The 242,058-nt window shown below is 44.6% G+C and overlaps 10 protein-coding genes across 38 annotated transcripts; 2 read left to right on the forward strand and 8 right to left on the reverse strand.

Moving 5' to 3' along the window:
* The first annotated feature begins 239 nt into the window (after positions 1–239).
* Positions 240–18,399, forward strand: CRK (CRK proto-oncogene, adaptor protein). Of its 14 annotated transcripts, none has more exons than XR_012651069.1 (5): positions 400–720; positions 8,575–9,110; positions 10,187–10,265; positions 12,007–12,887; positions 15,045–18,399. XR_012651069.1 is itself a non-coding variant. In XM_075032626.1 (4 exons), exons 1-3 carry the CDS (start codon positions 477–479, stop codon positions 12,166–12,168), a joined length of 939 nt encoding a protein of 312 aa, XP_074888727.1. In that variant the 5' UTR covers positions 400–476; the 3' UTR covers positions 12,169–12,172; positions 15,045–18,399. The 14 variants fall into 14 exon arrangements, 4 of the variants coding, with proteins under 4 accessions (XP_074888727.1, XP_074888729.1, XP_074888730.1 ...); XR_012651066.1 differs by lacking the exon at positions 10,187–10,265 and having other exon boundaries at positions 12,010–12,234; positions 12,670–12,887; XR_012651067.1 differs by lacking the exon at positions 10,187–10,265 and having other exon boundaries at positions 12,010–12,172; positions 12,670–12,887.
* A 3,561-nt stretch (positions 18,400–21,960) lies between these two features.
* Positions 21,961–47,226, forward strand: YWHAE (tyrosine 3-monooxygenase/tryptophan 5-monooxygenase activation protein epsilon). 2 transcript variants are annotated; one of them, XM_075032642.1, is made up of 7 exons: positions 21,961–22,196; positions 34,225–34,424; positions 40,107–40,213; positions 41,027–41,233; positions 42,056–42,192; positions 44,706–44,752; positions 46,308–47,226. In XM_075032642.1, the coding sequence occupies exons 1-6, from the start codon at positions 22,133–22,135 to the stop codon at positions 44,711–44,713; spliced, it is 723 nt and encodes a 240-aa protein (XP_074888743.1). In that variant the 5' UTR covers positions 21,961–22,132; the 3' UTR covers positions 44,714–44,752; positions 46,308–47,226. The 2 variants fall into 2 exon arrangements, with proteins under 2 accessions (XP_074888743.1, XP_074888742.1); XM_075032641.1 differs by lacking the exon at positions 44,706–44,752.
* Positions 47,227–47,788: 562 nt separating this feature from the next.
* MYO1C (myosin IC) lies at positions 47,789–108,491 on the reverse strand. 7 transcript variants are annotated; one of them, XM_075032630.1, is made up of 34 exons: positions 106,056–106,070; positions 80,564–80,897; positions 72,544–72,603; positions 71,222–71,377; positions 70,486–70,601; positions 66,914–67,112; positions 65,907–65,987; positions 64,946–65,125; positions 64,642–64,740; positions 64,291–64,404; positions 63,679–63,750; positions 63,260–63,379; positions 62,946–63,028; positions 62,146–62,251; positions 61,699–61,779; positions 61,226–61,317; positions 59,993–60,087; positions 59,729–59,775; positions 59,367–59,447; positions 59,073–59,178; positions 58,430–58,547; positions 58,093–58,206; positions 57,835–57,911; positions 57,582–57,650; positions 57,079–57,163; positions 56,702–56,861; positions 55,826–55,909; positions 53,973–54,066; positions 53,810–53,865; positions 53,205–53,340; positions 51,545–51,615; positions 51,019–51,116; positions 50,641–50,740; positions 47,789–49,501 (listed from the first exon to the last, which is right to left on the reverse strand). In XM_075032630.1, the coding sequence occupies exons 2-34, from the start codon at positions 80,579–80,581 to the stop codon at positions 49,475–49,477; spliced, it is 3,195 nt and encodes a 1,064-aa protein (XP_074888731.1). In that variant the 5' UTR covers positions 80,582–80,897; positions 106,056–106,070; the 3' UTR covers positions 47,789–49,474. The 7 variants fall into 7 exon arrangements, 6 of the variants coding, with proteins under 6 accessions (XP_074888731.1, XP_074888735.1, XP_074888732.1 ...); XM_075032634.1 differs by lacking the exons at positions 72,544–72,603; positions 80,564–80,897 and adding an exon at positions 86,941–87,016 and having other exon boundaries at positions 106,056–106,120; XM_075032631.1 differs by lacking the exons at positions 72,544–72,603; positions 80,564–80,897; positions 106,056–106,070 and adding an exon at positions 108,313–108,491.
* Positions 108,492–111,837: 3,346 nt separating this feature from the next.
* On the reverse strand, positions 111,838–130,094 carry INPP5K (inositol polyphosphate-5-phosphatase K). 4 transcript variants are annotated; one of them, XM_075032637.1, is made up of 13 exons: positions 129,919–130,094; positions 127,251–127,358; positions 126,453–126,561; positions 123,415–123,531; positions 122,904–123,076; positions 121,290–121,401; positions 120,610–120,719; positions 119,991–120,017; positions 118,068–118,260; positions 117,682–117,819; positions 117,056–117,139; positions 115,678–115,782; positions 111,838–114,562 (listed from the first exon to the last, which is right to left on the reverse strand). In XM_075032637.1, exons 1-13 carry the CDS (start codon positions 129,963–129,965, stop codon positions 114,464–114,466), a joined length of 1,422 nt encoding a protein of 473 aa, XP_074888738.1. In that variant the 5' UTR covers positions 129,966–130,094; the 3' UTR covers positions 111,838–114,463. The 4 variants fall into 4 exon arrangements, with proteins under 4 accessions (XP_074888738.1, XP_074888739.1, XP_074888740.1 ...); XM_075032638.1 differs by lacking the exon at positions 119,991–120,017; XM_075032639.1 differs by lacking the exon at positions 115,678–115,782.
* Positions 130,095–130,297: 203 nt separating this feature from the next.
* PITPNA (phosphatidylinositol transfer protein alpha) lies at positions 130,298–157,167 on the reverse strand. Its single transcript, XM_075032643.1, has 11 exons — positions 157,012–157,167; positions 151,672–151,702; positions 145,306–145,451; positions 144,617–144,716; positions 139,962–140,036; positions 139,512–139,595; positions 138,023–138,100; positions 136,981–137,091; positions 135,220–135,342; positions 134,412–134,481; positions 130,298–133,090 (listed from the first exon to the last, which is right to left on the reverse strand). Exons 1-10 carry the CDS (start codon positions 157,029–157,031, stop codon positions 134,434–134,436), a joined length of 816 nt encoding a protein of 271 aa, XP_074888744.1. The 5' UTR covers positions 157,032–157,167; the 3' UTR covers positions 130,298–133,090; positions 134,412–134,433.
* A 1,079-nt stretch (positions 157,168–158,246) lies between these two features.
* On the reverse strand, positions 158,247–192,889 carry SLC43A2 (solute carrier family 43 member 2). Of its 3 annotated transcripts, XM_075032644.1 has the most exons (14): positions 192,819–192,889; positions 190,754–190,950; positions 183,070–183,259; positions 182,000–182,055; positions 181,163–181,239; positions 174,631–174,723; positions 173,669–173,802; positions 173,029–173,231; positions 172,254–172,397; positions 168,549–168,687; positions 167,981–168,113; positions 166,940–167,013; positions 165,029–165,152; positions 158,247–164,166 (listed from the first exon to the last, which is right to left on the reverse strand). In XM_075032644.1, exons 2-14 carry the CDS (start codon positions 190,911–190,913, stop codon positions 164,005–164,007), a joined length of 1,689 nt encoding a protein of 562 aa, XP_074888745.1. In that variant the 5' UTR covers positions 190,914–190,950; positions 192,819–192,889; the 3' UTR covers positions 158,247–164,004. The 3 variants fall into 3 exon arrangements, with proteins under 3 accessions (XP_074888745.1, XP_074888746.1, XP_074888747.1); XM_075032645.1 differs by lacking the exon at positions 192,819–192,889 and having other exon boundaries at positions 190,754–192,147; XM_075032646.1 differs by lacking the exon at positions 158,247–164,166 and having other exon boundaries at positions 165,078–166,333.
* A 2,235-nt stretch (positions 192,890–195,124) lies between these two features.
* On the reverse strand, positions 195,125–202,804 carry SCARF1 (scavenger receptor class F member 1). 2 transcript variants are annotated; one of them, XM_075032652.1, is made up of 12 exons: positions 202,359–202,804; positions 201,955–202,178; positions 201,173–201,234; positions 200,730–200,831; positions 200,086–200,611; positions 199,444–199,662; positions 199,227–199,355; positions 199,048–199,151; positions 198,722–198,833; positions 198,519–198,643; positions 198,190–198,330; positions 195,125–197,837 (listed from the first exon to the last, which is right to left on the reverse strand). In XM_075032652.1, exons 2-12 carry the CDS (start codon positions 202,047–202,049, stop codon positions 196,831–196,833), a joined length of 2,622 nt encoding a protein of 873 aa, XP_074888753.1. In that variant the 5' UTR covers positions 202,050–202,178; positions 202,359–202,804; the 3' UTR covers positions 195,125–196,830. The 2 variants fall into 2 exon arrangements, with proteins under 2 accessions (XP_074888753.1, XP_074888752.1); XM_075032651.1 differs by having other exon boundaries at positions 201,955–202,804.
* A 114-nt stretch (positions 202,805–202,918) lies between these two features.
* Positions 202,919–208,003, reverse strand: RILP (Rab interacting lysosomal protein). 2 transcript variants are annotated; one of them, XM_075032654.1, is made up of 8 exons: positions 207,749–208,003; positions 207,380–207,503; positions 206,895–207,016; positions 206,522–206,710; positions 205,901–206,064; positions 205,630–205,752; positions 204,295–204,378; positions 202,919–203,897 (listed from the first exon to the last, which is right to left on the reverse strand). In XM_075032654.1, exons 1-8 carry the CDS (start codon positions 208,001–208,003, stop codon positions 203,741–203,743), a joined length of 1,218 nt encoding a protein of 405 aa, XP_074888755.1. In that variant the 3' UTR covers positions 202,919–203,740. The 2 variants fall into 2 exon arrangements, with proteins under 2 accessions (XP_074888755.1, XP_074888754.1); XM_075032653.1 differs by having other exon boundaries at positions 206,805–207,016.
* Positions 208,004–208,217: 214 nt separating this feature from the next.
* Positions 208,218–228,476, reverse strand: PRPF8 (pre-mRNA processing factor 8). Of its 2 annotated transcripts, none has more exons than XM_075032650.1 (43): positions 228,458–228,476; positions 228,167–228,276; positions 227,920–228,088; positions 227,040–227,204; positions 226,723–226,941; positions 225,910–226,122; positions 225,506–225,631; positions 225,323–225,428; positions 224,597–224,787; positions 224,288–224,407; positions 224,021–224,210; positions 223,723–223,842; positions 223,250–223,384; positions 223,010–223,139; positions 222,432–222,628; positions 222,119–222,325; positions 221,866–222,029; positions 220,848–220,974; positions 220,532–220,724; positions 219,998–220,185; positions 219,548–219,786; positions 218,871–219,017; positions 218,410–218,620; positions 217,943–218,059; positions 217,609–217,856; positions 217,245–217,424; positions 216,627–216,762; positions 215,849–216,018; positions 215,388–215,517; positions 215,059–215,205; positions 214,675–214,835; positions 213,810–214,001; positions 212,960–213,197; positions 212,577–212,705; positions 211,872–211,985; positions 211,555–211,728; positions 211,107–211,300; positions 210,509–210,748; positions 210,273–210,414; positions 209,768–209,908; positions 209,381–209,520; positions 208,992–209,194; positions 208,218–208,459 (listed from the first exon to the last, which is right to left on the reverse strand). In XM_075032650.1, the coding sequence occupies exons 2-43, from the start codon at positions 228,264–228,266 to the stop codon at positions 208,305–208,307; spliced, it is 7,008 nt and encodes a 2,335-aa protein (XP_074888751.1). In that variant the 5' UTR covers positions 228,267–228,276; positions 228,458–228,476; the 3' UTR covers positions 208,218–208,304. The 2 variants fall into 2 exon arrangements, with proteins under 2 accessions (XP_074888751.1, XP_074888748.1); XM_075032647.1 differs by having other exon boundaries at positions 228,395–228,460.
* A 1,701-nt stretch (positions 228,477–230,177) lies between these two features.
* Positions 230,178–235,571, reverse strand: TLCD2 (TLC domain containing 2). Its single transcript, XM_075033352.1, has 4 exons — positions 235,229–235,571; positions 234,779–234,861; positions 233,818–233,900; positions 230,178–232,198 (listed from the first exon to the last, which is right to left on the reverse strand). The coding sequence occupies exons 1-4, from the start codon at positions 235,414–235,416 to the stop codon at positions 231,821–231,823; spliced, it is 732 nt and encodes a 243-aa protein (XP_074889453.1). The 5' UTR covers positions 235,417–235,571; the 3' UTR covers positions 230,178–231,820.
* Positions 235,572–242,058: the final 6,487 nt, after the last annotated feature.

Below are 242,058 nucleotides of genomic sequence, written 5' to 3' on the forward strand. Positions count from 1 at the left end.
CACCACAGGACCCTACTCCCGCCAGCCCGTGACAGAGAAGCCGATACGAGAGCACCGGCTAAGGCGTGAAGAGGGACCGGCCCTGGAGGCGGTCGCTGCGGCTCCCAGATACCCAGAGGAGACCATCCCGGCCGCCGGTACCGACACAGCGAGATAAAACGCCTCAGAACTCCGCCGCTCCCCTCAGCGCCGCGTTCCCGCCTCCCCCTCGAGCCCGCGCACCCGCCCGCCCCCTCACAGCGCATGCGCAGCGCGCCAACCAACACCCACCCACCCCCCGCCGGATCGGGCCGCGCGGGGAGATGACGCCGCAGCCTTCCCCGCGTCTCCCGCGTGCGGTCACATCCGGTAGGTGAGGTCAGGGAAGGGGCCGCCATTTTGGGTGGTAGGGCTGGGCGCGGAGCGGGGCACCGCGGGCGGCGGCGGCCCGCGGTGGGGGGGGGGAAGCGAGTGCGGCCTGCGGGCGGGCGGCCCCCATGGCCGGGCAGTTCGACTCCGAGGACCGGGCGAGCTGGTACTGGGGGCGGCTGAGCCGGGCCGAGGCGGTGTCGCTGCTGCAGGGGCAGCGCCACGGGACCTTCCTGGTGCGCGACTCGGGCACCATCCCCGGCGACTTCGTGCTCTCGGTGTCCGAGAGCTCCCGCGTCTCGCACTACATCGTCAACAGCCTGGGGCCGGCGGGAGGCCGGCGGGCCGGCGGCGAGGGCCCTGGGGCCCCGGGTGAGTGACCCCCAGGGCCGGTGGTGGTCCCCCAGCCCCTGCCGCCGCGGGGAGGGCGGCTGGGGCAGCCGAGCCTCGGTGTGCGCCCCCCCACGGGCGGCTCCGCTCTCCCCCCACTCCCCCCACCCCACCCCGGGCGCTGTTGCAAGTCGTGAAGCTCTTTGTAGTGGAATTAAGTCGTGTTTTGTAGCTGGGGCTACTGAGTGAGCCGAGCCGTCTGCCTGCACCTGCCTTCCAACGACTTAATATCGTAGTTGAGCATCTACTGGAGTTGAGCGCTTATTGCAGTCCTACGGAAAGATCCTACGGCTGTAGCGCTCGCACGTTCTCCTGTTTTCATAAACTAGTTAACTGTAGCTCATAGATTTTGCATGCCATCTCAGCCGGGGGACAGTTCTGCGGAAGTGTCGTCTAAAAGTCTTGAGTTCTGACAAGATAGTTTTGCATTAGAAGGCAGACTGCGAGGCTAAATTTCAAGTCACGAATCAAAGTATTATGTGCGTAGTTTAAGTAGGAATGTAAAGGAATTGTTACTTTAAATGAGACGTGAATTCAGTAATTTTTTTTCCTCTGTGTGTTGAAAGGGAAGGTTTGATATTATTCCTCATCAGCGTCGTATCTAACATGAAAACAATGTGTTTAAGTGTAATGCTTATAGAGCAGAAAATACTGATTGTATCAGAGGGAAAACTGTACCATGAGAAGCAGTGTTTCTGCAAGTACAAGTGTAACTAAATGAACAAGAGCCCCCAGCAATGCAGTGTCCTCAGATGTGTAACAACTTAGATGTGTAATACAAAGGCAGCAGTATCCCTGCTGGGGCCATTACTAAAGTTGGTAGCGGAACTGCTCAACTTTGGATATTAATGCTTGCAAAATGATGTGGGTGTTTTGCTAGCATCTCAGAAAGGAACCACTACCTAATTTTGAAGTGTAGTAAACCTGTGTAATAAGAGATTTGGTGAATTTATTTGGCAGAAAGTAATGGTATATGAATTGCCACAGAGAGTCACTTTCTCCTGTAGATCTATGGTTGGAATTAAGAGACCTATATTGGGAAGATGCAACAGTACATGTTACGGAAAGGATTTTTCAGTCTCTGCACAGGCTGTAGTTGACTAAGAAGGAGATAATCTTAGAAAAAACAAAACTGTTGCTGGTAGGTTTGCACTGTTATACAGTAATTTCCCCTGCTCAGGGGAACATTTAAAATTGGCAAATTTGGGAAAGTCTGAAGTCATCGTGTTTATCCCAGGAACCTACTACAGTTGCAGGGTGTACTCAAGTCGCAAAAAGCTGCTAAAGGTGGCTGAATTCAGCTGGAAGTGGAAGTCATTACTGCTGTGGGTAGTAAAATGGTTTGCCAAAAGATGTGGTGGATTCCCCATTGTTTCGTGTCGGTGAAGACAGAGGTTTATGGAGGCTTGGTGTGAGAACTGTTGAAATGCATGACTGGTGTTAGGTAGAGCAGAGTAAGTTACCAGGATGGTTTGTTGTGGAATCCTGCCTAATAGGATTTTAAAGACAGCAGTGATAGAAAACACTGGAGCATGTGTGCCTGTCGCTTCTCGGCAGTTGTCTTCTAGAGAGCAACTCGCCTCTGGAAAAACAGTGTTTTTCATGTTATTGTGGTATCACTTTAGTACATAGCCATCCTAACTTTTTTTATTGTGTTACATTTTTAAGCTCAGTAATGTTTTGTGGCATTCTATGGGGTGGCTTATGTTGTGGATGTTAAAACATTCTGGAGTTTTAGTGTTCTTTTTAAAAAAATCACTAAATGCCCCTTAGGTAATTTTCTTCTGTTTTAAATGTTTATCTGTTTTAGAAGAGTAGCTGCTATTGTAGCTGTGTAGGCTGTTGGCACAGTAGGCTTAATATATGTTCAGAAGTATAATTATGTTTTGGTTGGTCTTTCCCCACCCCGCCCCCCCCCCCCCCCCGCCCTGGATGTAATGAAGATAGGTGATGCATCACTCCTGCACTCCTATGCTGATATTGTAGTAGTTTTAAATAAGTCATACCTCCATGCTGATACTGTTCTCTTTTCACACTCAAACCAAAGAAGGTGTGGGGGGGTGGGTGTATGTATATTAAATTACACTTATAGTGTAATTAAGTTTTTCTTTCAGAAAAAAGTAAGCGGGGGGATGTTCTGCAATGGGAGGGAGATGGAAACATTGGTAGAAGATTGAAGATGGTTTCACATTTGGATAGGGAAAATAATGCAGTAAAATGAGGTAAATGTTTGCAAATTGTCATGCTTATTTATTGTGGTCAAGCTAAAACATTAGGAAGACCAATTTTACTATGTTAATTGTATGGTACAGTTTTTTTAGCAATTGATTGTTTGGCAAATGCACACTTCTCATGGGGAAATCTGAATATGCCAGATCAGGTTCTTAGGTTGATTTTTGTTAGTTTCAGTAAGTGTGTTTGCAGTTCATGACTGCTTTAATACTACTGTGTGCAGGGGATACTAGGAACCTTGCTTCAATACAGAATGAATGAGATGAGGAGCTTTGGCTTCCCTAATATAAAAAGTCACAGTGTCACAAAAACATGATACTTTCTTCCATTTCTAAAGTATAAAATAAACTTGCTAATTTTTTGTTAAATTCAACTTTTGCCTGATATGCTGTAGTATCTAACTTCTTGCAGGTGATTTTTCAGCATAAGGAAAAAAGAATTTAACAGAACTTCTCAAAATAGCTATGTCTTCCTGAAATGTTTTGAGGCTGTTAAGAGAAAATAGGATAAATCACTGAATTATGGGAGAGAAAAAAGCTGTTTCCAGTGGAGATGGAGATTAACTGAATCGGAATTAAGGTATCATTTGTGATGAAATATCACAGTCATGGGCTAAAGAAATCCCAAACAAGACAAGGTACTCCATGCAGGCATTAGCATGGTAATGGACAATAGGGGAAATATTTAAATACATCATTTGTTTGCAATTTGACAGAGGAGTCGGGGATAAAAATATATGTTATGCACCAAAACAAAATGCCTAAAATATCTAAAGAAAGATATGCTTTCTATTGAAAGTACAATGTAATAAAGCCAGAAACCTTACAGTGTTTTAAAATTTGTCTCTGTAAAGCAGGAAAGTATGACAGATATAGTGTAGAAGGCGGTGTTTTCACTAAGTATTTATTTTAAGAACATGCTGCTTAACTTACGCTTCTAAGTCACTTCCGTTGTGATTTTTAAAAATTCAGACTTCTTGGAATCATATAATCTTTACATAATGATATCCATACTCAGCTTTATAGGAAATGGCTTTAGATATGTGTGAGCAGTATGGTTTAACTCTAACACTTGGGCTTTTTTTGAGTTGTTTGTTTGTTTTTGTTTTGGTTTTTTTTATATATATTAAGGTCTTAAAATGCAAGCTATTGGAAGCTTGGAAAGTGTATGCATTTGACATCTACTTTTCTTTCATCCTCTGATTATCTGCAGAAATGACAATATGTAATTTATGTAAGAATATTCTCCCGGTGTGCTTAGAGCTCTTCTCAGGAGCCAGTGCATGGGGTTTTGCTGTTTTTATAGAATGTTCATGGGTATTTATTTGTTTTGCTCTGGCATGAGTAGGGAGGTACTTAAGGACAAGGAAAAAAGGTGTCCCTGTGAGGGAAACACACAGGCTGGAATGTGATGCCTTCATAGCAGAGTTCCCATATGCTCTAGGAGGAAACTGGCTTACATCACTGTGATGTCTGTCTTTGAAATGAGAGCCTTGCATCTCAGTACCCTGCACGATAACAACAGCCTTTCTTGCCCAAAACATGCTTTTAAGTTGGGGGGGAGGCACGGCATGGCACCCTTACATACTAGATCTAGAAACAAAAATGAAGAAAACCTGTATTTCTGTGAGGTCTTCCCTGCACCGGAAAGGAAAGCTTATCAGAGCTTAGGAATAAAGAGAAAACTGCCTAGTGGCACTAACACAATTGGAGTGAAGAGAGAAATGTAAAACCCTCAAGACATCTGAGAAAGTGAGAAGTTGCTTTGTGGTTATGCCACCTGCCCGCGCTCTCAAGTAGAATATTAGGTATTTTATACCCTACTTTCCCAGTATCTGTACAATATTTAAAACATACATAAGCAATCTTTTCCAGACTGACATGAAGCCAGCACAGTGTGAAAGTGTTTTGTCAGGAGGGAATGTGCGTCATAAACAGAGAACTGACAGGGTCCAGATTTGAAACTTTCTTTAATTCTGGGATGGTTTGGATTTTAACTCTTTCCTCACCTTCCTGAGAGCAAAGGTTTTGCTAGCTGTTCTGACAAGCTGAAGTGGATGGAATCAGGTTAAGTCCTAGTGCAGATGGAGCTAGGATGGAATAAGTAAGAAAGAGGATACTCAGCCCTTTGTGCTTCTCATTCAAATGAGTCATCTTACAGAGCTGGGTAGTGCTGCTGGTAGAGGTGCAAGTTGAACAGCTATTCTTCCTTCGGCTGGGGAGAAGGGAAAATAATTTCTAGTACTCTGGCTGTCCAACTTTAATAGGAAGTGACTAAAGTTCCTCCAGTAGCTAGATTTACCTTTACACGCCTTCTCCTCTTCCTGAGGGCCCTCAGAAGATGTGGACAATGTGCTGCTCAAATGTGTGCCGTCAAGAAAACTGTCCCAGAATCATGAAGCAAAACAGCTCTACTTATCCAAAAACCACTTGCCTTGTGACTGTAATTTTTTCTTGTGGTAGATCTTGCCTTAATTTTTTCATTGGCCTACAGGTATGAGAAGTGTTGCAGTTCAAACAAGAAGCTGAAGAGCCTTCTTCTGAGCCTGAAATCTGTTAATCTTTGAATTTTATTATACCAGGGAATGACAGAACTTCGAAGCCCATAGTGCATAGAATTATTTCCCCGCTACGTAAGTGAGCATCATTCAGCTCATTACCGTGTAGCTGAACAAGAGTGTACACAAAAGACTTAAACTGATGGGAAGTTTACCACTTGCTTGGTAAGGTGTAGTTGTATTTTATTTCCAACTGTGACTTTAAACTATTTTGTCCTTTTTATGCCTATTTTAGCTGAATTTAGAAGTCTTCTATTGAAATTCTCCAGACAGTAACCAGGTTGCTGCCTTTATATTTTTTGGTAATTAATTTGGATTAAGCTTGTATATTTCTTGTTGCAAAGAGGTTTTCCAGACCTCAGATTTTTGTAGCTGCCTCATGGTTTTTTTGAAAAAAAACCTCCAACAAACCAAAACAAACCACCAGAAGTGCATGTGGTATTCTGGGAGTGTTCTCTTTGTGAAGGTAATGTCTCTTCCTTCTGCTGCTTATCTGTTTGTCCCTTCAAGGATTGCATTGATCTTTCTGATCCTAGAATGTATTTGGAGGGTCTATGTTCTCTCACTCTTTTTCAGTTGTGCAAAATCTCTTTTAGAATGTGATTTTCCAGGATACGGTACACTGATTTCAGTCACTCCTTCCCCATACAAAAGGTTCCAGTGGACTTTCCTCTTAGAGTCCAACTTTGGTTTTATTCAGGTACATTTGGCAGCTATTTCAGGCTGTTATGCATTAATTCAAGAGGGTGAACCTGTTCAAAAAAAAAAAAGACACCCAGAAAAGCCTTGTTCATCCTAGTGATGATTTTGGTGCTGACAAGGCTGATGAACTGCTCATTTCCTACAAGTTTTAAGATTTTTCTGTGTACACTTACTTTGCTGGACATGGAGATCTCAGGCTCCTCACTGAGTCAGTTTGTAGCAGGTTTTACAGAAGTAAATTAGTGTTTCAGGCTTTAGATTTCTGTCATGTGAAATAAGTTCCGTGTCAGTGAACTTACCTGAGATTCAGTCTTCTCCATATCACTTCAAAGATCTTTGCTGCCCTGGTCCTTTTAAAGTTTCTATGACTTTTTCTTTTGACATAAGTGTCTACATAAGCCTTGATCCTTAAAGGTTCACATCTAAAATAGTAGCAGATATGTGCTTATGTTTCTGTCACCAGGTTTGTCTGAAACTTGATGTCTATACCACTTGTTACAAAGCATGGTTTCCCACTTCCAATGCTAGCAGAAGCGCAGCATTTGCAGATCATATTATATGCTTACATAGTGAACTTAAGTTGTTTTGAAGTGGTGTAGGGATGCTGCCTGTCCAGCCAGAAGTCATCTCCTGTGAGACCACAGAGCTAAGAACTGCCACTGAGATGAAATTCTAGAGTTCTTGCTAAGTCTAGAGATGTAGGTTAGATCACATCAACAAAAGTTCAGGGGGTGTTCCATCTTTTCAACATTATGCTTTGGGAGAACAAGGTGGAATCTTACTTCTCTTTCCATGCTGGATTCGTATTTCTTACTGATGTTTACATTAGCTTCCTTATCTCTTGGTGATGACAGTTTGTGTGTTGTTTTTTTGTAATTTTTTGAGGGTATTGTTTTTTGTTTTTTGACTTACTGCATTTGTGCTCATTTCTTTTGAAAGTCTTTCAGGGGTGTTAATGCATGCAAATGTGCATTTTCCAATGACTTAGTTCTGCTGCTTTGAATTTCCTGTAACCAGTTTCACTAATGTTTATGTTCCTTCAGGATACTTCAAAACTTATTTATTGGGTGTTTATCTATGTTGATCTTATTGAATCTGCCCTTTTCTCTATTTGAACCCCTTTTTTTGCTCTCTTGAAAGAACTTCTTGTAATGTTAGCTTTCCATGCTGACAGTGCTACTTTGAAGGGGGTTTTGGATCAGTGACAGCTTGAAGAATTCTGCTAGCTTTGTACTCGAGAGCTAAGTCTCGGAACTGTTAGATATTCCCTGCAGAGAAACAGACTTGCAAAGTAAGCATCTCTTTCTTGCTAAGAGTTACTCATTAAAGCATAAATCTTTTCCTCTCCGCTACCCTCCCCCAGCCTTCCACAATTCTTCCCATAACTGATTACACAGTATATGGTGCATGGTGGAAATAGAACATCATGTGTATGTTTTTCCCCAGCTGAGCCTGAAGAGCACAAAACGGAAAAAAAGTGCAGTGCACAGATTGAAAACTGAAATGGATATCTGCGCTTTGATACCTCTAATGACTTGAATATGAACATCATCTGTATTTTAATGTATTTGAGGTTCAGATTTATAGCTTAGGCTCCATCTGACGAATATGGCAAAGAAACTACAAGACTTGAGATTAAAAGACTGAATTATACCCATTATGAAAACATATGTTGTTGCTTTGCATTGCATAAAATATACATAATTTTCTCTAACGGTACCTTTTATCAAAATGAAAAATAACTTCATTTGCTCATTCACATAAATTGTTTGCTGCTGTGCTAAGCATTTTTCTGTAGTATCCATGCCTTTAACCCATGATACATTACAACAAGTAAATAACCATTGTTGCAGTGTTGTCCTTTTGAAATAACTTCGAACTGCAAAAGAGTTTAAAAAAAACCCCAAACCACTTCCTTGAAATTGTACCAAAATTTCATTTGCTCCCTAGATTTAGAGTATAAAACAGGAAAAAGGGAATTGTCTGTTACTGAAAATTGTATAGGCTCCTGAGAAACTTGGATGTACTGAATGTTTTTATCTGTTGGGTCTATATAACAATCAAGGAAACAAGATATTTTTATCCTAATTCGGGAAGTTTGGCAGTGCCAAACAATTTCTTCTTTCTTTCTTTGACAAAATCTTTAAAAATAAAACTCTGTCCTCATGATCATGATAGTGCTGTCTTTGATTAGACATACACAGAAGAGTGTTGATGATGAATGTTGATCTAAAGATGACCAAGTATCAAATTACTTATCTGTAAATGTATTCATCTTCTCAAATGTTTAATTTACAGTTTTAACGGTTGTATGCTCTCTTTGACATATTGCCTTCTTCTTTCAGGGTTGAATCCCACCAGATTTCGAATAGGTGACCAAGAGTTTGAATCTTTGCCATCTTTACTGGAATTCTACAAAATACACTATTTGGACACTACAACCTTGATAGAACCAGTTTCCCGATCCAGGCAGAATAGTGGTGTTATCCTCAGGCAGGAGGAAGCTGAGTATGTGCGAGCTCTCTTTGACTTTAATGGAAATGATGAAGAAGATCTTCCATTTAAGAAAGGAGACATACTGAGAATCCGGGATAAACCTGAAGAGCAATGGTGGAATGCAGAAGACAGCGAAGGAAAGAGGGGAATGATACCTGTTCCTTACGTCGAGAAGTATAGACCTTCCTCTGCTTCAGTATCTACTCTGATTGGAGGTAACCAGGATAGTTCCCACCCACAACCACTGGGTGGGCCGGAGCCAGGGCCCTATGCCCAGCCCAGCATCAACACTCCGCTCCCTAACCTTCAGAATGGCCCTATTTATGCCCGGGTTATCCAGAAGCGAGTCCCTAATGCCTACGACAAGACAGCCTTGGCTTTGGAGGTACATAATGGGCAAAACTTAGAAAGAAGAGATCTGTTCAAGGGATTTCCCTTTCAATCACATTATAGTTTTGTAGGAATATGAAAGGGAAAAGCATTGTAATACTGGTTTTACATCATGATTAATAAGTTATGGATAAAGGCTTCTATTTTTTTTTAATAAGTGACTAGAGTCACTTGTAGACTAGAGTTTGATTATTATAGCATGTTTAGGTTACTGAACCAATATCATGTCTTTTGTCAAACATCACTAACATAAGTGTTTCCCCATCCATGTTTTCACTTCTGAAGCCTTTATTTTAGGGGGGAGGGAGAGGGAGCAGTTCATAAGTTGTGTGTCTGAACCTGTGTTCACTGTTGCTTGCCTAACCTCAATCTTTAAAAGGTGTGCTGGGTTGTTTGGTTTCCCTGCCCCACCCCCCCTCCCCAGTCTGTCTGCAGTTTAAAAGCAATCAGTGGAAACATTGATAGTCACTTTCAAATTAGAGACTGAGATGATGATGATCACACATAGGGTTTTATTGTAACATCTTGACCTCAGGCAGATTACTTTGGGTTTTAGTTTGTGAAGCAGGAACATACCATTACAATTCATTAAGGAGGTCTTGTGTAAAGCAGTGATTGATGGAGTATGATTTGTAATAAAGCAGTGAGTTTACCTAAGGTTGATTCACTTCCTGATATGATCAAGTACTTGTACATGCCCTTTTTGATCTTTTTTCCTCTTAAAAAGGAGAGTAGAGTACTCTATCTCCACACATCAGATAGTTATCCCCCAAGTTACATGCGAGGAAATTGAGACTAAGGTATTCTCAGTGGCAGACCTTTGCCTTAGGATGATATGTAAATTGGATCCTTTAATCTAGGCTTTCTTTGAGCTAAAGGCTCTGGAATTTCCTGATACCTAATTGACTTCCTGTTTATATAACATTTTAAGTACTTGGGAAAAAACAGTTTCTGTGCTGAGTCAGAGCATCTCCTCTTCACTCTCAAATACTTCGTTTAATTGTGCATAGCATAAAGGGCACTTCAGTACTTCAGTGATGTGGTAACTATAGGTATGTGTCTTTATTACAGAATTGGCAAATGCAGCACATTCTACAGATCTGATAATTGATGTGCAATCTGGGAGGTGTGAAATTTCTTCCTATTGTAGGTAAAAATTTGTCTAGAGAAGCAATGTAAATATACTCTTGAGTTACTATATGTTATATTTCTGAATCAAAAGAGATCCAGGATACAGAACATAAATTTTGGGGTTGAGAAGCATGTATAGAAGTTTATGCCAACTCACCAGATTTTGGGGAAACAGGCGAAGATTTTAACCTTCAGACTTTCATACAGCCTAAAATGCTGTCTCTCTCCCTCTTTTCCTCACTCTCTCCACCCAGCCACCTCCTGGAGCTTGGAAATAACTCCTGAATGTTGTTCTGGACTGTTGCAGTTACCAGACGTTACATTTTCTTTGAGCCACTGGATATTATGTGGTGCATATTTATCAAAACCTTTTGATTCTCCTTCTGGATTTTGTTTTTAAGCTTTTATTTATTAGTGTGCTACTAGTGTTCTTTTAAGCTTAACTTTACATTTTATTTCACTTAAAGCAGAACCCCACAACACTGCCCAACTCACAGCTTGGTAGCATGAAGTGATATAGAGAGAGTGAGAAAATACTGATAATCCAGGCTATCATAAGCAACTTTGAGTGAAAGCAAAATCCTTTACATGCTGAAGAACAGTTTGTGAGTGCCATGACTGATCTTATGTTAGTTCAATCCTCTTCGCTAAAACTCACATGATCTGGCAAGTATGCTGTGCTTTAGAAAATGTAGTTTCATGGAGAATCTCTCTCTCTTCTGAGTTAGCTTGCACCGCTAGCGTCTTTTACTAACTTATGATAAAAGACGAGATGGATGAAGTGTTTGGGAGGGAGGAACTGAGAAGTGTGTAGGCTCAGCTCGTCTGTGTGAGGATGTAAGATTTATAGTGTCTTTCTACCTTTATAATAGAACAATGGCCTTTGCAGACCTTGGAAACTTATTTAAATTTACTGGTTGACATGTCAAACCTCTTGGTTAGGATGATGTATTCCGGTCTTGCTATAGCTCTACATTTAAGAAATGCAATAATAGTGGTGGTTCTTTATTCTGTGTATAATATTGGGAAATTTTAATTTAAAATTTGAGCCATTTATCACTGCTTCTAGTAGGCCTTCCTAGCTTCTTTTCAGCACTTATAATTTTGAATCACAATGTTACTGAGTTGCTTTCAGTGTCTGGACAGGAAAAAATAGCAATATGCACTTGACTTTCTCCAAATTTTTCTTCATCCTGTCTATCAAAGTACTGTTTGTTGTTGTCTCCTTTTTTCACATTCCCTTTCACTTCATGGTGTTCCTTCTCTGTTTATTTAAAGATCTCTTTCTTAGATAACTTAGTAGAAAGTGTTATGTAAATCTTATCAGTCCATTTTTGCCCAGACCTCTTAATAACTATAAATATAGCAAGTGGGATTCTTTCCAAATGAAAACTCTTATCCTTAAATCTGGCAATATTCATGGGTGGGGGTGGATCCCACTGTTTCTCTTAGGAAAATAGATTCTTAACATCAAACATTTTTGGCCCAAACTGCAAACAGAATATCTGTACTGTTCTATTATTTTATAACTGACATGGTTTTGAAGAGCTCAAGGAAGGAGGATCAGAGCAAATGATGTTCTAATAAAGGCTTTGCTGTATTATAGAAAAAAGATTCAGCAGAAGATAACTTATTTTGCTTGTAACTGGACCTATTCAAGGAGTTGTCTGTATTAATTGAGAGAAGAGAGGAGAAAAAGGGAAGATCTATGTGGTGAATAACTCTGAGATCGATCGATTTATTTTTTTTCTTTGTAACAGTAGCAGAACTCTGCCATCTTGACCTTACCAAAGAGGAGTACTTGGAATAAAACCACAGCATACAGAAGTCTTCACATGAACCTTCATTTTTGCTTTGAAGCGTATGGGATATATTTAGTTTTAAAACTTCTGATGAAGACTGAGACAAATCTGGCTTTATAGCAGGGTACAGTGTTGTTCTTGAGGTGCTGTGCTTGGTGGGATGATGCACAATAGACTAACGATACCGTAAGTCAATGTTAAAAGTGAGGAGAATTCAGAGAGAACATCCACTTCTAGTCTAAATGTTTTAAAATTCCAGCACTTGTAATAATGAGTAATTTTTTTGAAAGGTTCTCTGCATTGTCTTCAGGAGAGTATTTGAACTGTAGATTAATATGCAGAGTTTCAAAGCAGATCTAGAAAGATCTCTAAGTTATTAAGGAAATAATGGAGCCATTTTATTAAGCTAGTATTTGTGAAATGACCCATGCTTACTTAAAGTCAGTCCTGCTTTGATAGGTGTAAAGGTAGATATATATAAATGAAATTAGAAGTTATATATAAATAAAATTAGAAGTTACATATAAATGAAATGTGAATGAAAGATTGTATCAGAAAGAGAGAGTGGTTGCTAAATGAAATTACCGTAATGGTAAAAAAGGAATATTTTTTAATCCTCAGAGGTCTTTCTTCTTTCAACAATTATTGAAATGCAGATTTCGAGTGTAGCTTCTTAGAGTAAGGATAATTCATATATGGGTGTCCCTTTGCTGCAATGACCCTGAAACACCCCTGAAAACCAAACAAACAGCTACAGGATGCTTCTGGGAGCGAGGGAATGTCACAAGCATCCCATATTCTTACTCACTATCATTGCACTGTTGAACCCACCTTTTCAGGTGAGTTTGTCATAAGGTATCCAAGATAAACTAACTATATGAACATAAAGTAGTGTGTAATACTCAATAAGAGCAGAGGCCAGCAGTCTAAGAAAAATATCTTACAGATAGCCAGCTTAAGTGCAACTTGTGCTTTTTCTTTACTAGTGGGTTGGAGGTTATATACTTTTCTCTTGAAGGCTGATACGTAGATTATATCCAGGTCTGAAGCAATTTAAAGTTATCTAGGATAGTGTTCTTGTAATGGTTGTGATTAGGAAATAAAATTTTCTGCTTCTAGTATTGTCACATTTAATCTTATCCTTGTTAAATTATAGCTGATGTATTGTTTTGGTCAACAGAGTATTTTTATTTGTACAACCCCCCCCCCCCCCCCAGTGATTATTAGCAGTAGCAAAATTAGACATACTGCATGATTAAATTCCTAAAGAGCTGAAACTAGCATTCAGTATTTGAGGAAGGCTTCCTTTTTGCCTGTAGCAAATACATAAGAGGATTTTCTTCAAAATATGATTCATTAAAATGTCTATACTAATGACTACAAAAGGAAAAAAATAAAGCTACAGCAAGAGTCCCAAGTGTGCCTCTCATTACCAGATAAGTAATCATCAGAGGTATGGGAAGCTTAATTAAATGTCCTTGTAGTGCTTTGAATTTATGAACTGTTAAAAGCTGTTCTGGCAAAAGATTGCAAGTGATTAAAACCTGTGAAGTTAATGGAGATTGGTAACATCTTAAATTGTTTTCCTTGTTCTTCATTCACTGCCTGGAAAGTGAGAATAATGAGATTCTGGTTTGGATTAATTTGGAACACAGTGATAAGCATTTGTGTAAACTAGTAACTGTATATTCAGTGAATTTCTGGATGAAATGCAGTAAGGCTTGTGGCCATGCCTTGGGAGTTTATTTACAGTATTAGCAAAAGAAAATAGAGTATATCAGTCCCAAAAGCTTTCTTTGTGACCCAGGAAGAATTCGGAAAACTGTTGTATGTTACTTGTAAATGAGATTATTGATAAAATTCTACACAGAGGGGTAGAAATGGGTAGACAGCTTTTCAATATCGCATTTATTAACTCTCCAGTGACTGTCTTTACAATGTAAATTGTGCTTTCTTAGGTTGTGTAAGCGCTACTTAACTGAACTACCCTTCAAGATTCAACAGAGTTGGGGACTGGTTAGACCAAGACTTGTGGCCCCAACTTGAACTACCTGACTGCACAGCCTTGGGAAAGTGACTGCTGTGCATTTTTCCACCTTTGACAAAGGCAGACAATACCTTTAGATTTGGTTATGTGAACATTAGGTTGGAGATTAGAATATGAGATATATTACTGTGCTTTTATTTAGTGTAGTACATTACAACTGGATACTTTTAAACTAGAGCATATTGTTTTATCGGTCCATAGTAACTATTCTTTTATTTTTCTAGCCAAACAATTTGGGTATAAGAGGGAGAGGGCACCAATTGTCTTTACTATATCCATGGAATTTATTTATGTGAGAAATCCATGGTGGGCAAGACTGAAATATCATCTGGCCTTGCCTCTGGTAGTGGCTAGTTGTGGATGCTCAGAGTAAGAACAGAGCAGCCTTACAGCACTACTTCTTATTCCCCCACCTATTCTTTCAGTGTTTTATAATCTGGGAGGCAGGGGGAGAGGGGGAGAGAGAGATCCCCCATGTACCCAGAACTTTCTCAATACTACCTGAAAAGCACTTAGTGGAATTTCAAAATTAAGGAGCTGTTTAGCTTGCAGATCAGTGTTCACTTTGTACACCTGCAAAACTTACCTCCCTTAATGAGGTTGTTGATAGAGTACAAGCATAGTGTAAGAGTCTATCAATTCAGCGAGATGCATTTATTGTGATAGTAGCTGATGTCAAGTCCCAAGGGTGCTCTGAAAGATTGGATTGCAGGCTCTTCAATTTAGGTAGTTCTCACCTAATCTAGGTATGCTTCTTTCTCTTTATACTTTCTTCAGGACTGAATAACATTGGGTGGTAGACTGGTGTATCAAAAATGGTCAAGACTAAAACTACTTTTATAGAAGTGTATCTGGTACACTTGGGTGATATGACACCAAAGGGGAGAGGTAGCAGCTCATCCTATGTGTTTTTATGAATTGTAACACTTCCTTATTTCTTATCCTGCAGGTCGGTGAGCTGGTAAAGGTCACAAAGATTAATGTGAGTGGTCAGTGGGAAGGAGAATGTAATGGCAGACGTGGTCACTTTCCATTCACACATGTCCACCTGCTGGATCAACAGAATCCTGATGAGGACTTCAGCTGAGTGTGGCTCAACAGTTGCGCTTACAGATGGGAACAATCTCAACTTGTTTTTATTGCAGATGCCATCAAGACTATGTTCCGACAGATGTTGAAAGCGGTATTGCTTGTATAAGCATTCTGATAACCTGCAAACCCCTGGGACTGAACACCACCATTCCTTAATTAAGGGTCATGTAATTCAGGGTACGACAGTAGATAACTTGTGTGTCAAGTGGCAGAACTAGTACATGATTATAGGTTGTAATGCCTGCTTATGTCCATGTGCACAGCAGACTGGACCTTGCCAGCGGTAGCAGTTGGAGAAAGCAGTCATGTAGATGTTACAATAACATTTGTAGCTCTCTCCGGTCCTATTGCTTATGTTGCTTCTTCCTCAGGCAATGAACATCAACCTTAGACAATTCAATACATAGATAGAAATTTCACAAATTTATCCTGGAGCTTTCTCCATATTTTTTTTTCCATTCTGAATTTTCTGTCCTAGAAAGGCTATATAGTACTTTGCATGGTCAGTTAACTATGCACAGTACAGATTTATGTAGAGCCCATTGGGGACAGCCTTATGATTTACAGATGCTTACCATTTTAATGGTAAATGACAGATCAAATCAACCTCGGAATTCTAGAAGCTTGTGGACACTAGATTGATTTCTTCAGTACTGTTGATGCTTCAAATATAGCAGCTGATTTTAAATTAAGATTTCTATTAACACACCAGTATCTCTTTTTATCCACAAATATAAGGCTTATGGAAGTGTAAACATCCATATCAGTGCTGAAAAATACGTGCGTAGCACTTTAATGCATAGCTTTAAAGCAGTGTTTGATTCACTAAATATACTAAAATATTGACACTGCTTTCCAATAAAATTAAATTATATAGGGCCAGTTTAATTTTTCTAGAATTCTTCAATGCTTCTATTGTACAATACTCTTACAGTACAAATCAGCGTCAAACATGGTGAACTGACAAACCAAATATTACTTTTATTTTAAAGTTACTCTGGGGACTCTTCTGGTTTAATTCCCATCTGTAAAATATTTGATAGTGAATTCATGAGGATTTTAATTTTAATAAACTAATGGAAAATACTTGTGTGCTTCTGGATTGATTCTCAAAAGGCATAATAGAGTAAATAAGGCTTCCTAGCTCTTAATGAAAATCAGTGCATTGAATAGGTGGTATTATGCACTGCTTGGTTTTGGTTTCTTTTTTTTTTTAGTCTGTTCTTCTAATTATCTGGTTTTCTCTAACATAAATCAGAATGGATTCAGTAAGTTTTGTAAACTGAAATTAAACACTGAAGTAACTATCCCTTGCCTGTATCCTGGATTGTTTTCAAAGCACAGCACTCTAGTGACCAAACTTAAGCAAACAAATTTTGTAACTTTGACTACAGTGTAATCCATACAGAACAGTTTTTCTAAATAGTATCAAACTGAAAATGTTATTTTGGTTGATACAAACCATATGACCAGAATGGCTCATTGGTTGTAAATGCTGCGAGGCCTAGTTCCCACTGCAAAGGCTATCGCTGCAAGGCACCGACCCGTACAACAGAATACTGGTAACACTTTACCTCAGAACTGTGTAACATGCTGGAAATTACAATATTTCTGTTATATTTAAGTACTAGTTGTTTTACTTCAAAACTAATCCATCAGCAAGTCTGACTAATTTTCAGGTAATGGGCACTCATTAATTGTGTAAACTAACGCCAATGTACGTTAATCATGCTTTTCCATCACCAATTGCATAAGCACTACTGAAGATTTTTAGAAAACTGACAGTTGTGACAGTGGTGTAAGAATGGTAACAAAGGAATTGCAGTACTATTCTAGCTTGGATTGCTATTCTGGTTAGGGTGATATGCCAGTGATTGTGGGATCTCTTCTAGCTTAGTACAAAACTTACTTTGAGGAAAAAAATTGAGAAACTAGGTTCTGTAACACATTGGTTTCTTTAAGGCTAATTTGTATTTTTCCTCTGACCTTGATATTTACTATGACTGATATTTTTTTTCAATAGCTGCAATCTAAATAACAGACTTAACACTGAGTTTATCAGTTGCCCATATATGCTTGTATTTTTCTTCAGGTATTGCAAAAGAAACATAATGAACTGTGTCTTCTTAGAGTAACACAGTTTGTTCTGAAGTATTTTTTCCAATTGCAGTTAATGAAAGCCCATATGTTTGTACCTTTCCAATCAGCAATTATTTTAAGATACCAAAAGAACATTTTATTATGCAAATCTTGCCTTTTTAGTATGAAAGACATACATTGAATTAACTAGCAAATACCCTGCAAACTTTGTAGATGTGTTTTTGTTAAGACTGTGTAAATTGCAAATATTTGTACACTTTGAAAGAGAAAAAAAAAAAGAAACTAGAGGAGTCTTAATAGCTGCTGTTGCACTAGAATCCTAAGTTCTTGTCAAGCAGTTTTTCTTAGTCAACTGATACATTAATGCAACTGTTTTCCACTATTCAGTTCTAAGCCGAAATGTGATTTTTGTTTCATAGGTGATAGAAATGAGTATGTTTGCATTTGGACGAAATAGACATTTCAACTTATCAAGCTCTTAAAGGAAAATAGGTAGAACATATGTTCATGAACATGTAGATTAAATCCTTTTGTGGCCTTTGTTTATCCTCTTCTATTTGTTCCCTCCCTTCTCCCTGATGCGTGCAAAAAAATCATTGCTAAGAATGTTGGTCACAATCTTTTGTCTCTACTTGGCTGTGGTTTTGGTCTCTTGTGCATAGGCAGGTGTTAGAACTAGAATAATCATTTCTAGAAATACACCGTGAAAGCAGAATGCTCAATTACACTGTGTTCTTCTGGTGCATTTACACATTATATCACACTAAAAAGTACAACTGGCTGCTATGGTTTTTTAATATATATTTCATTTTGGTAAACCCCAGCCTTTTTACTAATATTTGACCTGGTTAAATCTCGTTAATCTGTTTGAATTGTATTTGTTAATAATGCAAATATTTCTAATCATCTTAAGAGTAAAACACTTCATTTTTGTTAATGGTTTTGGGGAAGGATTCTAACCAAACCAGTTTGAAGAAAAATATGAACATGTGCCATTGTATTATAACACTATCCACTTTCTTGACAGTTAAAGTCTTTTTTTATTTTTTTGTAGCATGTAATGTATATGTTCATAGTACGTGAAGTAAATAAAAGTATAGCCAAAACTTTGACTTGGTGTCATTCTCAATCAGCTGTCATTGTGATATTTGCATTTAATAATCTAAAAATAGAGCTATGGGTATGGCCATTTTTAATTTGCCATACTCATATGAAAACAATTAAACATAACACCTCCAGAAATAAGTCAAACCAAGGTAGCTAAAATAAGCAGTAAAATACGGCTTTTTTGAAACAAGGTGACTCTGTAATCACATGAGTTGCCTGAGTCAGGGGGGTGGGAGAATAAGTATATTCTCATTGCAAAAGAGGATTCATGAGGAATGTTAAGATGAGACTTTGTAGCTATTAGTGTTGCTTCTCCCTACACAGGTGTATCAGGAAATAGTTGGGGGATTCTTTGGATGGTGTGTGTCTGTTGGGAAAGATGAAAAGCTGTTTATTCATTCTTAGAACTGTCAGTAAAAACATACATTAAGTATACAAATTAATACCAGTAAGACTCTCATACAGGAGTCTACTGATGGTTCAGAAGGACTTTGTAAGTGTGGTAGTGGGGGAGCACTACTTCAGTGAAGGGCTAACGTGTGGTGTACTGTCAAGGGATGAAGCACAGAAAATGAGGACCACAATACATATATCCAGTGTGGGAGGATATTTGTAATGTGAATCTGCACTAGACCTACTTTTGCCACTGTAATCCTTAAAAACTGCAAGGGGACAGTGGCCTCTAGGCCCCCAAGGATAAGAATCTTGATGGCAGTACTGTATCTAAAGTGAGACAGTTTAATTTGGGGTGTATGCCAAAGAACAGTTCTAGCTCCACACCAGTGAGTTTCTTAGCTCAGCAGGGTGTGCCATAGTTAATCATGGACCAAAACCTTGAGGCATTCCAAATCCCTCAAAGCATTTGGCCTTCTGGAGGCGCTCCCTAGTTCCACAGGCTCTTGCGGCATGGAAAAGGCCATGTTGTATGTTCCCAGTTAAAACACTACTTACTTCACTGTCCATTGTTTCTAAAAGTATACGAGGACCGGTTTTGATAATGTAAATACTGCCATAATCATTTTCCTTGTTGGTAAGGGCAAGGACAACATTTGTTTTCTTAGTCACTCCGTTACGGTGATGGCTCCTCATGTTTTAGTTGACACGTATTCAGTTGGCTGGCTGCTACAGATAATTTTCTTGGTCAGTGCTGTTTCGTGGAGTCTTCAAGTAGGATGTTACTTGTTAAATGAGTGACTTTGCATTGAAGTGTACTGAGATGCCCCCCAAGTTTTCCTGTTATGTCCCCACACAATAAAGATTATTCTATCAGCTTCAGACAGACAAAATTAAATTTTCATAGGTAGAAGTACTGCCCCCAGCTTTGCTCCAGTGTTCATACAACTTGGCTGCAGCAGAGCTGCAATCCAAGAGTGCCTTTTAATGAGATTACCTGAGATAATTTAAGAGCTCACTGCAGCCAAAAGGAAGAGGTTCTGTATGCCTTTCCACACTGCCCTGACAGCCGTGCCCTCCTGCTACTTAGCTTCAGACTGGTATTTGCAGAATTTCTCTGCGACCTGATGTAACACAGGAATCGTGCAGAAACCTATTGCCCCTCCTTTCCTTTCCCCCTCCTTCCAACAATGGTTTTCAGCCGCAGTAGTGGTTGAATCAACTCATGCAAAAGTTGAGGGTGCAAGGGACAAGCAAGGATTGCGTCAGCAAATTATGCTTTGAGTATTTCACTGCATTAGACTGTTTACTCCTCATGCTTTGCCAAATCCCTGACCAATTTCCAAATATTTGCATGCCATCTGTAACAAGTGCATTGAAAAATATTTTAAGTATTTAGACAATACGCTATAATTCAGCAAGGATATCAAGCATGCACCTCAATTCTGGCAAATAAGTATGCTTAAAGTGGCCTGGTTTATTTATATTGTTGAGCTCTCTACAACTTGAGTACCCACTGAACATGAGGATCATGGAAAAGTTCCTAAATTGATGCAAATCTTACTTATTGTGCACAGCTGTCATATGAAACTAAGCCTCAGTTGCTGAAAAATAGACTTTTTTGGTCAAGATTTATGAAGTGCAGAGGTGATTTGCAAGTCTCGCAATGAGTTTTAGTATATTTATGCAAATATATGGTGACTCTGTATACAGCTGGGATCTTTTGGGTGCCTACCAGAACTGCCTTGGTAATGGTACTATGTATTTACACCAATTCAGAGGTAAAGGTATATAATGATTCCCAATTTCAACAAAACCAGCATTTTCTGATCATATTTTCACTAAATTGAATATAGCAATTTTTTTCTGGACTTGACACCTGATTTTCATCTTAGTCTGGACATGCTAATGTCTTTGTTTTTTCTTTTATGGAATTCTGATTAGATAATCCTGAGATTTGAAAAAGAGTTGGGGCCCAAAATCTCTCGTGGAAACAGACCATTGATTTTCTGGGTAGGCAAACAGTGATACAAAAATCATTCTGTTATATTTTTAGATATATCTGTAAGAAAACCATAAGGTTATGTTAATTTTACATACCCTAAAGCTCTTGTTCACCAACTGAAATAATGTGTTAAAATGAATCAGGAAACAATGAACTATTCAAAAAACTGTGCTTTAAATGGTGCTTTTGGTGTGTGCCCTCAGTCACACATCAGGAGCCCATTTCAGTGGGGAAATACAATAGAGTAAATAGAAGGATACCTGACACTGTGTCCAAGAGGTGCCAGGGCCTGCTCAATCCCTGCTGTGTGTCAAGAACTGCGAAGGTCTTTGTGCACTTCTACACCTCAGGAAGGCTGAGTCTTCAGCCTGCTTATCCTAGGAGACGCTGGAAAAAGAGAGATACAAGACTTCATTCACAGCTACCATGAGCACATCTTTAAAGATTAAATTTATGCCAGCCAAGCATAATCCCTTTTAGTTTTCTCAAACCATTCTGTTTTCGGAAATTGAGGCGTTATCTCAATTATTTAAGTGTACGCTTCATTTTTTCTGAAGTACTCTGTGAGGAACTTGTGAAACATTCAATTTTAGGTTTAGTTCTTCTAGGCTCTTAAAGCTGTGAATTTATCATGTCCTGCGTCAGACATAGCATTGGAGGTGATACTTCGCTCGAGTAAACACCCTGGAGAGATTGCAGAAACCTGCCAAATCGGACCTTCTGCCTTTCACTCATTTCTAGATTCACCATTATGTACCTTACGGAGCGTGCCCGGTGATTTGTACAAAAACCACACAGAGACGTACTCAAATAGTATCGTCAGCGTTTGAGGGCAGCAGAAACGCGTTCCCTGAGAGAAAGAGACGCGTCGAGGGAAACGCCGTTCCCCCCGAGCCGGCGGCCCGCCCTCAGGCGAGGCACGGCCCCCCGCCACCAGCCCCGGCGGCCGCCCGGCCCGGCCCCACCCCGCCAGCGGCGGCTCCGCGCTTCGCCCCCTCCAGCCTCCCTAAGACACAACGGCGCCCTCTCGGTTGCCGACCCGCCACAACCGGGCGGGGGAGCGGCCGGCCCCGCCACCCCCGGGCTGCCGCCCGCCTCACGCCGCCGCCGCCGCCGCGGTGTCCGGCCCCCGCCTACCCGCCCGTTGCCAAGGAGCCGCCGTTGCCATGGGAGGCCGCAGGGCGCATGCGCGCACTTGCGGAAGTGCCCGGATGCAGCGGGAGGAGGTGCTGCCGCCATATTTGCCCGGAGAGCAGCGAGCTGGTAGCTGCTGAGCCCCCCAGACCCCATCGGCTTCCATCCGCCCCGTGCAGTCCCCGACGCCGCCCCGCCTGCAGGACATGGACGATCGGGAGGACCTCGTCTATCAGGCCAAGTTGGCTGAGCAGGCTGAGCGCTACGATGGTGAGCGCTGGCTGGGAAGGCCGTGCAAGGCCAAGGGGAGAGGGAGGGAGGGAGCGGCCACAAAATGGCGGCTGGGCGGGGAGGGGGGGCAGGGGTGGAGGAGGGGGGCACAGACAAAATGGCGACTGGGAGCGCCCCGAGGGGCTGGTGGAGCTGGGGATGGGGGGCCTGAACGAGTGGGTGGCTTGGGCCTGGGCGGGGCCCGGTGCGGGGGGCGGTGGCGGCAGAAGCCGGGAATAAAATGGCGGCCGCGAAGGGCGAGTCCCGGGGGGGGCAGGGGAGCCGCCCCCGCCTCGGGGGGCCCGACAAAGAGACCCCACTACCCCTCATCCTACCGCTGACCGGCGCGGCTTGAGGTGGTTCTGTTCGGCCCGGGCCTTGCCTACCTTCGGGCCGGACCTCGCCGAGCTCGGCGGTGTGGGGCTGAGGTCGGCTCGCCGCAGACAACGCCCAGTGCCGTGCTCTCCGGAAGGTGGGTGCCCGGCTCTCTCGGCCCCTCGGGAGGCGATGCTGGGGAGAGGCTTGCTCGCCGTATTGGGTCCCGGCGGAGGGGGCTAGCGCTTTTCTTTCTTTTCCTTTGCCTTCGCCTTCGGTTGGAGATATTGCTGCCCCTGGCAAACCCAGAGCGAGCGAGCTCTCACCCTGGGAGGATCGAGTACATGATAATTCATTGCCTAAAGAACATGCATATGCTTTCATTATGTGGTAGAAATTATTACGGATCATTTTACTTTTCCAGCATTGTCTTTTCATTCTTTTTCTCCTGTAAGTTTGTGCGCTATGCCTGATTGTTTCATATCTGGGGAAAAAGTGGTAGAGGGGAGGAACTGGCAACCCTGGATGGCGTCTCTTGCCCCCAAAATGTCTGTCCTGCCACTGTTTCTTTAAACATATTTCCCTTGCATATAATAGAAAGGGCCTTTAATTTTCTCAATGATGTTACTCTTCTGGGACTGTTACTTTTGTCCTAAGACCTTATATTTATTCATTTAAAGTGAAATAAATACCCTTGTGTGTAAAAAGTGTGAATGAGTTACACTTCATTTAGAGGTAGAAGGACACTCCAGATACTTTCTGTTCATAATTTTCCTAGACAACATGACCAGGTTCTTGCCAAATGATGTATTTTTACTGAGTTGTGCTTAGAAGGCTTCTGATAGCACTGTTGCAAAGCAGCTGAAAAATGCATGTTCTGGGAAGGAAAATAGAAACTATAACAAAAAAAAAGAAGGCCTAAGTAAGACTCCCTTCTGTGACAGTTCCAGTAGGGAAATAAGGTAGAACTAAGAATTCCACTAAATGAGAGCAGTCAGCCTCCACAATAACTTTAAGGACTTATAGAAAAAATGGCCCCAGAAAACCAGATGTTGGGGTACAAGTTAATTGACTTGGGCACAGGGAAGCATCCAATTCCATATTCCGCAGTAAGTGTGCAAATTCTGTTGGGGGTTTGGGGTTTTTTTTTCCAGTGTCTGATTGCCTACCCTAAAGTGTGTGAGATGGGAAGATGCATTTCCTTCCCCCTGACCCCCAGACCAAATTCCAGCAGCATTCCTGGTGTTGGTTTGGTGAGTAGGGAGGAAAGAGTTCTCCACCTGAAATGGATGAGTCAGTGCAACTGAAAGTGTTGGCTTTGGTTTGAGTGGAAATGCAAGTTGGACGTTTGGCCAACATCCTGGAGGATTCATCATCTTTGGGAACTTTTGAGGCATGACTGTCTTTCTGGTGTTATTCTTAAGTCATCGGTAAATCAGTTCATTATAAAGTAATCAGATTCTACCCCATTGTAGAGATCTGCAATGCAAAACAATCAGACTTCCTGTCAACTAATAAAAATTTATTAGTAGGGATTGCCTTGGCACAGTGTTTCCCTTGATGGACCTTTTTTTTTTCTACCAGCATCATGAATGTTTGCAAAACAAGCTGGCTGCATCAGAATTTAAAGGACTTCTTATGCTGTCTCGCTTCTGAATGGTAATGAGACTGTTACCATTTAGGAGGGAGCACTGAACTTAAAGTTGTCATGTTTAAATCAGACTTCCAAAGTTTGTTGGAATCAAGTTGGGTAAACAAATTTAAGGTGCACCCGCTAGTTCTGCTAGCTGTTCTAAATGCATCTTCATGGATCTTGTGTCCATGGCCTGGAAGAATATGTACTGTAGATACTGTTTTAGCATCTAATTCTGTATTCTAGTTTAGCTGAAACAATTAAAAATTTTTGGCATAATTTGTTCTTGGTTATGTGAAAAACTGCAATTCTGCCAAGATCATAGCTGAGACTGCTAAATAATTCTGTGAACAAAATTCTTTGGGGAGCAGTATGGTGAAAGTGTAAGTTATTCTTAATTTTCTCTTCAGTTTGATCTTTGAGATACATGAGCATAAGGTCACAGTTATTAATTGGCACACAAAATGGTGCAATGGTAAGTACTGCCTACAAATACGTTGGAATACAAATCTTTTGAGTAACTTGAAAATGCGTGTGGAATGACAATTTTTTATGTTTAGTGCTAGGATAGCATTAAGATGTGTCCCATCTTCTTTCTCCTTGAGACTTTAAGAGAGTGGTGTGTGGTAGGTTGTTTTTTTTTTTATGTATGTTTCATGGCATTTATAGCAGCACTTATGGTGGGCATCTAACTGTAGCTTCTTTGGTGTTACTTACCTGACCCACTTACAGAATTTATGAAGTCTTGGAAGCTGTACTTGTGAATTGTTGGAAATCGAGGCCTGTATCTGTATTGTCCTCAGTATATTGGCCCAGATTAAGGGGACAACTTTCTAGGTACTTCTGCAGTGTAAGTAGCACTTAAGCCCTGATCTGTAGAGGTATTAAGAGATTTGGATGTCTGACTATCTTCTCAGATCTGCTTAGGCATGTCATGACAAATCACAAAATGCCAGGAAGCTTACTTATAATACAGGAAGCTTCTTGAGAGATCTCACTTACTGCTGTTTCTTCAAAGACTATTATTAACAGAATAATATATAAATATAAATTGTCTTTTTTTAAAACAATTGGAGTAGGTAACATTGTGGTGGTTTGTGGAATTACCTTACTAATATGTGAGTTCTGTGTATTAAGAGAATGTGTGCATCTGCATTCCTGTAGACTGCTGCTGAATGTCGAAACCAGTTCTTCATTGTGGAAGCTAGGTAACATCCTTCTTTTAATCAGGTGAGAAGCATACTATGACACAAGGTAGACTACAAGCAGATACTTAAACTCTTAAACAGCAGTTTTGTACTACAGGTCTTGAAGTATATGGCTTCAAATTTATGTATAGTGTAGTTGAGGTGAGGTGAAACAGGTGGGTGGGGGGGTGTTCCCCCCAAAACCAGATAATAGGTCAAGGTACAGGTTAAGAAGGAAAAAACCCCCTATTTTACAGCTCTCCTGATTCCTAATACAGCAAGCTAACAGCTGACTCCTACGTTTTTATAGATTGTCTATCAGGGAAATGTGCCTTTATTATGAAGGCAGTAAGGTGTGCAGCAATGGACTCAGTTCAAGATTTGAACCTGTTTTAGAAAAATTTCTCTCATAGTAACAGGTCTTGAACTTATAGCTTAATGAAGAATCAATCAATAAACTGTCACAAATTAGAATTTAAGTTGCATGTTAATTTTAGTTTGCAGAGGACCTGTCTCTTTCAAGCAAATGTCAAGCACACTTAAGTTTGTTTGTTTTTTCCTTCCCCCCCACATTAATGGTTAGTACTTATACCTGTCTGTCAAAGGTCTTACTGTTCTAGTGACGTGGTATGACTGCTCTCTTTGTCTCTGAATTGGGTAGATGTGAAAGTGCTAAAAGGCAGAAAAAAATGTATCCCTAAGAAATGTAGGAATCTGAGGTAGGTAGAGTATGGCCAAGACAATGTTGGAGGAATTAGATTGTTAATTTTTTTAAGTGGTAATTGTTCACATACTGGGCCATAAAAAATGACTTCTGATCATGAGGACTTGTGTGAGAGAGGGCCTTTTTCTATAATGGCCTCCTTGAATCTCCTGAGGTACCAAGAGCAACCAAAGGTGATGAACCTCTACAGTTAGATGGTTTGGTTCTCTGCAAGGAGTCCGGAAGCTGAGTTGGTGTGTGTTACACTTGAGTACTTGTATTACAAGATTACTTAGTAGCAGATCGCAGTCAAGTGGAGAAAAGGATGATGAGGCTCAGTCTTTAGATTTGCCTAGGTTTGCTTTCAAACTAAAATTTTTGTTAAAAATACTGGAGAAACCCTCTTATTCAGAGAAGCATATGTTCACAGTTTGAAGAGATGATAGTGATGACTTAAAAATCAGGTTCTTGTTACAAGAAAGACTTGTGATAGTCCATAGGATTGATTATGCAGAAAATACAACTGTTGCTTGGATAATCTGGTTTTAACCCATGTATTTCTCTGACTATAAATATGTACTTGTACATAAAAGTACAAGTATGCTTTGTAGGACTGTATATTGCAGAGTCATGCAATCAGGTGTTGGAAGTGTCTTGGCTGCACCAGCCATTAAAACCTTACACAAGGAATAGCAGTATAACCTGCTGCTTTCTCCACAAAATCATAGTCTAAGCTACTGTGTGGGATGGATATTCTTTGGTATTTTTTTTGCCCTCTGCCTGTTGGTTGTCTTGACTTCTGGGAATATAGTTGTTAGGTTCTTTTATGCTTGTTTGTATGAAACTTGTACATTGTGGTAAGCATGGTGTGCTCTAGATAGGGAGCTTAAGATAGGATTGTCAATTTTTAGTACCTCAGTAGTTGCACCCTGCTTTTAATTGCCTGTAATAATCTACTCGGGGTGCTTCAAGCATATGAAGACCTTGAAGAAAAATAATGGAAACTTTTGTAGTGTGTAAGGGTAAATGTTGTGTTCATTTTATGCTTTTAGAAACTAAAGGTGCTGTGCTGCGAAGTGGGGTGAGCTAATCTGACAGCTCCCTGTTGAAAGAGGGATGTCCTCTTTTCCCAGGCTATTTCTCAGGTTTACTCGGGTTCTAGTCTTGCCCTTAGAGCCAGTTCAGTTCTCTAAATTATAAGCAAGATTATTTTTTTTCTGAGCAGTTGTTTTCTGAGCTGGTGACCTGAATCAGCCAGTTGAGGGGTCAAAGAAGTGTTGAGCTGACATGATGGAGTTGATAGGTATAGAGGGGAAAGCCACCTGCCTACCTCCCCGCAAGCTGCTGGACTGGTTTAGCCATCTCTTAAGTCTTACTTGTCAAATGCAGGATTTCTAAAGAGAACAGAAAAACTTGATGTGGGCAATGTAATAGTCTGTTCAGAAGAAGAGTTCCTAATGGATGAAAAGATGAGCCCTATCTTCTCTTGGCTTGAATTTGGAGCCAATCATTGTAGTGAATAGGATGGTGCCCACTGATGGCAGGTGGAAGCCTGCAGTTCTAGGGAAAATGCAATCTATGGGCATTAATCTTCAGTTACACTCTTCACAATGAAGAAAATACACTTGCCCCTGTTTCTTGAGCTCACTCTTGTCTTTGTTCTTAGCAGTTTGCTGCTACTAAGTTAGTACTTAACTATTTGCTTCCATTTTTCTGGATAGCTTACAAATGTTAGCATGCTTCCCAGCACAGATCACTGTGTGATTCTACTGGTGATCCTCCATTCTGAACACTTGAGTCTTATATTCATACCCTGTTTCCTGTCTTTCAGCCAAGTGTTTATCCATGTGAGGACTTTCCTTCCTATCCCATGGCAGTTGAGTTCCTTAAAGAACCTTGGGTGAGGGACCTTGTCAAATGCCTTTGGGAAATCCAGGTAGACTATATCAATCATGTCTTCCTTGTCCATATGCTTGACTCATTCAAAGCATCACAGTAGATTTGTGAGGTATTACTTGCGTTTACAGAAGGCCACGCTCTACAATATAGTGTTTATGCATATACCCACTCATTCAGGTTTTTTTGTGTAATCCCTGTTAACTTGACCCCTTGTAAGTGTTATGTTAATGGGTCTGTAGTTCCTCTTGAGTGTCTGCTGGAACCCTTCTTGAAAATTGACATAGTGTTGGCTGCTTCGTGTTTGCTGCTGCTACTACTAAAGTCTTAACTGAGAGCTTATACGCAACAGTTTAGGATCAGATACTTTGAGTTCTTGTGAGTTGCTACTGATCATCTTTTGTTCATTCCAAGAATGAAAAAGTACAAGACTAGTATTGTACTGAGTCTTCTCTGAATACTGGTTATGGTGCACAATCTTCTATGGTGAACACGTGTGGGAAGACTTGTTTTTTCTGCTGTATTCATCACATCCTCCCATCACACTGGATGCTCATTGGCAGCTTTTAGCTCCTGAAATGTTGAAATAGTGAGCAGCAGCTTAGAAGCTTGGAAATCTTGGTCTAGTTTATTCCTCTTGGACAAGGGGAACAGAAAGGATTAAACTTAAAACACAACTTCAATTTTCTAAGTGCTGTGCTTCTGCTACTATTAACTTCCTAGTATTTAAGAATGCCACCTGGATTTTCCCTAAGGTTCATTTTGATTTGAGCCTTCAGTATGATGACCATCAAGTCATCCCCATCCCACCTTTATTCAACAAGCTCTTTTCTGTTCTTATTTTAACAAGCTTTCTTGCTTAAGTAGTTCCTATTTTGGAAGTTAAGCACACCAATAGTAGATTTTCTAGCTCTTGTTTTTCCTGCGGTAATGTTGAACCAGTGTGTGTGGTGGCAAGGGATAGTTATTTCAGCATTAAGGTTGAAGTAGATTCTGTGTATTGTTGAAAAGCAGATTAGGAGTGCCCCATTGTATGCTATGTAACTAGATGCTTCATAAAACAAACAAAAAATCAGACATCATGGTTAGTGAGAGACTTAAGCACTGTGATACCTGAACTAGAGGTTGCAAATACTGTAGTTTTGGCCCAACAGGCTCTCCTCTTTAGTGCATCAGCCCTTGTTTAGGCCAAGTGGTTTCTGTTAGAAGCACAAACTTTGATAGGACTGTCAGATACTGATGTTTGATATGTGGTGCTAGTTCTTTGGTATGGTCTACTGTTTAAGTTTTGTATCCTATATTGTGAAAGTTTGTAGTCTTTCCAATAAATTCGGTGTACGTCACCTGTTTCCATATTTCCTTACATAGGGATGTTCCAGTTCCCCCAAGTTGCTTGGATTTCTAGAGTTTGAGAAGCAACAAATACTTAAAAGTTTCTCATCTTTATCTGGTAGAGAGTCATTCATTGTTTTGTGGCCTAATAAGTTTCCTTATCGACTGTGGCCTTTGTACAAATCCTGTGGGTTGGCCTCTAGTATATGGTTATTAAACATATGCTTCTTAACACTTATAAACTTCCCGATTACTTTTTAGCTTAGAGTAAGGCATAATCTTTTGTCTTTCACATGAAAACAAAACCCAATCCTAAGCCACGTACCAGGCTGTTTTAAAACTTTTGTAGGTAGCACTCAGTGTAGTGGCAGCTACTATGCAAACCCTTTTTGCATTGCAAGCTATGCATGTGTGTCCCTACTGTTACTTCGCAGTGGCTGGAGGTGAGTCAGCAATGTTTGCGATGAGGAGCCAAGCATCTTAATCATAGTAGTAGAACGTAGGAACTTAAAGAAATGGCATTATTGCAGTTTTGTAGTATCTTAGGCAGTTGTTTTGAGTCTCAGTTAAATACCTTTTTTCTGTAAGAATATACAAACCTGATCAGACCAAATGTCTATTTATTGTGATATTTCTTATAGTGATGAACAGCAAATGCTTGGGGAAGGATATAAATCTAGGGCAAGCATGTCATTCTCCAGAATATTCCCTATTCTTCCACATCTTACACTTTTGGGATTTCCTGCTCTGGTGGTGGCATGATCTGACAGTAGCATAATAAGGTAACAGCCACAATCAACTGAGAGGCTGGAACTTAACCACTTAAACTACAATCTGTCTTTTTGAATCTGCATAATGCTACTTTTTCCATAATGCAGTGTAAGCATCTCCGGATTGTGTATGCAATGAGTTGTCATTATTGCAGTAATCCTTCTTACCGAAATGTAATCTTGGACTAGTATTGTCCTGAATGGTCTCTGAGCTTTTCACCTCCTTGTGGAATCTTCCAGATAGGTAAAGCTGCACTTAGAGTATAAAATATTTGTTCTATTGGCAGGCATAGATGGCTTTATTTTTTTATAGAATTAGTTTTCTATTGGAGAAGATACAGGTAAGCTGTCGTCTTGCTTTTGTGTTGCCTGAGTTCTTAAGATTATTCATCAGGTTTAAACTTTCAGGGCTGGCTTATGGCTTTACCGTGGAAGACATAATAATCATTTTGTCTTGTTGAAATACCAGCCCAGATTTTTGTGTTTTAAGTAAAATTGGGCTCTTCACTAAATTAGAAACCTTTTTCTCCAACAATTTTGTAGATAGGCTGATAAATCTTTTCGGGTAAGATACTTGTTTATGGGTGGGATCCTAATCTGTTGTTGTGTATTTAACTAGTAACAGGATTAAGATTCTGAAGAGAAGACCTTTCAGTTCCTTTATCAGTGTATTGAGAGGCTATGTACCTAGTATGAAGAGTTGGTGAAGCTTGAGGGTTTTGTGCTTCAGTACAAATGGAAGAAAGCCTCAGGTGCTCCTCCCCACCCCACAGTGTCTTACTCTTGATGGTTGTCACCTGGCAAAAAGTCTGTTTGGCTTACTAAAAACACGTGGTTGTAAAAATCTTGCGGTGACAAGGCCTGTTTTCTGGTACTGGTTCTGAGAAGTTGACTGTTTTCTTTTGGCACCATTTTTTCCATGGTTATGGTGGTTCTACAAGATGATAGTTAATGACCTTTGCAGAAGACTGAAGAGATGCAACAGGGCGAATATGTAGTGGCAGAGGCTGTGCTTCTTGGTAGGACTGGGTCTTGGGTATGCCTCCGTAAAAGCTATTGCTCAGCTTAAATGTGGTTTGTCCTCCAGTGCAGAGAGATTTTGGACCTCTGTTTCAAGGGCTTGTAGATGTTTAGGCTAGCAATGGATATAATCCTGCAGAAGCTAAGCAATTGATCAAATTTGTAATTATATGTTTGAGTGTGTTCTGAGAATCAGATACTCATTTACAGGGAACAGCAAGTCTTGTGTATAGTTTTTTTCCTTTAAATTTCCATGTTAGACAAATCTGCGTCTAGGGAAGAGATTGTGAAGGAAACCTGTAATGTAGTTGGTAAGCTTCCCCATTTTTTCCCCCCAGTTGTTACAATTTCCTGATACAGGCCAGAAGATCTTGGAAACTGTTACTGTATGTGTTTCTCAACCTCCACACTTCTGGAGTAATTATTACATGTGTATCATTGTTTATTATACAAGAGATAGGAGTGAATAGGGTTTTTTACTTCATCAAGAAGCAGGTTTTCTATAGAAGTGTTGTAGTACATACCATAGTATGGCTGAAGTGCTCTGTAGTTAATCCCAATTGGTAAAGCACAGAAGAACATAAACTGTTTTAAAGAAAAGCTAGATTTTCTGTAATGTGTGTTGCGTTATGATGGTTAGAGACTACCTGTGGGGTGCACAAGGTTGCAAGTGTAATTGAAAAAGACATGGTGTACTTCAGAAACCTACCAGTTCCAGAGAAGGTATTAGTGTTGTTCAGTTTTCTCTGGCTTTCATAACTTCAGAGAAGATCTAACAGGACAAAATTAATGTGATCTTGGTTAGTTAAGCTTGCCACACATCTGAAACCGTGCATGTTTGATTAAAGCATAATGGTCATACTGAGTCAGACCAAAGATCTTCAGAGTGATGGAGGATGCCTGGGAATGAGTATCATAGATGAATAGTATGACATGACTAACCCCTCCTTTTTCTACACTTAAATTATTTGTATTTACATAGAGGATATATCGTCAGCTCATGAACTTCAACAGCTAATGGTTGAAGGGAGGGCTATGCATTCACAAATACAGGTTAGTTTCTTAAACTGCAGATGTGGTGCAGTTTCAATTACTCCTCTTATTTGAAGGCAGTTAGACATTAAGCTTAAAGACAAGCCCTGTGTTTCTTGCTGGAGCTTGGCAAAGGTACCCAAATTGCAGAGACTGTAAGTCTTAATTCCCATTTGTCATCTTTGTTCACAAAAATTAACACAGTTAGGCCCATTATCTTTGGTGTAGCTCAGTTGTTTTAAGAAACTTCAAAATACGAGATGACTTAACTTGCATAATTTAAAAAATTTACAGCTTTGAAATAAATTCTTTGTATAGATGGTAGGGTCGTCCTTCAGGAAATAAGTCATAGTGCTTGCATTATTTAAATTGCATATTGTAACTATATCACATTGCCTCTAACTTAGCTAGGTTAAATTACAAAACTGCATGCTTGTGTTAATATTGAATGTATGTATGTGGAGTGTTTTAGGACAACTCTTGAAGTCTTCAGCAGAAACAATTCACCATTTTGCAATAGGATGGTGTTTTGTAAAAGTTTTATCAAATCCTTGGTGGATTTTTTGTTACTTTCTGTGATTCAGAGAAGCAAAATCTACTGGTAGAGGTGGGGATTTTTTTTCCACTTCTGGTAAGAATAAGTCCCTATACAATTTTGTCGTACACATGTGGAGACCTGTTGGAGACTGATGACATTGTTCCTGCCAGGGAAAAAGATTGAGCTTATAGTTTCCATTGCTCAAATAGCTTATGCCTGTTAAGATTGTGATTTTTTTTGCACCAGAGGAAAAGATTGACAGTTAAGCTTTGTTAGTTTCCCATTGCTTGTGCTGCCGTGACACAGCAGAACATAAGGAGGTAAAATAACGGGGGAGGGATGATGTGTGGGCGAGGTAAATAGGCTACGGAACAGTAAGGCATCGTATTAGGGGAAGCATAGCCTAATAACATCATCGTGCTTTTGGCAGAAGCTAAGGATGTCATTCTAGTGTCCCTCTACCTGCAGGTAATAGCTATGAAGCAGTTGTCCTTTTGAGTAGATGGGGTAGTTGGGGCTTAGTCTCATTAATTATTAGTCTTGTTTTCTGTCTGTGGGATTCCCAACGGTTCTAGAAGGTGGAAGGTAAATGGTAAATGAACTGAAGCACTGTGTGGCAGGACAAAACCCAATTCCTGGATGTCTCATACTAGGCTCTCAATTAGTATATATTTAACATTTTTGGCTTTTATTTTTCTAATATGTCACAAGCAATCATAATGTGGTTAGGTAATGAAAGGATTATAACCTTCCTTAAGTAGTTCAAGCTTTTGCTTCCACTTGAGTGTAGGAAAGCTATATTTAGTAATAATTATTTTAACCTCAGGTTTCAAGTCCTTTTTGAAAGGTTTAAACTATAAATAATCAGTTTGTATTTTGTGTGTTATTTTTCAGTGTAAATAGCTGCTTGGCATGGGTAGATACGGTTGCTCTGGGTATCCTCAGGATTACTTTCCTGTTACTTCTCCAAGCACCTAATTTTTCTTCTGGTGGTTTCCTCTTGGAACTTTGACTTGCTTCCCTAATAACAGTACTTATACTTCTCTATATCTATTCAAATCTGGATTTTTTGGGGGGGAGGGGGGGGGTTAATTGCCATGTTACACTGTATTCCAGTTGACAAATCAGTGGAGCATTCTGTAATTCTTCAGTTTATCCTTCCTGTGCCGAAAGCCAGATTACATTTGCTCATGCTTTTCTCACTATTCACTGCCTTTTCTGAAGCACTTTGAAGAACACGCATTCCTGTGGGATTGTACTGATAACTATTATCCACTGTGAAAAATGTGCTTGCTGCTAATGCTGTATCCTTTTTGTCTGTATCCTAAAACAAAACCAAAAAAAAACCCACAACAAAAAACCAGTTATCTTTTAAAGAATTTTTTTGGACCCTTGTCAGATGCATTTAAAAGAATATCAGATACTACTTTCTGTAGATGCTCGTATATTTGTTTGGAACACTCGATATAAAAGTCAGGAATAACTGTGTATGAAAGGAGGCGGGAGCCTATTTTCATAAGCTATCATTATCATACAACTTCTATTGAATGATTTGAAAGATGCTTTAGCTATGAGAATAACTGTCTGAACTTTTCCTCCTAGAAATGGTTGAATCAATGAAGAAAGTGGCTGGAATGGATGTGGAGTTGACAGTGGAAGAAAGAAACCTGCTTTCTGTTGCATATAAAAACGTGATTGGAGCCAGAAGAGCTTCCTGGAGAATAATCAGCAGCATTGAACAGAAAGAAGAAAACAAAGGTGGAGAAGATAAATTAAAAATGATTCGGGAATATCGGCAAATGGTAAGATGTAGTTGGTGTTATGCCATAATGTCATTTAGTTAAGGTCCAGTTATGTTACCCTTGCTGTAAGCTGCCCTGGTATTCTAGATTGCCTGCAGTGTGGTGACCTGTAATAAAGTGACAGTCTTGAAAGGATGAAGTTTGTTCCTTGTCTGAAGAATAAATATACTTAGTGAAGGGGAGAGGTTGGGTGTTCTTGTGTAAACACTCAAAAGGCAGTAGACTCAAAGGAGAAAGGGAGGACTTTTCCTTCAGTGCATCTACATATCAGCTAAGCATTTGAACTGTGCTGGCACTTTGCTTCTTCCCTACTTAATCAAGTGTGAGGCTGTGTATGCTCAGGAGGCCTTGTTCTTTCCACTCCAACCTGACTTAGCCCAAGCAACTTTTTATTGGAAAAGTAGCATGTCAAAGGAGGTGTATGGCTGTTAAGTTTCTACTTCTGATAAAAGTTGCTTTGGATCATACAGACTTTGACACTTGGTGCTGTTGCAGTACTCTGTCCTGCAGAGTTCAAAATATTAACACTGTTAATTGAAATGCTAATGGGGAAGGATGTTCAGAGTTGGTTTTGGCATAAAAGCAGGCAGTGTAAAGCCAAATGGCCGTTTTATTTAACTCCTTTACCTTGTCTTTTATCACTGTGGTGGTTGCATTTCATGTATGTTGGCCTTGTTTTGTTACTTTTTCTCCCAGATGAAAACTTGGCAGGAGTTCCTGTAAACTAAGTGCTTAGCAGTTGGGTAACAGTGAATAGTTGCCTAGTTAGTCTTGTACAATTGGACTGACAGACCTATTATTAGCTCAGACAGCTATGCCTGTGTTGAAATTAGTGCTGACAGAGTATGGCTTCTTTGACAGCATCTAGTTCTTAAAATGTAGATTTTTATTTTTCTTTCTTTGTCCCTAAGCTGGTCAGTTACACTGATAGCAGTTAAAGCAGTCAATATGGGATGAAGCACTCCATGTTCCTGGGAATGGGGGATGCTAAGATGTCATGGTCATCTCAACTGTGAAACTTGTATTTGTAGTGACCTCTAGGGCTTTGTTATTTTCTCTCTCTTGAGAGGGGAAAAATTGATCCACATAACTTCATGCTGAGTCTAGTCAGTCTGTGCAGCTTTACCTAAAATGGAGAACTTGGAGCAAGCTTTGACTTTTCATCAGTAAGAGCTAATGAAACCTTAAGCTATTAGAAGAGTGAGCTGTTGTTCCCCCCCTTCTCCCTTCCTTAAATGATGGTTTAGCACAGAGCAGGCATGCTCCCATACTGTTTAAGTCTCTGCAGAAATGTGTGGGATTTAATCTCCATTATTTGAGGACAAGCGCCTCCACATGGTTCAGCTCTTCACTTCCAGAGAAACAGTGGGGTCTATTACATCACCTGGCACCGATTCATATACCACCAATGGAAATGAAGTTGGCTTGGAAATCTTTTCTCAGGAATGGCTCTGGACTACTTTCTGTTGACTCACAGGGTTTCTGTTGCTCCATGGAATTGTTAAAGTTGTGAGTTTCTAATTTTATGCTGGCATGCTGAGGGGATGAGGCTCTGCCAGTTACATACAGTCCCAAATACTATTTCTTGATGGGTGTCTAAAATCTTTCTAACAGAACATATAAAATAAGACAATAGCTATATGATGATTGTTTATATTTGTCTTACACTGTCTGCTTCCAGGTTCTTTTGCCAGCGTTTTGTGGGTGGTTACTATCTTCTGCCAAAGGTCCTTTAATAGTGAAAAGACTATTTTCTCGTTTTTGAAAGGACTGTAAAAAAGGTGTTGTTCTGCATCTCTCTTTGTAAAGAGAGCAAGTATCATGCAGAACAGACTGCTGTGCAAGAAATCTATGTATGTACTCCTTGAAGTATCTATTGAGAGAGAGTGCCAGATGAAGTGCAGTGCCATGCCAGCAGTATCTTCAGCTGTTGAATCCTTAAAGGGAATAGCCATCACAGTTGCTTTAGGTGGAAGAGTGCTGTGGATAACTGTAACGTAGTTCCATACTGGAGAAAGACTAGCTGTGTTTACTCAATTCTAGCCTGAATTTTCCAAGAGGTTTCTATGTATCATCTGTAGCTGAAGACCAGGTCCTGTTTGTAGATGCTGGGAGACTTACTGTGAATTAGCATCTGCTATAAGGAGATTGTTAATGGGTTTGGCAAGATGGCATGGGGGCAGTAAGGGCCTGAAGAACACATTGCAAAGGTTTGGATGATGCTTCTAGCTGTTGCTGCTGGAACAGTAGCACAACTGCCCTGTTGTCGTGCTCAGTGCTTCTCTGAAGAGATAAGGTCCAGTGCAGGCTCAGCAGATTTTTGGTTATTATGCTTTGTCAACAAATAGGCACTCTTGTAGCATTTTTTCAGAGTAAGTTCAGTGTTGTTGGGAGACCCTTCCCAGGCTTGAAAGGCTCTGAAGAAGGAGGGGAAAAAAAAAGGCAACCAAAACACTTGTCTGGGGAGTGACAGGCCAAGTTTAAAGCACTGGGGAGTTGGAAAGAACCAGCATCTCTAGAAAAATACATCCCTCTCCTACCACCAGAACCAGGTGTGACTTTGCTCAGCTATAGAGTGCTGCTTGAGTTGAAATGGAAGGTGTAGTTTGTGTGCAAGTAATTATTTGACGGTTTTGGTCTACATCAGTATTTACTGTCATTTAGTACATGGCTCTTAAAAAATACTGGGAGTTTGTTTGAGCTACTAGCCAGTGTGACATGGGGCAGAACTCAAGGGATGATGGTGTTGTCAGAGTAGGGCTGGGCTGGTTTTGTCCGAGCTAGTCAAACTGAGAGATGATGGAAGGTGCCAGGCTGTGCCTTTACCCAAACCACTTAAGATAAATGTAACAAAACACATACATAGCCATGGGGAAAAATGCCACTTACTTGTTTCCTTTGTAGACAGGCTGCTTTTCTGGGTCCTGTGGCCATTTGGATACACAAAAGTAGAGCCTCTGGCTTTCTCATCTGACTGCATCTCTGTAGATAAGAACACACTGAGGCTTGCATTCTTCATCCTTGAGAGGATGAAGTGGTTTATGTCTGCACATAATGCAGTTCACTTCCTTGCAGTAAAACTAAATCCCTTCCCTAATAGCATATGGCAAGTATTCGCCTTCCTCTTACTGGTCTGTATTTGTGGCATGTGAGAATGTGTTTCTGGTGCTCTGACTTAAAACCTGGGTTGTATTCTGGGGCAGCTGCAAGGGTCTCTTCTTCCCTTCTTCTTAGAAAGGTTAGGCTATGAATTGGCATAAATGTGGGTGGTCTGTCTGTTTGTTTTGGCAGGGGTGGGAGGGAGGTAGGTTACAGGCTTTAGCAACTGTTTCCTACTGTTCTAGTTTCATGTTGCATGTCAGTTGTGAGGTGCAGCTATTTTGGGGGCTATGTATTAAAACAGGTCAAAGAACTAGTACAGGCTACCCTTCCCCTGGTTGCTTCTGATAAGTTTCCTTATTTAGATCACCAGGTGGTTTACAAGCTTTTGTATCTGCTAAGAACAGAGTCTGGAATCTGATTAAGCCAGCACTACCACTAAAATAAAGAGGGGCAGGATGGATTGCAGGGGCTTCTACACACTCATCGGGGTGAGCAGTCTTTCCTTGCTGGTCAGACCCTGTAGTGCCATATGTCATACTTGGAGGTGGAATGGTGATAGACCCTAAACCTACCTTTTCCGAATGCTCTGAACAGGCTTAGTGTGGGCTCTTGTGCTCATCTGCTGCTTTGCAGAGTTCATTGAGCCACTGTCTAGAACAGATCCTTTTTGTAAAAGAGCTTTTAGGGTTTTGTTGTGGTTTTTTTTTTGTTGTTTTGTTCTTAATCAACTTGATTTGTATTAAATCTTTTTAAACTAAGCTTGGTCAGGACATTTACATTGCCCTGGACAGCAGCTGATCTCTGATAACTTGTGTGACTGATCCTTTAAGCAAAGCTGAAAAAGGTCTGTATGAGATGAAATAGAAGTTTGTACATGTATGGTTATTTAACAGAAGAGGATTAGAAACTGATTTAATTCTTTGCAGTTTTGCTGAAGATCTCTCTGCAAAAGAAGTCATTGAAAAAGAGGATCAAGAGGAAAGAAGTTTGCAGGAACTGACTGCTGGCCAAAGGTTTTATAGCTTTTGTAGCCCAAGAATATATGAAGTAGACTCTTCTCAAGTGACCATATTTCAGCAACTTCCTTAAGCATTTGTCACATAACTTTAAGTATAGCATCTAACTTCCTCAATGTTAGGGCATTCTGCCATGGTTTATACATGAAATTTGCTGTAGATTAATTTCTCTAAAGGAACTTTTGCAAATCTGTTAAGTCATTTTGTACAAATCGGTATGTGTATATATGTGCCAGTTGAACATTTGTGGATCTATAATTTTAACAGCTTTTGAGGGTAGACGTTGTGGTTACAAACCCTAATAGTTTGGGAGCTATATGGTGATAAAAATATTGCATGGCAAGAAAAACGCTTAAAGAAAGAAGGAAAGAAAGCTGCGTGGGTGGGAGGATAGGAAGGGATAGTGGACTAAGTGGGGCTGCTCTTGTGATCCAAGACATGCAGTTTCTGGTAGTTTCTTGTAACTGATGTTGATGCCTTTGCTTGAAAACCTCTACTTTATAGTACATAAAAGTAGCTTGAGCCAGAGTTGTCTTCAGCTATAGCTATGAAAGTTACTTGTGAAATCATGAAAGAGCAGCAACAGGTTGCTATCTGCACTTAACTAACTACTCCTGCTGTGAATGACATGGGATGCGCAGAGCAAATCTGGTTTTGGCAATGTTGATGTCAAAAGACAGTTTTTAGCTTTTTGGGGTATGCTTAGTTCCTTTGCTTTCAGATGTGAAACTTTGTGGTAAAACCTAACCTCATAGACCTTGCTTTGTATTCTAAGTTAGAAAAATTGAAGGTGATGTGACCATGTTTTCAACTTCAGCTATTAAAATCCAATATCTGTTTTTAAATAAGGCTTTATATTATTGGTTTTCTTTGGCCACAGATCTTGCTGTTAGTGTTGATGATTTCTGCTTTTTCTCTCAGTTGCTGTGCTTTGCCTTTTTTGCCTGCTTTCTGAAGTCTGTATCTTCTGGAGTGTGTTTTCCTCTTGTATCTGACCTTTTTGTGTGTGTGGCACACCTTTATTCTGTTACGTTACTCCATGATTTGTGTCTGAAGGCTCTTCTGTTAAAGCTTTGTCTCCCAGGTAGTCAATAGAAACTTGTTCTGAAGGTGCCATTTAACTCTGGGGTGTAATGGAGTTTAGCAGATTTGTATTATCTTCAAATTGTCCCCTTCACCATTGCCACTTTTAGGGCAGCCTTCCAGGATCAAAGTAAGGAATTAGGAGTTGTGCAAGCCTTGCCATAAGGAATTATATCCTGAGACAAACTTAATGCAACTGTCTAGCAAGATGTCTTCCAGGGAATTTATAACTCCATTATTCAGTTACGCATTTCATCATACATCAGTCCTTGCCTGTTTTGTGTGCCAGCTAATTACGCAGAACTGTTTTGCTTAATGCACCTGTGGAACAGCTAAATTTTTTTTTTCTTCTGCCCTCCCCTTTGGATTTTTATGATGTTGCCTGTTTGATATTTGTATATTTTTGAAATAGCTCTTAGTCTTATGTGCTAACCTTGCCTCCTCTTTTCATTTTTTTTTTTGTTGGTTTTTTTTTTAATAGGTTGAGACTGAACTGAAGTTAATCTGTTGTGACATTCTGGATGTACTGGACAAACACCTCATTCCAGCAGCTAACACTGGCGAGTCCAAGGTTTTCTATTACAAAATGTAAGTATCTTCTTGTGAGGCAAGGACCTCTTACTGTCTCTGAACTAGAGACAGAAGTAAAGTAGCTATACATGTGTTTTCTGCCTACTCAACCACAGTAACTTCTAGAAAGAGGGCAGTTCAGTCATGCCTAACCAATAGCCCTTTTTGGCAGCCTTTGAGGTGTTAGTGTTCTGATTGTGTGGTTTTGGATAGAAACTGTTGTTTGGAATACCGTCATGAGAACTTAACATAAGCTGTTGTGCAGCTCTTGGATGTAAGAAAAAAAACCGTTTTTGTTGATTGAGCTAATAATGTAGAAATCACATCCCTGCTTTGGTGTTTTCTTGCATGAGCTGTACACTCCTCATAAAGAGCAGAAAACTAGGTAGATTGGTAACTGTCATGTAGTGTCAACTTCAAAATTGCATTATCAAATGAAATTTGGAGTATGTTGCTGTTGTCACTAGTTTGATGCATATTTTGTACTTTCTGAAGCATAGTTTAAATCTTGAAATGATCAGAGAGGGTTTTCTCCTGTAGTTGAATTATCTCTATCCTTTAGATCAAAAACTTGCCTAAGTTTAGATGAGATGCAGTTGCACAGAGACAGTTTGGTAATGGAGAAGGTAATACTATGATTTTGTGTACTACTGCAAGAAAATAGGGGAACCCAAACTGTTTTTCCTGCCTGATGGTTTAAAATTCACTCAGGTACTAATGCACTATTGTCTAGACAGTAATTCAACAGCAGTGTCCTTTGTGTGTGCTGTTAATTTAGTGGCTGGTGGGGGGAAATAAGGCCTACTGACTTCTTACTGTTTCTGTTTTCAGGAAGGGGGACTACCATAGGTATCTGGCCGAGTTTGCCACAGGAAATGACAGGAAGGAGGCTGCAGAGAATAGCTTGGTGGCTTATAAAGCTGCTAGTGATATTGCAATGACAGAACTCCCGCCAACACATCCTATCCGCTTAGGACTTGCGCTCAACTTCTCTGTATTCTACTATGAAATTCTTAATTCTCCTGATCGTGCCTGCAGGTAGGTAGTGCGTGGGAAGATGGGGAAATTTCATGTGAATACCAAACAAGCCAGAAGTGATTGCTACTTGGGTAATGGCTTTTCCTCAAGAGGAACACTGGGCTGGCTTTCTTCCTGCTAGTAAATGACTTGCTCTGAGGTCAATTCACTGGATAGGTTTTCAACTTTGCCATTTTCTTTTGAGTCCAGACCCATTTGTTTATCTGGGAATAGATCATGCATGAGAGGCAGAATAGTGATAACCTTGGATTGATCAACTAATGGCAGTTTAACAGCTTGCCTTGTTAACTCTGTGCATGCCCTTATCCTGCAAAAAGTATGAGGTGATTTAACTTGCTCCTCTTGCTGTTGGCTATTATACAAGGTTAGAGGGATCATGTTACTAATTTCTGTGAACTGTGAGTATGTATAGAATGACAATAGCTCATCTATCTGTAGGGGTCCAGCTTGTATGAGCATAAAAGTGATGATTGAAGCAAATACTGTCTGTCTTCTATTCCTGTCATTGCAGGCTATGTAATACACTTCCTTTTAAGCTTTTAGTAGACCCTGATCACTTGTACCGCAAGATGTAGAAATGTTGAATAAAACCAATATTCTTGAGTAAAAAGGTTCTTAAGCACACAAAGGTACTGGTTTTGGATGGGAGCTATTTAGATGAACGTCTACACATTGTTAAATAACGTAAAAATTTGTTGTAGAAGCTATGGATGTCATGTAGCCAAACTAGAAGATAGGTGTTCTGAGGCACAGGTTTATCATGTGTGCTTCTGGATTCTGTTTAGCAATATATGTTAAACCTGATTTGTTCTGTGCTTATAGGTTGGCAAAAGCAGCTTTCGATGATGCTATTGCAGAACTGGATACACTGAGTGAAGAAAGCTATAAGGACTCTACACTTATCATGCAGTTGTTACGTGATAATCTGACACTATGGACTTCAGACATGCAGGGTGATGGTAAGTAAATTGTGCTCTAGAACGCTGCTCTGCACTGAGCTCTGCCCAGAAACCAGAGCATGGAAATGTACATTAGTTTGGTGTTTTAATTCTGTCTTTCCTAATAATTGACCCTCCTGAACTTCTGTTTTTTCTTAACACTGGATAAGTTGATAGGGGTGGCACTAGCTTCTTTTGAGAAGCTTTTCAGCTCTCACCTGAAGGAAGGAAGTGTGGAATCAGTAACTTTGGTTTTTTTTTTTCTCCCTTCCTGGCTGTTTAGGCATCTGTGATTGTTTTAAAAGCAGTGACTTCATTTAATTCAGCTTTTTTTTCTTATGGCTTTTCATGTTCATATATGGTTGTCATTCCAACCAGATGTGACTTTCCAGTGCAGGAAGAAGTATCACAAATGGTCTATAGTTCCTAGTTCCCCTTTTCTGGGGGGTTGATCAACATTTCTGTTGGCATTTTAGTGGAAGATTTACTGCCATCATACTAATCATTTCACCTTAGAGCACCTTCTGTATCTTTTACTCTACTTAGGAAGAATTGAACATGAAGAGAAGAGGAAAAAGGAAAAGGGATTTTGTAAAATACTTTTACCAGGAAAAAAAAAAAGCTTGAGGAAATTTAATTTGCTATTTGAGATGTTTGCAGTACTTTAATACTCCCAAAAATGCTAGGTTGTGACTCGTGAAGTGGGCTATTGCCAGAGCAAATATTGAATGTATCCCCTGGCAGTACCAGAGGGTGGGACATTGATTGCTTCTGTTTACTAACATCTGATAGTTATTTAAATTTTTAGAAGTGTTTTTTGGCATACTGAATGGACTTTTTCCTCTTACACTTTTGCATACAATGCTAAATATAAATTTCCTCTGTTTAGTTTTTTTGAGTTACACCTTCTGTTTCACTGGTTATTGGTAGTGAATGAAATGTTCTCTATCTAGAAAGACTAAACTTGTGTTTTCTTCTGCAAAAATTATGTTGTGGAGAGACAAGTGGAAAGACCTGACTTTCTTTACTTCTAACTTGGAGTGGGGGGGAAGTCAGTCCTGTTTGAAGTATGTTAGGTACTTAGAAATGCACAGGGGTTTGAAACAACATTGCTACTTAACTTCAGATAAATAAATGAGTGTCTTAAATTTTTTGTAAGATGCTACTTGAAGTATGGTGATAGCAGTAGAGTCTTACTTTGGAGTATTTTATTGGTGTAGTGTCCATTTGAAAGCAATTGCAGAATCTTTAACTTTTTACTGACTACCTGTTTTTGTGTGAGATTGATGGGTTTGTTTTAAAGAAATACTGTTACTTGATAGCTTCTAGCTCTTTGCATAGATCATGAGTATGGAATGTTGCAGGCCACGCTTTACCCCCATTTCTTTGGGCTTTTGACAGAACTGGGAGAACTGTAAATGTGTGGGGTCTTGGATCCTAGGTTACCCTATGTCCTAGTGCTTAAGTCTCTTGCAAGGGACCACACCTTGCTTTAAAAGATGTAAGATTATCTAATAGCACAGAAGCATATGTGTATATCCTGGATGGATCTTGTACAGCCTTCTGCTCTGAATACTGTACGTGTTATTAGATGCCTTCCTTGCTGCCTTCCTTGCCATGGTTAGATATTGGAAAAAGAAATTTGTTCCTAATTCCTACAATTAAGATATGACCTTTTATTATTATTTTTTTAATGGAGCCAATTATCCTGGTGCTCTGTGGGAACACTGAGGAAGCCATTTCGGTGAAGTAACAAGGCTGGATTGGTGTTGCAAGATAGCATTAGAACATCTTCCAAAAGCTGTCTTTATTTGCATGTGAGCTGACTACTATGTCTCACGTATCTCGTATATTGTAGAAGTTCAGGATTATTCATGGAGGTTCTTTATATTTCTTTTTGCATAATCTAGATTTGAAATTGGTTTCATAATTAGCCCCATAGCATAGAAAATAGATATTTTTGTTCTTCCTGAAGTATTTCAGTTTATCCTAGTTACTGTTTATGATGCATGCGAGAGATTATGATAACAAAATTTAAAATACTGCAGAACTACTAAAATTTGTGGTGCAGTTTTTCAAGTCCACAAAAAATACGGTGTTTATGCGTAATGTTTAGACATAGGTGGAAAGTTAAGTTTTCTCATTTCTTCATGCGATGTTAATAGGCTGACTGAGTGCATTTAAAACTGTTGCTTCCAGAACTCTCTATTTCCAAAACGGGTAGAGCCTTTGAAGATTGGTAAAAGTTAATAGTGGCACTGGAAAAGATCATCACAATTACGAGTTTCCTAAGGGGTGGGGGAGACTTGAAAAGGGCTTGTTCTTTTGCATTAAGCTTTTGCCTGTTTTGATTTCAGGTGTGTAGGTTGTAGGGAATGACTTTCTAAAATCAGGTGTTACTCAGCTGCTAGACTTTTCCATCTCATTTACTGTATCTTTTAACCATGTCATAGACAAGCTGTTTTAGTTTATTTTCATGCTTGTAATGTCGTCTTCATATGATTCCTGTTTTCCCCTTCTTTCCTGCTGTATAGATTCCTAAAGGAAAGTCCAACTGTTCATTTCCTAAAAACTCTACTTTGTAAGTCTTCGTCATGGCTTAATGAACTTTTCAGAGTCAGTTTTCTTCCAATCACTAATGTGGCTTGCCTCTGTCACCTCTCGCTGCTGATAAATTGCTTGTATCTTTGACTCCATTCCAGGGCTAAGCAATGTTCTACCAATTTGTGACCTGTTACCTCTACCCAGGTCCAATATGCTTGACTAAGATCCAAAGTAACTTACATGTTTGGGAATTGAGCTGCATACCTGGATGGATATTAAGAATATTTGGGCATGAAAAGTACTTTCACAATCGCCTGTTACAGGAGTATTTGCTTAAGTGCGTTGGCTAGAGCATGCTCAGATCTTCTTTTAATCATCTTTCTGGGTTAGGGCATCTGCTTTTCTGTCTTAAATGATCTGTTATGTAATTTTAAATGTAAATATTATTGTTGTTCAATGTCAGATGTCTTGTGTTCCTAGGCCACCTCTTCCAAAATCTACCTTGTATTGTACCTGGTGATAACTCGGAATCTGGACATGCTCTGAGCAGGCATTCTGATTATATGCTGAAAGTCATTAGTCTCATTTGATTGGTTTTTATTGCAAATTAATTGTTTGAATGGGTAGTTTTTGTTTATTACCCTTAAGAGAGTACCATCTCACATGGTTAAGGATAATTGTAAAGAAAACATTTTTTGGTTTCTCTTATCAATTAACTTAATCATGCATGTGTTATGGCACTAGCTGAAATACATTAAATTTTCTCCTGTTGCAGTAAAAATTGGGCAAAGATGTGCAGAAGGCATTGCATGCATCTCACCCAGCAGCAACTGAAGTATAATCAAACACTTACTACCAGAGTCTTTATGGGTAGACTTCATTTCACTGCATGTGGCAGCCTGGTTGAATAGGTCTAAACTGGCTGTTTTTCAAGAGAAATTAATTTCCACAAAATGTTTTCCTTTAACCTCAAGCCTAGGGTTTCTTGTCGTGCTGGACTTGAAGTAGGGATGGTTTTTTTGTGCTCCTTCTGTTACCTTTAGTAATACATACCATCAGTGTTGTTTTATAAAACTGACTGTGGTACTTTGCTGTTGTTGAGACTTGAGTAGACTTGGGCAGAAATGAAAACTGTTTTGGTCTCATTTCTGTAGCTAGTGAATAGATGTCCTTAAGGCTCTCTGGAGTAGTGATGAGGTTTTTGCAAAGGTATTTTCTGACTTAAGGATGTTGATCTACAGCCACTCTGACTTCTCTTGGCTGTTCATCGCTTGATCAACAGGACTGATCACATGCGCAGTCTCAGTTTTCAGAAACGGTGGTTTGTTGTTTGTCCTTATGACAGAGTATGTCTTCTAATAGCCTGTGCTACAGTTCTGTATTGAGTGTGATGAGGTGATTATAAGGCTTAATTTCCATGGAAACGCTTCACTCAAGAACTGGCTATGTTAGGAGTGTGTGTCATTTATGCAAGTGTGTGAGCGAGTGTGTGTACTTGCATGAAACTATTAATCTCTAGATGCTTGTTAAGCCACTCTGCAGGTCTCACTTTTAAAAGTTAACGTCTTCCTTACTTTTAAATACTTTCATAGGTGAAGAACAGAATAAAGAAGCGCTGCAGGATGTGGAAGATGAAAACCAGTGAGACACAAAGGCCAACAAGAGAACCCATCTCTGACCACCCTTCCCCTTCCCCACAAAAACCCTCAGTGTCACTCTGAGAACCACCAAATCTGACTTTTACATTGGGTCTCAGAATTTAGGTTCCTGCCCTGTTGGGTTTCTTTATTTTTATTTTTTTTACACAGTTTAAAAGTTCTTAAAGGCAAGAGTGAATTTCTGTGGATTTTACTGGTGCCAGCTTTTAGGTTCTTTAAGACACTAACAGGACTGCGTAAAGGCTCTTTCAGCATTACTGTATTGTCTCCTGCCAGATGTGGTGAGATTGCCATTAGAAGTGGATGTTACACCTGAAGGCTGTTCAGACTTGTAGGGGAGAGATTTGTTATGGCAAGGTAGTGCGCATGTGGTGGCATTTTTCTTTTTTTATAACTGTTTAAACTGAATTTTATACCAATGTTTAAACTTAATTGGGTGTTTAGCTTGAAGTTACAGGTTGCATTGGGACATATTGTAGTGGTTTTACTGTATAAAAACAAAAGTTTCCAAACTGCTGAAATGTTGCTGAAAATCATGGTGCTGGTAACAGTTCAACAATCCGTGGCTGCTCATTCTTGCCTATTCTTTACTTTTCCTCAAAGCAGGTTAGCATTGAAGGTGGCATTGATAAGCCTGCATGCGTGTTCAATATTTTTTCTTTCTCCCTCCCCTTTCCCCATCTCCCTTCGCTCGCTCAACCTCTTTTGTTCAGTATGTGTAACTTGAAGCTAATTTGTACTACTGGATATCTGACTGGAGCCACAGATACAGAATCTGTATTGTTCTTACTGAAACACAGCATGGAATTAACATTAAACTTAAATAAAACAAACCTAAATTAAAAATGCCAAATACTACTATGACTTTCCTTTATATTTTAGTTATTTCAACAAGAATAACTTTCTCTTGTTGCTTGTAATAGGAACATTTGGAGGGGGGGAGAGAGAGAGAGAGAAGTAACCACATCATTCTTCAGACATGAGATAAAGATCCCAGTCTTGTGCGTAAGTAGCATAGCTGTGAGACCAGCCTCCTAGAAGACAGCCTGCTTTGCATCAGGAATTGTCAGAAGCTCTTCCACACCATTTATTCAGTATTTCCCTACCTGAATGCACAAAAACTTGTGATCTGGTTGGTGCATTTCTCTCACTTGCCCTTACAGCACTCTGCGTCCAGTCCAGTTCTGTGGATGGAGAGAATATCTTAATGTCCATCCTGCTTAGCTGATGTCCTAGGAACGATCTGCTCCTCATACTCGACGGTAGTGGGGCTACCCTCTGTAGACAGATTGGGCCCCAGAACCAAAGAGATTCAGCAGGGCTGTGTGACAAGTGAGGAAAAAAAAAAAATCATACCCTCCCTCTCAAAAAATTAAGAAATGTGATGAAACAGTTTCTACAACAAAGACAAGGTGTAGGTTTTTTTTGTAAAAATTTATTGAGCGTAGTCTTGAAGAGGTTATATAATAGCGTATACAGCATTGTATAGTATATACACTCTAGCATATACAGTGGTATGGTGTATATGTACTACAGTGTATACAGCATTCCAGGCCTGGGGCAGTGTTTGATAACTGCATAATGTCAGAAACCAAAAAGTAGGAAACTGAGCTGATTGTATGTGAGTGGCAACATGTTTGGTTATATTTTATTCAGGGCTTACTTTAACTGTTGTTGCTGCTGCGTCAGGGTAGAGGTGGAATGTGAAGGATTTCTAAGGCAAGTGGAGCGCAAAATGCACTGTTTGATATCTAGAACTTGGAAACGGAAGCTGGAGCTGTGGTTTGCAGTCAGCAGGTATTTGACACATAGCTGTCCACCCTGTAGCCATTTGGGTTCTTTGTTAAATGAAGGTGCTTAGTATTAACCTCTGTGACGCAGTCTGAGACCAGTTAGCATTCCAAACGTGTCCCTTCTAGCTTTGGGTTAGAATTGAAGTGATGCAGCTTGCTTAGGAAGATGCTTCCATGCAAAGGAGCTGTCAGTCAGTAATGCCAGCAGTGCTGAACTAGCCATCTCTTCCTCTTTAAGGCAGTACTGAGAGGCATTTATATAAACATTGTGGAGCTTTATTGTGGGAACTGAAACTTCCAGTTATCGCTAAAAACAAGAGGAAAAGTAATTTTTTTCTGAAGGTGCTGCTCTGAGCCTGATGAGCTGTGGGGGGAAGGGGCAGGGGTGACTCCCAGACAGGTATGAGGTGGGAGGGGAAAGCTCATGTGCACATCCTGTGGCCAAGGACTACAGGTTGCATTTCCAGCCTAGAGCAGCATAGAGAAGTGGTAACCTCAGCAGCTTGTATGACTTAGGTTTTGTTTGGCTGTGTGGATATGAAAAAGTTCCTACGGTATAAAAATATCCCTGTAGAGCAAGAAATGGGACAAGTGACTTCAAAAAAAGGTAAGAGTCTTGATCCAGATCAGTGAAGAAGTTACATGATGGATTTCTCAGATTAATACCTTATAATCATAAACTAAAAACAACAAAAATTCCAAATCTAAAACACAAAAAGTTTCCACATCAACTCCATTTCTTGTAGTGCATCTCTCATACTCAGCTATAAAGTATTTACAGGGTTTTACTCATTTACACAATATGGCTTTAATATATTGTAACACAAAGCATCAAAACGTCTCAGAGTAAAATTCTTCATAAAACATTCTTTCTGAATATAAAGTTTGGCATCTCATTTATTTGGCTGGCGAAGCAGCAGAGTTGTTTTCTGATTGTGCTTTTTGATGATGACAAGCACAAATTTTGGTCATTTCCATCAGGGCTTAAACTCTTAATAGAGTCAGAGCTACCTCTCCCTCAAAGCCCAGCTGAATGTGTCATGAGCCACAGTTTCACAGACATTGCGTTGGACCCATGCATTTGCCACTAAGGTAAGGAAGAGAAGGCCTTTCTTTTGGAACGTTCATATTAAGACAAAGCAAGATGTATTTTGTGGTTTTTCTGAAAGTGCAGGTCTTTGGTAACAATAAACAAAATGAGCAAAGCGAGGAAGGAGCGGGGATTTTGCTGGGAACGATGTCCAGCCAATTCTATAGGGTACAATCAGACTGATGGAGGAGAAGGTCCTGTTGTGGTGGCACGTTTTATCATCGAGAATTCAAACGAGGAGCAACCTGCAGGAGAAGAAGGACAAGCTAGAAAGTGTGGGGAAAACAAAGATGCTGCAACAGTTTTAGCTCCTAAACATCTTTAAAGACATCTTTAAAGCACACCAAAGACTGGCTTGTAGAATGCAGCTGTTATGCCACAGTATGTACAGCTGGCTCTGCTGTGAAGTCCTGAAGCTGCAGTCTCAGCAGGAAATAAAAGTGGATATTGGCAGTTCGGTAAGTTGGAGGAGTCCACAGTGCTCTTACGCCCCGGTGCCTGTGGTTATATAGAAGACTGCTCCCTAGGCTAGCAGTGCAAGACTTTTTGCTTTGCTTTGCCAAGGAGGGAGGGGCAAAGCTGGAAAAATGTTCTAGGGGTGGTTTGAAAAGGCTAGGGAACAAAATTATAGGATGTGTTTCTTCATAGTCTAAGAAGTTATTTGGTTTGCTGTTACTGATAGCAAATAAAGCAGCCTAGCCCTCATTTCAGCATGCTTAGGCAAATTTAATCTCTCTTCCTGTGTACAGTCTATAGGCTTTCCATAGAGCAAGGAAGTCTTTTGGCAGTGCTACATGTGTGGCTTTTTATAAGATGGACTGTTTTGGTGAAGAGCGAGTGGAAATGTTGATGGCTGTTCTGAGGCTAGTCAGCCTGCAGTAGGACAGTGGAGGAGCTTGCTCTTTCAGCTCTGATGCTGGAAGGGGAGTGAGTGCAGTCCGAGTATGTTCTGGATTTATTTCTTAACAAACTTTAATCTGACAATGCATAAATCAGTTGCATGACTATATCTGACTAGCAGGAAGACTACAAACAATCTGAGAATGGAGGAGGATTTTTTTTTTCTTCCTGTGTTTCTAAATCTTTCTAAAATTTGATTTGCAACAGAGTATAGCATTAAAGCCTGAATCCTGGGGAGGAAAAAAAAAAAATGATTGATAGGACAATCTCTTGATAAGTTTGTGAAAGCCTGGCAGCCTCTCAGGACTGCAGGGCGAGAAGCACAATGCACAGCTCCAACTGGGGAAAAGGCTGGTAGACCAGGGCAGTGCATTCAGCAAGAAAGCCACGTGTCCGTCGGCTGCAAATATGGTTTAATGCCAAAACCTGGGTTTGGATCCACTGTGTGAACTACTGTTTCTTACCAACCTCAGCCTGTACTCACCACTGTTAGGTGGCCATTCTTGGCTTTGGCTATTAGCAGTTCTGATCCCGATATAAAGTCAATTATGCCTTCTTTGCCTTGCCCAACTGTAAATTTTATGCTGCAAAGAGATAAGAACAGATTTGATGAGTATTTGTGACCTCTCCCTCTGCTAGCTCAGATTTACCCTTTTCCTGTGTAAGAGGCTGCTTTGTATTAATGCTTAGCTGCAATAGATCTGCTTATTTAAGGAAATGGAGCCTTAGTTAAGATGTATTGGGTACATTCTGGTGGTGTACAGGTATGTTTCTGTAGCCCTTTAATGCTGAAGCAGAGCTTTCTTCAGAACCAACCCAAGAAACCCAAGGCAGCTCCTGAGAGGGGCTTGGCTTCACTCACCTGCCCTGGTTGATGTTGACGTTATTGACTTTGTCTGCCTGCATGGCTGTTTTTGTTAGTGTTTCAATCACATGGTCACTTTGAAGTACAACATCTCCCTGGGGGGAAAGATGGACAGTGATTTATGATCATGGCTTTACAGTGTCAATATACCAAAATGATTATGCTGTAATTAACAGGAGCAGAACTATCTCCATAGGTTAGCATGAAAAAACACTTCTCCAAGCAGCCCAGGCTCCCTGGAGATCTCTGGGGCCTCTCAACCCTCTCTGTGTTGTGGGTCACACTGTGGCAGTTACTTTATTTACAATGTATCAGAGCACCAGTCCTGTTGGTGAACAAGTCAGGGGTGAACCCCATGTGTGAGCACAAGTAAATACAAGTAAAATGCTACTTAGAGCTGGCACAAAGTTAGTTACATACATGGCACCATGTATGCTCTCCCCCCTAGCTGGATCTTCTGCTCTTTGTGCCTTTAAAACTTTTTCTAGAGGTGTTTGGAGAAATGATGGATGAGTCCCACTACCTTCTGTTTGTTATCCTCACAGTGTACGTGCAGCACAAACAAGTTATCGCTCAGGCTGCTGACGGAGATGCCTGCAAAAGAGAATGGCCATTTGACACCCAACGCAACACTGCTAGGATTCTTGCATGTGTTTCAGAACGTCTCCCAGGAACGCAGCAACTTCTGTTCCCACTCCAAGAAACCTGACAGCTGAGAAGCTGCACAGCAGCACTGTGCTAACATGTCAGCAGAGAGGCTGAAGAGCCTGCAAGGTGACAGACAATCAGCTTGAACTGTGCTCTTTAAGATGGAAAAGAAACTTTCAGATGCCTCTGTCCATCAGAAGTAGGAAGAATGCCTGTTTACAAACTGTCATGGACTTGACAAAGAGCTGCTTTGGCCAGTGAGGGGACCTATGACCAAAATTTTACTTTTCAGCACCCCCTGGACAGATGCTTCATTCTAGCTCAGTAGGTGGATGAGTGGTGTAATTACTGGGGTGCTACAAAGGAGAAGGACAATTGGAACAACATGGTCACTGTTGTCTTCCCCCCCACTGCCAACACTGGGTAAGAAAGGGCAAGAGCTGCTCTAGGAGCTTGGCTCCAGAAAGCTGTCATCGCTGCAAATTCCTGGCTTGCTCTGTGGCTAGGCTCGGGGACAGGCTCAACCCACACCCGCTCGCTGGCATATTGGTCCTTGCAGATCCAGTCCTGAGCTGCTGCAGGTTCTCGTTATGCTGCACTGTGACCAACTTGGGCTCAGAGTTTGGCATTTCTACTCATCCAGCCAGCAGTGCCTTCTGACCACACAGTAAGCAAGAGGCTTAGCCTCTGCCATGAGTTGCTCCTGTTTGCCAAATGAAAAAAAATCCTCTCCCTGGGGTAGATGGGTAGGGATTAGTTAAGGAGCACTGTGCTCCTTAGAGTCTGTTTCTTCATAGTTTATTTTTGGACTTTAATATCTTGACACTAGATACAAACTGTATTACCCATTTAAATAGAGCTAGCCCAACCCTAGCAGAGATGAGCATACATCTCTGCCATAATAGTGTCTTATGGGAATCACAGAACCCCAGATTAGTGTTGCCCTTGGAAACCACTTCAAATGGTGACAGTTACAAATGCAGTAGATAGATAGATAGTTGCATCAGGCTAACATTGAAATGATTAGCACCAAAATTGGCTGTAAAGAGGAATCGTAGCTGAGCTGGGTGCTGGAGCTGAGGCTGTGAAGTGAGAGGTTTTGGACAAAGCCAAGTAATGACTACAATGCACCAGACAGACTCAGCAGTTTTCTCCTTTCGACCATGTTCCCCCCTCTAGAAGTATCAAGTCCGTGTCAAATATTTAGAGGGCTGAAAGCTGTAGCAGTGTTCCAAGCAGCTGCTGTGTAATAATGGTGCAACTCCCCTGTGGCAGGGATGTGCAATTGGGAAATGACTTAGGAGGGGGCTTGGGGGAGATGAATTGAGTAATTTTTGTGACATTTTATGGAGTTTAATTTTAGAAAAACTCAGTTTCAAGATACTACTTTAAAATGCTTGTCAGTATTGGATAATTCCATTCTCATCCAGGACAAAGACAAGTTGGTTATTTTATTATTACTTATTTAACTGTAGCCAAGGTGAAGTCTGACTTCAGTGAAGTGAGCCAAACCCCATTTATGTTACCATTCCTACCTGTGAGATTGGCATAGTCGATGCGTTGTTTGATTTTGGATTCTTCGACTATGACGACTGCACTTTGGGTAAGAAGCAGCTGCCGTGCTCTTGCTTTGTATCCTTTCCGGTCATACTTGATCACAGGAACTGCATACTGAAATAAGTGTTAACAGTGCTAAAAATGCAATTTGTTTAGTTGTCAGCTACCGCCCCTCTAGCCTAGAGAGCTTGCAGGAGGTACTGATAATTCTTTTGAGTCCTATTCTCAGTTCTGCCACAGACTTCCTTGTTGACCTGGAGGAGTTCTGAACAATAACTTCATGACTACAGCTTGTCTGACTGTGGGCTTGAAAAAGCCAGGTTTATTTTCAGTCTATGTACGTTTCTCCTTTCCTCTCCAGCCATGCCAGCTGCAACCCTTTCAATTCTTAACTGACATTGTTAAACTTGCCCAAATCTCTAAATCCTGTTTCTGAGCCATCACATCTTTCCACAGACTGTCTTCTAAGGTATTACAAGCTTAATGTAAAATTCTTGCTGTATTTTCTTCAGAAATCTAATCTCCTGATACTCTGCTGAGTAACTCCAGAAGCTTGACAATAGCGTTAGGACACATATCTCACCTTAATTGCTTCATTTTCTAAAGCCTGAAGGACTTTAGCATTTATCTCTTCATTACCTACATTAAAACCAAAGAGCTGGTGTCAGAAAGACATTTTTAGCAAGAAAAGAGTAGATTAATGCCCCCCTTTCTTCTTCCTGTTAAACTTCACAACACCTACTCACCAAGTCGAGTGTTGATGAAGAGTCTAGGAACGCTCTGAGGGTAATTGTCTTTTTTACCCTTAAAAATTTCACTGGCAATTACTTTTTGTTCCAACTGCAAGGACAAAAGATGTATTCTTGTTTAGTATAAATTTTCTCCTTAATGAAAAGATTAATTTTATCTTAAAAGACATCTTCCCTTTTTGTTTTTTTTAGCAGTCATCATTCAGTTCTGACCTCCTGAATCATACTAGTCACAAAATTATACAAGATATTCCATACATGCCTTCCTTACCTTTTCAACAGCTTTCCTATCCTTAGGGCAGAAAAAAACCTTTCCTTTTCTCTTTCCTCACAAAAGTATATATTGTATTTCCTGTTTGAATTTATCTGGACGTGGCATCTTGTCTCTGGATTTTGATAATACCCACGTTTAAAAAGTCTCAGCCTTCTCCCACTGTAGTTTCTCTTAACCTCTTCCTCCTCAAGCTAAACAGTTTGTTCTCCTGCTCTACCCCATGTGGCTTTTTTCATGTTTCCGTTTATTTCCTCCCCACCTTATTTCCTCCCCACCACTGAAGCCTTTCAGCTACTCAACATCTTTATTTGAAGTACTGACAAAAAAGTTATGTCCTTATTAGCAAATGTGTAACACACTCACTACAGCTCTCTGCTCTACTCAGTATTCTCTATCTTATCCTCTGACAAACAGTACAATTCAATTAGCTACTGTATGGCCCTGGCAGTTCCTGTTTGGATGATTAGTCACTGCAAACCTTTGGTCCCTTTCACAGTGGCAGTATTCCAGGATAGAGCCAACCCACACAGTAAATATGACCTGTGCTCTTGGCTCCTAACTTGCACTCCTTTGGAGTAAGAACAGAACCAGTGAATGAGTCAGAACAGGAAAGAAAGCCCCTTTGCTTTATTTAGGGCAAATGCATGTTACAGGTGGTATTACCTGAGATGATTTACAGGTAAAAATGGGGATAGAATATACTCGCTATTAGTGAGTCTGGTTTGCTGGGGAAAAGAAAGTGTTCTGCTGAGTTTCCACCTCCAGCTCAGTAATGGCTGGTATTAATCCTGTGTCCTTAATCACAGGCTCAGCCACTAACTAATCTACAGCATTTTATTACATGTGCTTAACAGTTTGCAGGCCTTCATAAGCAGTATGATATACTATGCAATGAAAGAAAACTTAATTTAATGGCAACTATTACTATAATCTCCTAACTCTTCTAAATTGTTTAATGTATACATTTCTTATTATGTCTCCTTACTGGCCCTTTTTTTTAAATATTAAAAAAAAATTCCCTCCCCCCACCTTTCCATGACAAAGATGAATCAAATCTCAGTATCATTTTTATTCTTTCTAGCCAGAACAGCAGCTGTAACTGTTCATGTAACTTTTCTGTTTGGAAAATGATTGGTTTTGTGGCTGCAGAATTCTTGCACTCTACTTTATATGGTACAACCAGAATAATGCAGCTTCTTACATTTTTATCTTCCAGGGGAAGAATAACAGGGCCTTTCAGTATAGTAATTATATAGGGGCATGGATACACAATACTGTTTAAATAATATGTATTGAAATATGTATATAATGGTTCTTCTTCTATGCACATTCTGATCTTTTAGGTTTTTGTCTCTAAGGTAAAAAAATAATCACAACGTTCTTGTGAAACTGTTAACCAACCAGTGAAGAATGCAGTGATTCAAGAGTTCCTGTCCACCTCACCACCACTTCTGTGACTCCCTCTGTAGTAGTGTCCTCCCCTCCTTCACTTCTGACAGTAAATAATGCTGAGAACCCCCTCCTGTTCTTGGGAACATCGACATAGTTTGTGGAATGACATAAAGCTGTCTCGTACCTGCTGCTTCCACTCTGGGCTGATTCTCTTGCAGTAGGTCCAGACCATGTTCTGCATACAGAGCTGTCGCAGGAGCTGGGATGCCTGAGAAGAAATCGCACAGTAAATGAAAGTAGCTCAAAATTACTGCCAAACCAATTCAAACAGGGAAGACAGATGAGAAGCAACTGCAGAAATTTTAAAATACTGTTTCATTACTCAGAGTCACTTTTAAAATTAAATAATAGGAAGTTTATTTTCCACCTTTCTAAGAGAGTTTGCCCTGCACCATTCTCCAGCTGCTTTAGAACGGAGAATGAATACCAGGAGCACTCCACTTTACACAGCTCTGCCCTTCCTCGCTTCCAGCTGTACCTGCAATCCAAACAAACAAGGACCCTTGGATAAGATAACTGGGACTTTCTGCAATATTTTGTTTTGATCAGATAAAAACCCAATTCTGGCAGACGCAGAATAATAATGGCAATAGAGGAAGTTTAATATGTTCTTCACAGGCAACCACACTGTCATCGCAGCCAATTTAACTGTCCAGAGGGAACTTAATTTGTTCAGAGAAAAAGGGAAGAGATCTGTTGCTGAAGTTGAGAACAACCATTAGAAAATGGTGTTGCAACAGCACCACACTCTCAAGACCTTTCTATACTTATAGCTCTAGTAATTTTACAGATATGCTAATTACACGCACTTGATGATGTTTGGATTAATTCTACTAGTAGAGATGTTAATGCGACATGAACTTGAGCAAGAACCTGGTTTGTTCTTCTCTGATAGCAGGAGGGTCCCCTCAGGCCTTTGGTGGCCCGTGGTCTTCAATACTGCCATTAGTCTCCTCCATCCTGCATGTCATTCACCTGACCCTGGTGTAGTTGTGCCTACCTCACAGAGTGATGGAGGAGGAGTTGGCCATGATTTGTCCAAAACATTTTTTGGTAAATTACGCTTGAGGTTCATCAGGAAGGAGAAGCGGATGTAATCGAGGAAATACTCATTCTCTGGGCACCGAGGATGGTTCCGGTAAATAAAACCTTTAATGAACCTGAGGAAGAAGAAAGTTTTATTAGAAAATTAGAAAAGTGATGAAAATTAGTGATATTTAGAGGTCTCTTCCAATCCAACCATTTTCTGGGCTTAATTTAACAGTTGTAATTTATTAAAAAAAACTCTAATACTGTAATGACAAGAAAGTTTATTCTTATCATCCTATTGTTAAGAAGTAAGTATCCATTTGATGGCTTGGGTTATTCTTTACGCACCTTCTGATAGTCTCTACTGCCCACTTCTTCTTGGCAGCTTTTCGGCGTCCCAAGGTTCCCCGCCACCAGGACTGGATAGCTATCGCTAAAAATAATACGAAGATTTTGGACTAAGTGAGCTCCTTCATACCAATACCGACTCCATATAAAACTGGCAACAGAGTGCTCTGGAAATAAAGAGCCTTCAATGGGGTATATGGGAAAGAATATAATTTAGTTCTTAACAATATGATACAATGGATAAATGTCAATAAAAAGCACCAGCAGATGGAAACTGCTGTATGGGGGCTGCTGTGTGAACATGAGTTAAGTCTGCTTCTCTGGCTCAGAGTCTCACAGACTAAAGGTGGAAGGACTGGGTACCACACTAACATCTGCCTTTCTACTTCCAGCAAGGCTTTGGGAATGTTCCTTCCTGCACATCAAACTCAAGTCATCTCTGACAACAATGGTCACTTCAAACCACACAGTTACCCAGCACTGCAGTTTCCTCTCTGTCTTACCTGAGTGTTTCATGTGCAGGAATTTCTTTCGACGGTAGAAACCTCTCCACGTGGCCTGCATTTTTGTTGCTGAAATTGCAAGAAAAACACCAATTTGGAATTGTGACCAAGCAGATTTTGGTAGAAAAAGGGACAACTCTTTAAACAAAAATCCCACCCACCCTAAACAAACAGGCAAAAAAAAAAAAACCAACCCCAAAGAGAAAGCAGACAGCTAAATGTCCATGAAACTACTGCAGTGTGTGTGACTCACCCAGACTCTGCTTCCTCACTTCCAGAGCATCTTCCGTTGCAAACAAGGTCTTGGGAAAGCGGATAAAAATCTTTGTTCTAGAAATAGAAATGCAGAATTACGTTTAACATGCCAGAGAAGTTTGCTTCCTGCCTTTACCATCCCCTTTGGGATCTCTAATCTTTTCCTCACCCATTAGATAGAGAAGCCTTATTTAAAAGCAATGACACGGATGTCTAATGATTCACAATCTCAAATTAAGAAAACAGAAGAACTAACCGTCCCATTTTGTATTCTTCCTGTTTGTAGCCAAGATGCTTCACCAGCACAGCCACCCCATCGTGGGGCCGTCCGTCCCATGTAGGCCATGTTTCTGGACAAAGTGATTTGTACCTGTAAATTGACAGCAGAAGAAATCTTGGGGAGAGAAGTCCAATCCATACAGGGCAATGGTAAGGGAGAGAAGCCATGCTTTGTGCTCCCTCAAGAAAATAAGTGTGTCAGGTATAAGGGCTGCCTCTTTGCTGTTCAGAACAGCTCCTCAGCCTCAAACATCTGTGGGACCAAAACCAGGGGGAGGGAGCGGCAGGGAGAGAGAAGTCCAAGGTAATCCTACCTCTGCAGGAAAACTTCATATTTTCTTCGATATGCAAACCCAGCTCTGCGCACTCTGAGGTTCTCCATCAACCCTAGGTATTTCACTTGATGTCGGATTAGAACTTCATCGAATCGATCTTGAGAGAACATGAAAATAGAGAAATATCATTAATGTGTAGCTGTCCCTTCATCTGGAGAAGGAGAATGCTCAGTTCTTGGTTATATCCTACACAGTCATCTTTAACCTCTAACCCGTCCTCACGGTGCAAGTCCCACACAACTTACTTCATGTCTCCTGTCTTCCCCCCCCTGCCACCACCTTTTAATATACATTTATATTTAGTTCCAAAAAGAAGTTCTCCTTTAGGATCTTCTATACATACAGGAGGAAGAAATGAGTATAAAGGTCATTAAAAGGAAGTTACATAGGTTAGTAATTCTTCACTTTAAACATGACCCTACTCCACCCAAGACCAGTGCTCCCATTTTGACTGCTGGTACTGCCGCCACCTCCCTACAAGAAGCTCTGGCACAGACCCAAAATGAAAAAAATCTTGCAGGACTTCTTCATTTGATCTCCTTTCTGTGCCTCACTGACTGAAATGTAGTGGTCTATATATAGCTGTCATATAAAAAAAGAGGAAGAGTCACCAGGGTCATACCCGCCTGTTTAGCATCGTTAGGTTTAATGCAACGAATGTAGGAGGGTTCTTTGGACATCAGAATTTCCATCAGTTTGGAGAGGCTGTTTTTAAACTGAGTTGCTGCCTAGGAGAAAAGAAAGAAAACTATGTATGAAGCGACGACTTACATAGCTGGTACTTGTGACTGCAGAACAAACCTCAGTCTCCCAGCTTTAAATGTAAGAGGCTTGCATTCAGATTACCATGTTAGACACGACATGTCTTTTAAAAAGAGGAAGTAGTCACACTTCCGTCCAGCTCTTGTGTTCTTACCGTTTCAGGTCTCTTTTTGTCTGTCAGCTCCGTCCTGTCAAAACACTGATTTATGATAGGATTCTCAGAGTTACACATGGTCTGCAGAGAGAGACATTTTCAGAGATAAAGTAGAGTATTCTTCAGAGAACTATTAAAGAAACATGGGACAAAACTGTTTGTTTGAGGTTTTTTGGTTTTGTTTTGCTTTTTAATAATAAAATGAACTTTGGGCACCTCAATTTGTCTTTTCATAGTGCAGCCCCATGGACACACATTCTCCAAGTGGAATCTAGAAGAATCTTTTCCCTCAGATGCCACCCCATTCTAAACCCAACTCCTTGTTCTGCTGAGTATTGGAAACGTCCTCTATCCACACTCACCTCCTTCAGGTTCCGAAAGAGAAGGTCATTGTTTTTATCTAGAAAACCTGGAAGAAAAAGAAACCGCTCAGGCTGCCACCGCTGTTCCACAGGAACTTCACAACAAGGCAGGAGTTTGAGATGGGAAATTAATCTGGTTAATCAAACAATGTGTGGATGTATTCTATGCCCAGACTTTTCTTTATAGTGAAGCTGTTTTAATTCAAAGGGCAGAGGACAGGAGGAGGAGAAAAGAGAGACAGTAGAGAAGACGCACACACTTACCTGCAACACTGTAGGTGACCTCTCCAGCGTAGTGCAAAAGCCGAAACTCCTCCCGCCCCAGTGACTTGCGAGTCTTCTGGTCAGCGAGCTTGTGCCTGGTGAGAAAGTGAAGAAGCTTCATGAGAAACAAACATTTGTTTCGGGGGGGGATTCACTTCAAAAAGCCCTATGGCATTTGATCCCAGAGTGGGACTATGTGAACAGAGAAGGGGAGGGCAGGGAATAAATCTGACTTGCTGATTTTCAAGACCAAAAGTAAATAGAGAGGTATAACCAGCAAATCATAAAAGTGCCATAAAATGTATTTATGTTTATTTCAAATGGATGAACTTTCAGCTTCCTGGCAAGGTTGCAGAGTGGTTCTGCGTGCACATGAAATTAGAGTAGAGGCAGCAGGCAAGAGGGCAGTGAAGATGCTGGCAGCATGCTGGCATACCCATGAGATGCCATACAGATCCTGATCTGAGCATAAGCAGAACACCCAGTAAGAATAAAAAGACATTTGGAGCTCCAAAACTGAACTAAACAATCTGAAAGGTGAACCATGGGATTCACACCCATTGAACTGGAGTGGCAGCAATATGGATAGGTTACCAAAGTCAGAGAAGGATATCAGTATCGTCTGGGAAGGAGATGGGCACAAAGGTGAGTTACTGCAATATAAATCTCTCAATTTCAAAAGCACTAACACTTCTTCAATCATTCTAATGCATATACACCTCTGAACACTATCTCTACCGGTAAAATTCTGCTTCATGTTCTAGTTATGCCTAGGCCTGACTTGGGTCATCAATGGTGGGGAATGATCTGGCCTAATATTCCAAACCAGAGAGTTTGTCAGACCCGAAGTATTGGGCCAGATCTTGGAAAAGCCAAGAAGCTGCAAGCCTGCAAATTCCTTGGACATTATTAGCAGTAGGATGCCAGAAAGAGATCAGTGAAGGGGCAAGTCAGTAACAAAAGTTTTGTTGCTCCTATTGTATTCTGAAGCATAGTCTTGAGAAAAGCAAGGCAGTTAATGTTGACGACTTATTCTATATTACCTTAACTCACAATCTAATATTTTTGCAAAAGAAAACACGATCATCTTTTATGTGGGACTCAGTATACTTAGGATGCTACTGCTATACACACAATGAGTTATAATGTTATCTAGGAATAATTGAAGCTCTAGGCTCAATCACACACTTGGATCCTACCAGCGTAACTGCCCTCAGCTATGCAAACACTCACGTGAGAAAATGAGGGTGGTTCTTCACAGTTTCCTCCAGTTTCTCCAAGAATGTTGTATCTGTGGCATCCCCAGGTCTCAGACACTCTTCATCCTACAAATACATGCATTCTAGTATTAATTTCTTACCGCACTTGTCAGCACACAGGCTAGCTCTAATTCTGTCTCACTGAAACACTGCCCCAATTTGACCCTTTGGCCTTTTAACAGGTAAGCCAGCTCTTAGTTCAACAAATGAAGAATTGTTGAGCTGAAAAGGAAAACACTTTCCTCCTTCCAGAGTGCCTGGATTGGAAGCTTCTTTCCCAAGAGCAGAGGGAGTTGATACAATATGACTTTTCGTGGTGTGACTGTTCAGTGTATCGTAGCTCTTCCCACTTGCCCAACTAATCTTAATATAAGCTTAGACCTTTTTCTTCCCCTTGTTTTCCACTACACTGCTCCAAATTTTTAATTTAAAAAGGTGTCAACTCACCAGAATAGAAATGATGCCTTTGAATTTCTCTTCCACCAAATCACAAATTATTTTGTTATTGAAATACTGAACCGGTTCCCACTACAAAGACAAGAAATCACACTTGGGTCAAAACAATTCTAGACTGGAAAAACCCATGAAAATTTCAGAACATTTCAGACAGCACTGTACTTAAATAATCTTTCTGTCAAATTTGAAACAAAGCTTTTTCACTCATCAAATTTGTTTTCCTAAAAAGCATTTTTTTTTCTGTCAAAGACTGGAATGGCATTACTCACTTCTAGCTGTATCAGAGTTACCAAAGTGTTTGGAAAAGAAAGGAAAAAGGAAAGTTCTTTGATTCATTTACTTTGCAGACAGTTATGAGCAGCTCCTTTTCTAATCTGTCCCCTGGCCTGCAGGAGGTGCTACAAAGGAGATAGTGGAAGTGATGATATTGGCTCTTACCGCTATGCCTTCTGACTCGTATTCCTCTTGCTCTGACTTTAATGTGAGCTCTATGAAGAGCTGCTGCAATTTTTCATTACAATAATTAATACAAAATTGCTCAAAGCTGCAAACAAAAATCAGAAAAATAATCACTAACACTGTACCATGAGTAAAAGAAGCTATAAGTAGTGGGCAGCAGCATGAATACCTCTGTGTAAATCAAGAGAAATAGATTTTGTGAAATATTTATTTACTGAATGTATAGATTTATTAAGTTTATTATTTAGTGGATCTCATGAAAGAGTTCCAGAAGGAGGGAAAAACGGACGTGAAGGGTGCAACACAGGGAAACACAAAAACCTTTAAGAAGGGCCCAATAATACTGCAAATTTGAGAGTCTCAGTTCATTGCTATCTGCCAGAGTCAGGTTCCAGATTCTGACACAGTCGGAGATTTATAGCTGTGTTTTCCCATTCGCACCACCACGGAAAGATGCCACAACAGCCACCACTGTGCCAGAGAGCTGGACAAAGGCATAGTTCAAGCTATCGCACGAATATGCCCCCAAAAGACAACAGTCTCTTTAAAAATACCAGGAACATTAACAGCTGTAAATGCTAAAGATTAGCTGGATGTCCCAAGTGTTAGAAGCCCTGGGCTTATCAGTTATTCAACTGATTTCCGGAAGTTGAAATGTCATCTCTCTCTCTTACTAAGAGATCAGAGATGGAATAATATCTTATTTCACAATGGCGAAAAACCACTATAACGAATGAGGTCATGCAGAGTTTACTCAAAAGACACTGACTGAAACAAACCTGTTGTGCTGGAAAACCTCAAAGCCATAGATATCAAGCAACCCTAGAACTGTTGTACTTCTCCAGCCTGGAAACTCTCCTTCCTGCAATAGGGCAAAAAATAAATGTTGATATGTACACAAAGCTACAATCCATCACTGGATCTCACCCATTTAGTTACAGCATTTACTCCTTACCCTCTTCTTAATGGAAAACAAATTAATTTAGAAATCATTGTACAGCATGGAGCTTACCATTTCTCTGCTTTGCAGCTAAAAGATTCAGAACTTCCTTTCACGCTTGGTTGGACATCAACAAACAAAAGGTTCATTTACCTTGTAAGCAAGAGACTTGTTAACCTTGTTCACCAGCCAGGAGAAAGTGCGTCCGTATATTGCCTTAGCAAGTGCATCCCTTGCGTAGGCTGCCTGCTCCAGGTTCAGAGGACTGATTAGCTGCATGCAGAAGGAGACAACAGCCGTTCAACAGCCATTCCACTGAGGGATTAAGTTTCCCTAGTTCATTGTTAATAAACACCCACTCAACGGCATCCTGTCTGGGTTCAGCTCACATCACTGTCTCCCAGCGGTACAGGCTGCAAGTCACCATTAGGCTGTGGGACTCCTGCACTGACAACCTCCTTTGACAAGTGAGAATTGAACTCTTTAGTCCTGGTAAAAGAGCTGACGGTGTATCGCTAGCTTGATTTAATTCCGTGTGCCTCCCCAGTGGGGATCCCGCTTCATGTTCTTACCTCTTCCCCTTTTGCTATGATCTTCTTGTGGATCAATGCATCTCGAAGAACAGAGCCTTCAACTGCTAGAAGCTGCAAAGCAGTAGAATATTAAATTATGAAGCAGTATGTTCAATTTATCGGTAATAGTTTTGAGATCAGAAAGGCTAGTCCTCAAAAGCACAGTCCAGTGAAACAACCCTTTATTTTCCCATTTGTACTGCAAGACTTCTTGCGACGTCAATCCTTCCCTTTCCTCCCACACACCACCTCCTTTCTGGCAGTGATATGACTTAACAAATAAATTGGCTTGATTGTTCTGGCACAAAGAACTGACTCAGCAAAGCCATCAGGGTTCGTTCTTTAAAACTCTCCTCCGGAGTAGGTCTACTCCTACCCCACTGCCTGAAGGTGAAAACGTCAAGTCTGTGGTGGATCAAGTGATAAATAGAGAAGTTGTCAATTAAAGGGTTTTGATATTAATATTTGCATTTTATTTAAGTCAAATAAAAGTAAGTTTATTAAAACTTCTAAAACATATTCTAAAATGATACGATGGTACCAAGTTCAAAATAAGGAAAAACCTCTCTAATTCATAGTTAACGTAATACATCTCCAACTGGTGATACTCACCCTAGCCAGGTATTTAATCTGATTCTCTGTAGTGACCTGAGCATTTCCTTGCTCATCAGCAGCAAACTGCACGTTCCCCAGATGCAGAACGCTAGCCACAATGCTCAGCAAATCCTAGGATGGAAGCAACAGGCAGAAACCAGGATGATGAAATGAACACACAGTGAGAAAAGGCAGTGAGATTTTTGTGTTAATTAACATTTTATGAGAACACTTTGGGTTGGGTTTTTTTCAGGATTTTTGCAGAGAATACATTCACTCTGAAGGCTGCCTTTGGTCAGAAATAACAAATCAAAGCAGAAAAATTCCTTAAGAGTAGGAAAATCAGCTGTGCTGTTAAACATGTCTTACCTCCACCTCATTGTCATTGAAGCCTATAACGGACAGGGCTCTTCGCACAATCTTCCAATCATTTTTATCATTTATGGAACTGACCCTTGCACAGTGACCCTAAAAAGACACGGTTTGATATAAATAAGTAAATAATTGTCAAAGATATATTCCTCATGCTCAATACACTTCTGCCATATGTTTCTTTTTATAGCAGTCATCTCACTGTTATTTTTGAAGTGAGGGAAGGAAACTACAAAGTCAACTGAGAATGTATCGGTCCTATAATAGAACGATATTGTAAGAATTACTAGTTAACGCACACCTTTACTAAATAGTGATACTGTTGTGGGCTCTTTTCAAGGCCCAGCCTTCGCAGTAAGTCCTCTTCCCCTCCTTCTAGCAGCTGGTAGAAAATGTGGAAGTTCCTCTCTCCATGATTCTGGTGCACAACTCGGGATTTCTCCAGGAGGTAGTTCAAGATGTGGCCCCCAACAGGAGCCCCCTAAATCAAACCAGATACATCGAAATAGTTCATCAACACAGAGGAAAATATTTCTGCTTCTTGGTGGTCTATTCAAAGACAAATAGCATACAAAATAATAGCCTACAAGAACACAGAAAATGATCTGTCATTTTGTATCACATCTCTATTTCAGCTAAAACATAGTGGCAATTTGAGTTTTGACATGTAAGCAAAATGAGCAATCAAGCGACAATAACATACCATTATACAGATAGTGGCTATAGCACATACTGAATGGGATCTTGACTTGTGTAAAATTCCTTCTAAGGAGGAATTCAACACACTGGAAAAGCAACAAAACTGTGAGTGTGGAGGGATTACATACCGAGACATTTAAATGACTGCAGTATGCCAAGCTACTTGGTTCTTGCACTATGTTAGTCTTCATAGTATGGGACAATTTGGATCAGAATTGAAACAAATGCTATGCAAAGTTACACAGGATAGAGATTTTCTTCAGATCGCAGCTGGCTTATGTGGATTTAGTTTGGGAGCATCCATTTGCATGGTGCACATATACCCTAGAAATAAGAGGATTTAATGTATCTCCTTATATAGAGAAATGAGGGAAGGAAGAAAGGAAAGTGTGTACTATAAAATCCTCTGGAACCAAAGTTTGCTACCACAGACTCTGCTTATGCCATTGGCAAGGGAATGCAAAACAATCACTCCATGCACGCATCCGTACAAGAAAGCACAGGCAACAGAGACTTGCTATGACCAGGAGCAGTTCTGAAGTATAAAACAGATTTTAAGTTACCCTGTAATCAAACTGCACATCCATGTATTTCCCAAATCGGCTGGAGTTGTCATTCCGAAGGGTTTTTGCATTTCCAAAGGCCTGAAATGAAAATGATTAGAGGAAAATAAATAAGTATCAAATAAGATTATTTATAAACACTCTGGTGAAGCTGCCAATTGCTTCTTTACAGCCATTAAAGCCTAAGTTTTTCCTTTTTGCAAGGGAAACCAGGAAGGAAGCAGATTGCTACCCAAATTCTAATGCTGATCTTTACACCCAGTGCAAGCACTGCAGATGGAACATGCCTCTGAAAACATTTCCACCCCCCCCACCAAGCTTATTTTAATGCCAGTTCACTGCTGACAACATATGTCATGTCTGACAGTCTTTTCAAAGCTTCCTCTTTCATCACAGCTATTTGCTTACAGTCACCCGCAGCTCCCCTGACGGCAGGCACTATCCTAACAGGCCTAGACCTGCCAGGCTTTCCTCTCTCATGGGGAGCACACCTTTCCCGTGCACGCAGCACGCATTTGAGCACAGAGCAGAAATATCAAAGGGAACTACAAAGACAGCGCAGCACTGGACACTAGAGGACACCACAGCACTAGAAAACACACCCACAAATGCATTTAACAGAGGGCAACGCTGCCCACAGCAGACGCGTCCGCTTCTGGCTTTGCAAACTTATGCAGCGCACCACAACCCTTCCCACGCCAAATGCCTCTCTCCCTGCAGCCCGGCCACTCCAGAATTGCTCCTGGTGGACTGGAAAGGGCCAAGTGAGTTCAGCAGCAGACAGCCATTTCCTTGGCTTGGAAGCAGACTGGGATTCCCCTGTGTGCAGTGCAAACGATCTGCCCGTGTGCCGTGAACCAGTGTTCCCGGAATACACTATCCGCTCTGCACAGACAGCTCAGTCATGCCCAGTGGGGTCCAGCTGCCCCCACCCCCTCAGCTGGAAAATGTGAGTGCTGCCGGTATGACTCAATGTCAAGTTTCCACGCTGCGGGCTCTAGAATTACCTCCAGGACGGGATTGGATTGTAACAGGCGGTCCTTCACGGTTTCAACCTGCTGACTGGCTGGACAGGTCACGGCGTAGTACTGCAGGATCTTCTTGGTGGCCTCCGTTTTGCCAGCCCCGCTCTCCCCAGAGATCAGAATACACTGATCCTTCCTCTCCGTGCGCAGGGAGCGGTACGAATTGTCTGCAATAGCGTAGCTAAGGGACGATGATAATCAGGCATTAGTTTGTTTCCACAAGTGAAGGGCATAGACTCCTCAGCTAAGACTATCCCACAGTGTGAACCCCTAGCAGAGACACTGCAAAAAGAAGTATGTGCCCATGGGCTGGAGCATATTGCTTCCGCACACTGGTGATGACACAGGAGACTGCTGACATTTCTATATACATCTTAACCACTGAGCCAAGTTTCTGCAGGGCAGTAGCCCAAATCTATCAAATTCCTTTAAAAATTGTTCTTTTGACTCTCTGTGATGAGAAGAGTTTCTGTAGAAGACGACTAAATGGTGCAGATAAACTTACTTTTCTAAATACGCATGATCTCTCAACATTGGTACCGCAAGACAAAAAACCTTTACGTTCAAGAAACATCTTGTTTTCCATCAATCTTTATTCTAGCTTATCTTTTAAGTGATGACACACTCAGAAGGTCATAATTGCACTTTGCTATCTGGGTGGCTCCTATAATGTGGCTCCAGAGTAGCCCAACCTCTCGCAGCTTCTCTTGGATTCTAGAAAGAATGGGATAAACCAGCACAGCATCCTGCAGGTTACTTAAGCTACCATCCAACTTAGGCCAAACGCTACCCAAAATACCAGATGGTTCCTCCTGCCTGCGTACAGCCAGAGTTTATTGCTGCTGGCTCTGGAGCCCTGCTTCTGCCTTTGCTGCTTTTTCTTTCTCTTTTCCTCCCTGTGATAGACCAGACAGGATCTTATACCAAGAATCACACACACGCTTTTACACCACCAGGGAGCAGGAGGACGAGCCTGACAATGGTGGCAACTAGCCCAGATAGGTGCAATGGAAGAGGATAAAAGAGGAGCGTTAGCCCTTCACGATGCTCTCATATAAGACAATATTTTCAGCTGTCTTACATGTGGTAATCAAGCAGATATCCTGTCTTCATACACCTGACAACCTTTCAGTAGCTTTGCTTTTTTTTTTTCCCCCAACTTTCATGCTGTGAAATTAATTAGAAATAATCACACCAAAATAACAGCCGTGGCCTTCTCAAGTCTATTAATACTTGGTGCTAAGGCAACACCAATGAGCTACCTAGCAACACAACTGCACACTTACCCCACTAAAGTCATCAAGTCCTTCTCTTCCCATCCAAATTCTGTCTCTGGAGTATTTTGAAAACAGCTGAATAAATGTAAATTTCATTTAAATTTTAAGAACTACCTCTAGACTGCGTGCCTTTATTGGGTGCTTTTATAGTACTGTAAGTTCAAGCAGAAAGCTAGCAGTCATGCATACCACATACAGAATCACTTTACTTAAAGATGTTTATGGTCCCATTTGTAGTCACCATCTCTGAGCCCCCAGCAGGCTATAAATAGGACAGGATGTGACAGATCACACTGGGAAGTATGCTGTGTTTCAAGCCCATAGGGATAACTTTTCTCCTTTGAATGACTACATGTGACGCGCTTCCCAGAGAACCCACCGCTCAGGCCTAGCCTTAAACTATTTTGACACTGGAATAGCCATCTTGAAATACTTTGGCTTTCTAGAATCAGTTTAGAATAAGAGAAAGAGGAAAAAAGACACCTGAAACACTGTAAAAGGAGAAGCACAGAGTACTACACTACAGAGCGTTTCAGTGCTCCTCAGAGTATTTTTAAATGCATAAATAATCAAATAATGTAATGTAAATAATAAAATGTTGTAATTTTTTTAATGGAACGATAAAAACAGTTAACAAAAAATACTGTTTTCCCAGTTGGAGCAACACTGGTATTCGGTACCGCAGTTCTCAAGGGTTTCCTTACGAGCTGCACATTTTGCATTTCCTATGGGACTCGTTAAAACAAGAAAAGAGAACAGCCTAAGAAATAATCAGCTGCTTTGTGATTTAAGTCACTTTGTGTAGCATGTACAGGAATTAAAGCATATCTGCTTAGCGCTTCATGTTATGTGTGAGCATTGCCATCATGCTCAGTCCTGTACCTACTGCACACAAATAAAAAGGTAGCCACAAAGTCCCAACGATTTTCCAGAGAGTCACAAAATTCTCACCGAAGGACAAAGAAGCCCTTAAGAGTGCCCTGATCGCAGGCAAAAGTGGCTGCATCGAGGCCCGGTCTCCGCCTGGAAGGCAGGACTGAAGGTAACCCATGCGGCAACAACAACGTGCAAGTAGGGGTTGACAGCGGAGTTAAGGCTGGGGGTGAGGCTGGACAGCCTGCGGCCGGAGTGCGACCCCTGCACCCTCTCAGCTGCCTCGCCACGAACTGCCCGATGCTGATTTAAGCCACTGCCGGTTACTTCCTTGGGGCAGATCTCTTAGTTGGGGCACACAGACACCACGTATTGACACATCTAGATCGAGGGGCGAACTCAGCAGGTTTGAATGCAAGTTTTTTCAGGTTTAGTTGTTCCCCATATAGGTCCACATAAAAAGCCTGAAACACTATAAAAATCACATTTTTATCGTAACAAGTACAACTTCAAGTGTTCAGACTTTCCCAAGTAATGGTGTTTCTCTCCCTCTCTGTGCTTGCAGCGCATTCTGGTTTGCTTACTCTCCTGGGCTATGTGCCAGTAATAAGAAACAATCCAAGCAGTTCGCTCAATAATATCATTTACTCTTCCAAGGCCCCTTTAAAAAACAAAGCCCAAAACACACACACCACAAAAAAAACCTCCAAGAGGTGCTCAGAATTTGGCCCTTGGTCCTGAAAGAAAACATTTTGGAGCCAAATGTCTTGTGCTCTCAGTCATCTTTCTCTTTCTGTCTGATAAAAAAATTCAAATGCTTTCAAAAATAACTTTAAACCTCAAACTTTTTTTTAAAATGGGAAATTGGGAATGCTCACCAGGCCAGACCATGTAAATAAATACATTCCTTGTTCCAACAGGCTGATGGTATCTTAGCAACAAGGGAAATACCAGATAAATATTGGTCAGGCAGTAACAGCAGAGGTAGGAAAGAAACCACCACACATATAGACGCACTCTTTCCCCTAGCTAGCCTTATGCTGAATGAGCGATGTAGCAGCAGGGGAAACTCACAGCCCGGACACGCAGACCCCAAGTAACCCTGGAACAATGAACTCCTGTCCTGCCAGGGCTGGGTAAGCAGCTCTGTTCCTCCAGCCAGGAAGGAACCAACTCCCTTTCCAAATACTGCTCTTGCAAAGGCAACTCATCCTCTTTGGAGAGAGGAACAGGAATAGAAAGAGCCATACACCACACCCTCCGAAGGATCCTTTATATCCCTATGATTTTTAGCGCTGCATCTGGGACGAGGAAAAGTCCTATTTGCGTGTTTTCACATGTTATTATTGCACACGCCTGTGTGGGAACGGCACAAACTGCACTGTTTACCCACAGGCCACTCACAGGTGAGGAGAAACTTCATAGAAGCTGACACCACGGTATCGCTCCATGTTCTGTTTACTGTAGATTTCCAGTTCCTTGTACGGATTAACAGACACCAGAACCGAGCCAATGTATGTCTGAAAAAGAGAACACAAAGCAGAGAGGTTACAGAAGGTCTGGCAGCAGATTCTCTGAGAGCCCAGACTGCTCTGAAGGCCGTATGTTGTTGACAAGGGCTGCCTGCGGTGCTGCACTGGGGATGCTGCTGAGGGCGTCCAAAGAGGCCAAGGGTGCTGAAGAAGCAACCTCTTAGTGCAGTGAGAATGACACCGGGGGAGTTACACTAGACATGTTATCCTTGCTGGATAAACAGCACCTGCAAACAGTTTTCATGCTTCTAACAAGCAAGAATACCGGATTATTTCTGACATAGGTATTTCTGTATATATACCAATTAGGATCAAATTCAAGCCTGGGGTTGCTGAAAGCCCACCCCAGAGTGAAATCATGAGATAGAAGAATGTAGTGTGAGTTGGATTTTCAGTGCTGACAAGACCTGTAAATGCCAGCAGACCTCAACTGGAGCACTCCAATGAGTCCCTACATCTGTTAACATGACAGTATCCCAAACTAGTTCTGACACAAGCAACCATGGCCTATTAAAGTTGATACCACCATCTCCAAATCCAACTGCAGAGCAAAGCTATGGTATGCCTTCTGCAGCAAACACCCAAATTCAGGTCACTGATGAACTCACATAGATCAGATTCTCCTTGAAGCGCTTACGCAGATTTTCAATAAATGCTGCTTCGCTGGTGAAGTTCTCAAGCAGGACAAAATCCTGCACCCCCACACGGTCGCGGGCTGTCAGAGCGCTCTCCATGGTCAGCCGAATACCGTTAGTCCCCGCTCCCTGCAAGGAAAAGCAGAGGAAGGTTGGGATATCTGTCTGTGGTTTTGTATGCAGCTCACTGAGTCCGCAAGAACCGTTAACCACAATTCCCCATGGACAACCTACAAACAGGAGAGGATGTTAGAATAACCCCACTATTGTTGAAAACGCTCGTCAATGTATACTAACCCTTTATCAACTGGCTTATACTAATTGCTTTGATGGAAGACAAGCCAGCATTAGGGAAAAGTTAGTGCTAAATTTCCAATAACTTTAAATCAATCAATCAAACAAGCATTTCATAAAGAGAATAAAACTTGGATTTCCTTTCCCAGGCATCCTTTAGCAGGAGTGAGGCTGAAATGTGCTCTCTCTACTTTCCTCTCTCATCACGGGAAGACATTGAGGTAAGGAATCTTTGATGACTAATGATGATTCATCTCACGAGCAAAGAGCTTCACATTGCTGACCAATTTAAAAGCCTTAGCAAGATACTCAACGGGGAAATTCTGGGAAGATTCAGAACTAATGAGAAATGGGCATTTCTGCATCCCATGCCACTGAATTTAGACTGTGACACTAACATCCCATGCATCAAGCAACTTCTATTCCCTGACCCTCTTTTAAACGTTACATTTTCAATGTGATGTGGTTCAGACACGACCATCTTTGGAAAACACAGGTCTGCTGACTTCTTCATTCAACCTCACGTACTAAAACAGGGAGAGGAAATGTGCACCAAGTGACTCAGTCGCTACTTGCAGGGAAAATTTCTACACAACAGACAGACGATGTACAAGGCATAGAAGACAAGAGACACTACAGAAATCAGAGACTGGAGATACAATGTATTAAACCATCTGCCTCACATCTGTCTGCATGTCCTTATCATATTCTTAAATCCTTCTTACTTTGCAAAATCCTAACAGCAAGCACCCTTCTCCTAAATCTTCTCCCTAAAGCACTAATGCACTTCAGAGAATCTGTTTTTATATTCTGGGACGTTGCCATCACTGGTACAAACACCACTGGTGCTTGTTCATAAACAGGCTCACGCAGTAATAGCAATAACCAGCCACCCTCTCCTGTAGCACTGTTACAAACCGGGAATGCCGGATCCCTGCTGCAATACTACTGTCCAGCCCCAAAACCCTGCACAATGATGTAGATGATTTTTGCTGACTCACGTTGTCAGGTAGTTCCTTTCTGCTCCTTCTCAAGATATAATAGTGGTCAGAGCACAGGGACTGATGGAGTGCAGGGAAAAAAAATAAAAACAACCTTGGTCAGAAGAAAATTTACCTTAAGTTTTGTTAAGTAGTAATAAAGGCAAGACCCACTTAAGTATAAATTTGGGCCCAAACGGGTGCAAATCCCCTCAATCTGCAGTTGTTTAGAGTTACCAATCATTTACAAATGCAGTTTTGCCTATTTCTGCAAGTTATAATTGACTTCCTTCCCAAAAGCCCAGTGCCTGGACATAAGTGATTGCATTAAACTAGCAGCTTTCAGAAAGAAAAATTAGTTTCTCCTGGAAATCTCAAATCCAGACCCACTCTAATGACTCAAACACCACAAAGAAACATCATTTTAATTTCCCTTTTTATTTTTTCCAATCAGTCTCATGGTCTGGAAGGCCTGATTTCTCAGCTTTGAAAGATCCCGTTTTGGAGGAATTCTGCGGGTACTGTCATTAAGTAATCTTTTTAAAATGCCCCAAACTTTCTAAGCCAATTCCTCCACACCTTCAGCAAAGTGCTTTGTTGTCATCTTCTACTCTCCTTGCCAAGGTGAAGAGGAAAGGCATAAGCCCTAGAGAAGGAAGGTGGTGAGATAAAGGACAACACTGGCAAAAGAAATAGAGATAAATCACATACAAATAAACTCTGCCTAGAAATTAGAATCCTTCTACCAGAGCAGTGCAATCCTGGAGCAGGTTTTGGACAAGATAATGGGAACAAAGACAAAACCAAAAGAAAATAACTAGTTTTCAAGCGGGTAAGTTTATGAATACAGTTTTAAAACACAGCTGCCTCAAAAACAACTGAAGAGAACTTACACCCTTGCACAGTTAATCCAAGTTTATATAATCCTAAAGACTTTCACAGAAAACGTCACTTAGCAGTTTCAGCAGCTCTTTCATCAGCCACTCCCTCCAGCTCAGGACAAACTGATCCCAGCTGTACACATCCAGCCTAAGGAAGAAGCAATCTATCCTACTCATAACACAGAAAATTGCACTTCGGCCGCCTCCTCTGGGACAGGCATTTAAGGCTAAGTAGCTTTCAGTTTCCTCCACGCTTTTTTCTCCTCATTCAATTCCAGCCTCTCTCCGTGAGAACAAAATAAGTACCTGAAATTTTCAGTCAGTTTACAAAAAAAACCCTAAATGCATCTTTTCAGCAATAATTAAATGTGACCAGGTTACCTAGTTGACGTGATGCAGTCAGATTCTCCAGAATATAAACTTTAATCACAGTGTTGTACCCTCCCAAGCCTCAGTTCAATGCAAATGTAAACATCAGTCATAAACCACAGCTGAGCAATATGTGCTTCTCTGTGCCATTTGCTCATTTGCTTTATTGCTTATGTCCAAATCTACCACCAACTTAAAATGTCAACATTAACTATTTGACTGCCAATAACATCAACAGATACAATGTAAAAGGAGGTGAATGTAAATTCTTTTTGCAAAATGCAAACAGAGCGGTAATGCAGAAGAAAGTGGGGAAAGAAGACACTATTTAGAAAAAAAATAATCACAGTGATGATGATATGTTCCTACTGAATGATGAGTGTTACAGTAAGGCACTGAATAAATTAAAATAACTAAAATGTTGGTTATTTTGTGTTAGCAGGCAGACATCAAATCTGGTGGCTGTAAATTAATGCTAGAAAACCCACTTGGGGGGGGGTAAATATGTTACAGTGAAGCTAATTAACCATTAAAGCAGTTTGCCTATGGACAGGACTGGCTCCCTTAGCATCTTTGCAGAGGATAGATTTATCCCTGCTAAAATGCCTCCGGCTGACATACAATTCATTTACAACATCCTCTGCTCTGTGCTATGCAAGAGATCAGCTTGGACAACTCTGAAAGCCCTGTGGCAGGGAGTATGTATTCCAGATAATTAGAAGTATACAGGCTGTGAGGGTCTGTTTAGACCCTTCCTTGTGAAAATCAGTTTTTCTTGAAGCTGCTAAGAGAGCACAGTGGTAGACGAGCTGTTCCGACAGTGAGAACATGGACAAAAGCACCGTCCCACCTGCCCTCTGTGCAGCTGCACCCTTTGGCTTGCACTGGCTCTAGTACTTGTGCAATGAACTAGACTGGAAATCTGACACGGATTAAAACTAACTGCGATTATTTTTTTTATTATTTTAATCCAGGTCTTTCTCCCACACATCATCACTCACAATGGGTAACAGATACAGCGGCACAAGATTGGGAACCGCAACGGAGACGGGGAGGAGCAAGCATTTCAGCAGCAGGGCCAGTTCCTGCCATTTTTAAGTGCTTGTGAAACTATCACCTAAAAGGCACGTCTAAGGTTCAACATCACCAAACGGGAACACATCTCCTCCTTTGGACTTTGTCTCCCTGGCACGTGCTCACACAAGCAATTACCTTTCTCTAGGCTGAACCAACGCAACTCACTAAGCCAGCAAAACAATGACCAGGAAAAAAGAAGTTGGTAGTTTCTGTCAACATAGTGAGTTGAATCACCTTACCATGGGATCAAGGGGAGTGTCAGACCCAGGGCAAGGAGGAAAGGGAGCACAGTGCCCTTCTGACAGCAACAGGTAGTTAGGTTAGCTCCACCATGTGCAACTTCACCCTGCCGATAGGAATCAAAAAGAGGACTAGGCTAAGGATCGCAAGCTTTGTAGGATATACTGTACCAATGCCACCACACCCAGCACAGGCTGCGAACAGGGAATTACAAAAATCTGTGCAAACTCCATCTGACCTTGGTGGTGTGGGTTTAGGAGTGTCTGTGCCCTCTCTCAAACTTGCTTTTCATCCCATACTAAAATCACTGTCCTAACAGTCACTCCTGCTTAACAGAGTACAAGCTGACTTTTGCCACTCCGTTTCTCAAATCCACCCGGCGGTAAAGTTCCAAGGGACTCATTCCCACACTATTTTAACCCACTCTTTGCTTTTAATCTCTTCTCCAGAGCCGACAGCACAACAGTGGCTCACTGCCAGGAAAGGAAAAGCTGTCACTCCTGAATGGTGGGGACCGAGCCAGTGCAATTACCAAAGCGGTACTACTTCCACATGCCTTTTTCTTCCGTGTGATTAAATTTTGGGAAAGACTTTCAGCTGGTGTAAATTGGTGCTGCTGAACGCAGCCTGCAGAGCCAGGTTTATGTTGGCTGAGGTTCCAGCCTTTCTTTGTGTTCATACAAGAGAGTCAACAAGACCAGAAAATACCCTTCACAAACAGCTCCTGGGAGTACAAAAGCATTCAAGACTATACCAAAGAGTTTCCTAAACTGAACTAGTAAGCCTCTGACCTATTATTGTGAAGGTGTAAACAAATATTTTTCTTTTAAATGACGCTAAATGCCAAAGTATGATAAAGACTTTCCTCTGCTTCAGACTTGGAGATCTAATACACCTCAAAAATGAAAACCAAGACATTTTGCTCTGCACGACAAAAAACAAAGTACTTGAGTCAGTCAGTCTGAGCACATCGGGGAAATTTTCTTTTGTAATGCAAGACGGAGGGCAACTCTGCCACAAGCACAGGAGTTCAGGGGTGATATCAACTGAGCAAGAGAAACTCCCACCGCTGCTTTGCCCATCAGCTGGTCTGTGGCTATGCAATACCCAGTAGCCCAACATGCATGTAAGGAAGGAGTCCTTTACACCAAAATTTCCCAGCCTTGATTTTCCCAGAGGGATACCTGAGTGGTCAGTGTCAGCACAGCAATTCCAGACGCACAAGCGCTGCTGCCTGCTGAGAGAACAGGCAGCACCTGGCAGCACAGGCAACTCTGACTCCTTCCTGGAGCATCCGTGAGTGATACATGTGAAAACACCTGGAGCTCTCAAAGTGAATGAATGGTATCATATGGAGCAGGGAACCTTTATAATCATCTGATGTAGAAGAAAAGTCACACAACGTAAACAAGGTTTCTGCTTCTACATCTAAAATGTGTGTTTTAATATTTTCCTCTGACAGTGCATTTTTACAAATTAGCTAGTATCCATTCAGTAGACCAGGAGACTTACGCTAAAACGACTGCAGGAAGCGGGTGCTGTATAGAAAGAGGCAGGCATCTTTATCTCAATATCAAGCAATAGATGATTGATCTGTGGGTTCCAGAAATAGTTACAAAGCCGGGAACGGAAGAACAGGCAAGAACCAAATGTAAGTGGGAAGGGAAATTCAGATTAGATTCTGGAAGACAATAATAAGTCTAAACCAAGAACGAACTTCTTGTGGGGAGGTGGCAGTTAAAACACATTTGTCTCCTGGATAGTATGACATTCTTCACTGCCATGCCAAAGCTGCAGGAAGGGAAAAAAAAATTCCTCTGATTTCTACTCCACTCTACAGCCTGGGAAAGGGTTTGGACACAGCATGGGCTAGACAGAAGAGCAGACAAAAATCAACTCTTTTATCCAGGGCCTCAGTTCCTGAGGTGCAGAATGGGATAGCTCCTCTTTCCTTTTACACAGAGAAAGCAATAATGAAAACAACTGTGGTGGACCTGGACCAAGGGATCTTAGTCAAGCATTTGCCACCTGCCAGCGAATCCCTGACACGTTGAAGTGCAACCACTTAGGATCCTCCTCCCTTTCGCCACACTGAAAAGTTAGCTGCACATTTTAGACACAGAAAACTCCTGTCAGTCAACAGCTGGGCTGGAAAGAGGGTTCCCCAAGAGGCAGTTCCATATCTCACGTAAAAATCCTCTGCAGCCAACCACATGGATTTATCTGCACTTTCTGAAGCCATCTGAGCTCAGACAATCATTTATATGACCCAAACCTCAGGTATTGGACTTTTTTAATGAAAAAATGTAACAACTAAATGAAACATTGTATTTTGCTTTTAATTACATTAGCCCAATGAAGAGTGCAGGATTTCCCACAAGGTGATAAGCTGTTCTGAGGAGACAACTTGAGAAAAATCAGAACTGTCAAGTTGAATGGGATCAAAACCAGGTAACAACTCTGATGACACAGACTAGTAGAGTTAAAGGCAACAACTTCAACTTGCAAAAAAAATTACCGTGTCAGCAGCTGCCACTCAAGGACCATTTATAGCAGAATTGTTTTTTATTCTTGCTTCTTTTAGAGCAATACATTGCCAACAAAAGAATGTCTAGAGTTGGGGAGCAGTTGCCCATGCTCAGAATCCGGTTCTCCCTCTCTGATACCTCCCTCCTGATCCTAAAACACATGTTAAATGGATTTATCTATAGAACACACTATTAAAAAAAAGGAGAAAGAATTGCCACTTCCTTGACTAATTTCTGTAAACAATTTAAGTCTTCCATGATTTAAGTAGAGACAAACTGGAATACATTAAAACATAAAATAATCAGAAAATACAGGGTAAGCAAGCTTATTCTGCTCTCACAAAGATTTCCTATGTCCCCACTAGCAAATTGCCTACAAGTTGAAGTTCTGCCTCCCTCACTTTCCAAGCTACAAAACCATTTAACCTCCCACCCTAAAATACAAAGCAGAATGGGAAACGTGAGCAATGTATCACACCGTGTGCATTATTTTAAGTATCCATTAATGCACGTAGGTTGTGGGGAGTTAGAACTGTGAAAGCAGAATTTTAATCTTTTGAAAAACAATAATGCAGGGTGTGGATGTTGCTGCAACTAATGATGACTCTTTAATATATTATCAATGACATTTGACACTTGCAACATTTAGAACAGTAAGAATCCATTCTAAGGAGCTCAAATCTAAATTAAAAATACAAATTATGATGGCCCAGAAACCAAAGAAAGCCATGGATTTGCACGGCAAGCAGGTAATATAATTTGTTCAATGTTTATAACATAATTATATTTTCTAGACTTTACTTTTTTTGGGGGTGGGAGGGTGGTAAGTTAGGAAAAAAAGAGAAGCAATTAGTAGTGAAAAGAAAAAAGTAATTATAAGAACTGATTTAAGGAGAAGAAAAATGTTTAGCCCTAAGAGGGGATGCTGATATTTCCATCAACAAGCTAAATATAAAACAGCAGTAAGAAAAATGAACTAGGCAAACCAGAAAGATCACCAAGGCTGGAAAAGTAAATACACTGAATTTCTATATTTAGGGAGCTGACATTTTTGCTCCTGAGCAGATGACACAAGCTGTTGCTAGTTAAAAGATGTTGCTGATCACAGTATACATAGCAGTACTACTACCTGTGACCTCAGGTCACAGGCTTGTGCATCCCACAGTAGCTTCAGAAGCCAAACAGATGGCATAAAAAGCAAAAACTCAGATCACTGCCCTTCCAAATAAGTTCTGCCATTGACTTCCAGATCAGATGGAGCAGGTGAGAGGGGAGCAGAAACTCAAACGCTGGCCTACAGATGAGAATCATGGCATGCACTTGCTCCTCCTGCCTCCCTGCTTGCAGCAACAGGGTGCTGACCCTGCGCCCTTATCCACTGCTCTTTGATAACTGCTGTTGTATTCCCCCCTAAATGCACACACTCTTCTGCCTCTCTCACTACCAATACTGCAGGTCTCACACTCTTACTCTTGCAGGACTCTGCCCTTCCCCACATCAGATGTTTCCACCTTCTCCACTGGATTCCACACACCCCACACAACCATTTCAGACCATTATGTCTTTCAAAGACAGTAAAACTTTCCAAACAGAACAAGTACTGCAGTGCATTCCCAGGGCACGTGAAGGGCACTTCACACCCACATGTTCTCTTGGGGAATATCAAGCACCACCCTAGACAACATCACTGCTTATCACACTCTCGTGTATCACATCTAAAAACCTTTCTCTATATCCACTGCTGTACAGAGGTTTGCTGGCCCCACCGTCCTCCACGTCAACAGAAATCCAAGCACAAGCCTTTCGAGCACTATCATCTCCACCTTCAAATCTGCTGCTGCAGGGAGGGACTAGGCAGGTCCTCCAGAAGCTCTGCGCTTCCCTTCATCACTAAGACCCTTTCTCAGACAGTGGTCAACACTAGACTATTTGGGAAAACATGCAAGGATCTCTAGATTGAGCAGGTATGGGATACCCCAAGCCCCATGCTAACTCTTCTTCAACACTCAGAGAATTGCTTCAATCTACATACATAATGTTTTCAATCCTTCTCTTCCGAAATTTGGTAAGTTTACCAGTTAAAGCCTTGAACATTCTTATCCAGTCAAAAGCCCACATACACTTTTTTATAACGTTCCCTCATTCCTGACGTCCAGATCTTCCAGTGTCAATGTATTCCATGGCCCAATTACACACCGTATTAAAATAATCTTTGCATCTCTTTGGCAACTTTTAAGTTAACTGAATGTCCCTCTTCCTATGTTACAACACAGAAAAAGGGAGCTCACGATCTGCCTTCTCTATGGCACTATTGTATATATTATTTTTAATCCTCCTCTCTTACTCATCTCTTTTTCCAGGTAACAACCTTAGTCCTCTCAATCTTTTGCCACATACTCATTTTATTAAGCTCCTGGTGGTTGTCCTGCAAGGCCGTACAGAGACCCAGGCTTTCTGGTTGTCGCTAAAACATGGACAAAGTTTTGCTAAAGTAAATACAGCCCGGAGGAACCGAGTGGCAATGAGTCCTTAAGCAGGTATTTCCTGGCATTCCTTAGTGTGGTAGTCACAGAAAAAGAAGCCCATGTCCCTGGGAAGGAGACAAGTAGATCCCAGTACCAGTAGGGTACATTCACATCCTCATGCCCCTTCCACCCAAGCAAAAGCTCCACCCTTTCTTCTCCCCTAACGCAGAGCATGGTTTTCCCCCTCTCTTCCCACTTTCTCAACTCTCACCTTGGCTTCCTCCTCAAAACATATTATCTCCTGGGTTTTTTATCCTATTTAAACCCTTTTCACATAACTTTCCAATGAAGGGGTCTTTCCCAAAGCAGGCTGAAGCATTTCACTTTCCTGCTGAAACCTTGAAAATTTATCTCCCTTCTTCTCAGACTAGATACACATCTGAAAGCTGCAAAAACACCAAAACAGTTGAATAAATCTTACCGCGCCTCTGAACTTCATTTCTGCCTCCTGCCAGCTCCCGCAGCACTTGCAGAGACTTAGTTTACGCTGCTGCAAAAAGCAGGAATCTGAGGACAAGTTCTCTCTTCTGTCAGTTGCCTTTTTTTTTTTTCCACGACATTTTCGGTGCAGTCAGAACTCTCTCCCTCCCACCAGCTCCTACTGGAGCATCCTGGAGAGGGCGTTTTCCAAGAAGAAGGAGAGGAACTCTCCTCCCCTCCCAAAGAGGAGAGACCGACGTGCACAGATCATGAGAGGCAGTCCAAGAGAAAACAAGTCAGCCGTCCTCTGCCTGCAGCCTGGTGCGGAGTCCCTGCTGCCCAATGACAGGGAAAAACGGAAAGAAAAGTAATCACAGGCACTGGAAAACCTGGTGCAGAGCCCAACACGCAAAACCACAGCAAACAGGACAGGAAGCGATATGCTCCATTACAGCAAGTTTTTGCACTGAAACAGCAGCAGCATCAAGAGGGCTCCCCAAACCCACTCCCAACTCACCCCACCACAGCAAAATCTCCTGGGCTTACAATTACACTTGTAATCACTCTCTCAGCAAATCAAAGGACCACAAAGAGTCCAAGGGTAAGATGTAGTTTGCCTTGACAGTCCCTGCAAGGACTTAGTGTACTGGCTCAGCAGTATTTTATTCCAGAAACAGTTTGAGACAGCCACCCTCAAAACACCCACTCTACATGGAGGTCCCCGAGGTCCTTATCATAAAATAACCTGCACTACTAAGATCCTTCCTAGTAGGACACAGTCAAGCCACTGCTGCCCTTGGTCTCCAGCCCTTGCAAACAGAAGTAGCACGTTTAGCTGTCTCCAAGGCCATCGGGGTTTGGTCTCACACAAAAAAATTAATGGCCATAGCTACACTAAGAGTGTGAAAAACCATCATCACCCAGAGATAAGGGCATTCTGACCAAAATCAAAATGTATATGCAGCCTTTGCTAGCATTAGGTGGAAAGTGAAAGGATGAGAGGCAATGGACACAAGCTGGAAGAAGGGAAATTCCAATGAGAGATTAGGAAATTTTTTTTCACAATGAGTGCTGTGAAATACTGGAACAGGGGCCCCAAGAAGTTGTGAAACTCCATCCTTGGAGTTATTCAAGACTCAACCAGACAATGCCTGAGCAACCTGATCTAAATTGGCCCTGCTTGGAAGTGGGGTTGGACCAGAGATCTCCACAGGTCCCTACCAACCTAAAATTATTCTATGATTCTATTAATTATTTTGGTCCTCAATGGTCTAAGCTATATGTCCCTCCTAAAATAAATAACAGATATAGCAAGTAAAGCTACAGATCTGTTACAGACAGCACATTGCCCCAGAACAGGGCCCAGCCAAATACCTTCAGGTATTTCAGGTTGCAAGGAGTTCACATTATGAGCATACAAAGCTGCTGCCTGGCAGCTGCACAGGAGGCCAGGCAGACCCCTGAAGGAGATGAGTTCTGCCCTGAGCCAGAGGACCTGCCATTTCCAAGCATCAGTGACTAAAAAATTAGTCAGCCATTTGATCTGACTCGTAGCAGCTAACGAACACGATGGGTTTCTGTCTGCAAGTCTCCCAACACAGATAATCACAATCTGCACAAAGCATATTGCCACCCATTTCTCCTTTATGCCACCCTCCTAACGGACTCCTCTCCGAGTGATCTGTAATACGGGACTCTACAATTAGCCAAGAGCATGGCAAATGACTACAAACTAGATGCAGGTTTATCCACAGCATACAAGGCCCTGCCTACGCACACAAGGCAAAACTTGCACCTGCAGTTAGGTGGCCTCAAACTTAGTCTACCACTACAAACTCATCAGCTGAATTTTCAGAGCTCATTTGCTCTAAATGCATGCAGCCACATCTGCACTGAGCAAACATCAGCCTGATCCAACCACCACCTAATTTTCCACAAGAACCGTATCAAAATTAATGGGAACATAATCTTTCCTGCTGTGCAGCATCTTCTGAAAAGAGACTACTGCAGACTCTCTCTTGCATCTGTTCAAATACTTCAGAAATTTAGGTATCACACTGAAGTCTCCATCACACCGAGTGTCAGCTATCATCAACAGTTCACTACCATACGCAGGTGAACAGAGGTGGCAAACTGAATAATGCACTTGTGTCATTATGAAACTCTTTTGGAGGACATTACTTTTCTTCTCTTAAGTAGGGAAGGCTTTTCTCATGATCATAGGATAACAGATGAAAGCAGAAATAAACCAGTTCTCTTTCTCGAAGGGCCAAAGAGCCTTTTTAGGTGTATTAGTCTCAGATCAGATATGACTGCAGGACCCCAGGCAGCATGCAGTGCTACTCTACATATCTGCCCCAAACCAACATTTGCAAGCATCTCAGTTGTTGGAATCCATTTAAAGTGGTCCCTCGTGACAGTCGTCACCCAAGTTTTGCAACACCAAAAGGCAGGTTCTCTAACCATTGAACACACAGAGCCATTAAATCATTCCCAAGCTCAATGGCTGATATTTCATGACTGGCACTACCTGGACTGAGCTCTGCTTAAAGAGCGTTGTTGCTTTTTGTATTTTTCTTATCAAAATGCATACTTTCCAAATTCTATCACAGAAAGGGTAAAGTCAAGCTTTAAAGTAAAAAGATTTAAAACAAAAAGCTACTACTTGCTTTACTTTAAAGCTTTTTAAAGTTAAACAAGACTGTGCATGGCCACTACTCAGAGAGGAGGCTATTTAAAACCCAAGAAATGTAGCAGATGTTGTCAGTGGTTCAGTGCAGCACTCCTCTCTAATTAGCTCTGACCCAAGGCATTGATCCCAGAGATCCTGCGCTGTGGTGGGTGTCATTTGTCACGGGAAGAGGGTGCCAGCGGTTACAAGGATTTGTGATGAAGCTTGGATAACGCTTCTGAAGAGAGCTGTGGTGCCACCAGCTCTTCTGCCCTCATTAGATTCCATTTTGAAAAATTATTCATACTGCCTCTCAATTCTTGCACAACTATTTGCCATGATTTTTATTCTCTTCTTATCATCAACCAGCTGAGGAGTTAGGTGAATTATTAATGGAGGCAGCCTCAGGACACATTTCAGAGGTGGGTTTAGAATTGGTCTATTTCAGAGCATTGAAAGAAAGAGACCATACTCCAAAGCCCTGCTCAGCACAGGAGCACAGGTAAAATCAAAGGTAATCTAAGCTACATTTCCCAAACTGCGCCTCATTAGCCATTACTAAATCACAACAGCAAGCCCTGAGCCAGGAGTTCTCCAAGTATAATTAGAGCTGTAGCCTGGCAGCACTAATTCTTCAGGAGGAGAATGTCAGTTCTCCATCATAATTTCTCAAATCAGTCTAGTTGTAGCCAAACAACAGAGTCAATAAAACTCATGTTACAATTCCAAGTTATGTATTAGCACAGAGTTACCTTCACATTAACAACTTTACCTTTCCGCTAGTTTACACCTCCTAACACTTCTCAGAACACATCTCATCACCAAAAATGCCATGTAAGAGAAGAATATACAAGAGCCCAATATTCAGGAGGACATTTTTTACATGTTTCCCTTGGCTTTTTTATGCAGGAGAACCCTTTTATTTATTTATTCACTGGGAAGACCTTTACTCAATAAGGTGGTTTTTTTTCTGAAGTCAAACTACTGCCCAGCTCTCGTTGGCAAGGAAAACACTCCTGTGTGTGCGTTAGCCTAAATTGGGAGGCAAAATAATTGGAAAGCAGACATAACCAACATGATTTTGATTTAAAAGATCTTGATCCCGGACTACTAAGGTGATAAAACCAGGCTGTTCCTTTCCAGAAATAGAGCCCAGCCCTCGTCCGTGATTTCTGCTGAGGATGGCTGGCTAGGTCTGTATCACTACTACAGGCAACTACAGGCAGAGGCATGAATCAAGTTTTCCAGGCCTCACCAGTTAGAAGTGACTCATATAAACCCTGGATTAGAGCACTGGGATTGCTCTGCTCATTGCTGATAAGCAGCTGATTCCCTGCATACAATTTCACATTCAAAGCAAGGCGACTGGAAACCTTTCCTGTCAGCCCTGCTCCAACAGGCTCACAGAGCAGTGCGTGACTTGCTAAGCTACACCCGCAAGCACTGGCTCTACTAAAAAAAAAAAGATTTTGGCCCCATGAAACCGGCATCAGCAAACCAGCCTTCCCCTCTGCTGTGCAGATTCCACTGCACAATATAAATCTGGAGGTAAGAGATGCTGGCTTGGGTTTATGCTATTCAAAAAATCAATGTGGATCACATCTACATTATTCCAAAAGCAAAAGATGTCAAGTTCACCTATCAATGCATATCTTTTTTCTAGATTTTTATAATATTCATTATTTCTGCCTTGCAAAAGAACTACAGAATAACACACATTCCATAATTAGAAAGCACTTGGCAAAGATACCATGGGAAACAAACCACCCTAAACAGGCCAGGAATTTGAGAGCCCTTCCTCTTGCAGGTCAGAGGAACGTCTTAAACAAAAAATAGAAATTTCTTTAACCTATCACATGTGTCCTGCTGTCCAGAGTATACTGATCTAAAACTGATTAAAATGCCTCACATTCCTAAGACACCCTATAGCAGAAAACTGGAGGTTCTGAAGGACATTTGGCCCATTACTTAGGAAAAAAGCCTTGTTCCAGCAGAAGATGAACATTTGACTGCACAATAACTGGATAATCAATGCCTTGCCAAAGAATCAACACTAAATATTGCATCATGCTTGATAACGAGGCAGAACCTCTTCCCCATACCATTAGCTCTGCTAAGAATTGTCTGTTTTCTACCCTCTTTTTGTTTGTATTAATGCATCTCCTCTTTCCCCATGCAGAGAGTAGCCAGCTGTCCTCCAAACAAGTAGTTAGGAACAGAAGCTTGGACAGAGGACATTGGTCCCTGAATACACAACATTCCTGGTCAGTTATGAAACTGCAGACCTATAAAGGTTAAATCAAAAGCCCATTATACTCACTCAAAAAGCACCTCAAGATGGTAAAGTTCCTTAATTTTACTGCAAACTTCATGACCTCATGAGTTCTCTGAATTCTCTGATTCTGTGTGAATGTGTTTGCACGATTACAGACAAAAGCTTAAAAATGTTAGGTGTGGCCAAAAGGGTTCAAAAACCAGAAGACAAAGAATATTTAAATTATTATTTTGAATTCTAATTTATGCTTTGTAATGCCTAAAACTGTCAATACTGGTTTTGTTTGTTTCAAGAAAGCTTCAACAGTGAGAACACTAACCTTCTTTTCTTCTCAAGCTCAGTCTTTCACAAATAAACAAGAATATTACAAAAAAATGGAATATTACAAAAAACAAAGATGGAGATGCACACCTCTCCTTGGACTCCTACACTTTCTCTGTAAGTGCTATCACTATTTTGGTACCTCTCATGATAGATGTGTTTGAGAAACAGCAGATTAAGAAGCACACATGCGGCGCTTGTATTTAGTTATGGCTCCTGCACGCACACAATAATTCTGGGTTTATGACGTGAGTGAAAACCGAAACTGGGTTAATCTAACAAATTAAGATAAATTTTCCTTGTTGTTGCTCTCTGCTGAACCAGTGAAACAGAATGGATGACTGGCTTTGACAGTGACCATCAGAACAAAGTCCCACTTTATAATTACCAGATGCCCTTAATATGATGCCAGTTTGTCTCATGCATGTGGCTACTCTCACTCTGTTCCACTCACACGTTGCCCTGTGGTATGGCTCTGTTGGTTGTTTTACAGGACTGCAAGACGGTTGCCTTTTCAGCTCTACCCATTCTGAATCCAACAGTAATTGTTGTACTAACTTCAATAGCAAAGAGTTTAAAAACAACAGTTAATTCAGTTTGATTGCTTTGCCCTTACTTTGATACAATCATTTTAAGCAGCTCCCCTGCAGAGTCTGTGGCAAGAACAAGAAGAGCCGTTTTGACGGAGCTGTTAATACAAACAGCCTGACTCATTTCAGCTGATGTGCATTCCTCCCAACTGACTTTCTAAACAGTCACTCCCAGTGGCAGGACCTACATCTTCCTTTTAAGGGGAAAAAATGTTTTCACAGGAAAAATTAAGTGTTTAAAGCCTGTGCATATCTCTGTGCTTTCAGTGACCAATCTCTCCTTTAAAAACACATTCATGTTGCATGTAAAACAAAAACTTCTCCCTCCTTAATATAAAGTTGTTCCTGTTTTTTATCACAGCCATTAGCTTTCTATCGATAGCCTGGCAGACTCAGGTGAAACATCCTATCATACAATTTTTCACGCAAGCCAACATGAAAAAGAGAATTGGTTTTCCAGAGCATTAGGACGACTAAATTTGAGAGAAAAACATGGCTGAGAAAGAACAGGCAGAACTTACAGGCTGTAGACAACGCTTTACAGCTCACATTGGTGGCTGACAGTTCCTATTCCTCCAAATTTCTTTTCCTGCATTTCTGAAAAGAGGATTAGCGTTAGAAAGGGATTAAGACTGGAAAGCATATCATAACAAAAACTTCTTGTTCTATCGACACTAGATAAGGAAAGAGTGAGCACTGGTGCTTTGCCTGCATGTTAGATGAAGGAAACAGGATTTCCCTCTGCTACTCCCTGAGCAAGATCCCAAGGAAATGTTTCTAATAATAGGAAATTACTATATAAGGCCAGATCAGCACTAAACTGTTTGCAGTCTGGAAAAGAAGAACATAAAAGAGTACTGAGGAGGGACACAACTGGCAGAGCAGGGCTCTTCACACATCAGTATTCTCTGGGAAGGCAGCATGCAGCAACCTAAGGTTCCCCTCCATAGAGATGGACAGCATTTAACCTCTGACTCTTCTCTCCTGAGCAGAGAGGGGCCTCTCCCACAGCCCAAAATAGAAAACTAAATGTACAAATTAGGGCTGCTATGTCCTTTTTCTATCACGCCCTTGCTTTTCTTCATGGGAGGAGGAAAACGACAGACGGAATAGTCTCGAATCTACAAAATAGTGCCTGCAAAGCAAGGGTGAGCACATCTCTGATACGGAAAGGGAAAGACACAGCCACGTCCTAAAGCATGACGTGGCCAGTGCTAATGCAGAAAGAAAGCTGACAGCTCCCCTACCTGCCCTTCCTGGGCAGCAGATCCATGGAGCACAACAATTTGCTGCTGCATTTTGTGAACTGGACAGCTCTTACTCATTTTGTTTTAAACTGTAAAGATGTTGGGCACCTGTGGAAGGAGCCATTTAACTTAATTTCCAAAGTGATCCCACATAATTGTATGCATTAATGTCTCACAGGCCAACAGTTTCAGCAGCAAACTGTTAACATATAGCTACAAGCGGCTGTGAACATCTCAGCAAAACCGTCGGACTGACTTCTATCTGGAGCTGTAACTGTAACTCAAATGCACAGTTTTTACTATCATTTCAGCAGACACAAAACCTGCAAGCCTGGCTGAAGACAGATTTTCCTTCTTCTTATACAAATGAAAGGGAGTTCCTACAACAACGCTCACAAAGACCTCGTTTGGATAAAACTGGAACATTTCCCTGTGATCCCCAGCGAGGGGTATCTTTCCATCTCTGCTTTGTCTTCGGATAAGGCCAGAAGCTCTCAGCTCCCAGTGCAGAGAAGCTTGCTGAGCAAACACTGTCTGACACAGTCCCATAGCTGCCATGGAAATGAGTACAATATAAATTCCTAGACAGGTTTATCACCCAGACTTTTTTCTGACAGCAGTAGATGTTTGTGACAAAATGTACAAATACTTTTTTTATCTGTAGCCTGCTACATCCTATCTCTCTCTGTCTACAAATGCAGCCCCTGCAGGGTTGCACAGCTTCTAGAGGAACTTGAGGCCAAATCCCAGCCAAGATTTTCCACGTGTTAGCTGGTAAGACCTCTTTGAGCTGAAACGGTCAGTTTGCCCCAGCAAAGTTAGGCTGAGAGCCTTAAAAAAGGCAAGCTAGGCTACCCTTATGAAAGGCTCATTGATGAGACGGTAAGACAGAGTTTTGACAGCAGAAGCACTCTTCTACATCACAGCACCAGGAACTTCACAGTCCCGATGGGAACATGGCTGAGATTTACAATTCCCCATACTGTTCCAGAGGATTGCTCCAGTGTAACCAGGCTCTCAGGTACGTTCTTCACCAGTTGCTCATACCTCACCCTTGTCCCCATACTACCTGGCTAGAAAAGGGTGTGCACTCAAGGGTGTGTTAAGCTTTCCAGGGCATATAGCAATTCTGTCCCAGGAGGATGTTTTATATTTGACTTATCTTTAGGGACATCTTGATTTCTGAAGATTTTTAAACTGGCGTTTAATTTTTGTCCATTTAAATACTTCACATTCTTGCCTGCACAGCAAGGGGGAAAACAAGTGCAGGCAACAGGCAGGCATTTTTCAGAACCAGTTAAGATAAGTGGTTACGACTCTTAGAGAAAACCAACTACCAAGAAAGCATTTATATTAAATACCCTTATGCTGCTTTTCTCATGTAATAACTGCTCCATAACAATTATAAAGCAATTCAGAAAGACGGCCTGTGCTGGTATTGCTTGTGGTCAGTGGTATCTGAAAGTTAATTAATTTTGGAAAAAACAAAGTTTTGGGAACTAGCTCCCGGTGCATTTAAGTCAGTACGAGGTCTCAACTTTAAGCTTGGACCCTAACACTGTTGTCTTCTCTACTTGTTTTTCATGCCAACTCAAAGGATGCAGTCAGTAAGTTGTTTGTTCGGTTTCAAAAAGTCTGCTCCAGGAGAAATAAGATATTTGTTTTGGCTCTAAAAGGTGAGAAGAATCACAGGTATGAGAGTAAGAGTCTGGAAGCAGAGATCAACCATCCCTACTAACATTACATTGACAGGATCCCAAGTTTCCCCCATGCCACCAATGACAATCATAAAATTCTTCTCTAAATATAGGAATTGTCTGTTTAGAACTGCTGACACCAAAACAATAAGTTTAAGCTGCTTTATTTTCTTTAGTGGGTTAAATCTGAAACCTAGGGAAGACTATCTGAATGACATTCTTAATTGTGTCAACACATATAATTTTACAGAAATCCAAATAACATATTTATCTACTATATCAGACTGCTTTATAGGAAACAACTAAACTTGACTGACTTGTCCTATGCTGTCCTTCTTTTCTTTTAATTCACAACTTTCTTCAATGCAGTTTTGCATTAAAACAACCACACCCAAACCCAGACCATTTGGTACTGTAAAAAATAAGTTTTAAAAGGAAATACCTCCCTCCAAAATAGCCAAATGAAATTGTTTCTTTCAGTTAACGTGAAGCTTTTCCTTTTCGTAAAGCCTCAATAGAGCTATTGTTGAACTCCTAGTTGGCTGTCAAAACCATGAACTTTTCTACTATGTGGAGACTGGAGCACAGGTAATATCTAGATTATATTAGTATATTCAAGCTTCCAGTGTCAGAAAAATAAAGGTCAAACGGCTAAAACTTTCCTGAAAAGCACAGGAGAGAGGATCACATACGGAATATATTTCCTGAAATTCTGTGTTGTTTTTTTTTATAAAATAGCTTGTACATGAGTGATGCCCCAACAACTACTTCTACTCCCTACTCCTGTTAGTGTAATAACAAAATCCCTAGTATGGAAAGTTTATAGTAGCATAAGGATGTATATATCAGTATAATTTGTACTCTAGATTTAGGGAAATGCTGCTATGAGCAACATTGTGTATTGGTACAATGGCATCTGTCACAGGTTTGTTCCATGTAATGTCTCTAAGTTCCTTAAGAAAAAAAGAACACCACACCAATCTGCAAGTATTCTTGCGACATTTCATTCTGATGCCAGAAGCCAGTGATACCTGGGAGAAACAAGTTCTTATTTTCCTTCTGGGTGTGACTCTTTTTTAATGCAAACTTAGCAATGCTGTAAGCGAACTACGAACTACCAAGTGGAGCCAAATTCTATAAGCCCAGAAAAAGGGCACATTCAATGCTTTAGACATTCAAATAAGCGGAGTAGTTTTTAATGTGATGATTTATAAGTGTAGAGTTTACAGGCACAATTTGTACTTCCACCACTTTTTTTCCTCTGTCCCAAACTGACTTTGTTGGCCTAAGGCAGGCAGTTATTTTGGGACAGTGAAAAGTTATAAATATGTTCTAATAAAACTATTGGGAACACATATGGTACTGAACTTCTTTCAAACCCTTCTTTGTAAGGGAACAAAGAGCATTTTACATTTATTGTGATGGCATAAGTCCCCTATGAAAAGTTTAAGGAAAGAGTTTCAACAACAGTCTGGAGTAAAACTAGATCATGAACCCAAAATAAGAATATCCAATGATCTGCAGAAATTCCAGATTATGCTAAAAGAAATGGCCTAAGCAGTTTCCAAAAAGCAGACGAAAGAAAAGTAGACACGCAGTGCAGACTGGCTATCTGGCAGTGTGTCAGACTTGAGGCCTGGCAACCAACAGGAGCACGTGGGCAGATGATATTGCAGCTGGCTTATGTCTGAACTGCTTCCCTTTACCCTGCCTATTCTGTTGCTTCTGAAAAGAAGGGTAAAAGCCACCAGATGAAGGGTATTGTCTGAGGTAATCTCCTTCTGACCAGTCTGACAGTACCCCAAAGATCCCACAGTGAACAAAATCTTTAATGTTTTTGTGAACTGCAAACATTTTTATCCTAAAACAGATATATCCTCAGTTAACAGTAAACAAGGAATGATGAGTTGCCATCATGCTGGCAAAAGTATTCCAGGATGCCTGGAAAATACAGACATGATTTCAGAAGGACATCCCACATCCACTGGCATCAGCCAACACTCATCAAATGATCCAGAATATTGTTTTCCAACATTTAAAAAAGTGTACTCCTGTTGAATCAAAACTACATTAAATCAAGATTTTCTTAAAGTAAAAGAAGTAGTAATCACAATGATGTTAAAAAAATAATAAATCATTGGCTTGCAACTTATTAAGCACCCTTTGAAGTGTAAGGAATCTCTCATCTCCAAGACATGGTTTCAACTCCCTGCTCACTCAGGAGAACAATACTATCCTGCTCACGGCATTTTCAAGATTTTCTGTATTACCAGGGACATAGATTTAATCAAAAACAAAGACAAAATACACACTAAAGAATAATCAAGGAGCCCATTCCTTTGTGGTTCTCAGGAATGCATGTTCCACATCTGGATAAACATGGGCCTATGCAGTGAATGGAAACATTCATTCCCCAGCTGTGGCTAGGTCCAACTCCTTTCTTTCTCTCTGATTTTACGTATAGTCCCACATTCGGTGGTTGAAAAACTGCATAAATCCTGGTGAGGCAGACAAAATAGGTAGTCAGAGGCAGGCTCAGCAATCTGCCTACTGACCCTTTACATCTAACATATAAACAAAAACAACTTTTGGACTGTGATCTCCAACTCGAGATCCTGAAGGAACTCCCACAGCTCCCATTAGTTGGGTATAATCATCTGGTTGTGACAGTTGTGACATTAACAGAAATACCAACTGTTCCACAGCATTGTGTTCTCCATCAGAAGATGAGGACCGGCACCCCTAAGAATAAGAGACAAGGGGAAGCCTCCACTGGTGCTGATGCAAATAATGAGCACATCCTCAAAAAAGTAAAAGGTATCCTTCTGCCTTGAGGCTACCAGTGCACAGGTGGGAGTCCTTTCCACATAAGGCCACATCCTGCTAGAAGTGCATGGATTCAGAGATCTCATGGAAATTGGGTATCTTTTGTTCTGATGCTGTTCGAGCAAACCCCACTGTCCATGGCAGCTAGGACAACAGGAACTGTCAGAAGTCTCATCCTACTGGGAAGTAAACACTGTCTTTCCTCTGATTTGACAGGCATAGATTCTCTAAGTCCCCTTGGCAAAAGTGAGAGATCCAGAGCCATGAAGGAATCTGAGCTCCTCCCTGAAAGAAGGGTCCAAGAGTCTCAAGAATAGGTATCTCCCATAGAAAATCAGTAGATGTTAGCAAAGACTATAATGTAAGAAATACGTACAAAATGCAAGCAGCAGCTTTGGTTCTTTCACTTAAATTTACTGTTCTAACAGCTCTCAGATACTGCCAGGGCAGCATCATTTGCCATTGTAGCAACAACACGAGCCCAGCCTTAGCCACTCTACAATAATGAGAGGAGACTGCAAAAACATGAGAGCTGATACAGTGTGCATGGCAAGCCCTAGATTAACTATGCTTCATCGAGGTCAGTGGGAGCTCTGCCATCAGCTTCAGTTGTGTTGGAGTACACCAGTGGCAGGAAAAAAGGTTAAGCTCTTTTAAATCACCTAAAGAATAAGAAAAGCATCACAACTTCAGGGTATGTTTCAGGAGCTATTGTTTGTATGGCTGAACTAGAAAAACAGAGGGACACAGGGAAGTTCATCACTGTAAATTATTGATCCACTGCTTTCTAGACATTGAAACTGGTAATTAAACAAATGGTAAAAAGATACTTCATCAATTATAGAGGTGTCACTTTAAATTACACTTGCTCCAGGATGAATAAAACACAGAGGTTAAACGCTATGGGTACTTCTTCATGCTGGCTTCTTGTTCAAAATCCTCACTACAACTGATTCTAACTCTCTTGTATCGCTGCTTCAGAGCTGCATGCTCTTTGCACATATTAAGCTAGATAAGGGGAAATGAGTTTTTGTTTCACCAATCTTTTTCACACAATGTCCAGAGAGCACAGTCCCGTGGTATGGAGAGAAGATTTGGAACTGAGACTAGTGGGATCCCTTTGCTGCTCAACAGGATTAGTTATATGGCCATAAGTCAAGGCCACAGCCCCTATGAAAACAGCCCTCCCTCAAAAATCAGACCAAAAAAAAAAGTTTTGTCTACTAACAGTCAGTTGTGAAATCTGTGAAGTACTGGGCAGACATTTGATACTGGTAGGTCTTATGGTTTTTAGAAAATATATACATGTACACACCCTCCACAACCTGAAATAACACTGGCAAGCTGCTCCTGAAGCAATATGATGATGACATCAAAGATACCCTTTTAAGCAGAAATCATGTCACAACCATAATGACTACTCAAATTTGATTTATGGTAAATTTTTATATCAGGGTGCATGCCTTACTGCATCAAGCTTAAAGTTACCTCAATTTCACATGTTAATATTATATGAATGTAAAAATATACTTGCTCTAATACTCATTTTGAACTAAGAACAACATCCAAAGAACAGCTTGGCCATCTTGCAATTACTGGCACAGACGCTCTCTAGAACCATTATTACATCTCTCAAATAGGTTTCACTCTGGGAAAGCATTTATTGAAGGCTGGGTTCATCCATTGATTGAGATAGGTCAGGGAATATAAATACTCTAAGTGAAAGACTGCATATGCAGCATAAGCAGACAGCTTAAAAGCACATGCAAAAAAACCCTAACAGGTGGATGCAGTTGGCATCCTTCACTGAGCAGAAGCAGCAGTGAAGCAATAATGCTAGGAGGCAAGATCAGAGAAACAGAAGTTGCTGGTGGAGCAAGAAGAATCCTAGAAGTCAAACAACTTGTGCTTGCCATGGTAAAATGGAGAAGTGAAGAGATACCCAGGTGGGAGTTCAGTTCAGAGAGGAGAGAGAGGCCAAGGGGATGAACCGCAGGAACACGCTGTGGAAGCTGGAGATGAATGCATCATCAGCGGACGGAATATTCAAAGTGGGAGATGTAGGCTGGACAGTAGAATTTTTGTGAAGGAAAGAATACCAGCTCTTGGTAGGAGGACAAGATAATCAAAAGGCTGAGCTGACTCTCCCTACTGCTCCCCAAATAATGAGGCTGAAGCACAAGGAGAGCAAGCTCTGCTGTGGGCCTGATGCCAATTGGTCTATGAAGTTTTCCTTGCCTATTCTAAGGAGAGTTACACAATGTAAGGCTTTATTCATAAGTGCCTGATGGCATCCTGTGTATACAACAGCTCCTACCAGCAGAACAGTATTTGTGGGAAATGTTAGGAAGAGTGTCTAAGAGAGATAAAGCCTTTGAGTTGCAGACAAAGCTGCCAGCCCTCATTTCCAGCTTGTCAGAGCAAGTCCTTCTTGAAGTCAGCAGCCTGGAATGAAGAGAATCTGGCATTTGTGCATGTATGTATGGTTCAGACAGTCAGGGCGGAGCAGCTGACTTTAATCATACTTTCCACACTGGGGGAGGGGGAGGAGTGGCAAAGTACAGTGAGTGATGGGCGTTATCTCCTATATATTCACAAATTCCTCTTCTTTGACTTTGTATTTCAAGCCTGACCTCCTTTCCTGCTTCCACTAGCCCCTAGAGGAGCGGGGGAAGAGCGAGAACACAGAACTGGAATTTGAGAGTCCTTCACATTCTTGGGATTCCTGGTGTCTGTGATAGGCAGCACAAAGGCAGCACACGCTTGTCTGGTGACCTGACAAATTCCACGTTCTGGAGAATTACTGGAACAGCTGATGGGTCACAGGAGTAGCTACATGCAGGTACTACCCTTCCCTGCAAAGCTGAACCCCACTATTCCAAAATTCACTAATCCAAGTGCTAACCCATTACAGCCTCTGCTGCTCCCACTTACCTGCTGGGTGATAACCTTCATGTTTAGTATTCACATACTAAAGTTGTTTCCTTAATTGTCTTTTGCCAGAATATCTGTTTCTGGGGGAAAAAAAAAATACCAACAGAGCATCTAAAAATATGGGCTTGCACTAGCCACTGCCAAGCTTTTTTAGCTTGTTATGAAGCCTCTTTAACAAGAGTGCTAGTATGGTATCAAAAGCTCCAAAATAGTTTAATACAGCTGCCCACCACAGTGTTAGCAACAATAGTCTAAAGAACTCCAGTTCAAACCACTTCTGGTTGCCTTCTACCCTCACAATGAGGCTACAGTCCACTAAGTCACATGGAGCTTCAATTCCATCTAGAAATAGCCTCTTGAAGTTTCTACTGCAGGATGGCATTCCTAAATTTTGTTTACTTGGGTGCCACTACTGGTGGTGACAGCAACAGCAGCTACAAATTGCAGGAACCTGCGTTTATACACAGAAAGGGCACACATCCAGATCCAACCTCTTGCACAAAAGGTTTTGGCAGCCAAATGAATTCCTTCTCCCTTACCCTTTCTGCCTGTGTCGATCACAACGTCATGCTCAGATACCATAACACAGTAACCTTGCCCTACTACCCCACACATGTACCTTAAGAGTCCCACAGGGCCCAAAAGTCCTTTGAGCCTTTACACCTGCTGAAAAGCAGTGCAAAAGCGGGCATCCCTGCATCCTCTGCCGGGCAGGGTGTCCTCCCTCCAGGCCCCCAGTGCACTGGCTCTCCCAACCTCCTTCCACAAACAGCAATGCTCTGGGAAGCGGCAGAGGTATATCTGCTCCAGAGAGAGCAAAACACACCAGACATCAGTGCTCAACTGGACCCCTCTGACCTGGGCTATGCTCCCTGCTTTGAACCCCGGCCACTCTGTGTGCTGCTTAGGCAAGAGGCAGAACAGATGCCAGTTTCTCTTGACTCAGTGTCTAAGCGTGTTCACCCTGTCTGTATCAGTATTTATCAGTGCCTCTCTATTCCGGACCTGATACCATGTTAATGGGCAGGGCAGCAGTGCAGGCACTCCATGGGCAGATAGTGTTATAGCTTGGGAATCCCCATTACAAGAAGTGGAGTGGAGATAGTGTATTCTATTTGTAAATTTTAATAAAGCCAACATTTAGAAGACAACAAATTACCATTTATGTTCCAAACAGCTGGCCTAGCTCCACATCCACAGGATGGGAGGCTTTAGTGCCAATCATCCCACACACCAGGGCGCAAAAGTCCCCCAGTATGACTGCAGAACCTTCTAGCAAACTCAAACTTCTCTTCACTACCACCGACTTCAAGGATCAAAAAATAGCAGCATAAGAAGAGAACAGCTACACAAGCCATCATTCCCACAGCATTACATTACAGACACTTCTCCAAGGTAAAAAGAGCACAGAAAGTGTCCTCCAAAGTGCCAAAGTACAGTCCCAGGCTGCTGTAAGTTGACCTAGACAGCTGACATTACTGTGATGCAGCCCATCCTCTCTCCCCAGCTGTGCTTGTCCTGGCCCTCTCCCTCCTCTGTGCTGGGACCGAGATCTGTTTAGCTCTGTAATGAGACAGTTTCAAACAGAAAACTTTTTTTTTTTTCTTCATCATTGTTCTCTAAACTTTGTTTCAATTGATTCACTAAAGGGTCAAATGGATGCTAGTGCAGGTACAGGGAGTGGAGAACTACAGCAAAACGAATTTAAATAGAACTTCATGTCAGTATAAGCTGATCTTAGACACTGGCAGAATATATCCTCCTGGCAGACAAGGAAAGAAAAGGCACTTCATCGAGAGTGACATGGATGAAGCTCTAAGACTCTCTGACTGCTTGCTTCATCCCCTACCCTTTATACATATAGATGCCTCCAAACATTTAAAACCTTGCAAAGTGATGCACGTATATTATTGCCACCAGCAGCCTCCAGGACAAGCCCAGGAATGACACCAGAGGCTACAGACTGTCAGCTGTAGTGTTCCATGATCAGGAAATCAGCAATATAAATTACCTAACCTGACGCGTGTGGGTATATATGTCACACCAGATTCACCAGCAGAAACATGTCTAGCTAATACACTGGTCTGCTATTCAACGAGATTGTGAACAACTGACACTTTTTGGCAGGTGCCTTAGAAATGAGGGCTGATGATGGTGGACTCTACAAGCACGCAGGAGGGGGGAAGCTCACTTCACACACTCATCACTGTGCCAGTTACTGACCCAAATGAACCTTCCCATTCCCTATCAATCCACAAATCTCAATCCAGCCCACACTAAACATTGATTGATTTTCTACTCTAATGAGCACTGTGTCACATTTGTGTTGACTAACCATCAGTTCAGATAAGTGGTTTGCAATTAAGATAATTTGGTTTGGGGCCAATGTGGCCTGAAAAGCACTTTTGAGAGTTCAGCACAGTGCTAGAGAGATTAACTAGAGAAATTTACTGCTCAAAACAGAAGGCCAGGTACCAAGCTAACAGCTACTTTTAGACCTTTATACCAGAATTTACCTTTCCAGCCTATTCAAAATAAAAAGCAAGATTTGTCGCAACAAAACTTTTCCTTGGAAAGTGATAGCTTGCTTGTACAATGCTCGGAAAAGATTTCTTTCCAGACATGTGCACTCAACCTGCAGCAACACTGATTTTCTTCCACTCCCCATTTCCACTCAGGTGGCAATGTGATCCTTTCACAAACGCTACCTATTTCTGATGAAAGACAATTAGTATAAAAATGCATTCAACAACAAACAGCCAACTTAACTGAAGCCTCTAGAAAAAAGTAAACAGTTACATGAGCACAGCTCTTGAGTTCCATGGACTTCAGCCTGGACATAGTTCACATTCTCATCCTACACACAGCCACTTTGCGGAATTTTCCTCCCGTTGCAAGCTGAACTAGGAAAGTGGTTTGGATAGCAGCAGTTGCCAGGTAAATATATTCAAGGCTTACAGTTGGAAGGAGCTCCCCTATGTCCCCACCTAGACACGGAATCATCAGAGCAGAAACAGACACTTGGCAACTGGTCAGGTTTCAGTTTAAAGAGAGAGATCAAACATCCCTTTTTCACTCTGCGAGTTTTTTTGCATACAGAACTCCACATCTCTTGCAACACTTCCTTTTCACATGGCACCCTCATGACCAAGCTGCCAGAGCAGCACAGAAACCCTTACTCCCAACACTCGCTACCTGCCAGGCTCTCAGCACCAGAAATCCCCTGCTCTGATAGCTCTCACCAGCGCAGCAGACAAAGGTTTCAAGATGGTCAATCTCTGGGAAGAGCAGCTTATCTTTGACTCTTTTTTTCTTTTTTGTTTTGTTCTCCTTTCCTTTATACTTCTTTCTTGTATGAGGACACAATTATCTCAGATTACTTTATACTTGAGACAAATGATGTCTGAAAGCTTACCCAAATATATAAATGGCCCATAACCATCAACCCATGTATTCTTCAATAATATCAGGCAAAAAGAAAAGACACTGTGCTCATATCGCTATGTTGTCACATGTTTTTCTTAAATGGTCTAAGGACTCTAACACACCTGGTTTAGAAATACCTCATAAAAGTGCATAAATTATCCCTTCTGTTATCCCAAATTGCTCCTAGCTTTCTCCAATCCCTGCATAAGCAGTCATGAGAGCACCGTTTCTTCTGTGAATTGAGGAAACATCTTTTTGGTGATTTTAGAGGATAGTATTTTAAGGTAGCCAACATCTAACTGACAGGCAGCACTACTGCTCATCTGTACTTCCGTAACAACCAAGATTTCAAACAATTTAAATAAATGCTTTCTGCTGAAAACCAAAATTGTAAGTGCTGAAACTAAGCACCAACTGAAATAATGAGAGAGCTAAGATAATAGGCCTTTGTCCCCAAATTATTTCACAAGGCTGAGCTCTAATTTTCTTCAGCTAAATAGTCTGTGGACCCACTACTTCAGGAGGACGCAGAGACGAAAAGGAGAGCAAAATAAGATTGGTCGGATCTACGATACAGGCTTATTTTGGCCTCCCAACCTCTTCTGCCTCCCACACCTTTTTATCCCCCTCACACTTTTCCAGCATCCCCTTCTTCTTGGCCTCTACTTTTCTTGCTGACCCCCCACACCATTTTGGTCCCCCACCACTTTTCAGCCTCCAATTTTCTTTCTGGCCTCCCACATGTTTTCAGCCTCTAGTTTCCTTTCAGACTCCCACCCCTTCAGCCAGCACATAATATTAAAATCCCCTTAAGGTTATGAATATGTAAATTCTCTATCCACTCAACAGTGTCTCACCTTGATATGTGCATTCATATTTTGACTTCTCCTTCTACACCCTAGCTGACCAGAAACAAGCTAGCTTCCATCCAGACATCCTGCAGTCCTAACAGCGCAACTTTATGCCCAAGGAAACATGGTGGCTCTCTCAGCAATTCCAAATCCTGCTAGCACTCTCATAGCCCTGTACAGTTAATTATGTTAATGGCAGTACGAAAGTAAAACATAAGAAATTCTGAGATGGTAAAAATCATTTATCATGAGTTTCAGAGCAACACTTTCATAAGGTTTAGGGGCGATGCAAACCCCCACCAAGCTTATTTAAACAAATAATACATGCTCTAGCTTTGCTAACAGCTCCATAAGGTGCTGTTCCCAGTTCCTATCCATCACCTTTCCAGACAGAAGATCAGCAACATTAAAGTCAGAAATCATCTGCATTCCTACAAAGCGCTACGATCAGGCACACAAAAACACACTCTGTACTTCTCTGCAGAACTTGTTTTGATCCCCTCCCTCAACTTTAAGAGCAACAAATCCATGCACAAATAAAATGGGGATTTTGGAAGTCACATATTTTGTACTTTCCCTCACTTTCACATAAGACCTTAAGTTTTCCTTTCTCTTTTCAAACAAAATTGTAGCCAAAAAAGCTTGTGACTTCAGGAGAAATCAAAAATACACATTTGAAAACACTATTCAAAATGCACTGTTTGATTTACTTGAGAAATATGATAGGTACTTTTTTTTTGTTTTCAGAAAGGTGCAACAGATGTAAAAACAGTTCTTCATTATACATTACTATGATTTTCCAGTAATCATACTGCTCTGAATCTTCTCGTCCAAGTTGCAGTATTTTTTTAATTATGTGGTACTTAGTAGGTCTAAAGGAAAACGAAAGAGAACTGACCACAAAATTCAGAAATGCTTAAATTCAAAAGGAAGATGTGAAATATCTTTAAAAGTTATATTTTAACAGACCAAACACTCTTCCCACACTGTCCCTTCACACGCAAGTCAGGCACGCTTAGCTGCCCCCACTTCATTCCCGCATGAACAAACCAATGGAGAAACCCTATTATATTGCATTGTGTGCACTTGGCACTGTTTGTTCGGCACACCAAAAAACAATCAGGTATACAAACCCTGGTTGTTATTATAATCTTAATAGATGTAAAGGGTGGGTAGGAAAGCTACCTGTAACATCCATGAGAAAATAATGTACTAACACAAACCAGCAGATAAACAGTCAAGAAAAGGCAGAAAACTGCTCCCAACTAAACTTCAGTGCTCAGGTAAAATAAGGCAAAAGAAACATCTGTTTTGCTGTCTAAGTTCCAATTCTGTCAGTGAGAGAATTCCTGGCTTCCTGATGCAAAGGTGTGGCTTTCCCTCCCAAGATGAAGAAGAGGCAATTCTGAACAGACTCCAAAAATCCTAAGAGTATAAGACAACCTGTTATTTAGAACAACAAGATGTGTGGACAGAGAACAAGGCTTTCTGGTCTCTAATGTGGAAGGTTCAATAAAACTCTAGAAAACAACAACAATTTTGTGCAATAATCTTCCCTCTTCTGAAAACTGTACCACTGGACAAATCAGCTTTTGCTGCACATTAAAACCTGAACTGCAGAAATACTACTTATAATGCAGCATTGTGTAGTGTTGCAAATATATTACTTATAATGCAGCATTGTGTAGTGTTGCAAATATATATCAGTTTTGGGGTTTTAAAAATGTTGATTATAGTGTGCTGCCTTGTAATGCATGGAACTGCATATTTCAGTTATTAAAGTTAGCAAACAAGTCTGGCTGTTCAAAGTCATTTCCCTGAGTAAACAATGACTCAGTGTGGACTGTATAATGTAGAAGTTATTAGTTACTGTTAGCAAGTTTAAAAAACCCAACTTGCAACACTATACAAAGACATACTTCAGAATGGAAAATAGTTTTCCTCCTACTTCTATGGTTCCAGTTATAGTGTTTCAGTGGAATTTAATTTTCTAAAAAGCTAAACAGATCACTATCTCCTTATTATATAACTGGACGTTGACTTAACTGGACCCTTCAGCCATGAACAATAAGCACAGTGAGAGAGCTGAGCCTACCCTCTTCTCTGTTCTCCGTTTGTTGTTACAACTCTGAAGTAAAGATGATTCTTTCTTGGACAGGAATATCCCATCTAGACCAGGCTGCAGGTGGTAATGAGAAGAGACATAAAGACAACCATAAAATATTGAGTATATGGTTATGAAGAAAAAAATGCAATTGTAAGCTCACCAAAATCCTCTGACAAACACTGTTCTCTAGTCGAATTACAGCTCCTTCAATAATCCTCCTCTTCATTAGTAAAATGGACAAATACACCTGGTGATAGTCAGCTGGCATAAGGCACCACAGATCACTCTAACTAATGAAATGCAACCTCAGCTGCTAAGATGCAAAGGTTTCCCTGAAGTCTTAAAACACTACAAAGGCTGTTCTCCAGCTACGAGTATGCACTGTCTCAATGATTAGGACCACATCTCTATGTTACCTTATGTAAGGATGAAACCTCTGGTCAGATATAAGAACACTACAAGGAAATACAGAGTCAAATATCCATGATAAACTTTTACTAGAAAAATGCCTCCAAAAGAAATTACTGAAATAATTTTAAAGGCACAGCTTTTTAAAGCAGCTACAGCTTATAAGGTCCATTCTGCATCCAAACAGCAGGCTGAATGTCATCATAACTGTGTTTTTGTCCACATGCATCTTTTTGCTTAGCAGCGATTTTAGAAAGCTCTTTTATGGAGAAAGAAAGAAAAAAATATCTGTTTAGGACAGCGCGGATGGAGGATTTTTTTTTGTCATTCACAGACTATCCATTTCCTGGCAAAAATCAGAACACATTTTGACACAGCATTCTTTGCCACCAACAGTGACACTGCCCATTTGGTGACAAAACTTTCCAATAACTGCAGGCTGCTCTATCTGCCAGCTCCAGGACCTTACCGCCTACAAGGCAAACACTGTAGCACTCCAAAGGTATTGCCAAATGCTAAAAATCTATGTACATTTATTATCAGCCGCTGAACAGAATTACAGGAAGGGCAGCGGCCAAGATGGACGAAGGTCAATGTACCAATTAAAGGGCTGCAAGTGTCCCAGTGAAGAACAGCTAGCTGGTCATTCACATGTGACGAAATGCTGTCCTAAAGAAAAAAGCTGCCAGGGAGAGCTATCCATGCATGCATGAATGTCACAGGAGTTCTAAACACTAATCTTTATCACCTTCCACTACAGGAATTTAATATAGGACAGACGACGCTGAAGATATATATTAATAGAAAAGGTACTGGCCCTGCTGCTCCTTGTTGTATTGGAGAGTATTTAAATAATGCAGGACAAGGCTTTAAAGAATACTAGACCTTCCACCCCCACAGAACACGACTCAGTTGCAAAAAATGACTTGAGATTTGTCCACTCAGAATCTTCTGTCATAACAAACTTTGTTAGCCTTTCACATTTACTTATACTGCTTTCTTACATCTTTATTAATGCTTTCTGGGAAGAGCTGGCCATCTACGCTGCTAATGCATCAACAAGGAGTAAAGTATGCAGAGGAGGGCACAAAATACGTAGCAGAATATTTTCCAGCAGAGAGATCATTCAATCCAGAGGCACAGTAAAAGTGGCTCCCTCCAGGCAGAAAAATAACTGTGTTACGGTCTCACAGAAAGACAACCCATGCAAACCTCATCCACTAGAAAAGATGACAGAGGTTAGATGTACGGTTTCCGTTGAAGTCAGGGATAGTAATCCTAGTCAATGCAAACCACATCATGAGTTTGTTATAAAGCAGAAAAGCAGTACATAAGACAGTAAAACCCCTGATGGAAGACAAACACATGCTATTATTGCAATCACTTTATGCCAGTACAAGGCATTGCTGCTACCAGTGGAGCCGTCCCCACCTGATCCCAATCATTTCTTCCTGTGCCATCGTATTATTTGTGCAGGCAGAGATGTTCATGTGTTCAAACAATGAGCTGACCCGAGAAACTGCTCCAGACAAATTACCTATTTGTTTTGCCTACTCAGTTTTAACTTGGATCAGTTCTGAAAAGTTAACCACATTTGACTGTGATCAATATAGGTAAGCCAAAGCACAACACAAATGGTTTTCCCCACAGCAACAGTTTGGAAACATACAAATATGCCTTTATAAATAGTTCTTTAGCTTGTATGAAAGGATGAGTGATTTAGTTATATTTGCATCACTTAGGGCAGTAGGACACACCACCCTTAGGAAAATCCACCCTACTCTAAGTTTTCTCCACCTCCTTTTCAAGTAATTATTTATTCGAAAGCACCCTGTGAACAGTCCTCACCCATTACTCCTTCAAACTGGGAGGCAAAGTGCTCTAGCCCAGTGATCCTCAACATTTTGCATGCTGGAACTATTCAAAACTGCCAGGTAAGAGCACTCGGCCGAGGGAGGGGGGCAACGGACTGAAACACACAGGAGCTATAGCTGATCTGTTACTCTGTGACTGTGGCCAGCTGCTGCAGTTTGTTTCTCCTGCATTTGGTGCAGACTGTCCATTTTGGCAGGGGTAGAGGAATTTGTACAATTCCTAGAAAGCATGCAGTTCCCAACACAATAAGGCTAGGTCCTATAAGTAACACGACACTACAAACAACAGAAAAATGGCAAATGTCCAAATACTACTGGAACAAGACTAAGACTATCTTACCTTTGCATAAAGCCATCCATAGAGTTTGAGCTTATTTGTAGAAAGAAACACCATATTTAATCTGTTATTAAGCATTCTTGGCCCCCAGTTTTATTACTGGCCTTCCTCCAGTGGACTTAGATCAAATAAAAAAAAAAAAAGTCTTCTACCTGGCTTGAATAAATTTGTAAGGATCTATAAAATTGCTCTTATAGATATTATAAATTCTGAAGATGTATCATAAATCCCAAGTTTCTTTGCTACCAGTTATGCAGAAATTGCACGCTTTGGATCCTGAGTCACATGTATGTATGTATATTAGTATATTATGATTCAGACTTCTTTTTTTTTCTTTTTAAAAAAAGATCCATCCTTTATGTCATGATAAATTAGGATAGCATGCGTACAGTCTAGCACTCCATTTGTCCCTGCCAGGCAGAATAAAAGACAAGATTTGTATTTACACAGCCCCTCCCTAAAACACAGGATTACATCCCATATCAAAACTGAAAATCCTTAAGTGTTATGACAGTGGTTGCCATATCAGGGCCTTCCATAAAAATTAAGAACTCATCAGTTCTGTAAGCCCTAGGCAGTTTTCTAAGAGAGTTTCGAAAAGGTGCTGACAACTAGTAATTGTCTATTGCACCAAAAGGAGATGAAAGAAAAATGCCTTTCCTCCCAGTTACTCTAAGATGTGGTTCTGCTTTCATGGCTTGTCCCACCAACCAAGCAAATTTTCTCATTTGTCACTTTCTAAAACTAGGCAGCTGCCATCTACAAGTAGTTCCAGAGAAGCCTTCCACCTCGAGCAACTGTCATAGAAAGAATAAATACCAGAATAATCTCTGTATTGTATCTTGGAATCATTTTTCTTCTGTAATCCTCCTAAACACGAGGATGCAGATCAAGCCAGCTTACTGGGAAAGTTCAAGTTACTAGAATGAGACATTCGTTTAGCACAGTCAGGTTCCTTCCATAAATCACTGCCACTTAAAGCAATTAACTCCAGGTGTATTCAAAAGGGGATAAATTGGCATAGAAAGTAGCACAACAGATGGAGACCCTTGAATCTTAGGGGGGATGCAGACCTGTGGTCTAAGCCGGAGAAGTTACAGCGTTTGACAACATCTCCGCTTACACGAGAGAACTAGAAATACCGAGCTTTCTTCATGACATGCTTTTAGGCACCTGCACAAGGGAAAAATTATTCCAGCGCAAACGTGCTACCCACAGCAGGACGTACACATCGCCAGTAAGCACAGAACCGCACGAGAACGTATAGAACAAGTCAGGCACGTACAGAAAGCCATTCTCCAGCAGAAGAAGGCACACCGGCCGTGGCACGGCCACGTTTCGGCTCAGGAGCAGTCTCTCCCTTGCCCCCACGCCCCGCCACACCCGTTCTCACTCCAGCCCGGCTCTCCCCAAGGCGAGCCTCGGCAGGATTCACCCCGTCCCAGGCAGGAGCCCGGCGGGGAGCTGGCCGCACTCGGGCTGCAATCAGGGAAGCGTTGCCGGAGTGTACTGAGAAACGTTACGGAAGGGGAGGGGAGGGACTCCTCCGGGCTGCCGGGGACACGCCGTGCAGCCGCCAGGATGCCGGCTTCTGCGAAAGGGTCATTTGTTTCCACCGCGGAAATTTTAAGAGTTTCCGGGAAGGTCGCCGACTTCGGGGGAACGGCCGAGCCGAGGACTGTCCGCCCTCCCCGGGGCGCCGGCCGGGTGCCGCCCCCGGTTCCCCTCCGCACCTTCCCGAGCCGGCAGCGTGCTCCCGGCAGCCCGCGGCCATGTGGCCGAGCCCCGGCGCCTTTCGGCGAGAGCGGGGCGGCGGATGGCGGCCGCGGTCACCCCTTCCTTCCCACGGCCACCGGCCGGCCCGGCCACGGCCCTCCCACGGGCACGCCGCTCGTCCCGTCCCGCGTCCCCCTTCCCCGCCCCGCTCACCTGCGCTCCGCGCCCCCCCCCAACCCGGGACGCGCGGTTCGGGGCCCTGCGGCGGCTCCGCCAGCGCCTCGGCGGCGACTGCCCACGGGAGCCCGCGCCGCGCCGCTAGTGAGCATGTCCGAGCGCCGGGCATGCGGAGTGCGGGCGGCGAGGCCGCGGCCCTGCCTCCGCCCTCACCTGCCGCCGTCAGCTCCGTGGGGCGGGCCGCGACCGCCGAGCACCGCCAGCTCTCCCACCACCACCACCACCCACTCCCCCCGGTGCTCCATCGCCCCGCAGGGTGGGAGCTGGGGAGAGCTGGGCCCCGCAGCACCCTGACCCCCTCCTCGGCCCCTCCGCCCCGTCGCGGAGCGCAGGGCGCTGGAAAAAAGCAGGAACAGGCTCGCACTGATTACATTGTTCGGGACAACAGCATCCTGCTGATAAGCTTCTCTGCCAAATCGGTTCGCGTTCCTGTTGCTTAGAATTACAGACGCACCTGTCTCCTCCAGGCGCACAACTGATAAACCTCGGACACTGATGATAATTTTACCATCCCCGACGCCTCTTCGTGGGAATCGTCACAAAGCCTATCTTTCCGAGAAGGACCCAGAGTGAAGTTCAGCTCTGGACCGATTCCCCCAAGCCAGAGTGAACTCAGGTAACCAGCCACTCTGTGCAGAAACATGCATTTTGGTTCATCTCACATACATGTGAAATACGGGAGGCAGTCTAGCCAGGATCCGCAGGAAAATCTGCATACAATTTAAGTCTAACAGACTGAAGCACCCTGAGCTGAAAGAGTAAAGCTCTGCGCTTTCCATTCCTGCAGCAGCTTAAAGCATGTTCAACTATAAGCTTCTGTTTGTATTCAAGCACAGTACATCAGAAACTACTTTTCTCTGGCCATTCCTGCAGCACCAACAGTACTTGACAAATACAAACTGCTGTTCTCAAAGTAGCAAATTACAGTTTTATGGACTGTTAATGAGTATTTAAAACTTCTTAGAAAGCTGAACTAATAGCTTTTCTCTCTCTGATGTCTCCCCCAGGATCCTGGCACATGCTATTCGGGATAAGGTTTAAAGGAACAGTTCCCTCTGGGAATGACAATTCAGCCCCACCACTGTCCTCTACTGTCACTACAAATAAGTCAGTAGCATTCCTGAAACATTTACTGGAAACCAAAGAATACCACAATTGCTACTATCTCATCTTCCAACAAGGCAGAGCTCTCGGGTTTTTCTGAAGTAAAATGACTCTCCCGAACAATTGTGTCACCCACACAGCAAATGTCTTAGCTAATTTTCAGATCGAGTTTCAGATTACTTACTAGAAAGACAATGCTAGGAAACTGGAGCAACACGCACAGATGTGTACTTCAGTACAAGATGGCTCTGCCCAGAGCAATCTGCTCCCAGAACCGAACATCTATTAAACAGTTTATAAGTACCTATGACAGAGATATAAATTCACAGTTGCATTTAGGTGTATTTAAACATAAGGAGGATTTTTAAAAGTTCCTTCTCTTTAAACTCTTTTAATTAGCAAGTATACAAAGCCAGTTAGAAAATATTCTGAAGCAAAACACACAGAATGACCATTCATTCCAAGTACTGAAAACTGATTCTTAGAGAAGTACTGTCTTTTTAACTACTTACATCCACCATGTCAGACCGGAAATAATCAGCTCATGGATTTTCCATTTGCTTACATACAAACCCAGAACCTAGGTCAATAGAAGTCACAAGTTAACAGAGTACTCAGTTCCTCCAGCTATTAGTAACAGTCCGTTAATATGTTTCTCTACCACTGAATTTCTCATGTGTGAACCTTCCTGTAACATTCAGGGCACGAATCCAGTGACAACATGGACAATCAATATTGAAGAGGATCAAAATACTCTCTTCAAAGCTCCTTCCCTTCCTCTGTAGTTTGAAAGTGCTTCCAGAATTCTGATAGAATGAACACGGTCAGGCCAAACACCAACTGCAAGTCACACTAACTTTGGTATATTGAAGTATTTCTACAGGAAATACACTTTAATAATTTTCTAAACTCCCAGTCACTTAATATTAATGTTCACTGCTCTAATTTCATCCTAGCAAGAGAAGACTGTTCACAACACAGCTACAGTCACTCCAATGACCGACCAGCCTTGCAGAAGCCTCCTGGTTTTGCACTAGCATTTCTCAGTTCAGAACAATCATGACTAAGTTGGCTATCGTTTAACTAACACTACAAGAAGGGAAAAGAGAACAATAAAAAACAGGCTTACAGTCTTGCGTTCTCCATTGCGACTAACCACACGGATGATTTCTCCTGTAGGAATACGTTCAATTTGCAGTTCCATTTTTCCAAGGTAAGTTAGTAAATCTCTCTATTCTTTACGGATAGTTCCAATTGCAAAGCACAGCAGCAGAACTCCCTGAATAGTCTGCGAGAAGACCTTGACTAACTGCAATCTTTGGTTCAGAGCCCTGTTGTGAGAGGAAGAGATGAACCTCTGTATTTATACTAAGTGTAGGTGTGAGCTGAAACAACAATTAAGTTCAAGACTAGTTTCCACTAGTTACAATGTGTCAAGACAGTTCCAAGAAGCCTAAATTTATGTTCGTGTTTATTGCCGCAAACTTTGTTGATGTTCCATTTTAGTCCCAGCGGACTTAGAAAAGTCAAGTTGCTGTGGATGCCGTTTCATAGGTATTGGCACGGAACAATCACACGCTAGACTTCACAAACCTACCAAGAGATTATACGTAGAAAAGATTCTTCATCTTTGCCTCCAAGATACTTGGTTTAGAGACAGAGCAAGAGAAAATACTGATTGCTCCCATGGTAACTACAGGAAGTTCTTCAAATTGCTGCAGAACAAAATCATTATTAATTGAATCCTTGAGTAGCTAACTAATCATGACAAAGGAAATTAACTTGCACATTACTGCACAAAAATTCCTACTGGGAATATGAGAAAAATAACCTGGTGAACACTGGTTTAAGTGGAATTACAGAGCTTTACTATAGTCATGTCATCCATGAAGGCAGTATCTAGACCTATCAGCCCCCAACAGATACAGATATCCTACTTGTGACTGGGGAAAAAAAAAGATCAGTCTAAACATCAGGTATTTTAAGACTTGCTGTTAGGAGACAATTCCTTCTATCTTCTTGGCATAGCCAAATTTGAATTTTCAACTCTACTACAAACCAATTCCAGATAATACTGCTTGTCAAAACAGCCACCTACTTGTTCAGATTAACAAGCACCTGGCCATTCAAGAGCAGATATGGAAAACACCATTCTGTTCAGTAACTGAAAAGAAATGGCCTGTAACTGTTGTATGTTTCATATCTGGAATTATTCTCATACTTCCCTCAGCTGTTATATACAAGATTGTTACAGTCCAGCAATTGTTTCCTTGACCACTTAGTTCCCAATATACGGTTCTACTGAGAGATTTTAATCACATTTTAAAAAACCATCACTGTCACTTCCCCAAACAAAACCACCCTACTCTCAGTAATATGGAGCAATACCTGGCCCATCTTATCTATCCTTCCTATATTGAGAAATTACAAAGATCAGTAGTCTAGAACACCAAAGCTGTTTAACTGAAATGATTTCTGGGACGCAGCTACCAGAATTACGTGCAAAAAAACTACTGGAAATGGGCTACAAGTCAGTCAGAAAGGAAAAATAGAAAAGGATAAAGAAAGTAGAAAGAGGCTGAAGGAAAAAAGTATATATAAAAGAGAGGACAAAATAGAAGAGGGAAGAGAGGAACATAGTGTGGTCTCTTCCGAGACGAAGCAGTACGCTTTAAAACCACAGTTACAGTAAAGGTCTCATTTGATAAACAATGCTGACAGATTCCCTACTAGGGCTGATGTCTGTATGTGGTAAGTGTCAGTTTCAAACAAAGTATGGTTAACAGGTTAAAATGTTTGCCATTATATTTTTCTTCATTTTGCGGTGCCAGTAAATTCTTATTTTCTGAATTTTATCCGCAACTCCGCATTTCCTCTCACCACTCTGCATTCCCAGATCTCATACTTCCCCCAACTTCACTGGTTTCCTGCAGTGATTCTTGGAACCTGTGCTTCAAATGCTCCCACATAGACTTCTCTTGCTGCTTTCTAGATTGCACATATGAGATATTCTTTTAATTGCAGAAACCTTGTAAGGGGAAGACAACAGTACCACTGTAATACAGGGAGGTGGGATGTACACAGAAACATGATCTTTCTTAAGTTGAAGCAATTGAACTGACAAGTTCAGTATAGTTCCTGAGTAGATCAGTTTCCAGAGTAACTAAATGTGTACTGCATAGGTTCATCAGGTGGTGAGTGCCATTGCCTTGGCTGAACAAAGCAACTACACAAAGAATAGCTTACTCTGCACTACTGTGTACTACACAACTCTCTAATGTTTGAGCTTGCAGCTGAAGAGAGTTTAAGATAAAAGAAAGCAACCTGTCCACATAGACAACTGGCCTCAAACACTTCCATCTTTACACAGAAATCTTTTTCTCTATTCTCTTTCAAGATTGGTGTAAAAAAAAAGGGGGGGGGGCAAGATTGGTGTTAAAACAAAAAAAAACAGGTATAAGGAAACTAGGACATTATCTGCTTAATGCATGAGTTATGAAGTTAAATAACATCATACAGTGACGAGTATGAGGAACTTTCTGTGATCTCTGTATCTTGTTATTATAAAAGAAATTGTTTCATTTCCATCACTTTCAAATAGCGAATCTCTATATCCAAGGACAGAAAAGGCCATCGGAAATATTCCTGTTAGCAATGCAGAGTTCTCAAAAAAGGTATCGTTTCCTCTCTCAAGGAAAACCTAATTCAAGCTTTGTTCAACTGGCCTTTCCACTGCAGTATATTAATTAAGACAAGTTCATGTGAGTGTCACTTAGTGTCCAAGAGCAGAGAAGGAAGTAGTGGTAGTAGAAACAATAGTCTTTATCAGAACGTATTTTTAGGGTCTAACAAACACGCAAGACATCTTAGAAATATTTCCTGTTTACACAGAGCTGTACTATCTATGTGCAATGATACACTGCACATCCTGAGGTTAGCTAGGAATCAGAAATATATGGAAGTTAAATAAGGGTATACTGGACAACATTCCTTGGTAGACATATTTCCTATTTTAAAATAAATTCTCTAACAGCAGGGAATTTTTGCCAAGAAAGGTTGGACCAGATGATCCTTGAGGTCCCTTCCAACCTGGTATTCTATGATTCTGTGATTCTATGAATTACAAAAAGTTACCTTTAGATGGAAATTATTCGATAGCAAATTTATATTAAAACATACAAAATTTAAAATATGAAGTATAATGTAGCAGTTCTTTCACAAAGACAAAAAAGACATCTCAAATCACACTGTGAAAAATTCACTGTGAAAAAATGCAATTAGAAGAACCTGTTCTTAAAAAATAAGAAAGCAACTTAAGCAGCTTGAGCATTTTTACAACGAAAATATCAAAACCTCCTCAATGGGGGAGAAGGAACAGAAAATCCAAAACAGAAGTCCATTTAATACTGGATCCATTTAAATAGAAAAAAAAAATAAATCTGCTTTGTCCAAAAGAAAAATAGTATTTGTCCTTGCCCTTCTTTTGCAGTCCAAAGCCCTACCACATTTTATTCCTGACAGATTTCCATTCTAAAATACTGTTGCATCTGTGCATTAAACATGACCAAAGTTTCTTGGAGAAAGGTTACCATGCACGAATTAATCCTCCCCACCCAAACCAATGTGATCATTCTTCAAATTAACAGAGGCCATGTAGAACACTTCACTGCCAGGATTTATTTTAGTAGTACATGAAAAGAAAACACGTGAGTATAAAAACATTTCCAGTGATTATAACATCCAATTAAAGGTGTTTTAAGAAAGATAAATTTCATCAGAAATTGCATCATTACATGCCATGGAATAGTTTGAAAAGCTACCATAGGTAACAGTAGTAAACAAAAGTGCCACTGTGTGCATAATACTTAAGAAAGAAGTATACAGTTCTGTGCAGCATCCTACTAACACACAAGCGGATTCAATCACAGCTGCTGTGGGCATTTTCAGTGAAGTCCTGTGGTTCAAAGGATTAGTTTACAAAATGCAGCTTCTGTGTCCAGTGATTGAGAGAGCGCCTTATCAGCTCTCATACAACATTAAGGATCTTGAGTTTCTTGCCCATGTAAAGCAGCTGTATGGCTCCCCCTCTGAGCTGCTCATGAACAGCAGATGCACCCCGATTAGAAGAAACTGGATCTTGGTCCACAATAAATCGCCAGCTGTGGTCTGGAATTCAAAGACCACTATTCTTTGAGCTCTCCACAGAATCTCCTTGCATGGAGTACGGTAATACAGTTACACAAGTAAAATCAGAAGCAGAATACAACTCAAGAACTGCAAAAGTTCTTTGCAATTCAGTAGGGATTTGTCTGATGCCCTAATTGCCATGAAAAGTCACGTATCTGAAAGATTTAGTGCAAAACAAATTCTTGTAAGACCAGTACAAATGTGAAAACTGTTTCTATTATTGTTCCAAAGTGTAATAGGAATGTACAAACTGTAAACCTCAAGGCAGTTTTAATCCATGCAATGAACACAGTATCCTCTGAACCTGCCCTCACTACTTAAAACTGGAAAGAGTTCCCAACACCAAGCATTAAGCTGAGATATGACTAAAATTTAGAGGCTAAGTGTTCTTAAATCCCACACTGAACTACCTAACCAGTTAACCTATGTTATAGTTTCCACAGTATACAAAGACATCCAGACCACAGATTTTCTACAGTGAATGATATAAGCAAGTAATTGCAAAACAAATGTCATACCAAGGTGTTAACCTTCTATCTCAAAAGAATCCTGAAAAAAACCTAAGGCTTTGAGAAAAAGAGCCAAAAAGAATCCATTCAGTTTTGAAGCAATATTCCAACATAAACACACCATCATCCTTTGCTTTGCTCTTCCACTTGAACCGAATTTTCTCTTTTCCATCCATAACCAACATGACAGTGATTATTAACTAACTTTACTTACCATACAATAGTATGTAGCTCGAAGCTGTGTATCTAGAACATGGGAGACTCACAAGTGCTCTTTTCCAGCACTGCAGTCTGAGATTCTGTGGAATGTTGGTGCCTCTTCCAATCCTTTCCAAATATCTCCATTTCCTCATCAAGAAACAAAACCATTTCTGAAGCTAACTACCTTTCAGGTTTTTAAAGGTACATGATTTTTCTTACTCCATCTTCACCCTCAAGTGCACAGGATCCATTAAGGTTTAAGCACCTCTAGAAAAACAGAAATTTTGCAGACCGATTGCTATAAACTGAAGAGATTTACAATTTTGGTAGCACAGATTATGCCATAAGAAAGAATTTGTTCCACTGAAATTTCCCATTTATAATCCCATTGTCTCTGTAGTCAGTGTAGCAATTATGTGGCAGGATGGTATCAGGGAAGTACTTAAATATGGCTTTAGCTTTTGAAATTCAGTATGACAACAGAAAACAATCAGGGTTTAGTACCATGATCTTTGCCTACAAGTGCTTCATGAACTATGGTCTGCTCACCTATGCTAAAGCATTTCTCAACTTAAGCAATTTCTTTCAAAAATTGTGGGATCCTGGTTAACTCTGAGCCAGGGACTAGTATAAAAGTGGGTTTATTTTGCTTTTTTAAATCAGAGGGAGAAATGCAACAGGCAAATTGCTAAACTGTTTCATAAAAGAAGAATTTAAAAAAAAAAACCAGAAAAAGTGTGTTTTGATAGATGTATCTCGATCTGGAAAATCCTACAGTTATCAGTAAGGCATGAAGAAAAGGGATCTATTACCAAAGGAGAATTTAAACACTCCAAAGATTTTGTTTTCATGTGACTCGTTGCCACACGTGTTTCCCAAAAGGTAATTAGCTTACATTTGAAAGGCAAATAAAATTCTAAAACAAGCTAACTAGCTGTATCTAATAAATAATTTTTTAAATAACTTCATTTAAACTCAAAATTTGGAAATCAATGATTAAGTGGTTACAGCATAGTAAATATTATATCGTAAATAAAGTATCCTCTACAAAAAAGGAGCAAGCCTAAAAATCTATTACAGATCACAACTCACTTAGGTTAAATCATTGTATTAGAAATGTCTATCACCTTAAAACATACAGCATTCATTCGGTGCTATTTTTACGTTTCTCATCCAGTGCAAGAGAGTTACTCTCCCTGTAACAATAAAAATATCTGTTTTCACAATAAATTATCTTCTATGAACTTACAAAGTTTCTGAACAATCCTACCTGTCTTACTTGCACTGTCTTACTCCATCTTCTAAGAGTAAAAGCTTATAATCACTAAGACATAAAGAATCATCTGACTCCTGAATCAGGACCACTAAATGCCCTTTCTGCCTTCAGAACTCATCAAGTGATTCTAGATTGTCAGGTTTCTGCATCCAGCTGTTCTCTTCCTGTGTCAGATCCTTTTCTATTAATGTTCTGTTAGGCTGAATCTAGAAGACAGACAGTAGTTATCAAATTAACACATTTAGAAACACTCTGTTGCTCTGTACTATCAATACATTATTATATAAAGATGTCTTACATACTTGCTAGAAACTGAGAAAATTAAAAGTGATGCATCTATGCAGCAATTATGAAATTAAAAAAAACAAACCCACCAAACAAAAACAAACTAGTAAAAACCCACTAAACTGATACCAAAACATTGTCATGCAAAAAGAAAAGCACATGGTGTGTTACATCCACGTACAACTGACAATCATCCTGCAGAGTTTGTGGGAGATCTTAAGCTCAGAGACAACTGAAATACTGGACTCTGCAATGCTTCTCACCAATATAGAAAGAAAAACATGAACAGTATCACTGAGATATACCAGCCCGCCCAGTAACTTTCATTACTGTATCCCCTAAGGTAATGGAGTTTCACAATCTTGTAAAACCCTTCATCCAACAACAATGCAGATCTTCCATTTTAAATCATTCTACAACACATTATCACAGCCACAACAGCATGGAAAATTATGCACAAACAAAATGAAAATTATGCACAAGCAAAAAATGCTTGTGTAGAAGAAGCAATGCTCGGTCACCTCATCTAGTCTGGGCAGGTTAAGTTACCCTTTCAGAAATTAAACAAAGCAGCTTGTTAAACAAATAACTTGAGTTCCAGCTGCCCTGTCCTTCCCAAATTCAAGTGACTAAATATACAGGAAGCACTTCCGTGCAAATCTACCACAGAATGGAACACAAAGAGTTCACTTAGAATCTGTCAGAAAGTTGGCAGCATTTAAGTTGATTTGAGTTCTCATCTTTACAGAAACTAGGGACCTAACTGACAGAGCCTGAAGTTCCAAAAATGAAAGCTGAGAGAAAGAAACCTGCCTTATTTCATTACAATGTGTTGCCATAATAGCTACTCAGACTCTTTTAGCATATCAGCAAATTCTTTTACGGGATGTTAGCCAGCATATATCCTCTTTGCAATTACTTCTGCTGCCACCTCCCCCAGGATTAGTACAGCTGCACACACCTATGTTCAGCTGCATATGAAAGCAAAAGAAATAAAAATCACATCAATGTTAATCAAAGCTTCCAAATATATTACCTGAAAAGGCTGGCTGATACCAACTATTGACTGCAAATTATTGCTATAGTAACAAAGCAAAAATTCTCCTCCCATATCAGGTATTTCTGCAGCACTCATGTAAACCTGTCAACAAGAATAAGAATAGGCAATGGGCAATTTCCACACAGAAAGCAGCTTACAAAAAAGCAGTCTCTGCCATTCAGGACACCATAAAAATCAGTATTTACTATTTAGAAGCAAGTTTTTAAATGTAAACTGAAAAGGATGAGGACAGAAGTAACTCATGAAACCACCTGAAAACTAAGTCTGGGAGGAAAAGCGAATATCCTTCACCATGTTAGCAAGCTGACTTGGTTCAGCAAGAAGGGAGAAGAAACCCAGAGCTGTAAGGGAAGGAGCAAGGCCGCACAAGCAGCAAGGAGAGAGATGAACTGCCTCCTGGTGGCAATAAGCAGTTACATGACACAGCAGAGCAGACTCTCCACCTCGATTTTGTACTATCCTGAAGACCCATGGTTCCTGAACTGCAGCCCACAGTATCCTGCTAAACCAGCGTTCATAGTACTTAGATTTCTAAGCTTAGTGATAGAAAACCATGATATCAGAGAAATTTTGAGATTCGGAATACCGATACGATACAATTGGGTTCTTGTTGTAAACTTGATGTAACTGACAAAATCTCTAACAAGAAATAACTGCTTTCCATTGTTGCCTGGAAAATCTCATCCATCCTTGCACTCACTGTGTCTCAAAATTAAATTTGAATTTCTGTTTGTTCAGATAAATACCTCTGGAAACAGATAATTTGTTCAAAATAAGTTTTGTTTGTTGGTTTGTTTGCTTGAAATCACTTTAGGTAATCACTACTAGAAAGCTATGGAACAGACAGCAGTTTTTAAAGAGGGACCAAAACACTCAAGAGCCAAATTGAAGAAAAGTCTAAGAAACCCTAATCTGTAGCTGTATTAGATACCTGGAACTAATTGTGTTAGTAACATTAGGTACTTAAACCTGTAACAAAAATCACACAATAAATATTTAGGATACACTGAGCAACTTTGTCAATCGGATGCAAAAATGGCCAGTTACTTATTTCAGTAGCAGAAACTGACCAAAATATAAAATGACAGTAGTTTTTAATACAATGAAAAGTCACTACAGGAATAAATTTCTTTTTCATCAATTCCCTTAAGCAATATGATCACACCTGAGAACATATGCTAGACTACCTGAAAATTAGTAAGAATTAAGAAGAAGGACTTTAAACAATAATATCACTCCCAATTAGCTTTAACTGGGAAGGAGGATACAGAACCCATAAGAGGAAGGGGATATGGAACAAATAGACCTTGAATGCTATGGGAAAGTACATTAGAAAGAAATACAACTGGCTTACTTGTTTACTGTCTTTGTTAGAAGAAATTTCATCATCTTCTACCCAAGCATAAGTAACATAGTCATTCACATGCCTGAAAGCCACCTGCAAAGAAAGAATCAAACCATCAGCCTTCTGAAGGAAATAAAAAACATACTACATGGAAAACTCAAAAGTTGTGAGAGAGATGTTTACTACTTCACTGAAGTAATTAAACACTTCACTTGTAAGATCAAAACATTCTGGAGGCAAGCACAAATCTTTTGTTTCTGAGATGGTGCAAGTGCCCTGTTCTCTCACCCTTCCACTGACGTTCTTTTATTTTTGTTCTTTCTTTGCTGTACAAATCTTTTGAACTGCAGGCATTAGGGGAGGACAATTCCTTTCCACAGCTTCTGCACCATTTTACTTAAATAAAACGCCACATTATCTTAGCAGAGAATTTAAAGGGTGCAAAAGAGCTCGCATGCTATGCAACTAAACTGCCAGCATACAGAAACTAACAGCAATCAAATATACAAGACTATTTCAGAGAGTTTTGCACCAGCAAGAATCACAATGTCCCATGACAGCAGACTATCAACTACCTTTTCCAGTCATATTCACCATCTTCATTGGAGTAAAGAGCCATGATGTGGTAACATTACCTTGAAGAGTCCAATCCAGTCCCAAGCACTGCTTGGGAATTCAGGCACTGCAGAATAGCTGATTAGAACATCATGTTCCGCACTCCACTCACCCTCGGGATTCAGTATGATCAAAGGATCTGATAGAAGAGGCTTCAACTAGACAAAAGAACAGAATTTCAAGTCAGTTAAGTCTGTCATTCTTTCAGTTATTCTTTTCAAGTTATTCTCTGGCACATTTGCTGTGGGACTCTCAAATGAATGGAAAAAACCTGAAAGCAATTTCCTGCCTTTACTATAATCAGAATGAAACAGAGATTATGACTTACAAAGTTTAGAAAACCAACTTCTGTAAGGCAACACTTAGTAAAATAAACTTTTTCTTAACAACATAACTGGGACAGCACCTCAAGCCCAAAAGTTCCTGTAACAGGTTTGTGATCGCTGATGCCATAGCTCATGTGGCTGATATAGTTATTCAAAGTAACAGAAATTGTCTGTTCTTCTTCAGAGAATTCGACTTCTTTTGATGCATGCTGGCAGAGATTTTTTACTCTCCAAAGAATCCTATCGGTCCACGCTGGCTTTCTTTTCTTCTCACTGCAAAAGTGTAAGATAAAAATGAAGTGAGAAGAAAAACAGTTGCCAAAAGCTAAGACTACTGTGCAAAATCTACTCAAAGTTAAAAGACTGTCAGATACATATTAATAGAAGAAGGCAATCACATCCAAGCTTCATTTTACAGCTCTGTTCAATATGCTTTACAACCAAGGTTTCCTTAATTTGAGCTCAACTCCATTTACCACAAATAAGTTTCATAGGTTTCCGAAAGAGGAGTAAAATGAAGGCGAGAAGGGCATTTCAATGGGTTAGTCGGCTTCATACAGGAAATGATACTTTCTCCTAAAACACTCCATAAAAACATGCACGAACATGGAGATAATACAGCAACTGCCCCAAGCTTCAAATGTATAGTTATTCTGAGAAAAGGGGCATAAACTTAAGGAAGATGTAGGAAGAGTCTGAATGACGTTTGATATTATTCAAAACATTCAAGAACAAGTTTCTTTTAACAACAAAAAATGGACAAACAGGTATCTTATACTAATCACAGGTGACACAGCAATGCTTTATTTAAAGTTCCTCTAAATTGTACTAGCCTGCTTTTCAAGTTTGCAAGCTATTTGCTGTCTCATAACAAAAGGCTTTAAAAATTCCATAATCAAGAAAGTTGTGCCTGCAACCTGCAACTGTGCTATACATCAAACTGTAATCATAATTCAGAGTTTCCTTTTATACCATATCAATAACAACAGAAGACATGAGCGTTTCGTGGTTCTCTCTGTAGTGGGAAGAAGACTTAACAGCAACTCTCTGTATGGATGTATCACTTCAAATTGAAATGGAGAAAAGATCATACCCTATGGAAGAGGAATTAGAATGGACTGGATTGAATTATAAATGTTAATGAGCAGGATGTGTAAGGAAAACTGTCAGTTTAATAACTTTGAATATCAAGATCATCATAAACTGGAAATGCCATTTAGTTCCACATTCAACATACTTTTGTTTTACCCCTTCCCATTACAAGTCTGACTCACCTTTAGTAAGGTGAAAAGATTTTAAATGACTAAGGGGCCATATCCCACTTACTCCAGTAATTATATAAACCGACAGAAATCTTATGAGCTGCATATGTCTGCTCTGCTGTGCAAGAAAATATCAGAAGAAGAGCTTAAGTTAATACACTCACTATTTTAGAGAAAACGGCATATTAGATGGGAAACAAAACCTGAAAATCCACATTGAAAAAGTATCAAAGATAACAAAATACTGTGTGCTTCATATAAAGCACACTTTCCAAGGGTGCTTGCCTTGAGGTCTACTGATCACCCCCCATCTGACCATAATACCTCTGCTAGCTTTAACAACAGCAGAATGCACACAGTATGCGTAAGCATACTTCTTGTTCTTTAAATGAGACAATACAAACTACTAGGCTATGAATCATTCTTAGAATGCCTAGGTTTGGATTATTACAAGTGTTTTTTGTTAAATGGATTTAGTGCTGGTCCCATTATATCTCTTCATGCTCTGTTAGGGAGCAAAATGTCTTTGGATCCAAATGAATAAACTTGCAATATTAAGTGCAACAGCAGAGTAGATAGCACTACAGCTTTCAGACAGGTTCAGAAAAATCCCTGAAGAAAATCAGCTGTCATCTGATTTTCAAATATTTCACAAAAATCAAATCAAAAGCTCGGGAAGGAGCATTGTTTTGATTCTGAAATATTTACAAATCTATGAAATCCAGAAAGTTCTCTTCTTACTTAAACCAAAACAGGGACTTCTGCTCTCTGGAAGTAAAGAAAAAGATCAGTACAAAACCCCTGTTTGGACAGGAACTTATCCTTCTGTTGAAACATAAGACTAATACTTAACAACAAACTTGAGTGTCAGAAAAAACTCTGGAAACTTAAACTACTCCGTTTCCAACTTAAAATTAATTTATAAAGACAAATTTACATTTATTTTCAAATACCAGCAGTATCAAATGAAATGCTTAAACAGAGAAGGAAAATTAAAATTGTAGACAATTACTATTTTCCTTTTGCTTATTTCTGACAACCAATGGGCACTTTTAGTATTAAAGAACAAAAAAGAAGTGGCTTAAACAAGCACTGGTTTATTCTGTTAAACTAGTCTTTCCAAAAAGAAAGCTGGGTTGTTTCACTACTTCCCTCCTTCAATCAGCTGACTCAGGCTTCTTCAGCCAGAAATATTCATTTATTCAGGTCTGACTACTGAATGAGCCTAACAGAATAGCCCAATAGCCCCAGTTAACCAGTACATTCAGGAAATTCAGATTTGCTTACTGAAGTGATATTTAGTCAAGCACCACACTCACTCTAATATTTCATGTCTAAACTCATCTTATTATGCTTTTACCTTGTATCATATACATCCGAATAAAGGTCAAACTTGTAGGTGGGTTTAAACTGCAGAGGACCCTCTATGAATTCCTGAAGAAATGCTTCCTTCTTTTTTGCCATATTTAACTGCAGAAATAAAAAGTAACTTTTAAAGATTATGTTTAAAAAACAGCGTTTAAAGGACAATTGGGAAAGGAGATGAGAAAGCATGTTCCAAGAAGAATTCAACATCTGTCAGTACAATGTATTTGGAAAGATAAATTCAGAAGTTCCTCTTTGTTACTGCCAGAACTCTTGACAGGATCTGTTTAAAAGTTTTGTAGCAGTTTGACTCAAAACAAATGCTAGAGTAAGCTTCTCTTAAAAATAATGCTTGGGAGAAGAAAAAAGGAGGAGAAATTAAGGTGAGGAACAATTCACAAGCCATAAAGTTCAAAGAAAGCTTCAGTCAAACATGAGCATTGTAAATGAGTAAGAAACTAAACAAAAGCAGAAAAATTCTGCAATTAACATAGGGTTATGACTGAGAAGTGAGAGAGAGAACAGCTAGGTCTGTTCCACCTCATGACTACTCTGAATTTGTGTTCTTTAATAGAAATTAAAAACTCAAGAGGTAGTAATGTTAATGACTGTGTTGTGTTTGTATGCATTAAAAACAAAACAAACAAAACCCCCAAACAGATTAAGACAACATACCTGGTCCTTTTCCCACAGCAGATTGTAACGCTTGTTATTTATTGATTCTCGGACAAAATGTATGCCATAATCTGCTATCCGGAAGTTTAGATCTCCAAACCAGAAGAGAACACTTAAAAGAACGGAAAAGCAAAAACCCAAGGAAGATTTATAGGAATCCATTAACACAAGGGAAGAATTCAATAGAATATAAGCCATTATGCTAATTAGTGCTCTAATCACTTATATTACTTAATCTAAACAGCTTAAACACAAACATGAAGTTGTTATAGATAAGCTTACACTGGGATAACCTGCTGCTAAACAAAAAATCTAAAGGAATTGAAATAGTAAATTAAGTCCCTTGCATTCTTGCTGGTTGCTCATTACTGCCTGGGTATTAACTTCTCCTGAGTCTCCTAATGACTTACATCTCTATTACAGACAGATTTAAAATTAAATTTTAACAGTAGGTAAAACAATTCACAAAATTTATGACCGATACACAAGCTGGTTATGTTAATCCACTAACTCAGAGCTCTGGTTTAGCGCCTTGGGAAAGCAGGGATACATAGTAGGTGTTCTATAGTTATTAGGAAAGAAAGTTATTATTACGAAGCAGTGCAGCGTATGTTTTAAACAATAGGAAAGCTCTTTCTTCAACTAAATTAACTTCTCTTTGAAAATCCTTACTTTCAATGTTTTGTTCAGGTGTGGATACCCCAAACTTGATCTTATGAAAACAAAATTTTTATTTCAATTTGTAATTTCTTCTTAGAAGACAACAGTAGGTGATTTGGTACATGCCCATGTACATAATGAAGAAAATGAAACACATTAAATTGAAACACATGAAATATCAAACACTTATACTAAGGCAGGAAAAGTAGTAATTTTGAAAGTCGTGTGTCATACTTTTTTATCTAATTCTAATGAACTCATTAAGAATTAAAGTGATATTACATACCTATTCCGGATTTATCTGTCCTGGCAGTTTTATGGACATATATTAAAAAAAAAATAAATTACCAAACTAAAATGTTTTTCTCAACCCTGTTTTAAATGGTTCTATTACCATATTTAGACTCTAGCACATGAAAACAAAGGAACATACAAATAATTCCTGCAGAATTAAGGAACAAGAGCTCAATTAGTGGCCAAAATCAGGTTTATTTGGGGGTTTGGGGGTTTTTTTTGTGAGACACCTGAGGGAAGTGTAATTCATATAGCTACAGAAATCATCAATCAAGGTTTTAAAGGCTGAATATTCCTATTTCAATAGGAATAAAACCAATCCAAAACATAACACAAATCTCCTCAAAAAATGGAGGAAGATAAACATTTAATAGTGATCTAAAGGGTTTTTGGTATAAACAGGCTTTAGCTTCTAAAGCTCTCCAGCACATGACACGTGCAGTACATTTAATGTCATTCAAGACTGGAAGAGAACAGTCTTGCAAAATAGAACTCCATCTTCCAGGTTATCTTTTCCTCCCAGGATTCAGGGTCAGGGCTGAAAAAACATTTAAAATAAAAATAATGGATGAAAACTCCAAAACCAAAACGCTCTAGTGCACAAGTTTACCCCATAACAGATAAAAACAACACAGACAGAATAGGGTCTCAACAACTCACTCATGATCCAAGGTACTTGGAATATTCTCTCCTTCAAACTGCATTTCCAGAATTTTCTCAAAGTCATCCAATCGCTGCTCTGTATTCTCCATGTGAGCTGGCAAGTGGCAGTTCATAAAACAAATTGTATGACCATAGAGGGACATGCGGACAGTGACTCCTCCTTTGTTCCCCTGGTATGGAAGATGAATAATGATCTCTGAAACTAGTCAACACCTGCAAATGTAACTCTTAACAACACCTATAAATTTTTAAATCTTGCTATTTAGATTTAAATTAATACAATTTTTTCCGACATAAGTTGTTGTATATCAGCTAATAAACCGGTAAAATTATGTTCTGTGCTGCATGCTTGCATACAAGGTTCAAACAAGTGAGTCTCACTGCTTGTCAGTTTATTAATTTTTAAGTAAACCATAAAACCACTCTCTCCCACCATGAGACCATTTAGAGGCACACACCACCATAAGCATAAGTAACCAAGGCAATCAAGTCTCAGATACTTCCATACCCAGTATCCATACAGGCCTGTGCGTGTGTAGTGGGTATGAATGTCCCGTATGAAAGGAAGGTGGACATGCTTCACAAAGACCAGAAGTAGTAATCCCTGCATGCGAACGGAGGAGAGCTGGAAGAGATACGAAAGAGGGAATGGTCATTTCCAGGAAGGTATTTGGAATTCCTTGGGTCTACTTCATAGGAGCTTTTAGGTGAAGAATGCCATAGTAGAAGTCATGCAATTCCCACGCCAAGCCAGGCTTCAGTACTATGACACAATAAATGCAGATGCATTTCAGCGCTGTAAAGAATACATTCTTACAGTAGACTTGCTTATAAACAATTTTGATGAATCTCTCAACTAATTAACATTAGTTGTAACAGTATATTACAAATCTGAAGTTGACCTCAAAACATGTATTTGCCCAAACATCTTTAAAGACCTTGCTTCTGCCTCACCAGCCTCTTGTGAGCTTTAAGCAACCTGTTCATGAAGAACCAAATCCTTGATTTTTCATCTATAATCTTAATAGTGCATACCTAGAAGTCCTCCAACAGGAGCAAGTTTTTCAAATTGAAACATCCTTCAGCAGATAACTAATCATTCTAAATGCCATTAAAATGCCTAAAAAGCACAGCGGTTAATTCTAGGCATTTGCAAAAACAATGAACTGCAAGTAGCAGTAACTCTTGCCTGCAATGCCTGTAAAAACTGATTTACCAAACACTTCCAAAGCAAAGATGCTTAGGGACCACCTAAGACACTGTTTAAGCTTTAAGATACTGGGCGTTTTTTGTGGTTTGGGGTTTTTTTGTGTGTGTGTGTAAATAGTCTAACAAAGATGTTTTTCATTAAAAATCTATGAACTTTACAATGTTCCTGGCATGAGACACAAAATTCATTTTAAGTGTTTGTTTTAGTGATAATGATTCAATTTAAAACACAGCCATTGAAATAAACTAATTATAGTTCAATTTTATGCTGGATGAACTTAGAGAAAGACTACATTAGAATAAAACCTGATACTAAGAATAACACCGACTACACAACTGCTGGAGAAGTACACAAGCACAGCCCAAAATTTAAAACAGAACTCCTCCTTTCTTTGCCTCCACATCTACATAATTAAATGATTACAGAATATATGCTAATGTTTTCATTGTCCTTGAACCCAACAAAATACTAAACAGGATATAGAAATGATGGATCACAATTACTAGATAATGCGTAAATATTTGTATTTGATCAGACATTTGGTGTAACCAGCATTCTCCTTTCTGTAATTATGTCCATGTGATACCAAGATCTTTCAGTTCCCTTTATTATTTGCTACATTTCATTCTGCTGTGGGCCAGTCCCCAGACATTTCTTAAGATCCATATGAAAACTCTTCTCTCTGTAGTCTTGAATGTCAAAACACAATGGATCCCTCCTCTGCTGGAACTAGCACTAGTCCCACCAGTATGTAATGCCAAATCAAGCAAAGACCTTTCATAGTGGGGACGTGATTCTCTTTATGGTGAAAGAATTGACTGACTCCAACCAACTTAACACTGAAAATGGACCCAGTTATTGAAGGGACAAGGAGGTGTGGGACATGCCCCAAGGACGACAACTACCCCTCTACACCCAACCTCGTCACAAGTCAGCAAAGAAGGGGTAACTGTTCCTCTCCTCAGCCAACTTCCCAGATAAGTCCTAGCATAAGGTGTCCTCACTGCCTGTTTTGATTTTGACCTGGCCTGACAGTGCCCTTATTATTAGTGGTAACCAAGTCCTGCTGAAAACCATTAGGTGGCAGCATCCATTCATTAGTGCGTCCAAAGTGTCGCATTTATAAATTAGAATTCAAAATCAACCATGCGTACCACTAGGAATTCTTTTTAACTGTCTGTATATAGGGCCTGACTGTCAGCCCACAGCCAGATTTTGAATCTTTATCAGCAATGACTAACACTAGAATGAACAATGTTGGTTTTTTTTCCTTTTTATAATTCCCAATGGGTCCTTTGTTTTGTTTAATTACAGTTAAAAGAATGGCACAACAACTGAGTCTGATTAGCATGCAGATAATACAATCATCTCAGCAAAATCACCCTGAAATAATGCTTGACTTGGAAAACTAATACAACATTCAAAAGGCTTTTAATATCTTTTTATTAAAGAAATTCAGGATATAAATAGCTAGTACTTTAGCTGATCTTATGCCCCAGATATTACCAAAAATCTTGTCATTTAAACTACCATACAATGTTCTAGGTCTTCAATCAAAAATAAAGTCCTCAGAAAAATATATATACCCACTAAAATCCTGTTTTACATATATGCAATTTATTTTCACCTGCAAACAAGTTGGAAAAAAAAAGAAAAAGAAACCTTACCAATCTTAACGAAAATCACTGCCATTGCTTGGGATATTTATAGGGAAAGCAGGTACTTAAGCAGACTACATTAGAAGCATCACAATACAGTTCCCCAATATTTCACAGAGCAAAAAAATTTTCTACAAACAAGAGAGAGATAGAGATATTGTGGCCACAAGAAATATGCTATTGAGTGTAAGTTTACATCACATTTCATTTTAAATAACCTTCATTACTCTGTTCCTTGAGAATGCACTTTTACTACCACAGGAGTATTTTTCTATTCATCACACAATTCTGCAGCACTTATACAGGCCATTGCCAGTATATCTGAACAACTTCTTGCTGTTTGTCATCTGAGCTGCAAAAGCATCAAAACTGCCCAATTATTCCAAATGAGAAATGAAAAAAACGTATGTCCAATTTTTACAGCTAAAATTAAGGACATCATTATTAATAGAGAAAAATTAAAATTGCCTTTATCAACAAACCAGGAAAACACAAGCATGATGAAGAATCACTTCTAACATATGGGTATCTATGGAAGTGACTGACACCTGCAAAAAACACCATCAACTAACTTATCTTTTATGGAGAGTTTGAGGGGAAAAAAAAAGTCTGAATGGGGAATGTCTGGGGAAGACATTTTCCTTCATGCTGTGACACTTAAGAGATGTAAACAATTACCTTGATATATCCCAATGGAGACAATACAGTCATGAAAAAAATGCTCCATGGATCATCAAATGCCAAGTCAGACAGAAAATTTGTGATTCTTGAGTTCACCTCCTGTAAGCTGAATACATCAAGATTACTCACACTGTATCATTTGGTTTTGACAGAATTCATATAACCTTTCCAGAACACAGACCCCAACATCCTCACAGACCTCTCTCAGCATAAGTCAAAAATTTGTTGCTGTTCAGTTTCTCATATACAAGCAGTTTAACCCATCCACAGGTCTAACACATCTAACACTGACAAAAGCAAAGTTAAAGGAGCTTATATACACCTGAAAACAGAGTTTAGGACAATGTTAGACTCAAGATATGTAATGACAAATAACCTGGCTGTCAGGTCTTTAAAATTTCCAGGAAATCTGGAAAACATGATGGCAGATTGTGCCTAATAAGCTTGCAGTAATTTCTTTAAAACAAGTTGAATTTTGGATAACTTTCACATCAAAATGAATATGCCTTTACGTGCCAGCAAAGAAAACAGCAGCCAAAACCTTTTTGTGTGTTTAGAAAAAAGATATTCTGTATTTTGTCACAAAACAACAGCAGAAAGGAGAGAAGATTCTCTTGCTATAAATCATCTCTGTTTTAAGTCACTAACTCTAGTCTTCACCTTCTGTTAGCAATAATGTTAAACTGTCTCCTAGGCAGTGATTCACACTGCACAGTCCTTCCAAAACAGACAGTAAGCTGTTGAGACTTAGCAGTTTTGCAAGGAACAAAAGCAAGTTCTTTAATATATACTCACCCTATAACATACATATCCATAGTTGGGCCCAGTGAATTGAGCTGAAGTAAACTAGTGACATCAGGAGGTGGAGAAGCTGTGCCCACATTCCAAGTAACTAAGTGTAGTCTACAAACAAAAATCACAAAAAAACAATGCTAAAACTGAAACACAAACAGGTAACCAACCCTAAGAGCGTCTAATTTCCCCACAGAATTTCCATCTACAGAAAACAAAGATTTTCTGTCACTTTTCTTCAATCAGAAATCTATTTATTAGCTAGCATTAAAAAAAACACCACCATCACAAAAACAATCAACTAGAGGGAACAAAACCTGAACTCTTGCCACTTATCCTTCAGCTTTTTCCCCCAGATAAGGAAAGCTTCATCTAGAGTGCGAGACACTTCTTCATGAATGTCATCATCCGAGCTGATGTCCTCTACACAAGCCATAAGCTGGGCTACTCGTTGACGGAGCTGCAAACGGCCACTAGACCCTGTGCTGCTGATACTCGCAGACCGGCTGCGGAAGTTGTGCAGGCTTTCTAAATCATTTAGGGAGAGGGCTGCTGAATCTTGAAATGCATCTTCACTACTGAAGGATGCCATTTGCTCAAAAGAAAAGAGTAACTATACTCTGAAGGACTAGCCCATTAAAATCCTAAGTATAAAAGAAACAGATGGCTAAGGGTCTTCCAGATCAAGTTTCCACTCATGTGAAATTCAGCTTTGCTTCTCAGGCAAAAGGACAAATGTAGATGCAGCAACGCTGAAAAAAAACTGTAGCATTACCACCACACTCAATGGGTTGTTACAAAAGCTGCAATCACATCCTACCTCCCACAGTGAATTGTTTCTTCATAATAGATTTAATGTGGTTAATTCCATAAGCTCAAGACTGAAAAGAATTTATTGTTGATTTGAATCAATCATGTGCCTCCATTTGCAGGCTAGTAGAAATTACTCTCCAGCTCCCAAACATACAAATACACAGTTCTGACCAAAACCAAAGCTACTGCTCCTCCGAGCGCTGTCAGAAATATTTGCACATTATAGGACTTGTCTGTTGTTTTTTGCAAGCTGGTAATTTCAGTATCAGAGCTTCTAAAAAGGGATTCACTTTACCATCAATCTTGTTACATGTCAGACAGGCTTAAAAAAATAATAAGCTGTTAATTTTCCATCCAGCTTAGGGTCCTAGAAGGACCTTATAAACACTGATAGTTAAACAGTGAATCCCACCAATACATCCATTATTAGGTCCGTATTTTTATCCCCCAATCAACTGCCTGCTCAAGGTGACACACAATGTATGTGGAAGGGCTGGAAAGTGACCTTGCATACCAGACTAAAATGATCCATACTTTCTCTCACCAATAGTTTCCCTTTGTAAGGCTACACTGAAGTCAGCCAAAACCTATTCTAAAACAGATTTTGGGGGGGGAAGGCTGCTGATCTGATTCTGCCATCAGAGATGTATCACTTGAGAACACTCTCAGTTACTAATTTCATAAGACAATTATCCGATTAAACAAAACTGAAGTAATATTGAAGTCATCCGTCATTACTGACAGAAATTAAATTCCTCAAAGTGCCCAGTATCCACACTACTGATAAGAACACAGGAAAGGCTGCAGTGCTAGAATGTACACCAAAAGAAAAAATACTTGTAAAAAATTCAAGAACATCCTTAATAATTCAGTGTCACTGCAGGTTACGACTATGTCTGCAGGAAAAACTTAACAGTGAGGAAGGTACATGCATCCGCACTGCAAATAACCTACAGCATTATGCTGTCCCAAAGGTCTACTGATGCTCCCAACTACTTCACAAGGCTGTACAAGTACTACCCACAGTAAAGAGGGGAGACTAGAGTGATACCAATTTTCGTATGATGACACAACAACAGCTTTTACTAAAGGGAAGACAATACTGCTCAAACTATTCTGGAAGCATTCAGTACCACTAGAGTACAGCCTCAAATATGCTTTCTGCAAACACATTCCTAAATATGAGCAAACTACTGAATATATTATTTAGTGTCACTGACTCCTGAAATGATTAATAGCAGAGAATTTTTTAGGGTCATAGTGTTTATAATACTGCGTTAAGATGACTTTTAAGATCTTTGAGCAAGCGTTAGTGTTCGTTGGTTGTCTTTGTGCTTGGGGTTTTTTTAATTTTCGTGTTATAGACAACCACTCAACTACCCTTTAAGTAGATTTCTCTAGCGAACCAAGCCCCCAGTGCGAGACACAACATGAAGACACAACGTAAAAACACCGTAAAAGCAGACGCCAAAGATTTATTAAGCTCCTTCCTCCTCACAAAAAGCGACAGATTTGAGACACTAGATACATTAACAGCAAGCGCAGTAGATCTTGCCCTCATTAAACGTAAGTAGGTCTCTGCAAAGTCCTGAGGACCCAAACAACACTCAGTAAGCCTCCCTGAAACGACTCCAGTACCGACGCCTCCAAATCAGAAAATCAGCTTTTCTTCTCTATTTCCAATGACTACGCAACGTCGCCAATTAGTATAACTCCCTGCTAATAAGCAGAAACACAAGTTTCGCTAATTCCGGGCTAATTGCGTAACGACTTAGCTACTTTTCTCCCGTCCTCGCAAAAGCCGCCCTCAAGACCCGCGCCCTCACGCCGAGCCGCCCCTCCGCCCCCGACCGCTCACCTCAGCTCCCTGACGGCGCCGCGCTGCTCCGAGCCCGCAGGCTCCATTCCCCCAGGGCTTCCACTCAGGAAGCGATTGCGAAGGGGACAGCAAAGACCCGGCCTTCACCCAGACCAGACCGGCCCGGCCCGACCCGGCCCGCGGCCTCCTCGTTCGCCTCAGCGGCGACGCGCCCGCTGCCGGCAGCGCGCGGCGCCCATTGGCCCGCGTGACGGAGGGCGGGGCGGGGCTGCGGCACGGCGGCGGCGGCGCCGCCCGGCGCGCGGGAGGACCGCGGCGGCGCGTGCAGGCGCCCCCGGCGGCTTTTTTGCACCCCCGGGGCTGCACCGCGATCGATCCCCCCCCAACACCCAAAACAAAAGGAGGCGGAGGCGTAAAGCTCTGTCTAGTATTTTATTAGATTTCGTTTCCAATATGCCTGTATTGGAAGATTTAGGAGACAAAAAAGGCACAAACTCACATTGAAAGAAACAACGAGATAACCTAACCCATTCTACAAAGTGTGTGTTGCCAAAGGAAAGAGCACGATGAACCCATCAGAACGTGTCGGGGAGGCCCAGCGGGATGAACCCAGCGAGGTGCAGAGCGGGGGTGTGGGGCAAGCGACCCCGCCAGCAAGCCGGCCCGACCCAGGCAGCGGCGAGGTGTCTGCCTCAGGACCCCCGAACCCACCCAGCGTGGGTAGGAGAGAGGGTCGCGGCACAACCGTTGCCCTAGAACAGACAAACAGCCCAGCCATAACCCCTCCGGCAGCCTGCAGGTTGAGGGGTTCTTGCCAAAGCCCACGAGAGACACAGCACGGTAATGCTGCGCGATCTTCGCTATGCTCGCTAGCGGGAACCAAGCATCGAGACTCAAAGATCTTTATAGGGTTTGTCTATCCCAAGGCTGAGGGATGCTTTCACTTTGGATTAAATTGGGAGGAAAGAAAGCAGGGGGCAGGGAGGGGGGGGAAGTATTCAGGCTGGAGTTCCTGCGGGGGTTTTTTCCCCCAGTTTTTCCACTAATCAGGAAAGCTTTGTGTAAAAGCTCTTACTCTGAAATCAGAGGATCAAAAAAGGATTGCATGGTGGAATGTTACAATCTGCTTCCATAGCGATTAGTGTCATCGGACAGAAAGCCTCTTGGATAACACAAATTGAAAGAACAAGAGTGCTATGTGTATTCTCAGGTTGCCCTCAAGTGTAAGAATCCCTCAAAACATAACCAACAAACATGTGAACAGAAGTCAGTGCATAAATTCTCAGTTAAAAATACTTTAAACTGAAAGAACTGTAACTGGGGCCTACACTCCTAGAATACTTCTTGGAACAGCTACAGAAGATGCCACAAAACATCCTGGTCCCAAATAGCCTCACAGATTAAAATTTAGTTTCTTCACCTATTTTACAATAAATTTGATTTACTTCTGCCTGGTGAGATTGCTAAAAATCCCTCAAACCCCACCCCCACCCCGCAAAACCGTCTGAGGTCACTGAGAAGAGCCTGCCAGAGTTACTGGTACAATTCAGAGCTTATTGCACTTAGACATGAGTAAGGCAAAATAACAAACTAAAAATAAAGGGATAAACTGCCCCCTCCCCAGAAACCAAACGCCATCCTCTTCCTCCAGAGCATGCCTTATCTTCCCTCGCACTGAAAACAGTTCAGATCCCAGCACACCCTTGTTTAGCGTGGCATGGGATCATTTCAGGATCCCCTGCTTGCAGGAATGTGAAGGGCTGAAGGAGTCGGATGTGTTACAGAATGCCAAGAAGACTCCTCAAAAGTGGTGATACACCCACGACTGTGTTTGGCATTCAGTATTTCGTGTTAGTGCCGCCAAACACAGAAGTGGAACATAAAGTGATTACTACTAGGAAAAAAAAAAGAAAAAAAATCAAACATTGGGCCTTAGGCATAAGCAAAGAAATTGTTTTTTTTCTCATATGTATTTAATAAAGCAGCAGTTCTTTGATTCTGTTCTGCTTATTTGATTGTCTAAAGCTGATACCAACATAAGGATAGTTACAGTAAGTATTTGAGTTCATTAAATAACCAGAGCTCTTTACATTGTTTAACAGTATCCTTTGTGATCTGTAACTGACAGATATCCTAGAAAACAACTGCAGTTTTTTATAAGTTGCTTTTTTATAGCATGAAAGGAGATATTTTAGTCAGTCTTGCAATGGGAAGAATATTATTGCTGAGCAGAACCACCGACCCAGGCACCTGGAGGTAATCAGATACCAAGACTTTACTTGTACACCAGCTTTTGCTACATCCCAATTTGTCCAGGGAGAATCACATTATTATTAGTCAAAATAATTTTAGCTTTGTAAGTTATGGGAAGTCTTAGTAAATAAAGAACCAAGAAGTTGCAACATATGTCAAGCAACTTTTCATAATGGTTTTGTAAGACTGACACACACAGCTGAAGGACAACATAGCTACATGGGCCAAAGGGACCATGTACCACTAAATTGAAACTCAACAGTTATGTGCTGAAGGCCCTAGCGTGGGGACACTGAATGCAGCTTCTGTGCAGTCTTTAATTCACGTATACTAAGACAAAACGAAGTAATGCTGTGCAGAAGCCACATATCACGATTCATCGCAGACCAAGAACTATATCTGGCTACTCATGATTATGTATTCAGATTACATGCCATTAAATTTCTTACCCTGGGAGCAAGGATCAGAGCATAGAATTTTGTGGAATAGTTTTGCACTCTAAAATACTGACAGTTTCCCTCTCCAAATAGACATTCAAAGAATGGTGAAGGGCTGGGCAGGAACAAAGGTGGCAGTTTATCCCACTTGGAAAAAAAAAAAAAAAAAAATTCTAAGTCACCACATCACAAGACTATTTTAGCTAAAAATGCCACTTGGAAATCAAACAGGGCCACATGAAAATTGGTCTGAACACAATGAAAAAAAAGGAGGGAGGAGTCGTAAATACAGCGATCTCTAAGTCACACGTCTCCAAGGAGCTACCTCCTTTGTATACGTGCTAACATTGGAGTGCTTAGTACCAGACGGTCTATTTGCTCACAATATTAAGGGGCATCTAGAATTAGCTATGGGAGATTTAAAATCGCCTGCCGATTGGATATAGAAAGGCTTGATCCAGAGATGGTCCGTCAGTCAAGAGTGTGGATTCCCCGGGCCTTCCTGACGACTGTCTTGCAAACTAAAATAAAGAGACAACAGGAAAACATTTTAGAACGACTTTGGAAGAGCAGTGTGCCAAAAGAGGTGTCAGACTGAACCTTCAGAACACAAATGTGAGAGACACTGTCACCAGTGCAGACAATGGCAATACACCACTGCATCATTACACTTCAGCACTAATCCAGGGCAGAATTTCCAACACAGCCTAAGAATGACAAACAGAAATTGCAATTTAAACAATCTAACAAGTCCAGAGGCTACAATTGAGAAGACCACCAACTCATTTCTCTTCAAAACTAGAGTAAAAGTGAATGAAGAGGAAACTAAAAAGGTTTAAGTTGCATTAAAGAATTAAAATATATCTATCAGAAGATACCCCTTCAGACACTCCCTCACCTTATGTTCCCCACTTACCACCAAACAACCAGCAGGTAACAGAGGACAAGCAGAGGTAAACAGTCCTTGAGAAGGCTGTGGTTCTGCCCCACCCCATTCTTTCCAAGGATAGCTAGGATGGCATTTTACTGCCCTAGAAAAGTTGTGGCTAGTAACTTGGACTTCTCTACATTAATGGACAATCTCTTCTTTCTCCTTGTCTTCTTACTTCCTTAATACTATACCACATTTTTGTACAGTGTGTAAGAAAAATTCACCAAAACCAAACCCCAAACTGATTACACAATTTAACAGAATAAGGTTCAACATTCTCAGCACTGCTTACACGTTATCATCCAGCATGCTGTCTAGAATACAGCCTAGGGATTTGGCCAACAAAGGCAAATTCATATATGCTGTCCAGTATGATAGTCCCTCCTCTGCCAAGTTAGCATACTCATAGTGAAAGAGATGAAAAACAAGTCAACAGCTTAAAAATTGTCATTGCTGCTTCTCCTGCAATGTGCAAGTGTTGCTCCAGACCTTGTCCCATTAGTAAATACTGTTAACAAACAACGTGAGAAATATATTCCAGTCATATTTGCAAGGAATTTTCAATTTCCAAATGCATTCTAAGTATTTGCAGGTCCAACCTATTCTTTCAGGACTGACAAAAGTTTCTCTGCAAGTCATAGAAAGTAACACATGCATTGCAGAAATAAGAATAGCTGTAAAGTCTACAAAATGTTCTAACACATTTTTCTTAGACTTTTCACTCAGACATTTCTTTAGAATAGTTCTGAAACAAGACAGTGAACTCACTTGTCAGCCTGTCAGTGAAACAGGTTTACTCTAAAAACAATTAATACCACAGATTTGCCTGCCAGAAGCTATGAACAAGATAATTTCTTACCCAAATGTATTTTTTCTCCTAAATAGAGCAATAGAGGAGTTTTGATACCTACAGTGCACAAGGAAGAGGTCATGTTAGTCATCTGCAGCCGTCATTCCTTTCACTGGATCTTTTTCTCTCATCTGAAAAAGGAAACACTATTCAAGTACTGATTCTTACATGATGTTATCTCAAAATTTATTGGTATGGAACACATTAAGCCACCTCCTTTATGCAAGACACTGATTACACCTGAGCATCCCAAATCAGTGTTTGTGAATATACACATGCAGGCACCATTTTTGGTTAAGCTGCAGGTCTGCTAGAGATCTGGAACCATTATCCAAAGGGCAGAGTGTACAAGAAACTATAATGAAATATCCTGAGGCATGAAGGAAGAGAAGGGTGCAGTGCAGGACACAAATCATAGAACAATATACTCATTATTACCAAATTTGTGTTTCTCGCAGTAAGAACCCTGTTACATATCCCCACTACCTGCTTATAATACTTAGAGGTAAAAATCCTTTTACTGAACTGGTTTTTGGTAACTAACGAGGACAAAAATTGAGCTTCAAGTAAAAGCTAATAGAAGATATTAAAGCAGTAAATGAATCATTGCCACTCATACCCTCATTACCTGTGGTTCAATACATTTATTGGCTCAACAACAAACAGAAGGAGAAGTCCACAATGATTAGGAGGAGATGCCAGCACCACAGAGTCATAGCCAATCATTCAAACCACAAGTAACATGACCTAAATAGCAGGAGGACAATACGCACAACGCTACGACAATGCAGCAGTCTTTCCTCTCTCTACTGTACTGGATAGAAAACAGTTCCTCGCATAACCTACACCTGCCCTGCTTTTCCACTGACCTCATCCAGCTGTCTCTTGGTCTCATCCTCCATCCTACGAATGTCCTCCATAGTCAGATCAACCCACTTATCAAGCCAGCAAAAGAGCTGCCGATGGAAGTTTGTGAAGAGACGCTTTTCTTGCTGCAAAAGGAGGAGGAATAAAACATACAAGCGAGCTTACTCATAGGGCAATTAATATGGATCTAACTGGATCATAACAATTTTCAGAGATGTGTACACTGAAGAACCAGCTCCCTTGCCCACCTTTCTATATAGCTGCCACAATTGGAAACTGGAGCTAGCTAATTTTTATTCTTCTAACAGAATATCTAGAGCCTTGAATCCCCAGAGAAATGAATATTTTTTTTCCAAGCCTAGACAGCAGCCTGCACAGTGCATTGAAAGAATTAGTGAATGCTTTAGTAATTTCATTTGATTTGACAGTATTGTTCTGACTGAATAAAATGCTCCAGGTTGCGTTTACTTAGAGCACGATAGTTGGCCTGAAGATGCAGAAAAAAGGAGAAACAGAATAAAAGTATTTTTAAAATAATCCTTGACTTGCTAAAAACTGGAGGTTAGCAAGTGTAAAGGGTTGACATGCACCTATCTTGCTTTTTTCTTTTGCAGTGACCTAAAAAAAGCCTAAACTTGTTTTCCACAGTTTTTCAGCAGAGGTAACTAATGTGCACAAGTTGCTTCAAGTTAGGAGCAATTTATTTCCATTTTATAGGAGATAAGCTAGACAAAATCATTGTATAAGACAGGGGTATACAATGCCTCTTGGAAAGTTCTCATTAAGGAAGGACACTTCAGTTTTACCAATTATGATTTCACATCTGATAACTTGCTCTCATCAAAAGCAGCTCGACTACTTTGACGCAAATGTGTAGCTGAAGAGACACTCATAAAGAGAAAGGGATTCAAGACACTGCTTTGTTCAGGGCTTTTGTTACAGGTATTTGAAATCCTGCAGCAGCATGGTCATTCCCCCCTAGAGTTCTCTTTAGATTATATCACCAGAGAATTGGTTTTGCAGAAGCAGCACTGTAGTTTATCAATATTAACCACTGAGAAGTCTCCATGATCTGAAGTCATAGGCATTTTATGAACATAGCATTGCCTGGAAAATTGCACGTACTGATTCCCAGGTCTAGCATCCTGCTGCAGTTCAGGGGTTATGAACTCTGCCACAGAAAAAGCTCTTTTCGGGATACCGATGACTCATGTTTTAAGTTAATAAAATTTCCCACCATCTGCTTATTTTTTAACACAGGTTTTTCAAGCATCAGACTAGGAGAGGAAAACATGACTAGAGCTCTACGACTTGCCAGAAAGATCCTCAGCTGATTAGGATCAGATAACTGAAGCTGTAGCTATCTCCCCACAAAAACATGTCTTGCCCTTGACCAAAATAACCCTAGCATACATGCATCATCCCATCATTCACAAATCAACTCCCAAATGACCGCAATTCTCAGGCTGATCTAATAAACAACACAAAACAGCTAGTTTACTTTTATACATTAGAGTGAAAATGGTTCAATAGCCAATTCACAGATCAGCCAGTCCTGCTCTTGGATTAGCAGCAAATTGAATCCAACTTTAACTGATTGCAGTATATCAGGCAGAGGCCTTGACTGTATTGCCTGAGGTGACATGACTGGACTTAATATCTCCGGGCAGCATACGCTATTAGAAGAAGCTGAGGTGCTAAAGCAGATGGGAGATGAAACGTGTCTCATTTCCACATCTTTCCCCATCAAAGAGCTCACTTACCTTCTGTATAAAGTTCTCAACTTTATTTTGCAGACCCCACCACTTGAACTTGACTGTTACCAGTTTGTAAGCACACATGTATGGACAATCTGTCTGTTTCCCCAGCTCCTTCTGCAAAGACACAAAGATATTCACATCAGGACGCAGATCAAATGTCTCCAGGAAAGCAGCTCCTTCAGTTGTAACTGTGAAGTCTTTCCACAATTCCTCACAAACACCTTGCACCATTACACCTTGCCTTTTATCGACAAGTTTTGTCACATCTTTGCTCACACCTTTTCCAGGCTTTTAAAGCACATGATGAAAACAGACTCTAGTTTTCTCCACAGGCGGCCTTCCCTCCATTTTGAGGATGGACCATTCCTTCCTCTCCTCTGTTCTCCATTTTTCTTCCATTAAATTTATGTCTTTCAGTATCTTCACTGTTACGTCATGGCTACTTAGCTTCCTTAAAAGTCTTTTGACAAAGTCCCTATCTAAAACATTTTGGAAATAGATTACATCATCCGACTCATCCACAAAATTATCAAGCCTTAAAGAAAACTCCACAAGGTTTGTAAGGCAGACTTTCCTACTTCCTTTTACAGGCGCCATATCCACTCTTCCCAAATGAATCATATCAACCTCATCTTCTACTAAATTTGCCTGCTAGACCTCAGATTTGCACACCCCAGATCCCACTCAGGGTCCATTTTAAAGACTGGTATCATATTTGCAGTTCTAGAGTCTTCAGATTCCAAGGATTTAAGTGAAAGGTTAAACACTGCTGCTCATAGCTCAACTATTTCATCCTTCAGTTCTCTTGGCTGAACCCTTGGGCTGAACACCAGACAGCTCTGATGATTACTTGGAACTCATTCTATCTATGTCTACCAAACTCTTCCATTTCCTTTAACTTCAGAACAGATCACCAGCTGAGTTCTGCGTTTCCTTCTACAAAAGCGAATCCAGTGTTTTACGTAAGTATCTTTGGCTCCAAACCCCAGTATCTATACTTCAGTCACTCAAGCTGATATAGTTCCTGAATTTCTGCGATACATACCTTCCAGTTGGGACCCAGAGGTCCACGTCCAGTCTTGACAGATTTAAATTTTGCTGGATCTTCTTCTGCCTTGTAATCCTATTGGACAGACACACAAGATTAAACACAAATTATCCTACTGTTACCCAGCTGCTCACTGTCACAAAGGATTTATTTTTCTGGTGGGCAAAGACTAACCTCTAACTGCCTTCTTAAGAGCTACTGTTTTCAGACTTCAACATTAGGTCAGGCACTCTTCAAGGAAACATATTTCTCCCCCCTGTGCTGTGTCCTAGACCTATGTGAAGAAGTGGTAACAAACTGATATGACCTTTGTAAGGACTCCTTTGGGGTAAGACTATCAGAAGATCTGTAAACCCCCAGGATAGGTTTCCTGTAACCACTCGTTCTTTGGGAGCTAAACACTGCTGCTGCAGAAAATAGCTATGCTCTCTGGAGCTGCCATATCTAGTATTTTTCACAGCACTGTATCAGTATGATGCTCACATATTGCACACTATAGAAGACAAGTACAGTCAAAGTCACAGTACCTCCAAAAAGAAAAAGGCATCAGTTTTGCCCCCTATTACACAGGAAATAATCTGCAGCATTCCCCTCCTGCATCTTGGATTAAGACTGGGGTGTGTGCTCTACTTCTACCCCCAATTCAATTAAAATGAAAACAAACTCAAATCACCATCAGTTTAGTGCTAAAAGTGATCAGTTGGTAGCATCTTCTTTGGGAGTCTTCTGCTCCAGGTGAATTTTCCTTGCTCTCTGACAGCATTTAATTCAGAGTTGTTTGTATTTGCAGATACAGCTTAGTACCTGTCTAACCTATCAGAATCAGATGCCACTTGTGTTCTAGCAATTCATCTTTACTGGAAAGAAAAGCTAAAATAAGTACTACTTCTAGTTTAATACCCAAGGCCAAGTTTGAGAGCAGGTAAATTAGCCATATTTGAATGGTATCAGAAACACTAAGTGGGGAAACTCAAACAACATTCCATTTTTATACATTTGGGTTTTTTTCCAGTACAGTACAGAAACATCGCTTAGTTTCTTACTAGAAACTGTAACTGAAACTACATCAACTGTAGTGATTCTTAGAACAAAGTATTAGCTACTTGATTTCAAGACATGCTTGTGAAGGCATGGGTCAGTTTCAAAGAGGAGGCAGTTTAAGTAAGATCCTGTATGGAAAGGGCAGTGTCATTTCTTGCTATTCAAGCATTATAATCAGCTGCAGTGCTGTAGAACTACATATATGCACACTGTTACATGCACTGTAAGGCTAAGCAACACATTTTACAGACAGTATTGACATAGCTTTTAAAAAAGAGCTCTTCCTCTAGCTTGCTTAAGCACTTTTAAGGAATGCCTTTCCTCCTCTTTCAATCCTCTCATTTTTCCTGTTACCTGCAACTATCCCTGGGAATACAGTTTGTACATTATCCCTCTTCTAGCACAAGGCCTCCCACACTAGGGAGCTCTTACCCACCTACCATACCTTGGGAAGTACTTGACTCCGATCAGCAATGTCTATATAAATAGCTTCTACATTCTTCCATACATCTGGCTCCAGTTTATGAACCTGCAGTGAAAGTACAAGTCTAATGTAACTGATTCAACTAGCGAACACTCCCATTCTAAGTTTGTAAAAAAACAGATGGAGATGCAGACACCCAGAGTTCCCCTTCCATGTACAGAGAGGACACACAATACCAGACCTTCTAAAGAAGTAAAGGTGCTCACACAGAACAGGTGTTTAGGGGGACAATTTTATTGAGCATGTATGAGAAGCCAACAGGAGAGAGTCTCTGCCTTGCTAGTGCAATAAGCATTTCAAATCCAGAAACACAGCAAATAGACAATTCCACAAAGCAATTCTCTAATCTAGCATGGAAAGCAGCATTGTGACATTAAAGTGATGAATAAAATCCACGACACAAGTACTTACATTCTCTTGTGTTCCAAGATCTGATTTATGCCAGGTTTCAATTTTGATCAGGAAGTCATCCTTCATATACTCATTCTGTCATCAAAATAAAGCTTCTTATTATTCTTTGGATATACAACTTGTCTTCTTATTAGCTAGATAAGCATTAGGAAAGTCAACTCAAAGAATTATAAATAAACCACAAGTTGTTCACTGAAAAAACAAATTCCATTGTTTTAATGAAACATTTGGAGTTTATAAATAGCTTTTTCTTTAAAGGACAATATCTGTCACTCTATTTAGAGTTTAGAAGGAGTAACATAAGTTAACCAGGCAGAAATTGTCTTTTCAAAGAGATTATTGATCTAGCACTGAGTACATATTTGGATGCAACTCTTCAAATGAAGAACAATATTAAACTGATGTTTTGAGAGCTTTTGACACTTGAAAGGGAAGGGACAAGAAGCACAGTACTGCCAAGTAAGCAAAAAACTTTCCATTTCTCATTATTACAGTGAGTAGAAAAGGACTTCCAAAGGTAACCCTATCCTCCCTCAAGGGAGTAGAAACAAAAGCACAAGCCAGTGCAACACTCAGCATGTAAAAAGGAAATATCAAACTCAGAAGACAGATTACTCAAAGGGACATAATGGTATGAGCTAATTTTCTTTTAATCAGTTTATCTAGGCAATGGTACATTCCCATTGGCAAAGCTGAGCATTGTTGCAGTAAAGAAAGATCTCTATCCCTAGCTGCAAAGTGTGTGTGGATATGCCACAGTTGGTAAGGGGGTTTAATCCACATGATCTTACGATTACAAAGGCTAAAGTGCCTTTAGCTCAGGCTAAAGAGCTGCTTATACCCAGAATGCTTCATTTCAGACATTACACATGCTTCCATAGATCATCAGTAAAAACCATACTTACTGTAATAACTGGTCCAAGAAATCAACACATGAAAAGAAAGAGATACAGTACTTTAGTGAAAAAAGAATGTACAGCAACCATCGCCCTCCTCCCACTATCAGCAAAACAAGGACAACTTCAGCTTCCCAGGGGGCTGCTGATACTACTGAGGAAAAAACCCTAGAAGTCAACAAAAAACAGCTGACTTCACCCCCTTCTCCTCTGGAAATTCCCAGACTTGGAGAAACGCAGAGGAGCAGCTATTAATTATGTACTGCCACTTCTGCTCTCTGGACTCCAGCCAGCTGGATGAGAAGATGGAATAAGTATGTTCAGCTGACAGCATTTTACCAATCCTTTCTCAGCTTGCAGATAAGAAACCTCTCCATAGTTCTGAAGCAAACACATGCTGGATTTCAGGCCAGTGCAGACCTCATTGCTCCTGCCCACAGTAACCAGACCCTCTGCATCTCTACTGCTCATGGTAACTAAACTCCCTGGGTAGTAAGACTCAATTATTCAAGACAGAAAAGCAATTAAAGATCCTGTAACAGTCAGCATCTGTTCTACCTGAGCCATCAAGAGTATGTTAGCAATTCTACTCAAAAATAAGGATGTTTGAAGCTACAGTTGAACTTTGTTGGTTTGTTCTGAAGTTTACCGTGAGGGCTTTACTAATAAGCAATTTTGTTTTAAAGGTACTATTACAGTTTGTGAGTTTCCAAGCCAACATCCTGTAGACAGTACCATCCCATATCACCTATCACGCACATCCAGCTACCCTAATTGCCTGCTGCTGGGCTTTGGACTGTTCTAAACCCCTAACAATTTGAAAATTGCTTTTTACAGCAATTTACAGAAGGCTAATTATTTAGACTGACATGTTGGGGTGGAGGGAGAGAACAAGCAAGCAGAGCTGAGGCTAATTTTTAAAAGGCTGAACTTCATCTCAAAGAACTTTTCATTATTTCTGCAAGAAGGAGTTTTTTTCCTGCTAGTCCAAACAAAATGCTGAATAAACCAACAGTAATTATAAACCAGACCCTTCCCACCTTCCAATGACTATACACCATGACTAAGCAGCTGCCTTAAAACAGGTTCCTTCACCTTCCTAGTTTCTTCTCTGTGGGGAAGACTCCTCATTTGTAAAGCAAACAAATTAATCTCTTCAGAAATGTCCATTAAAACTTAGATGCTCAGCTTGAGGTGCACTTGAGGTGTTACAGCATCAACTCCTACACATTTCAGTTGCAGTTACAACTTCTCAATTTCTTGACATTTGGCCACAGGCCATGCTGACACTCAGAAGAGTGGAATGCACATCAAATTGCTTTTCTAAAAACATTTAAGCAGCATTAAGTCAGACTGCAGAAAAGAACCAAGAACATTGCTCTTGTATGCATTTACAACTTCTACAGTAAAAATGAAGTGAGGATTGCCTAATAGTTATAACTGTGGGCTGGTGCTAGGGAGAACAATCTCATTTACAGTTCATACTCTCAAAGGAGCAAAGCAAGGCTTCAATTCAAAATACATAAACCCAACATATTACAGCACAAATAAGTATGCAGAATTGCAGAAAGGTATAAGCTAGGCATTTAAATTCCCCCAATCTACAGTACTACTTTGTATATAATATGCATATTAAAGTAATAATTGAGCTTTTCAGAGGAGATATAGGGAAATGTAAGAAGGATGATCTCATATAATCAAAAAAATACCATGAGGCACAATTAACTAAAAGTACTGCTTTATTCAAATTTAAAAGGCTCTATGTAGTAGCTGGTGTGCAAGTAAGCAGTGCTGCAGAGAGCAGCACGCCAATATCACCTTGGTACAGGAGGGCACAAGCAGAAGTACCACTAACTCCTAAAGAGTGAAACAGGTTTAGTTGTTACTATGTCCCTGGCTCTTAAATTTCAAATTCTAGTGAGAGGGCTTACTTGGTGTAAGCCAGCATGGCTTTTTATGTTGCACAAAGATTCACATGAGGCCATCCAAGTGTTCTCATGCATGACCAAAATACCTGAGTATGTCCCAAAGTAGAATGATTATGCACAAGCCAGTCTGCACTACACACATGGGTTTTTCTCTGCCACCCAATACTAACAAAAGAAGGTTTCAGCAACTTTTCTGAGCTTTTCTTGATTCATGTCAGGCTGGCAGATTCTCTAAACAGATTTGTCAGCCTCCGCATAAAAACTGCCTTCTGCTCCAACCCCCACAACAAACCACTTTCTATCTCATATTATATTGGTGTTTATTACAGTTGAGGATTTTTTTTTGTTGTTATGTTATCATTTCTAGCATATCAAAATCTGAAATTTCTTCAACTGTGTTGGAAAGTCTTGTACTTGATTTTAGTATCACATTTTTTTCCATTTAAGTAGAATTTTAGCAGTGTGTAACTGGAGGATAAGCAGCTAAGAGTGACAAAACAAGCTAACTCCATACCTTTGTTTCAGAAATTGGTAGAGAAGAAAAAGACGAGGAGGAGGATATAGCTAGGCATTATGTCTAACAAAAACTACTGGAGTCAACTTAGATCTGTTTCCACAATCTAAAGAATTAATGAAAGAACTGTCTGCATTTAAACCAGTTCAGTGTACTTAACATGGAAACAAATTAGACATTTACTAGCTAATTTAAGTAATATGCAGCAAGAAAACTGCATAAAAATGAGAAAGATAGGTTGTAAATAACTGTTTCAGCATCTTGAATTATGTGACACATTGAAAACTTATTCTGCAGCTGATGACAGTATCTGAATTTTGTATTTGAAATACCCATTCCACTAGAGTGCTGCATGTAATTTCACGTACTGAAGTAATGTTATCCTCCCCTACTGCAAAGCTTTTTTCTTCTTTTAAAACACTTCATTTAAAATTCCCTTAAGTAAATTGTTGAAAAATAAATTTTTCTGTATTGAGTTTCAAGAACAGTTGGAATTTTTAAGTTTACAGTTCCCATAGTAACTGTACCACTACCAAATAGCAGAAAATGTATCCTTCAAAGATACAAACAGCATAAAACAGCCAAAATACTACATAAGTTTGGAGGCAAAGTCAAATTTGTAGTTCCTACAGCAAAAAAGACCAGAAAAACAGTAGTGGTGAAACATTGTGGCTGATAACTTCAGTGAGTAAATGCAGAAAATGAGTTTGACGTTATTTCACCACTTTGCATAGCTTCCAGAGCCTTACCCCAGACTTGGCAAATGGATTCACTTTATGCTTGTTGGATGAGATTTGGATATCTGTGTCAAGCCCCCAACCCAGAAGCAACTGTAGCATTACCTGTTCAACCTTCACTAACCTCAGATCCTGCAATTGAGCAAATACCTATTGCATAACACTTGCTCCCATCAAACTGCACTAAGCAAGAGGCAACCAAAATCTTTCATGTTCCCCTCTTGCATTCTACTTTTTTTTTTCCCCACCAGTCTATGCTGTGCTTGAGGACATAAAATCATCCCTCTTATATTCATTTCACTAGTGTTACACATCTGTTCCTTTAGTAGGATTAACATCCGTTTCTTGGTCTGTTCTTTTCCACTGTCATTCATTAGCAGTACATCAGACAAGGGCATTTTTTTAAACTCCACAGCACTGCGTTTTGCTTTTCTGACCACAGAAAGAGCTTAGAGAACAAAAATCTAAGATTTAAGAGCTGAAACAGCTTCCTTACTGGTTGCCTCCTTCCTTATCCCCTCCTACCCTTCCCCCCACCCTCAAGAAACCAAAAAGCCAGCAATCCACAGTCCTTCCACACACACTCACCAGTTCTGCAGTAGGGATAGGCATTCCATGCTTTTTCATGTATATTCAGAGCTCCTTCAGGAGCCAGCATTCTCACAAACGTTGGCACTTTGCTGCAGAATTTGAAAATAGGAAGAAAGGCATCAATAAGAACTACATGTAATGAGAGCTATGGCCCACTCTGAGACAGGCAGAACATCACCTGAAAGGCAGATACTAGAGACTTGCACATGTGCACACTGGTGAAATTGGTGGGGTTCTCCCCACCCCCAGTACGACGATTTCCAGAGACTGCTGAATTGGACAGGTTAATCTGAACCTTCTTTACATAATGAAAGGAAAGAAAAAAAGGGGAAAAAAAAAGGATGCTGAAAACAGGTTGAAATCTAGGAGGCATTTTGCTCTTTAGCCAAATTGAAGTATGAAAATACCGGGTAACAGGATCATATGTGCTTTGAAAAGCTCAGAGCCAGATTTTCTTGGGACAACAGCCACGCTTATAGGAGTGGATAGGTGTACCAGTGATGCTCACTTCCAGCTGTACCATGTGGCAGCTGCTCTTATACTCCTGTCTTACGTCCATGTCTTTCAGCCTTTACATAATCTGTGATTTACACAGTCACTGCAACCCTATTGCATCTTCCTCCAGTTCCTCTTGGCTGAGAAACCTCCCCAACTCCGGGAATAAAATGTTTCGCATACCTCTGTAAGTGGTAGATCTTGTGTGTGTACTGCCCACGCTCTCCATCTCTTTCGTAGGGTTCGTTTACCAGGACCTCCACCCCTTCTCCTCCACCAGTTTCATTTTTACTGGCTTCTGCCACAGAATACAGCTGTCCCACTTGATACTAAAGAAGTTAAAGACACATTATTATGATAGCTATAATTTAGCAGAAGTAATAACTTTACCAGAAGCAGCCATGGATAAATTTATTATCTGGGGAGAAGGCAGAGAAAAGGACATCCACTTGTGTGTCCAGATAAGCAGCTCTTTTAATTTCATTTTGATATAGAAAGCTTGAGTGCTAGTTAGGAGGAAAGCACTGCCAATAGGATAGTTACCTTTAACCCTTAAATCTTGAGCTCCAAACCAACACAAATTCAGGAGAAAGTAAAACAGATTAAAGGAGCATCAGGGCAACATTTAAAGAAAACGCCAATGACCTCAGGCATACTGTAGCAAAATCCATTGTTTTTCCACTCTTTTTGGCCCACAGGTATCCCAATTGCTCAGGTCTAATGGAGAATAATGCACTGCTGTCCTAAATTAATAAGCATACAGTACTTTATCCAAAAGAGTCCCAAAGAACTTCACATGAAGGTTTTTTACAAAGTTGAGGGTAGGAGGGAAGGGAGTGAAGAACTGCAGAAGGGAGATGGAAGATAAAGGGTACTTGCACGACCTAATTTAAGTGCTCTGAGAAACATACTTGTTAGATGTGCACAGCTTAGGAGCCCATCAGAGTCAAAGATGAGCATCCCCCTAGTGCAGTTCAAGACAACTAAATAAGAAACTTGAAGTAAAGAGGGTATTTGCACCAGTGGGCTTTCCAGTGAAATGCTGCTACCTCTTAAGGCTGAATATACTGAAATTATCCTTTTTGGCCTTTATGACAAGGCCTGCTAACGTACTAACATGCTTAAACCTCTCTTGCCGAAATTGACACTATGATCAGATCGGGTTGTTTCTCATCAGTGAACACCCCTTTCCCTCCTGAACCTACTTCAAAACTCTGTTCTGTCAGGTCCTCTACAACCAAGCCTCTTCTTTCTTCTCAACTATCTTTATCCAACCCCAAATGATTTTTTACCTCCACATAAATAAATCCATTCTGAAAACTTTATCTAATGAAATAACTGAAACAACTAGTGTACCAGATGACCAGTTGATCCATGCTGTCACTGGTCCCCCTATTATTTTTCCTACTATCTTTGTCTTGGGTTGGGTTTTTTTCTGTGTCACACTTCCTCTTAGCCATGAGCATTAAACCACTAACAGGGAGAGTACAGAATATCAACAAACAGTAAAATTCTTACATTAAGATCATTTTTCAGTCACTTACAGACACTTACTTGGCAGCATTATTTCCCAGGAAATCACTCAAACTACTTGATACTATACAATCTCTTTCATAACAAGCATGCCCAAATGTTTCACAGGGAACAGCAGAGGAAAAAAAATCAAGAATACAAGCAAAAGAGAACATTCTTCTGTGCAAAAGATGTAAACACTAATACACTCTTGCCTCTGGTAGCTAAAAAAGGGGATGCAGAGCTCAAAAGAAACATGATCAAATGAAGAAAATTCACGCAGGTCTCTTTGAGGCAAAGTTAGATGAGCAGACAAGGTTTGAGGATGAAGAAACTAAAGCTTAAAGGAAGTGTTCAAGCTTAACAGAGTTAAGTTTTCAGAATAGAAAGCAAGCAAAACAGCAACTGTTGCCAAAGGCAGTAGAGAGAGGCAGCCTGAAAGGGTAATCCACAAAGTGTTAGGCAACAGAAGTGCAATGATTAAAAAAAGAAAAGTCAAAACCCCAAAACACTCCAAAAAATAACTACAAAGCAATGGAACACTGTTTAGGCCTTCCTCCTTTTCCCCAGCATAGCACTGTGCATCAGAATCAGGAATAGCGCTTACCACTCCCTACACTGAAACCCAGGCTGGAAAAGTGGAATGCTGCTCTCAGCTGACAACCCAGAAATACTTCACTGGGCTGGTACATCTTCAGCAATGACGGAAGATTTCTACAGTGGTTAAATTCTGTTGTGAGAGCATCCAAAATAAAAACAATACCCAAGCTCTATGGTGTTTTGTACCACCTGGTGCTAACAAAGACCAAGAAAACATTTATTCCTATTGGAAGAGTAGTAGATGGTAAGCCAAAGTAATAAGCTAGATGTCCTGGCCCCAGTTAATCTGGGGCAGGGCAAAAAGCATACCAGACCACTTTCAAGCTAAGAGCAACAGCTCTGCTGGATCTCTCCCGAAGGTACTGGCCCAGGTTATACAAGCGCCCCTCATTTGGCTGGACAGTTCCTGCACTGTCACCAGCAGATTGGGTTTCAGTCTGGATTTTGGGCTGCAATACAACTCTCTGCCTTCTGACATTTCACACACTACATTGCTTTCCTTATGACTCCCTACAGATGACCCATACAAAACAAAATACTCACCTCCCTCCAGAAGAGCAAAACATGAGAGTTGCAAAATCTTAGAAGCAAGTTGATTTAGTAGAGTAAGAGCCACATGTACACACATAGAGAATAGAACTTATCATGAGTTTGGCAACTACAGCATTAGAGGGGAGGACTGAATGGCTTTGACTGCTTTGCAGCAAGTCTCAGGACATGTCTCCAGGGGCACAAACTAATTCCTCTTAGTAACAGTCTCTCATTCATTCCTTCTCCCTTTTAAATACGTGGGTCAAAGTTCAGACACTAAGAAGATAAGCCCTTTGGTTTGGCATCTTCACCATTTAATCTCCCCTGTTATTTCTGATCCTTTAATCACATTGATAAAAGAGGAAAAGGCCCAAATAAAACTGTCCCAACGAACAAATCCCACAGCATCTGCCTGCAAAAGTTATCAGAAAAACAGATTCTGGCTCCATGAAGCCCAAAGTGTCAGACAGACCCACCCTTGCAGACCTGAGAGCTCCAAAAAACCTTATTCTCTTCTGCAAGAAGTCACCCTCTTGATCTGTGTCACAACACCTCTTATACAGCTGACAGTATATCTTCATTACACCAAATTTCTTTCAGAAGGCCTGATCTCAATGCAGCCATCTTCAAGAACAGTTATTTTCCTGAAAGCCGCTTTGAACACAATTAATAAATAAGAGTTCTTTGTGTTTGGCAAGCTCCTTCCCATGTGAGACGAACAAAGAGGCAGCACAGAATGTGTACACACAGCTCTAATCCATACCAGCATTTCAAAGTGGCAGCTGGCAAGACACCCACACAGCCGCTCAAGTCCACGTTCTCAAAGTTGGCACTGTGCAACGCGATGTTGGTCAGAGTACAAGAGTAAAGGTTGGCACCTAAGATACAACAAGGTTTTTTTCTTTTTGCTCCCTGCAGTACGACAATGTATAAAACAACACAGGAGTGCAGCTTGGAGCCTGCACTTAAGCAGGACCACATTTTGGCAGAGTTTCCTAGTAGAAGACAGTCTGCTACAGTCTAACTCCTACATCCCAGCCTTCAAGTTTTAGTCATCACCACGGCTTCTCTTCCACTGTTTTGTTCCCATCTTAGCAGTTACTTGGCTAACTATTCAGCATTGATCTCTATTCATTAAGTCACATCTCCCCAGTGCCTTCCTGATCACTAGCGTTCTCTTTAATTCCTTACTATTGGTTAAGCTCTGCCTGCCAGGTGTAAGGGGACTGAATACAGAATCCCTGGCATATCACAGAATGACACAGAAGGCTCCCTCAGCCCTACTACAATGCCTCAAAGTCATAATTAATTTCATTCCCTATCTTACACATTGGCATCAGACTTTTGGCAACAATTTGCATGAAGGCATGAACTCTTAAGTCTTTTGAGCAAAAATTGTTCTCATTAAAGTGAAATCAGAAGTCCTCTTGCTAGCCAGAGATGCTTAATGAGCAGCTACACAGTCAAGAGCCACAACAAGTCTCCAGAGCCCTATTTAAGGGTTTTGTGCATAAGGAAACCCTTGAAAGCAATGAAGTTTAACAGCTGTTTTGTAGTACTGACAGCAGTGTAGTGACCAAATGATGCACAGATCTGTCAGCATCTTTCCACACAGGAAGGCGGATGAAGCAATACACAAACCCAAAGCAGTAGTCATCCTTTGAGTTAATCCTGGAAATAGCCTTTCTTCTTAAGCATACCTTTAGAACTACCATATCATGTAAGTACATATGCAAAGCTAAGCAAACTTTAGAACTCTTTCCACTTCGAGTTCCTGAAATCTGGTCTGTCACATGAGAACCACCAGACCTTCAAAAGGGGCATCACTCAGGGGACATGGTGACAATATGCAAGTCTGGGGAGAAATTAAGCTTGGTCAAGTTGGCGGTCTATCCACAATCCAAGCACATTAAGGTGTTCTCTCTAGTATTTTCATTCCTTCTCTTCTAATGATATTTATTTGCTCTTTACTTTATCGACTTTTCAGCAGATTACTCAACTCCCTGGAACTCCTCCGATCCAGAGGAGAGGAATACACCTTCTGAAAGAGATGGCCCCAGGGCATCCTTAGACGAGGAAGTTGCTAGAGACCGACAGATTTACATACCGCCCGAAACCTCAATTTTCCACACAGGCAGCCTACACACAAGGCTCAAACATGCCCAGCACTGAACAGGCAGCCAGGGAAGGAAAAGAGCATAGTGAGGGACTCGCTTTAACTGGATGAAGGTTAATCCCAGTATCAGAGAACTGAGAAAAACCCTGTCCTGGGTTCCATCCAGTCTAACCCCCTCAAAGAAACAATCTGTATACTGATGCTTTGACTTTCCCTTTACATGGCTTGATACCTAGGAGGCATAACACTGTGAGACAGGGCTCCTGTTATTCAGACTAAGGTCTTCTGTTTATTGAGCTCTGGAGTGTCTTACCATTTACCCATAGCTTTCTCTAACTTGTAAGTTTGCATCCTTTGCTTACTTGATAAAGCTTACCATGTTAGTCCTTTCTTTGTCAAGTACGTCCCCATACAAGTAGCACTCAGGCACAATAAAAGATCCAAACATACCTACTCTAATACTTTAGTTGGACTTCTGTTAAAACTGCTTGAAACAGATTCATGCAGAAAGCATATAAGCTACAGGTAAGGAGTAAGCAACAGACAGACTTTGGGCATTAACAGCCTCATTCTTGCAGCAGCATAGAAGATAGACCTAAACCCACTTTCTGATCAGAGGTCTAGGCTTTTGGTCAGCATGTGATGCCTGTCACAGCAGACTGATCCACAGGAACAAGGAACTCAGCTTAGACATTGCTTTTCTTTTACTAGCCAGCCTCATGGCTGCAGGAACACACTATATCAAGTTCTAAACTGTGTTCTGTCAAAAGAGTAGAGAGTTATAAAAGAGATATGCTTAAAACAGTGCTGCCATGATCCAGCTCACCACTGTCTATGCCACAGTAGCTGCTATATTCAGGGGAAAGAAAAAAGAGTAAGAGTGTTATTATCGCAGCTCTCGCTAAGAGTTAGAACAAGCCCTTGACCAGAGCTCACAAACCAAAGGATCACAGCCAAGGATCACAAGGAAAAAAAAAAAAAATGGGAAGAAGAAATCTACTACAAAAGTGCTATAGACTCAGTGACCCAGTCATTTCAATTTCTCATCTACCTTGCTAGCATGAACATTAAAAAATGGAAAACTTTTATATGGTTAGATTCTCTGCAAGAGTGGTGTTCAATGCAGAAGGGAGGAAAGGCAAGTTGCGGCTCTCAGAGAAAACAGCAGGGAATTGGCCACAGACTCTGCACAGCTATGCCATGGCCAGTTTGGTGATCAAAATCACCATGTCTGTTATAAACTAGACTTCTTCTCTCAATGAGAGCTTTACCTAAACAAAAAGAAAGTTTTCTTTCTGTAAGAGCTAGAGAAGGCAGGTCTTAAAGAGTCCTAAGAAAGATATACACAATGTTTCTTTTGCTATACCAGCCTCACAAATCAGAAGAAATTGTTGATCTTTGTCTAAGAGTTTAAAACAAAAGAGTTCCAGCAAAACACAGTTTAAAGGGTAATTTGAATTTGTATTAAAGCTTCCTCTTCATGTCAAAAAAAATAGAAAAAAAGAACAATAGTATTAATCAAAAGGAAACTGCACTTCAGAACAGCCTGACAAGTCAAGATTTGTAATCAACATATCTGAAAGTACTTTATAGGAGAGATAATCAGTACCCTCAGGCTTAAAGAAATTCAATTATTTGGTCAAGATGATGGTGAATGAGTAACAGCTCACAGGGGTCTCGAAGACAGCTATATCCTTCTCTTGCATTTCCAGTTTTTGTTCATACAAACTGCTTTGATCACAAGTTTATTTACAGTCCTAAAGAAAGGAAGCAAGAAGAAAAGGACTTACCTCCTCCACAGACACAGGCAGGATAACGCGGCTGAAAAGGGAATACAGAAACAGAAAGTTAACAAATATCTCCACAGCTGCAAAATTTACAGGACACATTCCTCACTGCAATTGCTACACAGCTCTCCTCTCCCTCCAGTATTCCAGCATCCACCTAGTGCTAGCATCTCTAGGGCTTACTCTTTAGTCCCAAGACTATTTATATAATAGCCTCAAAGAGAATCAATACATGATAGAGCATAATTGCAATCCTGTACTAAAACTATAATTCTCATTGACCCTTACTGGTAATACCTTACCAGCCTACAAATCTACACAGCATCAAAACACTTCCATGTTCCTTCTCACTACATCCTTTCAACAGTCACATCTTATTTCTCATCAAGTTGTTGTAGAGTGTTGCTATGTGCTTCAACAATTTTGCAGAGGTCTGTGATAGTCACAAGCCATTGCACAATTTGCTTCTATGTCCTATCCAGTAGGAAACAACACTAAATAGAGAGCTATACAGAAGGCTTTCTCAGAGCTGACTGCAAAGGAAGGTGTTGCCATTTCTGTACATGAGTCACCTTTTTTCTCATTGTGGTTTCCTGAATGCCTCTTAGAATTAACTGGCTGGACTACAGACCAAAAACTGCCAGAAGTCACACTGAGATTTTTTTGAAAAAGACAAGAATAAAACTAAATTGAAAGCTGATAAAAATGCATGCATGTTAAGGCCTTTAAAAATATTATATCTATCTCCAAAACTAGATTTGTATTTGACTTCTGCTTTCAGTAAGGATGATGTTGAAACAAGGAACCAAAGCAAGATACAGATATGAAATGGATATGGCTACCATGGGTGGAAGAATTCCCAATTCTTTGGGAATTAGTCTCAAAGAAATTAGGATATAATGGGATGAGGAAAAAGTCCTCTTTATTAAAAAACTGATTTTTAAAAAGCAATACTGGTGAAAATCTTTTTTTTTTTTTCCTTCTACACTAGAGGAATGTTACCAGCAAGACACCACAAGAACAAACTGTAAGAGTGGCAAAAGTTTACAGATTATGCAAGATTACTTCTGACAGCAACACTTTATGCTGGCTGCAAAGTACTGCAGAAAGAGCTACTGAGAACTACAGGTGAAGTTCAGTGTCAATAAAAGCAGAATAATGCACTATAGGCACTCGTTTTGCCCAAACACATGGGGTTAATTAGCTCCAAATTAGCTATCACCAACAAATACTTGTGTTCTTAGGGAAAAGCATCGGGAAACATCAGCTCAGCAGCAGTTCAAAAGTAAACACATCAGAAACTGGAACACCACACATACACAAACACACACACACACACAAAAGACAGTTATGCTGCTATAATCTCTCATGCATCAACATCTTGAATATTGCATATAGTTCTGGTCACGTCATCTCAAAGATGATTCAGAACAAGTGAAGGAAGGTAAAAAAAGATGATCGGAGATGGGAAAGAGAAGAAAGTAGTTAGACTAGGCTTTTCAGCTTGGAAGAAAAAACAGCCAAAGGTTTAAGATATGGTAGAGCATTAGAGAGTCATGAATGGTGTGAAAAAGTGAATGGAGAAGGAACAATTACTATGTCTTATAACAGAACAACTCAGGAAAGAATATAAATCATTAGGCAACAAATTTAAGACCAATCAAGTGTACTTCTTTACATCATGCATACTTAAGTTATGGGATTCCTTGCCAAACACAAGAAGTATAAACAATTTTAAAATGGGATTTGATCAATTCATGGAAGTCAGTATGCCACTTACCGGTAGGATATACTGAACAACCATCATCACCATTTATATATTGTTTCCTAAAAATACCTGCTAGAAGGCAAGATGGAAGAGGACCTTTTGTCCAATTCAGTATGATATTCATTACATAAGGGAGAACAAAAAAAAAGAAAATGGATTTCCACAGGTAGACCATGCCATCAAGCATGACATTAGGTTAGTTAACTGGATAAAACTGCAGTAACAATGAAAAGAGGGGTAGGATGATAAGAAAAGGCCAAAGACCAAGAAACGGAAGAAACAAGGGCTTTGGAATGGAGTTCAAATATTTTTCTTTAGAAAACCTGCCGTAAAAAGATTGATGTAAGCTAATGAAATTCCATTTAGGAAACTGGAAGACACTAGATCGGAGTATTATCTTGAGTTCAATGTTCATGAACAGAGAAACATAAACACAAAGAAGTTAAATAGTTTACAATTCATTTAGCTCAGCAAATCAAGAATGCAGGGGATGACTAACACTTATAGGTAGTCAAGTGATAAAGAAGGAGGAGGGAAGACTACTCAAGAGGATCCAGAGCAAAAGCTTTGCAGGAGCAGCAGTGAGAACAAAGACTCCTAACTTTGCAACAGAACTTGATCAACTTAGGAGAAATTATACGACATGGTTGCCTGCCACATCAAAGGCTTGAAAATGATGAAGAACATTTAAGATCCCTCCTAGATTAAAATCTGCTTCAAATGACAGCAAAGGGAAGTACAGCTGCAGAGAAGGTCAGTGTCATCATCACTTCACAGGAAAGGGAAGCGAGTCTCTACACTCTGATTCTCCTCAAGGTCTTCCAATGCAGTTTAAATCAAAATAAGGAGAGCAAGCAAGACCTCAACCAGCATGTACAAACCCTGAAACCAAAAAAAAATACAATCAAACAAATGAACAAAACCCATGCAGCTTATCTGTAGCATGGATGGGTAGAAATGAAAGATAAGTCTGAAAGACTGATAGGACATCAAATAAAAATGTTAAAGCTATCCCTGCATAACCATCAGTACAAGAAGCTGTACAGAAAAGATTATACAGATTGTCTGACAATAAAAGATGTGACATCAGGTTTTTGTTATATTGCTCTATTTCTGTAACATCTCCTAAAATACCTATGGAGCACATAACAATACCCATTTGATTTAGTAGGGTGGATCACAAGGGGTCACAGAGATGGAAGAATAATCTGCTTAGATGACATGCAGTTACAGTGCACTTATATTTTTACCACCGGCACTAGGTAGGCAGTAAGGTACTTGTATGCAGTGTTGGGGCAACCAGAACTAATCAAACAATAATAGCAAAGTACTTCAAATATCCAGGTCACACCAAAACAAGTAGTTTCTATATGCCTTAAACAACTGCTTCCTAGAACATGAGATTTAGTCAAAAAACATCTCAAATAGCATGTAAAATGGGCAACTTTCACATACGACATCAAGGAAGATTTATACCAGAACCAATACAGTGACGCAACTCGGAACGTGCAACTGTTAGAGCTAGTTGGGAATCCCAGGAAGTCAAAAATAAATGCTCATTTCTAAAGTACAGCAGCAACCTTGACTGTCCTTAGAGCCACACATGTCTTAATAAAGACACAAAGGAGGGAAGAAAAGAAACAGGACAACATAGCTGATGATAAGACTTTAAAAGTTTGGTGTCCTTTCTAAAATTAGAAATGGAAGCCTGTAAAAAGAAACAAATTTAGTAATTCTTTTAACCTTTAGTCTTAACATTTACACTTCATGTTTTGTTTCTGAAACAGGCAGTATGAAAGACCAGTAGGTATGTTGATCTGGTAAGGTAAATTATAATACCAAGTAAAATGACTTTTGGAAGCGATGCTCATCAAAATGAACTTTTCATAGTCTCAGAAATCTGAAAATTCAAAGTACATATGTTCCTATCTTTACAAGACGCCCTGTAGGTATCATAGCTCACTGGCAAGCGAGCTTTACTGCAGTACAGGGCAAGAGATTGTAAGCACAAGCATGAAAAAGATATATGAATGTGAATAGAAATAAACTAGCGAGGTGCTATAAGAGGAAAAGTACATTAACCAAATTCATAGGAAAATATCAACCAAACAGATGTCGTCAAAGAAGTTAATTATCTTTTCATGCACCTGAAACTAAGCACTTAGCCCAGGTTTCTGTCTGCTATCCAGTTTAACACTACAGAAGGAACGGTGTCTCTTAAATTCTACACCCCTATTGTTGGACAAAAATAGCAAGAGTTTAAGGATTGGTGAAAAAAAAATAAGTTAATCAAGTTTAAAGACAACTACAAGGATCAGTACAACCCTCAAGATAGTCTTAATATTTAAATCCACACCACGGTCCATGATCTGGCAAAGTAACTGCTATAAAGAGGACACTGTCATGTAGGTAAACGTGTCTAAGAGAAGACCTGAAAACCCACTTTATCACCGGGATCACAGCTACCTTCTACAAAGGCGGAGGGGGTGGGGGGCGAAAGGAACAAGAAGTCTCTTCCATCAGTCAAAAGAAGTTTAAAAGGATAGAATGGACTTAACTTTGGAATGCACTTAAGTTAACCTTAAGAACTCAGGAAAGTGCAGTAGTACACAGAGCTCGAAGACACCTAGCCAAAGTGCACCAGTCCAAAAGAGCACACCACATTAGCAAGCATAAAGGAGCTGAACGAAAGACTACGAAAAGCGACGTGACTAATAGTTACACACACTCATGACAGATCGTCCAGCCTGTTTTCCACCCCTTTTCTCCCATCATGGGGCAGGACAACCGCAGCAGCCTCAGGGACAGCAAAGAACTCCAAGGTGAGGTTTCCACATCAAAAAATATTTTGGAGCTATCTTATTTCTGGCACATTCACTCTTGTTGGGAGTCACTAGCTCGAAATTACACGGCTAAAGGAGAGGAGGAGGATCAAAACCAGGCTCCCCACTTAGCTCTCTTAAAATGAGAAGGAGGCAAGATGCCACTGTCGCCGTCGTCCCCCCCAAAACCACTGCGCATTGACCCCGACTCCGGCAAGGCCCTTGGTGCCATCAGTCCCGTCCCCCCCCTCCGGGGCCACCGGGAACATCTTCCCCCCATCCAGTGCGGAGCCGGCGGCGAGAACAAGGGCCCGGGGAGACCATTGGGGGGGGGGGGGGGGGGAAACGAACCGGGCCGCCCGCCGTAGGGCTCCCCGAGCCGCCCGGCCGGGCACCGGAGAGCCGCAGCGTCGTTCCACAGAGGGAGGGGGACAGCGAGAGGCCGGTGGCCGCCGGTTAGCCCAAGCGGAGGGTGCCGCTGGCAGCCGCCGGCTCCCGGGGCGTCCCCCCCGCCTCCCCGCCGCCACCGTGACCTTCACTCCCGCCCCCACCGGCACCGCGGCCCTCACACAGCGCTCCCCCCGCTTCACCGCGGCCCCACGACGGCCGCACTGCAGGGCAAGGCCCGGCTCCCCCCCCCCCACCCCGCGGCTAGTCACCGCGCCAGGCCCGGACGAGCGCCGCCGGGAGCGAACGGCGATGACCGGGACACCGGTCGGCTGAAGGGGGCCGGGAAGCTCTCCCCGCACTCACTATTCCTTGATGAGCACCATGGCGGCGCCGCCGCGCGCCTGCCTCCCGCCCGGGCCGGCCCCGCTGAAGGTGACAGACGCCTCCCGGCCGCTCCGCTGAACCGCGCCGCACCGGGACGGGGAGGGGAGGGGGGGGAAAAGGGAGCGGGGGGGGGGGGAGAGGCCGGGGCGGCGGGAGCAGGGGCGGGGCGTTTCTGCGGCAACGGCTGCGTCACGGCGCCACGCAAGCGTCTTTACCTCACCACCACCGGCAGCAGCAGCCGCGGCGGCAGCAGGGCGCGTGCGGGCGCGAGCCCTTCCCGCCCTTCCCCGCCGGGGCGGGCGCGAGCGTTTCCCTCAGCACACTCCCGCCGCTCTCCGCTCCCCCCCCCCTTCCTCCGCCACAGCCCGGCGTGAGGGAGACACGTTCTTCAGCACTAACACCCCCACGCTCGCTCCTCGGGGTTTGGGGCACGTTTGGTCGGTGACTGAAAGCCCCCCTCTTTTTGAAAGGTGGGGAGGAGGGCTGGCAGAGGCAAGGTTGACGAGGGCAACAAAGTTGTTGAGGGGCCTGGAGCACAAGTCTTCCTGAGGAGCGGCTGAGGGAACTGGGGTTATTTAGTCTGGAGAAAAGGCTGAGGGGAGACCTCATCGCTCTCTACAACTACCTGAAAGGAGGGTGTAGTGAGGTGGGTGCTGGTCTCTTCCGTCAGGCAGCTGGTGATAGGACGAGAGGAAATGGCCTCAAGTTGCAGCAGGGGAGGTGTAGGTTGGATATTAGGAAAAATTTCCTCACTGAAAGGGTTGTCGGGCATTGGAACAGGCTGCCCAGGGAAGCAGTTGAGTCACCATCACTGGAGGTGTTCAGAAAGCGCATAGACAAGGCACTTCAGGACATGGATTAGTGGGCATCATTGACAGTTGGACTCACTTAAAGTTCTTTTCCAACCTAGATAATTCTACGTCAGACAACACGAGTATTAACGCAGGTAGCTAGGGGATAGATCAAGGCTGCAGTCAGGTAGGGTAAGTGTGTCTTCTGGCAATGGGGCTCCACCTTGACAGCAGGTCATGGTTTACAGCATTTTCAAGTCCACTTTCAGTTTCAGTTCTACTTCCAAGAAGCAGCAGCCACCTGAACTGTACTTGGTATTAAGAATAACCCCAGCTACTTATTAGAAGACAACTGCAAAAAGCCCTTTCATGTGACCTGGACTCAATAAAAAACAGCTAAAGAGCACTAGTTTTACTACTTCGTCACTGGAATCACAGAGCAAGGATTGTCTTTATTTGATTGGAAAAATAAAATGCCATACATTAAGCATCACCAAGCTCAAGCACAGATAACCAAAATGTGCAACTTTCCTATTGACACGCTGCACCTCTTCTGTAGCATGCCTGTCTAAGGCCACAGTTGTTCATCCTTCATTATTTGATACCAGTTCACCCTGTATAACTGAGCTTGACCTGTCTTTCTCAACCTGCTGTCTAAATTAAAAAAAAAAAAAAAAAAAAAAAAAAAAATCAAAATTTTCTCAGAGATTAATTAAAATCTGGCTGTTAGCTCCTAACTTAGAGAATAAAGAGTCAAGGAAACATTCAATATGCAGCCAAGCACTTTGGCAGATGACACTGTGTAAAGCATTCATGCTTACATAGTCTTGCAAGGAACCAAGCAATACCTTCAGTATGTTCGGCCTCAAAAGGAAAACTAATGATTAACTTAATACCACATTTATTTTTAGATAGTATTGCAAGAACACACACATTACAAACACAGAAAAGATGACACAGGCCTGCCGCCAGGAGCTTACAATTCAACTTTGACAAATGCTACAAAAAAATTTTGTTAACAGGAGGAGGTGGGAGAAGCTAATGCCATCAGGTTAAAAAGAGGGGGCTTTCTGAAAAAGGGGATTGTCCCAGGAATAAAAAGCAAGTGACAGAGCGTCAGGCACAAGGAAGTGACAAGCAGCAATAGGAAGGATGACAACGCGGAGCACAGGACACTTGATAAAAACAGGTTGCGCAGAGACAGGCTGAGCAGCACAGGTAGAAAAACAAGGACCTGTAGGGTTTATAATTAACATGTAAGAATGCATCTACATAATACATCATTGTTTCAGCTATTCCAGAGAAGATAACATTGTGAAATATCAATCAGAAGTGAGGTTTTGGAGTTTTTTGTTTTTGTTTTAATTTAGAAAAAAAAAACCCCACAACAAGACCAGTCCCCTTCCATCAGGAATCTTACTGTAATACTAGTTTCCATTATGAATATGTTGCACTTCTAAACTGGGAAGTAGGGAATACCAACAGCTCTGCAGATGCAGAAAAGACTCAAAGGAAAAAAAACAAAACAACCTAACAAAAGTTGTAGTTTTAAAGATTTCATTCTTTTTACCCTATAGTATCTACTTTAGATTTTGTGGCATATTTTCCAAATTCATCAGCCTGTCAAGAGGAAAATCTCCTATTTTAAAACATTTTAGTGATTTACTGACTTAGTTAAAATCTCATTATCCTACAATTTTCCTTTGTAGACAGAGCACAAAGAGGCCAGGCTTTGGTGTGGGAGTTAAACATTTCAATCGTTGTAGCAGCATTGCAGTTAAGTTGGGAGTCTCAGCAAGATTTGCTCTTTTTTTTTTTTTCCCGCAGACATCTCAAGGATCCAGATACTTTATGACAGTAACTGAATAAAGTTATATGTGTCTATTAAGCAAAACAGCACAGATTTTCTCTGCTACTCTTGGTAGCATCATTGCATTAGTGCTATAAAGACTGTCAATGGGGCTTAGGTACTGACAGATTAGTGAAAGGAAAAAAATGTCACCCTCCCTTCCCCACTGTTAATTTTTTTTTTTTTTTTTTTTAAATACAGATGCATATTAAATGCACGTGAGAGTCTGTAGAGGCCAGGAGCAGTGTTTCCAGAAGGTGCAATCACCTTCACACAGCAACACCCTCGACTCCGAGGGCTCCTACAAACTGGGAAGTACTCACAGATCAGGTTTCAGCTTCATTACATTCAGTTGGGGATGCTTCTGTGGAGGAGATGAGGTCTTTCCCATGACCACCCTCCTTGGACTTTTCATATGGATGAGGGTAAGGGGGTACAAGGGGCACAAAAAAACCCCTACAAATTCTAGCATTTAGGAATTACAGAAGTAGTTAAACACATTGACCTATATTTGAGCTATACAGGTAAACGCATTATTGATTTAAATTGATGTGGGTCTCTAGTCTTTGGTAGCCCATTAATTTTTTCCACAAGGTGGCTCATGCACATAGAAGAGTACATCAGGAATTCTCTTGGTCCTGCATCACTTAGCTAGAAAGCAGCAATGCTGTTTTCCACTCCAAATGTAAGTAATCCACAATTACATTTCCATAAGCATCAAAGAACAAGGCAAACTGCCCATGAACAATCATGTGTAACAGGACCACCCCAACAGGGTTTGCTTCTGCACCATGCAAGACAACATTTAGAAGAGGCTGAAGCCAGAAATCTCTGTCCTCTGAGGGGCTCACCCCTGCAGAAGGTCCAGCATTTAAGCAGTTATGCCACAACCAGTAGAGTATTTGCACATCTTGCATGCAGATACAGGGGTTTTTGATAGATAAATTTGAGACTGCTTTTAAAATTAGTTTGGTTCACAACTGTCAGTAAATTAAACCCCACAAGATCAGGTCAGTTGTTCTACCTAGCCCAGAATATATTTCTTCCATCTTTGACCAATTCTGAAGAGAGAGAGCTTGTAGAAAAGTAATCTTTCCTTGGCATAACTTTCTTATTTACAGCAACTTAAAATCTCCCTGAGTTAGTGGATGCATCAGACCATTTTTTAACAAGCCCCTTTTTAAAAAATATTTATACTTCTGTTCCCTGCTATGTTCTGCAGCAATGAATTCCACAGTTTGACTTTGCACCGCATGAGAAAGCACTCCCATTTGTCTGTTCAGCCCTGAACAACTCAAACTTCGTGTACCCACTAGTCCTGGTGACTGCAAGCCAAAGGCACACCTTACTCTCAACCTGCAAACAGAGCCTGAAACTGGGACTCAAAGGCATGAGCTCTACTCCTCACAGCTGACCAGCAGCTTCTAAACATCATGGCACATCAGCAGAGACACAGAGCACATATATCCACCACTTTATCAGGTGAAACTGGGTTAGAGGGTATTCCTAATAAAGGGCAGGACTGGGAACTGCAGTAGGGAGGTAGACAGCAGGAATAAAAGGTGGGTTTTTGTTTAATTTAGCTGCACATACTTCAAAGACAGCATCACCTCCACTGTGACTTCATGAAAATATGCCACTCGGTATACCATTTTGTAAAGACATTTATATCAGGAATTCGAGTGACATAAGAGTGGAAGCTATCACATTCAATATTCTGAAACTGACGTGGAGGTAATGCTGAGTTAGCACACTGACACTCTCCAACAGCTGTCTCTATTTTAAGACACTGTGAGTCTGACAACTGTGGCTCAGACTCACCTGTCTGAGCTCTTACTGAAAAAAAAGATACTTAATCTGTCATTGTCACGTCACAAATACCTGGGAGCAAGAGTAGGAATCTTCTCAAAATATTTAGGAGAAAGTATAGTAATATGAAATGCAGAAATCTGCAGTAAGCCCTCTGGAAATCTAGGCAAGCTGTACTACTGCTGGTGGGTCTCTAAACATGTATGTACTTGAGACAATGCCAGGTGAACAGTAAAATGAATTTAAACTCTGCCCCCTCAATTATTGCTCAACACAAAAGAAACAAAAGCTGGAAACATCACTAAATCATCACCAAAGCTAGAGGCCAACAAAAGACGAGAAGTTCTAGAAGAGTAAAGTGTTGACAGCAGGCAGTAAGGCTGTCTTGGAACAAACACATTTAATAAAGGCAACACATTAAAAAAATTCCACAAACGTGTAAAATACTCAAGTGGCAAGTCATTTCCAGACGAGTGACTGAAGACTGAAAGGTACCATGGAGCCGAGTGGCAGCTGAACCGCCTGCAGGAGGCTGGCTGGAGGCAGTGACTCGAGATGGCGCTGCTGTCCCACAAAGCTGCCTCGTCATCCGGGGCTGGCAAGGCCACCAGCGAGGGACTCCGCAGGGCTTCCAGCGGTCCTGCCGAGGCTCTGTGCAAGAGGTCACCAAGCTTGCTATTTAGGGAAGGTGAAGGCCTGGCTGGGCTGAGCATGTGCATGCTTCAAGCCATCAGTAAAGCAAGTTAACACCCAGTTTCCAGGTAGTTTCTCACAGGAAGGTCCGAGTGCACTGTTGTTTCTAATCCCCAGCTTAGAGCTAACGGGGCAGTGATTGAGTCTTGTACTTTTCCGACCAGACATAAAGAAGATGAATTACTTACCCCCCGCCAGGCTTTGCAGTAATGCAGCAGCTGGCAGTTCAGAAAGCACCACCACTACGTCTTCATAACTGCTTTATTTCTGCCCCCAAGCTTCCTGCAGCCACTAGCTCAACCCAGCGCACATGCTGCTGCAGACCCGCTGGTGATGTTCATCCTCAACGCTGCACAGTCCTGCTTTGAGCAGCTCCAAATGGCGCAGTGGTTAATGCTAGTCACAAGGCTACAGAGGCTGAGCTACCGACCTCAACAAGAAGGTTAAGGGCAGAAAAGTTGACTTTAGACAAGACTTAGGAATAAGACCTCTATAAAAATAAGCAGGTTAAGAACTCCCTTTGTAGTCCCTCCATGGTGAACAGGCCTGGGGCACCTTTACCCACATGTATTGCTCTGTAAGTCAGCTTTACCATACAATCAATCACCACGTACTCTGTCCAGACAGAGCATCAACATCATAGAAGGCTCCTAATACAGCCAAACCGGCAGCTTTTTGGTCAGTCACAGTAACCTGGTGTTCAGCAGCTTGGGGGCTGTTATCAGAACAATGTAAATAACCTATGGCTAGGGGAAGAATTACATCACCACATCACCCTGCCATATGTCCACAGGATCCAGTTACCAGACACAAAGGAGTGTTCTGCACTCTTGATTCTTTTCAACAGCAAGTCAGCTCACGACACGTGAACACCAAGGTGTTTGGAGCCCCAGAACTCAACTCGAAGAAGCTTCTCCACTTTACTAAACACACGCTGCTGCTCCCCTCCCAGGGTCATGTCGGAGGGAAGAAGAGTCAAAAGGCAAAGTCTCAAAGCACTTCATCGGTAAACAAGATCCAATTCCTATCTCAAAGGTTCCAGGACTGCAGACAGTTTAAAACACATACAGGTGGTTTGCAGGCCGGGAAGAAGAGGAATTCCAGGCCTCTGAAGGCTTGGTCAATGACCAAGCAGTCCGCTAGGCTCTTCATTTCAGTGTGGAAGGCAGATCCATTGCTCACGGTCTGTGTCGTTTGCAGTAATAAAAGGTTTGGGAGCTGTCAGTGCTAGCAGCCAACATTTAGCAATACACTGAAGCTGTGCTCATACACATAGGACTAAAATCCCCTTCCCTGCCTCAGAAACAGTCTGGGGTATGTCTGGATAGACAGTAAAACCACTAGGTCCATCTACACATCAAGCAGAAAGACCATTATGAAGCCACAGGGAGGGAGGAGAGTGCAGCTTCCATCTGAGACAATGTCAGCCAAGGTTGGGGGAAGAGGGGGAGAAAACAGACTTCAGCATGTTACATTTGCAAACTCAAATTATGGTCTTTCTTCCCCCTTCCCCCATCCCTCTATTCCTTCTCTCTCCAATTTCCTATGCAGAGACTCTGCTGCTGGAGAGTGTGATCAGGGGATAATTTAAGACACAATATCTGCATGGCCTTTATAAAAAGGAAAAGTGTCCCGTGTTCTGGAGTAAGGAGAAGGAAGTCTCCTCCTGCCGTATATCTGAGGAAAGCTCAGTCATGATGTCCAGCCCTCACTCCAGTGAGGAGCAAAGACTGGCAGAGCCAGGAGAGAAAAAGCCTGGCTTACACCACAGGTAGAACCCACAGATGTGGTAGGAACCTGTACAGGGGAGGTTGTATTTGAAGCACCAGTTTAAACAAAGGCTTCCTCATTGGGAGTGCCATTGATTTTGAAGAAAAGTTTGGCATCATCCATCTTCTGTTTTTTTTCTCTCTCTAGCCTGCGTCTGTAGCAGACCAGGTAGATTGGAAGGCAGAAACCCAGGAGGCTCACACCAAGCAAGCCAACATTCAGCTGCAAAAAGAAAGACAAAACAAAATTAGGCAGGCTAAGAAGATGACAACCCAGTCACACATGCTGAAGTGTCAGAACCCAGCCCTCGTCACTCAGCTGCAGGCAAACCAGGAGACGCCCTGCTCAGTGTATTGGCAACAACCTCCACTGTATTTCTATTTACACTCCTGTGCCCAGAGCACCACATGTATAAGCTAAATGCTGCGAGAATGTGTTGCTCTGGATCATGGCTGCGGGAGTCTTGTTCCACAGAACAGGCAGGGCTGTTTAAGCTGCAGTTCTTTTACACCAAGTTTGCTGACTGAAGAGCAACAGGCTGCTGGGGTGGGCACACGTAGCCTAGAGACCAGGACTCTCCCCAAGACCACGCATGTCACGATTTTATTGAGCTGCCCAGACAGACTCTCATCAAGACACTACATTAGCCCTACCCTCAATAGCCGCTTGGCTTTTCGGACATTAGCATCAACAACCCCAAATTTACTGGTAATTGGAGCTAATAGCTCTCAAGGGAACGTAGTATTTCTACTGCATTTTGAGGTCCACACAGATTCACTCACTGTTACCTGACAGATTTTGACTCACCACACAAACAGTTAGCACAAAGCACTCCTGCAGCCTTCTCCCTTCCTCCATTTCCATATACCAGCGTAAGGGTTAGTGGCTTTCCCTCGCCAGGAATCATTACTCACACAAGGAAGGGTCTCCTGGACAGCACCAAGGTAACAGCAGACTGAGGGACATGTAAAATTCCAGCTGTTTTTAACCTTGGTCCATGCACAGGAGTCCTTTTGTTTTCAAAGAAATGAGCCAAAATCATCTTAACCACCAAGCTTTCACATTAAATTTGAGAAGAACTTGCCCAGAGAGGGTCTCCTTCCAAAGGTCCCGTCAACGCCATAAAAAGAGGCTGCTGCAGAAGGGCGAAAAGGGCACTAATCAACGACTGCAACCCTGTCAAGCTGCCAAATTGCGTGGAGGGGTATCTGTCAACAGAGAAAGCAACAGCATTATTATATGTCACCTTGACTGTTCACATCACCCAGATCAGTTTACATTCCCAGTCGACTAACACAACAGAGCACAGTCCCAAGACAGGCACATAGTATGAAGAACTTCTCTCTCCTGGACTTATGTGTAACTACCTCTTTTTCTAAAGTATTTAGCTATACCCAATGGTGTGCACAGTGCTCTCTAGAGCAGAATGCAGCTGGTGACAAGGCTGGAGCCTTCCTCTCCAGACTATTCTCATCCTGAGCTCTCAAACTCTGGATGTATCAGATCCAGTACTTGTTTTGTTTTGCAGCTGTACCGTAGGCAGGTGGAAGCACTTATACAACTACTGTTCCTATTGCAAAGGGAGAAGAGTGTTGATATTTACAAGTTAAAAGCAGGGCCTCTTTATCCAGATGACAGCATTTGCGGCTGAGCAATCATTTTCATGCGGTCATAACAATTTGCTCCCTTTAGAAGTGAGTGAAACCTGCACAACAGGTTAGTATGTATTTTCCTTTTTAGAGGACAAGTCTGATCCCATGTGAAACTAAACAATACTGTTGACTGGAAAGTGCTGAATATCAGATACTACTAATGGAAAAATAAATTTCAGGAACAGTCTAACATCTTTCTCTTTCGACGACTGAGTAGTGTTTAAAAAGGGTCAGGTTAAACTATGCTTGGAAAGAAAGAAATGGATCAAAACCTTCAAATATTCAAAGCAAAACAAAGCAATATGACAAAAGCAATATAACAGCAAAGTATATTTCAAAGCAAACATTCAAAGCAAAAATACCTCACTCCAGGAAGTTCCAGAGAGTTGCAATGGCCAAACAGGATTAGTTTACAAGCAAGCCGATATGTACAGCAACAGGCATTTACCTTGCCCAAGACAAAAATCTTTTGCTTCTAGCTGCCAGGGAACCAAAAGTTTATGTACTTTTGAAGCAGAGTCTTAGATGGGTTTTCTAGTCTGGATTCCCCAGACACTGGGACCAAAACTTTTGACAGAAGGAATCTGTGCAGTTGTGGAGTCTCCATCCGTGGAGATATTCCAAACCCAACCGGACGCAGTCCTGGGCAACCTGCTCTAGCTGACCCTGCTTGAGCAGGAGGGTTGGGCTAGATGGTCTCAAGAGGTCCCTTCCCACCTCAAGGATTCTGCGATTCTCTGAAAGATAACAGCTTCTTTCTGTTCCTCTGTCCAACAGCTCAGGACAGAGGGGCAGATCTGTTTTCAAAACCAAAAACATTGCTTAATAAGGAAGAGATTATTTAGATTCAGCTATTGATAATTTTCATAAGTTGGAAACAGGATGGATGATCTGTCCTGGGAAAAGGGAGTAGACATCACTAATGGTATCTTGAGCAATGCTTTACCAATGTAATTTCAGAGCAGACCAGTAGCAATGTATTCAATTATGTTAATGTTTTACCTGGACACATGCATGTAGCTAGTCATTATAAGACAAAAAAGCCTTGAGTTTTTACTATATAACCTTAGTGTTGATAGCCTAGTCTCACCTGAGGCCCATATATAGCTGTGCCTCACTGCAGTAGCTATGCCAAAGGGGTTAGCTGTTTCTAAACAAGGAAAGCATCAGCTAGGACCTCAGTCCAGCTACTGTCATATCCAGTGGTGACTGAGGAAACAACTTGCATCATTTTTCCCCTCTGACCAATACTTCATTTCCTGATCTCCCTCTCACCTGCACAGCTTATCAACCCAGACCAGTTTATCTGGCCAGCCATGTATTATAGGTAAGCAGAGACTTACACAGCTGCATAGAGGCCTCCCACAGCTGAGTGGATGAATCCTCTCACGATTGTGTGCAAAATGAAGGAAAGAATCTGGAAAGAGAAGCAGAAAAATGTCATGTCCTAGATACCACCTAGGTGTACCAGACCCCAACGTAGAACCATTCCTAAAAGCTGTTCTCCTTTGCACTAGAAAGGTGGGCTTGAGGAACCCAGAATCAAAACCTGAAAGATCAACACAAGGGAAGAAATTTGTACTCATCTCTAAAAGCACTGCTTTTCCATACTTTGCAAAGACTAACATGCAGTACTACCTGAGGTTAACAACACACAAGACCTACCTCATTCGTAGATAGCACTGCTGCAAGGACACGTCCCCAGCAACCTGTGGCCAGGGACACAATGCTTTTTCATTGCGCTTGTGGCCAATTTAGTTAATTTTCCACAAGTTATTGCGGACAATATGCAAGTATGAGCAAACTACATCTGTTTGCCTACGTCATCAAGGCACGTTTAAGTATAGCATAAAATCACTAAACTCCTCTGCCAAAAACAGGTGGTGCCACAAAATAAATATTTTAACGGGTTTATAATCCCATGGGTACCATTGGGCATAGCATTTGACACAGAAATAACCTGCTGTATGTATCAGTGTCATGCTTCTTACAGCAAATTTTCTGACCATCGGCAGCTTAAAGCAAGCCCAGGTTAAATGCACAGGCGCTGCTGAGAGGATCTCAGTAGAAAAGTATTTGTTGTTACACAGCTCAGCTGCAGAAACTTCTAAGTGTGAAAAAATTGTGGATCAACCCTGACATTTTAACTACAGCTGCTTCTTTAGGTTCTCTCAAGAAATGTAAACTGCATGGAATTATTTGTTTCAACTCTAAGACTGGGGTTCCCAAAGCAGTACAGAAGTCTCCCAGCAGTGCCAGAAAGCCCTCCTGCCACTAGCTGGTTCTGCTGGCTTGCAGGACCTCCTGGCACTGTCCTGCCTGTCATTTTGCCAGGACCCACATTGCCAGCCCCTCCAGCACACCCACCCATTTGACCTATTCACCTGCAACGGTAGATTAGGAATAAGACAGGTGATTCCAAATCCAACCAGCAGGACATTTGTGAATGCAAAGGCATTGGTGGCATTGGTGATTTTCTGGATCTGACGATCACGCTTTTTCTTTTTCTTGTCACTTCTGGAAGGATAGCAAAACCTATGTTACAAAAAGCACTCTCGGCAGCCACTGGAACTCACAGCAAGATTCTCCACCTATCCCATCAACTATCTAAACCAGTTTGGCTAGAAGTCTGCCTAAGGAGGTGGTGGGATCTCCATCAGTGGAAGCTGAGGAACATCTGGGCAATTATTTCAGTGCTGTTACTCTTAACTGTTAGACTAGAAGGGAAGTCTGAGCCTCCCCTGCTACAATTTAAATTTGCTCTTCTTGACGGATCTTAGTGGACATGGAACATAGTTTGGTCCTTTCCTCTGCAATTATCAAGTCTTCCTTCAGGCTTTCTTTTCTATACTGAAGAACCAATATTCTTTTCAGTCTTTCATCACAAAACACATTATGCAGAGCAGAGGCCTGCTACATGACTGCATGTCCCGCATGGCGAACGCTACGCACTGCTCAGCGTTGCTCTCCTCATTCTCTTCTGAGCCATCGTTGCATTCTTTCAGTCGCCAATCCATGATGTACCCGATCACAGGCGCTGTCAGCAAGCACAGCAGTTGCAATACCCCAAAAATAGAAGTGTAGAGAGCCACTGTGGGGGGGGGGAGATTAAAAAAAGTTGTTAGTCCAAGTGATACCACAGCAAGCAACAGAAAAAAAGAAGACAGAAAAGAAACTGTTCCTCGCCATTGATCACCTCTCTCATTAAGAGCCCAGACCCCACATACTCACAGGCTAACAGGCAGGGCTGAAGGAGCTGAGACACCAAAGCCTCACTTCATCATTTAGCCTCCCAGAGGCGTGACATTAGAGTGGACATACTGGGCACACTTGCTTCAACTATTCTGATCCTGCACTAGTATTCTCTGAGCAACATCAGCCCAACAGCAGGTAGGGCTCAGAAATGGGACCCAGCAACTGCTTAGTGCCAATGAAGTTTAGTCTGCCTCGGATCAACAGGGAAAGTTCTTACAAACAATATATCCTGCACAGCCAACCCTGTGCCTTAGTCATCTCCTCTCCTGCCTTGCTGGGAGCTGCAGCTACATCTTCTCCAGCTGGGAAGCTCCAGCAAGGAGAAGCCAGGCTGGGAAGGTGAGGACTAACCCATTTTGTGCTGAATGGACAAGTTTGGAGGCAGGGGAGGTGAGAGCAGATTGGAAGCAAAAAACACAGCATGTGAGAGCAATCATTAAAAACTCGAAATGCTGAAAATTCCCCATGTGTTAAAGATGGGTGAAGTGTCTACATGGCTTGCTAAGGGAAAGCTGATGCCAGCAGTCTTAGAAGAAACTCTCCCCTCCTGTTGGTGAACAGTTCCCCCACCCTGCAATCCTTTTTCCACTTCCTCTGTGCAGCACACGTGATGGATTTGTATGCACCACACAGAAGGGCTGGTGAGTCATGGTGTACCACAGCTCTGAAATAAGGATGTAATTCTGAAACTGCTCATCTCAGCACAGAGCGCTTACAAGTTACGGCACCGTAAGCAAAACAACCAAAAAGAATTTTAGTTTGTCCCTCCCAACGCATTTCTAGATCTAGCCAAAGCAGTATAGCCAGGATTTATACCAAAAATCAACTTGATAATGGAAAGACATTTCCAACAAGCCTTTCTCTCCTGTACAGTTACAGCAAATCCCAGCAGGGCTGCCTTGCTGCACCCAGGCATGGCACCTGATGATACTTTCCTGGCTCCGGTTGCTGGCAAGGGAACCAAGAGGAACTTCCAACATCTAAACTCGCATTCATGCCCCCATTACCTCCGCAAAGGCAAGCCCTGAAGTGGCCCCACATCCCATCTCATTATAGCAACTGCTGTAACCAAGAGAGACAGGTGGCATCACCCTCTACAAACACTCCTGGAGCTGATTTGCTGTTGTCTGGTTATTTTTTAATAGAGGGTAAGAAGCAAGCCACGCTGTCATGTTTTGCCTCTTCATGCTATTCTGAACACTTAATCTTGGGCTCTAAACAGCAAGAGCAGAAGCCAACTTGAAGCACGGAATGAAACTTATGGGGTCAGCAAAAGAAGAAAAGGAGAGACAGTAGCTGCTACAAAACAGGGCCACCTCAGTTTATCTATCATCTTAAAAAACATTCTTTTGGGGGGGGGGGCGGGGGGAGATAATACCTAGCAAATACCAGCAGAAGTAGAAGCCTGGGTAGAGCAAACAAAGGGCGCACACATGGGCACAACCCTTTACATCCACTGTTCGACATGGCTTTCCCTCAAAACTATATTGAGCAAGCACCTCACACAGCTGAGTTTTCCAGCCCACCCTTATTATATTTAAGGTCTCCAAGTCTTACCAGATTTGAAAGCAGGGTGACAATTTATGAAAGATGAAGCCAAATTTCAAGTTCTAGACACAACAGGTCTACTCTCTCCTGCCTTCCTACAACACAATTATGCAGTCATTTACAGAGCTACTGAACTCCTTAGCTTCTCCCCCATCTTTTGGAGGCTTTCAGAAGATAACTAGCCACAAGCTGACTGCTTTTTCCACCTCTAGGTTTCATGACAGGTCTAAGTCACCATAATCTGCACAGGAAGGAGGACTTTCATGGACACAGTGCCTCACTGCAACTTAAAGACTCTACTACCTATCTGAATTATTTTCCCCACATCCTTCTCTCTTGTTCTGCTCCCAGGAATATTTAAGTTTTCTTTGACCGTAACAATTGCAGCATTGACTTAACTCTCTTATTCCCTTGCTGAGTGCTCCTGAGAGCAGCTGCAGGTGGAGGGAGCTCTCTAAACAAATCACATTCAAGTAAACTGCAAGAAGAACAAGGAATCCAAGGGAGCAGCGTCCCATCCTCTCCTGATCTGCACAGATTACATTTCTAGAGAGCTGCACACATCTTGGAACTGCTCTTGCAGCCTGACACTGCTGCGACTAGACAATACCACTGTTTTGCTGATGCCATGGAAACACCAAGACAGCGGACTGCACTGGGAGCCCAGGCTACGTTCAGGGGGAGGAGGGGAAAAAGGGAAGAAATCTTAAAGGTTGCACAGAAAAAAATGCAATACACCCAAGGGACACAATCCCTTTTTTAATTCAGAGCTTGATCTGAACAGAATTGACAGCTTATATAGTTAATATTAATTCTAAAATACCAAGGAGGGGAGGAAAAAATGAAAGAGAAATAACTAGAGCAAGCCAGGGTAAAAAGAAAGAAAGAAAAAAAATAATCAGTGTGAAAGAGTTACAAGGTAAGCAGAAAACTAAGCAGTGTTGGGAAAGGTAGGCAGTGTGAAGTTTGTCCTGTTTACTGTTTAATGTCTAAATTGGCTCTTGAGCCAGGAGATAAAGAGCTGAATGCTGCAGGCTGTCAAAGGCTCAAGAAACAAAGCAATTCAGGGAATGCCAGGGCACTTGGAGTTTCCTGAGTTTCCTTCCCTCCCCCAGAGCTCACTCCTGTTTTCAGAGGAGTGCCTCTTGATTTATCAGCTTCATGCAATCCAGATTTAACAAGTTCAAACTGGATCTTACTACAAAGGACACAAAAAAAAAAAAAAAAAAAAAAAGCCTAAGTCTTGTTTTGCAATCCTGGGTATTTTCAACAACAGTAAACTAATGTACTCTTTCCTGTTTGCTTCATGTACTGAATCAGAGCTATAAATACAGAAGAGTCCAGTGCAGTGAGCACCCCTGAGTCTCCCCAGCACACACCAAGCTGCACAAAACATCTATGACTTCATTTCTCCCACCCCCGGTTGCTGGGCTGAGACACCTAGTCCAACCATTAGTCATGAGAGTCAGCTGCTCCGTACTTTGTGCCTGCTTAGGATAAGCAAAGCAAACACCTGATGAAATAGGTTTTCCAATAAAAAAAAAATTATCACAGTCCATCCTGAGAGGCTACTTTCAACAACCCATCTGGGGAAATAACATGGAATAGTATTTAACAGACACCGGCCTAAAATTAGCTTGACATTCAAGTGTCTACCTCACTGCCCCTCTGTCCTGGGCTAGGTCCAGCCCTTCACTAGACCCTCCCAGCAGCTGTCAGCCGCACTCTGACACCACTAATTGCCATACACTGAGTATCTGCTGAGTAATCAGGCTCACTGGACTCTTGCAAGGACCAAGTCTGGGTCAGGTCCCAGTTCCAAGGAAGCAGATAAAAGTTTTCAGGTTACCCTACCTTGATCTGCATCTCCAGACAGAAACTCAAGCATGGTATTCATAGCTCCCATGTAGAAGATGAGCCGCAGCTGAGTGACACACATGGTGATAAGGCTGAGCAACAAAATAGGACTGAAGACGCTCTTCATGAAGGAGGGAGAAGCTGCAGAAGGAATAATAGAGTCTCTGAAAAAGGCAATGTACCTTCATAAACATGTACAATTTCACAAGAGCCATTGCCTCTGGGTTAGCAGGTCTTCTCCTAGCTAGTCATTCCAACACTGCATGCCAGGGGCAGTTCCAAGGAGTTCAGAGTTAGCGACTACCTGGTGCCTTACAAACTTCCATAACGAACAGCTATAGATGCTTGGAGTTTGGCTACCAGTAGCTGGGGCAAGGGAGAAGGAAGGAAGACTCACCTCATTCTGTAGATTAGAGCAAAAAAGAAGCTTAAAACCATTTGCTTTTGCCAAACGCCTGAGTAAGGATGGCTTGGTCATGATGGCAACAGTCTAAGAGACAGCAGTGACCAACTGTACTGCCCTTCTGCAGCCATACCAGTTACCAGTGCTGTTGTCCTCACCACTGGCAACACCATATGGTGTATTTAGGCAAGTATGCAAGGACAGGATTCCTTATATAACTGAACTTGTATTTAAATAATGGTGGCTGGCACATGGCCCTGGCAACATATGGATCACGTTATCTCTCTTATAAACAGGTCTGGAGCAGAGCAGAAAGGCTGACAGCCTTGTGCCAGCACAAGCATCCTTGGGGCACTCATGGAACCACACCTGTGTTGTCAGGTTGGCACTTCACTTCTAGGTCCACCGTAGACAGACAGAGCTTGTTGTTCTCTTGCAAGGCTGCTGGCTCTTTGGGGCCCTTCATGGAGCTCCCCACACTGAGACGGCGCCCCACAGTTGTTACTTGCTTGTAAAACTGTTTCCCAGTGATTTTGTGGTCAAATCCCAGCCAGCTGAACTTTATTTTCACCCTGTTGGACAGTAAAGAGCATGAGAGCTGCAACACAGGGTGAGGAATCAGAGGCAGCAAAGTTGCAGGAGTCAGAAAGGCTATGTGTGGATTTAAGGCACTAGTTTCCATCTACAAAGCCACAAATGGTCTAGATCCAGAGCACAGAGATACTTCCCCCAGGCCAATTTGGCATCGGTCAATATAGAAATACTTATGACTACTGACAGATCATTTTTCCTTCATAATTCCTATGCTTTGGAAAGTTCCACTTTCTACAGATGTTCACCAGTCAAGACATAATGTTAACAGCAAACATAAATCCTCAGCCTAAGAAGTGGCAGCCATAAACAACATGCAAGGGAGTTCCCTGTCCTCTCCTCTAAATTAGTTGTGCCATCACTTTCTAGAGGATTAAGAATGGGATTAGCCCTCAAGGCCAGTCTAGTGGACACTTACGAATAGTCCATGTCTTCTGGTCCTGGGAAAGGCTCCAGTGGCCAGTTGAAGAAACAGTTGAGGAAAACTAGTCCTGCACAGCTTGCCCAGACAAGCAGAATAAGGATGAAGGAGACCCCAAAGTCATATATAACCTGGAAATCAGAAGGGAATATGGTTTTGACTATAAGAGCAGAAAGATACTTCTTTGAATGAGGTCTGAGAGGAAGCTGTGGGAAACAACATGCTACATTGAAATGGGTTTAACTCAAGTGGTAACAAGGAACAAGTCTGTGATGGGCAGGCTTAGAAAAAGGTGTATATGCACATCTTTAATAGCAGCTATAGCAACAACAACAGGACCTCCAACTGGAAAAGCATGCAGCTGTATTGCAGATGACTGCCATCAAAGGTTTTCATCTAGGACCTTCTCCTTGGAAAGCCAGCAGGAACTTCCCTGCACACTTGAGACTGGCTTACCTTTACTATATCCCCCTTATGCTAACTCTGCAATGAAACATCTCTAGTTCAGAATCACTAAGTGATCTACCAAGGCAGCCCAAGTGACCATCTCTTCTGTCCCTTTGTTGCTGTTTGCTAGTTCTGAACAGTGTTCAAAGCCAACCACCTGTGACAATCACACAGATTAAGTATACACATGTGTATTAAAATCCATATATATGCTCCTTAGAGCTTAAAAAAGCAACCTTCCTTTAAAAAAAGATCTTCAGTTCTTCACTTTTACTTGACACCTTTAAAATTTTACTGCCTATTAGCAAATGGACTGTTCTCTTCGCAGTATTTGTGGAGTTCTTGAGGCAGGCACTTGGGAAGTCTTCAACAGACAGGAACTGAATCTTGCAAAGGCACATCTCTTAAGAGTGCTTTAACAAATAGTCCCTCTTTCTTTCCACATTACTGCTAAATGGTGCAAGACTCCAGCACAACACCACCAGTCATGAGTCATGATCCCACAGCCTCACCTTGATTCCTGGAAAAGTCACAGCAGAGGAAGCATAGGAGCCAATCATCAGAGCAATGAACGTGGAACGAAGGTCACCAAACATGTTGGGCAGCTGGGGAAAGAAAAATTGGTTGAAACAGGCTGCTGCCAAGGGAAGGGAAGAAAAGGGAAGGAAGCTTTCTTGAGAAGATATTGCCATTTAGGATTAAGACTCCTGGATACCAGAATTTGAAGCAGCCAGTTTTACTCAAGAATGACTTAGCTCTTTCAGGATATTGCTCTGCAGGTTGCATTGGTGTCTCCAGTGTCAGGGAATGTCTACAATCCAAGATATATGTGTTTAGTGACACTGCTTCTTTCCAGACTGACCACATACCTTGCATTGGTTACCTTTAGCACAGGAGCGTTTGCTCCAGCCCTTGTGCTTTCTTTAAGAGTTCCTTACCCCAAGTCTGTAGCCACCACCTCTTTTCCTCTCCAAAAAATATGTGCCCAAGTTCTCTACATACCACCCTCTTTTTAGTCAAGAGTTGTTAGACACAGGCTGTGATTGCTGAACAGTCTTTAACACACCTGCAACACCCTGAACTGCCAGGATTGTTTATGCACCTTGGGTCAGCACCCAAATCTTTGCAGTAGACCAGAAAGTTCCTGTTATAACAAGAAAGAACAGCCACAAACATGAACTGTGTTGCTGTTTGCATTTCCATTTCTAGCTAGCTCCCTGGCTACTTCTGTGAAAGGAGACTCTCTCTCTGAGAGGGGCTAAAGCTGGTCATTTCTGCATCAGTTGGATGGCTCAGATGCTCAGGCACGCTACCTTGGAGCTACATGCAAGAAGGCAATCACAAACACTAGATATCCAAGGCTTTATTGCCTGGTATAGCTACAAAGCTGCTAAACTCTGCAGCAAGAAGCAGGCAACAGCATCTCAGGTAGCTATTCCTGCCACCCACCCCACTTCACTGCCTGGGCTCCTATCAGGTGTCATGGCATTGCTAAGAGCAGACCAGGCTGGTTCTGCAAGGATCTGTTGGGAAAGCAAAGCTCTCCGGAGGGACAGCTAGAAGCAGCTCACAGCAGCCACTTCTGCCATCTCAACAGCAAAAGCACTCCCAGGCTGGCTCTCCAGGCCCCGCTTCCACTCAGGACCCAAAAGCAGAGTGGAGCAGGCAGAAAGAGCTGCGAGACCTTCTCACTCTCCTGGGAAAGGAGGAACTCCCTATTTTTCTAAACAACCAGAAGTGAACAAGTTTCCATCACTAACTAATGACAGCCTGCAAACTGGAAATTACAGGGAGAAGCTTTGAAGTTGTAGGCTACAGAAAGCTCAGCCGATACCTCCTGAAGCGGGTCAACAGGCAGAGATTCTGCTGCAGGCAGACAGATTTCCCTCCCACCTCCTTTTTTGGGTCACTTACTCCCCAGATTCACTTGGGCATCACTACCACATCAGCCTCAGAGGGCCTCAAAGCAGGACACTGCGGGTGCCTTCTAGCACTGAAAGCTTAACCAGCATTTTATCCGTTTAAAGATGCTGCTGAACAAAATGATTCAGAGAATATTAGACCGAGTCTGAGCAAGCAAATGCTGTCATCACATTCCCCTTCCACTGCTGAAAAACAAATCCATCTTTCCCAGGAGTAGCATATAAGGCAAGCAAATCTGGCTTGTGTCACGGCAGGACCAGCGTGTTTACAACTGAAGTATTCCTGTGCAGGAACACTCTAGGATCCATCTGGCTGTTTATCATCCCTCTGTCTCACTGCAGAGCTTCCTATGCAGTGCAGTCTCCAGGTCCTCAGATAACCCCAGCCAAGGAACAGCAGCAATGATGTGCTGAGCCTGATGCTGCTGGTGAACCCCGAGCAGACACACACGGCAGAGGCAGAAAACGCTGCACTCCTCTGCAGCGAGGATCCCCACACCCATCCCCAGATCCCTGCATGCGGGAGAGCTGCCAACAGGCTGCTTTCAGGAGCTGCGGACAGGAAACGGCAAAGGATCCAAAGGTCTGCTACCAGGCGCAAAAATCTTTTATTGGAAGCCATGGCCTAAATACACACCGCAGAAAACAGCATCTGCAGAATACAATATCTGCAGGTTGCAAAAAGGCTAGTCACCGTCACCAGGAAGGGCATTCATTTAATGTCAAATACCCCAAACCTAAAATAATCTCCAGAAATTACAACAAACAGCTGCTCCTGCTGGGGAGCTCAGAGCAGGGCAAGAGCTCCACAAACACAGCTGCTTCTTGGCTCAGGCTGGTTTTCCCCAGAGCCCCAGAGATCACAAAAAGCCTTTTTCATACAGCAGACAAGCAACTCCCAGGTGGATCCTCCTGCTCTGAGGGGTACTGGAGACAGAGCAGGCCTGAAAGCAAGCAGTCATGTCTAGGAAAACCCAGTTCTGCTTCTGCCTCAATGGGGACAGAAGTCCTAGAAAGCCTAGAGATTTCCTAAAATCCTATTTGTCACCAAAGCAGCAGCCAGATTAAAAAAAGTTGGACATAGGAGATTTAGGGTCTTATCCAACCCAGTCAAAGAAGAAACTGCAAACACTGAGCACTTGGGAGAAAAAGAAATCTGAGACTACCTGGAGGTGCAGAGCAGGGCCAAAGGGAAAAAAGTAGTCCATAGCCACACAGAAAAAAACCTCTCAGTCTCCAAGTGCCAGCACTGGCAATGCCTCTGCAGGTCTCATCTAAAGACCAGCTACTAAAATAACACACAATATTTACTAAGGCATTTTCCACACTGTCTTTATAGCAGCAAGTATTGGGGAAAATGAACCATAGGGAGAAAAAACCCAAGCCACAGAACAAGTGGGCTCTCTGTATTTCTGCCACCAAAAAGATCTGATCCTCATTCTGTTCTTAACCCTGCAGGCCAGAAGGGGCTCCTCCACTAACTTCTGCCCATTCTGGTATGACAGCCCCAATTCCACAAGACCTACAATGACAGAAACTCTTACACCTCCTGTCTAAAGGCCAATAATACTCAATATTTTATTAACTCTATGCCCCATCTGAAAGATACTAATTTAATTTTGCCATACCATAACTGGTTTTTTTCTGGAGTCCTTTATTACAGGTATTCAATCCTAAATTGATAAAATAATTTCTTCTTGCAGATTATTATCCCATCTGCCTTATGGTGGGTTTAAGACCTTCGATCATTTTTTTATAATTTTTCAGCTTTTTCCTGGAGACAATCCTTAGATATCACAAAAGATACCACAGTAGTCTTACCAAACCCAGTTTCCCTCCTCTTGCAAGGACTATTTGAAAGAACAGTGGAAAAAAGTCAAGGGATTGAGAACTAGACTGCTGGAGAATGGTATTTTTGTTCAAGCTAAATTTTGTTTTCCCTATCAGAGGTATATTTGGAAGTTATACAGATACTAAAAATATGTTCTCCAGGAAAGCCTCAAACTGCCCACTTTGTCCAAAGCATATGGAAATTCCTGTTCATATTCTGCCACAAAAGATCACAGAGCCCTAAGTTTTCCTGGTAAATCTGAGCAGAGAAGATTCCCTACACAGAGATGTCCCCCTGCTCCAATTAAAGGGTGGTGTTTGTAGCAGAAAATAAGAGCAAAGCAGCTGTAATTCTTTGAAAGGAAAACAGGACAGAAAACAATCTATAAAAGGCTCTTTGTGGTAATTTATCACACATGTTTATTTCTTTGCATGAAATAGCTTCGGAGCAGAACCAGCGCCAGATTCCTGTGTTGCTGTCAGAGCCACCAACACAGATCTGTTTCCATTTCCAATCTTCACTTATATTGGCTAAGACCAAGTCACGAGGCAGAAATCTCCCCTCTGCATTTTAACAACAGGCACAGTCTGACCTTGTTCCCAGAACTGGGAAGAGCACCACTCGCTCGCTTCCCCTCCTCCCCAAGCCACAACGCAAGACACCCAGGAACGGCAGCTTGCCATGGCTCTGCAGCTTGCCATGTGCCTTCATGATACCCTGGGGACTTGTTACTGCAAAAGGCTTTAAACCCAAGAGGCAAAGCTTCATGGAGCACTGACCCAGGCTGCAGTCCTCGGAGATCCTGTTTATCCCTTGCACAGGCACTGAGGACCCGCATCTCCTGCCCTCCCATCAGATCACACCATGCCCACGCAGCAAGCGTCCCGGGAGGTTTCAGCAGCCAACGAGGCCCCACAAGCTGCAGCATCCAGGGAGCATCCCGACCCCACACGCTGCAGGGGCTCCCTTCATGGCCACCCTGCTACGAAGCAGCAACCGTAACTCGCCTGGGGTGGCAGAGGACCAGCTCATGCACCAGAGGGTTTGACCCATTTCCTGGAGCGCTTCAGGTCACTCGCAGCTGGCAGGAGAAGGAAGTCACCTTGCTTTGTCTTGTGCGTGCACGTGCGCGCTCGGCAGCCCGTGCCTGTGTCAGCCAGAACGAGCTTACTTGGCACCAGAAGTTGATTAGAGCTCACCGCCTCTGTGTAACGAACATCCTTAAAAAGACCTTTGAGCCTCCCCTTTCGGCGCTTGCTTCATCCTCTCTTGAGCACGATGCAGGGCACGGTGCGTGCGAGCCACACAGCCTAGAGCCCACAAGCCACGGACTTGTCATCCCCATGTCCCTCCCTTACCACACTCCCTGTCTCCATGGGCCACAGATGGAAGGGACCCACAAGAGATCACCACACCACCGCAGAAGATAGCTCTTGACACACCAACTGTGAGCACCCAGCTGGCAGGCAGAACCACACAGGGACAAACAGTAAGCTGCCAATGAGTAAGATATACCTGCTTCTAACAGTCACCACCACAGCTACGCTGTGATGCAGGTGACGAAGTGCTTCCCTCCCACTTCAGACTATTTTTAATCACATTCTCATGCCTCAGGTACCAAAATGCCTCTGTGCAGCTCTGCAGGGAGGCACAAGCAGCTACATCTGAATCTGGATTTGAGAAGTCGGGCCCGAAGCGGCCTCAGCTCTTTACAAAACACACTGCTGTCTGGAGGGGATGGGCTCCACCTGAGGTCTCCCTGTGTGAACTCACAGCATCACTACTTGCTTCAGACCTCCTCAAGGCTTGACTCTCTTCTTGGAAGAATTGACCTTTTTCCTGCCGCTGTACTTCCTTAGTGCTACGGAACTAGCTCACTAATGAGGGCACTAATAAGTGGCTTTGCTTACTTCTTCTGGTGCTAAAAGCCACGGTACAGCCCATCCAATACATTTCTGTCCTATCCTTGCTCTCCCTCCTGTCATCACCAGTGGCTCTAAAATAATCTGTGACCCCTTAATAACCACCCAGAGAGACAATAACCAATGCTGGCAGCAGCAGGATGGGAATCCTCTCCTGTCCTACAGCAGTACTATGTGCTCCTCTCTTCCTCGCTTTTATTTGAAGCGTGGCAGGATGACATTTTCCCCATAGTTCTTTGGGACCAAGGCCAAGGCTTCCAGTGAAGAACACTACATATGAAGGAGACACGACACCAACATCGGCACAGAGTTTTGAAAGCTTTGAGTATATGAAAGCAACAGCAGCAGCAACATCACAGTACACACACTGATCTGTAAAACCAGCCTCTGCCAAATTTAGGTCTCAGGAGTTTAGCCAATGTCTGAGCCTTGTTCAGCCACTGTCTAAAGCCTTGGGAAATTAGAGGTAACCTTAACAGAAAGTTTTACTGCAACAGCAAGTTCAAGGTAATGCGGTCCAAATCTGAAAGTTTTCAGCCACAGCTCAAGAAACATCAGGGCTTCCCAGACTGTTTTCTGGGAAACCTTCCACCCAGCCCTGTTTCAGCCACACTGACAAGGATCAGGGTAATGAGGTAGAAAATAAAGCAGCTACTTGGAGGACGGTACTGCTTCTGTCTCCAGGAAAAAGAACCCTAAAATGTAGAGATCCAGCTGACAGTTGTTGACCAACACTTGCAATATAACCCACGGACTAAACAGATCTAAGCGGGCTGCACAGATGGAGCTGGGTACGTTCAGCAACACAGCATTTCTAAGGAAACCTGGGAGAGACTCTCACCCTTCTGAAAGCAAGAGCTTCTGTGCTCAAGAACAACCATTTTCCTGGGGTGAGATGCAAACTGCGTTTGCGTAGAGCTGGTCATACCCAGCTGCAAGGGTTTGTGCCCTGCTGATTCTTCCTGCAGTTATGTCAATGCTAAACCCAGTGCAAACATGTCCAGCCTGTGCCAGGTAGCTTAGCACGGCACGTACAGGCGTATGACAATTTGAGTCCTAGACAAAACCAATTCCTTTTTTTCCCCCCCACCTTCAACTGAGATGCAAGGGGCAGGTAAAAAAAAAACAAAACAAAAAAACCAAACAAAACCACCCCCAAAAAACCCCAAACGACTGGGGGGAAAAAAAGCCTTAGAATAACCACCTAGTATTCAGCCTTTCAGGTAAAAGGGTGACTGACCCTTTGTACCAAACAAAAACCATGCTATTCAAGCCACAGGCAAAAGATCCACTTTGTTCTTTCCTGCTAGCCCAGCTCACAGCCATAGTAAAAAAATAAAATAGAGTCAGGTAATAACTCTTCACTTACCGTAAGCGATGTGAAGGTCATGCACATCCCACCAAAGCCATTCAGAGCCAGCGCAATGAATATCAGCACAGACAGAGCTGCAACAATAAAAAACACCCTTAGCTTTTACTGGGGTGGAGGGGGAAAGAAGACAGAGCCCTGAGCGCTTTGGTCCTGACACGTAAAAACCTTAGTGGATCAACACCATCAGGACGTGCCACGCTGTTCCTGACCCCAGTGCCTGTCTCCCCAGCCACACAGAGCAGGAGGACCAGGGCTCTCCTCCAAGACAGAGTTCAGGATGGGATCATCTCTTTCCAGGATGGAAGGGTTTCTTTTCTCTAATGAACAGACTTGCTGATGCAGCTTGTCTGAATGGATCTTAAAAGGAAGATTTACTTGAAAGAACTGGATTTAAAGTGTCACCTCACTATCTGGTCTTGACGAGCAAGCTCCATCTATCCCTGGTGTGAAATCTGATTACACATTGTGTGCTACTACCTATTTCCCAACCGTGAAAAAGCCATGAACTTGTTTGGAATTGCTCCGTTACAGGACCTGGCCCTGCCCAAACGCAAAGCTGAGAGACCTAGCTATCTCAGACGTTTGGCCCTTGCAACGCTCTCCACTTAGGGTTGTGAAACACCAGCCCTCCCCAGAGTCACTTAGCTCCCACAGGCCAGCAGACGCTTGGCTTGTGTCCTCAGCAAGACCCCAGTACAGCACTGGAGGTATGACAGTCTGGAGGTGTGACAGTCAGAGCATGCAGTGCCATGCACGCTTGTCTGCTTCCCCCCCCAAAAACCCCAAACCACAGCCCCAAAGCCCTCCCGGCTCAGCAGAGAAATGCCTACTTACAGTCTGGGTTACTGGCACCGTACGCGATCAGCACACAGGACACAGCAAAGCAGGCACTGAAAGGGAACCAAAACTGTGAGTTTCTTACATACAGCCTCACATGCATTAAATTACATATACTTCTACCTCCTCAGCACCTTGTTAAGCAAGCGCAGTATCGTTTCTGCAAGCGGGAGGGAAGCTGGCAATTTGGAAAGAAAAATCCAGGGAAATACCCAAATATTGCAGACAAACCTTGCGCAAGGGCTGAGGCAGCAACCTTTCCTCCCAGTACTGACGCAGCTCTTGCTGGACCCAAATTCCCTACCAGTTTTCCAGCACTGAGCTTTGCCAGCCCTCACCTCAAGGTGACCAAAGACAGCAGCAACCTTTGTCCTGAGACCCAGCTGTGGTCACAGCACTCACAGCCTTTACCTGCTCCTCTCTGGTACGGTCACAGAGACTTCCCCTGGTTTTCCCACTCTGCCTACAGGCCGGTTTGGTTTCTGGTACGGTTCAGTGCATTAAAATTCAGCAGTGCTGGGGTCTGCTGTGCCCAACAAGTCACTAATCCCTACATGCCATGATAGAAGCAGCTAACGACCTTGCAATTTGAGGCAGAAAGTGACATATGCCACATGGCAAAGAAGGGCCCTAGAAGAGGCAGGCAGGACGTGTTTATCCCCGAGTTAACTCCCCAGCTTGCAAACAATGATGTAACATCTTGGGTTTGTGCCTCTCGGGACATAGCTCCCAGCTCAAGGAAAAAGCTACCCTCCCTGACTCAGAAATGACTCCACTCTTCCTTCAGGCTCCATCTGGCCAGGGAGCACAGAACAACACTGGAGAGCTGAAGTGTGGACATGGAGTCCCAGGCCCTTCCCTTATGGAGCAATTCGCTGTGCTGGCTGAAATCATCCCAGAGCTGCTCCAGTGCCCTGTGCATGGGCAGCAGCTCCCAGCACATCCCATCCCCATTCCTCATACAGTTCCCAAGGCTGCAGGGACCCCACAACAGGCAGAGCACCCATCTGCCCCAGACAAGGTGGGAATTCGTCCCTCAGCCCACCTGGGGAGCCCAGGACACCAACCTGCCAAGCAGCCGCAGCTTGCGAGGGCCGTACTTGTCCATGACAATTCCTAGGGGCAGCGTGATCGCACTGAGCAGGAAGGACCCAACGGTAAAGGCCAAATTCAGCATTTCATCCTGGGCGTTGCAGGAAGGCCATTTGTGCTCTGGAGCCGTGCTGTTCTTGTGTTCAGGACTGCTGGTGGTGTTTTCTACACGGGATGATAGAGGATCATCATTACAGTGTGTTAGGATGAGGCTTGCAGCATTGCAGGAAGGAGGGAAGAGAAAACCTCGCACACAGGGTGCCACAACACACTGGGCATACACCCTCCACACTCCATTTTTTGTTATAATCAGTGAGAAATGGAGAAGGGAAAGAAGAGCAGTAGAAGGACAAGGGCAACCTGATGAACTCAGCTGGGAGCAGGAAAAGGATGCGCAGGCACCCAGGGGACAAGTATCCCAAGCAGCAGCAGGGTAACAACCTAGGGACAGAGATTCATTACTTTATGAAAACAACTATACAGCAAGGGCCTGGCAATTACAGGGGACTAAACCCAGCAGACCCTTAAGCACTAATACAAAAATAAGGTCCTCCTAATCTACAACTGGCATGTTCTCACAGATCTTTTCCCTAACTAAACTGGGAGCAATAACTACAGCCAAATCAGTTATTTCAGGTCCAGACACTGGGCTGACAAGGCCTGGCACAGAACAACAGCCTGCTCAGACAAAAAGCTTCCTACCCTCACTATGGGCATTGGGATGAGGAATGGCTTTGGAGTAGCCACCCTGCTGCCCGACTACTCTGGCTCTGAAAAATCCTTCCTGGATTTAACTACCCTGTTCCCAGGAAGGCTGGCAGCTCACCTGCCTTCTCAATTTGTTAAAGGATTGATGTATGTTTAACTTCTGCCCTGTAATTAGCATTTTCTATTCTTTCCAAGTGGGTTTTGGCCATACAGGTCAATTATATCTCCAGCTTTCTGTTCTTGCCCCTACATGAGGAACTCCGCACGCAAACTCCCACGCTGAACAGAGCCCACGTTGTGTAAGAGACACAAACAGGACAGTTTAAAAAATAAAAAAGAAGTTCCCTTTTCTTTGCAGCAGCAGTTTTATTGTCTCATGTCAACTCTGCTCCTGTTACAAGCCTGTCCCAAGGTGGCTTACAACTCCTCAAGCGAGCACGTGTGCCTTTAGACTTTCATTAACCCAGAGCTCTAGCACACTCCACCACTCCTCCTCCCAATGCTTATCTGACTTAGAAGTAACCTTTGCTGGTATGACGCAGCACTTGCTTTCTTACTGCTGCTGCAAGCCAGTGACAAAAAATGCTCTCCTCCATATTTAATAATTGATCTGACAAAGTTCAATATTAAAGGAGGAACAGAGAAGTCACGCACATAACCATGTGCATGAAGCAAGACTAGAGATTCCCAGTGAGCCCTGGTTAGTTAGTTAATTAGCAGGAATCCCTCACATACAAGTGACTTCACATTCACTGCTTAGTGTGGCTTGTGGAGGAGATCCCCTTGGCTGCTCTTGCCCTCTCTGCATCTCTGGAGATCACACAGCCCCGTCTTGCAACTCCTTCCCTTTTACCCAAGCCTCAGCACCATTACAGTTACTGGTTTCACCCTGGTTATCCTAGCTGGCCAAAACAACCCTCCCAGCTTTGTGTCCATTGCAAACAAATCACGCTCCAACTTCCAGACATCAGGTATTAGCAGGAATTCAGACACTGATATCTGAGGCTTACGAGCTGCCTGCAAACCTTCCTCTGTCCCCTTGCAGCACTCCAGGGAAGGCGCACAGCATTGCTCTCCATTTACATTGCTCTCAAAAACACCTTTACTAAGATGGTCTTAAACCACCTGTGAGCAGTGATGACTGTTTGTTCCTTCCCTCTGCCACGTGCTCTTGACGGATAACTTAATCTGTCCCTTCTCTTGCCCTGCTAGTCATAGATAGCCAGAGTAAGCAACAGCGATATCCCCAAAAGACCACATGTCCCATCAGCATCCCTTCTGCAGGGAGGACAGCACTCCAGCCTGAGGCTCCCAAGTCACATCCTTAGAAGTCAGTCCTGGATAGACTTGGGAGACTCTCTGCAGTTTTCACACTACTTCTCAATCTTTTTCATCTATCTGTCCCTCACAATCTCCTCTTGGTGTGGCCCAGGATCTTAAACACTGACTTCTGACAGCATCTCCATGAGGCAGGCACAGGCACACAGCTTCACCCACAGCATCAAGGCTTTTTGGGCTCTCCACAAAGATACATTCATAGGAAACAGATGTAGGCGAGAGGTTAAACTCAGGAAAACAAGGGGGGGGTGGGAAGGGAGAAGAGTGACAAAGTAGTAGTGGTTTCCCTGTGTCAGCACTCTGTAGAGATAGCTCAGCTGTGGAGTGGAAGAAGGGTGGAGGGACATGGACAGTGCAGTGACCTTGTAATTTCTGGCTGCATGCGTTAAAAGACCCTGTCAACCCTCCCCACGAAGAGATCTCAAAACAGAAGTATTGAGCATTTCAAGCCAGAATAGATGAATTACTGTTAATGTACTGATGTGTACAGTTGCAACGTGACCCCAAGGAGCTCCCACAGCATACCCCTGCTAGCAGACCCTCCGACGGCATGCACGATGAGCCACAACACCAGGAGGCAAAGAGGACACAGCTCAGAAACAGCAAGGAAACTTGGCCCTCTCTGAAGACTTGCTGCAGCCAGGAAGGCTGGGAACAGGGCACCAAGCTTCAGTCCTTGCTTGTACCAACCACCTTGTTTACAGCTGCTCAACCCCAGCTCCAAGGAGGGGCCAGGCAACAGCGCTATGTGGAAATACAAATTGTTTGTGAAAATAGAAGCAGCCCCTGAGCAACAAGAGAAGATCCACTGAGGCGTAATGGAAATGAATCAAGCAGCTCTTGGCACCCTGACATCCTCTGATCCTTTGAGCCACCTCCACAAATAGAACATTTCGGAGGGGCTGCAGGTGTGTGCAGCATGCACAAGGTCCAGCCAAGAGCTGTCTCATTGGGGAGCACAGATTCATGTGCCAGCAGGTCACCAGCACAGGAGAGCGAGTGGCAGCATATGACATGCAGCTAGGAGGAGATTAATGGGCAGAGAACCTGCCTAACTACTCACCTACCTAATGCACCTGGTTACAGCAAGCAGCAGTTTCCCTCAATCACAGCTCAGATCCTGTTCCAGATCAGTCCATGCCACACTGCTGGGGAAAGTCTCCTACGTGCCTGGCTCCATCTGCAACAGTGCTTTGGGGAAGGGCTGTCTCTGGGCTGACAGTGGTGCCCTCCCCAGATTCTCCTGCCAAGTCCACCTGCATGCAAGCATGCCAGGTCTGACGCACGGGAGTGCCACCTGGGTAAGCCAGCAGCACAGGCTCTGTCCATGTACGCTCACCGCTGTCTCACTGTCAAGCTAGAAGAAGCTGCAAGTCTTTATCAGCAATTACAAGAACTTACTGCTTATTTTTACAGCACTCCCCCTACAAGCAGCAGGATTTCTACTGCCCAATTAGTAGTTCAAGTTACTATTTAAAGAATGACAGCTTAGGTGAGAGGAAGGCTGCCTCAGTAATCATTTATGTCAAGCTCATCGCTGGGGTTTGTTCAGGCTGTTACTGGAACATTTAAAGTCATCCTTTCTCCCAAATTAAGTGCTGTAGGTTTCATGAGAGGGTCAATCATTAACTACTCTTTGCTGACCTCTTCAAATCCCAGGCACACACCACATTACCAGAGGAATGAGTCTGGCTTTTTCAAGAGTGACTGCCATCTGAGACGGCAGAGAGGAGGTTTCCTTTCATCTTGTTTCACGGATCAGACTGAGCCAAGCAGGCGAGACACCCCAGCCACCCTGGCAATAGCTCTGTGGTACACAGCCTGCTCAGCCTCACTTTCCTCTTTTTTTTTTTTTTTTTTTTTTTTTGCTTCTTTCATAAAAAGGCGGGGGACAGGAAAAAAAGAAATCAGGGCCAAAGAGTCTGGGAGCATTGGTTAAAAAAAAAACAACACGACAGTGAAAGACATGTGCAAACAACTGATCTGCAGTCTGCCCACATAAGAACATGTTTTCTCTTTTCAGGATGGTGTCATACTTCTGGGAACTGGGAGGAGATGTTCTTGCTTTATACCACTGCAAATGCAATTTATTCGGGTTTCCCCTCTCTGCCAGTCCATCCACTTGCACTTCCAGGACCCCCCCTCTGGGGACCCAGCTGAAAGCCTCATATAACAGAGACACAGTCTCCAGTTAAACTCCTATTCTCTCCCCAGCTGCTCATTTTGCAGCAATTCTGCCCCAGGCCAGCACCTTCCCATGCAGCTCTCTGATACTACCAACAGCCGCTAATCAACACAGCATGTTTCCTGTAGAAATTGAACTTTTACCACATTTACTCTTTTCCTGTTTACAGGGTCACGTGTGCAGCCTTTCCACAAGCCATCATCACATCTTACCAGCTTGGAAGGGACCTTCAGACTGCAAGTTCCCCACCACAGACCCCAAATAAATAAGAGCAAAGGGTTGTAAGGCAGCACCTTCCCCCTATTCCTGTGTTAAGGCGCATTAACCTGCCGTAAGTGAATTAGCTTATCATCCCTTTGGTTTTCTGCAGCCCTGTCTTAGAGGAAGGCCCTCTGTCCAACTAGCTCCTTATCTCTGCTCTTTGTGAACAGTTTAGCATGTTCAAGTTTGGTTTTTTTAAGCATCTCAGACCCAAGCCTCAAGCTTCCTAATCCCAGTAACATCACAGCAACACTAGACCCTGAACAGATCAAGTTCCCCAACAGCTGATAAGGCCTGAATCCTGATAAAGACTGCAGAATCAGCACTTGCACAGAATAAAAGATGCTGCTTCAGTTGGTTAAAGGCCAAGTAGTAGTGTAGTAAAATTCAAATGGGAACAAAGTGCCACTACCAGACTCCTTGTCAGCAAATTTCAAACATACCTCTCAGGATGTGGCCAAACCTGCCACCCAGAACAGGTACAACCCCCCACTCAAACCCTGTTGCACAACTGTGTTGAAAATATTTGTTATTTTGATGTGGATTTTTTTCTAGGTGTCCATCTCCACCTTCATGCAACCGAGTTGAGTCCAGCAGACCCCACGTGTTTGCACGGTGGCAGAGTAAAAACCAATACCAGAAAGGAAGGGCAAGCAGGGAAAGGGGAGGGGATTCAACAGGAAGACAAGGAGCCCCTCATGAATGGCAGTCACTTTCTGGGCAGCTGCTGCTACCTTCAGAGAAGAGCCTGCAGAAGGGACAAGGTCTAGTTTTCTCTTTCATTGGAAGGCATCACAAAGTGCAAGAGCTTTTGCTGACAAACGAAAAGCCCTGCCAAGAACCTTTGGCTCATTAGGAAAAGTCTTTTTTTTGTAATACTTACATGCACACAGCAGCATTAGGAACAAGTGCCCAAAGGCTACAGTTATAATTTGTTTGCACCAACCTTCCAGCCAAGTACCCACTAAGGCTGCAGGATTCAATAGGTTATGCTGAGAAAGGCAACCACTGGGTCATCCTAATCCCAGCAAAGGTCAAACTCAGCTTGGTGCCAGTCATTCAGTGAGCACTGCAAGGCAGCTGCAAGGGAGTCTGCTCTCCCCACACTTGGACCTAGGACTCTTCCCTACCGAATCACTGAGATTATTACAATGAGGACAAAAACAGAGAAAGGAAAATGAGTAAACATGGATGAACGAGGAAACCAGCATAACTGGTCCTCCATGCTCATCACAAGCCATCACTGAGTTCAGCAGTGATGGCCAGGTACTTGAGGACAATGAGAACATTTGACCACATAAATTTCTTTTCAGGGATTAAGTTCTCTTGCCTTAGGGCACACGTTGGTCTCTGGGAGGAAGAAATTGCCCCCAGGGCAGCAATTTCACCACAGTCCAAACATTTGCAGCTTCCCTGCGGTCTGTGGCACCGGCACTCCCATGGGGAGAGCCAGAAAAAACACAGACTGACAAACATGGGTGAGAAGCCAAGGTGAATCTCGCTGATTTGGGGCAAAGGCGGATGAATTGAAAGCAATCAAAGCAAAGAGTAGGAGGTGGGCCCCAAGTGAAGCCAGGCTCTTGTCAGCAGGCCACATCTCAGGAAGCAGATAGGAAAATGGCTGCTTTCAGAGACAGTCAGCATTTGCTTATCAAGTCTCGTGTGTTTTATCTCAGTGGCAGAAAGCCTCCACCCGAGAGGTTTAATGAGATCCCTTACACAGGCCTGTAACAAAGTCACCATGGCTTGATGAGAACAGAGCAACCTTGAATAGAAGTCCTAAATGGTCCCCAGCCGCTGAGGACTCTCCTTCACACAGTCTGGAGCACTACCGGAGACCCAAGTGACACAGACACGCTTGGAAGCATCGCACCTCAAGCAGAGCACAGGATGGAGACAAAGCAGCTGAGCTACAGCTGGTAGAAGACGCAAACACATACATGTTTGCCAGATGTACCAACCCAGGCTGCACAGGACTGAGGCAGCCACCCACAAGGCACCCAAAGCAGAAGAAAAGACCGTAACAAGCAGCTGATGAATGAGGGGAAAAAACAAAGTATCATCACAACTATTCACAGTCACTTTTTGCTTGGACTTTGTTTCCCCACTTTTCAGAATTCCCCCACTATTCTCAGCCATTACCCATGCACTTATTTCCAGCTCCTTTCTTCCCCTACTGCTTCCTCCTCCATCCCCATGCTCCCCAGCCCTGAATGGGCTGATCCACCTTCTCATCTCATCCACCATCACACATCTCTGGACAGAGCCCAAACACCTAGCTCCTGCTTCTTCTCTTCACTCTGCTATTCCCTTCTCTGAGCACGTGCAAACCTTCTGTCGCTAAACCAGCTTTCCAAATCCATACCACACCTTTACCCTTAAGTTCCTTTAACCCCACTATCCACCCTACCACACTGTGGGATTCCCCAGACCAAAATTCTCTCCATACCTAGGCTGGGAACATATGTCCACCTACACCTTGTTTTTCCCAGGGTTATCCTTCCCACTCCACAAGATTGCCTCCTTCCCTGCAAGGCTGTGTCTGCAACATGGCCACCTGCTTCCTCTGGCTGGGCCAGAAGGTAGATCTCAAGCCCTCATAGAGACACAGCCTCGTTTGAGCACATCCTGCGTGTCTGACGAGGAAGAGGAACAAAACATCAGTAGCATTTACAATGCTACAAGTTGCATCTGCAACTTGTCCTCAACAGCAGCACTGGACTCCTCTAACCTTATAGTCACCCACGCTCTTTTCTCTCCTGCCACTAAGGAAAGGGTGCCTGTAGTTTCCTGCTACGAACTCAGGACACCCTCCCCACAAATAGTCATCTTTGAGAACGCATCAGGCCTTCCCTTGCAGAGATCAGCCAGGCCACCACGCAGAGGAAAATTCATGGCCAAGTGGAAAAAGCTATCAAGAAAAGCTTTACCCAATCTTTAAGGCTTCTTTTCCAATCGCTCTGCAAAGCAACGGCAACTAAAGGCACATTACACCACCACAAGGATGCCATCGGTTTTGGAAAGGTGTACACATCCCTTCCTTCCACCCCAGGACTGACCTGGAGCTCAGCCCTACTCTAGCCAGTTCCACACCACCTTAAGACAGGGAACCACACCAGCAAACCTCAGCAGCAACTTATTCACGCAAGCCTCCAGAGCATCCTTACCTGAATCGTGGCACAGGTAGGAATAAAACCCTTCTGCCTTCAGCATGATGAGGAGGGACCCCCAGCCCAGCAGGACAGCAGAGAAGAGCAGGTTCTCAATGATGGCTGTGAATGCCATCCACCAGCGCCGGCGATGGGCGGTAGCAAGTGTGGGTGCCATTGCTGCGTGGGAAGATGGCCTCGTTCAGAGTGTCAACCTGCAGGAATCAGAACAACATCCAGCGAGTCCACAGACACAGCACGTGCAGCTCAAAGAGTGAAAAAAAGCATGGCTTAAGAGGAGATCTCTCTACTGGAACGCAAGCAAACCTGCCTGCTGAACGTAAGGCACTCAGGTGTAAAACTCGTTTTTGCAGGTACCAGCTTGCCAAGTTACCTGGAGGGATGGGGGAGCACAGGTGCCCTTGGAACAGCCCCTCCAGCGCACACACCACGCGACAGAGGAGCGTTCAAGGACTGTTCCGCTTCCCGAGCAACAGGTATGAAAACGCAGCAAATATCAACTGCCTGGAGCCCGCTCCCCCATCACCTGTACGAGGCAGGCGGCCCACTTGTAAGACAGCGAGGAAACACGTGCCAGAACGGGGGGCTTCAGCCAACACCCCAACCTCCTGGCTACTTGCAGGAAGAGGCTGGGACCGGGGAAGGCAGCCCCACGGCCCTAACAGTGGCTTTAGTGACCCACCAGGTCTGCTCTGCCCCACACGGGAGAAGAACGGATCTGCTCTGGAAGGTGAGCGTGGCTCCTATATGTGCCACGGGTCCTACATCTGCAGTTTATACCACAGATGGCTCATCAAGGAGCACTTTTTCCTAACTGCCGGAGCATCCAGCTGGAAGACGAGGTGGGCCACATCCTGCCCCATCCTTGCTGTGCAGAGAGCCAGGTTGCACCGGCCGGGACAGCCCGTGGCACACGCTGCTCCACCTCAGCACGCTGGCATCCCCGGGCCGCCCCACAGATGCTGCGTCCCGATTAACTGTCTCCAGCTCTGCCTGTCCCAGTCCCTGGGGCCCACGAGAGCAAGCAGCCGATTCGGGAGCAGAGCTGGCTGGCCGAAGGGCTGCTCCGGGGAGCCCTGAGGTGCTCAGCACCGGGGCCAACCCTGGCTCTATAAGGCAGGTGGCCATTTTAGATAAGCGGAGCCTTCTCCCAGCCCGGAGCACGCCCCAGTAAGGCGCTCTGGGGAAATCAGCTGGGTACACACCACGGCCCAAGACAGTTTCTCAGGGTTTTCCACAGGGCAGAGACCCCAACCCTGGGTTGGTTTGGGGGGGGGGGGAGGAGGCCCTGGCCCACCTCCCTGCAAGGGTGCCAGGAGGACAGGGCCACCCCTCCAGCCACAGCTGCCGGCGCAGAGACCCCTGCCCGACGAAGCCAGCCTGCAGCCGTGCCCCTCCACGCACACCCACCCACCCACCCACCGCAGCCCACGACGCATTTCCTCCTCCACCGCCTCCTCTTCCTCATCCCTGCAGGCCCCCTCCCCAGCCCCACGCGTCCTTCCTCAGCACACAGAACCTCTCCGTGGCAAGAGGCGCAGCCCGCTCTCTCCCCTACCAGTCACCCCCCCCCCATGCACCCCATTCTCCCCCAACACACCCCGCTCCCCACCCACGACCCCCCCCCCCCGCAGGCTGCGCTCCCCTCACCAAATCCCCCCCGCGCCCAGCTCTCCCCAAACAGCCCTGCTGCATCCCGCTCTCTCCTTCCCCGACCAACCCCCCCCACCCGCAAATCGCCCCCATGCACCCGGCTCCCCCCCATCACCCCCCTCCCCTTCCTCCACCGCACACCACTCCCACGCACGAATCCCCCTATGCACCCCCCCGACCCCCAATACACCCCAACGCACCCCCCCTCCACAACCCCCCTCCCACGCACCCCGCTACCCCCCTCCGATACAAACCTCACCCCGCTCTTCCACCCCACGCAAACCTCACCCCGCTCTTCCCCCCCCACCCCACGCAAAGCCCCGCCCCCCCAAACCCCACTCCCGCACCCCACGCAAACCCTCAGCCCCCCCAAACACCCCCTCATCCCTCATGGCACCCCCCCACTCACCCTCCGCCGCACCCCCCACTCCGCGCCGCCGCGGTCCCACCCGGGGTTTTTATCCGTCCTCCGGAGCAAACAGGAGCCGCCGCTGATTGGTCGTAGCTCCAGCCAATGAGAACGCGCCCGCCGCCGCCGCCACCGGGGCCGCGCGCCCCCCCGGTAACACCGCCCCCCCCCCCCCCGCGGCCCGTCCCCGCAGGGACAGCGGGAAATTCCCCGCGGGGGAGCGGGGAGTTCGATGCCGGTTGCTGCCGGTCTCCGCCGGCCCCGGTCGGGAGAGCCGCACCCCCGCGCTCCCCACCGAACGGTTTTTGCTCGTCCGGTCCCGGCCGAGCAGACGGAGCCGTTTCGGTAACAGCACCCGCCTTAGCCCTCATCCCGCTACGGGATCCGTCCTGAGAATCCCAGCTCTCCCGCCCGAGGAGGATGCGGAGAAGCCGGTTTCCCGTTAAAAAGGGCCATTTTGGGAGCAGGGCACCCAACCGACGGCCCCCGGGGCTGATCGCCTTGACGGTACGGCCGGGCACGGGGGGCAACGAGCCCTCGAGACACCCCGGCCCACGAGCAGAGTCAGCCGCCTCCTAAAATAAAAGTAAAACCATCGCAAACCCCGAGAGCGGCTTTGCATCCGAGCTCAGCTGAGCTCTGCCCTCTTTTTTTTTTTTTTTTTTTTTTGCATTAAATCCTTTTTCGGCGCGTTCCTCTGCGGGATTTCGGGTCCCGCCATAAAGCCGTCGCTCAGCGGCGAGGTCCCGGGCCGGAGGAGGTGGCCCTATATCCCTGGAAATCGCTATAAGGGATTTTTTTTCTCGGCCAAAAGAGATGAAAATAATGCTTAGGGGAGGTAAACGTCTCTGAGTCGCTCGGCGGCAAACTGAGGGCCCGGACAGACGGACACGCACCCACGGCTGCATCCCTGAGAAAGCGGCGGGTGGGAAGAGGAAACTCCTCGGCCTTGGCTGTGGGAGAAGGGTCAAACGTTGCAACAGCTGGAAAGTGGACTTAAGTGATGGCAAACAAACAAACAAAGAAAAAGTCCGAAGAAAATAAGGCAGCTGGGGTCGGCGCTGTATTTTTAGCAGGGGTAGAGGAAGGCTGAGACAGCACGAGGCCCCGGGGAGACCTCAGCACCCAGACCTGGTTGTTGTGTCCAAGAAACGTGAACTGTGACGGGAAAGAGCACGAGGAGGGCTCGGAGGCTGGCTGGGGACACGGGAACCCTTTGCTACAGCAAGAGCATGGGGGGGAGCTTGGTTTTCCTATCCTAGAAGGAGAAAAGAAGCTATCAGGTGATCCGCTGCCATCTATAAATACACCCGGGGACTAAATAAACGTCACGGAGAGGAAAAAAAATAAAGCGAAGCTGAAGAACAGCGCTGGCACAAAGACACATTTGTAGAAACTGGCCAGGAATGAGTTTAGGCTGGAAGAGAGGTGACAGCTCCTGCCCGGCCACCCAGGCAGGTTCTCAGCAGGCTCGGACAGAGCCACTGGGATTGTGGTCTTCTTCAAAGACAGAGCCTGGGCAGTTTTGGAAAGGAGACGACGAGGCTGCGGCATCGGGGGACAGACCCCTGTGGCCGTGGGGGGACAGCCTGAGCCTCTGTTCCTACCTCCGCGAGGCCAAGAGCTGCCCCGGCAGAGAGGACGGACGCCTCTTTGCTTCCAGACGGGACCCGCACACGGGAACAGCTTCCCACCGCCTGGCTTCAAACCACTGCGGCAGCGGGATTCCGCAAGTCAGAGATCCAACGCGGGAAGACATTAACCCCTCCCTCACCCATCAGCTCTGGCTTGCGGACCTCCCGCGTCCAGAATTAAAACCGCGGCAAAGCCGGACCGAAGCATCCCTAGCAAGAAGACACCGGCGCGACCACGCTGCAGGCGTGCGCGTGGGCAGCCACGCGCCGAAAAGCCACCGCTCGATTTCCCTGCGCCGCCCCAGACAAGGTGAAGACGTTTCATCTTCAAGCAGAGGAAACATCCTGCCTCGCAGCTCAGCCCGTGAACGTGAAAGGTCCTCGCCGCGGCAGCAGCGCTTTCTCAAAGCTGGATGCTTGTTTCAACGTCAGGGGAGGCTGTCAGGTTGCTGTCAGCTATTTACGTGCCGTACCCACGGCGAACCGGCTCACGTGACGTTCGCTTCTGGCACAACGCTGCTCGGCTGACAGGCTGAAAATATCCAACCAATTAGGAAAAAATGGCTGCTTATAAATAAAATGTGGGACTGTCCCTGCCACCGTAACAAAATAGTGACAAAACAAAAACTAGCCTGGGCAGAACAGAGGTCTGACCAGGCTGCTGCTCAAGTCTTGCCAGGATGAGCATTTTTATTTGTATACCAGAATATTTGGTGTTATAATCAGGGCAGTAGGTGATACCACTGCAGGAAAGGGTGCTGCATGCTGTCTGCAAAACTGGAAGCCTCACCCATGTGGGACCGTGGGGATTCAGTGCCTTGCGCTGCAGAGAAGCACATGCGAAAAGCAGAAGGGAAAAAGCAAAACCCACTCCGTTTTCCAAAACACCCCAAACCCTAAACCCCAACTCAGCAGTGCCAGACCACAAGAAGGATTCCCATGGGGCTCCACGCGTGACGCGTGAGATGCAGCCTGCAACGCAGGCGTTCCCACACTCACAGCCCACTCCTGTTCCCTCCGTCCTCCGGTCCCCGGCACTGCTCTGGGCTCAGCTCCTTAAGTGAGAGTTCAGAATTCAACAGAAGCAGAACATTAAAAAAAACCCCAAACTGAAAGCCTAAGGCTGCTGACAGTTTCCACACTTTGGAGAATATTTCTGGCCATGTCTTTGATTCAGAGGGCGGCTGGGAAGCCCAGCTCCTGAAGGGCTTTGGTAACATTTAATTTTCATTCAGAGATTTCCATGCCACGCAAAATAACAGAAAAATATACAAGAAACTTCTACCACTTAGATACATCTAAAACCAGTTCACGCTGCAAATCTTTGGCTTCTCAAGCACCTTGCAAGGGCAGCAAAGCCCTCATGCGCACCTCGCCCGTGCTGCCCGAGGTTCTCTGGGTGTGCTGGAGATGCTGCAGCACCTTCACCCCATCTCAGCCACCCACGGTGACACGTCGCTGCAGCAGGAATGAGGTTTGGGAGATGGCAGGAGCTTAGGGCCACCTGCAGAAATGCCGTTTTCTGTGCAGCTTTCATCCTTATCAGGGCCAGCGCAGCGCCAGGTGCACAGGTTGATGGTCACAGCCCAGCTGCCACGTTTGCTCTTGCACAATTGCGGCTTGGTATTGCGTGGAGTTTAAAAGGCCGTCGATAAACCCCGTGCCGTGCCACGAGCCTTTTCATGTGCTGTGCATGTACGTTGAAACGAAGGCAGCCAGAGCCTGCCACAAAAGCCAGAGCCACACAGATAAACCCCTGCAGACCTGGATACCCTTTGAGTTAAGCAGCTAAAATTAATTTTCGCTGAAGCTGCTTGTGACAGCCCATCACCTCTCCCCAGCCCAGCTCCACGAAATAATTCCCTCCAGCGAGAAGCACCTTTACAGCAAGAGGCTCCGAGCAGCGTTACCAGAGCTAGGACAGCAAAAACCGATGGGGTGAAACTGGTTGTTGCCTGTGCGTTTCCCAGAAGAGCCCCCAGCAGCCCCAGTCCCTTTTACGAGGAGGACGCGTATCCCCAAGCCTGGTGCCAACAGGGACCAGAAGGTCCCACCGCCGCATCCAGAGCATCGCTGTCCCTCCGGGCTGCGGCAAACACAAAAAAATGGGGCACAAAGGGTGGGAGGGAGCAGAAAACAACCCTGAAGCACCGTAAGCCCGTGGGGCTGCCACCGCTGCCGCTCTCAGCATCACCCGTCCCACCGGCTGTGCCGGCCAGCGAGGGTCCGCGCCAGCAACGCGGCGCGGAGGAAAGGGGATCAATGGGAAGGCTCAAGGCTTCTCCGGTTCACGGCTCAGAGGGGGACCTCTGCTCCCCCCACGCTGGGGTCGGAGGGAGCCCCTGGGCTCCCGCTGCCCCAGCCCAGGCGGTGGGGGCTCAGGTGGCCGCAGGGGCGGCCGGCAGCTCCTTGGCGGAGCCGGGGGATGAATCGGCACCGCCGCTGATCACATTCTCGTATTTCGGCTCTTCCTCCGGGGCAGCCTGTCCCTTCTTTTCCACACCGAGGACTAACTCGGGGCTTTTGCCCCTCTCCGTGGCACCTACAGCATCGCTGGCCCCATCCTGGGCCCCGGTGCTTTTCGGCGAGGGAGATGCGAGAAGGAGGGACTGTCTCTTCCCAGGGAGATGCTGGTGCTTGCTAGAGGATGGCTCAGCGGGAGCCCCCGCGACGCTCTCCCTCTGCTTACAGCTATTCACTGAGTCTCTCCACTGCGCCAGGGCCCGGCGGGGTGGTTTCTGGATGGCCTCCACGCTCCTCCTCACCTTGGACTCCTCCTTTCCAGCCCACTTGCCCTTCTGCAAGCTGCCCAGCCGCTTGAGCACAGCCTGGACCGGTCCCTCGCCACCCCCCTCCGCCTTGGGGTCCTGCCCGGCCGTTCCCACCATCATGTAGATGGTGGTGACGTTGGGCTCCTTCCCCTTCGCCTCCCAGCCGCCGGATTTTGCAGCCGCTTCAAGCGCCTCCACTCTCTGAGCCACATGCCTGGTGCCAGAGACCACCCGCCGGCGTCCCCCCGGGGTGGCCCGGGGCGATGGCCGGTGGCTTTCCTCCCCCTTGCCGAGGGGCTCGGGGTTCTCGTAGCAATCGCTGGCTGGTCGTTCAGCGGGGGGCTCGGCTGCCGCGTCCCCCGGCGGTGGGGACAGCTTGGATGGTCCCCACGTGGTCTTGGGCTTCCGCCCAGGGCTGGGGGTCTCCGCCGCCCCAAATTTCGTCCCCTCGGCAAAGGACACGGAGGGCCGCTTAGCCCTGGCGATGCTGGAGGTGCGAGGGATGGCAAAGGGCTGCGAGACGTCCTCGGAGTCGAAGGCGGACGGGTCTGGGAGCACCTCGCCGGGGGGGGACGCCCCATCCTGCAGCTCGGCCCCCCCCAGCAGCGGGATGCCTGCGGGAGAAGGGGACGAGAGTTAGGGCTGTTGGAGCTTCCCACCCTGTCCAGGGACACGCTTGGGGACATTGGGACAGGGGCTGATGCAACAGGATTGTCCCTGGGAGCGTTTCCCCTGGAAAAGGTTGTGAAACGGGACTGCCCACACCAGGCACGTCCCTTCACACGTGGCCAAGCACAGCCCCGGTGTGTCCTTGCAGACAGAAAACGAGGGTATGAAAATAAACGCTGCCTTTGCCCAGCACCCATCCCTGGGACGCCCAAGGTTGATAACGGGGCAGGATTGACCCCAGACAGCCCAGAAGGGCTGCGGGTGTCCGGGGAAGGGAGGAACAGCCGTGGACGTCACCTTCTCTGGGAGGGACGGAGTACTCGGGTCCCTCGTTGTCGGTGTCGAAAGAGGAAGAGAAGGAGCTGTCTGAAACCCACGCAGCTGATGGCGGCTCGATAAAGCTGGGGTTGAAGGGGATTTCTGCGTCGTGGTGGGAAACTGGGGAGGAAAAGACACCCAGCTGAGCTCGAGCACCCTGGGGTGCTTTGGGGCAGGAGAGCAACGCCTGCCCTGAGCCATGCAGTGGGGCAAGGGGGGATGCAGGCTCCCCCCAGACAGCAACAATACAGAGAGCACGGGATGGGGGTAACACACTGGAAGGGCTCTCAGTTGCTCTGCTTTTTCACCTGTGACTTTGGGAAGTTTGTAGCCACCCAGGGAAAAGCAAGGCATCATGGCGCTGAGGTTCGCCAGCACCCCCAGCACGTGGTGCTTCATCCTGGCCACCACACTATCATCTGGCACGGCTGCCCTGCACAGGGGAGATGGGTGTGAAGGGACGTGGGAGACGGGGGTTTGCATCGAAGGTTGCAAAATATAAAAAAAATACCTGTCTCTAGCATCTGCTGGGGTGGCTCCACAGCAACAGCAGGCGATGCAGAACAGCAGCAGCAGGAGAGGGACGAGGATGGCGGCTGCAAGGGCCCCGTGGTCCTTAAAACCTGCGGGAAGAAGATGGGTTGAGTCCAGCATGTCCTGCGGCTGCCAAGCCCGTAGAGCCACCCCAGACAGAAAGCGCAGGAGCTGGCAACTCGTGGTGGGACCAGGAGGCACCAGGTAGGACCGGGCTGCGTCGCAGCCTCCCGGCACCTTCCCCAGCAAGGATGTTACAGTCCCTCGCCCGGTGCTAAGGAGTAAATTTGAGGTTGCCCTTACTCAACACGCAGTCACCCCGCACAGGGTGGCAGGTCCCCCGGGAGCACTGGCAGGGCGAGGAACAGTTCACGCCATAATATCCTTCCGGGCAGGTGTCGTTGCAGCTGGAAGAGAGACGAAAGGAGGGAAATGTCCCCGGGAAGAGTGGGACCCCAGCCCTGCCCCGCTCCTGGCATTACCTGGCTCCCCAGTAGCCTGCCTGGCAGATACAAACTCCTGACACGGGGTCGCAGCTCCCCGCAACGCACTCGGGGCAGAGGTGCTGGCATCCATCGCCGAAAGTGCCTGCGGGGCAGGAGCTGTTGCAGCTACCGAGACAGAGAGCGAAGCATCAGCCCGCTGCGCCCCAGAGCAGGGACACCCCCGCCAGGACCGGTGGCCTGATCCTGGGCGTACCTGGGTCCCATCCAGCCAGGTTCACAGTGCGGGCAGGACCCCGTCTCCGGGTCGCAGACCTCCCCACGCCGGCAGCGGGGACACAGCTGGAGGCAGCCCTCGCCGTGGAAGCCGGGCGCGCAGGGTTCCTTGCAGAGGGTCCCGTTCCAGCCGGGCTGGCAGGCCAGGCAGAAGCCATCCACGGGCGAGCAGGGCTGGCTGCGCTTGCAGCTCCCGCAGCTGCACGGGCAGAAGGGCAGTGAGGCCTCGACACCCACCCCCAGCCCTGCCAAAACACAGGTTTCACCCCACGCCGGCGTTCAGCATCGGTTTGGACCACGGGGAAATACCCTATAAAGCTTAATGCTCTGTAACGGCGACAGGGCAGGAGGCAAGCAGGGAGAGATGCTGCTTTATTGCCGTGGGGAGCGGTATCGAGGATGACCCGATTTTAGGGTGACACCAGCACTTTCTGCTGGCATTAGCGGGACGTTTCTTTTGGGGCAATGCTGATGCTGCATCCAACCAGGGATGCTCAAACCCCCCGGGATAGGTCTCCCTACCCAGCGAAAGGGACAGAGATAACCATGATGACTTTGCCCCCCAAGGTCTGGCTGTAGCCCCTGGGTACCCGCTGGATCCCCCCTGCTGCCCCCAGCTCACCTGTGCGCACACTGAAACCCGTATTTCCCTGCCGGACAGGGGTCCCGGCAGCTCCTGCCCTGGTAACCGGGATTGCAGCTGCAGTGCCCGCTGAGGGGGCTGCAGGAACCGTGCAAGCAATCGCAGCGTCGCTGGCACGCCGACCCCCAAAACCCAGCCTTGCATTCGCACTTGCCCGTCTCCTGGGCGCAGGGCGAGAGGTTGCAGGAGCATTTGAAGCTGCACCTCCTGCCCCACCAGCCCAGCAGGCAGCGGCAGTGGCCGGTGAGGGGGTCGCAGTGGGAGCTGGCGGGGTTGCACTGGCATTGCTTCTTGCAGGTGGGCGCCCACCAGCCCGGTTCGCAACGGCAGGCGCCGGTGAGGGGGTCGCAGCGGCCGTGGGGACCGCACTGGCAGGGGAACTGGCAGAGCCCTCCCCAGTGGTCGGGGTCGCAGGTGCAGTGCCCGCTCGCCGGGTCGCAGCGCCCGTTGGGGTGGCACGGGCAGCTCCGCTTGCAGTCGGGACCCCAGTACCGCTCGGGGCAGGCTGCGAAGGGAAGGAGATGGCGAGGATGAGGAGTGACGGGGAAGGCCGGCAGCCCCCCCCGAGCATCCAGGCTGGCAAAAAGGGGATGGCGAGGGCTGAGCCCTGGGGAAATACTTACGGGAACTGCAGTCTGCTCCGAAGAAGCCGGGTTTGCAGAGGCAAACTCCGGGTCTCACGCAGACTTCGTCCGCCCCGCAGGCGTCCTCCCCCTCGCACAGCGCTGTCGGCGGCAGGGCACGCACGTCAGCGCACGACGGCCCCCCCCCCCCCAACCTCATACCCCTCTACCGGACCACTGGACCACCGGCCACCTCCTGCCAAGGCGACTTTCCTGGGGAAACCATCATCCTGCTTCCCGCTCCATCCCTCCGGCCAAGCCGCATCCCTATTAGCACCTTCCTCGGTGGGTGTTCGGGGGTCCCCACGGTGCAGCACCCCATCGCCGCCTCTCGGGGAGAGCTGTAGGGCTCTCCCCACCTCCCCAAAACCCAGCGCCGCGCAGGAGCCATCCGGCCAAGCCCAGGGACCGAACTTTGGGCTTCGTCGCCATCCATCACTCACCGGCCGTACACTCCCGCCCTTCCTGCTTCCAGCCGGGGCAGCACACCGGGCCGGCGGGGAGCCTACGGGAGAGACCCGGGGGGCCGTCAACCGGGGCGAGGGGTACCGGGACCGGCGTGGGTTGGCACGCGGCTTTGCGGCTTCGGCTAAGGCGAAGCGAATGCGGGCGCTTGCCCTGGCTGGGCCCTGCGGGTAGGGAGGCGGCGCGGCCCCGGGGGCATTGCTCCGGAAGGAAACCAGCAAAATAGAAGGAAATTTAAGAGGTTGAAGCCCGAGCGGGCGGCGGGGCTGGGCGGTGGGGCAGGCCTGCCCGGCTCTGCCGCTACGGAGCCCGTGCCGGGTCCCCGACGCTCTGGGACCAGCTCAAAGCTTCGCCAGTGACCCAGAGCAAAGGCACCGAAGTGAAGATGCCGAAAGGCGCTGCCGTTGATGGCGAGACCAACGGGAGAGGCGACGCAGCAGCAAAGCGAAGCTCCAAAAGCCCTTTGGGTTTTGCCACACATATGTTTCCCACCCGGTGCACGACTAAAGTTTTGCCGACGCTCCCGCTTCCCCCTGTTGCCCTGCGCGCGGGGAGGGCGCATGAGAAATAACCCCCGGAGAAGGGATTTGGTGCCCCAAATGCCCAACCGCACTCCCCAGCATCGCCCCAGCCTCCGCACCCATACGATGCCGGGCTGCAGGTCTCCGTCCACGGAAGGACGGACGGACGGTGACCCCCTGGGGCTGCCGAGAGGCCCCAGGAGATGGAGGGCACGAGCGGGGACCCCCGTGGCACCTACCTGCAGACGTTCCTGCCGTCAGGGTCGAGCTCCTGGGCAGAGCTCTGCACCCACAGCCACAGCTGGAGGCAGAGAATGGGCCGGGCGCTCCCCATCCCGGCGGGGCACGAGGGCCCAAGTCCCGGCGGCTCCCCAGCCCCACGCTGGCGTCCGTCTGTCCCGTCTGTCCCGTCCCGTCCCTCCTGCGGTGCGGCCTCTTCCTCCCGCCAGCCTTGGGTTTCTTCCTGAGGAAACGCGGGAGGAGGCGCCCCGATCCAGACGTCAGGGGTGCGGCGGGGAGGGGGAGGCAGGGAATGCCACCGCACGGGCTATTTTTGGCCCTTGCTGCCAGCCTAGCAGCAGAAATGGGCGTCCAGGGGCTTGGCGCAGCCATGCGTGGGCTGGCGCCTGCCTGAACATCTCACCTGCGGTCGTCTCGCTCCCCTGCGCCATCCTCCATTGCTCCCAAAGCTGTTTTAGCCAACGTCCCCCCAGAACCCACACGAGGCAGCCGCTGCCCTCCTCCTGCCCAGACCCCCGTGAGCCGCCCCACGGCGCTGCCGACCCCTGGCAGGGGCCGAGAAGCGGGATCCCCACATCCCCCACGGGGACACGGCGTGCCCCGTGCTGGCCTTCGAGCTGCTGGCTGCTCTCCCACCTCGCCATCTCCCCAGGAGCTTTGTGTCAGCAGATGCACAGGAAACACCTTTTTCCTACCCAAGGCCGGCGGGGCTGGAAGCGTGCCGTCCCCCCCACCACGCAGGACTTAACTCCATCGCGCCCAGCACTGCAGCCCCCGTAGCCCTGCTCCCCATCGTAGCCGACCCCCGAAAGGGGCTCCGGCGTCTGGCACAGCGCAGCCGGCCGCAGCCCTTTGCATCGACACAGGAAAAGCGACGGCTACGGCGCAGAACCACAGCTGAAGCCTGGCAGCATCACCCGGTACTTCCCAAGCAAGGAGAGAGCGGAGGCTGCAGCGGGTACCTCGGAGAAGAAATGAGACACTGATTTATTTCTGACTCCACTTCTAGAGCTAGAAAGTACCTAACCCGAGAGGACCGACTCGCCCCCGTGAACACAAGGATTGTTCCAGTCTTCCAGTTCCCAGTAGTAGCAGGAAGAGGTCTCAGTACAAAACTGATTCACCCCACGCCTGAAAAGTGCAGGAGTGGCACTGGCGGTGCTGATCCCGACTGCTCCCAGACACGGGAGCATCCGGACACCCGGTGCAGCGTGCTCAGCCCCTCCCAGCCGTGCGGCGACACCGGGACAGTGCCCAGCCGGCCGGCCCGGGCACCCCAACTCGACCTTCACATTGCAGGGATGAGGGGAGGTATGAACAGAAAGGGGTGAAGTGAAATACCCCCACAGGGCAGGATTGGGCAATGGGATCCTGGGCCGTGAGCGGAGGCGTTTGGTGGAAAGAGCCACCAGCAGATTTCAAGAGCCCTTTTGGGGTGCGGCAGTGGGAAGAGGGTGCAGACCCCCCACCGTGCTGAGCTGCAAGCATGGAGAAGTGAGGACCAGGGACACAGCTGCGTGGGATCCTGTAGTTAAGCCATGGGCACAACGAAAGGGTGGCTGACGGGCAGAGATCCCCGGAGGTGCCGAGCTGCCCCGTGCCAGGCTGGCACCCCACGGCCGAGTGTCCCAGCGGGTTTGCAGGAAGGCTGTCCACGCTGTGGCTTCACCGTCACCACGGCACGGGGAAGCAGGCAGGGCTGCCGTGCCGCTCTCGAAGACGCCAGAAAAAGAAGAGCCGGGAAGCGCTGCTGCAAGGCCAGATCCGGCCCCTGTCCAGGTGGGGTCAGAGGGGCTGCACGGCTCTGTCGGGGGAGCCGGCCGCTGGCTCGCTCTCTCCCTCCAGCTCCAGCTGCGTGTCCAGCGAGTCGATGATTTCCCAGGCTCCGGAGCAGCTGGATGTGGAGGGGTCTTTGCTACTGCCCTGATACCACAGGCCAAAACTGCAGAGAGAACAGATAACGGCCGTGGGGGAGAAGAGCCTTCCCAGGGAAGCAGCAGCCAGATCCCAACCTCCCTCTGTGTTTAGCGGTGGCGGCGGCAGGACGTAGCCCAGCTGCGAGTACCTGGGAGCGTGCGGCACCCCAGGGGCAGCAGCAAGGCTTGCCCTGCACTTGCCCCTGCCCCAGACAAGGCAGATCCCCCCCCAAACTAAGCGACTCCCCCTTTGGCAGCATCCCTGCCAGCCCTGCGGCAGGCAGACCGGCTCTGTCCCCATCATACCCTGCAGGGCAGGCACCAAGCTCAGCAGGCGCTGGGTCCACAGCCGAACCCCAAATCTCCTCTCTGCCAGGAGAGCCGCCTGTCCCCACCAGCACCCGAGCACGGGAGCAAACTTACAAGCTCCTAATTTTGGAATCAGGAGGCTGAGCATCCACGCAGTCTGTGCCGTGGCCTGGAAGCCAGGAGCCCTCATCTTCATCACTGCAGCACAAAGAAGCGGGGGGAAAAACCTGCGCTGAGTCACGGGCTCACCGCAGCAGCGAGTGCCGGAGTCACCCCGGGGCTCCCGCCCGAGCCGAGGGGTGTCACCTGCAGAGCCACACGTGCGGAGGTGGCCACAGAGCCAGGGGCACATGGACTGGAGCCACCGTGCCGCAAAGCCACAGCGATGCTCGTGTCCCAGATACAGCCGCGTTTCATGGCAAGCCCAGCCCCTCCCGGCTCGGTGATCTCAAGACACAAAGCTCTTCAGACACCAGCTTCAAAGCCCTGGTGCCTGGTCAGCAGGCGGCTTGTCCCCAGTTGCCACAACAGAAGCCACAACCTGCTGTAAAATCTTTAGGCATCTCACCCCACGTGGCAAGCGCGCGCTTTTCTGGGGGAACAGCCCGATGATCGGCACCACCGGCTGCAGCTCGGGGCCGGGGCGGGCGGCATCCTGGCACCAAGGCGGGTGACAGCCAGACCTCGTAGGGAAGCGGGGATCACGAGGTGACCGCGGGGCAGCATTCATACAGCAGCGGCTGTCCTCACCAGGCAGGGAGGCGAGCAGGCAGGACTCGACACCTCCAGACCCCCCTGCTGCCAGCAGAGACCCCAACACAAAGCAAGCAGCAGGTTTCAGTAGCACAGAAGAGCTCAGGCCCCTTCAGACCTTTATTAAAGCCCCTAAAAGCCAGTGAGATCCAGCTCCCCCCACGTCATACAGCAGCTTTAGCGCAGGCTTCGCCCCCCACCACCGGCAGATGTGCAGAGCTGGGGCTGGTGCCCGGCAGGGTCCTCCCCTCCCCATCATAAGAATTCTGTTGGAGCCAACGCTGCCCACAAACGTCTCGCAGAGCCTCCAAGGAACATCTCTACTGTCATCTTCAACCATACAGCGCAGGCACCAGCCTGCCTTGTGCGGTGGTTCCAGTGCCACCACCTCGCCTCTCTTTTGTCACATTCACGCAGGGACAAGCGGCATTCGGCCAGGCCATGCGTGACTGGTGACAGGGACGTGCGAGCTGCAGCAAAGAGCCCAGCCCCTGCGGCGCTCCCAGGGCTAAGCCAGAGCAAGACATCAACTGCAGACATGAAACCTTTGATCTCTGGAGGGAGGCAGGGAGGAGGCAGCTCTTGGCCTGGGGGAGTTCCCTTCCAGGCGTCACACCACACGCAACACCGGAGCCTGCCAGCCGGCATCCACCCTGCACGGGAGGCTCCCTGTTCGCCGCGGCCAGCCGGACTCACCTGCTCGCCGACTCCTCCGTCGTTCCCAGCATTTTGGCTCTGATTTTTTTTCTCTGTCTTTTGATAGTCGACTTCATTGCATCCAAGAAGAAGCTGGGAACTCTCTCTTCATTCAGCAGCTCCCTGGCAAAAAGCAGCCAGCTGGTTAACTGAGAGCTTGGCGAAGAAATCTCCCCCCGCTGCGCCAGGAGCAACCTCTGATGGGCCACGGGTGGCTGCAGGGACGGGAGGGACCCAGCTTGCTGCCCCACGCCGCCGCGGCAGGACTCACCGCTGGTAATAGGCCAGCTCCTCCTGCACCAGGAACAGGTTGGTCTTGAGCTCGTTCCGCTCTTGCAGGATCTGCTGCAGCTCTTCCTTGGAGAAGCAGCAGTGAGCAGGGCTCCTGCCCGCATCCTGGTGCTGCGGCTCCTCTGCGGGTGACGGTGCTCCTTCCTGGGGGGACGGAAAGAGAGTCAGCAGACAAGCAGAGATGCTGAAGCCCCCACCCAAAGGCTGGGTGCCACGTGCAGGCAAAGATGGAAAAGTCTCGGGAATGAGTTTGCTAATCTGGAGCTGCTACAGCCCTCCACGGACCACAGTGGCTCCCGGGCTCATCCAGCATCTGCTGCCCATTGCCACATGTGGCAAACCCTCCTCATCCTCCGAGTCCCACTCGGCTTTTCCTCCCATCACCTCGCCTCACTCGCTCCTGCCTCCACCCCTACCAATTTTTAAGAACAAGGTAGATGCCACACTGTTCAATTTTCAGCAGCGGGGCTTAATTGAGCGGCTGTGTCCTGCTGGCAGCTGGTAGGTCCGGGTATGCCAGAAGCCCCACACAGGGCCAGGAAGGTTGGATCGGGGTTAGCGATGCCCTGTAGTAGCAGCAGAGTCACGGGCTCCGACTCACCAGGCCGGGCTTTGGCCGCTGGGTCTCACTGGTCCTGCTCCTCCTGCTCGTTTCCCTCTGGGTTTGCAGCATCGCGGCCTCCAGGTCCGACTTCTTCTCCAGCGCGCTCTTGAGCTGAGCCTGCACCACGGCCACCTTGTGACGCAGGTCCTCGTTCATGGCCATGAAGCGATGCAGTTGCTCCTGCAGCTGGAGGACCCGGGGGAGCCGCGAGTGAGGCACAGCAGCGGCTCCGGGCCCCCATCCAGGGCCACGGGAAAATCATCCGCCCCAGCAGGCTCACCAGCCGCGACGACAGCCCCAGGGGGAGGCGACATGAAAGCAGGTCCCCAGGCCCTTCGCACACCACACCCGCGAGCTCCCACAGGCTCACCGCCTCCGTGTCTCGGCTCTTGCAGACGATCTCGTGGGCCTGGGCGCGAAGCTCGTCCCTCTGCTTGTCCACCACCTCCTTCAGCCGCAGCATCACCTCCCGCTCCTTCCGCGCCGTGCTGTCTGAGCCCAGACACGGGGGGAACGGGCGTGAGAGACCCCCAGGACTCCCCTGACCCCACAACCCTACTGGGTTTTTCTTGATGCTTCTGCAAAGCTTCTGGAAAGAGGGGAGCTGAGGGCTTTAGGCTGTGCCCAATTCATCCTTGTGCTGGCAACAGCGGTCCGCACCCTGTGTCTGCCCCCACAAACCTCCTGGGGGGTTGGGGGGTGCTCTGGGGGTTTTGAGTCCCTGTGACTCCTTGGTAGGACAGGTCTTCAAGGCTGGGCAGCACGGAAAGTAGGTTCAGACCTGCACCCAGCCCACCATCCCCCATGGGAACGTCCCACGGTGGCAAGGGACCCCGAATCCACCGGGACACTCACCTTCCTGGGACTGGCTCTCCGCAAGCTGTCCCAGGAGCTGCCGGTTCTGCTCCTCCAGGCGGGCCAGGTGGCTGCGCAGGGCTCGCTCCCGGTGCTCGGCCTCCCACAGCCTCTGCTCCGGGTTCTGGGGGATGGGGACAGCGGGGTGAGAGCCGTCCCAGAGGATGGGGACCACCGGGTCAAAGCCATCCCAGGGGGGACGGGGACCGCCGGGTCAGAGCTGTCCCAGGGGGGACGGGGACCACCGGGTCAGAACCATCCCCACAGCGACTCCTGCGAGGACAAGTGCGGGTCGGTGGCACCCCGTAGGGAACCCCCGAAGGAAGAGGGATCGGACGAGCCCCCCCCCTTCCTCGCCACCCCACTCACCTCCGCGTCCTGCCGCCCTCCCGGCTGCGCCGGCGCCTCCCCCTCGGTTCCCACCGGGGCCACCAGCGCCTCCAGCAGCTCCAACAACCGCACGACGGGCGGCACCAACCCGGCCACGGCCTCGGGCCCGAAGCGGCCGGAAAGTCGGCGCAACTCGGCCCCCAACGCCCCCGCCATACGGTAAACGTGCGGCGGGGCCAGGCGCTCCGGCGGCGTCCGCCACAGCGGCTCCGCTCCCCGCCACGGCTCCGCCATCCGCCGCCGCCGCCGGCCGAGGCCCCGCACACGCTCCGCCCTGCCCCGCTTCGACGTCCCGCCCCGTCCGGGGCCGCCCCCCTTCCACCTCCGAGGCGGGATCTCACCGGCAGCGTTCCCGTCGGTAAAAAATTTATTGAGTTACTGGAGAGGGTACAACCACCCGAGACGTCGCGCAGGGGGAACGGGGGGAGCTACGCGGGCGTGAGTGGGGGGCGAGGAGCGTGGGGGGGGGAGAGGGACAGACAGACGCTGTTGAATATCAACAGTACTAAGAGTGGGGAGGGAGGAGAGGGCAGGACTAGGCGTAGAGGTCCTCCCGGTCGGCGGAGTAAACCTCTCCCTCCTGGAGCAGGGCGAAGTTGAGGAAGTGAGAAGGGCGATGGACCTCGTGGTAAAACTCCTTGGGGTTGGCGAGCTGCAGCTCGTACTTCATGTTGGGGTCGTGGCGAACACCTGGAAGAGAGAGTCCGTCACCCACCTGAAAGCCCCTTCTGCCTCCACCATTGATCAGGAGCTTAGGGAAGCCCTCTACCCTCACAAGGCCATTTTTAAGCAAACCATGCAGAGGAAGAGACAAAATCATCACCCTTTGGGTTCCTCCCCCTAGAGATTTACAGAGCAATGCCCCCATAGCTGTCTTCTGCTAGTCAAGTGGTTTGTCTGCCACTCTCCTCCTTTCCTGACCCCTTCTGCAGCTGGCTGTGGTTCATCATGCCAGGACCTCCTGTTACTGCCCTAGACAAGACGTCTCTTTATCCCCTCTATCAGAGTTTGCTCTCTTGCCACTGAAAAATCATTGAGAACTGACATCTCAGTGCTGGTACCAAGGAACGGTCAGACCACAATGCTGGTATCCCTCCCAGCCGCTCCAAGGAAGGTCAAGCTTCGGAACGGGTAAGGAACGCTTCCCTAAGGAGCTATTTCCTTCTCCTCCCCAGGCTAATCGCATTGCCTCCCTTCCTGTCCCTTTCCCAGGACAGCTCACCCATGAAGTTGTAGTTCCAGGACCCTTGCGCTGGGACCATGAAGAAGCCGAGGAAGCGATCCGACAGCAGCATCTGCACCCTCTCGTAATGGGATGGCAGGTAGCCCTTGGGGTTGTTCCCTTTGTCCGTGTTCTGCCTGCCCCACTCGTAGCCGCTGGGGGTCAGTTTGTAGGCTGTCAGCGTGCAGGAGCCTGGTGTAAAACTGAAGGAAAGGAGAGATGGAGCGAGTCAGACTGATCTGGGGCAGAGGAGGGAAACCAGGTATGAGCAAAGACTCCCTTTCTGCCAAATTTTTAGTCTGAGACTTCAACGTGTTCCCAAGCACTGCACCCACAGGCCCCCTCAGCAGAAGGGGCACACAGAAGCCTCCCTGGAGGTGTTCCCTCACCTGCAGGTGATGATGATAGTCTTCTCCCCATCCCAGGAGGGGTTGTCAGCCATGACCTTAGCATGGGTGGTGACATCCTGCGGTGAGAGCTGAGGGGACTCATTTGGTTGGGTGTGAATCCACCCCAGAGGTTCCATTTCCTGACAAAAAGAGAGTGTTTTAGAGAGAAGTGACAGACTTTTAAAACAAGACCCCTTCAAGCATGGCAGAAAGCACACAGGGACCAAAGGCTTCCCTTTCACCTGATCCCAGATCAGGCTGGTTTCAGGCCGAGCCCTTTAAGTTCCACCTCTACAACAGACCAAGGGCAGCTGCCCCACCATCTCAGGTCCCCGTTACTGGAGATGATGATCTTCTACCCACACCCGGAGGAGAAGCTCAACTCACCTTGAGATATTCATGCTGCGGCAGCTGCCCTGGGAGATGCACAGTCTGGTGAGTTCCCCACTGGGGCACCATCACAATGCACCGGATCTCCTTCACTTGGGGGTTATCGGGAGGGCTCACTCCATACAGGTAACCCGCAATCTAGGAACACAAACACCTGCCTCAGAAGCCCAGAAGAGACCTCCCTGTAACTGTGTGAGCGTGAGTGGATTCTGCCCTTAGTCCCTGAGGACAGCATCTCTTGACCGGCAGGTTCTCACTAGAGGAGAACATCGTAGTTTTGTTCAGTGCTGTTCCCCCTGCAACTCTGGGCCACAGGGAGCCACCAGCACCTGGCTAGAACTTGTGTGCTCAGCCATATTGCCAGCGTCTGTCTCAAGCACAGAGGGATTCACACGGACAGCAGCACGTTCCCAGCCCTTTGCCGCTAGTTCCTGCCTGCCCAGGACTGGTGTGTGCCCCAGCAGCATGGAGCACAACTGTAACAGACTCGTTACACGCTCACCTGGGCCCGCAGATCTGATATGCAGATGAACTTCTTCAACACGTTCTTGGGAAGAATGTACGTATAGCCCGTTTCCTTTATATCGTCTGATGAAACATAAATGTGGTTCGTTCGCAGGTGGAGGTTGGCAGCAGAAATCGCTCTGTGAAGAGGAGACGATTATTAGAGGGTGCACAGATCCCTTTCTGAGCACTCTGACCTCTTCCACCGCACAACAGCCCTGCCTGCTTTCCTACCTGACTCGCCACTCAGTCTTGGAGGAGAAGGTCTGGGTTTCGTAGTTGCTGGTCGTAGAGGTGATGATTTCATCCCCGTGTTTGTTAACCGTGCGGGTCTGCGTGGCTGTCAGTTGTGACTGCTCCTTGGTTTGCTTCTCAATTTCTGCAATCTGCTGTCTCTGCTGAGAGGGGGCAGAGATCTCCATGCCCAGGATAATGTCTCGGATCTCTGACTGTGTCAGGGATGCAACGTTCACACTGAAAGAGAAAATCCACCCAAGTCAGGCATTTCAAAATACGTTCTGGATCCCTCTCACCAAGGTACAAGCTCAGAACATCCCCTCAGGGCGCTATGAAAAATGAAACCACAACTTTTCAGACAAAAGGAGGGATCAAATCACATGATGCGCAGATCAGAAAAGTTTTGGTGCAGATGTTTTTATCTGCCTTACTAGAAAGCAATTAATAATAACAGCCAGTTTCCCTACAAAGCTGACAATTCATTGCCAAAGGCCCTTGAAAGTCTTCTGCTCTCCACAAGGAACACTCTGGCCACAGAGTCTTCAGAGCAAGAAGGAAAGGCTGACAGGATTATTGCAGCTGGACAGTGGCTTACTTGTTCTTCTTGCCATAGTCAGCAAGGATGAGATCCTTCAGCTGCACCTCCACCTTGATCCACTCCTCATCTGTCAGGGTTGGCCAGATGTGGTGAGGCTCTGTTATGGTTGTCTTGTCTGGTTTCAGAATAACTTTGGCTCGATCGTTATTCACATGTAGTGCCCGGAGAATCAGAATCAGACGAGAGAATGCCTTGGAGAAGAAAAAAAGATGCAGTTAGTCAGAAGGAAGGAAACCAAACATACAAGGCCCTAGTACAGCACTCCTCTGTTTGGGCACACCGACACTGCATGGGAAGCGCAAGTGGAATCTATTTGAAAGAAAATCCAGGCAGACTCAGAGTCAAGTGCTCCCAAGCAACAAATGGGGAGGGATTTCTGAAGCCTTGGCTCCTGCCTCATTTATCAGTGGCAAAGCAAAATGCAGACTAGGCATGCTGTGCTTACCGTGTAGGAAGAGATGGTTTTCAGCCAGTCATCATAGAGATTAAAGAGAACCATCTGGGGTTCAGTAGCCTTCAGGATGAGATCACCAAACTTTTCCACTTTCAGACAGGCCTGGAAGGGCAGCTGCAGCTCTGAGCCTTTGATCACAATATTGGGGAAATCCAGCAAGTGCACCTGTAGTTTATAGAGAAGAGGAATTAGCTCACAACTACTGCACAATGTTGGCCCAGATGAAGTCCTTCACAGGAACACAAGACTGTTCTGCAATCTCCCAAAGATTTTACAACATCCCCACAGAGCAGTATCTGCATTGTTACCTCAAGTGGGTCCAACATGCCCTTCCGAGTCACTATGATCTGCTTAGGCTGCTCCTCCACAGGAAGTGATCGAATCAAGGCAGCCACTTCTTCAGCAGTCTTCCACTTGGCCAGCTACAGAAAGACAGCAGGGTTAGAGAAATATCTCCCTGCTAACAGCAGTCTCCATGGATTTGGGAATTGCAGAGACTCAAATCAAATTCTAAAAATACAGCTGGAATTTATGGCTTGTTCCAGATCAGTGACAAGGCTCAGCATTTCCTTCTTACTGACCACAGAGGGCAGTTCCCATTCCTGGAGTTCAGTTACTCCTGACTGGCTCAGAAAAAATAACTGGCTACACCGCCTCCCTGGCTTTGCCACCTGAGAGTCTTCCCACTGTACTGGATGTACGGCCAAGTGCAACATGATTTGCTGTAACAGTAAGCACAGCACTGTTTCTCAAGCCCTGCTTGAAGATGTAAGCTCTTTACACATCAGAGCCACAAAAATGTTGCAACATCAATACCTGCATTCTTTTACTTTTACATCCCATGCTAATGCTTGCCTGAGCATAGGTTACACACTGGAAACTGGAGCTCCAAACTTGTTAAGAGGGAGAAAGATGAAGACCCTCATGGTATCTTCTGCTCAAGTCAGTGTCCCAAGCAGTCGGAGCCCATGCCCAGCTCACAGCCCAAAGCACAGCAGGCAGCCAGGCCCTACCTGTCCTAGACGCTTCTGTCCCGCCCACACAGACGTATGGATGATCTTCAGGAATAGCTGTCCAGTTCTGGGATTGAAGATGAAAATGGCTCCATTGATGGGTTTTGTGGTCAAATTCCCTTCAAAAGTCTGAGAAAACAAACAGAAGTGAAGAGTGCAGGGAGATGAATGTAGCCTATCCACACACTTGGGCAACAGCCGACTCGCTGTGTGCTTTGAGCAGGAACTGTACTAGAACTGTCAGAGCTGCTCTGTGCACACTGCAAAAATTTGGATCCATGTCGATTCCTAGTTTTCCATCATGCATGCCTCCACAACCACCCTGAGCACAGGACATTTACAGTCCCTGTCCTTTCCCCCAGCAGATACACCTCTGGCCTCACCTTGTGAATGGTCACTCTGTACACATTCGTGTCATCCACAAACCAGATGATCTGGTTGGAGAAGAGTTCTCCATAGTTCTGGGAGGAAAGGTATGGTTCTGTGGGCTCAGATGAGTACAGCTGCAACCCCTTGCGGATTCGTTCCCTCAACACATACAGTGCAGGATTTGCTTTCATAATTTTGGCCATAGCCTGCTGGATCAGAGGTTTGCTCCCAGGGAACCAGTTCCCATAAGCACTGAAGAAGACAAAAACCAGAAGACGTAGTTGTTGCCATCAGCTCCGAGATGAAAAGACAACAGCCATGCACAAGTCTTTCCATGCAGCAGCCCGGCACCTTTCTGCTTGCTGAATACTACTGTATGACTTCTCTTGCAACATTCCTGGGAGCTGTTCACCTATGGCTTTTCCCTACACCTCCTCACAGTGGGAAGCCACAGCACACACACACTGCACTCCCAGAAAAGCTGCATCTTCTCTAAAAAGCACACTGGAGCAGAGGTCTGCTTTCTGGGATTTCCCCCCAAGTTTTCCAGTGAAGAACAGCTGTCCTCACTTGCAGGGGGCCTTTAAACAAAGCCTGTCCTTTAGCTCCAAGATGACTCTGACAGAAATCTCTTAAGAAAACAAATTACTAGTGAGCTGGGAGAACTGAACCATTATTATTGAATGAGCACATACTGGGCAACCTGAAAGAACTGCCTAGATACCTTATCCCATTCACTGCATACTGCTGGCTTCTGCCTTCTCCCCTCATCCTCCTGCCTAGAATACAACCCAGTTTGGAGATGCACTAGGACACAGCCATGAACTAAAATTACAGTTAAAATACAGAAGGTGCAGATCTCACCTGTGCAAGTTATAGGCCAGATCAATGGCAATGAGCACACCAGTAGGAGACGGATATATACTCATGTTGTCTGTAGTGTAGTCCAGGAACTTGGCTCTTGCATAGCGCTCGATATCATGGGAATCGTAATCTCCCCAGCGCAGCTGGATATCTATCCAGTACTTCTGTGTGGTGGTGCTGTCCATCACATCTCTGAGGAGAAAGCAAGCCAGAACAATTTAATCTTGCACAAAACTCTCCTGCAGTTGCTGCATGGCTTTGACAGAGAGTAACTGCCACCAAGCATGAACACTCAAGCCAGCTACTGTCTGCATACCATCCTGAAAAGGGACTCTACTGCTCTCTTCATACAGCAGCCGAATGCAAAAGCTGTTAAGAGAAGCCCTCAGTCAATGCGGTTCAGATACAGGTTTAAATAAAGCAGCACAGTTACTCCTCTACTGTATAGTCATGAGGAGTCATCTCCCCTGCAGAATGTCCCGTGAGGATTCACTTGAACTAAACATAGCACAGGTGCAGAGAGTGTCCAATTCACTCCAGATTCTGGCCCTAAGGCAGCACAGATTTGTGGGGTTTCCTAAAGAACCCTTCCGAGCTCCTGAGCTCTGGCTCAGGGGAAGAATCGACTGGAGGAGAGAACAGGAACAAAGATAGTCTTCATGTTTCGCAGAAGGCAGTGCTAGGAGTTGCAGCAACCATCCACCCAAACTAGTTATGCACTTTGCCAGGCACGATTGCGTCCTCCTGTGTCCCCAGAGAAAACCAACCCTAGGTGCCCAAGAGATAGGGGCTTTGGCTCAGGATGACAGGATCAGCAGTTCTGCTCTGCAGCAAGATCAAGGAGAGGGAAAAGGGAAACACTCACTTGGAATCTGCAAGCAGTGATGGACGTGACACATTCCACTTATAAGAAGCAAAGAGAAGGATATCTGCACATGAGGAATTCATCTTGTATGACTTCCTGGGATGGATGGTCTCCTTCTGCACTGTCTCAATCTCCAGAGCATCCAGCTCTTGATCAAACACCTGGGAAAAGGCAAAGATGAGTTGTGTTCAAGCAACCTAGCTAAAGAATCTATCCTCAACAGAGAGCTAAAAGAGGCACCCAGGAAAATCCCATTTTCTCCCCTTCTCTGTCAAATTGCTGAAGACAGGCTAGCCCTGCTAAAATCCCTAGGACAGTCTCTGTTGGTACATAAGAAGCATACATGCGTTGCACAGAAACAAAGCAAGTTAACATACTGCTCACCTGACACAAATCCATTACAATGCTCTCATGGATCTTTTGCCACAAGTGAGCTCGGAAAATCTGAATGAGAGAAATCTTCAGCGTGGGGATCTTGCCATGCATAAAGATGCCTGTCAAATCCAGCTGCACCTGAAACCCAACATATACCTGCAAAGGAAAAACAGCTGTGAGAACATGCAACAGCACAACTGATGAAGTTCAGAAAACAGAACAGCTACTGTTAAGAAGGTTTAGTTCATCTGTAAGAGATATTCTGAAGAATTAGTTAGGTTGATTAACTGCTCTCATTTCAGTGGAAGTTCCTACAGGTACAAACTCCAGGTACTTACATTGGCTCTGTTGATGGTAGGAGACCACCACAGGGTGAATCTTCTGTTTGGAATTTGGTTCAAACCCGATCTCTGGGCATTTGTCAGCTTCTTCCACTTCATGGACTCCTCAAAGCCACTGGCCTTCTCCCTAGAAAGGGCAGACAATCAGTTGCATAATATGTCCCTCATCTCCACTGACTGCCATGTGCCACATATAACAGAGGTAGGGAACACATGCACTGGGAGCTGGGAAGATTGTTTCATGCAAAGAAATTTCCATGGATTTGCATGCTGAAGCTCGAAGCTCAGCTATAGCCCAATCTCAGGTGCCCTCACAACTGAACTATGCAGCATGCTCAAGTGATGACTGAAAAAAAGAAAAGTCTCAACAGAATCAGTACGGCTTGAGCCAAGGACTCCTCCTGGTGCACCACTGAGCTCCAGTTTGCAAGACAAGGCCACATCAAAGTTTCTCTTACCAGAAGAGACCCTCCCATGTGGGGAAGTAAGTACCCTTGAAGAGAGTGTGCTCCAGGATTCCTTCCACTCCACCAAGTGCCTGGATCATATCTGTGCGGTAGTTGTTCAGGTTCCAGAGTTTGCCATCGTGGCGCTGATGTGTCCACCAGAACGGGTTCTGTTTCAGGACCTGGAGACAACAGCACACTAGTGAGCAGCTTTGTATTCGGATCATCTAACCTGGATGCACTAACTGTAAGAACCAAGATGATGATGATGATGATGATGATGATGTCAGTGAATAAGTAAAAAGCCTCATGGTCTCAGTCCTGGAGGACACAGCTCATCTACAACATGAGTTCAGGCAGTACTACTATGCAATTCAGACTAGGTAGAATTTAAGATGATGTTTTTATCTTTCAGGGACTGGCCCTCTATAGAGCTACCATTAGAGGCTTTAAATAGTAAATTTTTCCACTGTTATTAACACTTAACATTTTGGAATGTTTGTTTTGAGACCCTTTCTCCCTTTCCAGAAGTGTTTTCTTAATACTCAGTTGCGATAAACGTGATGTTCCCCAAGACACTGCAACCTATTGAAATGTTTCAAAAGTGGTTAGCTACAGATTTTGGAGCATATAGTTCTCAACAGCCTCTACCAGTCCCAACACGTGGCTCTAAGTCCTTCCTGCAGCAGACAGACAAGGAAGTGCACCTGCAATAATGCAAGGTGAAGGGACATTGTATGGAACAGGTAACTGAACCTCACACTCAGCCAGAGAAATTTCCAGTCAATACCTGATACTGTTTGAAGTCAGTCCTAACTCTCCATCCTTTATCATAAGCTAGGGTATGCCGGTCCTTCTGGAAAAGGGTGTTAATACGAGGAATTCCCCTGTCCCATGAGTCCTCCAGATCCTCTAGTGTCAGACGCCTGAAGAAAAAAATTCCCACACTTTGTTAGCTCTCAGTTTTACAGCAATGCATTAATGAGTATTTCAGGTGATGAGATCAGAGAAATAATACAGACCTCAGGGCTCTGGCAGGAGACATTCTAAAATGGCAAGCACTCAGAGGCTCAGCAAAGTGTCTATAGACATCACTATGAACACACTGACATCAAACAGCCAAAAGAAAAATCCTGCCCTTGTAAGTGCGCAGAACTAACTGCAAATGGGTCTGATGTCAGCTTTTCCTGGCACCACTTGCCATACCATTTCCCTTAAACTGTGTCACGGGTGCACTTGCTGCTTGCAGAGTCCGTACCTCCTCCAGAGGTAAAACAGCAGCTTTGCAGGCAGCCTGGAGCATGTATCATGGGGCAAGCAAGGTCTCCAGAACTCTGAGACAGTGCAAGACTCTACACCGCTGCCTGTCCTTACACACACACAGATCTGATTGCATGCAGAAACACACCTGTTCTGGGCTATGGCCTCTTGTCGCTTAAGGGCATACTCTGCCCATACCCTCTGAGAGTCAATGAATTCACTTTCCCATGGCTGGATGTAACGATACAAATTTGGGATAAGCTGGTCCTCCTCGTGACTCATTCCTGAGCGGAAGTGAGTGATGCCAACATCTGTCTGCTTGGACCACCTGGAACAAAGAGGCACAAGAGTGAATTAGGAGCAATAGGACTTCACAGGCCACACTGCCATTGCCTACTGTAAAGGCAACATCTCTCTATAACATGGCACGGTTTAGCATTCTGAGATATTTTTACGGGAAAGAACATCTAACAACACTCAACCCATGCAGGCGTTAGAGCAGCACAACTCACCTCAGGTCAGACTGCGGGATGAGAACGTGGCCCATGGAGAGCATGCCCAGCCCACCCAGCTCTTTAGGGGTGTAAAACACCACCGGCGGAAAACGGCTTGGCATTTTGGAATTCAGACCAATTTTGATTCGAGTCTGGATTTTATTCTCACATTTCACCAGCAAATCAAGCAGCTCCTGAGTATTTACAACAGCTTCCCGGAAATATGTCATCAAGCCAATCAGAGCTGTATTCCACTTGTTGACAATCTAGAAAGGAAAGCAGAGGATCAGTTCTCAGTCCATTCTCCAAGCATTTCCAGAAAGCTCTATCGTACATCTTCCTCCCACCTTACCTTAGTGAAAGTTGTGGAGCCAGATGCCATGAGGATCTGCCTCACTCTGTTGTGGAATCTCTGCATAGACTCATCATCCACACGCAGGAAGCACTGAGCTGTGCGCTCCTTGGTGACCTACAAGAGCACAGGGACATCAGTTCCCTCCTGGGAGCCTTCTCTCCAATACAGACAGTAAGGTGAGCGCTTGCCAGCAGGCAATTACGAAACATGAGGAGAGAAGGGGCTGAACAGCACTTCTACAGTTTCAGGTCCCTGCTCATCCCCAGCCAAGGATTTCCCATCCCTCTCAGGAAGCAAAGTTCATACCCAGTTCATTTTAACTCCATCTGCCAGTGGCCCCAGTTACACAGCTGGCAAACTCATGCTCTTAGGCACCCCCGTGCCAGCAGGTATAAAACCTGCTCTCATGCCAGGTACGGGCCAAGCAGGGACTGCTCTCCCACCCTGTCAAACCCTCACCCTACCTCATTCTGCAAGTTCCAGACACCATCCTTGTGGGTGAACTCCTCATAGCTGGTGCGGCACTTGGGCAAGATGCGGCACTCAAACCCGCACATGTTAAACAGCAAATTGGGGTTATCCTTGCTGTAAACGGATACGAAGCTATTCTCCCACTGCACTGTGGTGACTGATCGAGGCAAACGGTTCTTGATATCCCAGAACACAGCACGACCACTGAAAAACAAGATATGCACAGTGACAGGCTGTCTGGTACTGAAACAAAATGGAAACTAGGTAAGCTCTCAGTGCTTTCCTAGCACTATAGTCTCTTATACCAATCACTCACTGTCGGATTTACAGCACAGACCCCTCACCTCTTCTGACTTTTCTTCCTGAGCACCTGCCTATCAGTCTCCAACAGTTATTTATTACAATTAATTCCCCCCCCGCCCCCCCTTGTTTTTTTCCAGGTTGCAGCACTTACAGGTTCACATCATGTTTCATGAGGCGCATCCGAGCATCCCGGGGCCAACACTTCTTGTTGTTGTAGCCTACAATGTTCTCGTTGTTGGGATCTGGATGCTCTGTCAGGTACCGCTGAATCAAGTCTCTTGCCTCATCTGCTGTAAACCTGAAAACACAGAGAAGAGGATGTGGAGTTACATGACCAACTTCTCAGAACACCAGTCCACCCAGACAGATAAGGACTTGCTTATGGATAGCTGTTTGCCACAGCACGTTTGAAGGTAACTAACCAATTTCTGTATCCTCCCACTGAAGGGGGCTTCAGTTTCATTAGCATAGAGCAAACCAGACTGTTTGGGTTATCTTTTCACGAACAGACATAAAATTTTACGTCCACTTGCTGGGAAGCCAGAAAAGGCTTATCTAACCAGTGGAAAATCTGTAACAATTGAACTTTTGGCATTGTTGCTTTTCTACTGGTCCAGAGAAGCTGTAGAAAAGCAAACTGAGAAAGCAAGAGGAGGCATGTGGACAGCCAGTTCTGGGAATGTCTATCAATTCAAATATTCCTGATCTTTCTTAGCAAAGGGAACAAAAGCTTGGAGTAGGAGCAACTAATTCCCACTTTCACAGCATCTGCTGCAAGATGCCAGAACAAAAGTTCACCTGAGGAAAGCAGCGCCCCAGAGGTCTCACCTGAAGAAGATGTGAATACGGTCAATGTATCTGCAGAAGAGGCGAATGGGATGGGCCACCTCAGTGGCAATGTCTTGGAAGCTGAGGAAGTCATTTGGCATCTGGGGAGGCCCAGCCATTTCACTGGCACGGTGCAGACCCAGCACCAGCAGGTCCATCACAAGCCCGTAATACTGGACAATGAAGGAAGCAAACTGCAGCCCACGAATAATCCCATAGGAGTTTGTGTGATTCATGTCCTGAGGAAATGAAGGGGAATTGTGAGAACCTGTCACAATACATCAGAGACCTTTTACCTGAGCAGTTGCTCTTTAGCAGGACCCAGAAAGGTTTTCTTACTCCCTCATCACTTCATTCTCTGCCAAGTCTTGTGTCCCCTCCTCCCCCATGGGTCCAAAACCTCTTAATTTTACAGTCCACGTACGCCCTTTCCTGAATAGCAATCATCACCTTGTAGTTGATCACTACGTTGTTCTTGGCTGTCATGTAGTCAGCAATGTTGTGATCAACAATAAGACGCAACAGCCTGTTGAGCAATGTCAGGTCAATCTTCTCATACATCTTCTCAAATCGAGATTCCAGCATGACATTGCATTCACCTTCACTTGTTTCCCAAACATCTTGCAGATTATTAATGCCTGAGGAGACAAACAAGTTTGTCATGTTATCTGACACATCAGAGCGCAGAAGCACCCTTCTGGGCACAGGAAGTCAACATATTTCCTGTAAAGCCTGACTTTTCAGCCTCTGGTCCTTCCAGTCTATCCAGAAATGGGAGCAGACATATGTAATCAACCACAAATGCTATGGAATTTCTCCTCCTCCAGTGTATACATGTATATCTATTAACCTACAAAATATAGTCTCTGATTGTAATGACTATTGACTGCAAGTTGCAAATATGAAAACTCCCAAGGTGACTTGCACAAAACAAGCTCCCATTAAGAAAACTCATTTTTGCGTAGAATACAAGACCCCGCTAACCTTGGCACCACTTGTACACCAGCAGCGGAGGAGGTTCAGTGTCAGCAGGTTTGATCCATGGAGGGAAGAGTCTTCGCTTATCAGCCTCATACCACAAGTACTGATCCAGATAAGCATCTGTGATTTTCTCCAAGGGCTCAACATCATAAACAGGAACTAAGTGGCTGTAGAGATCCATGAACTCAATACCCACCTAAAAAAAAGAAGAGGAAAAACTGAGGCTTATAGTTGACAGAGAACACAAAGTCTTAGCGCTATTTAGCTCCTGAATGCAGCGTAACTTTTAGTATGGTCTGGCTTTCACCAGGACACTTACCTCCTTGAAGGCTCTCTGAGTTAAAAGGTGTCGTTTGATTCTGGACAGAGCTTCATGAGGATTATCATAAGCCTGTTCAATCAAGCCCAACTCCTCTCTCTGCGACTGATTCAGACGGGATTTCACACTGAAAGCGAGAAAGAACAGCTCAGGCACATAAGCATGAACAAACTAATGGCCACTGCATTAAACTGACAAAAGACACTGTTCGACCAAACTGATCAAGACTAAGATCTGTAACTCTTCACAATCCACATCCCCAAGCTTAGAAGCACGGCATGGGTTTTGCCCCAAGTGGCGGAGTCCATGAAGAACCCCAGTGTCCTGGTTTCAGCTGGGATAGAGTTAACTGTCTTCCTAGCAGCTGGTACAGTGCTATGTTTTGAGTTCAGTATGTGAAGAATGTTGATAACACTGATGTTTTCAGTTGTTGCTCAGTAGTGTTTAGACTATAGTCAAGGATTTTTCAGCTTCTCATGCCCAGCCAGGGCACCTGACCCAAACTGGCCAACAGTGTATTCCATACCATGTGACGTCCCATCTAGTTTAGGAACTGGGAAGGGGGGGCAGGGATTCGCTGCTCGGGGACTGGCTGGGTGTTGGTCGGCGGGTGGTGAGCAATTGCCCTGCACATCATTTATACATTTCAATTCTTTTATTACTACTGTTGTCATTTTATTAGTGTTATCATTATCATTATTAGTTTCTTCTTTTCTGTTCTATTAAACCGTTCTTATCTCAACCCAGGAGTTTTACTTCTTTTCCTGATTTTCTCCCCCATCCCACTGGATGGGGGGGGAGTGAGTGAGCGGCTGCGTGGTGTTTAGTTGCTGGCTGGGGTTAAACCACGACACCCAGCCAACCTTGGCAGTGCCACAACCTACAGCCTTTGAGTCCTTCAGGGTAAAATTTACAACAAACTCAATTCCAGGAATAACAGATAACAAATCAGCTTCAGAAGCCTTTCCCAGTGCAAATGTCTGCCCCTGCAGAACACAACCACTTCCCCACTGCTCACCTGTAAGCTTCCTTCAGCCTCTCCAGAGCTAATATGAGCAACTTGGTATCATGCTTGTAGGACAGCGGGGGGAAGGGAATGGGTGAGAACCTCCTGCTTTCCAGCCAGTGCACTGTGGTTGTGTACACAGCAACAGCCTCCTCCGCAGTGATGTAAGGCCCATCCTGCAGAACCACACCACCAGCGTTAGTCAGTGAAAGGTTCCCTATGAAAACAGCACCAACTTGGGCAACCTCAGGCAGGGCAGAAGTACCTTCAAGTAATTATGCTGCCGCTCCTGCTCAGCTTTTAAGTAGAGTCTGGTTAGCCGGCCCAGATTCTTCTTACAGACGGTTTTGTCTACAGTGGCACCCCGACGGATTCGCTCCCTGTTGTAGTGAGCTGTATTTGTCCACCAGTCAGCTTTTGCCTTCACATACCTCAAGATCATGTTCTCAATAGGAGTTGGCAGTCCTGGCACCTGGGGAGGGACAGTAGCTTGAGGGAAGTAGGAGTGGGAACCTTCACAAGAGCAGTTCCACCTGGGAGATGTTAAAATGAACCAAAAGACCAAGCCAGAGACCTACCTTCCAGGGGATATTGGCCTTCCAGCACCGCCAAGCCTCGCTCAGATGCTGCAGGATGGTTCTGGCTTTATTCTGTTTGATTCCCTCTGGCATCATGTCCAGAATGTCATGCATAACGGCTGCCCTCAGCTCCAGGTCGAAGTGAGACTCCACACGCTGCTTTGTGACAGTCTTTGCTACACCCTTTGAGTGACGGCCTGGAGAAAAAGCAAAGTACTTCAGCAGTTCTGACGTTACTGGGCAGTGCTCCTCTTCTTCCTAATACAGGAGTGCACAGAAGCGCAGGATGTCTGAAGAAATTACACTGCCACAACATCACTGATGAGTTTGGAGCGGACGATTAGGAAGCTATGGACCCCACAGTGCTATGCAGCAGGGAATCCCACTTCCATTTGGAATCTGTTCTGGGGGCACTGGTCTCTGAAGTGCTCTAAACTGGTCAATAGCTCTTGGGATTGACATGGAGCATGGATACAGACCACCACTTGGAACAGAAAACTGGAGTTTGAGCTGGCAAGTAAACAATATTAATCTTTACCACACACTCTTCCCACATCCAAGATTTACAGTGTGCTGACCTTCAAACTGCCTGGCCAGCAGATTCCCCAGCCAGCGTTCCAGCAGCGGCGTGATGCCCCTCATGAAGAACAGCCACACTCTCCAGCCTGGAGCCCAGAAGCCACAGCCAGGACCTTTGCCCACAGGCCCCTGGGAGAACAGAGACATGGTAAGAGCAGGTCACTTCCTGACACTCCAGAATCCCTCCCTTGTTGCTGAGTTTACGTGGGGTCACCATCATGTGGAAAGGTGGAACTTACTGTATTAAACCTGTAGTAGATAAGATGTTTCAGGTCCTTGCACATACGAATCTGCCTCATCAGTTTGTACTTGTATCGGTACATTCCTGTCAGCTGACCCACATGGGCAAAGATGTACTGCAAGCCATCTGCCAACTGAAACACAGGGAGCACAGTCAGACATAACAATAAACAATACATACATTGCCTCGAGAAGCAGGTTTATTTTACAGCCAGGAGCAGAGTGTAGTAGCCCATACAAAGCTCCTAACACTGACTCGTACAATGATCAATTCTTATCAGCTAGGGTAAAAGCAGAATTTCATGCAATGCTGCATGCTTTCATTGTTCCCCCTCTTCTCCGTAACACTGGAACATTCAGTCATTTTGTGCATCCTATATAAGCCCACCCAGATATTCCGCTCCTCCTCTCAACTTCCCCTCCTCACCTTTAAAAAAGAAAAAAAAAAAAAAAAAAAAAAAAAAGAGCCTACCTGAAATGCATCCACATTTCCAAGTCTGTATTGGACATGGCTGTCTACCACCAACTTAGTCAGCCGCAGAACCTCTCGACACAGATGGAAAGCATTACCAAAACGAGATTTTTTCCTTTCCTGGAAGAGACAAAAATCCAGGATTTATGTAACAATGTTTATATAAGAGTGAAAGGGCTCTGATTTGGTCGGTCTGTACAATAACTGAACAGCTGAGGCACTGTGGTCTGTCTTACCACACTAGCTACTTAACAATCTTCAGGTTTACTCCTGAGTAAAATAGCACATGGACCAATACCTTAGTGGTGAGGGTCTTCACGGGCTTCAAGTTGAAGTTGTAATCCAAGTGAAGGTAGTTCAGGTTCTTTCTGTGAATCAGCAGGTTCAGCATATTGTAGCCCTGGCGACACACCTGCAGGCCTACTTCCACCCAGTCCAGCTTTGTCGACTGGAAAAACTTTGTAGCCTTGAAGGAGCGGAATAGGTACCTGGAGAGAGCAGAGACTGTTATCAGCTGAGTTCCCTACACAGACCAGCAGTTCCCCACTGAACAGACCCCACTTACCTCTTCTTCTGGGCCTTGGGAGGTCTGTGCTTGAGCGCATTCAGAACATAGTATTTCAGTAGTTTCTGATAGGAAACTCGCACTTTCACTGGCTGGCCTGCTGGGCAGTGCTCACGATACCTAGGGATAAACCATATTTCAATTTTTCAGGTAACTCACATGCCTTAGAGAACAACAAGTTTCCAGAAACTCTCCTAAAATCTCTAGAAACTCATCACCACAGAAGGTCTGTCTTTATTTCATTTTCATTGTAACAAGATAAGAAAGTCACAAATGCTGGAACACCCCATCTCCCAGGAAAGAACTCACCAGTTCTTGACCAGTGGGATATCAAGAGCTCTGCGAGTCCTCCCAGACCTCAAGTTGAAGGGCCGCGGGGCCCACAGCAGGGCAATGCCGTTGGCTGTGTTATCTGTGTAGAGGGGGGTATCCTTCAGGAAAGGTTCCACAAACTCTGGCAACTCAAACTCTTCATCATCATCAGGCAACGGTTCCTGACTCTGAAACGCAGAAACACCACACACCATCTGTTTCCTGGTTGCTTCAGCTCAGTTTTCAGAGTTAACCAAGTAAAAACCATTTCTTTGCTCTCATGATAGAAGTGTCACAGTGTTGAGTATCAGAGAAGCAAAAACCACTCTACAAGGCCCCAGTGGGCCTGAGAACTAACTTTGGCTACCAGACCCTGAGCTAGGTGTTACAGAGGTAACTCAAGGGAGATGTCAGCTCCATGAATACACCGAGGGCAAACAAAAAGATAAATAACCCATCAGAAGACTCTAAAATAACACTTTTAATTACACATTGGGCTTTACCCTACAGAGACCAAAGGAGACTGCTTTGTGCAACTCCAGAACTAGAAAAAGACTACAAATGACAACCGTGGGTTTTTTTGTGAAAGGAAGGGCTATTGATTTCTCCTGAAGTATCTATGTGTGGGTGCCACTATCAGAAGCAAGGTTACGAACAAGATGCTAAAGCCCCATCACCTCCACACGTAGGGTTTATCCCAGGCTCTCTTGGACAGCGACTCACCTTGACAGAATGTCTGTGTGAAATGGGGTTGATCAGTGGATCGAAGTAAAAAGCTGGAAGATCGGGATCTTCTGTTTTAATGAAAACGACGTTTGGAGTATGATACCTACAACACACAGTATGTATTAGAGCATCCTGACAGCTTTCGCCTCCTCTCCCTGCTCTGGAGACTGCTACACTTACCAGGTCAGGTGGACATGGTGTGGCAGGTTATTGTACAGGTACGGAAAAGCGATTTTGTACTCTGTCCTGATCGGCTGCCTGATGATAATTTTGTTGATGTCATTAAATTCATTCCAGTCTTCATCCCTCAAATGAGGCAAAAATAAATTGTTATATGAGCATTCAGGGGGACAGAAGGGCAAATATTTTTGATTGAAGACATGATATGAGTGCTTTTCCTTTAGACTTCTCTTCATACTACGAACCATTCAGTGTCCAAAGCAGCAAGCACATCACAGGCTTAATGCTAAAGAGAGCGAACACCCAGGAATAGCTCACCCAAGACAAGACACCTGGTAACACATCAACCTTCCAGCCCTTTTCCCAGATAACCACTTATCTTTCCTCCTAAACCTAGCACTTACTGAAGATTGATGTCTCTAACAAGAGGCTCGAACTTGGGACCTCCAGGAATAGCCATGTTCAGCGCCTTGGAGGTAAAGAATGCTTTCAGGTCAAACAAATAGAAATAGTTATCATCCACAAGGTCAGTGAGCAGCTGATTAGCCAGCCGGTACAGCGTGGACATCATCGGGAGAGTGAACTGCCAACGCTGGTACGTTGAACCGTTTACATACCTGCAAAAGAACAAAGCACAGACACTCAGTACACAGCCAGAAGACAACTAGGCCTTTACCAAAGGACCAGAAACAACCAAACACCTTTCATCACCCATCATTTGCAGAAAATATCAAGGACAGCCAACACACAGGCCCCCCAGACAGAAAGAAAGGCTGCAGGACTGCTAAAGACCGCTACAGACTACATCTGCCCAGAAAATACCAACTGCTCCAGTTCCTCTCCCCCCATATCCAAGCTGATATACAACATCTGTGCGCTCTTAGCAAGTAGCAATTCAAATTCCAACTAGACAATCCAGGCTGCCATCTTCATGGCACAGTAATAAACATTAGAGTTGTAGTGGTCACTGGGCAGCAGCCCTCCTGGATTGAGAGGCCTTGTTTGCCCTCACTGGATGCTGAAGACAAGAGGGATAGGTTTACAACAATCAGGTTCTCCCTCCCACCCTTGAGGGAAGGTTCTGCTCTCCCCACCAACATCACATGTAGCCCAGCATAACACAACCACAGGTTATATACTGCTACGTATAGGTAATTTATGTGGCACATTTGTTTTTCTGCTCTCCCAGTGAATTGTGCTACCAGAGAGGCACGTACTTCCTATTGTCTTTCAGCGGCTGGTGGTCATAGAACCAGTCCAGCACAGGAGCATCCTCCTCTGGGTCCAGCTCAAGCTGAATCGCTTCCAGGGGCTCCACATCCAGGATGTTATCAGCATAATCCAGGGGAGGTTCTTCATCATCAAACGGGGGGAATCTCATCCTCTTGAAGTGACGCCTATCCCTCTTCTCTCGCCTCATCATAATCCACATCGACCTGGCAGAAACACAGAGACCGTTAAATGTTGGTTTTATTGTGGATGCACGTGTGTTTGCTCACAAGTTCTCACCACGGTGAAGGAAGAAGGCACTTACCCCCACTGAGCAATGTACACTGGCTCTATGACCCAGGGAATCTCATTCACAAAAGAGATGGCGCCTGTGATATGGTACAAGACTGGAACATCTCTGATTTGCTCCCAGGGCATGGGCATGTTCTCCAAGAGCTTCAGAACAGCATGAGGCATGTACTTCAGAGCACTACAATTAGAAATCAAGGAAAATCAGGGTTGGAAGGGATCTCAAGGGAACAGCCATCCATCTGCCACAATCCCAATTAGCTCTACACCTTTCACTCCTGAAAACTGCTCATTTAACCTGTTCATAAAGGCCTCCAGTGACAAATCCACGACATTCCTATTCTATCCTTGTGCTTTATGCATCTCACTACCAAAAAGTTTTCTACTGGTTTGGCTTCTGAGAGACTGTCGCACATTAAGAATATTACAAATGAAAAAAAAATAAAAGTTTCAAATGAGTTTCTGGAGTTTTTATGGGTAATGGTAAGTTAGTGCAATGGATCATGAGCGGTGTGAGATAGCTCTCTGAACCCAAACAGCAAAGAAGCAGTCATGGTGCTTTATAATCATGCAAAAAACATATGCTGACTACTTCATACTCTCCCCCGACTTCTTCTAAGGTAAAGTGTTATCCAGGGTAATGTTTTTCTCAAAAATTCAAAGCAACAACTTCCTTCGCATATCCTCTTCTGCATTGCTATCCTAGTCCAACTGATTATTCCATCCTCCTCAAGCTACTATGCTGCTTTCTATGCACAACTGACACAGAAAGCCTTTTGGAGGAGGGGCCCTCCCTTTAACGATCAACGAGGACCTTTGACAAGGCAGCAGAGAAGGACTCAGCTCGCCACCCCGTGCATCACATAGCGGGTCTGTGTGTGTGTGTGTCCCCTCACCCCAGGTATACGCGCTTGTCGTGACGGAATTTCCTGTTGGTCATGTCGCCGTGGTCGCGGATGATCTTCCGGACGTGCTCGGGGGGCATGTCCTCCTTCTGCGCGTCCACGAAGCCGAATTTTCTCTTCTCCGCATAGCGCTTGGCCTGCAGCTGCTGCCACTTGCGGGCTGCAGGGACAGAGAAGCAGCGGGGTCAGGCCCGGTCCCGCTCGGGAGGATGGGGGTGCAGGAACCAGCCCTACCCACCTTTCTCCTGCAGCTTCTCCTCAGACATGTAGTCGGGCAGCGGCGCCAGCGGGCTGGGCACCGGGGCGCAGCCGCCGCGGTACGGGAAGACGGCGGCCATGGCGACGCACCTGCGGGGGTGGAGAGGGGCTCAGGGCGGGGACGGGGCCACCCCCGGCCTCTCCCCCGCCATCCCCACCGGCATCCCCCGCCCACCCCGGGCCCCCATCGCCCCCCACCCGCCCTCACCGGCTGCCGCGACGCCCCGCGCTTCCCCACCACAATGGCGGCCCAGCGCCGTCGCCACCGCACCTCAGAGTCCCGGATGTGGGCGGGGCGCGCAGCCAGGAAGGCTGCCCAATCAGCTTTCGGGTAGCCTCGGCGACAGCTGGCGCGGCCCATCAGAACGCGGAGAAGGGGCAAGAGGCGGGACCAACGGCGGCAGAGGAGAGGAAGTTGTGCCTGGAGTACACTTCCGGTGTAATGCCCGGCTTTCTCCGGTCCCGCCCTTCACTGCTTTCGATTGGCGGAGAGAGGCAACGGTGACAGCTCGTTGCCGGCTCTGATTGGACAACGCGTGGCGTAGATCAGCCCACGCTACCTGTAGGGGGTGCTGTGGGGCAGGCGGCGCTGCGGGATGGGGGGGGCTGTGTGGGGCCGGGCCCTTCCCCTGTGGGGCCTCGTAGGGTGGGGGGGGGATCCCCCGTGGGGCGGCGGGGGCCTGCAGTGCCCCCTCAGTGGGGACAGTGCCCACCTCGGCCATCCCACGTCTTCCTCCCCCTCCCCAGGGACTGTGCTCCCCCCTTCCCCGGGCCTGGACCCACCCCCCAGCCCCAGGCAGGGCAGGAGGACACCGCACCCCAGAGCCCCCGGGGAGGGACGCCTACAACCCCCCCAGCACTGCCTCCACGGCCATACTATGGCCCTTAATGCCTCAGAAAGTATCCACCCTGCCCTTGGTGCCCCCTTCCCAGCCCCCCTGGGGGAGCAGAGATGCCCCCCACACCTCTGTGCTTGCCCAGTGAAACACAAGGTCCGGCTCGCTTTAGGCAGATGACCGGGCTCCATGTGTTGCCATGGGCCACCCTGCTGCCGGGCGGTCGCTCTCCTTAGGGCTTCAGCAGGGTGGGTGGTCCCCATGGGGCGAGGGGTCTGTGCTGGAGGGGATTTTGGCTCTTGGGATGTGGGATGGGGCTGAAGGGGGTGCAGGTGGGTGGCAGGCTGGGGTGTAGCTCCCCGGTGACTAATTCCCTGATGGAGATGCTCCCTCTAGTCCCTTGAACCCCTGTATGGGGGAATTAGAGGGGCAGGTCCCTTCCCAAAGCCCTTCAAGCCAAGGCTGTGGCATTTTCCATCGGGATGCCCCCGCATCCGGCCACAGTGAGCTGCAAAGCTGCCACTTATCCCACCGTAGCCCTGTGGGAAAATCATGTCTGATTAAAGGCTCCCAAAACAGGCTTCCCGGGCCCTCAACCCCACATGCCCGGGGTACGCGACATCCACGTGATGGCAGGAATGTGGTAACACAATCCAGGCCTTGAGAAACGTCCCTGGTGTGGGCAGAGGTTGGAGGACAGAGCCAGCGTTGCTGAGCGGGTGCGGAGGCTGTGTTAAGGGCAGGGATCAGCGGAGCAGCTCCTGAAAAACTGGGCACAAACGGGTCAAACCAAAGAGAAAGCCCTGGCTGCCAGTTCCGCTCCAGCTACGAGCTGTGAGTGGCACACAGGCACCTAAACACTGCTTGAGGTGGCAAATCCAAACACGGAGTAGGTATCTCCAGCACCTGCAAGCTTTCCTGCACTCTCTACAAATAGAAATGTAAGCAGCTTTGGCCACGAGTCATCCCCAGCCTCCCACTGCCCACACACGTTGCTCGTCTTTCCCTGCCCAGGCAGAAATGTGTCTGCTCCCTTATTTTCCTCCTCGAAACAAGTGCCGCCCACTCTGAGCAACACGTTGTTTCAGCCTGTCCCCCGACTTTCCAAACCAAATGAGAGATTTTGAGTTAAAGGTTATTTGCCACACAGAAAGCATGACAGATCCAGTGGATTTCTCAAAACCGGTACACGTAACCCTGAGTGGGATGATCTTGCTTTTATACATGGTGCTGGGCTCCTGGGGAACAATTCGGTGTGTGGGAATCAGTGGGGAAAAGGAAATGTGGAGTAAAAAAAAATAAATAATTCTGATTCCTTGTCCGAGGAAGCCTTCAGGGACAGGCAGAGCGAACCACAAGGATCCTAGCATTGCTGCAAGCTAGTGTCCAGCATCGGGAATGAGAGCAGCGAAGCCACGTGCTGGGTGCTCTGCCTGCAGCCTGCCCTATTTCACAGCCAGCACTTTCCTAACCCTGCGTCTCGCAAGCGTCTCAGTACAGCAGGGCTAAAGCCAGAGACACGGCGGGAGCTGGCACCCGTCCTGCTGCCATTTAGCCTCCCAGTTGCCAGCCCCAAGGGAAGCGCAGCCTCCCCTTGCCTAGGAGGGCAGGAGAGCATCAGCAGGAACAGGAGAAACCTTCGTCTCCCTCCATAGAAAGGAGGGGAGGGGGGGAATCCCAAGAGAGGTAGACTGTGCCAGTGTACAGTGTATTTTTACTCTGCGGTGGGGAGACATAGGATAAGAAGCACTGTACTTCCAGTGACAGCCCTGGAGCAGGCTAGGATGCCGAGTCCCTTTTTCCCTCTAAGCCCCTTCCCCTCAAGCCACTTCATTTGCAGCCATTTATTAAAAGCTCGTGTTAGTAAGAGCTCTTGCTGCTGGGTAAAAGCGTTACACTGGGCTCTGTAGCAGAACTTTTCATTCCTAATAGATGCCTAAATCCCAATAGATGCCTATATCCCAATAGATGCCTATGCCTGAAAACTTCACATCTGTGGGAAGTATCCATCACAGAGCATCATCCCAGCCAGCAACTCACACTCTCCCATGCCCATTTATGGGCATTTAACATATCTGGGAACAAAACAACACAAAAAAAGCTCCAGTTGTCAGGAGAAGTTGGCCAGTTGGCCCTGAGCACAGTGCCACAGCACCCGCTGCCCAGTGCTCTGCCTCTGACCTGGACACCAGAGCAGGTAGCATCCCACCCAGACAGGTCTCAGCCTCTCCCTCCATCACCCACCTGGGACAATCTCCTTGGGGAGGACTCATGAGTGCAGGATTTGGCTTCTACAGGCCCTGGCCTCGAGGGTGAAGCCTTGGAGCCTCTCTTGCCTGGTGGTGCTCCCATGGGAAGTGCCACAGAGAACGCAGGGCTGAGCGCAGTGTCCCCTGGCTGATGGGACGCTGCGGGATGCAGCACCAAAGGGGTTAGAAACACACTGTGGTGTTTGGATGTCCAGAAGAGCAGTAGGGAAACGGTGCTTTTCTGCTCCCTTCTCATCTCAGCGGTGCCTCGAGGAGCTGCGAGAGCTGTCGAGGCTTCTCTGAGCAGCTCCCAGTCATCCAACCGCGTCATCCAAAGGTGCAGGGGGAGCAGAGCCCCAGTGCCTGGTCCGTGAGCACCTTCTCTTGCAGGGCCCAGGATCTGCAGCCACAAGAAAAGCCTGAATGCTCTGTTAGTGTGGACCCTCCACGCAAGGTGCTGAAACAGCCATGTTCGTGCTCTGCTGCGCTTTGCTGTCCTCCTCCATGGGCTTGGGGCTGCTTATGCCCCGGACCCTGCAGGGAAGGGGGCTATTGCTCCTTCTCCCTCTGCATATCCCGGCAGGACTTGAAGAAGTCACTACGCAGCAGGCGGTAGAAGAGGATGATGTTCATGGGTGTCATGATTGCCATGCCCACGGTGCCTACAGCGTACGTTGCCGGGGGCACGTTCTCCCGATTGAGGAAGAGCCAGCGAGTCATCCAGGCCAGCGTGGCGATGCGGAACACCACGTAGGTGCCCAGGTTGATGATGCTGTTGAGGCGGTAGCAGGTGGTGTGCACCAGGTTGGCCATGAGCAGGATCTGCCGCAGGTGGAGGAAGATGGAGTTAATCTCCACCAGTAAAGCCACAAGGGCAAAACCGACGTACTGATGGAGCAGCACTGCAATACCAAAGCAGACAATCACCTGGGAAGGAGAAAGAAGACAGGCTGAGCCCGGGAGCTGGTTGCTCTCAGCTGCTGCAAACCGGAGCCCTCCATGCTTGGGCGCAGCGTGGAGCAAAGGTGGAAACAGTTATCACGCCAGTGCCAAACTGCTGGTCATCACCCCACACATAGGTTTGCAGCATTGCAGCCTCCAGCCAGCACTGCAGCCCCGGGCATGAGATAAAGCCTCCCCAATGTTGCATGAAACCTGAGCAGGTTTCTTTTTTCCTGTGGGAGGAGAGGGAAACACTTCTATAAACTCCAGGTTGGCAGAGGAGACAGAGCAGCCAGACCTAACCCTGCTTTTGTGGCCTGGGGAATGCAGTTAGTTGTGGCCCAGCAGGTTTTTCCGCACACAGTGAACGGCTGAACGGGGCAGGAAGGGAGACGTGTAGCCCAGGGCTACTACGGTTGCTGCTGGCTCAGGGATTCTCCCCAGAACAGGCACGCTGCAGGGATTAAGCAGCTTTGGTGCATCAAAGAGCCCCGTGGGATGCCCCAAGCCTGGCCTGAAGCACCCTGGGGCTGCTGGATGCTGCAGCAGAGGACAGGGCTGTTAGGGGCAGAGCGGGCCTGATTCCTGCCCCGCACCCTCCCTGCCAGGCAGAGGGACAGGCTCTGCCTGCCCGCACTTCAGCACACTCAGTCCTTTCTTCAGTTTATACTATTAATGCTGTTCTCTGTATTGGCTCTTTAATGAGATTATCTGCTCCCTGCTCGTTAAGTCACTGTCTTGGCCTGAATTAGCTTTCTTGTGGAGATGACCTTTTGACTTGCGAGCAGCAGCTGGCAGAGCCATAGGGCTCGCTGGGGTCTGGGAGACAGCAAGTCTGACCATCGCCTCCCATTTCATCCCAGGTAGGTCCTGGTACTGTCCCTGTCCCCCATCCCCAGGCTGTGCGGACCCCTGTGCCTCCCCTGTAACCCACAGCGTCTCCGCTGCTCAGCTCCAGGCTGTGCTACCCCCCTGCCCTGCAGCATCCGCAATGCTCCAGCATCCGGACATCGGAGGCGATCAAAGAGAAACCCACGCTGGGCACAGCCAGCAGCAAAGCAGGCAGAGGGTCCCACTGGTGTGGGCCTTCTGCACCACGGCTGCTCCAGCCACCCCAGCCCCGTGGCCACAGCTCTGACCCGAATGAGAGGAAAACACCCTGGGGAGTGGGAAGTGGAAGGTGGGATATGCAGACCTTCAGGCAGATGCTCCAAGTGGCCGAGAGCTGGCAGGAGCTGAGCTGTTTGCCTGTGCCGGTGGGGACACCTGAGTCATAGCCGGTCCATTACACTGTTATGGATCAGCCCCCCAGCCCAGCCCCTTCCCCCCCTACTCTGTGCACACATGGTTTTTTTTTCCTACCCCATCTTTGGGTGCCTTTCTGCAGACCCTTGAAGTGTACACGAGTCCTGTAGGACCAAGAGGAGCTCCAAGCCCTGCTGTCTGGGCTTCTCTCCCCAGGCAGAAAAATCAGACAGATTTTGTAACAGGCAGCAATACCCACACTAGCAACAGCACGAGCCCTGCTCGTGTTCCCCAGCCCCAGCCTCCCTGCTGGTACAAGTGCCAGGGTCTGTCCCTCAGAGAGCGGCCGCTGGACTCACCACAGAGTGATGGAAGAGCAGCTCCCAGGACTGGTGAAGTTTCTGATTGCACAACATGTCCACGAAGTCTTCAAGGAAATAACCTGGGATCAGAGAGGCCATGAGCAAAGAAGGGGGCCAGGAAGGACTGTGCCCAGTGACCCCCCCTGCCCCAGCAGGGTCTGCACCTGACTGGGCTGGGCAGCCCCTCTGGGGAAGTGATGGCCACAGCTCAGCCCAAACCTTTTGTGGGTGGAAAGTCACGCACAGAGCAGGATCACACACAGCAGGAGAAGGAAATTAGTGTGGTTTGGGTCCCTCCTGCAATCATTCTGTAGGATGTGCTCCTAGGGAGAGGCACTAACTGATCACTTGGATCTGTTCCTGAAGAAGGGTGACAGCGAAGGCAGCATGCGGACCCTCACCCTTGTTACTGTCCCAGAACTGGATCTCTTTCAGCCTGGAGCACTTAACAGCTGCAGGATTCGCTGCTGCCAAACCAACCCCATGCTGGCATTTTAGATACTCAGACCTCCTTGCTGAGCTGTAGCCACGCTGGAAAGCCTGTTAGCACTGACCACAGGGCTGGTGACAGATCTGCAAGGAGGTGACAATTTGGTGGGGGGGCAGCTTCACACAGCCAGGGGACTCAAAACTCCTGGCCTCCACACCAGCAGATTTAGCTCGAGGCTTTGGGGGGACCTGCATCAACCCCATATCATGGGCATTTTTGGGATGCTCCAAGCCCTGTCTGCCCCACGAGGACGGTGGCGGGCAGCCTGGTGCCCAGTACCTCCTGGCTGCGGGTTCCGTGGGACAGAAAGGAGCCACTGTCCTTTGCCAAGAATAGGGCGATTGTCTGGGGTGCCTGAGACATCGCTGCCCGTGACATGGCTCGAGGGGCTGGTGTCAGGCACTGATGAGCCCCTGGGGACCCCCCGGGGGGCAGAACAAGGGGCAGCCCGCTCCCCCCCCACCTCACCTACAGATACGGCGACCAGGCTGTGCGCCCCGGGTGGATGTGTGCCCACCAGGTCCTCGGACAGCCCGGGGTGGAGGCAGAACCTGCGGGGAGAGCAACTGTGAGTGCCGGGCAGCGCCAGCGGTTCCCCAATTCCCTTCCAGTGTCCCTGGTACCCACCTGGTGCTGCTGCCCACCCCGGAGCCCTCCCATCCCCCTGGTCCCCCCACGGTCCCCCTTGTCCTCCTGTTCCCCCCCTCCCGACTCTCCCTATCCCCCGCTCCCCCTGCGCTCCTCCATTTCTCAGTGCCCCCCCAACTTTCCAAACCTCCACCCTCCTCAGGGTCCCCCCCCCCACCCCTGGCAAAGCTCAATCTCCCTCCGTGCCCCTTCCGTCGGGGTCCCTCGATGCCCCCACTCCCCTCCAGTACCCCCAGTCGTCCGTCCCCCCCCTCCTCTTCCCCAGCTCACCCTGCCAGCGCCCCGCCGCCGCTCAGCACGCTGTGGGCTAACGACGTCCAGATGTTCCGCCACTTCCAGCGGTTCCGCCGGGCCGAGGGCGGCGGCGGCACCAGCCGTTCCAATCCCCGGTTCAGCAAACGGAAAGCGGCGAAAGAACCGGCCACCACCAACAATCCCGGGCTAAAAGCCATGGGCATCCCACCGGCCCGCAGTTTCCCCCAGGGTTTCCCATAAGGGCACCGAGCGGGGCTGCTCGACGGCTCCGCCTCGATCGGTCCCGGGATCCGCCCCGGGCACCGGCACCGCCCTGCCCCGCTCGGGATGCGCGGCCCCGGGGCGAGGAGCCGGGGGAGGGGGGTGGGAGGGTTGGGGGGGGGAAAAACCAGCGTCGTTCCCGCAGGGAAGGGCCGGGTGGGCTGTGCTGGCACTGGTATTTCCTTCATCCCCTCCCACGCGAAGAGGCAGACACGCAGGGGAAGCGCTTCTCCTCCGAGCGTTGTGACTCAGGGGACGGGGGGGGGTAACGGGAAACGAGCACCCCGGGGTGTGCGTCGGGCATCGCAGGGCAGGAACGGTGGTCACCCCAAAAGCCGGCTGTAAGGGTGGCACAGAGCGGGGGCCTGGGTGTCTGGGGACGCCTTCCTCGTTCCCCTCAGGTTCCTCCTCTACTTGGGTGGCACTGGGTGGCTGAAGAACTCACCCGGGATGTGCTGCGGCCGGTGGGCCTTCACCCCAAAGCATGTGATGCCAGTGAGGATCTGGCACCGTTGTTCTGTGCCGGAGAGCTGTCCCCCACCCTGGGTAAGGAACCCCCCAGACACACAGCACCGGCTCTGATTGCACAGCGAGCAAGCAAAAAGCAAAAAGCCCCGCCAAAAAATAATGCTTTGCCCGCAGCACTGTTGTCCTTCATCCCCCTGACCCATGTCTGGTCCCGAAAGGAGCTCCCCGATGTCTGGGATACCCCAGCTCTGCTGTCCAGGGTTTGTGGGAATTCAGGATCCCATACCCAGAATTTCTTTAGTTCCATCCTACAACTATGCTGCTTTTCCAGCTTCCCGTAATTTGATCGCTCCCTTGTTGCTTTTTGATGTCTCCACCAGAAGCGTGGCTGCTGCACAGACCTCGCTTCTCTTCTGCAGACAGGATGAGTCACCATGTACACACTGATTAATGTCAAACTCTGCCTTTCCTTTGAGGTATTAATTTCGGATGAATTCTTCTACTTTCTCTTTCCTGAAACAGAAACGTGTGGAGCCTCAGCTCTCAGCTGCTGCCCTGATTGGGGTGATGGACACTAAAACATCAACAAGTAATACGCTGATGGAAGGGACACTGAGGAGGGAAGCGATTAAATCAGATTCGAAGGAGAGGAGTGAGATTGTCCCAACCTATAGAAACATATCTGTTCCTGCTGCAAAAATTTGCTTAAAAACCGGACAAGACAATGTAATTTCATAGCAGTTAAATGGCAGGGAGGCACTGCCTGAAGTAATCAGCAGACCTGGCTTCTCGGGGGATTATAAAGAATCTTGCGTATTAGGGCTTGAAGGATCACATACGCTAATCTGTTACTGAGAAGGCCAAATGCAAAGACATTTCTGTTTAGTATAAGATATGCCGAGGAAAGGGAGACATGCTGGGCTGCTCAGGGCACTGAGGAGAAAAATCGTTTAACAATTAATTGCAGTATAAAATTGCAGAGAGATGATTCCTAATGAGGACTCGTCTGCAGTGTTTTAGCCTCAGAAATCTCATCTGCTCCTTTCTGCGGTGACAACTTTGCCCTTCACCTGCCTGCAGGTAAGTCCCAGACCATGAAATGCCTGCAAGCCTGGCCCCATTTGTCCCAGGGGCTCCTCCATTCACGGTGTTATTCTTCTAAAGAGGAACATTTGGCCAGGCTCGGGTCGGGGACAGGAATAGTTAAAATGTTTCTGGACAGTGGAGAGCTTTTACCTGCCACTTCTGCGAGGGAGGAATTTAAGCCGTGATTAACTGAGACTCTGGTTCAGGGGCTTTGATCCCACTGCTAGAGCACTAGCAACAGCTACATACATAGTACTTTTTGGATACTTTCAGCACAGATTTTACTTTAATTTTACCACGCCTTGCTGTCAGACAGTGGTTTCTTACAAACTTTTTCCAGCCTTTTCTCCTTTTCTCCCTTCCTCTGCAGCAATGGCATTAAGCAGGAATGGTTTTAGAGCTGGAGACTTCCAAGCCCAGTTCCAAACAGGTCCCTTGACACCAGATTAAGCCAAATATTCAGCCACGTCCCAGAGGCTCAGAGGCCAGACTTGTCCCAAAAGAAGCCGTACAGAAGAGCAGGGACAGGAGCTCTCGGGCACAGCTGCCACCAGAGGTCCCTGCACGCTCGCTGGAGAGCTGGGAAGAGCGGCCCGATCTGACGGGACTCTTCATTCACACCTTATTTGGAGATATTGCCTTTTTCACCTAAATTTCGAGAAGTTTTCCAACAGTCCCCGAACGACCTCATTTTTTGCAGGGAGGCAGCTCAGCCTGGTGATGTGTCGCTGCCGGTGCCTGCTCCCAGCGGGGCAGGGAACTCCTTCCAGATGTCAGCAAGGACGTGTTAACATCCATCCCGTAACGCCGTGGGGACCACAGCTAATCCCACAGCAGGGGTGTAAATGGAGTGTACAGCAGTTTTTTCAATAGCTGGACAGGTTTTTTTCTCCCTCTCACAGGTTGGAGTTTCTCTGCAGCAGAGAGAACCCATTCTCTCTGGGTGGGAGAACCCATTTTCCACAATAAAGAGCTGGCAGTTTATTGATAATCCCCCATATGAATTCTGCCAGATAAACTGTGTCCTCCCTCAGATGCTCCCCGCTACTCCTGGATGGGGGTTTGGGTGTACTTTCGCAGCTCTGCCATCCCTTGCACAAGGAGGAGCCGACTCTGCTCCTGAGCACAGCCGGGGGCTCGCCAACACATGTGGGAGCTTCTGACACGGCAAAGTCCTTCTGGCAAAAGTCACGCTCTTGTTTTTGGAAAGCCTTGCTCCCTTAATCTGCCGCTTTCCAGCCAGGGAGGCATAAAGCCCATCTGCTCATCTTATGCCAGACCTGGATCACACCTAAAATAATTTGAGGAGTCCAAGATCTCAAACAAACCAAGCAGCTTGGTTTCCAAACTTTAATTAGCTGTTGTCTTCATCCTTCTCTAAAGTGTGTCACTAGTCTATCAGCTACGTCATAAAAAGTCAGACAATATAGGAATGCTTTACTCTATATATGCACATTTTCATTCAGAAAGTCTATAACTCCAGAGTTATGAAAGGATCTACTGTGCAAAATGCATGCTGGGTACGGCAAAGCACGCCCAGGCATTGCAGAGGTAGCTGTGAAGAGAGATGAAATCAATGCAAACAAGAGCGTCCACCCCTTCCAGCCAGAAACACCTTCCTGATGTAGAAGCTGGATATTCTCCAGGTGGACCTGGGGATATACTCGCCATAGCCACAGGACAAAGGTACATTAGTCATGCAAGCATGGTGAGCAGGAGAAGGGTTTCTGCTGGCACCGACAGCAGAGGGAGTTTTTACTACCTTTTTCCCCAGCCCTTAGCTCCATTTCACAAACACTCACCCCCCTCCAGGATTTAATGCAAGAAATGGCAAAGTGTGCATCACTTAACCACTGACCTCAGGACTTGATCTTATCTGGCAGAGGAAATCATCTGGCTTTGTGCCGCAGCCCATCCATTCACCCTGCTCAAACCTGTGAGCTCGGCCTCCCGAGGGGAAGACTCTTCCCTTCCCTCCCCCAAGTGTTTTGACCAGCCCTGCAGGTGTTCTGCTGTCCAGGTTGGTCATCCTTCCTGAGAACATCCCTTGAATAATACAGTGTCTCCTGGGAGTTTCACAGCACCGGGATGCTCTGGTACCAGCTACTGGCCGCTGCCTGGCCAGGCACAGCACGCTGCCTTCTGCAGCCTGGCGTGCAGGAATGCCCCCCTTACCCAAGAGCCAGAGCCACCCAGGCAGAGCCTGCTTTGCCCACGTAATAAACAACCCCATGGCAGATTGCTCTGGATGCTCTTGCTTTTGGCCTTCTTCCTTTTTGCCAGGACTGGAAGTCTTTTTTTCCTCAGGTTTTGGCACAAGGGACCTGTAGGAGAAACCCGTGACAACAGTACAGCGTCCCTAAGGATGCTGCAGGCTCAGTTGTCTCTCAGGGGCTTGGGCTGGGCCAGCTGCCATGATCAAGTTGCACAAAGGATGTGCTCTCTCCTTCTCACCCCAGTTGCACAGGTAAGCTGTAGGATAAAAAAAAAATTCCACGGGCAGACACATTGACTGGCAAAACCCCTTCAAGCACAGCAGCATGGGCAGTTCCTTATATTTCTCCTCTGCTTTCAGTAGCTGACATGCCCCAAATATTTCTACTTTCTGAATTGTTTATCTGCTGTTATTAGTAAGCTCCTAATTAGTTATTCAAGTTCATTCTTTCCTTGTGGTGAACAGTGAAATGTGGGGCCAGGTGTCTGCCCAGCCTGTATCCCATCTCTCACCACCACCAGACAGGCATGCTTAGGAAGAAAATGTGAAACAGCACATATAATTATTCTTACCCTATAAGCAAATTCATTCCCACTAAAAATTTCCTTTTCCATGTCTTCCTCCCTTGTGGGATAAACATTTTTTTTCCCTGTATAGTTCACTGTTCTCAAGCTTAAGTAATTTTTTATGGATATCTGTCTGCTTTCTGGTTACATCATGATGTATTTATGACCACATGCTTTTTTTGTGATTCAGACAGGTTCAGAATGAGCCCTGCAAGGTAAAAGCACGTCTCAGCCCCTACACCCACTCTGTGCAGCACCACACGTTGCTGAGCCCACTCGATTCCTCCTGCATTAGGAATATAAGCACAGGAGCTTCCTAACTACATCTCCTGCTGCTGCCAGCTCTGCAACTTGGAACAGGTTAGGTTCCCTCCTGAATTCTCTCGTTATTAATATCACAAACCAAGCTGTTCTGAGAGCGGTGTCCCATTAATCATTTTAGCTCTGCTGCAGTTTTCACCTCGCTTCCTCTTCCTGTGCCTGAACAGTCTTCAATAACATTCAGCTCTGTGGGTAGCGCTCGGTTAAAATCGGCAGGTCTGCTAGAGCAGGGGAGGACCCTGACCTGAGCAAGCTGGGGCCAAGCAAAGGTGGGACAAGGATGCATCCACACAGCCACAGCTGCATTACGGCATGAAAAAATGTGCTACACCAGCTGACAGTAGCAGGGACTTGAAGGGAGGAGAGCTACCCCCCTTAAATCTTCGCCTCTAAACTTGAATTTTCTGGTGTGCTGACAGCACTGGAGAGACACAGCAAAAGTGAAGATACCTAATAAAATATGAGGTCAGCTCAGCAGCTCTCGTGAGCCAGCACCAATGCAGGCAGCAAGTCTGGTCAGAGATTTCCGATGCCTACCTGGGCTCTGCTCGCATTTGAGGGCACTGCTTCTTTTTGCTCTCTTCCTTCCTATGTTTAATCCTGCTGTGTGTTACAAGCAAAGCTCTTAGCCACACTGAGCATCTATCTCTGGGTTACCTAACAAAGGGCCAAAAGATGCTTACAGGTCATCTTTCCAAAAATCTGCCTCCAATACCATCCCATTGCCTGAATCCCTCGGGGCCATACTGTGCGCTAGGTGCTGGCTCTCAGAGATGCAGCAACACAGCACCCCTGCAGCTAACCTGAACCTTTCCTCTTACATCCAGTGCCCTTTTCAACTTTCTACCCTTTGCCATCATCGGCCCTATCAGAAATGGGCATTTTGTTTTGCTTTTATCCCTTTGCATTTTATAAAAGCCCTTCCCTGGCTGCTCGGCTGCATCCAGCAGCCGAATTAGCTGCTGAGCCCCGCAGTGTGGATGCCAGTGCACAGGACCGAGCTCCATCTGGCTCGTCCCGAAGCCTCCCACAGCTGCACATCTTTGTACCTGCCACTTTGCCGGAGCGCTGCAGCTTTCATCCATAAGCAAACAATGTTTTTCAGGGATTTCTGCTGAGTCAGAGAATGTCTCCGCGAGGGCTGCTGCTTCTCCACGTGGGAATGTGCTTCTGGGGAATAATTACAGAGAGTTTAAACAGGGACGTTCGGCAGCCAAATTGCTTCATATTCAGGCTCCTGGCCAGGAAGGCAGAGCCCAAAAGCTGCTCATTGGCACTGTGAGAAAATACCTCACACCTGAGCCCATCATGGGCGTGCATTGCCCATGGGCTAAGATCACTCCTTACGTGGCAGCACCACGGCACCCAGCACTAAAAGAAAGTATGCTCATGGCTTCGAGGGTCCAACAAAGCGAGCTGCTTCGCAAATCAGCCAGCTTGCACTTACCGAGCATCCCTGTGCATGTCTCTTCTCTGGACCATGCCCACCAAAGGATTTTTATCCTCCCCTCCCCACACTGGATTTGGGAACGTGCTGAGCGGCAGAAAGCCCGTCAATGCAAAGCTCCAGTTCTGCAAGGGAGGTGATGGAAGCACACTGATAGTAACTTTTCCACCCCTAAATTTTGAGGCATTATTTCGAGGTTGTGAAATATATTGACTGTGAAACAGAGAGGAGAACTGGAGTAGACACAAACAGCGTAGGCGTTACTCTCAGTTTTTTGCAGCTCCCACTCTGTTCCAAAAATAGTACAGCAGGGAGCACGCTGCTTGGTGACATCCGTCAGGGACCAAATGACGATGAGACCATGTGCCTGGACATCAGCAGAATGAACCAGAAGCAGAGCTGGGATGTAATGCACATGCAGAGGTGCTGAACGCTTCATGTTCCTTAAAATCAATGGAGAGAGATCTTAGAAAAAGATCAA

Source organism: Buteo buteo, chromosome 7 (genome assembly GCF_964188355.1).
Source record: "Buteo buteo chromosome 7, bButBut1.hap1.1, whole genome shotgun sequence".
In the NCBI taxonomy this organism is placed as follows: domain Eukaryota; kingdom Metazoa; phylum Chordata; class Aves; order Accipitriformes; family Accipitridae; genus Buteo; species Buteo buteo.

Bases quoted from the DNA above. Each gene is read 5' to 3' on its own strand.
- PITPNA (XM_075032643.1), bottom strand. From the start codon at position 157,031: ATGGTGCTCATCAAGGAATA. The intron at 151,703-157,011 runs GTGAGTGCGGGG...TTCCCTTTTCAG, and splicing joins ATGGTGCTCATCAAGGAATA to CCGCGTTATCCTGCCTGTGT. The intron at 137,092-138,022 runs GTATGTATCGCA...GTGTCTTTGCAG, and splicing joins CTCTGGGTCCCAACTGGAAG to AAGGAGCTGGGGAAACAGAC.
- TLCD2 (XM_075033352.1), bottom strand. From the start codon at position 235,416: ATGCCCATGGCTTTTAGCCCGGGATTGTTGGTGGTGGCCGGTTCTTTC. The intron at 234,862-235,228 runs GTGAGCTGGGGA...CTCTCCCCGCAG, and splicing joins GGCGGCGGGGCGCTGGCAGG to GTTCTGCCTCCACCCCGGGC. The intron at 232,199-233,817 runs GTGAGTCCAGCG...TCTCCTTCCCAG, and splicing joins TGCTCTTCCATCACTCTGTG to GTGATTGTCTGCTTTGGTAT.
- SCARF1 (XM_075032652.1), bottom strand. From the start codon at position 202,049: ATGGGGAGCGCCCGGCCCATTCTCTGCCTCCAGCTGTGGCTGTGGGTG. The intron at 201,235-201,954 runs GTAGGTGCCACG...TCTCTCCCGTAG, and splicing joins GACGGCAGGAACGTCTGCAG to GCTCCCCGCCGGCCCGGTGT. The intron at 198,644-198,721 runs GTATTTTTTTTA...TCCCCTGTGCAG, and splicing joins CCAGCAGATGCTAGAGACAG to GGCAGCCGTGCCAGATGATA.
- YWHAE (XM_075032641.1), top strand. From the start codon at position 22,133: ATGGACGATCGGGAGGACCTCGTCTATCAGGCCAAGTTGGCTGAGCAG. The intron at 34,425-40,106 runs GTAAGATGTAGT...TTTTTTTAATAG, and splicing joins TTCGGGAATATCGGCAAATG to GTTGAGACTGAACTGAAGTT. The intron at 42,193-46,307 runs GTAAGTAAATTG...ATACTTTCATAG, and splicing joins TTCAGACATGCAGGGTGATG to GTGAAGAACAGAATAAAGAA.
- PRPF8 (XM_075032650.1), bottom strand. From the start codon at position 228,266: ATGGCCGCCGTCTTCCCGTACCGCGGCGGCTGCGCCCCGGTGCCCAGC. The intron at 223,140-223,249 runs GTAAGTTCCACC...CTGTTCTCCCAG, and splicing joins TCTACTACAGGTTTAATACA to GGGCCTGTGGGCAAAGGTCC. The intron at 210,749-211,106 runs GTAAGCCACTGT...TTTCTCTTTCAG, and splicing joins GACTATGGCAAGAAGAACAA to TGTGAACGTTGCATCCCTGA.
- MYO1C (XM_075032630.1), bottom strand. The intron at 62,252-62,945 runs GTTTGTTTCAGT...TTTTGTTTGCAG, and splicing joins GAGGTTTTCCAGCACAACAG to CTTTGAGCAATTTTGTATTA. The intron at 58,548-59,072 runs GTATGACCCTGG...TGTTCTCTCAAG, and splicing joins TAACGATGCTAAACAGGCGG to ATCGATTCGATGAAGTTCTA.
- SLC43A2 (XM_075032644.1), bottom strand. From the start codon at position 190,913: ATGGCACCCACACTTGCTACCGCCCATCGCCGGCGCTGGTGGATGGCA. The intron at 183,260-190,753 runs GTAAGGATGCTC...CATCCCGTGTAG, and splicing joins CTACCTGTGCCACGATTCAG to AAAACACCACCAGCAGTCCT. The intron at 168,114-168,548 runs GTGCGTAGCGTT...CTATCCTTCCAG, and splicing joins GAGGAGAGCAACGCTGAGCA to AAGTGACAAGAAAAAGAAAA.
- CRK (XM_075032626.1), top strand. From the start codon at position 477: ATGGCCGGGCAGTTCGACTCCGAGGACCGGGCGAGCTGGTACTGGGGG. The intron at 721-8,574 runs GTGAGTGACCCC...TTCTTCTTTCAG, and splicing joins CGAGGGCCCTGGGGCCCCGG to GGTTGAATCCCACCAGATTT. The intron at 9,111-12,009 runs GTACATAATGGG...TTGTAACAGTAG, and splicing joins AGACAGCCTTGGCTTTGGAG to CAGAACTCTGCCATCTTGAC.
- RILP (XM_075032653.1), bottom strand. From the start codon at position 208,003: ATGGCGGAGCCGTGGCGGGGAGCGGAGCCGCTGTGGCGGACGCCGCCG. The intron at 206,065-206,521 runs GTGAGTCGGAGC...CCGTCCCCCCAG, and splicing joins AGCGGCCAAAGCCCGGCCTG to GAAGGAGCACCGTCACCCGC. The intron at 203,898-204,294 runs GTAAGTTTGCTC...TTCTCTCTGCAG, and splicing joins GATTCCAAAATTAGGAGCTT to TTTTGGCCTGTGGTATCAGG.
- INPP5K (XM_075032637.1), bottom strand. From the start codon at position 129,965: ATGGAGCCTGCGGGCTCGGAGCAGCGCGGCGCCGTCAGGGAGCTGAG. The intron at 123,077-123,414 runs GTATGGAAGTAT...CTTCCATACCAG, and splicing joins CAGGCCTGTATGGATACTGG to GGGAACAAAGGAGGAGTCAC. The intron at 121,402-122,903 runs GTGAGTTGTTGA...CGTTCTTTTAAG, and splicing joins CCAAGTACCTTGGATCATGA to TGTTCTCTTCTGGTTTGGAG.